This window comes from Uloborus diversus, chromosome 1 (genome assembly GCF_026930045.1).
Source record: "Uloborus diversus isolate 005 chromosome 1, Udiv.v.3.1, whole genome shotgun sequence".
Classification (NCBI taxonomy): Eukaryota; Metazoa; Arthropoda; class Arachnida; order Araneae; family Uloboridae; genus Uloborus; species Uloborus diversus.
The window spans coordinates 126,179,942-126,468,299 of record NC_072731.1 but is presented as its reverse complement, the minus strand read 5'-3'; the positions used below and the strand labels follow the sequence as shown (position 1 = coordinate 126,468,299).

The 288,358-nt window shown below is 33.1% G+C and overlaps 2 protein-coding genes across 2 annotated transcripts; one reads left to right on the top strand and one right to left on the bottom strand.

Moving 5' to 3' along the window:
• The first annotated feature begins 25,744 nt into the window (after positions 1-25,744).
• Positions 25,745-103,973, top strand: LOC129234844 (cytochrome P450 4C1-like). The gene is made up of 12 exons (XM_054868748.1): positions 25,745-25,951; positions 35,451-35,715; positions 63,102-63,220; positions 64,919-65,004; positions 76,007-76,200; positions 78,680-78,749; positions 79,993-80,119; positions 80,973-81,176; positions 82,654-82,827; positions 84,982-85,048; positions 87,893-88,072; positions 103,810-103,973. The coding sequence occupies exons 1-12, from the start codon at positions 25,745-25,747 to the stop codon at positions 103,971-103,973; spliced, it is 1,857 nt and encodes a 618-aa protein (XP_054724723.1).
• Positions 103,974-128,569: 24,596 nt separating this feature from the next.
• On the bottom strand, positions 128,570-239,735 carry LOC129221141 (diuretic hormone receptor-like; the record flags this gene model as incomplete). Its single annotated transcript, XM_054855590.1, has 11 exons — positions 128,570-128,924; positions 142,453-142,494; positions 143,776-143,908; positions 147,567-147,652; positions 151,356-151,422; positions 161,156-161,237; positions 184,858-185,008; positions 195,235-195,355; positions 213,668-213,768; positions 230,383-230,480; positions 239,603-239,735. Coding segments are annotated over 11 exons (1,284 nt in total), but the record flags the coding sequence as incomplete, so codon positions are not given.
• Positions 239,736-288,358: the final 48,623 nt, after the last annotated feature.

Here is a 288,358-nt window from a genome sequence, read left to right as displayed (position 1 = left end):
AAATTGCAAAAAAGAAGAAACTGTCAATGATAGACTAAAAAAAATTATCATACAGTTTCAAGCAGAAGACAACGTGTAGTCTCAGACAACAACGGGCAAGATCAAGTTTTCAATATATTTTCTAGGTTAAGATGAGGTGGCCCACAGTTGCACCCCCGTAGGGGTTCAACTATGGGCCACGGAGAAAAAGTCTTCCTCCTCTTCTTTCCAACTTAGATTTTCTTTAAACATTTCATTCGAAAAACTAGATGTATAGCTAACATTGCTAAAATCGTCAAATTTTTAAATCAAAGATGTACACGAAATTTTGATTGAAAACATCGAAAAGTGGCCCATAGTTGGACCATTTTACGGTACTGATGAAAATATTGTGGAAGTCCTTTCCCGAAATTTTCTTTTTCAAAACCATTTGAGTGTTTTTTGGTTATAAATAATGAAATTTTTAATTTCCGGCCTGACATTTTTATTTATATATGTATTTTTTTTTGAAATACAAGTGTTTGCGGTCTCAGTAAAAACACGTTTAACATTTTAGACTGTTGTGATACGTTTTAGTGATACGGGAGTGACTCTCGCCAAGAGTGCAACAGCAAGAAGGACCGTAATTTGTCAAGATTATTTCGAAAAAATATTATGAGTTTATTGGTTACAATAGAGCTAAATGAAAAAAAAGGACACTTACTAGCCCTCCTTCCCTCCCTAAAAAAGAAGAGTTTCACATGCATGGTGCATCTCCTGGGTCTGCTTAATACTTGTACATTGTAGTGACGTAGCTGGGAGTGGTGAAGGATGACTTTCTGCCCCTAATAATCCCTCTTTTTCGAAAAGAGGGCGGCATTTTAACTCTCATTGTGAAAAGAAATATTTTGAAACATTATTCAAATACGATACAATATATATTACAAATGAAAAGGGGAGAAAACTCCTCCCAGAACAGAAATACTACAAAAGATAAGGCCTGCGTTTTTAAAGCGAAAAGTTTAATAAATTTCTGGGGCAGCTCCCCCTCTATTGTTTATTTACGATCGTCTTAAATTTTGACTTCAATTTTGGAAATGTTTCGAATGAGAGTCTCCAAAAGTTCCTCTCCTAACATTATCGAAGGTAGGCTAAAACAGCATTTCTGGAGATTCAATTTCGAAAAGTTTCCTGAGAGGGCTTTGAATTTCTGCTCTCTCTCATCACCTGAAATCGTCTAAAACTACTTTTCTCGAATTATAATTTCGAAAATTACAGGGAGAGAACCCTCGTAACCCCCCCCCCTCGTTTAAATAGTTGAACGCAATCTACAATTATGTTTTTAGAAATTCAATTGCAAAATTCCGGGGGAGGGAACACGAATCTTCCTTTCACCTAGACCTAACATTATCAAAAATAGTCTGAAACTGCGTTTTTACTGCTACAATTTCGAGACTTTTCTAATGGGGAGAAAACCCCCTACTTTTTTTTTTCAAAAACTATCACAGCATAAATGAAATGCATACAAGAAGATGAAATGATGAAAGTTGCGTATGTATGAAGTAGAAGCTGGTTAGGAGAAGCTTCTTTGCCAGTCAGCCACAGCAAAACATTATGGTGCTCTGAACTTTAACCTCGTCGATTTTTTTTTTTGCTCTAATGGCAGTACCGCACTAACCCCAGTGCGCACGCCTCTGAATGAAACTGCAAATATTTTACGAATTTCATCATCAAGGATGAGTACAGGGGGAAGCATGGGTATTTTATGAAAGAATGAGATACCACAGAGCAATTACTTTAATAAACTAATTTGAAAATGTCTTAAAAAAGGAAAACCACTTTTTTTCCTAGCATATTTCACTCAAAAATTAAGGGCTCACTCCTGCTTACACCTTACCGTCTTCAAACAGTATCTACATTTAGATGCAATAATGCATAATCTGAGCCGAAAATTCAATGCAGTATCAGAAAAAAGAAAATAAGCACTTTAAAGTTGGATTTTTTTTCATACATATCATAAAACATATGATGCTGTGATGGAAAAAGGTAATGGTTGTTTTCAAATCTATTCTATACGCATCAGTTTTTTTTCGCCCAAATAAATTGTGCCTTCTACTTTGAACATCAGTTTTGAATTTTTTATGATGACACTAAATAGGTTTTGTAGTAAGTTACATCCTTAAGCCAGGGCTAAGGCAGAAATACTTAAAATACACCACCAGCTCAGTTATGCCATCCGAGGACTGCAGTTTCGTGCTTTTTAGCACTCATCAGCCTGGAATAGGAATTACCTGAGCTGGAGACGAAAAACCTCTTAAGTTAGGCAAGGGAGCCAAACAAACTGGTAGCTAATGTAGAATTACCACATCAGATGAGTGACCGCACCAGTTCTCGGATGGAATAACTGAGCTGGCGGTGTACAGTGCTGGTGAAAAAAATACATAACCTTTGCATTTTCACAACAATGGAATTATGTGAGAAGTTTTGGTCGATCAATTAACAATGAATGTATGTGATATTCTGCGAAACTTATGAAATAAACATTTAACAGCACGAATACTATAATTGTTTATGTGGATCAGGGCTTTCTCCGGGCCAAGGCAAACTGCTGATCCCATGCTCATTTTTCCGTTTTTGAACATGTGTGTGAGTTTAGAGTAAAAACAATTACTGAACCCAATGTCAATTTAAGTCTAATGACAGGATAAAAGTTTTTAAATTGTTACTTACCAGTTTTGCACTATGACACGGAGCAGAATCATCCTGGAAAATGACGTTTAGAACTGAAGTAAATTGATCCCGGATAGTAGGAAGCAATTTCTAATCCAAAATGCCAATATACCCCTGAGCGTTTACTGTTCCTTGCACTAAGTGAAGCCCACCAACTCCTTGATCAGAATTACATCCCCAAATCATCTGGGATCCGGGATGCTTGACTGTGTGTTGAATGCAGTCGGGATGATATTCCTGTCTTTTGCGGCGCGGTTGATGCATTTTTTTAACCACCACTGTATTTTAAGTAATTAGTAGGTTTGGTGGATTTAATGCCTATTTAGCTGGGTTTTTTTTTTTTTTTTTTTTCATTGCTCACAAATCTAACTGGACTTTAAAATTCACGCCTTTTTGATGCACAATCTGAAATGAATGACTAGGTACCGTAATCAGTATTAACAGTCTTGGTGGGTACTTATCACCAATTTATTATTTAAACTCCCTTCGCAATATATCTTCAACTTGACAATTATTTTGTCTCTTAAACTTAAGAATTTATTTTATTTCTAAGCTTTGGTTGTATTAATTAGCAGAGTAATATGATACCAACAACCTATGTCTTCAGTAATTCTAAGATAATATTTCAAATTAAGTCTATGTTTTATTGCCGCAACATTTTTTTTTTTTGTAATTACAGTCTATCCTCGATAATTCGAAACCTTATAACTAGAATATTCCTTTATCTCAAAGCTTTCATTTGGTCCCAAAATAATTAGTGTGTTCAAAACATAATTGTCTCGATATCTCGAATGTACTCTTTTAAATTGAAGTTTTTACGAGAGTTTTGTTTCTATTTTTTGCATAAAAATTCAGCCAAAAAAAAAGCATTTTTTTTCTCTTTTAACACATAGCTTTGTTTTTCAGTTTGTGACAGGTGTATAATTTATTTACCATAGAGTGATTTTTAATGCACACAGTGTTTCAAGATTATTTCAGAAGTAGTCGATTGGGCTATTTTTTCCCGTGGCCAACGACCTAAAATTTTATTGCTGGTTAATCTTTGAGACTGAAAATTTTGAAAAAAGTACACTTTATTTTCCGGATGACTCAAATAGTCTGCTTTTAGCACAAAAAGACGTTTAAGACAGTACAAATTGAAATCAAAAGAAAAGAAATTTGGCCTACGGCATACAATTTTAAGATGTTTTCAGATGCAATAAAGTATGTAAGAAGTCAAAAATAACTTCCTTTATCGAAGTACCGTAATAAAATTTATTCTCTGTAAAAATATTTTTGCGTAGTACGAATAATTAATTTCCGAAAAATAAAATAAAAATCATTCTTCAGAAGGCTAGGAAAGGAACTTCCGATACCTCGAACTACCGATTGCTTGGATGTTTTAACCGGTCCCTGGGAACCTAGAGTTATTGGGAGTGGACATTATTTCCGTCTCACTAGATTTCTCAAGTGTCTATGTGCCTAAGCAATTGCAGAAAAATCGAGTGTTAGGGTTCACTAAAATCTGAAATTAAATATACGATTTTATACATTCAAATTAGAGATTAAAATGTTTACACCAAGTTCAGTTTTCGCAGTATTTCAACCTTGTTTACCTATTTTGTATTCTGCAAGCAGTTTCTCAATTATTTACCAGCGTATTAGGGAGTTTGGAATGCGTGTCAATGTTTTTGTCTTCGTCAAATTGCAGCTAAAGGATAAATGACACCGTTTTTCGCAAGTTGAAATAGGTTTAAAGCATTATTCAATCGATTAAACATCACACTTAGAAAGAAAGTGCATTAGATGCCCAACATTTTATGGATATATTTTGCTTCCGGCAAAAGGTAAATGCAATTAATTCATCGAGCCCTTCAGTTAACTCTTCTATTTTAAAAGTCTTATGTTTCCATTTATTCCTCCTACGTCAGCTTCAAGTGTCTAACGTCGTCAAGTGTCAGTATATTAGTTTTTACAAGTTTGCTAAATGTTAGATGGGAGTCTTTTCCGCTATTCTTAGTTCTTCATTTTTGTTGACCCTTGCCTTTGTTACAGTAAAAGTATTTTTATTTAACCATTTGGAGAAAAATCTTTTGCATTTCTTACTACTTCAAGTTCTTAAATAATGCAACTTGAGATTCTTTCAATGTCTGCCGCACCCCCCCCCCCCCCCCGCAATCTTCATTTCTTTTAAATTGGATATTCACGAACTTATATTAGTAGAGATTCATGAATCTGAATCAGGAAAGTAATTCAAACCCAGATTTCTCGACTGTAAAACAAAGCGGCATTAAACTTGTATAACTTCTCTTAATGTAAAATTTAAAAAATAATAAAAAATAAATATAAAATAATAAAATTTTTCAAACAGATAAGAAATATGTTATTTTTCTAAACTATATAGGTCAGTGGTTCCCAACCTTTTTCACGTCGCGACCCCTTTTTCACCAACTGAACAATCTGCAACCCCCTATGTGCCTGCATGTATATATATACATACATACATAAGCGTGTGTGTATGTTTTTTCTTTTTTTTTTTCATAGTGTCTGACATTTATTGAAGCGACTGAAGGCATTTTCTTTAAACAAGGCCGTAGCGCGGTCAAAAAATTGGGAGGAGGGCGTTTGGTAGCCTTTTATTTTTTTCAAACTTTCAGCAAGAGAGAGAAAGTCAGATTTTTGCTTTGGGAGGGGGGGGGGGGGTGTTTCATTACTAGCATATGATAAATTATATTAAGGGAATTGAGTTAAAGAGAATTAACAATATGAATCTACAGTCGTTAGCATTCGACACAGTAACATTCGCGAAGATCCTCAATGGATAAAACTCAAAAATGTAGTTCTAAAACTGCAGTTTACACGATCACTAGTGCGGAGGAGAAGTGGTTTGGGGACTCCTATGAAGGGTTCATGCTCGGAGAAGTTCCAAATCTTCCCTGTTCAGTTCCAAATTTCTTGGAACTGAAGTCCCAAAAATGAAGTTTCAAACGCTTTTAACGGCAGGGTAGGGGTTGAAGATGGTCGGGGAAGCTCTCTAATTTTTCGAAAATGGAAATGATATGTCCTAAATAACTTCAGTTGTAGACCATCTTAGTTGAAATTATGGAAGAGAAAGGATTCGGACCTTTCCTCGGAAAATTTTTGATTTTGAGGTTCTAAAAACGCTATTATGGGCCAACTTTAAACATTACGAAGAAAGGTTTGGATTCGTAGCCACTCCTCCTTAATTTTTTTTCGGAATTTAAGAACCAAACACGAAATTTTATACGAGTTTTAATGATGTGGTGGTAGAGAGGATTGGGGATAATCCCAAGGAATTTTTCTGAAATTTAAATCCAAAAATGATAATAGTAGGTTATTTTTGATGGCAAATGGAAATGTTTGGATACCCTCACCTGAATTTTTTATAAAGTTCAGTGCTAAGAACGAAGTTTTATACGATTTTTAATTATGAGAAGGGAGACAGTAGGCACTCCGCTAGAATTTTGTTTTCGAAAGAAAATCCTAAAAACCCATTACGTGGGTATTTTTAATGAAGATAGGGGACGGAATGTGGTTCGGGAGGCTCTTCCTTAGGATATTTCCAAAATTAAGTCCTAAAAACGCAACTACAGGACATCTTTCAGGATAAGGGTTGAGGTTTAGAGAATCTCTCACAGAAAGTATTCGAAATTGGCCAAATTCGAATTAGAAATATCCAAAGTCGAAGTTTTAGATGATTTTAGATGATGAAGGAGGTGAATTCTGAACTTTTTTGCGAAAATGTGTAGAGATTGAAGTCCCGAAACTAAAGTTTAAGATAATCTTAAAGGACGTTCGGGGAATAGCCACTTTGGCATGAGAGGGGGGGGGGGAAAGCGCTGCTGCAGCCCCATAGCCCTATTCTGGGATTCGCCTTTGCACTCAAGTTTAAATGCTGCTCAAAAATGATGCAATTTTTCCCCTACGTATTTTAATTTTTAAACTATGCAACGATATATTTTAAAAGTTAGGGTTAATGTTGCGACCCCCAGAGAAATGCTTCGTGACCCCTTTGGGTGTCGCGACCCACAGGTTGGGAACCCCTGACATAAGGCAACGGCACCAGTAACACAAACATGCTTAAGACATCGCTCTCATGTTAAGTTTGTTTTCTGAGCCTTTAATGTATTTAGACTTTTTGAACTATTTTTCTCTCATGCAATTACATCCCATCTAACGTTTGGCTGCTTCTGGATCCTGTGAAATAGTTAATTCTATTTTTATTTGCTCAATTTCGAAAAAAAGGTCCGACCAACAGTAGTAAAAGTCAGTAACAAACATCGATAAATCTGATGATATCCAATAACAGATAGGATGAGGAAAGAATGAGTAATGGAAAACATTCACTTTCTCTCTTGAAAATGTGCAAAGGTTCTTTTTATTTTTAGAACTAAAGCCTTATTAAATTTAAATGAACATGAAAAACCAGCTGACCTCGTGTTGTTTTTTCATAAACTTCCATCACTGCCTGGTATATACCAACTGGTTCATAAAATTCACTCTGATAACACTCGATGGTTGAACCGTTTTTATGGGTCACAGCAACATCAGTTTTGCCCACCTAAAATTCTTATTATAAAAATCCAAACTTACGACTATTTGTTACTGGACCCTTGTCTGTTACTGGTGCCGTTACCCTACAGCATTTACGTTCTTCTACTAAAGTTTGACTGGCCTTCGAGTAACTTATCGTTGGTCCACACTGTTTTAGACTATCAATTTGACGTGTCTTCTGTTGTTTCTTGTATCAACAGAACAAAAACACAAGAACGCCTTGGAATCTTGTAAACGAAATGATCATTATAAAAATAATGTATGCCAAACTACATATTTATGTTCCTGTTTGTGAAAATTGCAACACCATGAAGGAAGCATCATAGTTGATTGAAATTTAATACACAATTGAGTAGTAATGGTACAAATAAATGATTACATTTTCAAACTAAAGAAGCTATAAAAAGTGATAGAAATTAGTATTTTGTGCGGCCACCACGCGCCGCAATAAGAGTTGCTACACGACTCGGCATGGAGTGAAACAAAGTTTAAATATCTGCCTGTGGAAGAGTATTCCATATTGTTTGTATGAGCAACCAAAGTTCGTCTGTCGAAGCAACAGGACGAGGATCACGAGCGAGGCGCCGCCCAACGAAATCCCATACATGTTCAATCGATAACATATCCGGGGAATATGCAGGCTAAGGAAGAAGCAGTACCTGTAGAGAATCAAAGTAGGATCTGACAGTCCTGGCGACATGTGGACGGGCATTATCCTGCTGGAATACAACCCCTGGCAATCCTTGCAGAAAAGGAATAACTTGATGCTGTAAAACTTCGTCTATGTATCGAGTACTGTTCAAATTGCCCACAATTCGTAGCAATTGTGATCGTCCATGATATGCAATGGCACCCCAGACCATAAATCCGGGTATAAAGGAATCCTGCGCGCAGCCCACGCTGCAGCAGACGCCTCCGAATTGATTTCTTTCGTCAAAGAGGCATAGTAAACATTCAGTTAAAGTTTACTCTAGCATATAACCATCGATAATCATACTCGCCTCGTTACAGCCGTCTATTTATATTCAGTTCGATCCACCGTTCAGAGTGCGCTGCTCAGCATACGCATGCGCTACCGGTCTATAATTCTAATCATTTGCATATCATACCCTGCTTTACATTTCCTGCAATTTTCAGCTCACTCGCGTAAGTCCTTCGTGGTGTTGCAATTTTCACAAACATTAATCTATGTGCTTAAATTAACTATTGTAGAGGCAATGTTGAGAAACCTTAAATAATGAAATAACAATATTAATAAGTATAAATTTTTTTAAAATTATCAACAATACATATTTAATCATGAGTAAACACTAGGGTGGGTTGAAAAACATTTTTTTTTTCTAATCAGTTTCTAATAGCGCGGAAAACTTGTGCATTAGCATCCTAATAACGTGAAAAAAATTTAAAAAATCATGAATTATTTTTGAAATCGCGCAAGAGCCCTTAAAATGAGAAAAAATAGAAGAAATCGGCAATTTTCAAAGACGTATTTTTTTCAAAAAATAATTTACTGCATTTCTAATAGTGTAAAACATACATTTTGTAGCTACCAAAATGTGTAGAAAAAACTTGGGGGCACAAAGTCGATTATTTAAATTCGCACAAAAAGCCTTAAAATACGATTTTTAAAGTAAAAGTTATATTATTTCAAAAATTCTCAAGTTGACAAAAAGTTATAAAAATAAGCTATTAAACATTCGTTTAAATGTTTTACATGCATTCCTTTTGTGCTGAAATGACTCAGGATTCACCACGTGTAGGCTCGCCATTTCAAATTTTCCCAAGGGGGGGGGGAGAGGATCAAAGGGTGCAAATTCAATTGAAGTTTCAACGGAAAACAGAAAAAATCACGCTCACCCAATGTAAACACATTTATTTCTCAAAGTCATGGGCGGGGGGGGGGGTGATGAACCACCCCTTGACCCTCTATATGACGGGCTTAATCCCGTGGCTGGCAGCAAGTCTAGTCCCACTCACCACCCCACCCAATCAACCAACCAATTCGGATGTGATTCATTATTTTTAAATTTTGAATGCGTCTCAAATGTTCTTGATCTGATTGTTATTTACTATGAAAACCTTCTCCGTTTTCACGCTTGCGACAATTTCCTTCGGTCTCTATCACAAATTTTGCTCATTTCTCTACCGACTGAGTGTGTTATACTATATTCAAGTTATCGCAGGGTTTTGGCTTTCAATGAATATTAAACATTCGTTTTAATTCTTTACTTCTGTTTCCATTATGTTTAAATGACTCAGGACTCACCACGTAGAGGTAGCAGCAAGTCGAGTTATCCCCCCCTCCACACACACTTTATTCAATTTGTGTGTGATTTTTCCGGAGAAGTCCTTTAAATTCTGACTTAGTATCAAATTTTTTATCAAAGATCTTGATCTGAATGTTGTCTACTTAGTGAAACCATCTGGGATTTTATGCCCACAAACTTTTCCAACAGTCTCTGTCACAAGTTTTACACATCTGTCTACTGACTGAGTACGGCACGGAAATTTCACCTTTTCGTTTACATTTCCATACTCCGAGCATAGAAAAATTTCAACAAGTGATCCAGAATTAACTGTTAAGAATCCCAGACCCCTCAAGTATTCCTAACGGTTAGTTGTGTCAATTGGGTATTAGGCCTTTATGTTTCCCAAATTGGTCCAACAAACGTAATGCAGATACAGTCGGATCCCGCTACAACGCGATCCAACTTACGCGAAATGGCTATAACGCGAGTTTTTCATGAGTAATGAATTTTATTAATGCGGACACAAATTACTCGCCTGCAACATGAAATTTTTCGAAAAAGAGCGGCGGAGAGCTAGAATGACACTAAATATTGGTTTTGTGAATGGACTTTCATCCCTTTAGCATCACTGAAAGCGGAAGTTCCCCCACTGTATTAGTCTAAACAACACTTTGCTTTAGTTTATACAAATAACCACTCCGAATCTTAACTTATTTTTTTCATTTTACATGTTAACGTTGATAAAATACGTTGAACGTTGATAACAGTCTGATCGCGCTGCATAAACCTTCTTCATTTTTTAAATTACAAATATATATACTATATCGATTTTGTTAAGTGCTATAATAATGCCGTAGTGTACATACTGTAAGTACCATACTGCTTTATTTTAAGTTTCTCTCCCCCATTAATCATTGATTTTGTGCTAAATTACATAATTTTATATCAAAAAATAACGCTTTTCCTAAAATACAGAAAAAGTCTGTTCTTTGTAAAAGATACTGCAATATATAGTTAATAAATGGTTTGAAACAATATGAGAGGTGTTTACAAACGTCTGAAACAATTGAGTGTGCTTATAAAAAATTACTAAACATACCTTGTTCCACAACGCGAAATTCCGACTTACGCGAGGTGTCTTGGAACGCATCTCTCGCGTAAGTCTTGCAATATTCATGTATGAATCAACCAGCGTTAAAATTCAGTTTTCCTTGTAACTCCACCAAAAATTTAACAATATATGGGCTGTGAATTTCCCACATAAATATTCATAAAAACATTTACGAACGTGTGAATGAGGTGTATCAGTGAGATAACCCAAAATAGTTAGTTTTAAAAATCGCCTTTGAGATAAAGCCATACGAGGTGTGAATGCGAGTATGGGCGCAAGCATAGGGGGTTAGGGAGGGCAGTTGCACCTCCCCAGAAGAGAATCTTTGTCTCTCACGCTTTTTCCAAACGTCACTAAAAATAATTTAAAATTGCAACTTTAGGACTTCAATCTCAGAAAAATGTCAAAGGAGAGCCACGTAACCACTTTTTCCGCCCTCACCTGGAAAAAATTGCATTAAATGTTTTTTTAGGGGGAATAGAGGATTATAATTTCAAGCAATTTCTGAGAGCTGCACTAGGGAGGGAGGCAATAAAAACCCCTATGTTGTTGCCTCTCCTTTACGGGAATCCTGGCTACGCTGATGAATGTAAGATAACAAATCATGACTACTGTCTTGAAAAGGCTTAAATAATGCTCTAGTAAAGTTTACAGTTACATATAATATGAATTTTATTTTAGCTTTAGCTTAATTAGTAAATTTGCTTCACTTGGAAAAAATATACCTATCGTAAGGGAGCCGGCATACAAGGTGCGTTAAATACGTACGCACACTCTTTGAACAATTACAGATTTTTTCTCTAAATTAAGCGTTTACTCCTAGCTTCCCCGAGATTTAAAATTTCCTCCCACCTTAAATATATCAAAAAGTATTATTGGAACTGAAAAACAGGGTGGACGGAAATTTCCTGTCAACGAAACGTGTTGCACTAAATTAAAATGTATGGTTTCTGCTAAAAGAGAGGCAACATTTCGGTTTGAAAAATAAGGCATACAAATCAAAAGCCAATCTCATAGAAATGCATAGAAGCTGGGCATCAGTCGAGTCTCCTGCACCTGCCACACCATATAATTAAAGCTGCTCTTTTTTTTTTTCTCTCTCATTGAGCAAAGCAAAACATGATCTGTCGTAAATGATGCTGTATAGACTACGGGATGAGGAAAAAGTGGTTAGCATTGAGATCCCATTGCATATTATGGTTCAAAGCACAGAATAACTTCGGACTAGGTCACCATTTTTCTCGTTTTCTGTAATCCTCTTTTTAATTAACAGAAAATTATTACTTAAAAAATTATTCATTTCTCTATCAATTAAAATTATCATACGATCGGACCACTACGTAAATTTGACATTTCAACTAGAGTGCAGCCAAGCCACCGTAAGAACTAGATCTCAGCTCAAGCTGACCGAAACAGCACAAGCCTAGACTAACGGTCTAAATGGCGTTCTAATCCGTACAACCCGGTGGCTCGTAACTAACGTAGGCCCCGACCTTTACACCAAGCGTTGGCTCCAATCCTCTATTCGCAGAACTTCCGTGAAGAACCACTCTCGATTTCAGCATTCCCTTTCGCTTTTTCGAAAAAAGGACGGTTTCGCTCTGTTGCAGGTGGAATGGTTTTTCGCCGATTACGCCTTGTAAAATGGATAATAAAGCGCCGATAAACGATGATTGTGAACTGCGATTCAGAGTTACTCGGTTTCATCGGAATCAACCGACTTGTGTTTGATGTCTGAAATAAAGGCAATAACTTTTGGCAAAAGAGGGTCATTGCGAGTTGTGGTATAGAACGCTTTAGTTGGCTTTTAAAGCAAAGAAATGGACCTTGGCATTAAAAGTAAAATATAAGGCATTTGCAATTATTAGGACATAAAAGATACTGGAGAGAGAGCAAATTTCTTAATCCGAGTTGCATTGGTTTCACTCACTAATAATTCAAATTCATTTTTTTAACAGAAGAGTAAGTTTTTTTCAAAGGCAATTGGAAATAACAAAAGTTTGCATTCGACTTCGTTGAGTTATTTGTCCAGTTAGCTTCTTAATGAGCCCTTTTCGTAAGTTTCTCTCTAGAGTACCGTCTTTGGAAGACAATGGAGTTATGGTTATGTGTCCATCAATATTTCATCGAGAGTACGGTTTTTTTAATATATTTAAAAAACAATCTTTAGTGGTAATTAGTGACTGCAATACCGGTATACCGAATACCGATATTTCGAGCAACTTTGCAATTTCGTAATACCGGTATTTATTGAGGAAAATACCGGTATTTTCGTTATTAGCTGAAAACAATAAATAGTTTCAGTTAAAGAAATTTCAATTGAACTTATTAAATATCTACTTATATTTTTTAAGTATATTTCTTTTTCCATGATACAGAGCCAAAATGAATCTATTGATGTATAAATTTGGTTTAAAAAGCACGAATTAATAGAATAGCATTACAAAAAAAGCGGAAAGAATGCAAAATGATACTGTCATTACTAGATGGTGGGATGAATCGTATTTTCTTGCGCTTTACGAAGTGCATTATGCTTTTGTTTTTTCCATTCTCCTGATTTCCTTTTTCCACTTTCCCTTTTTGTGAAAGTTACTTCCGAATGTAATTTTGAATGCATTTGTCCTGTTAAAAAGTTATTCCAACCATCAACTGCAGTAATATTTTATGATTAAATAATGTATATATTTGTCTCAACTTTATTAAATTTTGACAAAAAAATTTTCTCGTTAGCATGACAAATTGTAATTTGTTGTCACCAGTATTGCTTTGTTGTCCTGTATCGCTATTTCGCTTTATACTTGAAAGATAATATTTAGAAATTATATAGGGCCTTGAAATTTTGCACAGAGGTAAAGCTTAATCAATTGAAACATACTTTCAGATATTTACATAATTATAACTGTAAAGAGTTTTGAAAAAAAAAAAAAAAAAGAAAACGAATAAGAGAACCTGCAAGACAAAATTTAGTCAAGTTTATCGTGAATTTCAAACCAAAAGGCGAATAAAAAGCAAACAGAAACCTCTCCTGCTCAAGAGAAAATGATTTTAATACTGAAAAAGTATCGTATCTCAGAAAGAAATTACAACTAGCTATAAATTTTAATAATAATAATAATAATAATAATAATAATGCACACAATGCAAAAGAAACACACACAATGCAAATGAAACACACACACAATGCAAAAGAAACACACACAATGCAAATGAAACACACACACAATGCAAATGAAACGCACACACAATGCAAATGAAACGCACACACACAAAAGGATTTATTTGAAAATCAGAAGCAAGAGACCGAGTTATTTGAAAGTAAAGGACTTCTAAAAAATTAAAGGAGCTGAATCGCACATGCTTAACAGTATAATCCGACCTGCGAGAATTCAGAAAGAGTACTTTCAACTGTATTAAAATTCAGCACAAAAATGAGTTCCAGGCTAAGACAATTCAATAAATGCAATTACGTTTTTTACTACTATTGATTTTTTATTATGATATTTGTTACTTCACATCATATTTATTCACAATAAGTTTTCACAAATAATACATTTTTGTACAAAGTTATAAAATGTGGCGGAACAATGTGTTTTCAATCATTTTTTGAGAAATTTCAAATACCGGTATTCCGGTATTATGTTTTAAAAATACTGAATACCGGTATTGAATTTTCGGTCCGGTATTGCAATCCCTAGTGGCAGTGGTATTGAGTACTACAACTTCTGCTCACTATATACTACTACTTCAACTTCTTCCACTGGAACAGCTTCGTTGTATGTTCGCTGAGTAGCAAGAGCGCCGCGAATAGTAAGCTTTACTGTGGTTGTGCTATTTACCTACAGGTTTATTTTATGAAATGTTTTTTTCTCAGTATTATATGATCTTCCACTTTACATCAAGCATTATTTTTTATTACCCATAACGTGAGTCTTAGTTTTAATAATATGCTAAGTTGATTTAAAGAATGAAAGCCAATGGGTATGTTCCAATAGAGTAAGCTGTCGACTGCGATTGCTTGATCACATGACAATTAACGGCGTCAGTGGTTTTAACCGGTTGGTGGAAGGCTTTTGGTTAATAAGTCGGTTACTTGAGCAGACGAGTAATGCGCGGGTGAAAAATATTTGTTATTGGTCTAAAATGTCACGTGGTTCAATCTACCAACTTAAATTTCAATTGACCGGTCAAGCTATAGAAACAACTTCGGTAAGAACCAGTTAACCGGTAGCTGTATTGGAACACTCCTGGTTAATCACCTTTAAACGCGGTCGACAGGAGCTCTATTGCAACATACAGAATGTTAGGTAATGTCTTAACTGTATCTTTAACTATCAGGAATATTGTTAACATGTAGATGGCAACATCTGAAAAAAGATATAATTAATGACGATGGAACATGGAAATTGTTTCTCATAATTATTACTGACCCAGGTAACGCCGAGTATTTTTGCTAGTTACATATAAATTAAAATGAAATATCAAGTTTAAAAATTATTAGCAAACACATTTTCAGATCAACAATTGCTAACGAATAAAAAAAAAAAGATGTATTTAAAACGAAAGACTTCACTTGACCTTGAAAAATCCATATCTTTCAGTACTATGATGGAGACTTAAATACTGTAGAAGAGCAAAAATTTCTGTTTAACGCTAATTACCTACTTTACTTCAGTTTATATTTTTCATCCTGATAATTTCGTAAAATTTACCTTACACTTTTAACAAAATGTATCGAAAAAAATCAATTTTTTGAAGAAAATTATAAGTTTTAGGCCAAGTGTGGGATACCTGAACGTTTTTTATTTTGAATAAATGTTTTCGTAGTGCATGTGGGTTAAAGGAGCAACGTTTTATCAACAGGAATTTCAAGTCTGTATGAAAAGTTTTTCTTTTTTTTTTTTTTTTATAAAATTACTAGTGGTACCCGCACGACTTCGCCCGTAACAGAAAAATTAAAAGGTCTTTTGGTTCGCCTGTATTTACAAATAATGTATTGTGAATTTTCTCGTCAATTGGCTTGTACTCATGTTACGGTTACACGTTATGATAATTTCGTATCTCGCCAATTGGCTTGTGCCCATGTTACGGTTACACGTTATGGTAATTTCGTAATTTAACCATCTTATGATAGTTTTGTTCTTAAATTTAGAATAGAAAAAGAACCACATCGAATTTTCGAAAAATCGCTTCGAGGTGCACACCCCCATGCTACATACTAACTTCGTGCCAAATTTCATGAAAATCGGCCGAACAGTTTAGGCGCTATGCGCGTCACAGACATCCTACAGATATCCTACAGACATCCAGACATCCAGACATCCTCCGGACAGAGAGACATTCAGCTTTATTATTAGTAAAGAAGCCTAGCATTACAAATGCTGGTTCACACGTTCTGATGGAAGTCAGCACTGGTTGCCGGTGTACAAATTTTGGGAATTTTTTTTTACAATTCTTTTGACGTAAAAGGAATAATGTAAAACGACTGCAAACTTCAAAAATAAACTTTCGATTTATTTTGGGGCACCCTAATACACGCACGCACACACCGTAGGAGGATTGAACGAAAAAGGTAAAGATTGATAAATTAGCTCATCTGAACGTGGAATTTTACTAAGAATTATCTATCATTTCTTTTTTTGTTTCAAAAATGCCCGTTATCGTACTATAATGCACGTATTTATTGTAAGCCGGCCATGGCAGTTCAATATCCTCCGCTTCTATAACATTTACAGTAGCTTCTTCATTTAGTGAATGCCGTAAAAGCACTTATTTTAGCAAGACTTAAATTTTTGCCATTTCACTTGCCTGTCGTAATCACAAAAATTTAAGCCTCGCGAAATACTTTTTTTTTTTTCAACTTTCGGTCTTCATATAAAATTCACGAAGTTTTCAACTCGCAAAATCACCGATATCTTCCATTTTGCAAAAATTAGTGATTTTACAGTATTGGAACAATAATCTCTTCGAAATCTAAAACGTTCATTATTGGGACATTCTCGGCAGCCAGAAAAAACATTAGAGTTACTAAATTGGCGGTTACCACTAAGTTATATATGTATATATATATTTTTTTAAGTAAAGCTCTATTCAATTCAAATCTTAGCGAAATAGGAAAATTATAAAGGCAAACGAATTAATGGTGTCAAACATCAGACAGAAGGAAACGTATGGCGTCAAAATGGTATCCTTAAGGTTAGCTCATATTTTTATGAGTTTAATTACTCATTGCATCCGCTGATGTACTTGTTTAAAATTTGTGCCAGTCAAATTCGTTTGAACCTTAATTTTTTTAAATTAAGTTTATTTAAAAAGTAGTTTCTAGAAATCGCTACAAACTACTATTTTTTTGTATCGAACTACTCACTACACTACTTTTTTTTAAAAGTAGTTCGCTAGGCTACAAACTACTAAAAAATGTAGCTACTACAGTAGCGTCTCTACTTGTAGCGCGCTACTTCCAAGCACTGCACCTGAAACGTCGATGTATGTGCTATTACACTGTGGAAGAATTGTAGTTATGTCAATGCATTTGAAATTAGGAACTTATAAAACTTTCTTTCGTGATTTTTGTATATACGTGGTAGAATCCATTTCAATTCAACAAGAGGTGTAACTTGATGGTCTCGGTTTTTTTTAATTTAAAATTTGTTAAAAATCTTTAAAAATTAAAAAATACGTTTTTTTCTGCTTAAAAAAACTCCTGGGCCGAGATACTGGCCGCCAAAGATGGCGGTCCTGTCATGATTTCTTACTTGAGATTTTCGTCAAAATCTTTAAAGTACATCATCTCAGGAACGACAGAACATATTTTGTTGCGGTTTCATTTATTTAAAAGAATATATTTTCTTGTTTAAAAACATATGCAACATTTTGAAACATGTACTTCAGTTTTCGTTCCACAGTCTTTTGAAAAATAAAGTTTAAAATAACTTTTTTGATTTTTCGCAAACATGTCAATTTCAATAATTTTCATTTTTTAGTTTATTAGTACCACTGAACACTGCGTTCTCTGAAAAGGAGAGCTTCCACTTTTTGTTTAACATATTTCAGAGGCATTTGAAAAAAATGAGAGTTTTTAATGAACTTTTATGTAAATGCAGACCTGAAAATTCAATTTATGTTTTTCGCAGCAAATGGCCAGAAAATACTTTTAAATGAAACATACAGTAAAGCTTCCGTTTTGGTCGCTATTTGATTCATTGTATTGAATTTAGTGATAACAAGATAGCATATCGCGCTTAACGATTCTTTCGGCGCTACGCTGAATGGTTGCGTGGGGGAAATGCTGCGAATCGGCTGGAGACCCCGTTCTTGTTTTCATAAAAACCGAAATTCCTGGATAAAGTTGAGACTCAAAATGAAAATTTCGCTATATAACCTAATTAAAAGTGTCTTCTGGCCACTTGTTGCGATTTTTTTTTTTTTGAATTTTCGGGTCTGCCATTATGCAAAGAGTTCCTTAAAAACCCTCATTTTTTCAAATGCCTCTAAATCTGTTAAACGAAAAAGTGGAAGCTCTTCCTTTTCAAGGAACGTAGTGCTCAGTGGTACTAAATAACTGTTAAAAAAAAAAAGAAAATTTTTGAAACTGATATTTTTGAGAAAATCAAAAAAAAAAAAAAATTCAACTTTTCTTATTCAAAAGACTGGACGAAAAACTAAAGTACATATTTCACAATGTTGCATATGTTTTCAAACAAGAAAATATATCCCTTTAAGTAAAATAAACCGGAATAAAATATGTTGTGCCGTTCCCGAGATAATGTACTATAAAGATTTTGACGAAAATCCCAAGTGAGAAATCATGACAGCGGCCTGTATCTCGGCCCAGGAATTTTTTTGGGCAAAGAAAATAAGGTATTTCTTAATTTTTTTATGAATTTTAACATACGTTAAATTGAAAAAAGAATCCGAGACCATCAAGTTACACCCCAAGTTGAATTGACATGGATTCTACCACATGTTTACATATATATATACACATAATAACCACATTTGAAACTTTAAATTCAATTTTGTCTCTTTGTGTTACACTTTACAATATCCTTAGTAAATTTTTTAGCAGGAAACACATTTAAAAAATATATTTTGAACTTAGCTGTATAATTGCTTGCATTAGAATCACATCGTAGACAAAGCGATTAAATTATACGTAATTCTAAAACTATCAACGAAATCAATGCTTAATGACCGGTAACATTTGTGCTCATTATTACTCCTTCATCACATTTTAAATTCTGCTTTTTGCGTCAATGCCGTTTTTAATTGCGGTTACCGATCACTTTTGTATGCAGGGCAAATTATTCATGATGATGAAGCTATACCAAAAACCTCTTAAAATAGCAAAAGCATTAAATCAACCTCAATCGTTTAACCTTAATTAGTATTTAAAGGAAATACGATCTACTACTGTTTAGATAGTTTGCTTGACTCACCCTCAACTAAACGAATGATCCGTTTGATAACTCTATGAAGGAAAAGCATAGTATTTTCTCCTCTTTACTTGTATTTATTTCCTGCTATTACTTTCTACAAATGTGATAGTAGTTAATGATTTTTTACGTGTTTCTAAATAAGGATAGTGACTTGTTATTTAAATATCAAGCGTGAAATCAATATTCTCAGAACAACATTAGAGGATGCTAAATAATAATTCGTTCAAGTGACCTCCCCACCCCCTCACAGGCAAAAAAAATTTTAAAAAAGGAATTTTACAAACATAACTTTTGTTTAAAGTGTGATTTACATAGTTAATGCATCTGAGTTAAACCGTTCAAAAAAAAAAAAAAATCACTGGAAATGATTTTTTTTGCATTTAAATTTTTTTAAATCTCTTCATTAAGAAACTGACATAACTATTTCTAATCATATAGAACTTTTATTGATACATAGGGTGTTTCGCCAAAAGTTGACCATTTAATGGACATTTCTGCAAGTTCTATTTAATTTTATAAGAAAAAACACTGGGAAAAAATTTAAAATTTTTCTATGTGTCTATAAAACTATTAGGATCAACGAACGGTTACTAATCATTTTTCTGTTTCAATTACTATTTTTCAAGTTATTTCGAATATAATTTAAAAGGGGAGATTTGGCCAGTAGTTGACCAATCACTTCCAGTAGTTGATCAGCGTCTGCCAGTAGTTAACCACTTTTTAAACACTGTAAAAGCTGAAATCGACACTGTTAAAACCGGATCGGATGCATGCCTGTATGTACTTATATTTCCTTAAAGGTCGCCCCTTATTGGTTGTTGGGTGGATAACTTCATCACAGATGTCACGTGACTTTGATGATGGTTATACGACAATATTGACTAATAGGTTGAAATGTCGTGAAAACTTCGTGACATTTGACGGCAAAACTAAGTCACCAAAAAATGGAGTCAGCTTTATATATTCAATTTCTTGCCAAGCCTATAGACAAGCATTTCTTAAATTGTGTTCCGCGGAACCAAACGGTTCCACGGAGCTCTCTCAGGGGTTCCATGAGATTTGTATATTTTCTTTTCACACCTTTCAAATTTGCACTTAAAAAATCGACAAAATAACGCATTTTCAAAAATGCATTTACTGTCACGTTCGAATATAATCTAGGCATTATTACCCATCTGGCAGTGGCGTATATATGTTTTTATTTTGGAGGGGGCCCATATAACCAAGGTTAGCCCCTCCCCTAGTTTGTTTTTTGTAAATTTTTTTTGGGGGGGGGCGGAGCAATAGTGCCCTGATGTTCTCTCTTTTTTTAGATGGGGCAAGAACTTCATATAAGGTTTGTCATCGAGGAGCGCAACCAAATAATAGTTTAAGGAGGGCACTCCCGAGAAATAATCGCTTCTGGTGGGGGTTGGGGGGTATCCGGGGGTTCTCCTCCGGAAATTTTTTGAAATTCTAGTCCTAAGAACGCAGTTTTAGGCATTCTCTGGCGATGCTAAGGGGAGGAAAAATTCTGGGGCTTCTGCGGAAGTGTTTAGAAATTGAAATCTTAAAAACGCCATTATAGGCTGGATTTGTTGACGTTAGTGTAATGAAAAGAATGGGACTTTTTGAAATTGCCCCCTATTGATTTTTTTTAATAGAGTGAAATCACTCACTAATCCGCCCAATTTTTCGAAATTGAAGTTCTAGAAACGCAGTTTCACACTAATTTCGATGATGTTACAGGCAGGGCGGTTCTGGGACAGTCCCCAAAAACTATTTTGAAATTAAAGTCCTAAAAAACGAAGTTTTAAACAGATGTTCAGTAATACTAGGTAAAGGGATTTAAACACTCTCCATCTTGAATTTTCCAAAATTGTAGTTTTTTTTTTCTTGTCAGATTTCATACGGGAGTAGTCGGACCCTCGTCCGAAGTTTTTTCGTAATTGAAGTCTTAAAAGCGCGTCTGTGGATTATATTTGGTAACGTTAAGGGTTCGGCCATTTTTCAAAATTAAAGCTCCATAAAGACATCTTAAACAATTTTCGATGCTTTCAGAAGGCAAGGCGTTTGATAGTTGTCCGTTAGAAATTTTTCGACTTTGTAGCCCAGAAACGAGGGTGGAGAAGCTCTGTAATTGTTTTAGTGGGTGGAGGAGACTTCGAAGTGTAGCATTTTGAAGACTTTCTTGCCTTAGACCGACTAGGAAAAAGGGGAAAAAATTGAGGGGAGGGGGCTGAAAAGAGTAGAAAGTGTTGGACGTGATCAATAGTCATCAGTAACTGTTGAACATTTTTATTTTAAGGTTCTTTTCAAAAGCAATTCAGATTTTTCCCCAACATTAGGCAATCTTTGGAAGTAAGAAGTCTCTGGAAAGGTACAACGCAATTTCAGGTCATCTTTATAGACGTTTAGTGGTAATTGATGGTTTTAGGGATCCTCCTCTAAAACTTTTCAAAATTGAAATCTTTTAGGCACAATTTCAGACTATTTTTCATAGTAACTTCAGTCATAGTAACTCCAAAAAACGCCTAAATAAATGCGTTTTTAGGACATCAATTTCCATTATTACTCCAACCGAAAAACTAAAACTTTTTTTAAATTTCCTTTGGGGAACGAGAGTTAATTAGAGAATCACTTTGAAAAGAAAAAAAGGGGTGAAAGAAAGAGGAATTTAAATTGCTAAGCAATTAGCTGCATCTGTTTTTTTTAGTTTGAAGATTTCTTTTTGAAAGAATGGAGATTTTTATCCCCAACATTATTTGCTTTTCTTTTTGTTTGAAATAACTTCGCTTTCCCAAGACCCGTTCTTTTCTGGAGAACGGGGTACGGATCCTCCAACCCCTTCTGAACACCATATCCCGGTGTCATCTAAAACAGGGTTCCCAAACTTTAGCGATTCACGGCACCCTTTGAAGAATTAGAATTTTCTCACGGCATCCTAGTCTAGTTTTATATACATACGTATTATTGTTACCATGGGCGCTTGGCGGCACCCCTCACCTCCTACCTGCGGCACCCAGTTCCGAAATCTCTGCTCTCTAACGCATTATAATTATTATTATCACCAGAATTCATTATTATCACCGTTAATTATTATTATCAAATTTATTTATTAATTTTTATAGCTAAAAGTTTGGAAATTATTTGTGAGAAACGAAAAACAAAAATAACAACCCTTATTTAAATTTTTTTCTACATTTTGGAGGGGGCTCGGCCCCCCTCAGCCCCTCGCTTATATACGCCTTTGCCATTTGGAATAGCCACTATGAGAACAATTTTACACTGGTGCGCAAAAATTAAGGAAGAGACGGTTTTTTCAATATAACTTTGTACAAAAGCTACCTAAATCAACACATTTAATACCGTAAGATCCCCAATACGTAAGGACATGTGTAATGTAAGCAACACTTACTAAAAGAGAAATCAGAGGGATAAAAAGAAGCTTTATTGAAAAAATAGCATGGAGCGCAATGCGACTGAAGGCCGAAACATCCCTGTGATGTGTGTCCAGCAAGAAACATCCGGTCTTTAGTAGGAGATATGATCTCCCCCGACTGCTAGGCAGGTTTCACAGCGTCTGCCCATACTGAGAATGAGGGTGTCAATGAGTTGTTGAGACATTGCTGCCCATTCGTCTTGCAGCGCCAATCGAAGCTCCCGAATCGTTACTAGTGGTAAGGTACGAGCTGCCAAGCGTCTGCCTAGAAAATCCCATACATGCTCGATGGGATTGAGATCCGGAGATCGTGCCGGCCAATCCATACGTTCAATATCCTCACTCTGTAAGAGCTGTTCGGCAGCTACTGTGCGATGACATGGTGCATTGTCGTCCATAAAAAGGAACTGCGGACCTATAGCGCCTCTAAAAAGACGCACATATGGAAGAAGAATCTCGTTACAATAACGGGTCCCGTTGACTGAACCTGCGTCGAAGATGTGAAGGCGACCAAGCATGATGCCTCCCCAAACGAGAACACCACGACCTCCATACCTGTCCCTTTCAATGATGTTCGAGGTATGATTGCTGCTTCCCCGCTCTCTTCAGATGAGTAGGCGATGAGAATCGCTACTCAAACTGAATCCGCTCTCTTCTGTAAAGAGTACTCGTCCCCATTCATTGTCTCTCCGATTCCGGTGTTCCCGGCACCACAGAGAACGCCTTCTCCGATGGGCAGGCGTTAGAGGTACACACCGTATAGAGCGTCGTGCAAACAGACCACCACCGTGCAGTCTTCTGGCCACGGTAAAACCAAGGCCGTCTCGAGAGGAAGGCCCTGACTCTCCGCTCCTCCGCTAAGTATGAGTCATGCTAGAAGTCCCACTTGACCATTCTCCCTTAAGCCCCCAAGCTCCCATTCTCGGCTTTCGACTAACAGAAGCAGCTTGTTTACTTCGCTTGCCTTGATCTCAGCTATTATTTCTATTATTATTTTAATTTACTTATTAGTGGTTATGTTATTTTTGTTTTGAATTGTTACGTTGATAGTATTGCTTTATTCGTTTTTGTTTATTTCTATCTCTATCCTGCTTCTCCTTTACCTTGTTTGGGAACAACGAACGTTGTTGTTGACTCTTAGGACCATGCCATAGAGGGCAACAGTTTTGAGTTGAGATGCCAAACCATTGCGTTGTTCCTGGTTGTTCTGGGAACTACCGAAAAGAATCATGTTATGTGAGTGTGTTCAATTTTCCAAAAGATGAGCAGAAAAAGAAGCTGTGGTGCTCTAAAATTCCAAGAGCTAATTTTGAACCGTCACAACGGTCGGTTGTTTGTGAAAGACATTTTCGCCCTGAAATGATTGTTCGAGAAGATATATTTCCTGATAAAGAGGGGAAAATTATCAAAATTCCTCGTCAAAGGCCGAAGCTTACGGAAGAAGCATATCCTTGCAGTTTTCAAGGATGTCCGTCTTATTTAACGGAAAAAACACCTGTTCTTCGTGTTAGTCGAGAGGAAAAATTAAAAAAAAAGAAATGAAGACGCAATGAATAAATTACTTCAGTTGGATCTAATTGAAAATTTTGAAGCATTGCGAAATTCACTAAATGATCATTTATCTCATTTGCTGCAAGATGTTGATTACATTGTACACACTGCAAGAACTTGTATTTATGTTCTTTTCATGGACTTATCGCCATCTCCAAAAGTGGCCAAGAGCTTGGCTATTGATGAAAACTTGGCAATCACCATGTATAATGGTGATTTGGAGCTATCTATTTCCAGCATAAAAGACATGATTTCTTCTTCAACTGTCAAATTATGGACTGAATTGGAAAAGGTTATTACATACATGAAAACTCTTAATCAAGCTACCATAAAAGAAACTTTCTACGAAAAAGCAATTGAATGCTGGGGAAAGTTTTTGGATGAAGCAGACAACAATGTTGATTTTGTTGAATACACAGATAAACATTTCATTTATGACCAAATGAAACTGTGCAATAAGAAGAATAAAGGAAAACGCTATGGATGGAAAGTAACTGCTTTTGCATATTCTTTATTTATGAAAGCTGCCACGTCATATCAAGATTTGTGTGATAGCAAACTGGTTCATTTGCCATGCTCTAGGCATTTGAAAAGATTATCAGCTTGCTTATCACTAAAACACGCAAATAACAATGACGAAAATTTGGCATATTTAAAAGCAAAAGTTAATAAACTACAAGATCATGAAAAAGATATTGTGCTACTCCTTGACGAAATACATGTTCGACAAAGTATTGTATATAAAGGCAAACAATTATCCGGTTTTGCTGATAATAAAGAAGAAAATATAGGAGCCACTTGCATTCAAGCCTTCATGATTTCCTCTTTAAAATCGAAGTATAAAGAAATAGTTGGATTAATTCCAGTTCCGAATTTAGATGCAGCTCATCTTTTGATTTTAACCAAGAAAGCACTGGAATTGCTGCATAAGGCAGATTTTACAGTTTTTTCTATCAGTTCCGACAATAACAGAATAAACCGGAACATGTTTCACTTATTATCTGGAATAAAGGGGAGTGTACCAAGAATATTAAATCCTCATGATGCATCTAAATTCATATACCTGCTTTTTGACGCAGTGCATCTAGTGAAATCCATCAGGAACAACTGGATCAACCAGAAGGACTCTGAAAAGACTTTTATCTATCCAAATTTTGAGGACTTCACTGAAACGCAACCTGCCAGCTTTTCCCTCTTAAGAAAGGTATATAATATAGAGAAAGAGTCTTTGATCAAATATGCTCCAAAGTTAAACTTCAAAGCTGTCTATCCAAGCAGTATTGAAAGACAAAATGTAAATCTTGCCTTAAAGGTTCTTGATCCAACGAATGGAGCTGCATTACAAAAATATGGAGAGAAGGGTCAATTTGTTTTGCCTTGGAAACCAACTGCTGATTTTATTTCTCTGATGAAAAAATGGTGGGATATCATGAATATTAATCACCCTAAGAAAGGTATCCACCAGAGAAATGAAAATAGTTTAGCATTTTCTTCGAAGAATGATGAGAGGTTAGCTTTCTTAAATATGTTTTTGGATTGACTACAAGCGTGAAAGAACCTAAAACAAAAACCTCGGGAAGGATGTTTGAGTGAAGAGACTTTCTACGCTTTAATGCACACCACTATGTGTATGAAACTCATTATCGAAGATTTATTGTCCAATGGATTTTCGTATGTGCTAACGGCTAAGTTCCAAACGGATGCTTTGGAGTCTCGCTTTGGCATGTACAGACAAATGTCAGGTGGTGTTTATCACGTTAGTGTCCAAGAAGTGGTGGAAAGTGAGAGAAAAGTACGCATAAGAAGCATGTTAAGTGTCAACTCCGAGGGATACGGCAAAATCAAATTTAAAAGTCTTTCCACTTCTGTAGTAGACGAGTCTTCGGGAATTCCTGACGAACAGTCGGATTTTTACTTTGAAGATGTGCTGTGTGACGTGCAGGTAACTGTCTCTAATGATGAAACAGAAATTTTAAATTATATTTCCGGATATTGTGTGCATAAACTAGGTTTGTTTTGCAATGAGTGTCGAAATCATTATATGCAAGATTCTGTTTTTTCCATAGAAATTGATGAAAATGTTCCCCTTCCAACAACTTTAGATTCTAACGACTACTTAAATTTGTTAAATAGAGGTGGGCTTAAAAAACCATCTCTCACCGTTGTAAATTTACTAATATATTGTTTTTGCATTTTCAAAACTGTTATTAATGAAAAGTACGAAAAAGAATTTCTTCGAGTACCTGGCCAATACAACACACTTATTGTATTGTTTAAACTGTTTTTGAGAAATAGCAGCAATTTTGAGAATCACAAATGCTTAGTTTGTAAAGTATTTTTATTTGATAAGTTTGAACAATTAATGAAAACGTTTGCTAACATATGCTTAAAAAACTATTGTATTAAAATTAATGAAAAAAGTGTCTGATTTAAACGAAAGAAAGTTGAAAAATTCAAAAAATCATAAAAGTGGCTTATCAAAGTGCTGTTTGTATTTTTTGATGATTATTATTTAACATTTCCGCATAGATTTCTAACTTATGTTTTCTTTATCAGTTTATTGGAATAGGTACTTATATTGAACGATATTTGCTCTGCTGCAAAAAGTTTGATCAAAATTTTCAGATTCTTGGAGTTTATGTATTTTTTGTAATTTCTTAAACATTGCACATTTTTTCAAAATGCATGGTTTTCAATGACATTTTCAAAATTATGGTAATATATTTTTTTAATGTTCTAATATCTTTTAACTTGCTCAATGCTAAACAAAAACGAAACAGAAATGTATAATGTATTTTTATAGGCTATTCATAGAAGATAGCTGACTTTACCATACATATGAAAATACTTGTAAAATTGTATTGTTTATAATCTGAAGTATCTCTGTTTTAAAAGTTGATACCTACTTTCACGATTTCAATGGACAAATATATATATTTTCTATTCGACAATTACACAGAAATGTGTTCTACATTATTTATTAAAACTTTCAAATAATTTAAGCTAAAAAACTACGTCAAAAATTGTCATATTGGAATACAAAATTTATATTTGCAAGTATCATGTACCAGGCAATGTAAAAATTTTTCTAAATATGTCTGAGAAACTGATGAACTTAATCACATTATTTCTTCTAAGAAGCAGTATTCAAAGTTAATCAAAAGTGTCTCGGTGTTAAATATTATTTTATAAGTATTAATAACAAAATACCAATTGTTGTAATCATAATTCATAAAATTATCATTGAAGTGCAAATCTACTGCAATCACTTTTTTACTCATTTTTTTCATTACAATTTTTAGAAAAATATGTTCTTTATGGAATGCTAAATAGTTTTTTAAGAGATATCAATATGAAAACAATTAAAAAAAATGTTGTCGTTATTGATACTGTGTATTATCTGTTGCATGTTATGTGAATTAGTTATGAGCTAACTTTTTAATGGTTATAACTAACTAATGGTTTTCTAATGTCTTTAAATACTTTTCTTAAAAATCCTACATTTTTAATGAGTTTTTATTAGTAAATAATGTGTTTTAAAAAGCTTTTTCCTCTTATTGTACGCGACTCTGAAGTAAAAACCTTCCGAACGCGAGAGTATTTCCTATCGAAGCGGAGAAATCGTCGGACTTCTAAGATGAGTCATACTTTACTGTCACGGCCTTCTCCTCGAGACGGCCTTGGTAAAACGCGATATCGGTCGTCCAGTCGCCTGTGTCGTGTGTCTAGCGATTTCTCCCGCTGTCTGCCGCCTGTTTCTTCTGGCCTGTAAGATAATATACCGGTCATCTGCGGGTGTGGTTCCTCATGGACGACGATTACTGAACCCCCGGATAGCTGTTCCAGTAGTTTGAAATTGTCTCCAAAGTCACGAAACTATGCTGTGAGTACAATTCCGAACTCTGCAGCCACACTTGTCACACTGCGGCCTTTCTCCAACTTCCCAATGATTCGACCTCGGGTAAAAGCATCCATTCGTCGTCTAACAGATTGATTATTCGCTATTTCTCGCTGAGGCAGCAACTCGGTGTGATTTTAACTGCTATACGGCGTGCAATCTCTTTGCCAGAAATACTGATCTTACACCGACAACATGCTTTATACTACTCAGACACTCCACCATTACGTCTGCCTGCATATCTGCGCATGTGCTACCGTACATCACCTTACTTAATCTCCTGATTGGTCTTTCTTTCCGCTCTGCCTCTTCGTTCAGCTGATATGCTAATTTTTCGACTTCGTTCTTAATTTTTGCACACCAGTGTATTTCTCGCCTATAATAATGCAAATTTTTGACTATCAAAAATAGCATGAAATGGTGCCATTAAGGTTTTAACTGCGGAATTTTGTCATGATCAATCCCAAAACGTCTATTTTTCAGCCAATGTCTCCAAAGATAACATAAAATTGGGTTTTAAAATCTTCAATTTTGAAAATGTTTCGGAAGAAGCGTTTGACTCCATAATATCGCCAGAAATAGTTTAAAAGTAGTTTCTTTGGTGGGAAGGACAGGAGGGGGGAATTTGGGTTGAAGAAATTTCGGGAAAGCACCCATAATACCTTTCCTACAGCATTACCAAATATTGCCATTAATTACGATTTTTGATATCAATTTCAAATATTTTGTCCTTGATAGTAGCCACTCTCCCTGTGTCTATGGCAAGGCCGTGGTGCCCTGATCGGTAAGGCATCGGACTTGTGACCAGAGTGTCCCGGGTTCGATTCTCGCTGGTCGAAGATTTACTGTCTTCATTAATGGTGACTGGGGGACGTTAAATATCCTCGTGGTCACAAAGTTCTATGAATGAAACGGTACCTTTGGGGTGCTGGACCAGAGATTGCTTGGTTACTGGTCTGGTTCAAAAGAATCTAAGCTATCTTCAGTGTTCCATCCAACTGGTTAAACCACAAATAGTGGCAGGTCCGGGGGACTCTGGAGTGAAAAGTGAAAAGTATCTATAACAGCAGTTGAAAGGACAATTTAAGCATATACAGCGACTCTAGTTCTGTTTGAGGGAACACACAGTGACATCAAAAACTCTGATTTGTAAATAGATTTTTAAAAAATGTTAAAAAATGAGAGACATTTACACATTTTTAATTTTAAGGTTTAAAAACTATTTCTACGTAAATTTAACACTTTTGTTGGTAAAGCACATTAATATTTATTTTCCTAATTAAGAAGATATTTAAATCATTTAACTCATGCATAAATTCTGACGTTATTTATCCCTTTTAAAAATTCTGAGTATTTCTCAGAATCACAAATAGGTGTGTACTGGTATTTTACAATCAGAAATAATAATTAGCAATCATCAATAACTAAAATGATTTGTAATTATGTGTATTTAATTAGCAATTAAACGACGGATAGTTAATTCGCTTTGAGGTAAGAACCCGGGCAATCTCCAAAACAGAATACTGGCTACGCCACTGCAAACAATTGAAACACCAGGGGTTCCACGAAAAAAATGAGCATTAAAAAGGGTTCCACTAATCACAGAAATTAAGAAACGCTGCTATAGACTATAAACGCATATGACGTCATTGATATATGAGACGCCGAAATCACCTCAGGCGGAGTCACCCTAGACCGCTCGTATAATGCTTAAATATTAAAACATACTACTAAAAATAATGCATTAATATTATGAGTAATCAGTGTAAATATAGTAAATCCCCAATTATCTGCAGAATAGGGTGACATGGTAACCGCGGATAAGAGAATTTCGCTGATAATCCGCAAAATAAATTAAAAGCAATAACTAAAAAAATCAACACTCGCACATACTTTTGAACTCTGCCAGCAATGACCATTTAAATTTTAAGAAGATAGCAAATTTGGTGACATTTAGCAATTTCTCGCCGAATTTGGCGCCAAAAATTATGCCCACTTAGCGATATCTCTCTAATTTTTCCCCAAGTCCATAGCAGCCACTACAAGCAGATGAATACACCAACATCAAGTAAGTCACCACAGGACCCGAACGTTACCGTCGACCCGAATCTAGTCAGCAAAGCTGTCAGAATAATGCCTAAATATTATAACATTACTGTAAAGTAGCCCTTAAGGGAAAAATGTTTAATAGTTTATACGGGTGTCCAAAAGTAACTCTCCCTATATACGGAGTCCTAGCGGTCTATTCGCTGAACCTATCGATCCTTTTAGATACGGTTATTTGAATGAATGCGTTCGAGATTTATGATTTTATACACCGCATAGATCTGCGTGTTACCGCTGCGGTTATAGTGATAGAATCTCAATGTTTTCAAATGAAAACACCTACTTTTTTCTTGCGCAAATTGATCAGTGTATTGGTGAGCCAGAAATGGAGTTGGATCGATCGACGTGTAAGGAAAATTATTTGTTCGAAAATTTAAGCACCAAAACTGAAGAAACACGCTTTAAACTGTGCAATTTAAAGATTTTTTCCTTAAGCTTTGCACATGGTGTTTAGTGGTTGGTGCTTCTACTACTGTCTTACCCTGTGAGTTATGCAAAATGCATTGCCTTACTTATTCCTTGATTTTTTTTTATCATACAGGTATATTTTCCCCATAAAATAAAGTATGAAATTATTTTATGCTATTGTGACCAAAACTAGTCAATTGAAAGTAAGTATTTTAGTTCAAAGCACATAATACCACATTTTTTTGTTGCCATTCTTACTCAAAATTATTGTTCGAAAATTATAATTATTCTTTAATTTAATCCAATAGGACATCAAAGTTTTAAAAAACATTTATTTTTCGTATCCACGTTCAAAAAAAAAAAAAAAAAAAAAAGACGAAGATGAAACTAATTTACTTTCAATACTATAGTTACAAAATAACATTTTGGTCAAATATAAGCTGAATTTGGCAAAAAATATATAAGAAATAAAGCAGTAAAACTGTTTCATTTTATTTATTTACAGTCCACTCTCGATAACTCGAAGTCGCAAGTTATCGAAAGTTCCCCTCCTAGAACAAAATCTGTTTTTTTTAAATTTTATTCAGAAATTGCGTATGTTATACAGACTATAACGATCATAGTTTAGAATAAAAAGAGATAGTAGAAAAGGACAAAAATATTCAGTCATTCAGTTTGTTAACAAACCGACTTTCTGTATCAAGTTAAGGTATTAAATTTTCGGTTTGACATCATTCTAAGTAAACGCCACACAAACAAATCTCAATCCTGAAGTCTGGATTGGAAATGGCCGAGCATGGTTGCCATATTTTCAGGATAGCAAAAAACCCGAAATGTTAAGAAAACAGCCAAAACAGTCCGTAACAGTACAGGACCGTCCAATTTCTCTTAATCTTTTTACTTTCAAACATTATTTGTCACAAAAGCACAACTATTTATGTCGTCAAGAAAAGAAGGCTACTTTTTCAAATTTGGACAAAATTTAAAGCTGCCCAAAAATATCTAGCCGCTACTCAATAAAGTTTTAGATCTAGCAAAATGTAACACAATCGGCCAATTAATCTAGCAATAATGTACCGATGCCTCATCAACATCTGGAGGAAAAGGGCACGGCGCTGACATTTGTATCGCAGAATCTGGGAAGGGGGGGGGGATACCGTTTAAAGTTGCTCTATATAATTTTGTGAATGAATACCTCTCTCATGTAAGCAAATAAAGCAAAGCACTGTTTAAAAAGAAAAGGGGGGGAAATTGTATGTTTTTGCTGGATTTTCGTGCATGAAATGAAAACTGAACTTTTATAAGAGCTTCGACCTAAAAGTTGTTACCTTATAGACATAAAGAAAACTTTGCATTAGAAAACTCTGATAATGGACCCAATGAAAACTTCGAGATAAAGGACTATTCAAGTTATAAGACTTCGAGTTATTGAGAGTTAATTTTTTATCGTTCAGACAAATCTATCAAAATGATCTGTCAGTCGTTTTTGTTTTATTTTTAATGCTGTTTGAATAGGTAATTTCTCATCTGGAAATAAATATTATCATCTGCTTTTTTCGCATGTGTTTCCAATGTCCCACAAATTAAATATCTCATGTTTTTAAAAGGAAAAGATATAATTTCTAAAGATTACTAACAAATTCGTTTGTCACGGAAGTAAACTTTGCACTTAGTTTGAAAAGAAAAGTTATGATAAATAAATTGTGTATACTATTTTCAGGCATAAGTTGGAAAACATTTTTAAAAAGAAAAAAAGAAAAACCAATTTTATTTTCTCCAATCACAATGCCTACAACACTAATTTATTGAAAAATGGTAGAAAGAGAAAAGCTCTTTGCCTGAAGATTACTTAAAAATGTTCTCTTTCTAGCCTTAAACAAGACATATCAATAAACAACGAGAGACAAATACTGCAAACCGCCAAATCTTTTATGAGATTTAACTATCATCTATATACAGAACAACGTGAAAGACGAAGGTAATAATGCTTTAAACTTTTAAATTACATACAACATATACATCGATTTCTTATAAAAATTTCCATTTAACAAACACAATCGATTCTAAGAAAGAAAATGCAAGAAATATATGTTATGTTTTATGATTAAAGTAAGAATTTTATGTTCTGAAAAATCCTTAAAATTTAACAAGATTCGTGTTTTTCCTATCAATATTTGCTGCTGCTTTGTAATTTTATTTTTATGAATGGATAAAACTGAATAATTTATGAAAGAAGCGAAGTATCTAAACTTGTCCATTTTGCATTATATTATCACGTAGAATGCTTGAAAGGTATTGAAGACTAACTTTATACACGAAGAAGAAGCCGTTTATTTTATGAGGAAAGGTGGCAATAATTTTATTTACTTCAATAAGCAAGTCATTTCATATCTCTCTCCTTTTTAAAAAAAAAAAAAAAATGCAATAACATTTTTCTTCTTATTTTATTTTTTTTTACAAAGTGTGTTTTTTTTTAGTGTAACAAAATCACTGTTGCTGATGTAGCGAGAACAAGAAATATTATTCTCACACTTAATACAAGGAATCTTTTAAATTTATGTTCGTATTTAATAACGAAAAGACTCTGTCCTATGCACACTTCACTTGCCAACTTCCATTCACTGCTTGCGGCGGCTGCCTCGGAAACATGGGAAAGTAGGCTTACTTTGTTCTGAATGACATTCTTCTTAGAATTGATAGAATGAAATACTGCGTTTTTAAAAAACGCTACTTTGGAACAAACCATTTGAAAAGTATAAATAGTAGAAATTTGTTTAAGAAAAGGCTGAAAAGGTTTATACTTAAACTTTTGACATTTGACATAATTTTCTTCATTATTTGTATTATGCTTATATGTTTTTTCGTGATTATTTATTTATTTTAATTATTATATTACGTTATAAACTAGCCCTAAATATAGTTCCTTTGGGAGTGGTGGGAACTAATCAGGCTATTGTTATAGCCTTTACTCCCATTAACTCAAGAAGGTAATTTTAAATAGTCAGGCCAAATATACTGATGTGTTTGTAATTAATTTTATTTTATTATATATGTGAAATGAAATTTTGTAAAAACAAATCCTTTGACTGAAATAAATAGAATAGAATTGAATTGATCTATTACTTTAATACATAACAACTAGTTAAAGGTGGAAAAGGAGAAATTAAACATTTCAGTTGTGGATGATAACTACGTCGTAAGATAGTCAAATAGTGATTATCTTTACTAATAATAAAGCTGAAAGTCTCTCTGTATGTATGTCCGGAGGATGTCTGGATGTCAGGAGGATGTCTGGATGTCCGAAGGATGTCTAGATGTCTGGATCTCTGTGACGCGCATAGCGCCTAGACCGTTCGACCGATTTTCATGAAATTTGGCACAAAGTTAGTTTGTAGCATAGGGGTGTGCACCTCAAAGCGATTTTTCGAAAATTCGATGTGGTTCTTTTTCCAATCAATTTTAAGAACAAAACTATCATAAGATGAACTAGTAAATTACGAAATTATCATAACGTGGAACCGTAACATGGGCACAAGCCAATTGGCGAGATACGAAATTATCATAACGTGGAACCGTAACATGGGTACAAGCCAATTGGCGAGAAAATTCACCATACATTATTTGTAAATATACAGGCGAACCAAAAGACCTTTTAATTTTTCTATTACGGGCAAAGGCGTGCGGGTACCACTAGTTCTAAAGACATGATTTTTTTTTTAAATATGTGATGTTTTTATTGCCAACATTGTATTTTTTTGCATAAACCTAACTCCAGTTCACTAAGCCGCTTAAAAAGTGCTAAACTTTCATTTTTACTCCCCAACCCCCGGTGTTGTTAAATTCACTCCCTATAGCCATGATATCCAACTTGAATTGGGGCAGAGTATCTATAGTTTGACGAATTCAAGGAATTCCAGAGACATAAATTACACATCTTCTTCATCTCTTGAGGACTTTTTGATGTCTTTGCACAACTTGTTCTTGGTGATACAATTTCGTTGACTGGAGATAAATGTAAAATTAATTTTTGACAAAAACTTTATACTTGGTGAATGTACATCAAGAACTTCAATATAAAGACATTCTAACTAATACCAAGAAAACTGCGGACATATTTAGTTGAAATTGGAGAAATTCGTAAGGAGTACTATTTTTAGTCAAATAATTTTTTATCTACTAGTAAAATAAACCCTAGAACATTCAAAAAACCATTTTTATAAATAATAATTTTGTTAATTCATTTTTAATAAAATTTGATTAATTGATAAATGATTTTTACCAACCACGACTCGTATTAGTGGCCACAATTGGACAAATACACATTATGAGTTTGAAACATACATTTCAAATTAATAATTAATAAATAATTTCACTCGAAATCAAAGGATTATGATTTTAGCTGTAACATCACGCTTTCAGAAAAGTTTAGCGAAAATAAACGTTAACCTTGTCCTTTATTTGTAGTACTTATCCCACACACAGTTTTGATTGAATTAGAAATTCTGAAACAAAATGAGACATTTTCCTTCGATGTCATGCTCATCGTCTACAGAAAAGACTTCAAAAGTACGTTAAAAAGAGAAAGAATTTAGAAAATTTTATTTCACGGTGCCCATGAATTCAGAGCTTCAATTAGGCATAAATTCGCCCCCACATAAGTGTACATGCCATCCTTCTGCTGCCCTTTCCCCCTTAAAACAGGTTCTAACAGCCATCGTTACGCACAACGGTGCGGTTTAATTGAGTGCCAGCATCATTTTATCTAAATGACATGTTCGACGAAATCTAATTTGAGAATTCGTTTCAAAAACCGAAACCAAAACCCACGCACCACCGACCGCTCAAGTCGCGCGTGCGACGGAAATGACGACGAGCTGTTACGTCACCAGCTGTCGGAACTGGAACGCGCACTTGGAACAAAAACCAGAATTCTAAGATGTGAAAGTCCATCATCTTTTGAACAGTCCGCGGGAAGAAAACAGAACCACGTTTCAAGGAGTTAGTTATTCAATTTATTTTCTGAGGGTAGGTTTCTCAGCGGACGAACATGCTGGACGTCCACATTCAAGAGATTCACCAGACCTCCCTGGAGGACACAAGGATGGGGTGGACGAAACCCTTAGTGGTGACGGGGGTCGTTATGGCCATCATTGCCCTTGCTGAGTGGTGCTGGTGGAAATATATGGTCAAGGATTTACAAACGCTTCCTTCATCAAAATGTAACAAACATCTCGTCATTGCGCAACGAATGTTGTCGTCCATTTTCCACAACAAGCTGACAGACGGAAATGTTTGTGAGTAAAAATTATAAAGTTTATATTTTCTCATTTTTGTACAATTTGTAAATTCTGACTAAATGACCCGTTGTCTGTCAATAGCTTTTTTTTTTTACATTGTTTATTATATCTTAATTTAAATTTATTGAAAGAAGAAGAAATGTAAGATTACGTAGAGGGATTCTAGGAGTTCATTAATAAAAATATGCACACATGTAAAAAATATGAAAGCGAGGATTAGTTAAAAATTGGTTTCAAATTATCTGGCAAAGTTATCATAATATGTAAATTAAAAGGGCACTGGACCCAAAACCTTAGGTTTTGACATTCAGTTTTAGTAAAGTAATTACTGATCATTTTAATTCCCCTCGCATAGAGTTTTATCGGAAATACTTCACAGGTATATGGTAATGAAGTTCACAAAATGAAATGAAAACATTGAATAATCTGAAAAGTTTGCTCCTTTGAAACCAAACTGAAAATCTTCAATCTAAAAACTAAGGAAACTCTTTAGAGTCGGAAGAAAAGTTATTGTTTTCGTTTCAAATGATTCGATCAACTAGCATTTATATGAAAGAAATTTTCTGTACAAAATATGGTATTGTGAACATATAGTATGATTATATAGTGAATATGAATAAAAAATACATATTCACTATATAATCATACTATGAATATTGTAATCATTCATAAGTATGAATGATTATATAGTGAACACATATAGTATGACTTAAACACAAAAAAACTAAGTTTAAATGCCATACGGTTTATGTTTTCAATATTCCTTATTTTACAAAGTAAGTGTGCGAAAATGTTTTCAACAATTCAACTTGTTTAAAATTGTTTTTTCTATTAAAAAAAAAAAAAACTTTCGATATAGAAATTATATACAGTTATAAAAATGTCCCAAGTTACAGCAGAATATTGAACTGTTCAGCTAAAATTTTCAACGACTTAACATGGACTAGCGATCTTTATATATGTAAAAATACTGAATAGCAAGTATTAAACTACAGGACATATTTCAGAAAATTGCATCAAAAATTAAATCACTCTCTTTTCACCCTCCTTCCTTATTTTCTTTCCATGTTAATTTTGTGCTTCGTATTAGTTAAGGGATTAGAAAATGACGACGTCATTGAAAAATAAATATAATAAATAAACAGAGTGACGAACAATTTAATAATTTGAGGCTAAAAATCACTAAACATCAAAATGTGAATAAAATGCATTTTTTAAACTAACTAAAAAGTTTTATATGTACCATAACAAGCATAGAATATTAGAAGCGGCATGCTGATTTCAAACTAATAAGTTTATTTTCTAATACACTAACGCTTTCGTGACTGAAGTTGCTTGAGCACGTGTTTCACGTTTTCATAACACAAGTTCTTTTAGACAACCAAAATAGAGGGCTAAAAAAAGTAAACCTTTTTGAGCAATCTGGATTGCTTATTGCTTTCACTTTGCCGTAGATATAAGATGACGTTAGATATATTTACTTTCTGATTGGTAGATAGCTAATCACGTGATTTCCCCCCCCCCCCAGAAATGATAGATAGCCAGTAGCACAACCCATTGCTTCGCGCGGAGAGTGAGCTTTAAATACTGCAATGTAGTGTTGCTTATCTAAGGTTCTTAAATACAATATTCATTAATAAATATTCATTTAATCATATAGAATTAAAAAACTTATTATACTAAATAAATTGAAACGAAATTAAATATAATATGGTTTTTCACTTCCATTTTGTATGGTTAAAATCAAATAGGTTTTCTTAATACTGTAGTTTTTTTCATCATTTTTTTTCTTTTTTTTTAATATTCAGATTGCGCTTATTTTTTACTGCATAGATAATTAACTTTTGCTGATTGCATCATGTATTGTGGTATAACTCTTACACTATTATGTATGTTCTTTTCGTGTCATAGTTATTTCGAATAAAAATTCTGAAAATACGACACTGCCAGAATTTTACGCAAAATATTGACAGTGTAAGACCGAGAAAGTAACTATAGAGCTTATAAATTCGGAAAATAGAAATGAAACGTTTCTAAGAAAACCGGGTTTCAAAATCTGACTGCAATCTTCAATTTCAAAAATAAAAATAATGATAATAACAATAAAAGTGTATCAGAAACAGATAATCTTTTCTTCTTCAATTGAGTTTTTTATATCTAGGATTTATTTCTACACATGCCATAAAAACAGGACAGAAGTATATACAGATTTATAATTGGTCAGGCATTTCAAATGGATATGCGTAGTTACAAAAATGTTAACACATAATAACCTAACCATTTTCTAACACGTTTCCATTCACAAATTACGCTAAACTGTAAACAAAATATTTTCGAATAAAACCTTGCACTGATCAAGTTTTCAAGTCCGTTTCACATTGAAATAAATTTAGCTCAATTCTTGGACCTTTGTTCGGAGCTCTTGTTATAACTGCATTCTAAAATCTCGTACTCATTACTAAATCAAAATTAAGTTATTCAAATCGAAGCAGTCTCTTACTTTCGAAATAATTGAACGAATTAGAAAGTTTTCGGAGAATTTCCAGCACAAAGAGACAAAAAGAGAAGGGACCTGATGTACCCACTCTTGCTTAGAAGATTTAAAGTAATTACTAATCAGCTCCTTTGTAGCTCATTGTGTTAACGTAGTGCACTAAAGTAATTTCAAAAAGCTTCAAAGTAGAAGCAGGTTCTACATAGATATATGTATTTATTTTTTGTACTAGTAATTTACTTTCTTTTTCAACACCGAAGGGTCTACACTCCATTCTGTATAGTTAGTACTTATAATTGGTATTAATTACAGCACAACTTTAGTGCAATGTACGTTATAAAAAATAATTAAAAAATACTCCAAATTATAAAAGAGATGTGATAAAAGTATGTTACCACTTAAAAAGGAAAGTAATTTTTGTTAAGACAGTTTATAAGTGCGCTTTGACACTTAGTGTTATATCTACACACTGTAAAAAATCTCGGAAAACTCTCTGAACATACAAAAAAGTTTTCCGTAACACACAGATTCGTACGCCCTCCGCAGTTGTCTGCTATAATCAAAAACGTTTCCCATTTAGCAAGAAAGTAAGAGTCGACGCATGCGCAGCTCACACGGCAATTTTATAGTCCAGCAGTAAATCTAAACTGAAACTTTCGAAAGCACGCAATGAAAACAAGTGCTGACTCATGTATGCGAAGTAACACTCATCAAGAGGATTAGTAGAAGTTTTGTTCCTCGCATGAATTCACTGAAGATAATTTTAAAGTCTTATATTTTCTTGCATATGTATCGTCATGAGATTGAATTTGAAGCTATGTCACTTATTTTTAAGTACGAAGTGCAAATTCTCGACGCATGCTCGCGGAAGGAATACAAATTGAAATTAAAAACCAAATAACTGCCGAGATGACGCCATCTAAATTCATTGCGTCGCATAACTTGTGTAGGTAATTTACTTTTTTCTAGGATACTTTTCTTCTTTCTACCAAATGGGTAATTTTTGTTGGCAGAATTTTATTCTGTCATAAAAATCACCTTTTTGGTGACCAAAGCCTGCAAAAGACCACCACCGACGAATAGGTAAGTCGCTTTGCAACTCTATTACTTTAAAGAGATTTAGTTCATATAAATCTCGTTAAAAAAAAGTATTTTCTTCAGTATCATTTTTTTGTTGTGAACTATTGCAATTTGAAAATATTTTACATTACATAGAACACATATTTAAAGTGCAAGTGTGTCTAGTTTTATTCTGTAAAATTTATGAATTGAAGATTATAAAAAAATTTAAATAAGTGTTATTGTGTACTGTTTTTATGTGTCAATCTCAGTTAATATTTGGCTGAACATTTATGTATCAAGCATTATGAATTAAATGTTATAATATGCAAATTGTCAGGTTTGATAGTTCGTCTTTAAGGTTGCATGTTTTCATTCTCTTGTAAACAGTGTAGCTAGATTGTATGAAGTAAAAAAAAAAACTATCTCTTGTAATTAGGAACATAGTGCTTCAGTATTATCTAAATGACGATATCTCTTCAAATATTTGCATTAGCGAAACGCTTTAAATTAGTTAAATGTGTATTAATTTTTTTAACAAATAGATACATATATGTATTTAAAAGTGTCTTCATTTTTTTCGTTTTACAAGCCTCAATTTTACCAAAAGCAAAAAAAAAAAAGACTTAATAAAATAATTTTGTATTTTTACACCATATTAAAGTATTTGACTTATAATGTATATGATACTTTGATTTATAATGTATATGATACTTTGATTTATAATGTATATGATGTTGCTTTTTCAAGGGGGGGGGGGCGCTTCATAGCATTTTATGGGTGCACCATCACTCTTATGGTGGGGGGGGGGGTATTCTCGTATATATGAAATGGAATAATCATGTAATAGAGTTTATTGAAGTATTTGACTTATAATTTATATGATACTTTGATTTATAATGTATATGATACTTTGATTTATAATGTATATGATTTATAATGTATATGATGTTGCTTTTTCAAGGGGGGGGTGGGCGCTTCATAGCATTTTATGGGTGCACCATCACTCTTATGGGGGGGGGGGGGGTATTCTCGTATATATGAAATGGAATAATCATGTAATAGATTTCAATGTTTTAATAAATAAAATATATAATGCATTTTGCGCACACTGTAAAAATAAAATCAGTAACCTATTTTGAATAAGTATTTATATTTGTGATGAGCTGGAAAAGGGCAAGAACAGAAGAATCAACCCGAATGGTTCCAGCAGGGGGACTTGGTGTCATATTTAAATTCATCAATTTCTCTGTTGGTACTTTTCGGTACACTTTGTTCGTCAGAGAAATTGACTTGAGGTGAACGAATTTAGGAACGCGAAGGGTAGGTAAGTCCTGTCAAATTTTATCCGAAGATAAAAGCTATCAAGTTTGATACAAGATATGTTTTTAAGTTCTGCATTAAAAATACAATATGTTGATAGTTTTGTCTTGAAAATATTGAGAGAAAAACTGAAGTTTAAGATTGTTTAACAAACAATCCCCACTTTTCAGAAGGTACCCCCCACTCCAATTCCCCGACGATTTTGTGATTAGGAATGAAACTACTAGATTATTTCATAATTTTTCAAAAATTTATAACTGTGCATATGTTATGCTGTTAACCATGCTATTTTTCATTAGAAATTCCAAAAAAAAAAAAAAAAAAAATCCACGAATGATTCTAAAATTTCTTGTATTATTGCTCTTAGATATGAAAGAATTGAAACTGATATGGTATGCAATACTATAATAAAGAATTATATTTTAGAAAAAATCACGGAAAAAGGATTCCGAAATTCTCGGAAACGTTTTTGAAAATTGTTTGGAGAATTCCGAAATACTCGGAAACGTTTTCGAAACTTTCATGAACCACAGCTGCACAGAATACTCAGAAACATTTCTGGAAATTACGGAAAGAGGATTCCGAAATACTCAGACACGTTTCTGGACGTTACAGAAAGATGATTCCGAAATACTCAGAAACGTTTCTGAAAATTACAGAAAGAGGATTCCGAAATACTCAGACACGTTTCTGGACATTACAGAAAGAGGATTCCGAAATACTCAGAAACGTTTTTGAAACTTTCATGAACCACAGCTGCACGATATACTCAGAAACGTTTCCGGATTTTTTTTACAGTGCAATGTCGACAAGCGAATTAGCCATTTTTTTCTTTTTACAAAAAAAAAAAAAAAATCTGTTGGGCAGCTAACTCCATGTGAGACGGAATGGCATTCGTGCTGAAAAGCAGAATTTTAAGTTGTTACAGAGAAAATTCCTTTTTTTTTTCTTTTTGCGTTTCATCCTCAACAGTCAAAATATAATAGTCAAAACAAAAATAAAGCTTTCTTTTTTTTAAAAAATTTTCTTGCTATTACTTACTTTAAGGCATTTTTGCTAACCGAACCTTTAGACTTCTTCGTACAAAACGAAATTTCTGTGTATTATGCATAAATACATTCTTTTAAATAATAAAATTTTTAAGAATAATGTTTTGTGCATTGGATTGAGTTATCTAAAGTTTATGTGTTGCGACGGGGTGACTGTGTTGGTATAATAAAAATTGATTGAATTCATTTATTGCGATAAAAAATTATCATTATTTTCAATGAAATTTAAAATTTATTGCACTTGGATCACAAAAAAATACTGAATAAAGTATAATGAGCGAAATTTATAAAATCGATCCGATGAAATTAGTAAATAAAAATGTCTTCGTAAAAAGGTGTTATTTTTATAGAATCGTTCTATTTCAGATTACGTTTCCTTTGCTTTAGATTTTTCTTCAATTTATAACCCTTCCAATTTATATTCCTTTTCAAATTTTTGATGTAAAAACATTTTGGTCTCGAACGTTACAGAATTTTGGGACAAGGAATCACTCCATTAAATTGCATTTTTAAGATTTATTACTCCGTTAAATTATGAATTTTTACTACACTGCAACGATGAAAAAGTTAAGTGTCTGCAAGATGTCAAGTCATTAAAAAAAGTAACGAATATTGAATTACAATGAAAACTCAAATATTGTTACAAAAATGCCAAAACTTGGTGCTTATCATATAAAAAGCTTAATCTTTAGAGAAAAATAATTTGATCCGTGTTTTTTTTTTCTTCAATTAAACTGAAAAGCTGAGAACTTTCATGAAAAATACATTTGTCAAACAATTTCGCTGTTAAATGCAGTTTTTATATTATTTTCAATTCTAACCAATTCGGTTTGAATTTTAATGCAAATATCAATACATTTGAAAAGTAAAAATCGCAAGTGTTCAGTAAATTACAGTAGAACTCCAATTAATCGAACTCCGACTGTTCGAATCGCTTTCAGAATTCAAATAAATAAATAAATAAATAAATTTAAAAAAATAAAATATTAATGAATAAATCAATAAATTTAATAAATGAGTAAATAAGTAAATTAGTTAAATACAAGGAATAAAGAAATTGATAAGTAAATAAATGAAATAAAGAGAAGACGTACTGCGATTTGCAAAACAATTATTTTATATTCCCGCGCTATCTTAGTCAAACAGCTTACTCCAACCGATATGCTAAGCAAGCAATAAATTTCAGCTATAGTACTATACGTACACAATAAACACTATACTAATGTACATCACTTGTAAGTACGCTTAGTATGAAAAATATTACCTTTTCATTTCATGAATTAAAAAGTCTTTATTTTTTCTTTTTAATAGAACTTTCTCTAATTTCAACATATATTAGTAACCGATTAAAAATGACCTTTTCCAGGACTATTCAATTATCCGAATGGGTTTTGGTCTCAATTGGTTCGATAATTGGGGTTCTACTGTACTTATTGCATGTAACGAAAAGTGGACACGGTATAGAACAAATACCAAGGCATCAAAGGAGGCGAAAATGAAATAACAGACAACCAGTGATGTTTTAAAACTTACCAACATGCGTAAAACGAACAAGATGATTATTCCTGTTTAGAATACGAAATAGTACGTTTTGTGTGAAAAATAACAACCGCTAGGAGTATAAAAAAGCACGTAGGGTAGCGATTCCCAATCTTTTTAACCGTATTTCTCATAAAATGTGTAATATATTAACAAAATATCACCAAAAAATGTTAATCTAATGAACAAAACTTAGCTATTGAACTTTTCTTTTTCATTCCATTCCAAAAACTAATACTTCGAAGCAAATTTTAATCATTCAAGCAAGAAAACCTTTTTTTTTTTCTTCTTTTTTTTCCTTTTTGTTCAAAAAAAAAAAAAAAGCTTTTTCGCTTCCTTTTTTTTCCATTTTTAAACAATTTGTCGCTAAATCAAAAAGACGGTAGATATCGCTAAGTTTAAAGAAAACTGTTTGCATATTTATTGCAATTTTCAGCCAATAATTAATTCGGCCATATCGTTTAGTTGGGTTTTTAAGCAAAGACTAAAATTTTCTAATGTGCTAGAATTTTTTACTAATCACTAATGATTGAAGATTACCCATTTAATTAGATTTGGTAAATATGATATTGTTGATACTTTTGTTTTGTGGCTAAAGGATGATCCGATACATGTAGCAACTTTTACTCTTAGGAAAATCCCATTTTACTCCCTTGTGGGGAATTACTTCCAAGTTGAGAAGCACTGACACAGAGTCATATGTGACAATAACGTGATCTGTAAGTTCCTTACACTGTAAAAACTGAGGAGTAATAATCCTCCGAGTTTGGTGTTAAGCAACTCCAAAAATTGTGCAAATCAACGGACACCAAGAATTCCTCTTGGTGTTTGATAACACTAAGAAATATCTGTGGTGTTTCACTACACTACACTTGATGTTAAGTAGTTGCCACCATTTTTGGTGTTGAGATAGACAAAAAATTTTTACAGTAAGGGAAATGAAAGCTGTCGGTTTTGCAGAACTGTGGTGATTGCGACAAGGATTTGTGGAAGAAGATTGTGAGCGGAATTACGCATCCCTAAAGCATTATAAACATACTCGATGGGATTGAAATTCACAGATTGAAATGAAAATGATCAGATGAAGTTTTTTTTTTTTCCGTAACCAAATTTTCAAGGAGAGAATACAAACAATTTTTTTCTTTTAAAATTTTTATATCGTGATTTGAAGTACTTGACGGAAAATTACTATTCATAATTTTTGCTCGCGACTTTTCTTTTGCTGGAACTGTTACACTGTGAATAGCTGTCAAATATACTTTATTTTTATAAGAAGTTTTACAAACATTGTTTAAATATTTAAATCTTTCTATTGAGAATCTGATGGGTTTCGTATTTAAAAACAATGCTGTAGTTTTTAAAGACAAAAACGAAAGTCGATACGTATATCTTGTCTTACTTGAGGGACGTTAAAATTTATTAAATACGCCAAGGTAAACAGGTAAGACAATTTTTATATTCAAATCTGCGAGCATAGATGTTGTTGGACTTGAAGATCTCTTTTAAGTTTTAAATCTGTCTTGGGAAGTTAGCAAAACAAACAATGGATCACTGAAACTCGTGTTTTGGGTTTAAAGTAAGTTTTTAAAAAAGATAGATTTTTCAATCAAAGAAGAGCTCTTAAGGGAAGAAAATCAAACACAACGCTAGTAGAAACGCATATCTCAAGAGATTAAATCTAAACATAAAACGATTTGAATTCTAAAAGGAAAATAAAGCTTCTCCGAGGAAAATATTCTTTTTAACTTGTAAGAAGCTTTATTTTTACTATTTACAAGAAATTAAACACCAATATTTTAAACTAAAAGAAAAAAGGAGAAAAAATACGAATTTATTTTGCTTGGTGTTTGATAAGTTATATTTGTTTTCCACTTTCCAGATTTCCAGTACTAAAAGGTGTTTTTCATCATTAGCATTTGCATGCATTCCACGTCAAAAAAAAAAATCTTCACTTGACTATCTCATATTATTATGAAACTTACAGAAATCTTGCTCCTTAATATCTTAAATTTATTTAATTAAAAAAAACTATTCTTTATAATTGATGACTAATTGAAAAACTTGTTTCTAAATGGCATTAAGTCATATCTCTCAAAAATTGACTTTGTGATGGAAATAATAGCAACACATGCCTAACAATTATGTACAGTCAGGAGATGTTACAAACAAAATTTAGTCGTATAATAAACAAGGATGGAAATTCGTGTTTTTTTTTCCAACAGGAGTTAAGTCACGTGTAAGTTTAGAGCCAAAAACGATGAAGTTTCACTTTTTGCAGCTTTGGTTGAGATAAAGTAGTTTGTTTCAACTTTATTCACATTAAAATATTTTTCCCGATCTCCATTTCTAAAATAAAACACAAAAGCAATAAGAAAGAAGAAAGAAAAAAACTCGTTTTGAAATTACTTGAAGCCTTGAAATCTCGCTAATTACACAAATGTTTAAAAAAATAATAATCTTGCAACGATGCACGTGACACTAAACATAAGTAAAAATAATGATAACGATGAAGAAATAGAATTTGTAAACGAAGATTTGTAGCAACTAACTACCTTCCAAATTTGTGCACCTAAACCTTTTGCTGTATTTACACGAAAAGAAACTTGAAAGTAAGGAACTGGAAGTAAGTCTTTTCACTTCGTGATTTGTTTGGGCCAAAAAGTAAATCACAGAGTTTTATTAATTTTCATCCATAGATTAACGCTGGAAAAAATATCTTGGGGGTGTCGTATGAAGGGGCAAGGGATGTCGCAAAGTGTACATACGTATGTTAGGTGGGTGTGCCAAATTAGGCCATGTAGACCAAAAAAGCGGTTCCCGTATTTTTTGTTGTAGCATAATAAAAATGTGCTACTATATCATACCTTCATCGTCATCATAAAGCCTGACGGATGATTAATCCTTTTCAAAGAGCAGCTTTTTATTATCAGGCAATAATTTGGCAGAAATTATTACAGAAGAGAGATGTCAAAACCATCTTATTTTACTTTATGGTAGGTTTTCCTTCTAAGAATTTAAAGATAAACATTTCTTTGTGTACCGTTATTTTTTTTATATTATTTGATATCCTAGAGAAGTAGATTGTAGGCCATCTGATGAATATGCAAAAGCTGGTGCCAACTCAATCCTAAATGAGCGTGATCCTTGAATGTGAACATTTGAATGGCCTTATTTAGCTTATTTACCTTATATAATAGGGATGGACTAGGGTGTCGAGAGAAAATTCTGTTTCTTCAACGGGTGTTGAAAAAGTTTGAAAACCCTGCTTTGATTCAATATTAAATCCTGCATTACTATCTCACGCTTTTTTTTTTTTTTTTTGAATTGAAATTCAAAGTTTTTTGAGGCATGGGACCGTGAAGGATCAGCAGTTACAGCAGTCACTCAAACATTTTAGCTAAAATTGCAAAATGAAGTCATACATTATTTGCTAAACTGTTGATTTCTTCATGATCTCACCCTGAAAAAAATTGTATATTTTCATTAAAGTGCATTAAAAATCATGCTTTTTTTTCCAAATTTTCGAAAACGCTACCCCATAATTTTTGGCATTTGAAATGTTAATGTTTTGTGAAAAAAATCTCAGAAAGTATTAAAGATACTTACAAAATTAATGTACGTGCAAATTTAATAAAAACAAAAACAATACAACTGTGCAGCTCTCATAAAAATTCAGGGTATAACATTTTAAATAAAATTACGAAATAAGTCCTACAGAATTTTCTGTAAATGCTACATCATTTACGGTCCCACTATGAAAATGTATGAATGTATTCTTTTAGATAAATTAAATGTCATAAATTTAAAAAAAAAAAAATCTGTAAACTTTTACATTTTTAAAACTTGAAAATTTTGTACGAGAAATAATTTTTATGCGAAAGCATTTAAGTTACATAACAAACTAAAGTAATAATTAAAAAAGATTAAGGTTAAGAAACTCTTTAAAAAGAGGTATTGTACTAATCTACCACCCAAAAAGCTTGAATTATAACATTTTCAAGAACATTTTAGCGAAATGCTTCCTACATTATTTGCTGTTACTGCTGATTCTTTCATGGTCCAACTTGGAATATTTTGGAATGGATTCCTTAAATAACATTTGAACTATATTTTTTTATATATATAAAAAAGATCCTGTTTCAGAATATTTTGAAAATTATTTTTTTTTAAGGTTTGTAAATGGTTTTTTGAAAAGTTTTTATGTTGCGTATCAAGTTAAAGTGCCATATAATTGTCTTTAAAACGAGCGATTATACAACTTTCCAGCTCTCATAGAATACCCACCCTCTTATACATAAACTTTACATCTCAAGAGAAAAGATTTCTGAACGTTTCATGAAAATTTTAGTTGTTCAGTGTGAGTTAGGGATATGTCGTTCATGAACGAACGGGTCAAAAGGAACGAATCCTTAAAATGAACGGATCCGTTCCTTCACCTAAAATATGAACGACCGTTCTTTTGAATGGTGAACAGTTTGGAACATTGTATTGATGCCATTGCGGTAAAATCCCATTTTTTTTCTTTTTAAATTTCACTCATCTTTAAATTTTTAACCTTTAATTAATCTCAAATTAACCTTTTCTCAGTGCAGTACAATACAGAACACAGAAAACAACACACAATTCGAACCTTTTTACTTTCTACTATTTTCATCACTTGTCTTTAACCTTTGCAGTTCATTTGCAATTTTCCAATGTATCCATTAGTGATTGTTTGTGTAACTTGGTTGGGCTAATAGCAAAATATTTGGACTTTCAATTTCCTGTCCCACCGACACATGCTAAAATTCTTCTCACGCTTTCTGTGGCCAAAATTATTTCTAAAAATACCTTTAATCACTTTTCTGGCGATCCTTTTGTCGTCTATAACATTCCTCCTATCAACTACCATCTATATTGATTTGGCGTTATTTTTACCTTGCTTGGCGACTTCCAAATCGCTTATTTTACATTCAATATCCAAAGATTTTTAATAAATATTATTATTGTCTATATTTTCCTCTATTAAAAAAGTTGCATTTTTTTAAACTCTGTTCTCATTGGTACCATGGAATAATTTTGAAGCTCCGTAATACTTAGGTGAGTCTTTCTTTTAAATTAAGTTAGCCAGTACTTCAGCTGAGCTACCAATATATTTTTTGCTACGTTTTTCGTTATACACGGTCCATCGGTAATGCTGTATGTATGTTTACAGGCTGTAGTTGAAAAAAAATATTTTAAGGAACGAACCTTTTTCTTTTGGGCAGATGTCATGATTGACACATAACTGTTTTGGGGTCATAAAAGGTCAGTTTCGAACACTTACACTAGTTTTTATTTAAAAAGCAGACGTTTTATGATTATATTATTTTTGTTAAGTTTATGTACATTTAGCCGTAGATAGTTTTAATAAACACTTTTTATTCTCGTGTTTTTTATTATAGCTTGTTTCTTTCTCTCTTTTATTTATTGCGTAAATATACATTTTTTCAAATCTAATTTAAAGTACACATTAAAAATTATTTTTCGTTTTATTTTCACCTGTGACCATACTACACTTGGAGATATGATACTTCTATTTAGAATTAGTGCATCACATGCGTTCAATTTTGCAAATTTTCTGACGTCACAAACAGTTCGTTTATTTTTTACATAGTAAAATTTAATAACTTAATTTTGTGACACGCTGAAATGGAATCTGCGATTTTTGGAATGGAAAACATATCCTACCATTCGGCAACTGTCTTACAAAATGAACTATAATTGCTTTATACATCCAAAACGGGATCAAGTTTTTTTTATTCATTTTTTTCATTGGCATATTTTCATGCTTGTAGCTGATTTTAGTTATTTTTCCTTAAAAGAATACCACTGATCTAACGAAACATTTCGAATGTACGTGAGTATGTCACACGGAGAGATCACCTGCAACTTTTTTAAATGAACGAAGTCGTTCAAATGAACGAGTTAAATGAACGGATCAAATGAATGAACGACCCTCTGATGAACGGATCATTAAAAAGAACGACATTGCCCATCTCTAGTGTAAGTGCCTTGCTAATTTGACACGCAAGGAAAGACCATCCATATACCAGCGACAAAAGTGACAAATTTCAAACCTTAAAAAAATCGTATTAATTATTGATTAAAAAATCTAAATTTTATTATCTTTCTTGCTACAAAAGTCACATTAAGTTTTTTTAGTGGTGCGTGCTGGTTAAAACCACGCACCATTATGCTTTATATGTACTATGCTATATCCACCATGCTATAATAAATAATGTCATATCATAAAAACTATATAATTTCTAAGAAATTGTCCCAAATTTTCACTATACACTATTAATTTAGGCTACAAAAATCAACTAGTGAACATCATAGAAAATTTTCCGGCTCTATCCTTCCTGGTAAAACGTGTGTGTAAGAGAGAAACTGATAAATAGTTTTGATATGTTTAAGAAATATAATTCAGAGATTTACTCAAGAACAAATACCTGTTACAAACAGTTATGCTCTATAATTAAGCTCTGATTTTTTTTTTCCTTTTCTTTTATTTTTGTAGAGCCGAAAATATATCCTTTGGTGATCTGAACTTGACTACCAGATTCAATTTCTTGGTGCTGACACCAGGGCATTAGTTACACATTATGAATCTGCTCTGAGGCATCCATTTCCGGTCATGCAAATCAAAGTCAGCGGAAGAACCAATCACCATAAAGTACGGCGGATGGAACGAAATCTCATTTACGAGGACATGATTAAAAACTTATTTCTCGACACTTCCTTCAATGAGTGTCGGCAAAGAAAGCAGAGATACAAATCGGGGAAAGATTAACATGCTGATTTTTTCCCCTTTTTCTTTCTCCACGTTGCCATAACGACTTGTTAATGAAATGGAATGTGTTGTTTAGGTGGCTGTCAGCGCATTTCGCAACACTTGTAATTTTCTTTTATTACCGTGTAGAAATGGCAAAGTGTACAATGGATATTTTCCCATTTGTCTTGAAGTCATCTTTTGCTAAAAGAACACTTTCATTTTAACGCGCATAAAACGCCTCGGCAATAGGTGAGACACAAGCAAAAGAAATAATAATGACATAACAGAGTCCATTTATTTAAAATAGAGTGATTAATATGTTTTTTGCAGAATGCCGAAAATGAAAAAAGGGAAAAAAGTAGATAGTCTTCAAAATCTTACGAAATAAAAAACATATTGGGTCTGCACCTATTACAGTTATAACAAAAGCAGAAACACATTTTTAAAGGTGATTTTGTGCTTTTTAATTTAACAATTGATGGTTTTGCTCTCAAGAAAAAAGATTGTGAGATATAAGACGAAAGCTGAGAAAACGGAATCCGAGATAATGTGAAATAACGGAACTCCAAGATAGTGGCACGAGCTCCCCTCAAAGCCCCTCTACCACAGGGTACTTTTAGTATGTTCGTTAGGAGACCTTTTTGTATATGTGTATCAATTTTTATAACTAAACGTTTATTTTGTACCCTCATTTTGGGTCTTTGTTTGCTGGACTATGGTGGAAGGCAAAAAAAGAATGAAAAGAACACCTGCATATTTTTGTCTTTTTGAATTAGTCGCCTCCTTCCTCCCCCCACCTGCCAGCTAATTTCAAGAAATAAAATACTCCGTATAACCTACACTACTTCAGACCGAAAAAAGGAAAGATACACATCAAACAAATCCTCGAAAGGCTCTAAAAATATAAAGGAGCGAAAAAATGGTCAGTTTTCCGAAAATTCAATAACTTTGAAATTTAATTTCTCATCAACTATAATAGATGCAATAAAAGTAAAAAATCTTTTTAAAGATCATTTTACGTTCTTCAATTCAACAAATAACTATTTTGTTTTCAAGTGTTTTGTTTTAAAGTCTCAAATAGTTTTTGAGATGTAAGAGAAAAACTGAAAACACGTACTTCAATTTCATGGTGGTCGTGCGAGCTCCTTCGCTACCACCGGGGACTTAACGTACCCTCATCTGCTTTCTAGTTTCAAGAAATCGAACACCGTAATGACTTGCACTACTTCATACCGTAAAGAGAAAATAATCACATCAAATCAATTAATCAATCACTGAGGTGGCTCCAAATGTAGAAAAAAGCGAAAAAATGGTCAGTTTTTCGAAAATTCAAACTTTGAAATTTAATGTCTCAGAAACTATTATAAATACAATAAAACTAAAAAAAAAGCTGTTTAAAGATAATTTTACGATCTTTAATTCATCAAATCACAATTTCGTTCGCAAGTAAATAGTTTTTGAGATATAATACGAAAATTGAAAAGAGACACCTAAAATCCTAGGTGGCGCTGTGAGCTCCCCCCTACCAGCGAGAGCTTTTAGTATGTTCATCAGCAACCCTTCCTGTACGTGTGTGCCAATTTTTAAAACTACATGTCCCCCCCCCCTTTATTTTGGCTTTCGTTTACTAGACTATTAGAGAAAAAACCAAGTTCTATGCAATAACTACTTTTGATTATTTTATTTTGGTATGATTCAATAGACAAAAAATAACCATATGATGTGGTTTCTGTTTAGTTTTTGCTGTCTAAATTGATGATTCATACTTTTTGTTGTTGTTGTTGTTGTTGTGTGCCTGCCAGGCTGGCAATTTGGGGTGCGCTGCTTCACTTTTCCAACTGCACTGTAATTTGGTTTAAAGTCCGACTTCTACAGTATACACATGCTATAAGGACCCGTTTATAGGGTAGGCAACCATTCATATCATAGCAACACATTCACACAAAGAAAAGATAAGGACAGGAGAGAGAAAGTAAGTCCATGCCCGAGCCGGGGTTCGAATCCGGACCTTCCTGTCGCTACCAGACTTCCCTGACCACTCATGATTCACACTTAAAGCTCGGAAATGCTTTTTCTAAATCAGCGTTTTTAAACCTTTTTTTTAATGTCTAGAGAGGCTACAGAGGAGCAAAGTTCAAAAGCTTAAACATTTGGTGCAATTTGCGACATTCATAGGGGTATTCCTTTAAAATCCTCAAAACGTTTTTTTTTTTCTTTTTCTGGGGATTTGTTTTACAACTTTACTTTCATTAACATTTTTTTCGGCATAAAACCAAAGTATAGTACTCACTACAATGAGTTACATGTCAAAAAAATATTTCACGTTGCAGAAATTAAAAATAAAAAAAAGGAAGCATTGCATGTTGCAAATGAGAGTCGCAATGCAGAACGATCTTATGTTCGGAACCTTCTCGTATTTTTCAACTTAAATTTTTAGACATAGGGGAGGGGGCCCAAAGCGGGTAGATCGTCCAAAGTGGTAGGCCTTCGTATGCCCCCGCATGTTGTGTATGCGGCGATGCATACGTATGTCATGTTACCCCCCCCCCCCCCCCCCCCCCCCCCCCCCCGAGTTTTAATCAGTCCCAGCTAGTGATTGCAATACCGGTATACCGGTATATCCAATACCGATATTTCAAACAATTTTGCAATTTCGTAATACCGGTATTTGATAAGGCAAGATACTGGTATTTTCGGTATTAGCTGAAAATAATAAATAGTTTCAGTTAAAGAATTTTCTCATTTTAACTTATTAAATATCTGCTCATATTTTAAATGTGAATTTCTTTTTCCATGATACAGAACCAAAATCCACCTATTAATGTAAAAATTTGGTTTCCAAAGCACGGACTAATAGAATATCATTAACCAAAAGTAGCGAAAGACTGCAAAATGATATTGATATTACGAAATGGGGAAATGAATCGCTTTTTCGTATGCTTTTGTGCATCTGTTTTAATTTTTTCCATTTCCCTGATGACTTACTTTCAGTTTTGTGAAAGTTAATTTCGAGTGAATTTTTTGAATGCATTTGTCCTATGAACAATTTATTCCAATCATCAATTGCAGTAACATTTTTTAATTATTTGTCTCAATAACTGTACTAGATTTTGACAAAAACAGTTTATTCTTAGCATAACAAATGATAATTTGCTCTCACCAGTGTTGGTTTGTTGTCCTGTCTCGCTATTTGTCTTTATACTCGGCAAGATAATACTTAGAAATTATATAGCGCCTTAAATTTTTCAGAGATACAGTACAATCAATTGAAACATTTTCTCAGATATTCACATAATTATAATTGTAAAGAATTTTGAAAGAGAGCGAAAATTCGTAAATTTCAAACTGAAGGGCTAGTAAAAATCAAACACAAGCCTTTCCTGCAAAGGAAAAAAATGATATTAATATTGGAAAAGTATCGTCTCTCGGAAAGAAATTACAACTAGTTATAAATTAAAAAATAATAAGTAATAAACACATTACAAAAGAAACACATACCGTAAAGTGGGACTACTTGAACCCGTGATAAAAAAAAGTGTTTAAAATCCGTCAAGGTCCTGTATAACGCAATGTATATGCTTAAAAATCTTTCTCCATGACAGGTAGCAGTACTAGGTAGAGGCTGGAGCATGAAACAAGGTTTCAGCTATTCCCGCCTTTTTCTGATTGAGGTTATGATTGCAAGTTGTCTAAACAGTTGTTTTTTGTGTCTGCAACCTCTCACATGTAACTTCCTTGGAAACATCTGATATCATCAAGATCAAGATAGTTTAATGTTTGCATTCTATTTCTTAATAAAATACCAGTGTATTAAGGTTATAGCTATGTAATTAACGCAGTAACTAATATAAGTTAGTAAAAGTGCACTGGTTGCCTTAAAATGGGGCTACTTAAACCCAGAGCTTAAACAGCCTCAAACCACATTTCATCACTAAATTATGTTAAGTAAGGTTTGTAATCTTTTAAAGTAAAAAGGTTAGTTACTATACATAACCGTTTTTTTTTTTTTTTTTTTTTTTTTGCAGATCTGGGGATAAAAAAGGTCCGACAGTAAAAGAGAACCCCTTGAAATAGGAAATAATGCAGATTATTAAGGGGAAAAATTAGAATTGTGTCCAGATTGAACTAATTCCGGAGAAATGTCTTAGAGAGTGGCATATCAGCCCATTTTGACTTAATTATATTAACTACTCTAAAAAGGAAAGTAAAAGATCGTTCACTCAACAAGCCTGAGAATTCTGTAGTATTTAATAGCTAGGAGAAGAACAGGCATTAAAAAATATCAGAGAAAACAAATCACCCAAGCCATTAAATTGAGGGGTTTTCATTCTTTCTAATGTTTATAAGTAATGAGCATTTCAATTGGTCTCAGCTGTAGTTAGATTATGTTTCTATTTGAGAAATAATGTTTGCCTAAAAATATGTTTGTATTTATACGTTGATTTTACATTAAGTTATATAAATAATTTGCAATTTATATTAAAAGCTTGCTCGCTAGAATGTACGTTTTGAGTTTATTTTTCTAAACCATTGTTCCTTCTTGATACCACCACCTGTTTTACAGCTTTTTCTAATGGATTTGCTGAATGGGACCAAGTAACCCCAGCGCGGGGCTACTTGAACATAATTTTTAAAAATAGAAAATGTATATAAAGAGTTAAAATTGTTGTTTAAAAAGGCTTTAGGTGGTAGCAGAACGTCTGAAAAGTGATAAAAACAAGGTTATCAGTTCACATTGTGGGTTTAACAAAGCATTCGGGGTAAAACTCGTAAAAGATATGAAATTTTGGGTCCAAGTAGCCCCACTTTACGGTGATCTTACAAAAGATTTATCCAAATTAACACGCAAGAGATCGAATTATTTAAAGGTAAATAATTTCGAGGGAATTAGAGGAGGTGTATCGTAAATTATTAACAGTACCACCGACCTGCGTAAACAACGGTAAGAAAGTTGAGCACTAAAAGGAGTTCCAAGCTTGGACAAAATTCAATAGATGCATTATGCTTTCTACTACAGTAAAAACTGTCTACAACGATACTATTGGGACCTAAAAAAATATTGTTATAGACAGGTTATCGTTATAGACAGTTGGATTATTTATGCTGACAGTTTTCTGGGACCAAGGACAATATCGCTATAGACAAGCTTATTGCTATAGACAGTATCGTAATACACAGGTTTCTCTGTGTTATCGATTTTTTATTTTGACATTTTTTCCTTCATTTAATATTTGTTCACAATACGTTTTCATAGATAATACAGTTTTTGTAAAACATTATGAAATGTGGCAACGAAACAATATGTTTTCTAGCATTTTTTGAGAAATTTCAAATACCGGTATTAATATTGGTATTCTAGTATAACGTTTTAAAAATACCGAATACTGGTATTGAATTTTTCGTCCGGTATTGCAATCCCTAGTACAAGCAAAGCTGCAGTGAAGCAGCATGGCGAACCAAGCTTAAAATAAAGAAAATGATACATTTCTAAAAAAAAAAAAATGCAATTTTGTAACTTGTGATTAATCGAAGATCAGCTTATATTTTTGATTGATAGTAATATTACGTTATTCTGACACCATCTACCTATAAACTACGATGGTCAATCCTGTTTTTTTAAATTATTAATTTAAGGTTATAATTATTGAAATAAGAACGTACCTTTTTGGGCATAGCGGGTCGGGCAAAGTGGGTATAGGACTTAATCATGTATTTATTTATACTTCTTGACACATGTGCTAACTTAGATTTTCTATTTCAATAGGATAAGTATAAATTTAAAAAGTTAATTTTTATGCTGGCAATTAATTAGTCTATAAATTTAATTAGATATTTCTGTATGTTTTATAAAAACAAATGGTCCTTAAGATAAATAAATACCTTTGTGCTGAATAGTAAAGTCAGACCAAACAACGTAAGTGTCCAAATGTAAGGCGCAAACACATGTATCGTGTGTACTTGTGACTTATTGATTGTCATTGCAAATGCCAACTTAATGAAGGCGTTTGAATTCAATTGGCTCGTTTTTAGGAATCATTCGAATTCCTAAGCAGCAAAACATTTTCGGCTCAGAAAATGGTGGCTTCGATAACGTTTTTCATGATTTTTTAAGTGAGCAACCGCGTGCCATTGCACAGCCGTGGTAGGTTCAAATTTCAAGGTAAAACAACCGGAGTTTCAACTTATAGTCGTAGAAAGTGGAGGAACATACTTGATAAATTCGGTGAGTTAAAAAACTCTGTTGTATAATTTACATCTTCGTTAGCGTCGCAAACTGTATCGATCAATTTATATGGTACCAAGTCGCGAGCAATGATTGCTGTATCTTGAAGTTTAAATCTTCGACGTCCGCATTTTTTGCTGTTAAAATGGTTCTTCTGCCAGCCACTTCAATTTATATATTCTGTGCGTACATTGGGAAATATGCGCTCAATGAGAACATTTTGAGAATCAGCGATAGTGCAGAAATTAGTGGGCAATTTTTATGCATTCAGTATTTTCATAGACAGCAACTTTTAGATCTTGTAGCATTTGGACACACATGTTGATTCTTAGCATAACTTTTCCAGTTATGGTAGAGTGGCAATGATTTCAAGCTAGCGTTGATCTGGTCAGGGTACATTGAACCTGGAATGAAGGGAAGTATTTGTCTGAAATCACCTGAAAGGAGTAACAGAGAGCCGCCAAATAGTTTGTCGCTGTTTTTAATATCGTTCAGTATTCTGTTCAGTGGTTCTTTCAGTGTTCTGTTCAAGAGAATGTTTTTGTGCTATAGTGCATTCATCTCGGGTGATAATTTTGCATTCTTTAGTGCTGTGGCCATGGACGAGTGTTTTCTTCTGTTGCACACTGCGTCTGGTTTTGATTATTAAGTGCCATGCCAGGTTAAATGCTGTATGAAATGTTCTACCGACATACAATAAAGTTGCTGCAATGACAAAAGATGCTCGAGAGTTAGCTAAATGAGAAAAGATTTGTTTGTTCCACCTGGGGTGCATTTAAAAGAAAAAGAAAGAATCCGCTTTGTCTCGCTGAAAATGTCAGGGGTTCGATTACGAAGTTTCTATCCAGTTTTTTTTGTTTTTTTTTTTTGGCATCCTCCAATTTTTACCCTTTTGCCCGCACTCTCCTATGTTTTGATCGTGAATTTCCCAAAGACTGAAATTGAAAATCACGAAAATCACTGTAAAAGCTTTGCTTAAATTAATTACAAACATTTGTTTGATTAACAAATAGAGGATGGCAACAAATAAAAATTTTAAATCACTTAGGATTTTCATTTTTTTATCAGGGGTCATTTTGACATTGGGTAGCCAAACAAGTTTCGGATAGGAACATCCTAACTACTTAGCAGTATGAAATATATTTTACTACCTACTCGCATACCTACCAAAAGTTTCATAAAAGTCGGACGAACCGTTTGGGATCAGTTAAATTACAAACACTGTGACATGAGATTTTTCTATATTAGATTGAAAAATGTTTTGTTGCCATCTTCGGTTTGTCTACAAATGAAATGTTTGTAATTAGTTTAAGCAAGGCTTTTGCAATGATTTTCAACAAAAGTTTTTAAAAGGATCTTCAACAAAGGTTTTCTCAATGATTTTCATCAATGGTTTCTACAGTGATTTTCAATAGTCGTTCAACAAATGTTTTTACTATGATATTTAAAAAAAAAAAAAATCTGGATAGGGACGCCCTGATTTTCTAGCGATAAGAAATATACTGTATGACCTATTCTTATACCTAACAAATACACATAAAAAATTTCATGAAAATCGGTCTAGCCATTCGGAGGGGTTCAATAACTAACATCGTGATAGGAGTAATGAATAAATACATTTGTGCTGAAAATTAGAATAGATAGTAATCCAACGTTGTGAAGCACAAAAATTGCAAAATTATTGCAGACACGTGTTTCGGTGTTACAAGGAACACCTTTTTCAATGCTAAGAAGTGTGAGCTTCTGGATGAAAAGTCATCCGAGAAAAGCAACATGGTGGAACAGGAGATAGTATAAATATCAAAAAATAGAAATTAAACAAAAACAAAAAAAGATAAAATGACACCTGGAGGCATAATTTATTATATAATTCCATCAGGAAAAAACCGTTAAGTACCCACATAGATTATCGTCTCACCCTCCTAATCAAAAAATATTCAGCTTCCAACACATTTGTTTATCGTGCAATGAATATTTGCTCCTCACCTGAGCTTCTTAATGCGGAACTTAACTATTTAAGAGCTGTGACTGTTGATAGAGACTATCCGCCCACCTTAATTGATTCCATTTATAAAAAACTTTGCAAAAAATCTCAAAATATTGTTCTTAGTAGAACTTTTAACACTAAGAATTTAGTTGTTCTGCCTTTCTGCCTATCCTATTAATAAACTTTCTTTCTCTTCTCTTAAAGATTCTATTCATCCTCTTAATTGTTGTGGGATCTATAAAATTGTTTGCAATTGCGGACTCGGATACATCGGACAGACTCGCCGTTCTTTGAAATTTCGGTTAAAAGAACATCAAACATATGTCAGAAAACAACAGTTAAATAAATCCAGTATTGCTCAACACTGTTGGGAATCGAATCACTCTTTTGATTTTAACTCTTATCAAATTATACAAAAATGCCCCAATTCGCTGGATCTTGAATTTTGGGAATCTTTCCACATCCTGAGGAACCGTTCTAATTTCGTTAACGATCTTACTGCAATTCCCTATTTTTCTTCTTTGTGGACTCCTTTGTTAAAATTGGTTCAGTTTCTCTATTATTTTTATGCATACGTCGTACATTTCTTACTTTTATTTTTTTCATTTTTTGCTTTCTTATTTCGTTTTGTGATTAACCAATTCCAATATGTTTATCCTTCACTTTGTTTTTTCCTGCATTTCTCCATTTGATACATTGCATCCATACATAGTTTTTCCCGCTGGTAAATTTATTGCTAATTTACTCAGAGTGGTTTCATTTTTGGGCGTTTTGCATTGTTTAGGGGTTTTCTTGGAAAATTTATTACTTAACGGTTTTTTCCTGATGGAATTATATAATAAATTATGCCTCCAGGTGTCATTTTATCTTTTTTTTGTTTTTGTTTAATTTCTATTTTTTGATATTTATACTATCTCCTGTTCCACTATGTTTGCTTTTTTTGGATGACTTTTCATCCAGAAGCTCATACTTCTTAGCATTGAAAAAAGTGTTCCTTGTAACACCGAAACACGTGTCTGCAATAATTTTGCAATTTTTGTGCTTCACAACGTTGGATTACTAACTGTTCTAATCGTGATAGGAGGTTTTTATATACCATTAGATGTCCTATTCTCATACCTAACATTTCATGAAAACCGGTAGAGCCACTTCGGAGGAGTTTAATTAATAACACCGTGACAGGAGATTTTTATTTATTAGATTTAAAAACTTTTGTTGCTATCTTCGGTTTGTCCACAAATGAAATGTTTGCAGTTAATTTTATCGAGGCTTTTATAATGGTTTTCAACAATGGTGTTTGCAATGATTTTCAATGATTTTCTACAATTTTTTTTGCAATGATTTTCAATGATTTTCAACAACGGTTTTTACAATGATTTTCAACAATGGTTAAAAAATGGTTTTTACAATAATTTTTAAAAATTATTATTCAACAATGGTTTTTACAACGATTTTCAAAAAAAAAAAATCTCAATAGGGATACCCTGATTACCTAGCGATATGAAATATACTTTATGTTCTATTCTTATACCTAACAAATATACATAAAAAATTTCATGAAAATAGGTCGAGTCGTTTCGGAGAAGTTCAATAACTAACAACGTGAAAGAAAAGTTTTATATATTAGATTTCTGGGGATGCACCGGTTTCATTGCATATGACTTGTTGATAAAAGGAAAACCAATGAAGGCAATGCATCCCCTGGGGCAAAGCTACATTATAAGCGTACTTAAATTCATTTTATTTTTATTATGTGTGTGAATATAAACTGAATAATAAGGGAAGGTTCGTTACTGAAAATCTGTGACGTGACTCTGACTATGCAACCTACGAAGTTTTCAATATTTCTTTCATATGTTTTTACAACGTGAAAAATTTTCGGATATGGGGCCATAGGAGAGAGCATGATACTCTGCTTTTACTACGAAACATAAGTGAAAAAGTGAAAAACAAACTCGTGGAAAAAAAGTTTAGTTTTGATGATTTAAAAAAGAGTTTAGGGAGGAATACTGTTATGAGTTTTCCAACTTGCTCCAGTTGATCATGTTTTTGAACTTTGCTCCTCAATAGCTATCAAACTGTCGAAAACTGGAAGAAATTTTAAGCATCCTATCCTAAAAGGGGGGTCATATTTGGATTGAGGGTGCCATTTACATAACAATCAGTCAAAAATATGTCAGAGGCATTTTGCAGGATTTTGTTTTACCCCTCAGTGCCCCCCCTTCTTTTATTTGAAAAAAGACCATACACAAACACAGTATTATTTTCTTCTTCCTATTCACTTATTCATTCTCTTTTTCTGAAGAAAAAGAATTTGACTTCGCTTCATATTGGGTTCTTTGATCGATATTGCGTCCTACTCTATATTGCGCACTTCGCTAACCTGATTTTGATTCTTAAAAATTCTGCTTAAAATCGAATAAATACTGTAAAACCACATACTTATCGTTAGTACAGAATGTCCAAAATTAAGGGACCAAACATGTTGAGAAAGAGAATATTCAACGTATGGACTAGCCCTTGAGGTCTCCGGATCTCAATCTTATTGAACATGTTTGGGATGGTTTAGGAGGAGCTATTGCATAGCGATCTAATACTCTCCAAGAGTTAAAAGCCGTTCTTTTTGGAAGATTGCGTTTTGTTTCCTGAGCATTTATTGACGATCATAAACAGTATAAAAGCTCTTTGTGAAGTTTGTATAGCAGTGCACGTTGGTCCCAAACTCTTTTTGCCCTGCAAACTTATACACTGTTACTTAATTCCAAATTAAAGTATTTTCCATGTTATGTTTCTATGTTCTTTCTCCAATTATCATAAACCTCTGTACCAAATTTCGTGGCAACACAGTGAATAGTTTTTCAGTTTTCACAGATTTTATGTTAGTGACCCTTATAAGCACCCTTATAAGCGTGCTTATAAGCACGCTCATGTCCAAAACTAAGACGAATATTCCATGCATAATCGCATTGCAACGTAATTACTGTAGCAGAGGAAACTTCTCTTAGAATTAGCACCCTTTACTATTCTATATCACCATATTGGGTGCTTTACTCTACGGTTTTCCTCTTCAGGTTCAATTCAGTGGCTACAAGTAAAAACTAACGGGAAAAGTATGTCTTAAGTAGGTTGAAAAACGCTTGAATAGAATGCATTATGTAAAATGATGTAACTTTTGTTTAAATTTCACTTTCAAAGCAGACTTCAAAGGATTAAAAGGACTCACGCTGTTTCTAAATAGAGAAAGATTTAAATGTTTCTTTCTAAAGAAACAGCTATTCCATCCATCAAGAGATGACAAAAGTCGGTCAAACAAGTCAGGACAAATTATTTCCTGAAAGAAAAAAAAAAGATAAAATCGAAGATAAAACCCTAAGCAATAAAAACTTTTCATCCATAACTGGTGAGAGATAGTTATACCCATGTATCTATCTTTGACTATTTATGGATAAAAGGTCATTACTGCTGGCTGCCGCATGGTAACTCCTTCAGGAGTTTTTCGAGTGAAAGATAGTAAATGACACCCATAACCAGTAGAAGTGTTTTTGTACGAGAAACACTTCTAAACTAGGCACTAAAATGTGCAAGAAGTTCCAGTACACTTAAGTAACAAATGCTTAAAAGAATCCTTATGTGTTTACAATAAGTTCGTATGCGTACAACAATGTGAGTTTAATGTTTGGAAAAAATCACGCAGTTTTAATGTAAGTGGCCATGCATTAATTACGTAAGGATGAGTTTGGCAATTTTTTGAACCCCCTCCCCATGTAAGGATAGCTAAGAATTTCAATCCCTCCCCCCTCATTCTTACGTAAGATTCCATTTCATTTTTCAAAATAATAAAATAACGAATCTTGCATCACTGGAATCGTTATTAAATTCGCTAATGTTATTTTTTAAAAAAATGTGTAAAGAAATATGTTCTAAAAGGAATCTAGAATGAAGTTTTTTCGGCAAATACTTTCGCATATGATGCGGTTCAAATTAAAAATAAGGCATGCCATACACAGTGAAATTCTTTTATTATATTTTACACTATCATTCTTTGAAAAACAAGTAAAAAACAACTCATCCTAGTACTTTTTTTATCTTCCAGAAGCAAATGAAATATGATCCCTGGCAAACCACTTGACCGCGCGATTTCTAATATAAAATATCGACTTGGAAAGTCTTACGTAAGAAGGGCTCTGAGCTATCCCCCACCCCCAAGTAAGGGTATGTAGAGATTTTTACAACCCTCTCTCCCCCTCGGGACCCTTACGTAATTAATTAATGGCCTCTAATTCATCGATGGAAAAATTTGTTAGCTACTGTTGCATTGGGCTCTTGTGCATCAAAGTCTTTTGCCGCACAAAAACTGTAATATTAAAAAGAAATGTTGAGCTGCGACAGTTTCACGTAAAACAAAAATTACTTGCGTTATGTCTCAAAAAAAAATCACAATCTAGGAAAACTAGTTCAACTGACTCAGAGATTCGTGGTTCTACTCCAGACTTTGAGTACCTGATTCCACTCTACTTGTTACGAGCTTCGAATTTAAAGCTTTTCCCTGCATATATATATATATATATATATATATATATATATATATATATATATATATATATATATATATATATATATATATATATATATATATATATATATATATATATATATAGTTTGCCGCAAAATTCTTAGAAAATTTATAATTCTTCGTATTAATGTAATTTGTTATCTTGATTATTGAAAAGAATATTTTATTGTTATCAGCAGCAGCATTGGTAAACTTTTTTTACTACTTTCAACTTCAGTACAAAAAGTGAGCTGATTTGTGATTACTTTTTTTAAATATCTAATAAGATAAATGATTGGAGACGGTAATATATTTGAAAAAATATTTTCAAATATCAAAAAGCCATTATTATATTTTTCAGTGTTCTTCCAACTGCTGCGAGGGTTGGTAATGATTCACCAGATCCAAAACTTGGGGTGCTTCTATATGTGGGGGTTCTTTCGACCAGTTGTCTTTTGCTTCTCGCCGGAATTTTTCGAGGTAAGCTGGTTTCCTTAAGCAATGTCTCGTATTTCTTCCAATCAAGTTCAATCCGTAGGATTCGATTGAAATATTAGGGAGCCCTAGGCCAAGCACTCTTTTGGCGTCTCTGTGCAGTCAAATCTTACAATTTTAGCCATTGACTAGAGCAGTTTCATCAATTTGGGAGCCCCTAAAATTGGGGACCCTAGGTCACGTCCTAGTTGGCCCGTTCAGTAATCAAGCCCTGTCAGGTGGCTAAATGGTTCGCCTTTTATCACAGCTTTCGTTTTGCATTCTGCACCATTTTACTTCAAGAAGTTGTCTTCGGTGGCTGCTTATATGTATCTCTGGGAGACTTAAATATTATTTTAATATACGCACGCAAAGTCACACACAAGTCAGTTTATTTAAAATAAGTGTATATAGATATGTATGGACCAGTGCATAACTTAAAAATATGTCCCCCCCCCCCCCCCGCCGTGAGGCTTTTGAATTCCAAGAGAAAATTTCTGCGTTACAGATTCTTAGCATTCACGACGCTATTAAATTGAGTTTCGATTACTTGAATACTTACAAGTGACTTCAGCCAAGATACTGAAGTGTATTGATAAATATATTAATTTTTGGCAGTAAATATATAAACAAAATGAGATAGCCAAAACAAAATGCTGAATTAAAAAATTAAATTTATTGCAGTTGTCGAGGTTTTATATAAAAAATACACACAGAAAAAAGAAAAAAACCGAAAAATTAGTGTGGTGTCAGTAGGATTAAAAGTGCTAAAAATCGCATAATACAATAATGTTTTTTCTAATTATATTTAATCTACACACAAACTCACATGCAAATCATCTTATTTCATTAAATGCATAGAAATATGTACAGACACGTAGCATAGCTCACAATAAAGAATATTTTTATCCAATTTAAACTGCATTCTCAGAGAAAATTTCTTTGATACTGATTCTTCGCATTTAAAGCGCTACTTAATTGAGTTTCTCTCATGTGGGATAAAAAGTGCTAAAATCACGTAATACGTTAAATGCCTTTTTTAAAATTAATGTATCATAAATTGGGCAACGAGGTCTACATTGTTGGCAAAAAAAAATCATAATTCTTCCCCATGACGCGCCACAATTTAAAAAACAATCACATAAATAAGTAATTTTATTATAGTTGATTTCACTTTGCTTTGGCTTTTTATTCGCTTATTGACTAATTAATACATAGGGAGTAGCTTGGTCCAATGCTAAAATCGCGTGTCTAATAATAAATATTATCATCTGTTTTTTTTTTCTCTTTGTTACGTAAATATTTTCACCCTTATATGAAAATTGCATGAATGAAAACATTTGATGTCGTAGTAGATAAATTGGAGAATTTAAAAATTTTTATTTTCTTTCTTTCTTTTTTTTTCTTTTTTTTTTGCTTGGGAAAGTAAACCTAAGTGAAATTTACGATTTCAGCAGTTAAAAACTAAACAGAGCAAAACACCAACTTATTTTTTAAAAAAAGTAAAATCTTGTGAATTAAAAGACTTATAAAAAAAGAAGAAACAATATTTAAAATATGTTTATCTTTAAAACTATGAAGTGAACTTTAGACTTCCAAGCGCTTTAGAGAAAGTAGAATTTGTGCCTAAAAATTAGAACAGTGCAAAAGTTTCAATGAAATATTGTAAGAAATAAGTGTGAATCACATTTTTGTTAATTTCAGGTGATTCTGAAAAGTCCTATAAACCTTAAGAAATCATTCGATTACACTTTTCTTCATCCTTGGCTGAAAGAAGGCTTGGTGACGAGGTAAGTCAGGTTTTGTCTGTTTTTATTGTAATACCCAATAATCAATTGAAAAATGCTGTACTTAAGATAATCCACCAAACTGTATGTTTGTCATGTTATATGATACAAATGTTTTTCTCCTTTGAAATCTTATGACTATTAAACTTATTCTCGTTTTTCCTAACATTTTTTACTTTGAGTTTTACATTACTTAACAGTATATGTTTCAAAATGCAATTGACAGGTTCAATTTCAGATAATTAAGATTCCGTACTCCTTACTTTTCGGTTTCTGATTGGACAAAACGATTACAATCTTTTGAAAACGTTAACTGTAGTATGAAAAAGAGCAGAAGGGAAAAAGAAAAACAAATACAACATTGTTTTTTTTTTGTGTGCACTTGGATTTATTAAAGGAAAAAAAACAACAGCAAACTATTTAGATACTAGCAACATACTGAATAAACGGAGTATTTTTATAGGGGAGAAATCTTTTGAGAGCAAAAAAGTCTTAAAATGCTCAACAATAAAAATAGAAATTGTATTTAAAGCTATACTTTGATAATGTTACTTGCTGAAAGAAATCAATAAATAAATATTTCTAAATGAATAAAATTAGCCTCTAATCATAATTTTATTTAATTTCTTTGTATTGCAAGGAAAGTGCATTCAAATACAATAAAAACTGCCCCATAATTAAGCAAAAGAATAATCTATGCATAAGATGACAAAAGATTGTGCATTTTAGTACAGTAAAAATAGGGGTCGGACCCAAACATGTAAATTAAAAAAAAAGCTTAAACCAGTTGCAAATTGTTTATTACCCTCTCAATAAGAACAGGTAAAAAATCCCATCCCATTGTGCGTCGGGTTTCGGAATGGGGGGGGGGCATCTAAAAATTGCTTTTTTGGGTATTTTTCCGGATTTTTCAGAGTGCATTTCGAGTGGGAATATTATGTCATATTAAATTTAAAAGCATTAAATTCAAGTTTTTTACTCCCCAAGAGGGATGACACAACTCACAAATGCTGCAGAGCACCTCTCTCCCCGTAAGATGAAGCAGTACCCTCGAACCCCCCTCCATACATTTCAAGTGGAAAAATTATTTCAAGCAAAGTTAAAGTTAGAAATCAAGTGTATCTATTCTTAAAGAGCAATGGCGCACCTCCTCGCAAAGCTAAAGCCCCTCAAATAAATAATACCATAATGCCCCCCTCCTCCTTCTATTCCAAGTAGAAGTATTATTTGATGCAAATTTAAAATGCATTAAATCAGGTCTCACCTCACAAGAACAATGGCTCAACTCCCTAAACAAAATAATATACTTAAAGATCACCCCCCCCCCCCGTCTCTGGTGGCACGTTTGATTAAATGGTCAGAAAAATTATGCTGAACTTTTTATTTTCCCTTACACAATATTGCTTTTTTGCACTATTTAAAAGCAAAGTTTTTAGTATACGTAATATAGATACATGCAGGCTTCAAATACGTCATCAGATTGAGATTAACTCTCCGTCTGAACTGGAGTTTTCAAATGATTTCTTGTAAGATTGTAAGAAAAAGTCTTCGTTATCAAGATCTTTTTTGGTACCTAGATCTTCGCCAAAACCAACGTATTATTCCAACTATGTCTAGCACAGTTTTTGCATGTAGTTGAGCAATTCAGTCCACGTTCAGACTTTTCAACATTTACTATATCTAATGAATCCCTCAGAGTAAGTGCAAGATATGAGGTACAGAAAGTCTTCTAGAGTAGAAGGCTTGGCTTTTGTAATAGGACGCAGATGATGTTTCTGCCAGGGCTGTGGAGTCGGAGTCGGAGTCGGACTCGAAGAGTCGGAGTCGGATAGATTTTGGGGTAAAGGAGTCGGAGTCGGAGTTGTTCAAAAACATGCCGACTCCGACTCCGAGCTTCTTTTTTTCTATCCTTTTCACTGATTCTCCTTGCATTTTTTAAAAACTGATTACCAATTGATTCGATTACATGTATAAAAAGATAATAATGAGAAAATAACAGCCATTATGGCAATCAGCTAGCTTGAGTGCTTACCGAACTTTCTGTAGCCGTCCCCTAGTTTGCTTGCTTTTGAACTTAACTAATAGCAACTGTCAGCAAACGATTTTGTTGCCTAACATTTTCAAGTAATCACTTTCAAATAAAAATAGAAATATAGTGTTTTGTTCGATCTCGGTTATAAAATAGTAAAAGAAATGTAAAAAAATTAGTAAGTTGAGGCCCGTAGCTAAGGTTGAAACGTTTAAGGGTGATCGGCAAATTCAAAAAAGTTATGGCGCGAAAGCACGAATCCAAAAGATCCGATGAAATAATCAAATGTTTTTTTTTTCTTTATTAAGACTATTTCTATAAGCTTGGTTCTCACTAAAAAGTATGGAACAAAATAAGTGTAAATGATTTCTTGATTACAACACTCAATAATTGCAGTTAATCTTAAAATCTTCATATTAAGGTTAATTTTAAAGCAGCCAATAAAATTTAAATTAAAAATTTAGCGAAGAAGAAATATAGGTATAGTAAAAGCTATTCGTACAAATTTATATAACCCCGCATTTTGTGTAAAATTAGCTCCTGACGTATATGTGCCCTATTTTCGCTGAAATTTTATTGATGAAATATAATTTAAAATATATTCGCGAAAATTTTCAGAATTAAAATATTTCTATTTTTTTTATAAACTCTGAAATTAACTTTTGGTGTCATCTACCAGATGGGTGTCACCCGGAGCAACCACCCCCTCTCAAGAACTTGGATTTAGAAAAAAAGCATTTTTTCTCTCAAGTTACAGCTTTCAAAAATTGAAAGCACACGATTTGATCAATATCAATTTGTTAAACATTAAAGGGAGGCAAATTACAGATAATCCTTTTCAAATTTTTTAAAAGGGATTTTTAAGTTATCTCACTTTTTAACTCGTAACTATTGGAAAATTTGATTTTTAAATTGAATTTCTAACGTTGTATGCATCTTGGGTTTACAATAAAAAACAAAATGCGAAATTTTCATAAAAAGGAATTAATATTTAAATCTCTGTTTAGAGGTTTCAACCCTTCGCCTGAATAGAGAGAGGGAGTTGAAAAAATACAATTAACAAAAATAATAAAAGAAATCCGGAGTCGGAGTCGGAGTTGGAGTCGGAGTCGGGCATTTCAAAATTTAGGAGTCGGAGTCGGGGTCGGAGTCGGCCATTTTCCTTCAGACTCCGCAGCCCTGGTTTCTGCGGTGTTTTTCCTTCTTTGTACTCATCAAAAATGACAATAGCTTTCCCATATTTACAAGTAACATATATACTGCATTGCTGGCATATTTCCTTGAAGCTTGCAGATCATTACCGGAAAAAAAAACATGATGGAGAAGTATTTTCCATCTATGACATATATGACATCAGCTGTTTGTTTTGTGATGGTGGGTGGATCCTTTGCTTCAGGTAATAACACTTTAACAATGCAGGATTTCTTTCCTTATGAAACCATATTCATCGAATACTGATATAGGATCAGCGCATAACTCGTATTGGAAGTTTTTAGCAATTTGTTATTCCATTCTTACGGTACCCATTCGGTGCAAAAAGATGGTTTGGGTTTACACATCATTACAGAGAGTAACTACTTTCGTAACAAAAGCTAGACTTAACTGCATACTTCCTTTACAAAGAAACGCCACTACATTTTTTGCCTTCAATGTCCTTTTATGCCAATACCCCAAAGTTTAAGTCCTCATCACAATACGCCTTATTATCAGCGTCTGACGAGTATCAGCGAGCAATACTACTACCAACTTGGGTCAATGCACGTAGAGAGTGCAGAAAACTTATGGTGGCTGTGTGTAGAAATTGGATGGATTAGAAGCTGGTGGCTGGATTGTGATCTCCTAACTGAGAGGAAAAAAAGGTGTAAATATTTATCATTCTAGAGTTCTATTGCTCATTACTCTCAACAAGATTTGTTCTATCTTTGAATCACTTCAGGTTCTGGACCACCAAAATTTGTCACTGCGTTGGATCGTTGGGTAGCGTGATGATTTTTTTTTATAGCATAATGTACTCAAAAGTTTCAGACAGTGTTGCAAGTATATGTGCGCATATTTAGCATAATTCACATAACCGGCCGCGTAAAAGAGAGCCAGCTAGGTGTTTGGCAACGAGAACCCCGGCCGATTTAGAGGTTGCAGAATTGCAGCATTGCCCGTCTCACTTTCATTTTATCCACCCTTACGGTGATGGCAAAAGATTGTAGAAAAGTTGAAGTAGATAAATTAAGAAGGAGGGAAACTTCAGTCAATTTGGACTTATTTTCAGAGCTGCACAGTGATTTAGTTTTAAATATCACTCCAGCGTTCTAAGCAGTTAAATAACTCCTGTCACAACTAAATTGGTAACTGAGCTCGCTCAGATCATTTTAGGATGAGCGTTCTGACATTACTATATCATTTTCTGGCACTTTGCACTTCGGAAAAGTTTAAAATCAGTCAACATTCTTCGTGAACTTCATTGCAATCGTTTATTTCAGAATGCAAATTACAGACCCCCCCCCCTCCCTCCAAAGCTATGGCGGACCCCTCAAGTTTTACGGAGTACCCATCCAGAATAAAAGTCCTTAAAAAAGAAAGAAAAACCCTTTGAAAAAAACTGCCTTAAAAAGTCCAATGACGAAATCTGCGCCATAATATACCCCCCCCCCTGCCTGTGCACCCCAGTTAATTAGCATTTTTGTCTATGAGAGTTTATTATATTACTATTATAGAGTGTGGTTTCTGTAATTTTTGAGCATTTTTTTAAGTAATAGAAATAATTTTTTTTTAAAGAGGATTTTTTCGTCACCCCCCCTTCCCCAACCCCGACGCGAAAAATGTTGGGACTTTTTACCACTTCTTGCTGGTAGGGTAAGAAGTAATTTGCAACAGGTTTAAACTTTTCTTTTTTTTTTAGATGTTTGGGTTTGACCATTTTTTTTGGCCTAAGTTTACTGTACTATTTGTTTTGTGGCTAGCATTCCTTGAAAACGATATAGCCCAAAAACACGAAATTTGTTACTCTAGCACAGTTTTTACGACGTTGAGTACATTTTTACCTAATTTTTGATTACAAAATCAGAAAAAAAGTTATTTAATGCTTCAAGCAATTTCTAACACCCTTCTCCCCCCCCCCCAATAGATTACTAATAATTGCTGTGTCATTCCCTAGTGTATTGTCGTAAGTAGCGTAATTCAATTTTATTATAGTCTTAATTGTTAAAAACCTGTAAAAATGAAACTTTCTCCCAAGACCTCAGCTCATGTCAGAAATAAAATCACTTTGTTTTGATTTATACTATATGTCTATGCAAATTGTGTTTCAATTGCTTAAAATGTCCTTTTTTTTAGGTCACCACGGTTGTTTAATCCGCCTAAAGCAAAACGGAGAAAGGCGTATATAAATTATTTAAAAATAGCAAAGAAATAAAATAATGTACAGTTGGCTCTCTGTTTAACGACGCTCTATTTAACGACGGCTTTTCACGATCCCAAATGGTCCACTATAGTGTTAAAAGCATTCTATTTAAGGACGCTTTCTACTTAAGGACGTTTTTTTGTGGTCCCTTGAAAGTCGTTAAATAGAGAGCCGACTATATTATGTTTCTCAAAGTGGGCCACATTTTTACAGATCTCGGGCTTCCAATTTCCTTTTCTTGCTCTTTTTTTTAAAAAATAAAGTGTATTGTTAATTAATATTAGATGTATTATGTAAAGTGAAATAACAACCATAGCTTTAAAACCCTCACCGCAAAAGTTTTGATGGATAAACGTATGAAAGATGTCAAAGAAATTTATTCGTTGCAAGTATATTTAAAGCAATACACCCAAGCAATTGAAGTAACTTTATTGATATAAAACATCAGTGTTGCCAACGTTTCATTTCATAAAATTGACTAAAATGCTTCAGATGCTTCTGAATACACTTTAACTTATTTCTTTCACAAAGCGACTCTTACAAAAATCAAGCAAAGCTAGAGAGAACGCGATTTTATTATTATTATTTTATTTTAAAACGTCAGTATTTATTTTACAATGAAAGCGGATTATTAAATTGAATACGGAGACGGCCACAAAATTCGAGGCGCTCTTGTTAATCAGTTAAGCTGTTCACCCTCAGCACTTCTTAGAATATGCTGGCGGGCTAAGTTTAAGTGACGCGAGTTTACCAGTATTTACTTTCATCGCATTTTTTTTTTTTTAAATGTTAAGTAGAGTCAGTTAGGTAAAGGGAAAATGGGGTAAATAGAAACAAACTCCATTTCCGCACTAATTGTCTCTATTGGTGAGGGAATACTAGTTAATACATTAAAGATACTCTGAGATTTTCGCGTGTTTCCAAGTGCTGTGTAGTAGTCATCGTTGTTTTAAGGTGACACTGGGAAAAATCTCAGTTTAAAAAATTCAATGATCTTACATTTTCCACTCCTGCAGGTATTTTTATTTCTCATGTGGAAAACTACCAAGAAAAAAAAAGAATGTTTAATCACCTTCCCAGCTATTTTTGACGTATAACTAATGTGTTTTCCATTTACCATAACGATTCTGTATTTTGGGTTAAATGGAAGTAAGGAAGTTTTTCCATTCTTCCTTTTTTTTTTCTTTTTTTGAAAGATAAAGTTTCAATGTAAACGAAACTTTTGTTTATATTTTACATAAATTTAGAGCACCGTTTAATTTTTTTGCATGACTTTTCTTTTTAAATGGCTTTATATTATATTTGGAGAATCAGCAGTTACATGCAACCTACGGGCCACAGGCTGAGTATTGTTGGTGAAAAACTTCTTAATTACTATCTTAATTGACTGTGTTTAGTGCGATTATCTACCTACGACAACCTCATGCGGAAGTAAACGAGGAGTTTCCATTTACTCCTTACAGTGTTCAAAATACGTTAAAAATTTACCATAAGTATTGTAAAATGAAAAGTTTGTAGTAAAGAAAATTTTTACAGTAAACATTACCGGAAAAATAGTCAATTGCAGTGTCAATCGGTACTCTATGTGACTTATGAAGCGATGCTTATAACTCTCCAACTGAGCCGCAACTGGTATAGGGGTTAAATAACCGGTTTGCGAATAAAATGATTGTAGGTTCAGACTCCGTTGTAACTTGCAACACCACCCGCGGCGCAACTTGCCACATCACTATGGTCTTTTTCTATTGTATAACTTTACAGTAAAATTCTATTATACGCTAAAAACTTAGGAGAAAATGTTACAGTATAGTCACTGTAGTAAATTTAACGAAGCTGAGGTAAAAAGAAACACGATTTAATTCGCTAACAAAATCTACAAGTCAAATGTTTCATAACTCTTTACTCTTAGAGAATGTACCTTTGGACACAATGCACGCACCTCTATGTCTAACTTCATCCAAAAGAAAGGGAAGGATCATACGTTGAAACATTTTGAAACTCTATTTCCTTTCACCCCCACTTGACCCTACATTTTTACTCATATTACAAGTATCCTATTTATGATACTAACACTTTTCTCCTACTCCGTAGAGATAAAGAAAATTGAAATATTTCATCCCACTTGAAGACCATTCGCAATGAGAACTGTAATCAAGCATAACAGGAACACAAAAACTTTTGCCATAACGAAAAGAAAAAGCTAAATAGGAAGAGGAGATTCTTCTTGAATTGAAACCGGACCTTTAATTTCGCGCCGCGTTTCTTATCTGCCGCATGCCCAGACATTCCGAAAGTGATAGAGGATGATTCTTCTGACAGAATGCCCATTTTGATTATTATAGTGCTAAGAAACGGCTCGATTAGAAGGCAGAGGGCGAGCTAGTTAAGATAAGGTCGTGTAATTATTTTTGTCATGCCTGTTATCAGAAGAAAGCGAAAAAGGGGAAATAACTGTACTTTCATCATGCTTTTGCTTCCTGTAGAACCTCATTTACAAAACTCTTTAAATAAAAGTTTTTTTTATTAGAACAATTAGCTCGTCTTCTCATACGGAAAGAAATTTAAGAAAATAATTTGTATATAAATTTATTTGTGGCTAGATGTCTCAGTAGTTAAAAGTAGTTGCAACTGTAATTGTTGAAGGAGAGATTGAATCGAACTCAAAATTTAAACTTGATAATAGCAATGAAATATCAGAGCTAGGTGAAAAAGAATTTTTTTTTCAGTATATTATTATTTATGATCAAAACTGTAATTTGAAAAAACTTTTAAGAAATAAAAGTACCGTGTTAAATTTCAAATCTAATTACTCATACGTAAGCTTTGATTATCAAATTTTCAAAATTAAAAAAAAAGATGATAATATCTATTTTTAAATATTACGCTAACTGATTGGCAAATTAAGTTAAAAAAAACTGCTTATAGAAATTGATTACTTTATTGACTGAAGATTAAGCTGTTGAGATTTAATTTCCTGCTTTCTGACGCATTTCTGATGCCTTTTCAATACGAGATTTCCTATACATTTATTCTTGAAAGTGAAAAAATGCTACAAACTTGTGAAAATTAATGGAATTAAGCCATTTTTTCTTTACAAAATCACATTTATTTACATCACTTAATTATAAATCAAAATCACCACTTAGTATACCACCTCCTCCCTCCATTTCTGTCAAGCACCATTTTCACTCTACTGTTCATAAAGTCAACCAGAGTTTTGCACTTTTCTTTGATTTTTGATCTCTCTACCATGTTTTTAGCAAAGCACAAATCATTTTTTCTTTTGTTGCGCAATCAGATTTTCACTCAATGTCACAATCGCCTTCCTCTTCCGTGGAGAAATATCAATGGCTAACAAAAAGATAAAAAGTGACCGTATTGAGACAAAACAGCAAAATATGTAGAAATTTATAACACTTAAACTATACACAATATTTATGACAAAAAACGTGAGGTTAAAGCGCCTAATCAACTGGTAGGTTAAACAACTGTTATAAACAAAGATTGAACAACCTAAAAAATTTGAAAAATAAAAATTCCCAACTTGTTTTCATTCATTCGCACATGGGTGTAATAACAACGCCCAATTTAAGAATATACATTGATTTCATTTGGGCTACTCAATGTTGCAACTCAGCCGGACATTGAAGACATTCTAATTATTTATTGGAATGCATCCAAATAAGAAACGAAAATTATAACAGAGAGATAACTTCTATAAAAAGTGGGACAGCTTAGATTAACCTGAAACGTATTTTATAATGCTGACCCTTAGCGAAGACGTAAACACAGTTACGATAAAGTAACAGTACCTGCATGCATCCGTAGAAGCAACACTTTTTTACTTTTCATACATCAAAAAAGCATCATTTTTCATAATGGGATAAAATGATAAATGGTTAGTGCTCTTTTAGAACCGAGATAAGTTAAAAATGACCGATCTTTCATTTTTTAGTCCGAATTCTATTCAAGGCTCTGTACTTTGTATTCTGATTTATTACTTTGTAATACGATTTAATACTTAGTACCTTATTCTCATTCTCACTACAGGATTCCAAACTGCCGACAAACAGACGTGGTATGAACAGTTTAGGGTCCCCTGCGGATTTATTTATTAGAATAAAGAAATTTAGTACATTTTATTATGATAACATAATAATAATTAAAAAATACAAAACATACTTGAAGGGTTTCATTGCATACATTAGTTTACTATTACACATAATGGGACAGGTACACTTAGCCTGAATGGCGAAAGTCTTATTCATCGTATTTTACATGCAGGGTGTCCCAAAACGACCGCATAAACTCTGCACAGCTAGATTCCTCGTTGGGAGTACATAAAACTGTCCAAAGAAGCGTTTTTGTACGATCCATATTTTACGAGAAGAATACGAAAAACAAAGTATGATGTCACTGCCGGTGCGAGCAAATAACACTTTATTGAACGTATCAGCAGCAGTATATGTACATTGCGCATAACAACAAATACGTGTAATGACGTTTTAAACATTATCATCTGGAAGGATATGCAAATACTGTTGCTGATATGTTCAATAAAGTGTTTTTTCCTTGCACCGGCAGTGACGTCATATTTCGTTTTTCGTATTTTTCTCGTAAACAATGGAACGTACAGGAACGCTTCTTTGGGCAGTTTTTATGTTCTCTCAACAGAAGTTATGCGATCGTTTTGGGACACTATGTATATTATACTAATGAGCTGTTATATGTTAAAAAAAGAAAAAAAATGAGCATGGGAAAACTGAAGAAGATGCCCTCGATATAATTAAAAGTTTTAAAACATAAACGTACACACACATACACGAGCTCTCAATTTTGTCGAATATACTTTCATACTCATTTTTTGGGCTTTCTCGAATGGTATTTGAAGCACATTTCACTGTCTTAAGTACTGGAATTCCTTTGTTGCAATGACAACTAAGCGGTTGCAGTTGGATCGAAATTGAAAGCTCTATATCCAAAGGACTTGTAAACAGTTTAGCGTCTAATAGAAGCTATAATTTTAAATTTTTCAGTGGGTAGTACTTGGGTTTTATTTGAAGAATGAGAGTACTACTTAATTCGTCTAGAATACAAACGAAATGAGGCAACATTTCTAGAAAGTACAGAATCCCGTCATGTCTCCTATCCCATCTATGCCCTGTTTAATAAGAAGTGATAGAGAAAATAAACATAAAAGCTTGCTGTTTCATCTGTAACACTTGCCATGTTTACCGTTTCTTGCTGAATGGGTGAATGTTTGAATTAAACTACGCTGCGGTTAGTTGACGGACTGCTTTGATTCTTAATTTTTAATCAAGCTTCATTTTTGTTATTTTATAAAGCTTTCATCGAAGGTTCTTTACAAATAGGCACGTGCGTAACGTGAGCATTGCTCACAACCTGCCTTCAAACTAAAACTATAAGCTGTTACACAGGCTTCATCGAAGGGTTCTTTACAAATAGGCACGTGCGTAACGTGAGCATTGCTCACAACCTGCCTTCAAACCAAAACTATAAGCAGTTACACAGGCGTTTACTCCGGGAAACATTAACGTTACAATCTATTTTTCTCCTAGCGAGGGAAACAAGTGGAGAGCAAGACGTCGCGTCATTGCCAATACGTTTCATTTCAAGATCTTGGAGAGTTTTGTGGGCGTATTTGATGACCAGTCTCGCTACATGGTCAAGAAACTGACAGCGGCACGAAAAGACAACCCTGTTGTGAACGTCATTCCCTATATCACCATGTGCACTTTGGATACCATTTGTCGTAAGTGCTGCTTTAAAATTGTCTCATCAACTCTTTCTACCTTTGCGATTGTGATTGCAGTGACTTTAAATTTTACCAGTGTGACTGTAAATAATAAGTTCATTAATCAAATTTCTACAGATATCAAATTGATTGACACAAAAATTTCTGCTTCAAAGTACATTTTGTATTTCAGAGCCAGACTAACGTAAATCCAAAAATTGCGATTTTCCGTTTATTGGTGATGTATATGTAGAATCCTATTCCCCATCGAGCCATGTGAACGTAATTCTAAAAATAAAATCCTCTTTAATTATATAACGAATGTTAAAAAACCACGCGTCCCATCCTTTGCATGCCCCCAGACAAAAGTTTTCCCATGTCCTGTAAAGTAGTGATTATGTGGCTTACGTAAGTCTGACTCTGAGGTAGAGCATTTATTGCGGTATTAGAGAAAATGTAAGTAAACATTGTCTAAATTTTTGCTTGTTTCCTTTAGGTTAAAGGTAAAATACGGTGAAGGAGTACATTTTTACTTGAAAAATGAAATTCATGTCCAAAAGCTGCAGCGATGATTTAGGGCATCAATGCAAATAGTATTACACGAATTTTTATTCTGCATAAAACTTTGAAAACTCAATACCTTTAGAAAGAAAAATCATGTAAAATAATATGGCAGTATTTAACATTTTTATCTCACCGACCTAAGGATATATCCTCTTCTTATTGAAAAATACTTCCTTTGGTAGTGCTTTCACAATTACAGAAATAGGTTAAACAAAATATGTAATATTTCATGCATTGCATTATTATTATAATTATGTAAACAGGAATATTTCTTTAAAAAAGAGAACTCCCTAGATCTTGCTTGTGATTAATTCACCAGTATCTGGAATTTTTATTTTAAGGCCTTAAATCTCTTATAAAAGTATCTAATATTATTTTTATTATTTTTAGTGTTTATTAGATTACTCAAAAAACAAATCACCTGTTGAAATTAAAATTCAATAAAAGAAATAATACGTTGGTGAAATTTTATTAGTCCCTAGTCCCCGTCAGATATTTTCTCAATTTTACAATATATTAACAATATGAGAAAACGATACTATAGTTAGAGCAAACCTAACCTGTCAGCGTCATAATGGAACGATTAGGATCTGCGTAGACTCCGCAATGCTGCCAGGTTTGGTTTGTCCCTATTATAGAGATAAATGCATTAATTTTGTAATTAAGAATTACAATTTGCGAAAATACAGTAATTATGATCAATATTCTTCAAATAGTTTGCGAATTTGTTTAATTTTGCCTTTTGTATACTTCATTGGTTTTGTTTACTAATTATCCAGGAGAATCAATGTAAGAAGTATAACAAATAATGCTGAATGCTATAAAAACAACTTCTAGGGAATAAAAAAATCATTTCTTTTAAAGTATAACGAGATTTAATTCCTAAAGAAGTTTCTTTGATTAGTTTGAAAATACATAGTTTCCTCTTTAAATGCCGTGCGCGAATTTATTAATTGCAATTACTGTACTAGATTTTTTTTTCAAGGTATTTTAGTTCAGTGAAGACAACTGTAGAAACTGATTAAAAACAAAAATACAAATAAGGTAAAGAAATAAAATAATTGTTGATGTGTCAGGCGGAAACTATTATTTTGTCCTTGCAGTTACTGTCAACTGTTTCTCACCAAAATTTAGAATGTAATTTATTTTTCAAAAAATTGTTGTTCAACGTTTCTGTTTGAAATTTTTTATGTTACCCTTTGTGCATTATTGGTAAACAGGAGAAAATTTTAAAAATTGCTTCTGATTTTAAACACATTTTAAAGTAAGGAGAAATAAACTATGTTTCGCTGCCATTCGTTTTGTGTGAATCCGAAACTTTCAGTAATATATTTCAAAAGTTTTTACCACTACCATTAAAAAAATGACATCGTTCGTGAGATTTAGAGTTATGTGTATTTTTTGACACTAACAAGATTTTAAATTTTGGGAAAAACATCCATATCCTTTTTAAGCATGGACTAAGTTGGAGAAGGAATTAAAGTCTTAATAATTATGTTTTCAAAAGCACGTGGTTCTTTACTTAACCTCTTAATTCCAAGGGTGTAAATATGTAATTCCAAGGGGCTCTTAATGTGTAAAATCCATACTTTTGAGAGAGTTAGTTATTTTTAGTTTGTAAATTTTGTGCGTTACTAGTAGAATGTTTTTTTTTTTTTTTTTTTGGTTCAACAAAAAGGTACTGTTTTTGTTTATTGTAGAATTTTAAGCTTGACGTTGAATATATAAGATACAACTTGCATTATTTAAGTGTGAATTATCACAACGCTTTTTAATTTAGTGAATCATTTAAATTCTTTAGGCTGCTTCAGAGTCTCCCAGAATTATTTTTATCACCAAAAGAGTCACTTCTGAGCATTTTAATTTATAAAACCTGCAGTAATATGCAGCGCTCTGTTTATAAATTAACCTAACTATTTTTGTTTTGTTTTAGAGACTGCTATGGGAATCAGTATTCATGCTCAAGACAACCACGACTCCGTCTACGTTAAGCGTATGCACAAGTAAATGAACGACTCTTTCTTTTTAACACATTTTGCTTTTCAGAGAGTTGAATGCATGATAGAGTACCAGAGAAACCATAGCTTTTGCAATAAGCATACAGCAAAAAAGAAAAAAGACAGAAAGAAACGAAGGTTGTAAATAAAAGAAGAAACGTAAGAAAACTCAAAAAATGATGGTTTCGTCTGGGGGTTGGAACAAAATTATTTACTTGTGCTATCGAGAAACTTTTTGGTCCAAGCTAGGATACTATTGAAATGCTTTCTCCAAATAAACTAGCGATATTTTTGGTTTATTAGAATAACTGGAATAGAGTTCGAACACCTGTTCCAAGTTAGCCTGAGTTTTGAACTGAGCTTGAAAGAAATTTGAGTACTTTTTCCAACTAAACAAGCGAGAAGATTTTTTCTCCCCGAAAACAGCTTTGCAAAGAGAGGCAATTTCATGCCACATCAACGAACAAAGAATCGAATATGAATTACATCACGTTAGTATTTGACTCTTTCTTAGAATATAGCATTGACAAAGTTAATAAATAGTTCTTCAGTGTTCAAATTTAAATGTCATTTTGCTTATTACAAACATTGAGTGAAAGGGACAAAAGAATATCATATTATTTTTTCAAGCGTAAATGAGCATAGCTTTTAAAACAAATGGTGCTGTGTGGACGATAATTTCATCGCTCAGATTAAATACTCTTTTCAGTACTTCTAATGTAGCACAGGAGCGCGAACCTGGAGATTGGGAATTTTGTTGATGCTGCTATAGAAAGTGATATACATTAGATTTCCTTTTTTTTCCTTTTGAGATGACCAATGTTTAAAAATTTTCTCAAATTAGCCGTCGTCAAAACATAATTTAAATTTATTCAGTAAGTTACCGCTCTTTGCTATAGCCCTATGGCTACAGGGCAGTAACTTACTGAATATACCTGCCTTGCCTTCAATATTCGAGTTGAACCGAACCATTGCTTCGGTCACTCGTCTGGTCAGTGCTAATTCTGTATTAGCTACCAGTTTGTTTGGCCCTCTTGGCTTCCTTAGAGGTTTTCCACCTCCAGCTCAGTCACTCCTATGCCGGGCTGATGAGTGCTAATAAGTACGAAACTGCAGTCCTCGGCTGGAATTGACTGAGTTGGCGGTGTGCTTCATGTATAATTTAAATTTGTTTATAAAAATTCGCACGAAATAGGTGTATTGCTATTGATTTGATTCGGTATCGTTCATCGTCTTGTTATTGTTTCAGGGCTTGCGAAGCATTTGCAGCACGCATATTAAGGCCTTGGTTGTGGCCAGACTGGGTTTTTTATAACACTAGGAGAGGGAAGGAATTCAAGGAGAACTCAGCAGCAATGGACAAATTCACCAGACAAGTAAGTTCATAAACTACAGAATCCTATCCTTGGCTCATAAAATGTCTTATTTAAATAAAGGAAAGAAATGAAAAAAAAAAAAAAAAAAACATGTAACTTTGAAAAATTAGCTTAGAATTATTCTTCAGGTAAAATGTGTAAATAAAGGTACAGACTTTAAGATAAAGTAGGGAAATTTGGAGAGATAGAATTTTCTAAGGAACCCATATCCAAAAACATATGAAAGGAAAGTGGTCGCCTTGAAACAGCTACTCAATGAACTCAAGTATGTACATTGGAAAACATTTATTGGACACATAAAGGACAATCTGAAAGAGTACGTTGCCTATCGTCACCATAAATGTTCGACTTCTGCATAAAGAGGCACAAATGAAAAAGGAAGTTCCCCCTCTATTCTGTATGTTGGATTTAGGTGGCCAATTTCTTTAATTTGATTCCCATTCCATTAAGTGTTATTTATTTCCCCTTACTCTATGTGCAGACATTTATGAGGCGTTACGTATATTTTCATCACATTAAAAGAAATTTAAAGAAAATATCTAAAAACTTGAATGTCAGTAATGATTTTCTTAAGTCGGAATTTTTTTTTTATTGTTCTAAATAATCGCTTTAAAAACGAACCTTTCCAGAACATTTAACAGTACTTGCTTAATATATAGATATTATGGATAAAAAAAAATATAACTTTCATCTTCATACACGATATCGTAGTACAGTGAAACAAGAATTTTTTTTCATTTTTATATAGCTTGTATCATGCATAAAGTATACAAATTTCAGCTTGGAATTTTCTCTTTTGATTTTTTTAAGGGATTAATAATTTTTTCTTGATCCTGCAAATTTTTTTGCTCAGGTCATTCTAAACAGAAAAGCTGAGATGACAGAAAAACTAAAATCTGAGAAGAATCATTCAAAGTCCGAGAATGTGCTCGCACCCGAAGGTGAAGACGAGAAGCGAAAGGCATTCCTCGATTTACTGCTTGACATGCATCTCAGTGATCCTGAAAGTTTTACTGAATATGACATCCAAGAGGAAGTAGACTCCTTTATGTTTGCGGTAAGATTTATTGAATATTTAAAAAAATTTTTGGTGTATTTTGACAAAATTGAGAGATAGAAAACGCTGTTACGTCATTAAAAACGGAAGGCTCTCTAGTCAAATTTTAAGAAAACGCGTAGCATAGTGGAGCGAAAACGTCAAAAGAGCGATTAGAAATGTTTTGTAAACTTTTCTCGTTTTTTTGTTTACACAGGCATGTATTTAGCGAGTTTTTCCGATTTGTTTAGGCTCAATGTCCAAAATTCACAGGTTTACGCAGCTAAATTCCTTTTAGGGTCTTCGTACATATCATTATGACAAATTAACATTAATTTCAAAGAGTACATAAGAGTAAATGTTTTTGTAGAGTGTTTTGAAATAAATAACCTTGAATTCCCTAGTTTTCGGTGCTGATCAAAACCTATTTAGCTTGAATATTCGATTACTTATTTTCTTCGTTCTATTACTATAGTTGACACGAGATAAATTAAATATACCCGCCTATAATAAGAAAAAAAAATATAGGCTGCTTAAAAGCAATTTTTTGAAATTCCCACACCTCATGGTTCTTCACTGCATAATGGCTCCCTTTAGCTTTGTAGTGGACGAAGGGCTCTAAAATTGCAGTTATGACTGATAAGAGGTAGGCCTTTGCAAATGTATTAAGCCTCGATTGGTTGTATGTAGGGGAAAAAACATTTTAAGGAGCTTTTTGTCATTTTCGCCCCTCTGCACGCCGTTTTGTATAAACGACTCGAAGGCTGTCGGAGGCTTTATAAAGGAAAAGAGGCGGAGAAAATCATTTCCACAGCCCTGCTTTTAACAACATTTCACTCAAACAATCTTTCAAAGCCTCCTGGTTAGGATTTGCACATTCTCTAAATCATAGATTCATTCAAAAATGCAGCTTTTATTGCTTATTTCGCATTTTAGTTTAATTAATGCAAGACTAACTCTCTTAAGATCGTGCGATTATGTTCTGCAACCTCAAGCTCCATAGCGGAACATTTAAATTTCACTGAATGATATTTTGAGTCACATTTAAGAGAACATATGAAATCAAATCAATGTGTGTGTCAAAACCATAACTCGCCGTCTGTTGTTCTTTAATAATAAAATATTGTATAAAACCTACCTTTCTTTTAATAATCAAGGAACAAAAACAATAAAAATAGCTAACTCTAAAAGGAAAAAAAATAATGTTTTTGTAGCATCTTCTAATGACTAACTTTTAGAAATGAGGCACGAAAGTGATCTTTTAAAAAACATAACTTTGTAGCTGTTTTTTTTTTTTTTTTTTTTTTTTTTTTTTTTCATTTTTTGACATTTTAAAAATTCTGTAACGAGTCATCCAAACTAATTTACGTTTGACTGACTCTATGCAAACATTTCTTTATCTAATGTAGTATTACATTGCAATCAAATGTTGATCGATCCGTTTTCAGTGTAATAAAATGCATCATTAATAGCTGTTTTATTATATTCGTGTATGAAGGGGCACGACACCACCGCCGTCGGTACTGGATGGACTCTGTATCTTCTCGGCCTCCACCCCGAAGTTCAAGCGAGAGTGGTCGAAGAAATAGATTCCGTCTACGGGGACGATTACAGCAAGCCGGTCACTGAAGAATGCCTCAAACAGCTGAAATACCTGGACTGCGTGATAAAAGTGAGCTAGCTAAAATATGTCTCTGAGAAGTATTTTACCTTTAAGTTATTTGTTAATTTATATGTTGTTTTACATTACAAAATTAGCTTGCCCTTAGGGGTTACCTTTTTGAGTAAACAACAGGGGTCAAGTGAAGGACAGATGATGACTAACGATTATTGGGCATATCATAAGCAATGAATGCATGATGAATATGAATTAACATCTGCTCGAAGTAATTAAAACATTTGTACTATGCGTTGTAACATGTTTGTAAAAATTCATAACACAAATTTTACTCGAAAACTATTTCTTCTACATATTTTTGTTTTCTATTTTTTTTCACATTCAAAAGTACTTGTTAATTTATAAACCTTGCATCATTTGAAAACTTGTACATTCAATTATTTTCCAACAAAAACATATTTTATACCATATCTGATTTGCCTTATAGTCCACGGTTGTATCGTTGAGTAGGTGTTAAACCCTATCTGTTGATTTAACAACTTGTCGTCGAAAGCTGAACTGTACTTCACCCTAATATTCCTTCAACTCAAGAAATAGGTGGTAAAAGTGGTGTCAAAGGTATAGGATGTACAAGGTGTTTCGGTTAACTATTTCAGAACTTTTAAGAGGTATAAGGTACATCGTGATGACTCGAAATCAAACAGCAATGTAGGGTCGGAAATAATTTCCCGACCCTAGAAATGTATGCTATGCCAGGAGTATTCCAGGCTGTTCGAGTTCCATGCGCGGAAGATGTGAGGTGTGCATTGTAGCCGGTGGAAGAAACTTCGAACACTTACTTTGTCACATGAATCTTTTGCTGTTTTTCATGCATTACTAAAAAGATTTTTCACTTACGGTCTCTTTTTTCACGCTTATTTCCAACTCCGCATTGCTATATGATTTCAAGTCCTCACAATGTACCCTATCCCTCTTAAAAATGGGGTTGTTTCCTTCACTCAGAAATACTACTTTTAGTCACGGAAATTGATTGAAGGAGTAAAAAAAAAATAACATGGACCCAGAAAATACTTTCATTTTCCCAACAGTTACTTTTTAATTAATTTTTTAAAATGTCCGATTTTGAAAACAAGGCGTGGTCTTTATGACGTCACAAATCATGTCCTTTGGCGCATTTTTCACTGCGTTTCCACGTTATGATAATCAAGCAGCGAATTAAAATTGCGCTCTACGTTCGCTATCAACCGTATCGTTGCCAATACACGTGAGTAAAGATGCGAATTAAATATTTTGAGCTGTGAATGGCAACACTGAATGGCATTTCATCATTTGTGATGTCACACGACAGAAGCGTAAACAATAAAAGCGCAACGATTTAAGTAATTTTTTAAAGATATTAAATTCAAACAAATTATTCAAAAAATTGGTCAGATCCTATGTTTTTATGCATGCTCTTTCAGAAGAAAATACTTTTAAAATTTTGGAAACGACCCCATTCTGAAGCACTTAACTGAAACACCCTATATGATAACGCTGCACTGACAAATTTATTACCTCCTACTTCTGTCTGTGACGTGAATTTCAGTATAAGATCTCTGTACCTCTTACAGAAGCAATGGTCGCAAAATGCTTCCTTTTTACAGGCGATGGTTTTCAATCAGTTAAACGTAAATAGCGTTCAAAACCTAAACAACAACTTAAACTTCACACTTAATGGTGTGACGTTCAGAAGTCTGATTGCATATATCTACCAAACCAAGGGTGTCCAAGCGAAGAATTCGCAAGTTTGTTAAGGAGTGCGGAAAACTGTAAACACAACAATGTTACCAACATCCCGCACGTCATGTTTCTCTCCGTCCGTAGCGTTTTATAAACATTACTTGTAGAATTTTCCTTGAGCATTCACTACAATCAAAATATATGTTGCGTTACTAGATGGAATCAAATCAGAGCATCTGTTCACCATTTTTGGGCCACACTATAGAACCTCTTGTGTTTATAAATTCGTCCTCGATGTTTTAACTAAAAAACGTAACTCCCACTCATCTTTTTTATTATTTTTTCTTCTGGGTATTTGCTTCGCCATCTGTTAATTCGTCAACAGCATTTAATATATATATTTTTAGTAGAAAAAAATTTTCAGTGTTCATTTACAAAATTTAAAATGGCCCCAACTTTATTTGTAGCAAACTTTTTTTTTTCTTTTAGGAAGCTCAAAGGCTTTTCCCACCAGCGCCATACATCGGCAGGGAATTACAAGAAGACGTTGAAGTTGGTACGTAGATGCTTTGACTACAACTTTAGTAACGAACCATCTTTAACATATTTGCTAAGAAAAATGTGAACAAAAGGCAATAAAGACACAAAATACGCCTGATTTTCAAGTCAAAACATAAACTTAAGAGGAGAAAAAAATAATGAATTCAATAATAATGAATAAACCATTAAAATAGTAAAATATTTAAAAGAAGGTTCTTGAAATGACATTTTTTTTTATATTGCATGCTAATTTATATTCTGAAGTAAATTAGACATTTTTATTTTTTACTCAAAATTTGTAACATATATTAATGAGTAAGGTCTTGATTGTCACGATATTTTAAAAAAGAAATCTTTTTAATAGTTTTTCTTCTCATTTGGGAATAAACGACTTATTATTTTAGCATTACCTGCTTTGGCATTATATTTCGCAATTCATTGAGAGTTATAAAAAAGAAAAGTTGCCAAAACTTATTTTTTCTTATATTTCTATTGCTCATTTATTTCTTTTTCACTAGCAGTGCTTTTGTTTTTCATGTTGTTGTTTGCTTTTGTTAACAGAAAAAAATATATTAATTAGCTAATGTTTTTTTTCTCATCTGTTTCATGGAATTTCATATTGGCTTTTTTAATGCACAACCGTGTCATTCACTATTAGGTTTGAATTTCACAAGTGCCCTCTTATAAAACTTTACTAGCAAGAGTACACTGAAATAACGCCTAATGAATGAGTGAAGGTTTTCATATGTTTTTACTTATAAATATCAGAGTTTTCTTTTAAACCAAGATCCCTGTCTTACAATATGTATGTCGTGGTTAAAATGGGAATGGTGTAAGTCATTCTAACATAGTTTTGTGTAAATGAAGGTTTTGAGAAAAAAAGAGTCTTTAAAATAAATAAATAAATCAATAAAAGTCTCCGTAAATTTAAATTGAAGAACATGCTTTGGATTTAATGACACTCACTTTTTTTTTTTTTCAATTATGGATCAACTGGAATCAAACGTTACATCTAACTTGTTTTAAAGTAACTTTAAATGATGACTTACACTATCGTTTTAAACAATGACTTACACTACTGTTTTGCTATTTACTAAAAGTCAAGTGCATGCAAGGCTGGCTATAAATTAAAAGATTACTGAAAATAAGGATTTCTGCAACTCTAATACGAACTGACTTATACTACTGTCATTCTCACCTGCACAGTAGATTAGGTTCATGGACTACATTTTTGTGCTCCTAGTATATATTGTAGTTTTATTTTGTGCAATTGGTTCACTTAATAGAAGAGATTAAGATAAACCTAAAATCATGAGCTTTTTAAAACACTATGTGCTAAAAAATTACCATTTCATTCTTCAACACGTCTAATGCGAGACGAAAAGTTCAGAACTTTAGTGACATTCGAGTTTGATAACGATAATCGTCAGACTGCTGGGTGTTTCAAAAATGACAATCCATTTCCATGAGAACACTGAAGCATTGATTTCTTTTACAAGTATTTGAAGAAATGATCTCCTTAGAAGAAAGAATAACCCTTGTTTCTGGAAAGTGGGTGGTAAAATACATGACTAGTTGCTTCCGCTATACCGCAAAAATGTGAAAAACAGCTATCACTCTGATGAAGCTACTTGATCTAATGCCTCTTGACTTCGCTTGGGATTAATTTAAATCTTTTGTTTTTATTGCTGAGGTCACAAATCCTCGTCATCCGTGTTCAAGAATTCTGTAAGCAATCAGCAGTAAGCAGTGGTGACCAGGGCCTGATTAACCTCTGAAGTGGAGGAAAGCTCCGTCTCATTTCAGGACCCCCCAAATTTTGTTTAGGGAAATTTTTCTAAACATTTAACAAACATTTAAATAAAACTCACGGATGCTACAAGCATTATTTTTTAAAGTAAGATTACTTAGTAAGAATGCAAAATTCAAATTACTGTTTATCCCCTCTCCTACTCGACATATAGAATTCTTGTACATGACATACGTTTGCGCATTGTATTTCTCAACAATGAAGGGTGGTTAGTTGTTGTAACAGATATAGCTTGTCACAAAATTGTTAAAAAAGTGCATTGTAATACAGTTGGGATAAATTTGATTGAACCAGTTCTAATGCTTTCAATCTCTTAGAAAATTGAATCTGGAATTTTTTAAAGCAGTTTTTCAGTAATTTTCGGTCTTTCTGAAAATTTTGCCTTTCGGGTAAACAGGCCCAGGTGGTGTCCAGTTTCTTTTTTTTTGTAACCAGAGGGTCACTCCTCATTTGAAGAAGTCTCTCGCAAGCCAGAACGCATAAAAATTTAACTATATTTGATTCATTTTCCTAAAATGCATAGGCAAGCACGAAAAAAGGAAGGAAAAGTTCAAACCAAAAATTCTTATCATCCAGTTTTCCGCAAGTATTCTTGATACTGAATGAAGATGATTCGTCGTTTTGAAAGTTTCCAGATCATAATCCATAAAATTGAACAGAATAACAAACCGCAAGGATCAGCTACGCGGATCACATGAGGCCCGTGGTCGTAAGTTCGGCACAACTTTTCTAAAAGATATATTCCACTCCATGGTGGAACGTTCATCTCTCTGCGTTGAGATGTAGGGTTAAGGTAAAGAACTTCAATCAATTCCTACGAGTAAATGTTTCTAGTTACATGCATGTATTCGTTTCCTTCAGTAAACAAGCTGATTATGAAAATGGATCACTTTTTTTTTTTGGAAAACCATTTATTACCTTTTACTTTCACATATAACAACTCATAATGCAGGAACTTGAACGTATCAAAATTTCCTTCGTAGAAAATTTTCTACTCTATGATGTAATACGATACTAAATGACTGTTTTTCCACTGCTCTTTCTTTTTAGACGGCTTCAAGATCCCGAAGGGCACAACCTGCATGTTGGTGATATACATGCTGCATAGGAATAAAGAATGTTTCCCTAATCCGGAACTCTTTGATCCGGACAGGTTCTTACCGGAAAACATCAACAAGAGACATCCATTTGCCTACTGCCCCTTCTCAGCTGGACCGAGGAGTTGCATAGGTATGTGGAGACAGGAGGGCAATATTTATCAGAAACAATTTTAGACTACATGATACCGTCTAAAAAACATTTGCGTTCCTTAATGGAATAAGCAGAAACATGTAGTACAGAAGGGGTAAGGTTATGAAATAGGATTGAAATGCATGCAAGAGTAGTTCCACACATAAATGCGTCTGAGAGTAAAGTAAGCAGTTCCATCAAAAAAATTTGTGTCAGGCAAAGACATATCATCATAACAGCTCAATCAGCCCTTTTTTATTCACTGATCTTCTTTACTAGCTCGTCATTTTTGGGAAGTCCGTATACCTAGCGCCACTACGTTGGGCGTATCGAAAAAATAGAAATTTCCCTGAGCTCTTTTCGGTAGTGCGTAAAAGTTATGAACTGACAACATTAAAATGTATGAGAAATTTTAAATGTCTAGATTAATATCTTCTGTTACCTTAGTAAGCTTAAAGTTTCAAAAACTGGACTAAAAATTATAAATGTTCAAAAATTAATAAATAAAACCAGATAATGTTGATCAGTTTGGAGTAGCGCTTAAAAAATGCTTATTTGCAACAACTTTTAACAAGAAAAAAAAACAGACTTATAGGTTAATATCTTCTGTTGCCTCATGGGCATCAAATTTTTTAAATTTTGACGCATTTTGGTACTTGGCTGTGTAACTCTTAATTGCTTGCAAATGCAAAATACAGAATTTTGAACAAATACAAATCACACTTGCCTCATTTAAAAAAAAAAAGACCAGACATTTTATTTTACCTTTCAAACATACAAATAACAAAAGCATTACTGTTTGTAATCATTTTTGGTCTCAAATGATAACATATAGTTCCTGGACTCTAGTGTAGCTCTAAAAATCTTTGTTCTGCGACCCAACTGTTATCCTGGAGGTTGCACTGACTAGTTTTACAACAACAATCAGATCAACTGCTTTTTTGTGTCGGGGAAATTTTAAAAAGTCCCAGCAGTCCATTGACATACCGTTCTATATGAGCTTCAGAAGTTCTTGAGAACTGATCTTTTTGAGAACTGGAGGCTCATAACAAGCTTGCCATTCAATGAAATCTACATAGTCTATAGCTCCAAAGTTAATAGCTGGAATAATGAATCTGCAAACACAGTTTCCTTTTGAGCTAGTTTTCCTTGTCTTGATAATCTGCCGACCCGCAAGAGTTCTAGTATGACATCTCTCATCAGATAACATTGCTAAAAGAGTAGTTTCTGGAGCAGCAAAGTAAGCGTTACGAGAAATAACTGGTTCAATTACGTAACGATGCTTCTCGGACAAGTACGGAGATGAGCTGATGACATACCACAGGTGTCTAGCTCCATCTTTATGGAATAATGAATTTTAATTCCGAACCAATCTGGTGTGCAGACTCTTATATTGAACGCAACCAAAGTTAACAAACTCATTTGATGGGTCTGACGTAGATTTATCTCAGAATTCGATTTGCAGTTGTTAGTCATCGGTCCTAATTCAACGTTCCCGGTTCCCGGTTAGCTAGACCTGAACAACCAAAACTAATGGCGGTGCAAATGTCTAACAGGTATTTCTGATCTACACTGAGAATGGTGGGATAAATGTTTGGCAGCTCGCATTCAATACTATTATAAAAGCAACAATTAAAAGCTTTCCGCATTCTTTGAGGTTTCGTCCAATGTCTCCAGTGTAAGATGTAGGGTCAGTTTACTTGCCGTATATTGATTCAAATAGACGTCGTAATGGCGTATTGCAGCTCATTGAAAGAAAGTAAGCAGATAATCCATTGGACTGGTTTCTGAACTTTCATTTCGAGCCTGCAAATTACACCATTAAATAACCTGTGTTTTCACTACAGTACCGTCTCACCCAAGAACAACATGGCTATTAAATTCATCCAATAAAGCATTTGTTATGCATTCGTAACAGCTATTAGATATATCAAGCATTTTCAGGTGTAACACGTCCTGTGTACGTAGAAACAGGCTCCGATATAACAGAATGATGTGCTTCTACTATTGTTCTTTGGAACTGCTTGTGCTCGATTATTTCTAATATTGAATCAGAATCCCTCGAGGATCCGTCCATCAAAATAAAATCTAGATAAAGTGAAACAATGCAAAACCGTGGGCTTCTCACTATTTTGCATTGAAAAATAGGTTAATTGTAACCCCCAAACACGTGTCTGCAGTAATCCTCAATTTGTGCTATCGGATGCTGTTATTTCTTATTTTACTAAACAGGATTATTTCACATCTTGGCGAGTTTACCTTGATTGTACATTATGAAAGCAGTAAACAGCTATGCAGTAAAGTACCAAATGCGTCAAAATTTATAAAATTTGTTGACGATGATGCGGCAGATGATATTAACCCATTGTTCTAAATATTTTTATACTTAAAACTGTTGAAAATAAGCAACTTTAAAGTATTACCCCAAACTGACCGACAATATTTGGTATTATTTTTTAATTTTTGAAGTTTGATCATTTTTAGTCCAGTTTTCGAAATTTTAGGCCCATTGAGGAGGCAAAAGATATTAGCCTAGATTTTTAAGATTTCTCACACATTTTAATGATGGCAGTTCACAACTTTTCCGCACTACCGCTATAAGATCTGAGAAATTGAAAACCTTATAATATTGTCTAAATTATACGTTTGCAGCTGCACTATTTTATCTTTTGTGCTGAACTAAGCTAAAAACTCTCTGAATTATTGTGTTTTTTATTTTACAAAAGTATGAAATGAGATACTCAATAGGTCGTTCCTCTATTAGAGCTTTTCAGTAGAAGATACTTTGAATGAAATCTATTGTTTTGTACCCAGAACTACATAATTGCCTTGTACCTCGATAAGCATGGTCAATTACATATTTATGCTATCTTTATACATAAAGGGATAATCTCTGTGAGGATGTCCGGGGTAAACTTGAAAACTACTGGACGGACTTTAACCATTTTTTCACCATAGATACACTGTTAAAACTACAGGTTGCGTTTGGCACCTTTCAGGGGTGAAACGCTTGTTCACCAGCGGCACCCGATAGAGAGCCGAAATTGCACCCTTAGCATGGGTGAAAAAACTGGCTCCCTTCACCCAACGTGCACCGTAGGTGAAAGATGGTACCCTAGGTGAGAAAAATAGCACCTTTATTGCTTCCTATAGAGATTCCCCCCCCCCTGTTGTGTGAGTTTTTGAATACAATTGTGATTTATTTATTTTGATTTATATATACAAAGGCATTTGATTACATTTCAACTTTCGAACATAGTTTAGAAGTGTTCATGACTTTAATTTGTCTGTTTCGAGCACTAATTTTCTTACATTCACATATGAACTGCTCAGCAATTACTATGTTGTTGACAACTTTCACTGCGTGATCCGTACCGAAAATGAACAGGGAAGGTATTTATCAATCATTTGCCGGAACAACCAGAAATATTAGGTAACATTAGATTAGAATCATGGGAAAATAAAAGCGTTTCATTAACGTTAAAAATTTTAATCAAGCGTAACATATCAATACTTATTATAAGATTCGATATTTGACGATCCTTATGCGTACAAGATAAATACTAATTTAAAAGCCCTTCTTTCCAATGTCAAGTTTTCCGTCAGATTTAAAATAAAAACGAGTAGATAACTACATTCGCTTCATGCAATAATGCCTAAGAAAGATACGTTAACCAAAACACGATGTGAAACTCATGAGTCAAGCACTGAGTGAGAGAGATTTCTTTTCACGCGTTTTTTTTTTTTTTTTTTTTTTTTTCCTTCCCGCCTTCGCTGCTCTGTTCGTTTCCACTACTAGTCCTGGATCTGAAAGCACTTCTGTAGGAAAGTTTGAGTAGGGAGAATTTTTTTTCAAAAATGCTTAGTAGGTGACCTAGAAAGTATTCTGGACTCGGGTGGACATCCGCCACCTGGTCACTTCTCCTGCTATAACGTCATCAAAGATTGCGGCATCTCGATCACATAAATGCTCATATTTATTTAAATACTTCACTTTTTTGCGTGATTCTTGCACATTTTTATACTAATTTATATTAACAAGTTTACTTTTAAGTTACAGTGTTAAAGTTTTCCCGAAAAAGTAGTTTAAAAACAATTTATTTTATTGTTTTTTTTTTATTTATTTTCCTTTTTTAAAATTCACTCTTTAAAATAATTTTTTCAACTGTCAATCGTTGAACAACCGTTTAAAATTATACTCAAAAACTATTTACGTAAAAAAAATGTTTACTTGCCATTTTCACCTGGTGTGACTAATCAATCAGAATGTTTACTAGTCGCTCCACTTAGGCGCGCCACTATAGGTGGCGCAGACATAACATTCGAGCGCGTTGTTATTCTTCGAAGTAGTAAGTTGGCAGATATTGAATTACATGATGTGTTATGAGTGCGACAGAGGGTGGTTCTTGAGACGATGAAACGCTGTTAATCTGAATGTTTCTTTTGTTCGAGATTTATCGAAATAAAATTGAGATATGGATTTTATGAAATTGTCGAGAGTGTCAAAAGACAGCATAAGAGACCTCAAACCAGTTGAAAAGACTTGAATTACATGTAATAAAAGCGACAATAGTGTGATAAGTACAGAAAATCGTCGTGAAAAAATCAGGGCCGCTACAAAGTTGCGAAATGGCGTAGTTACTAAGCTTTTGAACGCGTTAAGTGAGGAAGAGTTGTTTTCCTACCATATGAATAATGCATGCTATAAGCAATACTGTCATAAGAAACCTCTTTTACAGCTTCAAAATGAGAAGGAAAAATCAAAAAATAAAGATGATGGCATCATTACTGCTCAGTCGAATGTGCAGGAACGTTTAAAGAAATCTGGAAGGAAGCGTGCACATTATTACAGTTCACAAGCAGGAGGTATTCCTCATCGATTACAATTGTGTATCATCTGTAACCATGCATCACATAATCGCATTTGCGAGAAGTACAGAATAAGTGAGTATCCGAGAGCTAAGGAGTTTTTAAAAGCCACATTATACTTACAAGATGATGTTTTCACTCGCACTTGTGATTTGGAGGATGAATCAAGTGTTTTTGGCGCAGATCTTTTGTGCCATAACAACTGTATTTCTGGATATTTATTGAAGTACAAACGAAAACTTGAAGCAGATGACAAGAGTACACCTCCAGTTTTAGAAAAGGTGGCAGCCTTTTCGCTTATAACTCATGACATCGAAACTGGACTGCATGAAGGCTATGGATACACGCTCAGTTACATTCGAGACAAGTTTAATATACAAAATGAGGGCATCAAAATCAACAACAAGGCTCTTAAACTAATGCTGAGTGATTGCTCTCAAAATGACATTACTTTCGCCAAACCTAAAGAGGCAAACAAACCGATTATATTTTTTTCTGCGAATCTTCAAACAGAAGAAGTAACAGATGTCCTTAGAAGCTGCAATCCTGAAACAGAATGCGCCATTCTCCTAAGAGACGCATTGCAGGGGCTAGATTTCGAGCTCAGCGATAAATTTGGTGATGCACAAGACCTCAAAAGATTTTGGACTAAAAGTAAAATACCTGATGTTTTAATAAACTTTTTCAGTACATTATTTGACCATAGATCCAAACTCCATGAAAGAAGTTGACAATGAACAAGAAAAGGAAGAAAAGAGGAAGTATTCTCAGAAGTGGTATCTTAAGGCACAAGCTTTATTACAAATAATGTACTATAACATGCATCGTGGTACTAAAAAAAATCCTTTACATATGATGATGGGTGAAGAAATGCATGAGAAATGCAAAAGTGAAACATTGATAACAAGCTTGAATCATCTCGGCTTCAGTGTCAGCTAGAGTGAGGTCATTCGTCCCCACGATAATCTTGCACAATATGCTCTTAAGCAGTCTCCTACTGCAGTGCCAATGCCCAGTCATTTTAAGACAGATTCATATACGGTTGGCGCTTTCGATAACTTTGACCACGAAGAACCTACTAAATCCGGTATAGGAGGCTCCCATGACAATGTGTGCGTATTATTCCAAGATAAACAGCAAGACATATCAGTTAAACCATGCTCATCGGAAACTGGTATCACACGAGGTATGAGCTATCTGAAAACTGTTCATTGTTCAATGACCAAGGACTAATGGGAAAACCACAAAAAAGTGCATTGTTAAAAGAGCTGGAAACATCTTATGGTATCACCAGTGATGATACCTGGTTCAAGTCTGACGATAAAACCCGCTTTATAGTTGACGTCATGAACTCTGTACGAAAGGTTATGACAAATAAAAATAAAACCTTTAGTGGAGCTGTTTCAGCTTTTTCGTCACACATCGGGAGCATCACCAAGAACTGTGGAAGAGTGGATTACATTTTTGACAGTTATCGCAAATTTTCTCCTAAAAAGTGTGAAAGGGTGCAAAGACAAGGTAGTAGCATCGTTGTGGATGTGCTCAAAATCTTAGAAGATCTTCCATTGCCTGTCCAACTCAGCAGCTTTCGGGGACCTTCAAGAAACAAATTGATGTTGCAAAAGTTCATTGCTGATACAGTGACAGCTTCTTTGACTCAAACACCACATAATACCAACCACACTTTTAGTGCCTTTCATGGTGATGAAGAGGATGATGTAATATTTAACTGTACATCTGTGCAAAGTGGAAACAGATAAATCTCCCAGAATTAAACTGTCTGACAGCAGAGGAAGTTGACTGCAGAATGTTTATAGTACAGTAAAATTAGGCCAAAAAATGGCCAAACCCGAACATCCAAAAAAAAAAAGTGAAACCTGTTGCAAATTACTTCTTACCCTTCCAGCAAGAAGGGGTAAAAAGTCCCAGCACTTTGCGCGTCGGGTTTTGGGGGGGAAGGGGGGGAGACGAAATAATCCTCTATTTAAATAAAAATAATTTCTATTACTTAAAAAAAATTCTGAAACCTCGCAGAAACCACTCTATAATAGTAAAACAATAAACTCTCACATAAAAAAATTTTAATTAACAGGGGTGTACAGGCGGGGGGGGATGGGGGGGGGGTGTGTCCATGGAGCAGCTTTGCGTCATTGGAATTTTTAAGCCAGTTTTTTCAAGGGGTATTTCTTTCTTTATTGAGGACTTTTATTCTTGATGGGTACTCCGTCACACTTAAGGGGTGCGCCATCGCTTTGAGGGGGGGACCCTGAATTTACATTCCAAAATCACAGTGAGTGCACATTTGCAGTGAAGTTCACGAAAAAATTTCCCTGACTTAATCTTTTCCGAAGTACAAAATGCCTCACAATGATATGGTAATGTCAGAATGATAATTCTAAAAGATCTAAGCGAGCTGAGTAACCAAATTATTTGTGACTGGAGTTATTAAACTGTTTAGAGCGCTGGAAAAAAAAATTCCTGTGCAGCATAAAAAAAGTCCAAATTGACTAAAGTTTCCCTACTTCTTCTTGATTAACTTACTTCAACTTTTCTACAATCTTTTGCCATCACCGTAAGGGTGGGACAAACCGGAATTGCCAATAGTGAGACGGGCAATGCTGCAATTCTGCACCCTCTAAGTCGGTGGGGGTTCTCATTTGCAAACACCAAGCTACCTCTCTTTTACGCAGCTGGTTATGTGAATTATGCTAAATATGCGGACATATACTTGCAACTCTATCTGAAACTTTTGAGTACATTATGCGATAAAAAAATTTGATCACATCAAACATCAGCTATCCATCGATCTAACGCAGTGACAAATTCAGGTGGTCTAGAACCTGTAGTGATCAACGATAGAACAAGTCTCGATGAGAGCAATGAGCAATACATCAATAGAATGCTAAATATTTACACCTTTTTGTCTCTCAGTTTGGAAATCTCAATCCGTTTCTAAAGCCCCAGAAGTTTCTTCCCTCTCAAGTTGGGATGGGTATTGCTCGCTGATGATAAGGTGAGTTGCGATAAGACCTTTAACGTTCGGGTAGTAACATCAAATCATATTGAAGTCAAACAATTTTGTGGCATTTCTTTGTAAAGGAGGTAAGCAGTTATGTCTTTAGCTTCTGTTACGAGAGTAATTACTATCTGTAAAGATGTGTAAGCCCAAACCATCTTTTACACCGAATGGTATGAACAGTAAAGATGGAATAACAAATTGCTAAAAACCTCTGGTACGAGTTATGCGCTGATCCTCCATCAGTATTCGATGAATCTGGTTTCAGAAGGAAAGAAATCCTGTATCGTTAAAGTACTATTATCTGAAGCAAAAGGTTCATCCAAAATCACAGAACGAACAGCTGGTGTCATATATGAGGCAGTGAGAAGCAAAGGGATGTAAGTGGACATTTTCAAGTTTTGAATAAAACGCGTTTAAAGATAAGATCATAGGTAGACTTTCATTGATTTTTTTTTCTAAATCATGCTGTATAGAAGCAACTACCAGGTCTACTAGGACCATTTCTTGCCCCAAGGTATAGGAGAGGTTCACCAACCATTTGTACTGGTTATCTCCAAATTTTTAATTTTGCCCTTTGCTTCTCACTGCCTCATATGTAATAGAAGGAAGATACCCGCTTGAACATATTTTTGGTAATGATATGTAAGTTTCAAGGAAATATGCCAGCAATGCAGCGTGTAGGTCACTTGTAAGTATGGGAAAGCTAGTGTCATTTTTGATGGGTGTAAAGAAAGCACCACAGAAATATAAATGAAGTCCTATTACAACAGCCAAGCCTTCTGCTCTAGAAGACTTTCTGCGTCTCAAATCTTGTGCTTGCTCTAAGGGGTTCATTGGATATAGTGAATGTTTGAAAAGTCTGAAAGTAGACTGAAGTGCTCAATTATATGCACAAACTGTGTTAGACATAGCTGCAACAATAACGATTTTGCTGAGGATCTAGATTCCAAAAAACATCTTGATAACGAAGACTTTTTGTTGCAAGCTTAGGAGAAATCATTTGAAAGCAAAAAACAGTTCAGCGTTATTTTTCTGGCCATTTAATCAAATGTGCACCATCAGAGGGGGTGGGGGGGAGGATAATATTTTAGTACATAATTTCGTTTTGGGACGTGAGCTACTGTTCTTATGGGGTGGACAGTCCTGATTTATGCATTTTAGATTTGCATGAAATAATACTTCTACTTGAAATAAAAGGTGGTGGTGGGGGGGGGGTGAGGATTTATTTTATTTGGTGGAGGGGGGGGGGGTGTTGTAGCTTTGAGAGGAGGTGCACCATCGCTCTTGGAAAATGGACACACTTGATTTCTAACAATTTTCTTAGCATAAAATAATGTTTCCATATGAAATGTATGAAGGGGGATTCGGGGGTACTGCTTCGCTTTACGGGGATAGGGGGGCTCTGTAGCATTTGTGGGTTTTGTCATCCCTCTTGGGGGTCAAACACCTTTAATTTTATGCTTTTAAATTTAGTATAACATAATATTCTCACTTTAAATTTATTCTAAAAATTCTGAAAAAATACTCAAAACTGCAATTTTTAGATGCCCCCCCATTCCAAAACCCGACGCACAATGGGGTGGAACTTTTTACCTGTTCTTATTGGGAGGGTAATAAACAATTTGCACCAGGTTTAGCTTTTTTTTTAGATGTTTGGGTCCGACCCCTATTTTTACTGTACTATTATTCATTCAAAACATGCATCCCTGTGTGGGGGTACTAAAATCGTTATTGTTATCGCCGACACTGATATAATGGTGTTAGCTTTGTTTCACTATCTTACTCTTTAACGATTTGGTGTTCAGGAACTTTGGGTGCGTACTGGAGTTGGTGATTCTGCATGATTCTTATCTGTTAATGATATTCACCGAAAAATAGAACTTATGTTCGTTGCTTCCTGCCATTCACGCACTATCTGGATCAGATTATACAAGTAGATTTGGTAACAAAAATCTGCTCTTCATTGTGCATCTGTAGCGTATTTGGAGAGTTTTGGCGTATAATCTGACTGGATTTATATAGAGCAAAGCCTTAAATCTGCAGAAGAGTACTTAGTGCAAAAAGGGTCATTCTGTAAATCGTTAGATGAATTTAGGTTATGGCTGTATAATCATGCGAAAAATATTGACACTGATAACTTGCCGCCTACTAGCAGAAAAGCTAAGTGCCACTTATTAAGATCACATTTTTCCACATACCCACAACGACATTGTATTGACGATGTTGCTGTTGACTTAGATCCTTGTGAATTTGGTTTTGCAGTGGTAGATGATGATTTGATGCCAGAAAAGAACTTACAGATATTTACAACTGATTTTATTGGAGCATGTAATTGCTTGAAATGTGCCAAATCTTCCTGTACTTGCAGAGCAAATGACGTAACCTATTGCTCTTTTTGTAAGTGTAATAGTACGGGTTTGCAACCAACTCGTAAGAACCCTTTTTAAATATAATTTTATTAAGTGCAACAAAAAAATTAAAAAAAAATAGTTATTAAGTTATAGCAGTAGTAAAAATACATTGCTATTCGCCTTGTAACTATAACTTGTACACTATAGTAATTTACAGGACAAATTTTCATTTTTGTTGGTTAAGTATTAACATAAATTTGGGATTTTATGTGGACGAAAGTGCGCGCCCGCCATCTTTGATGACGTCATAGCTAAAAAATGTACGAAATGCCAGATGTCCACATAAGCTCTAAATACTTTTTAAGACACCTACTAAACATTTCTGAAGAAAAATTCTCCGTACTCAATCTTCCTATCGAAGTACTAAGCATTTATGAGAGCGAGCGGCCGCCATCTTTGATGACGTCATAGCAGGAGAAGTGACCAGATGGCGGATGTCCACCCGAGTCCAAAATACTTTCTAGGACAACTACTAAACATTTTTAAAAAGAAACTCTCCCTACTCGAACTTTCCTACAGAAGTGCTGTCAGATCCTGGACTATACGTAGTTATTTCCTATTCAACCATCAGTTGATTTAAACGTTTTTATTTTTAATGTTGTTGTTGTTCAACATAGTACTGATAGATAGTTTTAGGTAACAGTTTTGCAGGATATAAATAACAAGACATTAAATGTTTAATAAGGTAAACGGAACAATAAGCAGTTGTCAACATATACTTTAAACACTTTAAATATGTTCGAAAGTTCTAAGAGCTACAATATGATCAAATGCCTTTACTTACGCGAGATTTCGAAGATTAATCCACGAAATTTTCAGTTTTGTACTTCATTCAATGTGAAAGTAAATTTCGTTGCAACTTCCTTCGTTCGCCATTCAAACTGAAGTTGTGGTTGGACGATAAGTCAGAGCGCACGCGCAAGGAGTCGCTCTCTTATTTGAATGGTCTTTTAGCACTTTTGTTAACGTCGTTCACCCACTGAGGAACCAAAAGCACCTTGACGACACTTCCTAGCCTCCGCTGCACCCTGAGGCACCTTTTTTTCACCCTAGGGTGAAATTCTTTACCCCTGTGGCACTTCTGGTTTTAACAGTGTAGCTACATTATCAGGGAACAACTTAGGCTATAATTTATTGCTAAAGAACTTAGGTTTAAAAAGTTATGGTGGAAAACAGTACATTTCATGTAATTTCCCCATTCAATGATTAAATATAAAAACCATTGTTAGGAAAATTCGTTGCCTAACAGCAGCAATATTAAAAGTAATCGCAATTAATATTTTTAATCAAGGCATCTCTGGACAAGCATGACATTTATTACTTTCTTAGGAATTGAATCCTCATCTTTATACATAAAGGGCTCCGAATGTCCGGGGTGGTAAACTTGAAAACTACTGGACGGATTTTAACCATTTTTTCACCATAGATAGCTACATTATCAGGGAACAACTTAGGCTATAATTTATTGCTAAAGAACTTAGGTTTAAAAAGTTATGGTGGAAAACAGTACATTTCATGTAATTTCCCCATTCAATGGTTAAATATAAAAACCATTGTTAGGAAAATTCGTTGCCTAACAACAGCAATATTAAAAGTAATGACAATTAAAATTTTGATTTATTCCTTAAAAACTTAATTTTAATAAGTTATGGTGGGAAAACAGTAAATTTCATGTAATTTCCCCATCAAATGAGTAAATTCGCAACTTTAATAAGCTATTGGGGGCGCAGCAGCCACTGTCTAATGGCGGATGAAAAAGGTAAAACATATTTTTAAGCAGTAACAACAGTAATTTTTGATCGTATTTGTGAGGAGCTTTCTTTTCTATTTTTCTGAAATTACATTACAACATTGCAAACTGCTTGAAGCCTGTAATTTACCCCAAAGAAAACACGTGGAATGGAATGTTTTACCTTTTTCTTTAGTATTGATAACCACCGCAAGGTAGCGTATTCGAGCTCTGGAGTTGCGAATATAAAACCCATTGTTACAAAAATTCGTTGCCTAACAACAGCAATATTAAAAGTAATCATAATGAAAATTTTGAATCTAGGCTTCTCCGGAGCAAACATGAGTTTAAAGTCACTTAAACATTTGGAAACACTTCCTTTTGCACCCTTTAAGAAACATAGCAGAGAGCTTTTTTTCTTTCGTGTGTGTGTACTATATATTTAAATAATAAAGCGCACGGTTTTTTTAGTGATATTTGTTTTTGTTAGTTCATTTTTTGAAAATTCTTCAAATTTTTATGTGCTTAAATTCGTGCTTTCGATTCTAAATGAATATTCGTTCGTTCTTTATACTTATTGCTATTTCACTTTTATGGGTAAGGAAGAAGCTCGATTTTTAATCATGTCAAAGCGGTGTGTTTTGAGTTCTTTCAGTTAAAACAGAAAACGGAAGAAAGTTGCGATTGTTTCTTACAATGGGGTGGTTTCCTTCAGTCAAAAGTAGTATTTTTAGTCACTGAAATTCATAGAATAAGCAAAAATAATAATAATAATAATAATAATAATAATAATAACTTGGACCCAGAAATAATTTCATTTTCCCAACGGTTATTTTTTCATTAATTTTTTAAAATGTCAGATTTTTCAAACAAGGCGTGGTCTTAATGACATCACAAATGATGCACTTTGCCGCATCTTTCACCACGTTTCCACGTTATGATAATCAAGAAGCAAATTTAAATTGCGCTCTACGCTTGCGATCAACAATATTGTTGCCAATACACGTGAGTAAAGATGCGAATTAAATATTTAGCTCTGTGAGGGCCAATGACATTTCATCATTTGTGATGTCATCCGGCAGAAGTATAAACAATGAAAGCGCACCGATTTAAGTAACTTTTTTAAAACATTAAACTTAAACAAATTATTTATAAAATCGTCAGACCTTATGTTTTTAAGCATGCAGAAAAAAAATACTTTCAAAATTTTGGAAACGACCCCATTATTACTGACCCAGGCAACGCCGGGTATTTTTGCTAGTTACTTAAATAAAAACGTTTTCTTAAAGTTACCAGAACGATAATGTACGCTGGTGACTCTTGGATTCATTTTCAAATGATAATAACGAATAATTTAGAAAAATGGTTAAAATTATTGTCTTGTAAGAAAAGAATAAAAACAATTGGTACTATCCCAGTATCATAGTTTTTTTTTTTTTTTTTTTTTTTCAGGAGTCCGCGATGCTAATGAAAAAAAAATTGTTTCTGAAACAAAACCGACATGAAATTAATCGTAAAATCTAAATCAGCTCCGAGGAATGCATAAAAATTAGATGGTAAAAGAAGTACGAGGCCAGTTTATAACCCAGGAAGTACGGTACAAATCTTCATCACAAAAATTACTTTTTTCATTACAAATATTAGAGTTTAATGAGTTTCTCAGCTCAAAAAAGTCCCAATGATATATATATATATATATATATATATATATATATATATATATATATATATATATATATATATATATATATATATATATATATATATATATATATATATATATATATATTGTAAGCGAAAGAATTATTTGAGATCAAAGAAAAAAAAATCCTTTACTTTACGGTATTTTTTAAAAACATTGTATACATATGATATGGGGGTAGGGTGTACATGTGAACAATCCTATACATAATTCTTTCACGATTTATACATAATAGAAAGCAATTTTTATACGTTTCCTGATAAGATAATCGGATTTTACAATTACATAACCTCTTCTAACTACCATTAGTGACAACGTAGAGTAATTTGCATAGGGTTTAATTTCTTCTTCTCCGATGAAGGCTGATACTTGAAACAGTAAATTTACTATATTTTATCATTAAAAAGGAAATTCGGAAGGAAAAGGAACGAAAAATAGCAAAAGATTCCTAGCATCAGTAAATGCCAGCAGATGGCAGCACCACTGCTTTAAAACATTTTCATAATGAGTGCGTTCCGCACGTTCAAATGAGGCAGTGATGAGCAAAGGGACTTTTTTTTTAAAGTTTTGTGTAAAATGCGCTTAAAGTTCAGATCCTAGGTAGGCTTTCATTGTTTTTTTCCCCTAAATCATGCTGTATAGTAGCATCCACCAGAGCTACTAGTACCATTTCTTGCTTTAAAACAGAGGAGATGTTCTCCTACCACTTGTACTCTGATAATCTCTAAATTTTTAATTTTACACTTACATAAATTTGCTTCGCACTGCCTCAATTGTGAACAGCTGGGGGAAGAAAATCTTGGCCGTCCAAGAGAGGGGGGAGTAGTTCATTTCCCACATTACACTATTATAGTTTTTAGAGGGCGTAAATTTTAGATGATTTCTGATCTCATTTTAAGGGTTTTTCTACTTTTGTTTGCGTCGTAGGATGTGAAGGGGGAGCATTCGTCCTTATGACCAAGCCACCCTTGATATAGTATTTTTTTTTAATTACAAAAGGAAAAAATGTAAAATTTCGGAAACTCATTTACAGGAAACTTCTTTTGCTTCTACAGTTTAGAACAATAAGTGAAATGCGAATCGAATAAATAAATTCATGCATTCAATGTCATGGCTTTCCTATTTTTATAGGCACGCAATTCATTGCAAAATATCCCATTTTCATTTGAAAAAAACCCCCCTCGGAATTGAAAGTTTTTTTTTGAGCAATCACGATTGCTTATTGTTCTCATTTGACTGTTTTTGGCGTTACGCTGATTTTTCCCACCGCCACCCTCCGCACCATCACCGTGAACCGGCTGGCTCCTCACGCTGCTATTCCTATAGCGAAAGCCGTCTCCAGGTTGCATCCATGTCCTACACACACGCGCATACATACACAACTACACACACACGCGCGCACATACACACACACACACAAACACATACACACATACACACACAAATACATACACACATACAAACACTTACACACACGCATACATACAAACACCCACACATACACACACATACACAACTACCAGTTGTGCATGCACATTCATGCATGCACACAGCCACATACACATATGCCTACACACACATACACATACCCCCCACACACATCATACACACACATACACATAACCCGTACACACAAATACACACGCGTACATACACACACACTCGTGATTGCGAAAAACATAATTTGAATTCAAGATGTCAAAATTCAAATTAATTTTTTTTTTTCACTTTTTTAAAAATCTTTTAGGTGTAAACAGTTTTTAGTGCTGCAATCTATGTTCAGTGTTTGAATTCCACTCTCCCCCCCCCCCCCTCATCGATATTTCTTAAAACACGGACGAAGCAGCTTATTTCAGACTTGCATTCAAATAAATAAACCATTCTAAACAGGTAGACGTATCGGTGGCTAAACTTCGATAAAAAATGTTTTAAATAGCAGTATTGATAAAAAATATCGATGTAATTAGTGAATGTATGCTAACAATATCTACTTTCTCTCTCTTGCAGGACAAAAATTTGCCATGTTAGAGGAGAAGACTATTGTCTCGAATATTCTCCGAAACTTCACCGTCCGATCCGTGGATCAGAGGGATCAGCTCTTTTTGGCTGCAGAATTGGTCCTTCGGTCCAGAGGAGGCGTGAAATTGGAGCTAATTCCTCGAAAACGATAGAACTATCACAGCCTTTCTCCCTCTATTTATTGCCATTGATTTGTGTGAACTGTTACAAAATGTGGCTTATGTGCATTGAAGACCGTTTAAGAGTCAGTGATGGTTACGAAAAACCTGTATCATAAATAGTGATCGCAATACTGGCATACCAACTTATCTATTGCCGGTATTTGGAGCGAATTTTCAGTTTCGTAATACTGGTTTTTGCCAAGTAAAGCACCAGTACATGAAATACACCGCCAGTTCAGTCAATTCCAGCCGAGGACTGTGGTTTCGTGCTTATTAGCACTCATCAGCCCGGCATAGGAGTGACTGAGCTAGATAGCTAAATAGGGTCGTAACTTACTGAATATAGACCTGCTTTGCCTTCAATATTCGAGTTGAACCGAACCAATGCTTCGGTCACTCGCCTGGTCAGGGCGAATTCTGTATTTGCTACCAGTTTGTTTGATACTCTTGGCTTCCTTAAGAAGTTTTCCACTTCCAGCTCAGTCATTCCTATGTCGGGCTGATGAGTGCTAATAAGCACGAAACTGCAGTCCTCGGCTGGAAATGACTGAGCTGGCGGTGTATTTCATGTATTTCTGCCTTTGTCCTAGCAATAGGGCGGTAACTTACTGAATAAAGTACCAGTAGTTTCGGAATTAGCTTCAAGTAATGAATATTTTTTCAATAAAAGACTTTTCAATTAAATTTATTAGACATAATAATGCTTCTTGAAATGGATACTTTTTCCCGATGACACGCAACCAAAATCAATCTAATCATGCAAAAAATGGTGTAAAAGCCATGCATTTATAAGATATCAATAAATAAAAAAGGTAGAAAGAATGCGAAATAACATTTTTATCGCTGGGTGCTGTGATGAATCGCATTATTGTGCACCATATTTTTATTTCTTCCAAGAACCTAAAATCACCAATTTGCGTTTTTTTTAAAGTTAATTTCAAGTGAAATCATAAATGTGTGGTGTCCCCCAGTTTCGTCGACACGAAATTTCCTTCCCTCTTGTTTTTGTTTCTATCTAACATTTTAATATATTTAACGGGGGGGGGGGGGATTTTAAACGTCTGCGAAACTGGGGGTAAATTAAATGTATTTGTGCCATGAATAAGTTATTCTAACAATCAATTGCAGCAGTAATTTATGTTATTACTTTTTTAATATGTCCCAACGACTGCTCTTGGTTTCTAGAAAAAACCTTTTCCGTTAAAACAACAAATAATTTGTTGTCTCTGGTGTTGGTTTGTTGTCATATCTCGTGTTTAGCTATATACTTGGCAGGTTATTATTTAGTAGATGTATAATACCATGAAAATGTGCATAAAGCAAAGGTGTAGGAAGTTGAAAAATATTATGTATTTAAATTCATTGTAACACGTTTTATTCGATTTTTGAAAAATTTTAGGTACCGGAGTCAACACCGGTATTCTGATATTACGATTCAAAACTGCACCGCAAAACGCGTGAAAAATGTCTTCCATCACCAACTACATGGAACTCGCTAAATTTGACGTCTTAAAATTTCGGTAGACTTTAAGACTTCGTTTTTCGAAAACGGGGACGCGAGGGAAAATTATCTCTTCATTCAGAAACACCTTTTACAATGCTATACTTATTTTTACACATTTATTTATTTGTTTACCTTAATATTACACTATAGTAATATTTCCTGGTTCGAAAAAATGAAAAAAATCCATTATTGTTCAAAGGATACTACGCAATGCATTTTCATCGTAGGGGAAGTAGATCAAGTCTAAAGAAGAGAATGTAAAACTTCTTTTTCCTTAGTAACTCATCGCATAACTCTAAGAACTACAACTACACTACTAGAAACACTACTAGAAACTATGAACTGCAAAAATAAACTGGCGAAAAACATTATTTCTGTAAGTATTTTGTTTATGCATTCAAACAAAGGCGGCCTTAATTATGTAGTTTCTTTAAATCGCAAGCATATAGAATATATTTTACCTTGAATAAAAGCTTCATTGAGAAGAAGAAGAATAGAAAAGGTTTTTCTTAAAAGAAAAAAAAATTCTGAGAAACTGTTGCCTGTTTTACAGACAACAATCAATTAGGAGAAAATGAAAAATTATCATATAAGCTTTGTGCTACAATATGATTAAAGTGAAAAAAAACCAACGTAAATAAAGCACAAATTTTGAAGAAAATACCGCATATAGTTATTTCAAGGCTACAATGGAGCCTCTTCATCGGTGCAAAAAGCTCACCAACACAACAGAAAGTCGCCAGAAACATTCTCTTCTCATATGTTCAACATCTGTTCTTCTCTGGCGACTTTTTGTTGCGTTGGTGAGCTTTTTGCACTGATGAAGAGGCTCCATTGTAGCCTTGAATTAGCTGTATGCTGTATTTTCTTCAAAATTTGTGCTTTATTTACATTGATTTTTTCACTTTAATCAAATCAATTAGGATCCCAGCAAATATCGCAATATCAGTCTATCACTATGATTTTTTTTTTTTTTTTGAAAAGAGCCTATTCATACAGTTGGAATCATTCAATATTTTTTCTCTCGGAGACTATTAAAAAGCAAAATATACCTAACAAAGCTGCTCTCACCTATTTGAACTAGGTAAAGTTACTTTAAAAACTGACATTATTCAAAAGCATTTTAATATATCTTGAAATGTACTCTTTTATATCCTCTCTCACACTGCCTTTTTCTGAAAATAATTCTGCAATCGAGTTTAAATGAGTGGTTAAAACGTTTCTGAAATTAGAATATGAAATATATTTAGAAATTTGAATAACTAAGATGAGACTCTAATTCGAACATATTAAGAAACATTTTTATTTTAGCAAGGGTAGACACTAAATGAAAAAGTCACCAAATGTAGCTTCTTCCACACCTTGTAAACTAATATTACCTTATAAATTCCTAATTGTTAAATTAAAATACATTGTTCAGATTTAGGTGTTAGTGATTGTGTTCGTTGTGAATGTTAAGTGTTAATGTTTGTTGTAAATTATTCTTAAACCAAAACAAAATGTTATTGTACATTGTGCTAAGTATAAATGTATTATTTAAATAATTTTATGTAAAAGTTGTTTATAAATACATAAATTATAATTCTTAGCAACTATTATTTTAAAATGTAAGTAAGAGTATATGTATTTTCTAAATCATGAGTTAAAATAAATACACGTGTCAATCTTTGATTTGAAGACTAGCTTTCAAAATCGGATGTGCAATAGTATTTTTTGTAATATTCGTATATCATTTTTATATGTATCACCAATTTTTAGTCTGACAACAGGAGTTTGTTTATTATCCTCAGCAAAGCAAAAACCATTTTTTGATTGAACCAAGTTTAAATGCAACAAACGAAAACTAGCAAATTTCTTTAAAAACCATTTAAAGTCATGTCAGGGAATAATAGAAATTATAGTTTCTCAATGTTATCAAAACAATTACTTATTCGGCAACACTATTTTCATAACAGGAATTCAAGTTGCCATTTACACAACAGTAATTCAAGTTGACAGAAAATTTCATGTAATGCATTAACATTTACTTTCCTGTATTTTCTGTAACTAATTTTTATATATTTTTATTTACTTAGCATATTGCGAACATGTATTTGTATATATTGTTAATTTTTCGTGCATTTTATTGTACATACAATACTACTGTTATCCAAAAGCAACTTTAATAAGAGAATTCATTATATCTCAAAATTCTAATTACTTTTTAAATTTAATAAAAAAATTTCTTTAAATGCACAGTTGTTAACAAAATCATATATTTAAAATTTTCCATTGTGCTAAATTTTTTCTAAGTATTTTTTTTTTACAAAAATACATTTTGACTAAAACCCCATGAATATGATATATTCTTGAAAAGTTTAATCTAGGCCCATTAAGGTACTAAGGCCGAGGATGTTTCTGTTTCCTTTTTAAGTGTACCCCTAATTAAAAGTATAAACGAATGTAAATGCAATATTTAGGGTATATCATATCTACTTAAATGGAAGCGAGTAGTCTATTTTCTTTAATGTATGTTTTATTTTATTTTGATTGTATTGCAAGTTTTATGTATATAATACTAAACTCTGCACGCGTTCTGTTTTGTACATATGATTAAAAATAAAAAATGATGAAATAGATTATTAAGTAGTTTTTTTTCAGGTAGTTGCATCATATGTTTTATAAAAACACACTGCTTGAAAAAATATATATTTGTACAAAGAACTTATGCCACTCCGTTAAACTTAATTTTAATTTATTTGGCACATGTAACATCATGAGTTCTTTTTTACATTTTAATACCAATAAAAAAACTACATTTGTATCAAGGTGTTCAACAATTTTATGTCTCAAAATATTTGAGGCACAAAAACTTCGAAAGAAAATAGTTGAGAGAGACACGCACGCACCAACACACACACACGCACACAGCATATACACACAAACTTTGATTTACATAATAATTTTATACTATAACATATTTTAGGCATAGCTATTAAAAGTAAAATGACCTGAAAACGTAACCTTTTTTATAATTAAAAAAAATAGATTTAAAACTCCACAAATACAAAACGAGATATTTTCAAAGCCAAATTAGAGGCACCCGTGACACAGATCCCTGTATAAAGTATTTTACTTTTCAAAGGGTGTTTCTCCGTTAATTATTAGAAATTATTTTGGATCATTGTTTTTTTTACACTTGTAGTTTTTTTTTTGCGCAATTTTTCAGTTGAAATATGAGTTTTTCATTACTTCCTTTGTGCTGTATGTCCCCCTTTTTTCTGAAGATTTTACTCATGGCTATATTAATATTATTATTTATTGTTATTTTTATTAATTTTAGTATTATTGTTAGGTACTATTTTTTCTCTTTTATTTTGCAATTAAGTTAAATCGTGCTTAAAAATCACCTTTTGCTCACGATATCAAAACAAGTATTCTGCAAGAAAAGTTTTCAAAATATTCAAAAGTAATTGGTCACAATTATGTTTATCAGCGTAAGACAAAAAAAATCTGCTTCATTGTGGACCAATCTTTTCGTGACACAATTTTTTTTAAAATTATTTTTAAAGCGTTAACCAATCACGTTGCTTTTCTCTATTAGGATAATACTAAATCCTCTTTTTTTTATACCAATTTCCAATTTACCAATGTGTAAAAACTATGAGTGAGTTAAAACATGTGAGGTGAAAATGATTTAATATTGATTTTTTATTTGAAAGAACCGTTTAAAAAAGCCATCAATACAGTACCTAATTACCATGAATTTGTATTGCAACGAATAAGAACAGCTATAAATACTGTACGTATACTGATTTTGTTTCACGTTAAGTTGATATGGAAAGTAAATGACGAATAAGCCGGCACTGTTCCTAATTGAGCACTACTAAATGCGCCATACATTACAGGACTTATAACATTTCTACACATAGTAAACAGAAATGGGACTTTGAAACACTAATCTATGTCGACTAGAATACCCAAAAGGACAAGGTTCATTTTCATGGGATTAGATCTGATTGGAGAGGTGTAATTAATAGAATCAAACTTTCATGTCAGCAAACAATTAACCATACGGTATTGTGCATGTATCGCCTTAGTAATAACGTGTTTGCTGAATGTTGATTAAAATTTATTATGAGATAAACAGCAAAATTATGCTGAAACAGATGAGTACACGAATTTCAATATTTTAATTCTTTTCTTTCGTATCTTAATTCTCGAAATCTGGTTAATGCATTATGATTTAGTACGCTTTTTTAGTTGGATGTTCATGCAAAATAAATTTAAGTGAAGAATGTTTAAATTCGGAAAAAAAGAACTAAAGGAAAAAAAAAGTCAGTATGCCCACTTAAAGTCTCTTGCTACATTTTCATCCTCTGAACTTCGGAACATCTGCTGCTATATTCAAGAAGGCTGCACCTAAGTATATCAAAGTAGCCATGCGCTACTGAATGAAACCATCTACCGCGCTATCTGGTGGAAAACTGTGAAGTTAGCTTTCATTATCTTGAAAACGAAACAAGGTAGAGAAATAAAAAATAGTCTACGTTCTACGAAGTTGTAGAACACCATCAATTTAGTACGTAAAGTCATTTTCTGGACATAAATGCAAATTATAAAACGGTTAAAACGGGCATTTGTCGTTTCGTAATTTCTTACACAATGACGTGATAAAAAAGTCCTACAATAAAAAGAAAAAAAAAACTTTTTATAAGAATATACCTATTCTTGATACAGAGGTACCATGTTTTGCCCGAAAGATAATAATTTTTCCTTCCGTTCAAGCTTAATGACGACAGATTGCAAGAAATAATGGGCAAAAAAATAATAAGCATTTTACTACTACTATTTTTTGCCTTTTGGACGAGCAGGTGTGCTTTCGTGCGTAATCGATGACTCTCTACAACTTTGTAAACCGCATTTATCACATTTCTCTATCGCGTTTCATTTCCGAGATTTTAACTCCGCAGTTTTCCTTCAGGAGGTGCTATAGATGGTTTCATTCAATAAAGTGTGCCTTCTTACTATGCTTGGACACCGTTTTTATGAATAAACACTAATGAGTAGTGTTCGAGGGATAGTTTTCTCAAACACTTCTATTTTTCATGAAAACTTGCTTTCCCATTTCTGAATGACTAGCAGAACACAAGGCGGCCATCATCTGCTGGCCAAAGTGCTGTTCGTGCAGGACATACCTCAAACACTCCCAGTGTTTAGAAAGAAGGACACCCTACTTGAATGAGTATTCAAACACAGTCTCCACCGCATACGTCCATCACCCACCGATGGATTTCCACCAGTTGTTAACCCTTCAGGGGTCATAAATCTGAAAACAACTCGCTGCTCATCAACCGTTTATTTCTTACTATGTAAACGCAATGATGTCCACATACAGACTGTCGTTTATTTTCATACGGATCACAAAAACTGCTTTTCTTTGAGTTATGTGCAGAACACCCGTGCATGCCGTGCATGCGCACAACCACGGTGAAAAAACATTAGCTCTTTAGATGTTCCAATACGATACCTAAAGCGGCATGCTTAAATTTCAGCCGATTTGCTATTTACAATGCTCAACATTTCATTATATATCCCCTGTATTATCATTAGATATAAGACAAATAATGTGTCATAGTTTCTTCTATCAAAAGACGTCTCCTTCGAAATAGAAGAAGACAGGGAAAGTGTTGACAGCCTCGTCCTTCAATCAAAGGAAGATCCAACTAACAACTCAGCTCCAACTACGAGGAACTGATTGGTGATATCAAGTGACGAAACGAGAAAGCTCTTTGACACTAGCTCGAAATACAACGTCACCTGTTAATCAGAGCAGTACATTTAAACCGGATCTTGGACTTCAGTGGCATCAAGTGGTCAAAAGATTAGAGGTAGTTCAGTTGACCATTTTACAAAGATTGATGGCTAATCTTTGGCAGGTTTGTTTGTAACAAAACATTAACTTACAAAATATGTTTCGATCTGCATCACTTAAAAAGCACATATTACGGGTTAAAATGTTGTTTTATGCTTTATACTCAATACGCAAATTCACGGTATCAAAAGTGCACGTTTTGACGAAAAAAAAAATTAAGCATCAAAATGTATGAACACCTACTACCTTGTATGCCCCCAGATCGAAACCCAGTCCTACGCAAATTAAAACAATATTTGTCTACTTTTTTACGGTTAAAATCAAAACCTTTAATTATTTTCGGCAGTAAAATTAATTTTCATATACAGGGTGTTCCGTTTTAACCTGCAAAACCTCTATTTTCGCAACCGCTAGTTCTAGATGCATACTTCCAATTGCAAAAATGTTCAAAACCAGACCCAGAGTTAAGATATTGAGAGTTTGAAGGAAAAATAAAAATAAGTCAAAAAATAAAAATTTCAACTTTTTATACCGGCTCTAGGCACCTTAACTTATATTTAGGGAAATATCTCCATTGAAAGATATTACTAACACAAAAAATTTTACATTTGTGCGACCAAAACTCAAAGATATATTAGAGCTCAAAAATTTAAGAGACCATATAGAAGATTATATTGGAGCTTATCGCCCTTTCAGAAGAATAACAGGTTGTCGAAGTAAAAAAGCAAAATATTTATATTTTTCATTGCTGTTCAAAAATAAATGCAAATTTTATGCCATAATACGCAAAAACACACTACAAAACCTCAATCAATTTGAAGAACCACCTTCTATGCATACATATAATTTACGCAAGTTAAGAGTCTTGAGAATAATTTTTATGTGCCACAAACTAGAGGATACTCGGATGCGTTAACAACAGAAAAAGGGACAAAAAGCATTGCATAGTCAGAAATCTCTAAACTAAGCTAACTTTCATTCATGTTGTTATAAAAATGGCGAGGGTTCCAATCCTGACCCTGTCTCCCTCCTTGGAACTGCAATAAATTCTCTTAGACTCTTGATCTTCAAATCCCCATAAACAACTGAACTAAACTGTATAACTAAAGCAGTGGTTGGAAGTAGCGCGCTACAAGTAACGACGCTACTGTAGTAGCTACATTTTTTAGTAGCTTGTAGTGTAGCGCACTACTTTTAAAAAAAAAGTAGAGTAGCGAGTAGTCCGCTACAAAAAAAAAGTAGTTTGTAGCGATTTCTGGAAACTACTTTTGAATAAAGTTTCAAAAAAAAAACAAAAAAAAAACACGCATTTTCAAACGAATCTGACTGGTGCAAGTCTTACGCGAGTAAAACTTGCACCAATCAGATTCGTACGAGCTGACCTCTGACATATAATTTTGACGCCATATGTTGTATCTGTTTGACGCCATTAGTTCGACATAGGAACTTTCACATTTTCCCAATATTCGCCTTGAATAGAGCATGGCTTAGAAAGAAAGAAACAATTTTTTTCCGTTTCATGCAAACTTTGCCCGTTAAGCAAAAAGCTTTCGGTATCAATGCCAGTTGCACATGCAGTCGAACTAATATTTAGTGCCCAAGAAAGAAGGTGATATAAGCCCTGCGCTTCCGCTCTGAAAATTTTCGTGTAGCGGGTGAGGAATTCGCGTCAGCTCCAAAATTCGTTTCTCGAGTAAAACTCGCTCTATAGACATTTCGCGTTAGTCTAATTGCGGTGTAGCCCGAGTGCACTGTTGTTAAAAATTGCACATTGAAGTAAAGTAAGTACCTATTTTCAGTCATGTTTCATGTTTTGGATAATTAGTAGTACCGTTCGGGATATTTTTCCTATTTCTTTATTTTGTCTTTTTTACTGATTGAGTGTTGATATATTAACAAATCAAAAGTCAATTATTAAATGTTGTGAGTTTTTGAGGTTGTTTGGTAAAATAGAAAAATGCTTTTATTTCATTTTATCAGGGGCGTAGAAAAGAGATGGTGTCCAGGTCCGGAACCCTAGCTTGAAGCTCAAAAGCAATCAATTCCTATGAAATATAAGTTCCTTTAAAATTAACTCATATAATGAAAATTTAAGTTTTTCTCTTTTGTTTAAAAGATGCATTTCATCATCTAAATCAATTTTATGTATCTGTATATCTAGTCTATGTAAAATTTAAATCAAATTACGACTAGATTTATCTCAATTTCAAGTAGCCGAGTTGCAATTCTTGAATGAAATACTATTTACTGTTAGCAAAGGATTAAAAATTTGAAGGTTGAATTCCTTCCACTTTTAAATCCTTTCTTGCAGGAAATATTCGTGCAAATGGTAAAAAATGTTTGGATTGACGAATCGTTTCAGTAAAGGAAAGAAAGAACAAATAATTTATAGCAATATTCCCTGTTCAAATGAGCCAATATATCAATCTGAACAATTTTTTAATTTTTTCATTTAATCTCAAACGGTGTGTATGTGTAAGTTATTTATTTATTTATATTTTAAAAAGTAGCGAAGTAGCGACTACATTTCAAAAGTAGTTTGTAGTTGCTACATTTTGAAAAAAGTAGTTGTAGTTGTAGTTAACTACATTTGTGTTAAAGTAGTTGTAGTTGTAGTTCGCTACAAAAAAAATGTAGTTTTTCCAACCACTGAACTAAAGTATCTGCAACCAAAAATATGTACGATTTATAACTACTGTTTATTAAAGCAGTTAATCAAGCTATTTGATATTCATGAGATAAATAGATAGATACCAAAAACTGCTAACTACCATAATTTTTGCCGATCATAAATTTTTAGTTGAACAAAGCATTTTTTTTTTAATTTACTTTAATTTGAACAGCTTTTTGCATCTCTTTAAATGAGAAATTGAATACATGTTTGGTACATGTGGAAGACTAAAAACCAAATTCTAAAAACCGGATACTTTGGCTCTTCCAAGAGCACACATAAATCTAATCCACACTCTCCCATATATATGAAATTTTAGTTTTTAAGATGCAGCAATAATTTGCAACGTCAGTTTTAGAGAAAAATCCAGAAAAGAAAATCCCGGCAGTGTTTACGATTTTCCGCTTTTATGTATGCTACTAAAACGGTTCCGACGGCACATTTCCGTGATTTACAACTTAGATTACGGATCTAGTCACTACGTTATGGGTTGAATTTCTTTTCCTAACAGGAATAAAGTGATAAAAAAACATACAGGATTCATTTTGACAAACACTTGCAGCTTTCTTTTCCTGAAAAACATGGATTGCATTTACAAAGTGGTAAAAATATTTCCAATTGCACTAAGCACTGAATAAATCTCACAGATACTCGCCAAATAAATATTTATCTATAAATAGTAAGATACGATGAATGAATATTAAAACCTAAATTTTTGGGAAAAACAACTATTTTAGAAGCAGTTTTTTCTTCTTTTTACTGTCTTCTATAGCTAATATATTGAAGAAAGTACTGGATTAGTGCAAATTTTCGAATTTTGAATTCTGACCGATTCGAACGTTTTGAGGTGTGTCGAGTCCATTTCGACAATTTTTGAAAAATGTGTGTGTGTGTGTGTGTATGTCACGTATGTGTGCGACCAGTTTTTTGTGGACGCTCTACAACAAAAACTACCGCATGAAATTGAACGAAATTTGGTACACATATGTGCCCCTATGTGAACTTGTGCCCACTGGTTTTTGGCACGAATTCCTCCAAGAGGGTGGAGTAATGGGACATTTCTTGAGTTATTCATGCCTACTATTCCCCAAGAACTAACTGGCGGAATCAAATAAAATTTAGTCCATATGTTGCCCCTAACAGGTAAAGGTGTTGATTCAGGTTTGGTGTCAATAGCTCAAACGAGGATTGAGCTATAGAATGTTTTTTTGTCGTCAATTGTGACTGCTGTATCTCAAGAAATAATGAACGGAATCAAACAAAAATTTATCTGCAAGTAGCCTTTAGAAGGGGGCGCAAAAAAAAAAAAAAAAAAAGGAGTGGCGCAATCAAACAGGAAATTAAATATTGTTCCTTTGTATTTTTGACGAAAAGGGTTTAAACCAATCAACTTTTACGTATTTTTTCTCCGTTTGGATCCTATCTGTATACATAGGTTTGCCAGACTTCTGAAATGTTCAACCGGGACACCGGAATGCCCCTACCCCCCCGCTTTAACGTCGCGAGTATTTAAAAGACACCCCTGGCTATCTTTAAAAAAAATTACTATGCTATGAGTAAATCGTCAACAATATGAACCTAAAGCAAGGGTAATATGAAATGACACAAGCAAGTTATTTTAATAAAAAGAAACACTTTAAATGAGGAATTTAAAAAAATGAACAATTTACATACGAGGGCTGTTCAGAAAGTATCGAGACTGAATTTGTTATGCAAAAACATACACACATAAAAGGTTTTGAGTCAATCTCATTCGAAATATGCTCCATTGACAGTAGCACTTGGCCCAACGATGTTTCCAGCCCTCGAAACATTTCTGGAACTCAGACTTTGGGATGCCTGAAGCTGCTGCGTCGAATTCTGTTTTACGGTTTCAATGTCCTGAAACCGGTGTCTTTTTAAGGTGTTCCTGATCTCGAGAAAGAGGAAGAAATCTTAAGGCGACACGTCCTGCGAGTAGGAAAGATGAGCTACTTGGGTTGTTCCGTGTTTTGTCACTAACTGCTGCACAAGATTGCTGGTATGCGCTGGGGCTGTCATGATGAAGCATCCAGCGAGCCACAACACAGGTCGTTTTCTGCGTTGTTTTCATCATCTCGTAAGCTTCGGCGCCCGTTTTACCGAGCTTAAAGCAAAAATTGATACAGATTCGCTGCTCCGTGTTTTCACACATTTTCTGTTTTCGAGGAACGCACGCAAACACTTCACATGAAGGAAGTAGTGTGACTGAACGGCACACTGTACACACTTGCCGATTTTTGTGAGACGAGGTGAAATATGCGCGTGCATGATGCGCACAGTCCCACCGCTAGGAGGTTTTCTGGAATAAATAGAATAAACTCAGTCTCGATACGTTCTAAACAGCCCTCGTATACTTTTCATTGGCAAGGATTTTTTAAGAATTTTTTTTTGGTTTTTATGTTGTAAAAATCCTTTCAAGCTAATCCGATATTAATTTTTCATTTTAGTGTTACAAATGACAAAGTAATTATCCAAGACAATCCTTCCCAGTTCGCTGTTTTTGGTCATCTGTAATAAAATTTATCTTTTACCGGGACATGAAGTAAACCGGCTTTGACACCGGGAATATGTCTGAAATCCGGGACGGTCCCGATCAGGTTGACTTCTGGCAAGCCTATAAGTATACACAGGTTGTTCACCTATCGATGTTTTTCTTACTATGTATGTTTGTACGATCAGAAATGGTATTATTAAGTTTTGAAGCGAAAGAAATTTTTGTCAGATGGTTTGAAATTCTAATCGGCAAATATTTGTGTGACGGAAGTGCAGGGGCGAACAACCATTTTAGGGGGGAAGTCATGCTTAAGAATGCCCCCCCCCCCCTCATGAACGGACCAGCAGTTTTGGGTTCGAAAAATGTCTGAAACTGCTTGGGTGTCAAATTAAAGTAACAAATCAGACAGGAATAAGGGCCCTAAAGGGGCATAAACGTTAGAAATTAATTTCATAAGCAATGAAAAAGGGTAATATTTCAAACATTTACTTTCAAAATTATTGATGAATTGAAGAAAACTACTGAAATCGTTTACATTTTATTCATAAGTGTTTGAACATAACGTAGACGGGTAATTATGTCGACATTTTATGTGAGGGTACCCCCATGACCCTACCCTCATATCCGCCACTGTGGACATAACGCAGTTTTTTTTTTTTTTTTTGTACCAAATGTCGCATGTGTGCTTTTATTGCTTTTTTTCTTTCTCATTGTCCATGATTGCGGTTACTGCGTTGAGTACACGCTGTTGGTTTTCAACACAGCATCTGTTGAAATACGTGTTTATAACCAACGCATTTCAAGTACTCTTTAGTGTACTCGTTGTTTAAAATCTATTATCTTCATTAAAATATACAATTTTGTTGACAATATGCATGAAACGCCTTGGTGAGGGCTAGATCTAGGAACTGATGGGTTCGAATCTCAGCGCTCCCACGATTGAGTCTTTGTGATTGTCAGTCAGATTGTGCTGTGCGTCAAATAATAATTTATCTTCGTAAAAACGAAGAAGATTATGCAGTGACGCACATGTAATTTGATGCAAATAAATTCATTAAAAACACAATATGCTATTCAGCAGAGATGAATCCTGAAAATGTTTCTCTTGAATGATGAAGTTTCAATCATATCGCGTGTCTTTACGACAATCATTGTATTATTTTTTTTTTTTGGGGGGGGGGGGGGTTCTCAGAAAATCTTGCCTATCTTCATTCTTCAGCAACTTGTGAGGAAAATGCACTATAGAATATACTTCTATTGGCTTTTAGATGTGTCTTAAAAACCTTTTATCTGATTATTACAATTTCAATTCCATCCATATATCAGTTGGTAAATTTCACGACAATGGACAGCTATTGAAAGTTCCTAATTTAAAAATAGTTTCCCAATACTCTAACTTGGGGGGAAAAAGGATCGAGCCTTCTACAGACGTAAAAGAACCGGATTGATGGTAACAAATCTTATCACAGCTTACGGATTCGTGTAAGTAAAATGAATTATTCATCTCCTGATAAGACATTACCGGAGACGCGTTCCTTGATGTGAGTTAAAATTTGTCTTTCTTTTTCTTGGCACAAAAGACTTTTTACAAATAGAAAAAGGATTTCCTCGTTATATGGCTTCTCCTAACTCGATAAGTTACATAAAAGGGGAATTTTTCTTGTATCGGGATACATTGCACTCGTTCTCCAAAATAAAAGGTTTTAAGATCTTCAATGTTGTTCAACTTATTTGATAACAATAATTTGTTAGTGAATTTAAGGTCAACTTAAGAAACAGTGGTCGTGAGATTCAAAACTTTGGTCTTTTTGTTCCTCGTTACAGTTTTTTTTCCCAGAAAACCATCCAGTTAAAAAAAAAATAGAAAAGTTTAACATAACTGTCTAAAACATTTTGAGTCTTTGATGACATTACGTAATGAGATACGGAAGTTCTCTGTTATTCCAAAACTGATATGCAGGCGTTTTTTATTGATTATTTTTATTTATTTATCTACTTATTTTTGCCAATTATTGCTTCAGAATAACGTTTTCATAGTTCTGATTTTTTCTGCTTTTCACATTTTAACAAAAAGTTTTCATTCAAGACTGCAAATAAAATTTTAAATTTTGTAATTTTTTTACAAAAAAATCACCTTGTTTGGAGATTTGAGAACTATACAATTACGATTTATAATTTTTATGTAAGTAATATAAAAATAAATAATTGAATTCAGCTAGAAACATTTATGTTTCCATTATCACATTAAATGTAAAGTATTTAGAGCTATATGAATGCTATTTCATATTTTTCTGTTCTATAACTTGCATTCAGAAAAGACATTATGACTATCTTGCAATATTAAGGCTTTAGTGTGGATTGTATATTTCATTTACACGGGTATTTAGTTTAAATACAGAGCAGAAAAGTAAAAGAAATTACTCTGGTAATTTGGTGGTTGATTTTGTGATAAACACAAAACTAGACTGTTCATTGTTTTAGGTGCTTACTCACTTTACTTTTACTGTGCTCATTATATTAATACATGAACACCGAAAGCTGACCTTTCCGTTTTTTCTCTGCTAGTAGTTACAAACGAGGGGAATAAAACTTTAATCTTTTGAATTGCAATTTAACATAGATGTGCACAAGAAAAAAGGAGCTTTTTAAAATCATTTTTTAGTACTGATTTGAGCAATCTTTTTTCATGACTTTCCTAGTTTAGATAAAAAAAAAACCTTTGAACATTTCATTTTCATAATAATTGAAAGATCTGTTTTCTTTTAAATTTTTTTTCTGTTATGAAAAATGAACATTGTTTGAGCTTTCAAGTTGTTTAAAACTGTAAAAGTGTACAGTTAAAGAATAAGGAAAACAAAGCGCAACGATATTGAACCGTTTATTGTAGGCTGTATTTTATTTATTTATTTATTTATTTATTTTGCTCATTTGTCCATTTTTGAAACGGAGCAAGCAGTTTTTTTTTTTTTTTTTTTACTTTTGGTTCCTCTTCGCATTTTTAATTTATTTAACTTATTTTCTCTTTCTTTTGACGTGTTTCTTATTTTATTTACCGATTCAAATTTTAGATCGATTTGCTTTTCATCACTAGTGGCATGATAATTATCATAAAACTTCTAAAGCCCGTCGAGGTATGCATTTCTCATCATTTTCTAAATTTCATTGTTTTTTGTAGCATTTTTAATTTTAATCAAAATTATCACCTACTTTCCCTGTTTATTATATTAACAAATCCTTGTCTGAAAGATTTCAATTGGCAAACGTTTTCAAAATGTTATGTCTAAATTGATTTCAACATTTCTTCGTTACAACTCTACAATTATTGTAAAAGATATAAATTACATTTTTGTCAAAAAATATTTAACTCGCAGCGTTTTTCTAAATTTTGTTATTGTTTACTGCAATTTTAAGCTAATTTTTCTGATAAATCTGATAATATGGAGACTAAATAGTTTTCGCGTATTTAAATATGTTATCATTTGAAAGCTTTGATTTTTCTGCATTAAAATGAAATTTGTTTAAATCTTCCAGTTTTCTACGAGCTTTAAAACTACTATTAAATGTCTTACTCCGTTTTAAAAAACGGAATAAGAGACATGCATTAACTCAAAATGAACTTGGCAAAGGATTTTAATTAACTTTGAAAAAAAATCATAATAAAGATGCACGTAATTCATATTCGCTGCTAAAAATACCAATCCCTTTTGTTGTCTTGGTTACGTTCCTTTGCTTTTTTTCAAAAATGTGTTTTCAAAATAGCAAATCAGGTTATTATTACACGTAGCAGTAAAATGAGAACGTTATTTTTTTTAACAACAGCTTTTCTTTTTCAACTTCGTTATTTTGAAGAACATGCCATTTTGCTTTCTAAGCAAGAACATACAACATTTTCGAATGATTAAAAATGAAATCTGAACGTCTCTTTTAACTCAAACTTCGAAATCCTTTTTAACGTTTTATCTGAAAATTACTTTCTCAAATATTACTCCGGTTGCTACTAGTCGCAACAAGCATTTATTATGGATAATCGATAACACAGATACCTGCTTTTAAAATTATAACCGTAGTAGTAACGGACAAAGATTTAAACAGTTTATACGTTCCAAATCACGAGACAGCGAAACAAATTGAATTACGCTAGAGTTTTAATGGGGAATGGAAATTGACCAGCAGTGTATTCACGTTGGAAGGTTGGACCTACGCTTCCCAATCGATGGAAAACATTTACAAGATTTAATTTTATTACTAACTAATTTGTATAATTTAATTCCTTTCCAGGGTTATCTTCTGATGTGCAGTCAAATACTGAAGGGCGCTGCAAATTTTATTAAAACTAGTTCTATGACAAAAATATGCTGGCTAAACATTTGAAACGAATAATTTGCAACGAATTATCATTAATTCATTGTAAAATGTAATAATAAATCTTTTTGTCTCTGTTATATAAATTGGAATAATAGAACCTGCTGATACAACTCAAACTCAATAATCTTTCATCGTGGTTCAAGTCATTTTATCGGCTGATACCAAGTTGAACGCCATGAGATGTCTTATTTTGGTATCTCCCCCCCCCCCAAATATACATACATTCGTACAAAGTAGAAATGTACACGATTTTGCAAAAAGTGTCCGTACGCTTTCAAAAACTAGAACTTTTTCAAATTTTTAGAGGAAGATCCCGCGAATTGCTCTGTAACTTTTTACACATAATGAATATGCTTGAACTTTTCAAATAAAAATACACTTATGCACTCATTTAGGGGATCAAACCAAGTAGAAGAAGTAAAACAGTTTTTTTATGAGCCTGCTTCGTAAATGGCAGGGAATGAGCTCTAAATTAATGAAATTAGTTTTACTTGCTATGTAAATTTATTCTATGGACTTTCGCAAAAGTATTATTCATCTTGACCAAAATATGAGCATTTCTTACAAAAATGCCTATTTTCTTCTTAAGTCTTTGGCTCATAACCAGTTGGAGAATTTTCCACAACATACCTCACCAAACTTTCAGAAAACGCGAAAGGTTGAAATAGGTATAAATGTTGAATATTCGACAAAATATGAACATTTGAAGGAACATATCTGTCATTGCGTATGTGAGAAAAACAGCAATTAATATTCTTAATAACTTTGCAGGAAAGTATTTTTTGGTAACTTATAAAATAATAATAATAATAATAATAATAATAATAATAATAATAATAAGTAAATAAATTATTAAAATCCGGCTGTGTAGCATAAAAATGTTGGAATATATTTCCGATGCAATGAGCTGTATTTCAATAATCCTCATAAAGTAGATATATAGGTGGTAAAGATACTGATGCGCGAAATCAATCGGATTTTATCACGACTCAGCAGCGTAATAACACTGAGGGATCTTGAACAAGCGTTGCTGATTTGTGATTTAAAGATTCATCGCTTATTTAAGAATTATTGAAACACAACTTACCTATGCCTTTATAATTATAACACTTCAACGTTCACAAAATAGTTGTACATTACAAAAAAAAAACTTGAAAAAATGACGGCTATATAATAATAGTGGTTTCTTTTCTGCAAGCAAAAGTTACCTTCAACCTTTTAGGTGTAAAGACTCTCCCTATGATTTTAACAATTAAGATAAAGATAATAAACTAAATAAACAAACAATATTGAAATTTTATAATTTTTCAAAGCTTTTGCCAACTATTAAAAAGCGGAAGCATTTTAATTTTAAAATTACAATTATTTTTCATTGCTTTTGGCAAAAAACTAGGAAAACAGAAGTATTTTAACTTCATGATTACTATTATTTTTCATTGTTTTTGGCAACCGGAAGTAAAACACGGGCATACTGACGAAAGCTAAAAAATAGAGCAGCAAAAGAATGTGAAAACTTTTTAAAAAGTCATTTAATTTTATCATTTTTACATAAATTTTTACAGTCAAGGTCATTATACAGGCAACATGCGGAAATAAAACGAAATGAATACATAATCTAGACACATAATCACAATTTCATACTCATGAAAGATAACATTTATTTGACATAAAGATCGGAAATGTAACGAAAACATGCAGGATATTTAAAAAAAATTCAGCATCCTTTTTTCATACAATACATTATTAAACGATGAGTTATTTTTAAAACACACACTTTTCAAGTTGCATGGCTAAGTGCAATTTTTTTTCCAATTAATTAAAATCTGTTTATTTTAGGCATACGCTTAACTTAATACTCTAAAAATATGAGAGAAAGCCAAAAAAAAAAAAAAAATTATACACATTTCAAGAAAACTTTCATCTATGCTTAAAAATTCAATAATAGGAAACTGTTAAAAAACGAAGGTTACTTCAAATGATTTTTATATTGATTATGCTTCTTTTTAAATAAAGATAAATTTTTGTGGACTCAGGTTTAAAGATTGATTTATCAGAACAGAAACGTAAAGATAGGTTGAATAAAGTTAAAACGTGGCAACATTGCATTTAAGGATCTGATTGAGAAAGAGAAACATGTTCCTATCATAGTTCTCAATAGTTTGATTTGGGTATACATATAAGATTATGGCACTTGTTTCAATTGAGGTCATACCGTTTGTATATTTTTAAACCCTTTAAAATGCTCATGCGGCGTATATTCTTACCCTTGAATGTGATATGTTGAGCGTCTTCACTATACATAAATACATAACCATTAAAATAATTTTACCCGATATTTGTTAGCACCTAATAACATGTGTTTTTAAAATTTAAATGATTATATAATTTTATGAACTCAAATGTTTTCCCCTCAAAAAATATTTTTTTTTTCAATACATATTGATAAAACAGTATGCGCTATAGGCGTATTGGATGGAAAATCTTTAAAATCAACTTTTGTTTTAGAGGAAAAAAAAACCATAACATTTTTTCGTATATTTTTTTATTCACTTTGCTACTATTGCGACATGGATGAAATCTGATTCGCTAGTTAGCAAGTAAAAAATTTTTAATTTCATTTGGTACGCAGTTTTAAACCATTATTCAGTCAAATTTCTGGGTTTTCTAAGAAGCTTTCGAGCTTTACAATAAGGTGATATACATACAAGGGCTGTCCGGAAAGTAAGTACCGATTGGGAATAAAACGCATACAACGACATTATTTTTCAAAACAAAATATCGATAAACATGGAAGAGCATCTCATAAAATACTTTTTTCTACATAGCTGCCCCTATAGTCCAGACGTTGTCATTACTGGAAACCATATTTTCTATACCCTTATCATAGACAGATGTGACCAATGAAGGTGGCCTGTTGAGTGTTGAACACATTGAGAAGAGATTAAGTGGAGGGAATGAAGACATTTTCTGAAGCAAAGCTCCCAAGTCACGTGATTGGTTTTAAAACAAAGCATTGGATGAAATCAGGTTTCTTTCGCTAGTTTCACGCGAAATATGTCAATCATTCGTCGTTGTTGTGTCACATGACTTGGCGTCTTTGCCTCCACTTTTGCTAAGCCAATGATTGGACTTGATCCCTCCATTTACTAATGCATGCTCTAAGGTTGAACACCGTTTTTTTTTTTTTTTTGCATCGTCACCATTGTCAAACCAACTGACATCAAAATTATGTTTCAAGCTCACGAGCAATTGGAAATTTGAAAGTGTGAGATCGGGGCGCTAAAGTGGGTAAATGAATTGTCCCAAATCAGGTTTTTGAATCAGGTTTTGAGAGACACCAGCTGAATTGCACCTTCTCAATTCCAAGAGTTGTTGAGCTATAATTGTGGTTTTGGAGGAAGGCAATTTGACAGCAGTGACGAAGCGCAAAACGGAAGTTTAACAGTGTTGCTTCACTGGTTGCGCCATTCTATCACGAAGAGAAAGGCTGGTCTTCCAATATGACGAATGTCCGTTTAAAACATTCAAAATTGCACTGTTGATCTTTTACTAAACACGTATTTGAGAAGATTAACGTTCGATTAGAATTTCAATTTGTACATTATTAAATCTGGAATCTTCCACATAAATGCTTTAAACTATTAAATGACAGTAAGACGCTTACAATAGTAGCAATCCTTGAAGTAAATATCCTTTACGTTACGACACAGAAAATAAATTAAAGTACATATACTCAAAGAAAGTTGAAATTGATAAAGCTTGTTTTGCCCCACAAAGTAACAAACAGCAAAATGTTTCAGTTTAAACAGCAATGTCTGTAAAGATTGATATTGGATTTTATTGTATTTGTTATGCAATAGTATAGAACTTCATGAATATTAAACTGTATTACAATTTTTAAGTTTCTGTAACATAATAACTTAAAGTACCAGTGAAAGGTAAAACTCTCCGACTTATTTTTTTATTATTTAGAAGCTAAACAGCTTCACATACATAGAGGACTGCGTGCCTAGCGCCTTGCCTCCGGACACACACGGGAAAGATTTACAACACAAGAGAAGGAAGTAACACCCAAGGAACCAACGGGAACCAAACCCACGACCTCAGGCTTAGAAAACGAAGCTTCTACTACAGAGCCACGGAGGCCCATCTCACCGACTTAAAAACATCAATATTTTTTGTACGAGTATCTTTGGCATCATCCCTTTTACATATGATTGGAGACCGCACAAGGTTGAGTATGAGACATAGAACTTACAATGTATTGTGAGGCTCTAAGAAGTTGAGCTCCGACTCTAACAATGTTTACGTCTGTTTCGGAAAATAATGAGGGGTAATTGGCGCTAAGTTGAGTTGAGAAACTTTCTTAGTAGTTTTTCAAAAATATTCCAACTAAAATCCGATCCAATAACACGTATTTTTTTCACTAAACTCCTCTAAAACAGGTTAATATAGTCAAGGTCACAGCTCAACTAACCATAGCTGCACTATATGTTTGAGCCAAGTTCCGGTAAGAGGAAAACTATTTAGATATTGATATCAAAACACAAACAGTTGTAAACGAATAGTAAATCCTTTTTATGTTTTATGTTTATATATATAATAAATTTAATTCTAATCTCATGTTCTGACTAACAGATTACGAATACAAATCATTTTCCTTTTTACAAATATTAAGCGCGTAAAGATTATTACTACAATGCAGTCTTTTACTGCTTCAATGCAGCAATAAATATCATCGATGAAAGTAGTTTTGTAACTGCCACTGACTTACAATAAATGATTTTCAATTTTTTTCATAAAATTCTGAAGGGATCGGTTGTAGTTTGTTTATTTATGCTTTCTTTATCTCTAGAGTTACAGGAGTTTGAAATTCCCCTTTTAAGGGACTTTTGCATCTTAGATTTCGAATATCATTCAATTATTGTAATACAGTATTTAAACTAAAAAAATGTCTGCATTTAATTTTTTGTTCTGCTGTTTCCAATGTCTTAACAAAAATCCTTATACAGTTTACCTAATTTGCAATTTAAAATTAAATCAAGGGTAAATGTCACTTTTGAATTTTAAATTGTTGAAATTTAAAATCCAAAGGAAAACACGAAGTTCAGTTAATCACCTTTAATTGTTGTTTGCATATAGCATATACAGGGTTTTTCATTTTAACCGCAAAATCTCTATTTTCGCAACCGTTAGTGCTAGATGCATACTTCTAATTGCAAAAGTGTTCAAAATCAGATGAGGAGTTAAGATATTAAAAGTTTAAAACAAAACTATTAATGAGTGAAAAAATACAAAATTTAACTTTTTATACGGCCCCTAGGTCCATTAACCTATATTTAGAGAAATAATCTCCATTGAAAACTATTACTGACACAAAAAACTTGACATTTGTGCGACTAAAACTCAAGGAGATATTCCAGTTAAAAGTTTTAAGGGACCACACAGAAGTTGAGATTGGAACTTATCGCCCTTTCAAAAGAATGACAGGTTGTCAAAGTAAAAAAAAAAAAAAAAAAAATAAGGTATTATATTTTTCATTGCTATTCAAAAATAAATGCAAAATTTATGCTGTGATACGCAAAATCACATTGCAAAACCTCGAACAATTTGAAAAACCACACTCTATACGTACATATAATGTTAAGCTCTGGTTAACCGCTATATTTTGCACCAAAAGGTGTTATTGACGGCGAGTGTAAAGTGGTGTAAATCACAAAACGCTGCGTTTCATACGTCGGTGAATATTGGTCGTACTAATATCAAGCTTTTTGTGTTGGAATTAATTTTCAATGGAGCTTATTTCTCTAAATATAAGTTAGGGGACCTGGAGCCCGTATAAAAAGTTAAATTTTATATTTTTTGACTTACTTTCATTTTTACTTCAAACTTTCAATATCTTAACTCTGCATCTGGTTTTGAACATTTTTAAAGTTGGAAATATGCATCTAGGACTAACAGTTGCAAAAATAGAGGTCTTGCAGGTTAAAAGAAACACCCTGTATATAGCAAGTTAGAACAATGTCAACGTCTTTTACTATTATCTCTAGCATTTCATATTGATTCTTCTAGCTTTAAGTAGTATGGCAATATATTGAACACTACTTCACAAATTGCAGTCAAAAAATGAACTCGTATTTCTAGATGTTGGTACTAGTTGATTTTTTTTTTTTTTTTTAGCATGGCGAAGATTAAAAAATACATATTTCTTAAGTCTTCAAATTTGGATTTAATAGTTTTTACTCTTCACCTCAAAGATTGATTGTAATCAACAAGATGTATTTTTAATCAGCATAATTTCTCCAGAAAAATATTTCAAATTCACCAGCTATAATAAATCCTATTGCAAAACATGTACTTTGTTGGCACTGTTTTTGTGAGTAACGTAGCTCTACGTTAAACTCTCAAACACGATTTCATTGAATAAGAAAGTTAAGAACTTAGGTTTTAGAACTGACTTTTTTTTCTTAAGATGATTTAAATATATAGTGTCAGTGTTGGAGCACTTGTTATTAAATTATAGGCTATTGCTCTGCGTGGGTATTTTTTTAATTTGCGTGGTCCTGGTCAATAAGCTCAGTTTGTATACTATCGTGCCGAGGTTGTTGTTAACATGTACTATTATTCAAACATTTATCGTTTGTAGGCTCTAACTCATAGTTCATCGATCAACGGGACTAGTTGTGATCACACTGGTTGTTGTTGGTCTCAGTTTTCACCAGGTACTTTTTTTGGTTCTCATACTTTTGTTGTAAGAAAAAAAAAAGGCTAGCAAATTTCTTTCACAACCATCTGTTTTTTCTCTTCTCTGTCTCTCTCAATGTTTTTGCTCAAAGTTTTATTTGTCCTTTATTTTGTATAGCAACATACATTTAAGTGATACAAATAGGTGTTTAATTATTTCATCAATCATTCTTTCCTAGATCAACACTAAGTTTTTCTTTTCTAGAGCTGGTTAAGAGTTTGTTGTCACAGCTATTTCAGATGATCCATGTAACAGTTACGGTCCTGGTTAACAGTTTTTCGATTGATAATTGTAAACAACTTTTCAGAATGTACTTGTCGGCTTTTTAGTATTTTGCTATCATTTGCTCCGTATCTAGACCAGAATACACAAACTACTGCTGTTGATTTTTGGCACTATTTAATAGTAAGGATATTAGGTAAAAGTCTCGATTAACGCGGTATTTTTTTTTCTAGTTCAAAACGCAGTTGCTTCAGTCGTCCAATAAGTTTCTTCTTTTGTCGTATGGAAAAAAGCCTTTAACTCGTCTTCATTCGCTTTCCGTAGATCAAATGCTAAAGAGTTGGCTTACTAAATGTTCGCATTACCACATATTCCCTCCAGCATGTTTACCTTTTTTAAAATACTTGTTTAACAGTTTAGAGCAATTTAAAAGAAATTAGCAAGTCTATTAAACTAAGCAAATCGGTTCTGTTCATGCCCCACTTGGACAGATTTCCCACTTGGACCAATCAATCTATGTCCCACTCGGACAGATTTCTATTTGCGATGACACTTTGGTCCTTTTGAGACATAAAATGCAAGTTATAGAAATAATGAGTTTCTACATTCACAAACATATTTACAAGTCTTAAAATTGTTTTAAACTCATTTGACTCCTGAAATGCACAAGCTCAATAACAGCATCGTTGTTACACGGTAAACAACATTTCAAGAAACCCACGAGTCCATGTCGGAGTAAGATCCCACATGAAAGTTTTAGTAAATAAAACGAGTCGAATAAAAGATTTCTGTTGCTCTAAATGGCTTCGTCTCGTACAGGTATTGGACTGTAAGAACCATTTATTGGACGAGTTATTGGTGGTTGGCACTTATAGTTGTTGCTGAGCCAAGTACCGCTCGTTGAAAGACTGATGCAGCTGGTTCGGTCTCGGACTCCACGATTGGCGTAAAGTCTGAATCCGGATTCGGCGTGTTCTGAGTCATTAAATCGCAACTGTCGACGTCCATTGCTTAGCCCTCTGCGGTCCTTCCATTGCTCGAGGTGATGACGGACACTCTTTCGAACCTGTAATAGAAATATTCTCAGAAATAAATTGCATCAAAAAATTCCATGGTTAATTTAACTTGTTTTCCCTTCGATAAAGCTGTTACAGTCTTCTCCAAACTAGGGCAGATGTTTCACATCGATGTATCTTAATATAATAAAAAATTTTGTGCGGACGTTTGTCACCATAAGGTTTTTAAACGGCTGGACCAATTTTGATCAAATTTTATGCGTGTAATTAAATTGTGGCAAGCATGGTTTTGAAGCGCGATGAAAAGAATCGGAAATGTTTTTGTTAATGAATTAATTAATTTAAACATTGGATGGTTATATCTCAAAAATGCTACGGAAATATGAGATGCATGTTCGAGGCGCCTGGGTACTCCGTCCCTTATCCTCAGGTGTGACTGCTATTGGAGAAATTCCCCGAGGGGAGAACATTGGCTGCTATTGGCAAGAATGGTAGCCGTTTATTGATCCTGGTGGTTCCAAGGGAGAACAATGTCGGAGGACAAGTGCACGGGAAAGAGGGGTTGAAAAGGTACATGATATGAGAGAGAGAAAAGAAAACAGACAGATTAGTCAAAGTTGCTAAAAACTTGGAGTATGGAGGATAATTTATTTAAAATATTTTCCTGACTTTTTAAGATAGGGAGGATTAACTTAAGGGCAGTTATGAGTTTATTAATGTTAATTAATTTATTTATTTCTTGAATGACTGAAAAGAGGTCTGAGAAATTTTGATCTGGGATATTAGTGAGATTGGGGTCAGTTTCAGTGGTTGGAATACCGTGTGCAGTATGGAACGGCGCTAATCCACACGGGCAGTATCCCGGTTGAAAAAGCGTCGTTTGTCTAGGATGATCTTGGGCTTCGGGAAGGCCTTGCAGCCCCTGTAAGAGACTGCATGGTTCTCTCCGCAGTTTGCACAACAAGATTTATCTTTAACGTGCCTGTTAGGACAATTTGCCTTGGTGTGCGCTTGACCGCACACCACACATCTGACTTGCCTGAAGCAATTCTCCACCAGGTGGTTAAATCTCCCAAATGATTAATATTTATTTTAACCTATTGTTGAGCGAGAACTGAAATAAATGTTTAACCCATTGCCAAAGGACAATAAGAAAGTCATCTCTGCTTTTTGTAATGAAATTTCCTACTGTGGTAATGAGATAGAGTGAAGCCTTCATATCTTGAAAGCAGCAATTTTAGGTCCAGTGATATATTTTAAAGCAAAGTACTGAAAAAAATCGGGTTTCTTTCACTAGGTTCACGCAAAACGCGTGTTTTTCATCGTAGTTAAACGATGTGACCGGATCGGTGCTTTAGGTTTCCCTAACCAAATGATCGGAAAGTACCGTACACAACAATATTTGTTTCTCGGTTGAAATCCATCTGAGTTTTGGCACCAATGGCAGGAACACTTCAAGGATTACCAAACTCATCAGTACATTATTAAAGGAAAAGATAGTGGAATTTGAAGACGAAACAAATTTTATTTTCGTCCAGATAAATTACAACAGGGTAGTTCTGTACACACAAGATCAGTACAGTGGAAGATTTTTATCTTTGGCGGAAAGAACAAATCAGGCAAATATATGAAGTTTTCGTTCAAAAGAAGGGGCCGCTAATTGGTCAGAGTTCGCTTCGCTCACTGACCGGCTGTATTACAGGAACGTGGTGGCTTGGTGACATTGGCCATAACAATACAGATGCGTGATTATTTGTTTACTACTCTTAATGTAATTTATTGTATTTTTTGTTTACTTAGTGAAATATTTTAACTTGCAAAGAATTGTTTTTTGGTTTTTAAAGAGTGTTAAGTCATTTTAAATGAAGAACGTGTTTATTTTACATCGGAAGATCGGAAGGGGGGGGGGGGTGATTTTAGCTTATTCAGAACTGTTTTTACCTTTATCATTTTTAAAAACTATATCCATTGGATTATTTTATTCTTTTTCATATGGGGGGACGTTGCAGCGGGATTTCTCGTTTTTTCTAGATGGGTAATTAGTTTTTTATACTTAATATCTGAGGATTATTTTTATCCTTTGAGTATGTCTGAAGGAACAAACCATACAATCATGAAAATCTTTCAAGTACGCGAGAAAAAATAGTTGATAAAACAACTGATCAGTGGGCAATAGATAAATCAAGTTATAATAAATATACGCATTCTGACACCAAGCAGCTTAAATTATTTTCTATTTACTTATTTTTTTTTCAACAAAACGATTCAAATACTTGATAGTTTATTGAAATTTTTCAACTTTTCAACTTACAAAGTTGAACAGAACAACGTCTGTCGGGTCCTCTAGTTATAAATATACAGTGAGAGGTGTTCGTCCAGAACTTATAGAATCTTCATTACAAAAACTAATATCAGTTTTGTAACGGAGCCTTATCTAACCTTGTATTTGAAGCCTAAGCTCTCAATTGTCTTACTATCCAAAATAGTTAGAACATACCTTTTAAAGGCCATTATGATATCTTACCCGACTTCAATTTTATTTTGTACAAATAATGTATAAGTTATATATTATCCATTTTATTGACGTTTCAGAATCCTTATATTAACTGAAATAAAGAGTAACTATTTTAAAATATTCTGCCCCGCTCCCCTCACAGCAAACTTCAATAGTATATTTCAGAGTGTAGGGCATCAAGGAATAAAAAAAAGAAACTTTTTTTAAAACAAAATATGGCTACGTGGAATGAATACGAGTAAGTTATTTATTCTTTAAACTATTAACAAGAAGTTCCGTCTAGAACTAAACGAGCCTACTTTCCCATATACCCATACTACTTTCTAGTACCTGATCAATATTCTCAAAAATAGCTAAAATCTCAAATTGTTTCAAACATATTTTTTTTATAATTTCAAGCTGATTTCAAGGAATAAAATATTCCTCACTCATCTAAAAAAAAAAGAAAAAAAAATAGCAGCACCTTTTAAACAAAGCAGCTAATACACTTTTTTCCATTAAAAAAATTCTTTAACAGCTTTCAAAACCAAAAAATAATAATTAAAACTAATAAGCTCATTAAAATAAATACAACATATCAAAAAAAAAAAAAAAAATCGTTTCTGTTCCCCTGTTGACAATAATAATTTTTTAAATGAATTAATGCACTTACCAAAATAAATAAAACCAATAAAATGTCAACTTAAAGAAATAATTTTCATTGTCAAAAAAAAAAAAAAAGAAAAAAAAATCGTCTGCGCATATTGTTATGTAAAATCATAAGTGACTTCGTGTTTATCCGCCGAAAACTGAATATCTAAATTAAAACTTTAGCGTGAAAATAAAAGCAAGTCATATCAGCAATAATTATTCCACAATTAAAACCATAGCTGCGGAGTCGGAGTCGGAGTCAATCTCATTTTCATATAAAGGCGTCGGAAATCCAAGAATATCCAAGAATCTGAGTCAGTCATTTGTCCTCCGTGTATATATTTTTGCCAAAACTACGAAGTCAGGGTCGAAGTCGGGGCGTCAGAGTCCGATTAATTGTCGGGCACAGGAGTCGGAGCCGGAGTCAGGTGCCCCTAAATTCTCGGAGTCGGAGTCTGGAGTTTGGCGTCAAGAGCTATTTCCAACAAAATTTGTTTAAAGTAAATCCGCCTTCAAGTACGGAATCTACATTGACTTTCAAGTTTCCCCGTAGTCGCTAATGTTAAAGGATTTGAACTGTTCAAAATTGAACGGAAAATTGTTCAAATCAAAAATATATTTTATGTACAAGTTTTTCATCAAAAGCTTTTTCCTACAAAGTTTGTTTGAAGAAAATTCGTGTCACAATTCGGAATTGCCTTGAATTTCCCCGTAGGCGCTAATGTTAAGTTTTTTGAACTGTTCAAAATTGAACAAAAAATAATTCAAATGAAAAAGTGAAGTATGGGAATGAGGTGTCCTCTCCGAGATCTCTCGAACAAAAAAAAGTTTGTTCGAATCGAACTATTCATTCAAAGTTATTAGGGGGGGGGGGGCGGACAAACAGACAGACCGACAGAAATTTTCCCCATTTCAATACCCTACTTTCCAATTTTTAATTTTTCGATATTTATTTAATTCTTTTATATATTTTGACTTTTTCTTGTTTTTCGCGATATTTTTGAGATGCATTAAGCCTTCTTTCATGCTTTTTTCTTCTTTCTCTGTCTTTTACTGGGAAAGTAGGCTAAAAACAATGTTTCAGTAATTTACAGAACTATTTTAAATTCAAGTTTTTTTTTCCCTTTAAAATATTAGTGGACAAAAATGGAAGAGATACATTTAAAAAAAATCTTCCAAAATAATATGTTCAAGTTGAAAAACAATGTAAAGTAAGAACGATTTCTATGCAGTACTTTACAAAGGAACTTAAATTCAACCAGGTAAAATTCAAAATTTACTTATTTTTATTCAAAATTTATATCACTTTTAAAACTTTTTTAAAGAAAAAAAAAAGAATTGAAAACAATATTGAAACTTCGATTTTTACTTAGAAATTTTATTTGTTGCTAAGAGCAAAAGGAATAAAAGTACTTCATTAAAAAGTTTATTATGAAAACGTTACATATTCATAATCAATCATATAAGAAATATTTCACAAACAAATTCAATTTACTTTGATTCATTCAATCAATCTCTCACTTTCGGCAATATGGTTCACTAGTTTTGGGGTGAGCAAACCTAGTCTTGGAGCATTATTACGCAGATTCTAATGACAGCATTACGCTACAACCATGTTAAGTTTGCCACAACTACAGTAACATTATTTCGAATTTTATAAATAAGTTTTTTTTCATACATAGGAAAGCGAGAAACAAAAACTTGATTTATAATCTACGATTTTCTCATCTTTTAGGCGCAAAAATTAATTTTTAGCCTTGTATAGGTGAAAAGATTCGTTTCTAGCGTCGGTGTTGATATTAAAATATCTGAATTCATCAAAAAAAAAAAAAAAAAAAAAAACAATTTATCAGGATTAAAGCTCTACACTACGATTTCTGAAATAAATAAATACCTTTGTTCTAAAAAGACGAGAGGAACGAATGTTTGTGTCATGTCAATTTGTGCTTTTGACGTTGTTATTTCTCTTTGACGAGAAATAACAATGTCAAAAGCACAAATTAAAAATTACTGCAATTGTTTCGGCGTTAAAAGGATTCAATGCAAAAGAAATGAGCTTATGAATGAAAAGACATCGGACAAAAGCCAAAAGCCAGATAAGCAAACAGCTTAAAAGGTAAAAATAGCGGTTTAACCAAACAACCAATGAGATCGGTTGTTGGTTCTTTATTGGTTTATAATTTTATCATTGGTTGTTTGGTTAATAAGATTGGTTGTTGGTCCTTTATTGGTTTATAATTTTCTTATTGGTTATTTGGTTAATCCGCTATTTTTACCTTTTAAGCTGTTTGCTTATCTGACTCTTGGCTTTTGTCGGATGTCTTTTCATCCATAAGCTAATTTTTTTAGCATTGAAAAAGGTGTTCCTTGTAACACCGAAACACGTGTCTGTAGTAGTCTGCAATTCGTTTTTTTTTTTTTTTTGACGTTGTTTTTTCTTACTTCATGCAATACTTATTATTTTGTTTTGCTTTAGGATTTCTGAGTTGAAGCCACTGGCTACCACTGTCACAAAAAAATGGTAGCCACTATCGGTAGCCGTTTTTTTTTTTTTTCTTTAAATATGCACGCAGCGCAAAGGTAAATAACCTAGCTAAGAAGGGAACGTTTTTCATTGTTGGTTTATAAAATGATAAGTTCGACTCAAGATAACTATAAAATGTATGGTCTGAGGCCTAAGAAATATACACACATAAAGAATATTTATTAAACTAGCTCCAAACTTCAAAGAAAAGTGCACAGAAAAACTTCAAAATTGCATATACCCAGATTCAAAATAGCAATGGGAGTCTACATAACTAGCGTTATTCAACAGCTAGAAAGAAAATGATCAGATTTTATTTTGGAAACATTCCGAAACATCGAATATTTGCCACTGAGAAATTGATTTTTTTTTTTTTTTTTTTGCTATTTTTCTAAGAAGAAATTTGAGTTTAACATATCGTTTTCTCATCTGCCTCTTTCCCTTTCTGATCCAGAGCTCAACAAATAACATACATCGAAAAAAAAGAAGTAAACAACGTTTTATCGCAGAAAAATTTATTGTTTCTGGGGTTTTAAGGAATCCTTTTTTGATAGAAAATATTGAACGCCAGGAAGGCACTTTTTATGGAGTTGGATAATCAAAAAGTCAGTATTTTAAAAGAAAAATCAATCACTTTTTTATACAGAAGCACAAGTTGCCATTTTATTTTCACATAGTAAAAGAAAAACAATTACATTAAAAAAATTTAATAAATCATTAAAAAAAACAAAAAAATCTCCATTTCTTCGAATTTTCTGACTGGCTGCCTGCTTAGTGCATATTTTCCGATTTCAGTATATATATATATATATATATATATATATATATATATATATATATATATATATATATATATATATATATATATATATATATATATATATATATATATATATATATACTAGCCGCCTGCGGCGACCAGCTGGTTCACCTTCTTACGCCATTCGCCTTTCTGTGCAAGCAGCCACCTACGGCGGCTGTTTGGCTAACTTGTCATTTACCTTTTTACTTCAAGTTTGCCGCCTTCGACGGCTGTTTAAATAGTTTGGCAGCAATGTTAGTCAATCCATCTCTATCTTTTTTTTTTTTTTTGTGCCATTCACATTCTTACGCCAAGATTGCCGCCTTCGGCGGCTATCTACTTTTACGATCTATCTCTAAATTCTCTTATTCATATCTATTTATTGTAACCTCCCCGCCTATTTCCTAATAGAAACAAAGATCACTCGAAAACCGCTTTTTTTATTTAAGTAGAGCAAAAAAAAAAAAAGCTCAAATTCCCCGTAGTGTGCAAAAAATAGGGTTTGACAAAGATTAAAAAAAAAAAAAAAAATCTCGCTGTTTTTATTAAATTAAATTCGCACAACTATGAAATGCAACGTAATGTAGAGAGACACAGCAAAAGGTCCAGCTTGGGGGGGGGATGGAAAAAGAAATAAAGGCAATCCCTAAATAAAACAAAAAAAGGAAAGAAAAAAAGCAAGCGCTGCCGGAAAAACACGTGGTCATCACGTCATAAAATGTAGAAGTAAGATATATAATTTTAAAAAAGATTAACATTGCTTGCGATTAAGATTCCATCGTAAATATCGAATCGAAATTCAAGTAGTGACGTCACAAGTATAAAAGATTGAAGAACGCTTTTTTCGACCGATGCGTGAAAAGACATGATGTGCTCAGCATTAAAAAAATTATTTAAAAAAAACTATTGCGTATTTTTAAGAACTTTTTTTTTCTGAAGAGGGCGAAATGTTTTTACTATTGCCAACTTAAATTTTAGAAATGAGGCTTTGATACTTCTCGCAGGATAATATTAGAAAAAAGTAAAACCCAGAAAAAAATGAAAATTAAAAGTTTTTTCAAAAATTCATAAAAAATGCAAAAATTGCTCTATCTTCAAAATTTTTTCATTCATCATATTTAAAATTACATTTCCTACACTATAGTCTGAAAAATATTTGTGTGGTGCGATTGGTTCGGGGTCTGTGAGGTAAAAAGTACTAAAAAGTGCAAAAAAAACACACAAAACATTAAATAACTTTTTTTCTAATAAAAATATCAAAAATCGAAGCCCGAGGTGCACATCTTCGGCAAAAACTGCACTTGTATACCAAATTTCATCTTTCTAGGCGTTACCGTTTTCCCGGGAAGCGCGCCACACACACACACACAAACATCTTATTTTATTACTAGCCGCCTGCGGCGACCAGCTGGTTCGCCTTCTTACGCCAGTCGCCTTTCTGTGCAAGCAACCATCTACGGCGGCTGTTTGGCTAACTTGTCATTTACCTTTTTACTTCAAGTTTGCCGCCTTCGGCGGCTGTTTAAACAAATTTGGCTGCAGTATTAATCAATCCATCTCTATCTTTTTTTGTGCCATTCACATTTTTACGCCATCTACCTTTACGATCTATCTCTAAATTTTCTTATGCATCTCTATTTATTTTAACCTCCCCGTCCATTTCTTAATGAAAACGAAGATCACTCAAAAAACCACTTTTTTTGATTTAAGTAGAGCAAAAAAAAAAAAAAGCTCAAATTCCCCGTAGTGTGCAATAAGTGGCGTTTGACAAAGAAAAAAAAATCTCGCTGTTTTTTATTGAATTAAATGCGCACAACTATGAAATGTAACGTAATATCGAAACAGCAAAACGTCTAGCTTGGGGGGGGGGGGAGATGGAAAATGAAATATATGCATTCCCTAAATTAAACCAAAAAAAAAAAGGAAAGAAAAAAAGCAAGCGCTGCCGGAAAAAACACGTGGTCATCACGTCATAATATGTAGAAGTAAGCTATATATAGTAAAAAAAAAAAAAAAAAAAATTGACATTGTTTGCGATTAAGATTCCATCGTAAATATCGAATCGAAATCCAAGTAGTGACGTCAGAGGCATAGAAGATTGAAGAATGCTTTTTTCGACCGATGCGTAGAAAGATATGATGTGTTCAGCATTAAAAAAATTATAAAAAAAAAAAAACTATTGCGTATTTTTAAGAACTTTTTTTCTTCTGAAGAGGGCGCAATGTTCTTACTATTACCAACTTAAATTTTAGAAATGAGGCTTTGATACTTCTCGCAGGATGATATTAGAAAAAATATAAAACCAAGAAAAAAATGCAAATTGAAGGTTTTTTTCAAAAATTCATAAAAAATACAAAAATTGCTCTATCTTCAAAAATTTTTTCATTCATCATATTTGAAATTAAATTTCCTACACTATAATACATAAAAATATTCGTATGGTGCAATTGGTTCGGGGTCTGTGAGGTAAAAAAGTGCAAAAAAAAAAAAAAACACATAAAACATTAAATAACTTTTTTCTAATTAAAATATCAAAAAATCGAAGCCCGAGGTGCACATCTTCGGCAAAAAGCAGCACCTGTATACCAAATTTTATCTTTCTAGGCCTTACCGTTTTCCCGGGAAGCGCGCCACACACACACACACAAACATCTTATTTTATTATATGTATAGATATGTATAGAAGATATTATATATATATATATATATATATACTTTTTTTTTTTCCTTTTTAGTCCTCTTCAGCTGCAATTTTCAGCTCCCATGGCATTAAAAAAAAGTAATATTTAAAGCGAAAATAACACTAGTGAATAGAAAAGAACTTTTTGTCTGCATCCTGTTTTAAATAGTCGATTCTTACTAATTTTGGGTCGGGAAAAAACGGATATGGTTATCTATTTGTTTTTATTAGTTCTTGTTTTCAGGGTACATAAAAGCCCACTGGAAAAAGATACACAGCAACCACACATTAATTTAAAGGTAATGTTAAAAAGGAAAAGAAATGTGCAATAAATGTTAAGAGGTAGGTCATGTTTTATTAAACAATGCTTATTTTTCGGAAAGCAGTGGTTGCTTTTGGCTTATTGCTGATAACGCTTCATTTTCGATTGCTTTTTGTACGGAAAAGAGGGATCATCCGTTTGTAATAGTTCAGCAGCATTTGATGGGCATTAACTCAGCCCAATGACCCTGATATCTGCGTTCCATTGTAAATATATCTTGCTGAAACCTTTCCTCATTCTCACTGCTCAATACTTTAGCTTTTCAGCAAAATATCCTGGAAGAAGTGAACAAAATAGAGTTTCAGAGATACATCATTCATCAATAGTCACAGAACTTCCGTAGGGATTGTTTGACCCAACTGTTTTTAGTTATCGTCTTCTCTGTTGCTTAGACATAATTGTAATACAACCCTTAATGACTTCCTGGGTGTTTGTCTTCCCTCGCAAATTTTCTTCAAAACCAGTGATCTTCATAATTGCGCGTATTTGAAAGGCCGTTGAAAATTCTCTCCTTAGAATTAATTTCAATATATCTAGATTGGAAATTTCCCTGTAAGATACAGTTGAACTCGCTTTTAGTGAGTTCTGTTTTAACGAGAACTCGGATTTAGCGAGGAAATCAAAAACAGTAGGTTCGTGCAATGTTAAGTCTATGGGAACAAAACTCGCTTTTAACGAGCAAACCCCGCTTAAAATGAGCAATATTTTTGTAACTCATAAAATGTTTGTTGATTTCCTCCTCGGAAAAGTTTATTTTACCTTTAGAAACATTCCATAAACAATTTGAATTCAACCGAAAGTTAGATAAGAAGGCTTGTCAAATTTCTGAAATATTCAACCCGGACACCAGAATCCCCCCCCCCCCCCACCACCACCACCGTAGCAAGTATTCAAAAGTATACACACCTGTGCTTGGTTTTTAAAGTATTTTGAAGTATTATGAATAAATGGTTTCCAATTATGAGCCTGAACCAGGGGCAATAAATAATACATAATAAACATTTTATTCCCTACTGGTTAATATTTTAAAGTTACTTTAGTGAGAAGAAAAACTTTGAACGATAAAAAATTTGAACAACATTTACACGATCTTTGTATTGACTAGGACTTTCTTAGAAAGTATGTTTTATTTTTAATCATGTTGTAAAAATCCTCACAAGCTAACAGGTCAATGTTACAAATCTACGCCTCAGAGCCATATGTATTGGAAAATCGTCTTTGTTTACAGCTTTCACAAAGTTCTTCATTATCCCCAGCAGAATGAGCATGGGTGGGAGCAGAGATGGGTGGATCTACTAGAGACTGATTTTGGGAATTTCTCTTCCCAAAATTTAAATTCCATTTCGGGTTTAGGTAGTGAGATTTTCTATCCCAATCAGGTGTCGAAGTTTAAAAGACCATGAGTCCCAATGGGAAGGGGGGGGGGGGTATCTGTCTACCAGGAGAAAAGAACATTAGTGAGAATTTACTATCCTAGTTGACTCTTTATCTTGAAAACTAGAGCTAATCTCCACTTTTTGTGTTGATTTTCGTATTAACCCAGGCAAAATACTTCGGAAATAGCAATTTTTGAACCGGATACATTTTCGGGGTTGACTAGTGTTATCAAACACACACACACACACACAAACACACACATTGTAACGGTGAAATATTCCCTTTTTTCGAATTTTCAAGCTTATTGCGCGATCAGAATTAGTTATCTGATGACTCGCAAAAAAAACATCTTGTTTCTTTTCGCACCACTCGAATATATATAGATGCACACACACACACGCGCGCGCGCGCGCGCGCACACACACACACATATAATAACACTATATGACCAAAAATATTGGGACACTTTCAAAACTTTGAGAAAAAAAAAAGGGTTTTTGATGATCTTTCATTGTAAAAAGCTGGAAATGAGCTATAAATTTCAGAAATAAGTTAACGAACTGTGTAGAATTTATGTTTCTATTTTCGTGAAAGTATCTCTTTTACCTACGGAGATGTAAGCATTTCTTTCGAAAATACAAATTTTATTTGAAAGCTTTTGGCTTATAACACGCAGGAGTTTTCCATTAAACGTTACAAAACTTTCAGAATATTTGACAGCATACAAGAAAAATATAACAATAAAACTTGAAGTTAAAATATTGAAAATTTGACGCAATTTGAACGTTTAAAGCAATTGAATTTCCTCTGCGCATGATGCAAAAGATAGCATTTTCTAACCTTCATAATCCGAATCGCAAGTAGATCCTGCAACTCGTAATAAAATTCCAGCTGGATATCTTTAAAATTTTAAAAGATATCAACGATCTAACGAGCCGAATTTCACTAATTCTTGGATCGGCGACGAATGTGAGGGATCGTTCAATAATCCGTTTTTATCATGAATTACTACGGTTTGCACTTCAGACGCAATTTTCATAAAATCATTTTCAGTTGCACCGATTTTAAACGTGCGCATTTCCTCAGAAAGAAGTGATTGAAAACCACGTGTTATTGCATGCAGCATAATTGTAAGTTAACTCTCATGTGAATTCCACACATCGATTTTAGTCAATAAAATCTGAACCAGGACACGCACACACACAATGTTTGTGCAATTAAAATAACCAAAAAACAAATATGATTCCTTTTCAAACATTTTTAACTTCGAAATATATATTTCTCAATTCATCTAAGAAATCGGAGACCGAGACAAAAGAAACGGAAAGTGTTTTGCAAGATCAAACGAATTTCATAGACATGCCACCTGCTATCAGGTACTAATTTGTATCCGTTTACCAAGTGGCAACCGGATAATCTTAGTTACCTAGACGACGGGAAGTTGGAAAAATGTAAGATCATTAGTTCTCAGAGCACTACACGGAATGTGAGATATCCAAACGAGGCCAATCTCGAGTCGGACAATTAAGTCTCTGGAAGTTGAGGAAATTAAGCTAGATCAACTGCAACTTCTATTTTGTGACATATGAGACTGAGGTGACTATGTTTCTGAAGAAAAATAATGGAAGGGCTTATTGGATGAAAATGTAGCAGACACAAAAGAGTGAGTTTGGGGAAATGACTTTTAGAGTTTTTATCATGATTTGTTTCCCTACTTCATGTTACCAACATTTTTTCGTGAAAGATATTCTGCATTGCTAAATACAAAAGTCGCATTTCACTTCAAAAAGCTGCACTTTTTATCAAAATTAAATTACTGTCACCAGGCAAATATTTGTAGCATATTTTACATAAATACTATGTCTTATGATCAGTTGCAAATGCGATATATTTTTTAAAAATTCTGAAAAAGTGACATCTGAATCCACTATGTGACGCCGTACAATTTCAACGAGAAATTGCTCATTTTCAACTCAGTACCACTTTTGCGCTTAGTACGTTAGTATTCTACTGTTAATGGGGGGAGGGACTTTGTTCTTTAAGATTTGTGAAGTGAAACCCCGTTACAATGAAACATTTGCTTTAACGGAATAAATTTTGATCACATTACTTGGATTCCAGTTACAACGAACAAAATTTGCAAACCCTTTGATTTCGTTGTACCGATATTTCACTGCATTTTCACACTGTTATGTATCATCAGTGTCTTTCTAACCTTTCAGTGTAGAAGGTTCTTGTATTACCAATGGAAACAACTCTATTCGTAACACAAGAGAAAAGTACGTGTGTAGAAAACATGCTCAGTTGCTACTCCAAACTAAACTTTTCATTTCTTCTGAGATGCCACCTGACATGCTCATCTCCCCCCCTCCGTATGTCATCTGATGAAGATATTCTCTCATTACCATTGATTGCAGCGAAGAGAAATGAGTAAAAGCTGAATTATAAATGATTCGAATGAGAAAGGGAATTAACAAGATTTCGTATTGGAATTATCACCATTATGCTTAAAAACTCAGCACGAAAACAGAATAGCAATTAAGCTGGCAGAAGCATCGAAAATATATATTTTTTCATGTAAATGCGATGCGTGTAAAACCATATTTGTACCTTTGAAGGCACCGAAACTCTTTGAATTAAGAGTGTTACTGTGAGAAAAATAATACATGCAAATAATGGTTACCAAACTTGACTACATATTTATTGAAAACAAAAACTAAATACTCACCTCACCATTGAGAAAGCAGTAAAGTACAGCTACAGTGAAACCCTAAAAATGAGAAAAATAATCCCTTATTCAATAACGTAGGAAGTACAGATTTTAACACAAATTACGTACTCTGTATAAATACTAAATATCAACTCCGTTTTATGAAATACACTAAAGATAAAAATTTTGAAGGTGTTTGTTCCCTTTTACTTGAATTCAGGAAAAACCACCAGGAAATAATAATCAGCTCGCTTCGGCATCCATTGTGTGTAATTTCATCATTGTTAGGGGCCATCTATATGGAACAGCTATCACAGTACAAACGTTACGTACAGTACAAACGTACAAAACAAGTAGAAACGTTCTCATTTAAACGAAGATTGCTTTCACATCAGTAACCCCTATACTGCTACATTACATTAGCATTTACTTAGATTTTAAGAGACGGAGCAGCATCACGTTGGTGCCCCTCGCTTCAATGCAGCTGCCTGTGTGAAGGTACTCTTCGCTTATATAAGAAGTTTTGATTTTTCTATTTTGTTAGTAAGGTAACCTGCTTGCTTCGCTCGTCAACCACCGTTCGCCACCTCCGTGGCTCAATACCGCTTGACAAGAGTGACAATTGATGATTTTAATGCTTTTCAGTGTGTCAGGACATCCACGGATATCCCTAGGACATCTTTAAAACTAGATGTAAGGGCCCTTAAGGATTAGAGGACTGGGAAAGAGTGGAATCGATTACCCTGTCTGTCTTGTATCCAAAGGTACCGGTATCAACTAGAAGACATTGTCAGTCTGGAGGAGATAGGGTAACACACACACACACACACACACACACACACACAGAGACGCGCACTGGCTTTAATATAAGTAGGGTAGTCCGGAGCACGTTTACGCCGTTTTTTCAAAACCAATTATAAGTGAAGGCTAACAGTCATAACACAGATTGATGCTGCTCCCTAGGAAATATCCTCACAAGTTTTTGAGCATCAGTCGAGCTTCGGTCTTGCATGCAGAAAGAATAATCTGCTTTCTACCAAGTCCAGTAAATTTTGATTTGAACGTTTTGAAGCTTATTGTGAATAAATTATACTTAGTTAAGAAAGAACAAATATATAAAAATTAGCAGAATGCTTTTTTTGCACGTTAAAAATAAATCCAAACTTGGCGACGGGACAAGTTTACGCGTTGGCGTCGGAGCACCTTTACGCACGTTTTTACTGTGTCTTAAGTACTTTGCTGGCACTTTCTTGAGTAACCATCGCCTGTATCGATTAATTTTATGACTGCTATTATTTCAGGATGAACAAAAACGAGAGGGCATTATTCGACGCCACTCACTTGTGTGGAGAGCAGGGTGGCCTGAGCATAGGAGAACACGACTCTTGCTGTTCGGTGGGAGGGGGTGACGATGACCACGATGTAAGTGACACCCAGGAGGGGAATCAGCACCAGCAACGCTTTGGCTGCCTTCCTAGAATAAACATGATTTTCAAAATGATATCATGGAAATATTGTTAATTTCAGTCATAAGAGACCTTAAACGTTTGAGAAGTGATGAGAGCGGGATGGCAAAGTAAACATTCTAAACGCATTTCTCGTGTTAGAAAATATAGTTCCAATGCCACGAATGAGTTGTGCTAGAAAAGGGAATTTCGGGAAACGTACTTGCACTTTTGAAAATTAAACTCATTCACACTTTAACTGAAAGAAGACAGAATTAATAGCTTAAATAGTATAAAAGATGCTGTTGAATTAGACTATAAGAAAGTAAGTTTGCTTCAGAAGTACTCTAAAATATCGTGCATAATTTAATGATTTCACTGATGCCTAAAAAATTACAGAATTTTTATTCTTGATTCTTCATCTATACAACCATTCGTCATTTTATTTTTGGTTGGCCATGTTCGCTAGGAAACCTTTTTTGATTTTAATTTTGTTAGCTCATATCAGCTTGGATTTGGATCTGATAATATTGCTTATCATGACTTACTATCTTACCCCTTTTATTTTGCAAAAAATCATTTGTTCTAACTTTTACGGCTAACTAGATCCACCTATCAAAGTCTGTTTGAAACATTACATAGATATTACTGTAGTATAGTAATATTGTACTGACCTTGATAACTGCGAAATTCGTACTTTCGTGAGAACAAAAAATGTTTACGATGGTATTGAAAGTTTAAAAAAGAGGCTCGAAAATATTTTGGATTGTTTTATAAATTGGTCTATAGTATATGAGGGAAAAGCACCTAGTTAGTAAAATACAGCTTTTAATGAGAAAAAGGTTAAGCATAAATACATAGTTAAAGTATGGCACAACATAATTAAACTTTATTGCATTCAAATAAAGCTTTTGTGAGAAAAGAAATTAAAAAATTCAATAACAAAGAGAAAAAACATCACCTATTTAGAATAATGTGCTCTTAATGGATGATGAGTCTTTTCTCAGCTAGCATATTAAAAGTAAGCCAGTTATACAGGTAAAGGTGAACAAATGAGGTATGAAATGCACTCCAATTTTTTTTCTTTTCAAAGTTAAAATACAATTCTGAAGCAGAAATAACAACTAGTTTTGGTTAAACAACTTCTATTTCCGATAATTTATAGGATATTATCATATAAGTGATATATTATAATGCTTCAAGTTCTCTTTATGCATTTCTTCTCTAAGCAAACAAGGCAAAAAGCAATTTTTATTTCTTGAGTCTTTGGAAGCTTTTTGAAGACAAACTGGCATGATGCACTAGCAACTTTTTACATTCAATGTATGGGAACAAAACGCTGAATAATATTCACTATCTTTCTTCCTACCAGTTAGAAGAACAATAAATCGCTTTCTATGCGAGATACTTTTAATTGCCATGAGCGTATTATCATGTTCTTGACATTGTGTTTCTAAAATCTAATTCTAACTGTACATATGATACTAAATACGCATCTCATTGAAAAAAAAAAACTTTCCAAATAACGTAATATCACTTTTTGAAACCAAAAATTATACCACCGAGTTTTTTTTGCCATTGTTTTTCTGGGCATTAATCAAAGATTTTAAAGAGATCAACCTAAAAGGTTTGACTTTGCTTTTCATATACGTTCAATAATTCGATGAAAACTTTGACTGTACTAAAACTTCGTGAAAGGGTTTTATTAATAAGAATAAAATAAACAAAATTGATTTTTTTATCGCTCTTTTTTTGCTCGCTATTTAAAAAATATATCTTCGGATACTTACTTTATATGATAATTTGAAGCGTGTTTTGGATTCGGTACTAGCCGGGTCCTATCAGAAAAATAATTGTGAAAATAAAAGTCGAACACAATAATAGAAAACTTAAAGAAAATAAGAAGTAATGTTTTTTCATTAAAAAAAATAATAACAATAATTAATAGGACAGAAAAGTAAAAGCAGAAAGCAGGAACTTGCAGCCCAAATAAGGTAAATAATGCATTCTTTAGCCAAAAAGAGCAATTGTTTTTTCGTGTAGCAAAACATTTAAAACTTCTTGCTACCTACGTTCTGATGCTGCATTACAACAAGATCTTATATCGAAAATCTTGAAAATAATATATAACAAGATAAATATTTAATTTTAGAAGAATAACTTAAAAGAATTTCCTGTTTCTATGGTACTCACAAGTTTAGTAAACTTTATCAAGTTTAAACTGTAATCATGGTTAAAGCTTGTGTGTTTACTAAATATCTAGTTTAAGCGTTGCCCAAAAAATTTCTAAATCCAGTCGAAAACTTCCCAAGGAAAACGAAACAGAAACATAAAAATTACAAATGATAGTGATAAAGAGATCCATATTGTGCCTAACGAAACAAGCGCTATCAGTGCTTAAAAGGAAGTTCAATAGGAACCCAGCCATTCGCTTTGTCTAGTGGTCAAAAAAGTTTGACTACGGTTGGGGAGGTCCTGGATTCGAATCAAAGCTCGGGCATGGATGTACCTTCTATCCTCTTCTTTCATTGTGTGAATGGTGGCCTGTAATATAAACGGGTCTTTATAGCATGTGTGTACCGTGGAAGCCGGACCTCACACCAAATTATGGTACAGTTGGAAAAGCGAAGCAGCGCATCCCAAATTTCTAACCCTAATAATAAAGTTAACTTTGTTGTTATGATTTTCATTTGCGCTTTTCATTACCTTGTGTAGCTTTGCTTCCGCCCCCCCCCCCCCCCAAGAAAATGCTTCTTGATATCCTTTTTCTTTAAAGCACAATTCAAAGGAAAAAAAAAAGTTCTTTATCTCGTAGTTTCAAACTTTTATTAACATTGGAATTGAATAACCATTTCCCAGTAATCTCATTTTATAGGCCTGTTGTTGGGGCAAACCTAACCGTCGCAATTCTGTGATTAGGAACTGCGTAACCGCCACTATGCTGCCACGTTAGGTTTGCTCCAACTACAGATATAAAGCAGCAGGAGTAAAGCAATAATGTCTTACAAATTTATGTTCTTTGAAATCGATTATGAAAATGCTCAATCCGTTTTCAAAAATGAGGCGATTCTGAACACTCATAGGACCGAAAAGAACTTTAGATTATGGTGATGGTGTTCATTTTACTAGATAATGCATATGTATTCACCGAGACAATCAAAATGCTTTCAGAGTGTAGGCGTGTTCTCATGTATACAGTCCGCTGTATTCGAATATAAGGAGCCCTTATACATCATAATATGAAATATCAATTTGTACCTGTTGCGGGTATGATTGTACGGTGACACCCGCAGCAACAGTCACGTCCTCAACACCTTCAAATCAATATTTTTCAAGTACATTTTTTAAAAAAATAAAGTTGATGCTTCATATTATGATACATAATGGTTCCTTACATTCGAATGTATCACAAATAAAAACAGAAGTTTAAAATTTTCGGAATTAAGTGCAAATATATGCGTCAAAATGCCGCACCAGTGAAAATAGATTGAACAATGTGTAGTAATTTCATCATTGTATACTTTTAGCTATGTTCAAGGAAAGTGGGGAAATGAAACACTGATCTTTTTAGAAAAGTTTGCTATTGAAGTTAATAGTTATCACTTTTCCTAGTAAAGACTGCATGTAAGTATTTTTATGAACGGCTGAGTAACAGATCTAATTCAATAATGCTGCTATGATTGTTACCTGTACTGTTTGGACTCCACGCTGGTGGCAGCTCGAAGCTTTGTGATGAGGACCCACATGATTCTGGCTAGAAAATAGATGTTGATCTAAAAAGAAAGGGGGAGGAGGGAAAAATGATTACATGCAAAATATTTACATTAGTATCACTTTACAGTGTAAGTTATAATTTTAGCATGATTCAGTAACAAAGTAAAACCATCGTACTAAGCATAAATGAAGAACCAAAAAGCAAAGGAGTGTAAGTGGCAAAAGCAAATATTTGGAGAAATATTTGGGGCAAATCTGACCTGGCAGCGTCGTAATGCTGTGATTAGGGTCTGTGTAGCCTTCACAATGCTGCTAAGCTAGTTTTGCCCCAGCTATAGTACAAATGGTAGAAGAAACTCTATTGTTTAGAGTGTTGTTTGGAACAGAATGTAAAACCAACCCTGGTAAATGCTGCGATGCCGCCTGATATAGACAACCTTTTCAATGTAAGCGTACCCATTGGTTAAATGCTGCACAGATTTTATGCAAAACTTTAAAAATCCACTTACATCTATTTACTTCCCACTACCTCAAATATGAAAGAAGAATGAAATGCCAAAGTTTCGTTGTTAAAATAGAGTGTGTTTTCAATATCTTCCCATAACCATTCCTTGTTGTTTCAAAACTTCTGCACAACATTTCTGTCAATGACTTGTGCTTTAATCAATGTATTTTCAAAAATCCAGCGATTGATTACTTTAAAAAGGAGATTATAACGACTAAACTATCGATGCAAGAAAACGGTAGTTCAACTTCGAAAAAAAAAATAAATCAGGAAGCAAAAAAGAAAGAAACCTTATTTTTTTTAAAGATTTTGTGACTTAATGTTTATATCTAATTTTATATTAGAATTTACCCATATGAAATCAATTTTACGGAAATTTTAAGAATATAATGTTACGTATTTATTATTAATTGTCATGTACTGGATCTGCTCTGTTCTTTTATTAAATAAATGTAATAATCCCAATAGTATTTAGTTAAGACGCGAGCCTCGTAAGGAAACACACCATAGTTTCATAATGGTACATTAAATTCCAAAATAGGTACAGTTTTCCTTTCTATCGAGTCTTGTTCATATTCATCATCACTGCCCAGTTCTTCTTCAATTGCGTTGCGCTTTGCATCCTTTCCCTAAATCAGTTTATTAAAAAACCATAAGTAGTCTGGGGAAACGTATTTTCAACTGATTCCTTCACATCTTTAAGCTTATTCCTTTTAATACTCAATGCCCACGGTAAAGAGCATTTTCAGATCCTGGAAATGAAAAAGTGGTACTGTACAGCCCCAAACACTCGACCTAATGGGGAGCGAAAAGTGGTCGAGTTCAGTGAAATTCTGAGCACGGGCAACATATTTTTCATATGGAATTTTTTCGTCCGAACAAAGTGAGGCCGAGTTTTCAGACATCGTAGGGGTTATCAATAACCAAGTTTGTGAAACTACTGTATTTGATTTTCCAAACTTAAATGCTTTTTAACCACCTTGCGCACGGACAGTCCAGAGTTATATGTTAATATGCTTAGCATTATATGCTATCATTATTATATTCCTCATATCACTACTTAAAAGTTACAAGCTTAACACATTATTTCAACTCTAAGGTTTAACATATAAATCTCGTAATGTTTTGAACTCTGCAAATCTAAAGCATACTTCGCTTGGCTTTTTAAACGACACGTTTTGATGATTTTCCAACGTCTTCAAATCTTCGGGAACAAACACATGTCATAAGTAGTATGGGGGGGGGGATATTTTTCACATTTACTGCCTCTCTTTTTCTACAACAGCGAAATTAGGGATGTTAAAAAACTGTGTTCACGCTCCGAATACCTGTGAATAATTTTAACGAAAATGCTTAATCATAGTATAAAAGTACGGTAAAGCTTGACCGCAAAGAGAAGGCGGATGACCTTGAAATGCAACCTCATTTTGTATCATTTGTAATAGGTAGCATCAGCCAGAAAGCACCTAAAAGAAAGAGTCGTTCTCACTGATCCTATATATTACAAAATAATAACAATTATCCTATTACAAACGATACAAATGATGTTTCTGCTTCAAGGTCATCCGCCTTCTCTTCGCGGTCAAGCTTTAGAACCTCATCCATCTGGCCTAACTGAGACCGATAGCAATCCGGATAAATAAAAATCTGGATTACCTGAGTAATTTGGAGAGTAAGCAAAACCCACATCCTTAACTAAGCAGAAGTACCTTTTATCAAAGTTAAAAAAAAAAAAAACGATGTGTAACAAAATTACATGGGATTGTTTCGCACAATCAACACTTCATCATTTGTATTATTTAATCTAAATATCTATGAATGATAACACTTTACCATTCATAGTTCAGCTGCAGTGGTGAAGGGCTGAAGCTCCAAATACGACAAGATCCTTATTAGATTACTATAATTTATTGCGTGATCTCTGCAGGAATTGTACATTCAATCAAAAAAAAAAAAGTTTGGTGCACTGATAATTCAGCTATCATAACTTAAAACTACGTTGATTGTGTGAATATACATTTTTTTAAAAAAAACTCTACAAATTTCATCCAGATAAACCGGAGATTCTTATAAATGGAGGCTGGATAAATACATTATACCCTATATTGATAAACTCTTCTTCACTTGCCCCTTTTTTCTTTAAAACATTACGTTTTCTTTCGAAAGAGCTTCGCTTTCTGTTTCGTCCTTTTCCCTCAAGTGTAATCGAGTTTCCAATATCTATACACTCTTCATTCATAGGCCAACCGGAACACCCCGCCTGGCCAGAGTTTACCTTCGAATCCGTCATTTTTGTTAAAACTAGACCTACAATTACATTTTGGAATGTTAGACTGGTCTGCACGTCTTGGTATAAAACACTCTATATTACGTATCTAATCGTTCTCGAAAAAGATTTATAATAACATAGATTAAAATTCAAAAATTATGATTGAAGTTTAAAATTTATCTCAATTAAAGTGCTGTAGTTTGAATAATTCTTTCGTTCAAAAGCATTTTAAGTGTTTATTGCCTATATCTTTAAAGACTAAGCAACTGGTCTCATTTTATGAAAGCGTTATTACTTACTAATGGAATATGGCAGATTAAATGCTAACTGGGATTTGAAAGAAACAGTATTTAACAGTCTCTCAGAGACAGTGAGAGAGTTTATATATTAATTAACAATTGAGTTTAGATTAACAATATGTTAATACTGTAAGCAAAAGTTTAAAATGGTGAACAAAATCATGATGTTGTGTTTTTGTCGTCATGCCCCTGGAGATAAGAGAGAGTGGTGCACTTGTAGTGATTTCACTACTTCGATTTCAGATTCTGATTTTTTCGGTGGGTTAATGTAGATTATGCAATGCAGCAGCAACAGTTAGGCAAATGAAGAAATGCTTGGATATAAGTTAGACCTATTAGCAAATATTGCAGTTTTCATATTTCTTAGTTCCATCAGAAGAAATTTTCATATTTTTGGCATTTTTCATGCTGAGCCTTATGAACGGGTGGTTGCAGTTTTTCCATCAAAATCAAGTTTTGGGATTTAAAATTTAGTTTTAGCTGTTAAAGAGGTTTCAAGCTTAAGTTTGGCGGGAGCATTAATATCTGCTAAAGAAATGGGAATGTCTGTCTGATCTTGGCATCTTTATGAATTATCGAAAAATTTAAAGATGTCTTTGAACTCCCTGATACAATTTAAATTAGTCCAATTTCATGTGAATGAATCCATTCAAACGTTCATTTGCAACCACCAGAAATATTGTACTTACCAAAAGAACCAAAATGACAGGACACACAAAAATGTATTCGAAATGGTCTTTATTTTGCCATGGACACCTACAGGAAAAAAACATAAAATGAATATTGTACGATATTAAAATCTTGGAAAAATATCATTCGAAAAATTACAATCCTCAGCTAACGCGAAAATGGTTTATACTAATACACCTTGCAGCCCCCCTTATGCCCTTTGCAGTTTCAATGAAACACTTGCATGTTGTCCATTGATCTGAATTACAAAAAAAAAAGAGGGAAACTATGCATGTTATTAGTCAAAAACATGGGAACAAAATTGATATTTTTTAAAGAGAAATGCTTTTTAACTGATACTTTCACAATAATGCATAAAATTATTGTATTTAGTTAGAAAAATAATTTCTGAAGTTTTCAGTTTATTCCCAGCTATTTACTATAAAGAACTAATGAAAACCGTTTTTTGTTTCATCAGTTTGTTAATGGTCCCCTAAATTCATGGTTGATTTAACTTTTTATTGAAATAATGTCAGCTGAAGCATACATTTTACGTGGGGGAAAAAAAAAAAAAAAAAAAAAAAACGTAACAATTGATTTCTTATTTCACGAGAAATAATTCAAAATGGAAGTTCTTCAAGATTTTTTTTTTAAATTAGATGTTATCTTTTTGAAATTACTATAGAGCGAAATATCCAGAGTTTCTGCAATTTTCATGACAGAAGTTTACGAAAATTGAAATAATATATTGCTCGTTTATATTAATAAATGTGACACTTTTTCATTGAGGAGAAAATAATCTTTCAGAAAAATCATGGTTTTCATATTTATAAAACAATGATTTTTTTTTTTTTTTTTTTTGAAATAAAACATAACTCAGTAACAGATGCAATAAAATTATTTTGGAGAAATAATAATTATTTTGTCTAGTTCTTTTCTTGATGCATGCATCTCTAACGTTTCGAGTGGTTAATCACCTGTTTTATTTTTACTTTCAGAAATATTTTGGTCGGAACTGGCAAAAGCAGTCTCAAAACTTTTACACAACATTAATTCAAGAGACGTTACATACGTATATTTATAAATGTTGAATAACATAGTAATGCATTACACAGAACAACAACGTTAACTTCCTATTTATTATGGAAAACAGAGTGTTGAACGAAATTATAAATCTTTTACGAAAAGCATATAAATTGAAGAAAGACTAAATAAACACTGAAAAAGTTTTCAAAGAGACCATGAAAATAAATTTCAAAACAAGCAGAGACACAAATTATTATATATTTATGTGTTTTATCCTTTGGATACGAAACTCTGAACTTCAAATACGAAGAAACAAAATAAACACTTTATTTCTTGATATTTTGAAGTAAATGAAAAAAAAAATGACTAGACAACAAATTTTTATTTTATAAACAATCTCTTGTTTATTTTTCTACTAGTAAGTCATTGTTCCGAAAACTATCGAATTTTTCGTAATTTCACATTTAAGGCATTAAATCCTTTTTTCTGAAAGCTTTTAAAAAACACATCAAAGCACTGCTTATTATTTAAACTACACGATACGTCATGAAAATTTATGCTTATTTTGAAATGATGTCCAATTCCACCTCTCAAAATATTAGGGAATGTGTTTTAAGAGCCAGATTAATTTTTAGTAGGAAAATGAATAATATGTAAGTTCCTTATAAGATAAGAACATATTCTTACTACAAACGCAAAAAAACATCAGAAATTGAGAAACAAAACTGAAATTATTTTTTGTTAACATTTATATGAAAAATAAATTTTTTGTGGGGAGATTATTTTCCAAAATAAACAACATCACGTAAATATCCGGACAACTAAAAAAGAATCTAATTATCCATCCAAACTATCAGTTTTGTTTTGCTGATTCACGGAAAACTTATTTCTTTTTTAATTCCTGCACACAAAACATTTTTCTTTTTTCTTTTTCCTTTTTTTTTCTCGAAAAAAAATCTAAGAGCATATTTTGAATTTTGGCAACTTTTTGACTTTTTTTCGATTATTTTATTTTTTGGTCCAATTGCTAACAAGATTTTAAAAAAAAAAGACTTTTCCTCGTAGAGAATACGGTTCAAAGTTTTGAAACTGCTGAAAAATTAATTTTCAAAGCAGTTGAGAGAAAAACTTCCGTATTTGAACGCATTCCAAATCAAACGCCTTTCCAATAAATTATATCAAGAGCAAATCCGGCAATAAAATTCTCCAGAAATCCTAATAAAGGAACAAAATTAGCCATATAGCCGCATGTTCAGTAGCCTTGGGTTATTTAATACATTGTATAAAATTAAAGTGACAAAAAAGGGAGAGAGAGAGAGAAAAAAGACAAAAAACGAGAATGAACTGTCCTGAAGGCAAAATGTCAGATAGATGTCAAGCAGATTCACAAAACGTCTTCTCATCTTACAATCGTATTTTCAAAGTTTTCAGCCCTTTTCATTTTAAGTTAAGCATTTTTTTTTTCCTTTCTTCTCAGAGCTATTTAAACATTGAGCCTCTTATAATTTTTGCTTCACTCTTTTGGGGGAGAGGGGGAGGGGAGGAGAATAAAACGATTGGGGGGGGGGGGTGAATTAAAACGAATGCCTGTGCGCATGTGCAAAGAACTCTGTGATGTAATGGCTACTCCAGTATTAGTTTTTTTTTTTTTACTTTTTTTGGTTTGTTACTCCCTGATGCATATCTAACTCTATCAGAGTGCCTGACTTATAGGATTATGTGTGATTCGATAGGAACACGAACACACGACGGGTGATAAAACCTGGCGTGAAATTCTGTTAACTAACACATTCTTTAAAACATTTATTTGGATAGCTAATTTACAGTCAAAAATGATGTGTCAAAATAGCAATGAACACTGAGCATTCCCTTCGACAGAACAAAACAAGCAAAGAATCTAGATTCAGAAGAATAAAATGGTGCTGTGGGACACTGTACAAATAGAAATGAATAGCAAAATTGCACTATGGAAACTTTATATGACTGTTGCAAAACCGGTGGAAGAGCCGGATCCTATTGCAGTTCGGGATTGTAAAAAATATAGTTTGAATTCAAAACGTCAGATTTCAAATGAAAGCAGAATGTCCTTTCATTAGTTTTTTTTTTTTCGTAAAAATAATTCTAAGAGTGCATTTTGATTTTAAGCAGTTTTTAACTTTTTTTCCCCTAAATATTTTTTTTTGGTTTAATTGCTCTACTAGGTTTTAAAAAAAGGAAATGTCTTCCTAGAGACTGAAAAAATAATTTAAAATTACATTTTTGAAATGCTGAGAGAAATATTTTTAAAACAGTTAAGATAAACATATTCGTTTCTGAACGTGTTGTTAGTCAAATGTCCTTTCCAATAAAATCCCCATCAAAAGCAAATCCAGTAAAACAATTTGGCGAAAATCGTAATGAAGGATTAAATTTATCCTTATTTACCCCGTTGAGCATTCTTGGGCTCTTCAAAACAGGTATTAAAACTTTCCAGTGAAGAAAAAAAGAGAGAGAGAGAGAGAGGGATGAAAAAGAGATGAGAATGAACAGTCCTTAAGATAAAACGACAGACGGATGATCCAAATGACAGAGCATATCCTCAGCTTATAATCGTGTTTGCGAAGTTTTCAGTCTTTTTCATTTTAAAATATTTTTTTTTTCCTTTTTACTTTTCTGACAGAGTAGTATTTAGACGCTAGGACTCTCTTTTTTTTTTTGTCTGGGGAGGAGGAGGGGGGAGTAGACTGAAAACAAATACTTGCGTTCACGAGCAAAAAGTACTAACGTGCCTGTAATGTAATGACCGCTCAAGATTAGGGATTCTTAGACTTTTTTTTTGGCTAGTTACTCTGTCATACTTACAGTAAAAATCTCGATTATCGCAAGCGGATTATTCGATTCGGGAGTCAATAAATAATCAGGAACATGTATTTTAGCAAAAGGAAATACCCATGACTGCTTTCTTGTCGAAAAATTGTAAATTTAGACTAAGTTGTTTTTGTTTAATTTATTTATTATTATTATTATTATTATTATTATTATTATTTTTGTGCTTTCTTCATCGTACAATGCACTTCTTCTTTATTGATGTTAAGTTCTATTGTGCAAAAATGCAAAAGATTTTTATTGTGCCGTATATATTTTCACAGTTTGAAGAAAGTATTATGCATCAATACAACTAAAATTTTGTGGAAGGACAATCTTTACCTTATTTGTCCCTCATTTCAGCATTTTTGCGGTTATCCGCAGTTTTTATTATCCGCGGCATTTGTGCCACCCAATTCTGCGGATAATCGGGAGTTAACTGTATTTAGTTCTGTCAGAACCCCTGAGTTTTGAATTTGTGTGTGTTCCTATAGAAACATGTGCACACGAAGGGTGACAAAACCTAGCGAGTAACTAAAACAACTAACGACTTCAATAAAATATTTTTTTGAATAGAGTCTGGTGGGGTAAAGTAGTCATAAAATCGTAGGTTTTCAACTTAGGTGGATAATAAATACAATTAATTCTTTAAACACCTCAACTTTATTTGTTGTTATTTTACATTGCATTATTAAAGAGCACGGTACATTAAATTTCAGTAAAAAAAATAATGATTAAGTAGTTTTATAACTATTTTATTTCCCTATGTATTTATGACCACTTTACCCCATGGGGTGGGGGAAAGTGGTCATGGCATGGGGTAAAGTGGCCATAGTGTAATGGATGCAAAACCATTATAAATAACCTTAATATTTGTATATTTCGGTTATTTTTATAGTTACAAGTATATGCACAAGTATATGTGTGTATACACGAGTTTATAAGCATGAATACGTGATTACCTACAGAAGTGTATACGTGTCTACACGAGTATATACGTGTCACGTGTATATACGAGTATAGACGCATAAACGAACGTCATATGCGCGTATGCACTATCTCGGGTATATACGTGCATACCTGAGTATATACGTGCATAGTAGACGTATATACGCAGATATAAGTATACATGCATACATAAACGGGTACACACGAGTTAATTCGTGGATACATTCACTGCGTCTTTGGGGTACGTGTCTACTCACGCATATATATATATGGAAGCACGAGTACATACTTATGTATACGTGTAAACACGATTATATACCTATATAGACGCATATACGTACTATTACGCGCATACACCAGTACATATTTATATATATACACGAGTATATACCCTTACATACAAGTATGCCTACAGAGTGCATCCAAGCTATTGGGGAAAAATCTAAGGGGTGTGAGAGGGGAGGATAAGAAGTAAAGAATCATAAGGAACTTATGGTCGCTGACGCACTACAGGCACACAAAGCCAAAAACAGATGGATGCAAAACAGGTGACGCATTTGTTGCACAAAGATGATTTTACCCAAAGTTTTAGTTTTTAAAAAAAATTTAGAGCAGTTCTTAAAACTTACGGTCTGTAGTAGCTCTAATACAAGCATAGCAACAAAGACGCAGTGACTGATGAAAGTTTTTCATAGGTCTTATTATTGCAACAGAGGGTGATTTGTGATTGCGACGGATGTAAAAAACAGCTGGAGACCACAAATTTTCATCAATTGCTTTAAAACTTTCTTAAGACCTCAAATGTTGTGTAAAATTGTCTTTGTGTAATAAATTTCTGACCTGTTTTGCATCCATCAGTTCCAGGCTTTGCGTGCATGTAGTGCGTCAGCATTGTGTTTGTGACCATATGTTCCTTATGGTTCTTGCTTCTTATCCTCCCCTCTAACACTTTTTAATAATTTGCTCAAGTATGTAAACTCACCCTGTATACTTTTATATCATATTCTTGTATGTAAGTGTCTACTCGAGTACGTACGCGTATATACGTGTCTACTCGAGTATATAAGTGTTCGTATTTATACGAGTGTAAGCGAGGATATACGTGAATATGTGTATAGAATGTATATATGTACAGATATAAATACTTGCAGATGCCCTTATACGTATTTATTGCTGCATTTATGTGAATACGTTTATATACGTGCTTACACGAATATATATACGTATGCATACGCATACACTCGTATATTTAACCCCGTTTACTGTAAAAACAATACACATTAAGTGAAATTAATAATTAATTTATATCTGCCTTATACTTAAAGATGAAATGACATTAGAAGAACAATATTCGTTAAGCCTAATATTATGACCACTTTACCCCATCTTACTTAAACTAGTCGAAAAAATTATCTAAAATGGATTCAGATAACTGCTAATGAGTAAGGGTTCTTGAGATATGTAGGAAGCGACCTGTGCAGTTAATCTGTTCATAATTCCAGCAAACAAAATTTCCCAAGCAAGTTAAAAAAAAGTGTTTAGATTTTAAAATTTTTCGAATTCACACATAATTTTTTTAAAACCAAATAAAGTTTTTCCAGTTGTAAAATTTTGTGTTCAAAATGTAGTTTCTAACTGCCCTACTCTACAATAAACTTTTCACATTCATTCGAACATTTATTTCCAAGCTATAGCCATTTATTTGACGAATGACCACTTTACCCCATTGATCACTTTACCCCATTGACCACTTTCCCCCACCAGACCCTACCTAATTTACAGTTTAAAATGATAAAGCACAAACTGCAGTGCTGAGCCCTTGGTTCAGAAAAACAAAATGGTGTTGTGGGGCTCAGTACAGATAGAAGTAAGTAGTAAAATCGCACAAGAAATATCATATTTCTGTAAATTAATATTGATTAAAAAATCAAGGGATGAAATTTATATAAAGATCTTCTTAAAGCTTGCAAAAAATGACGCAGTGAGGACAAGCAATCGTGTCAAAGAAAAAAAAAATACAATAAATGCTGTGGGAAACTTCTTAAAATGATTTGAAGCATGTGAGGATAGGGTGAATTTAAAATTTCCATAACCTGAACGCAATAAAAGAATAAAAATACTAAGACGTGCTTAATTTTATAATAAAGAGGAGATAATTATCACAAAAAAAAGCAGTACCAGAACAGTGTTAACATGCAACCTGGCACTAATTCACCCCTGATACGGAAGTACATCTCGAAAGGCAAGAGGATATGGCAAATCGATGTGGCAGAAATAGCAATAACAAGGAACTCTACAACAGAACAAAACTTGCAAAGAACTTTGGTTCACAAGAATAAAATGGTATTGTGGGACTCTGTACTGATAGAAATAAATGGCGAAATTGCACTCCGGAAACTTTAAATTATACTGTTGCAAAACTGACGTATAAAAACTAACATCCCCTAAGGCAAGAGGATGTACAAGACAAATGAATTTAGAAAAAATGTAACTCGTAACCAAAATCTACAGTATTTGTATCAGTTCAAACCTAACTTGCATAAAAAAGAGCGTTATTAATAGTTGATTTTTACTCTACCCGACTTTCTTTGTTCTGTGTTAAGTACTTTTTTTCATTGATGAAGGTTTTATTATTGCGTTGAATCAGCTGTTTTCAGCGTTATTCGGTCAATTACAGCTTAACATTGTTTTTTTTTTTTTTCATTTTATTTACATTTTTGCATCAAGCAGTTTTTAATCATAGCGTATTTAAATTGAAAAATGTCATTGCAAATCCATGTGTGCAATAAAACTTCAGGTTTGAAAATGTTTTTACCTAATAGAAAACTAGGTGAAAATGTTGTATTAGATTTTTTTTTCTCTCTTCAAAATTTATAGTTTTTCGATAATTATAGCAAGTTGTAAAAATATTTTGAGCATCTGTTGAAGTGAACTCCTCGATTTCTATATATTCTCCAGAAGATCTGTTATCCCCTCCCTCTGGGAAGAGTAAAGAAGAAGCGTTTAAAAATAGAGTTGATACATTATAATGCTTTGTTTTGGGTTATGTGAAAAAAATACAAAAATGGAATAATACGCATAAATATTAATAAGCGTTCTCAAGAACACATAATATGAAATTAATTGAATATGTTACATATTTAGATCTAATAGTTGTCGTTTTTTAAAACTCGAATGAAATTTTCTAAAGTAAAGTAAAGCATAATTTACATTCTGACAAAAAACGAAAACCACAACCTGCAAACTGTTAACTTGAGAAGCCGATAAACCCATCACATTTCTCTGACAACCTCACACATTAACTGATTAGCATCTTTGCCTACAGGTGGCTTGTGGATTTTGATTTCCAATTGTCGGATATGTATAAAGTGTATTTTTTACTAATCATTTATCGTTATTTAAAACCAACAATCATTTTGAAAAAAAAATTTTTAAAGAAGGTTCAATGTTGCTCAGAACTTAAACGGATTGCTTAGAAATTCAACTTGTTCTATATTTCAACTCTCAGCATTAAAGGAAATTACAAATAGAACAAAAGACAAACATTGATCAAATATGTTGTATTTATTGAACAAAACATTCAGCGCAAAAATATTCTGCAAAACAGTAATGTTCTCTTCTACTCACGTCACGAATTTTCGCAACTCAAACGATCCGAATGAATATCCAAAAAAAAAAAAAAAAAACATACCAACTTTAAAGAAAAGAAATAAAAAGAAAAACAATAGTAACAGAGTTTACCGATCAAAATAGCAAAGTTTCATTTTTAGATTGGCAATACTGCATTTTTACAGGAGGTCGTATTTGAAAAATAGAACGCTCTCGCTTCCGCGTGACTGAAATTGTTCGAGCAAGTGCTTTGACACTTCAAGATTGATGCCTATGTTTTTTACCGAAGTAAAACAACAAGAACACGCTACATAAAATGGAAGTATATGCTCTTCAGATTTCTCTAAAATTAGCTCTAAAAATGCGTATATCTTCTGCATATCTCTAAAAAATATAGAGATAGATAGAACTGGATATAAACGTACGGAGATGGATACATGTAGTAAAAGATATATGCTCGTAGTTATACAGACATTGATGAATATAGAAACAGATGGATACATAAATAAATAGATAGAAAAATAGATATAGAGATAGTTAGATAGTTATATGTCAATGAATGTACAGAAATACAGAATGAACAGCTAATGAATTTGATACGTCAACGAGCTCCATTTACCATGCCTGTTTTGACGTAGGAGAGGTCGGAAAAAAACACGCTTTGCTAATTCCAGAATTTTTCCATGCAACCCTCACAGTGCCAAATTCTTGGTTGATACCTTCCCTACCACCGCCACTTGGTAGTAATTTGCTGCAACTTGTCGTTTCAGTCGTTTTTTGGGCGATCGAAAAAGATTTAACTAGGTGTTCCTATTATTAAGCCCTACACTTGTAATATATATATATATATATATATATATATATATATATATATATATATATATATATATATATATATATATATATATATATATATATATATATATATATATACATATGGATCATTTAAGCATTATCTTAAAAATTGTATTTTTATTATTTTTTTACTTTGCCCTATATTCCCCTATCGTGATTTTTGAAGAAAAAAAAGACACTTTATGTGAATAAAGAAGTGATATTTTTTAAAATTCAATTACTTCTTTCTTTCGGTAGCTTTTAGCTAAGATCACTTTAGTTATGCGACAGAACTATGTTTAGTGTTTAAGATTTTCAAATTGAAGATTGTTACCTACTTTATTGAAGAGAAATTAAAAACTTTCAATAGTTACTTGTTTATATGAACTCTGGAGTTTCAAGCTAAGAAAAAGCTTTTAGTGAGTGAAGTTGATAAAATAAAATAGAAAAGAGCCTTAGGATTGGTTACTTAACGAACACGTTGAGTAAAATGAGTGAGTAAAATGCTAATTTATATTGTCATACTGTAAGGTATAGGTAACTTAAGATGGAACTGTACCCGTGAACGGCCACATCACTTGTTGAATGTCCAAACTGAGACTTGACGATAGCCCATGGTATAACTACGATAGCTGGTAAACCTGAAAGCACAAAATACATTTTCATTAGAAGCAGAATATCGATAACATATATCTGTTAACTACACTTTATATCTGACTAATAATAAAAGTAATGTAAGTTTCATTTTCTACATTGCAACTGAACGGATATATCAGTCTCGCAGTGGATGTATTCTTCTCCTCTCTCTTTCTTTCTCCTGTAATTGTTTGTGAATTAAATAAGCAGCAAAATGAAAGAAAATAATAACATGTTTTGGTTTCTGTCTATTATTATTAATACCAAAACGTTATCAAGAGAATTTGATCCTCAAAGACACAAGCGTAACCTTGCGTCTTTGAGAAAAAAAAAACCCCGTTCACTAAAAAAAAAAAAAAAAACACGGGAATAGGGATTGCAATTCCAAAATACAATTTTTTTTTTTGAGCGTGATACCAGAATATTGAGTGTTAATATCGGTATTGGAAATGAGTCAAAACAGAAAGAAAAACTCACTTGTTTCGTTGCTATATTTAAAATTTGATACAAGAAAGGTATAACCTGTTAAAATATGAACAATTCGGGTATGAACCAAAAAAAAAAAAAAAAGAAAGAAAAAAAATAGAGGAACAAATGTTATGAACAACTGACCATAAAAAAAGCACAGCGTAATAACGATTTATGATATTAGAAACGGAATTTAGTTTAAATAAATCTCTACAGTATTGTAATATTGTAAATAAACAAAACTTATTTCTCTAATGCGAAGAAAAGATAAAATTAATAAGTAAAAAACTTGTTAAGCTGTCTATAATACTCATAATTATGAAGTAAAAGAGAAATAAAACTTTTGCTGCTTAGTTTTGAAAAGTGATCCAAAGAAACCAATGCACGTATTAAACTGTTATTGACCATGGAACGTATTTTCGGACAAAACAAATTGTGCGGTTCGTAATACTTTTTCTGAATACACGTTGGTCTATTGATGTTGTTAATAATGCGCGGTATAATCCTTTTAAATACTCACCTAGAAGTCCTACATTTTCAATTGATTTGGTATCTCGTCGGACAGTTTTGGATGCATTAGTTTTGAATACAATAATAGTGCAAATTATTATGTGAAAATGTTATTCATCATGGCAAAAATATCTTTTAAAAAATCTATTATTTCATACTTTTTAAGGCAAATTTTGGCATCAATTGATTGGGCTGGTGAATCGTCGCTAAAAAAAAAATATGCACTAAAATAACAGTAGACATCATTTGATAAACTAATATTTAGCAAACACCGGTTGTACGAAAATGCAAAATTTCCCGAAATACGGATATTCGGAAATCTGGTATTGCATTTACTTACATCGCGAAGTATATTCTTGCCATCCGAACATTTAAACAGTTTTCAAAATTTACATAAAAATCCATAGTAGTTACCACCATTTAAATAAAATTACGCGTTAGATTTATATTTTTTCACAAGAGGCAAAAGAAAAACTGTTTCAATATCAGAATGATGTTCTCCCAAAAGAAGGGGAAAATCTTTGTTTCACACTTATGTGTCATTCCTAGAAGGTAGTTCTTTTCTAATGGCACTTTGCCTGGAATATTTACAAGACATTTTCGAGGTAAAATCAATTGAATCTCAATTTATATTTCAAATCTTCATACGTCGAGAAATTTTCAGGAAAAAAATGGGAAAAATCTTTAGATATCAGATGATAAAAGAAAAAAAAAATCCTGCAGGGTCCTGTTCTAGACTTGGATTTTTTCCTGTCATAGATATTATTTTCAGTTTTCGAAGCTCGTGCCAACTAAAGTTTGACCACGGAGAGATGACGGATGACCTTGAAGTGAAAACATCATTTACATCATTCGTATAGTTTGTTTGTTATTATTTTGTAGTAGATAGGATCAGAGTGGAAAACGCGCCCCTTACTACTCGGCATGTTCTGGCTGATTATACCTATTACAAATGACACAACTGATAATTTTGCTTCAAGGTTATCCTCCATCTCTCCGTAATCAAGTTTTACATGTCTTTGGCAAATTTTGCAGTACCACCCATTGAGAAGAAATAAAAGGAGGAGAAAGTGAAGCTTTCAGATCTTGAAGCAAGGCTCTCAAGTCACGAGATTCATTCCAATGTAAAGTATGGGAATATATGAGATTTCTTTCACTCGTTACTCGTAAAACGTGTTTCCCGTTCGTTTTTGTTGAACCACGTGACTTAGGATCTTCGCCTCAGCGTTTCCTAAGCCATTGATTAGACTAATTCTTTCCAGTTACTAATCCCTGCTCCAAAGTACCTACGAGGAAGAAACCTCATGAGATAAGGATCAAATTTAAAAAATATATAATTAAATAATTATCATTTTTAAATGCATTTTCTTTATTATTGCAAGACCTTTATAATACGCACTCTTTATATTTTACTGAAAATTCTAGCCCAAAAGTTCAAAAATAATTTACCTACATTAAAGAACGTAAGCACGCAACAGCAACTCAAACGTCAAGCGTATTTGATGGGTCTTGAATTAGGCGATCGTTTGCCAGAGGTCGTAACTTTAAAAATTGGGATTCCGACACCGTCTTCGAAAAACTCGTATCCCTCTTTGAATAAACTATGAATGGCAGACATGTCACATCCTTAAAAGGACTCGCACCCGTATTCGATTTGCATAAAAAAGCCCTTTGCTGTGTTTCAATTCGCCTATTTCGGAATGAAAATTCTTTGAATATTATATACAAGAGCAGTTTCGCTGCTGAAAAAGAAATTGAGACTGTTTTTCTTAAAGGATAGTGTCGATCTCTGAAAAATGTTTGAGGGGTAAATGCAGCCTGTAACTCTGTTGTGCTCTGAACATGTTACGAAACACTTACTCCAATGTAATGAATGTTTTATAAAGATTCAGTTCGTCTCAGCGTTTCCTTTCTTTCTACTGGAGATATTAGATCCAGTAGACTCGATATATTGAGTCAAGTTTCCTTACCCGTACTTGTCTTAAGCAATGCTCTTTTGTTTTTAATGGGAAATTTTATATTATGTTAGATGGTCTGGCTATGGGAAACCCACTTAGCCCCATTCTTAGTGATATTTCCATGCATTATTTTGAGGTTAAGCTGTTCCAAAAACTGCAGTTTCAATTTTATGTTCGGTATGTTGATGATTGTTTTGTTCTAATGAACCAGAATCAGTTTGAGAGTGATGAGGTTTTATCTATTTTAAACTCCATTGATCCTCATATTCAGTTTTCTTGTGAGAAAGAACGGAATAATTGCATTTCATTTCTTGATGTACTTGTTTCTCGTACTGAAATTGGTTTTGAAACTACTGTTTATCGCAAACCTTTTGCTGTTTCTTTACCTCCTCATAGACTATCGACTCATCCTCCAAATCAAAAATATTCTGCTTTCAATTCTTTTGTTTATCGCGCAATTAATATTTGTTCTTCGTCGGAACTTCTTAAAGTGGAACTTAATTATCTTAAAGCTGTGGCAATTGATAGAGACTATCCGCCAACTTTGATTGATTCCATTTATAAAAAACTTTCAAATAAATCCCAAACTAATGTTCTTAACCGAACCTTCATCAGAAAGAATTTGGTTGTTTTGCCATTCTTTCCATCTGTAAGCTATCAGGTCGCTAAAATTCTAAAACGTTTCCAATTCCAGGTGGTGTTCGCTCCTATTAATAAACTTTCATTCTCTTCTCTTAAAGATCCTATTCACCCTCTTAATTGTTGTGGAATTTATAGAATTAATTGTAGTTGTAAACTTGCCTATATTGGACAGACTCGGCGTGCTTTAAAAATTCGCTTGAAAGAGCATCAAAATTATGTGAAAAAACAACAATTAAATAAGTCTAGTATTGCTCAACACTGTTGGGATTCGAATCACTCTTTTGATTTTAACTCTTATCAGATTATCCAAAAATGCCCCAATTCATCAGATCTTGACTTTTTGGAATCCTTTCATATTTTGAGGAACAGTTCTAACTTAGTTAACGATCTTAGTGCAGTTCCATATTTTTCTAACATTTGGCTCCCATATCTTTAATACTGTCCTTTCCCCATTCCCCCCCCCCCTTTTTTTATCTATCTTCCTTTGTTTATTTTTACCTTTTTGTCTTGATTGACACCCCCCCCCCTCCAATTTTCTTCTATTTATCTTTATTTTTCCTTTTTCCGAATATTTTTGTTTCTGTTTATTTTATTTCATGGTTTTCCATTCAGCTTTTCCTTTCTTGCTGTTCACGGTTACTGACAATTTCTTTTCTTTTTGTTTAAGCTTCGGCTTAATCTTTGTCCAATTGAATTCTTTCTTTCTGGGTTCGTACCTAAGAGAAAGCTCTTGGCCTTTGCTTGCATTCCTATTGGTTCCTGATCGGTTTATAACGTTGTCATTGGTTGTCTGGCTAATCCGCTGTTTTTATCTTTTAAGCTGCATGCTTATCTGCTCTTTGCTTTTGTCGGATGTCTTTTCATCCATAAGCTCATAATTTTTTGCATTGAAAAAGGCGTTCCCTGTAACGCCGAAACACGTGTCTGCTGTAATTTACAAATTTGTGTAAAAAAACCGAAGGAATAAATTTATAATCTGTATCAAAGACATTTTTCTGAGATAAAAAGTACAAAAATATGTTATTTCCAATAAATAACCTTATTCTCAGGAAATAATTTTTGCTCAAATATTAAATACAGCAAAGATGCAAATCGACAAAACGAAATTAGTTTACTGCACGCCAAAGAAAACAATTTTTCATATTAATCACAATAATTTTACCTCATTGACAAATAGTTATAATTAAATAAAACGTTCCATACTGCAATTCAAATTTGGTTAATTTATAGTAACATTACCTAACATCTTTCCTTAATACAATAAATCGATAAACTGTTTCTAACTGAAGACCAGAAAGTTTTATGGTTTCGTTACAGGAACGAATTTTACTCCTCCAAAATGTCTGATGTGAATAGCAACAAATGTTTCTTGGATATCCGGCTCCATTTGTCATGGAAAGAACCATCCTAATGATTTCTGTCCGGTTTTCCTGTCACATTGGCAGAAATTCATTTTTTACGCCACGAAAGCTATTTTCTCAATGTATTTCAAGGTACTGTCAGATCAATGCAATTCGCTTTTATGTTAAGAAAAAAATAATCTAAACTAGAACAGGATTGTGTTACATTACAATATACAGGGTGTTCCGTTTTAACCTGCAAGACCTCTATTTTCGCAACCGTTAGTCTTAGATGCATACTTCCAATTGCAAAAATGTTCAAAATGAGATGCAGGGTTAAGATATTAAAAGTTTGAAACAAAAATAAAAATTGAGTCCAAAAATACAAAATTTAACTTTTTATACGGGCCCTAGGTCCCTAAACTTATGTTTAGGAAAATAATCTCCATTGAAAAATAAGTCTAACACAAAAAGTTTAACATTAGTACGACCAATATTCATCGATATATGAAACACAGCGTTTTTGTGACTTACGACACTTTACAGTCGTCGACAATGACACCTTTTGGGGGAAAATATAGCAGTTAACAACGGTTTTAAAATTATAAGGTGTGAATAGAGCGCGGTTTTTCAAATTAATTGAGGTTGTATAGTGTTTTTTTTGCGTATCATGGCATATCATTTGCATTTATTTTTTAACAGCAATGAAAAATTATAAATATTTTTTTTTTACTTCGACAACCTGTCATTCTTATGAAAGGACGATAAGTTCCAATCTTATCTTCCATATGGTCCCTTAAAACTTTGAATTCGAATATCTCCTTCAGTTTTGGTCGCACAAATATCACGTTTTTTGTGTTAGTAATGTCTTTCAATGCAGATCATTCGATTATTCTCCTAAACTTAATTTGGGGGCTTAGGGCCCGTATAAAAAATTAAATTTTGTATTTTTTTAATATTTTTTATTTTTGCTTCGAACTTTCAATATCTGAACTCTGCTTCTGATTTTGAACAGTTTTGCAATTGGAAAGTATGTAACTAGGACTAACGGTTGCGAAAATAGAGGTCTTGCAGGTTAAAATGGAACACCCAATATATATATATATATATATATATATATATATATATATATATATATATATATATATATATATATATATATATATATATATATATATATATATATATATATATATATATATATATATATTTATATATATTTATATATATATATATATATATATATATATATTATATATATATATATATATATATATATATATATATATATATATATTTATATATATCAGGATGGTCATCAGGTCAGTACATCATGAAAGTTTTTAAAAAGTTTGTATGTTTTCTATGGAGCACACAGTAGTTTTGATCAGGTGTATGAAAAAAAAATTACTGTATTTCTTTTAGATCTTTAAGATACATTTTAAGGAGTCGTTTCCAGGAGCTGGAAACATTTTAATTTCTGGAGAAAAAAAAGTTTAAACTTTAGTTAGAACAATCTTTGTTAATCTATCCTTACCATTTAAAATTGATCGAATCTATGGGAGGAAAAATTGCACATTAAATTAAAAAATTGCAAAAAAGATTTACAAGGTACTCCCTTTAAGACGATTCAATATTTAAAAATTCAAGTGTGGATAGTTACTTCTAAATTGCAATACTTCAGCAACAAGTGTTGTTTTTGTTCTTCTTTTTTTTGCATAAAATTTATTTCACTTCTTCAAAACTGCTAATCTATGCTTTGCTACATTTTTCAAAACTCTTAATCAAGGTTGCCTATACCCCCCTCCCCCAAACCGATGGTGCACTCCTCAAATAATACAGAGTCTCTACAAGAACTAGATATACTCAAAACATAAAAAGAACCATAAAACGAAGCCTCCTAAAAATTGCAATGACACAGTTTGACTTATACAGTGTAAAAAATCATTCATAAACGTTTTTAGAAAATAATGGGCAGTTAATGTGCCCAATTTGTGCAAGTAACTTGTCTTGAGAAAATCAGGAGTGTTTTTCACTAATATTCAGTAACCTTCCTGAAAGCAGGGCTGTGCCGTCCCTATGTGCAAGGTCGTGCGAGGCACGACGGCGCCAGAGCCGAAAAGGCGCCGAACTCTACCAATAAAAAAATGCTCTAAATAAAGGGAAAATGAACTCAAACCGAAAAGAAACATGGAACTCTTCATATTTATATCTAATGGAAATTATACTACTCATTTTGAAACAATTAATCCGTCTCAATGAGAATATAAAAAGAAAAGATATTGACTTGTTGTGTCTAAACATGCTATTCAAAAGCGCTATCTTTTACACTGAAAACAAGTGACTTTAATTAATGCATACATTAGCATTTTCCTTCTGAATGTGGAGCCTGTGAATGCTATTTTGGTACGTCTGTATTACACAAGGGTTGAGCATTTGAGGAGCAATAAATTTACTTATCTCCATTTTGGTTTTTGCGGGGAATATCTTGTATTATAATTTGTGCAATCATACTATTTTTGTGAATTTTAATTTGTTGTGATTCCGCTACTTCATGTTATCTATACATATAATAAAATAAGATGTTTGTGTGTGTGTGTGTGGCGCGCTTCCCGGGAAAACGGTAAGGCCTAGAAAGATGAAATTTGGTATAACAGGTGCTGCTTTTGCCGAAGATGTGCACCTCGGGCTTCGATTTTTGATATTTTAATTAGAAAAAAGTTATTTAATGTTTTATGTGTTTTTTTTGCACTTTTTACCTCACAGACCCCGAACCAATTGCACCATACGAATATTTTTTGTATTATAGTGTAGGAAATTTAATTTCAAATATGATGAATGAAAAAATTTTGAAGATAGAGCAATTTTTGTATTTTTTATGAATTTTTGAAAAAACCTTCAATTTGCATTTTTTTCTTGGTTTTATATTTTTCTAATATCATCCTGCGAGAAGTATCAAAGCCTCATTTCTAAAATTTAAGTTGGTAATAGTAAGAACATTGCGCCCTCTTCAGAAGAAAAAAGTTCTTAAAAATACGCAATAGTTTTTTTTTTATAATTTTTTTAATGCTGAACACATCATATCTTTCTACGCATCGGTCGAAAAAAGCATTCTTCAATCTTCTATGCCTCTGACGTCACTACTTGGATTTCGATTCGATATTTACGATGGAATCTTAATCGCAAACAATGTCAATTTTTTTTTTTTTTTTTTTACTACAGTCGGACCTCCATATATCGAACTTCCACATATCGAAATTTTCTATATATCAAAATTCCAGCAAATTTCCACGCTTATTGCATAGGAAATTTGTTTCTATATATCGAAAAAATCTCTATATATCGAAATTTTTCTCGAGACATTCGTAGATTTTTTTTCCACTTAAGATTGTTTGTCTAATGAAAAATGAAGGTTAGGGGAGAAAATTACGTTCACTAAAGGTTGCTATGAAACTCACAAGAAATCTGGGGTTGAGGGGTATGAAGATAGGTCGTTGTTTCGTTCTGGAGTTCTTAAATTCCGTCAAGTTCATTTCAAATCTTAGTTGTAACCAGTAATACTGCAAAATCAGTTTCAAGTAATCCTTTTCGTTCTGTTGATTATCATTCCTAGTCTTTTTATCTTCAGTAAAAATCATTCACGTTAAGTAGATTGGTTTTTTACTTTTCTCTCGATTTCACTGTCAAAACGAAAATACCCTTATACTGCGGATCAAGTTGAATTGCCGAAGAATGAAGGCGTATGAAGGCGCAAAAATGTCATTTCTGTTAATTTTTTATTTCTTAACTTTCGTTTAATCGGATGCTCGTATAAATAAGAAATTAGGTTTCATACAAGAAAATTAGCTTTAATTTTATTTTAATAATTTAGGAGATTTTAGTGATAAAAGCAGATTGTTTCTATATATCGAAATTTCTATATATCGAATTTTTTTCCGGCATTTTGCTACTTCGATATATGGAGGTCCGACTGTATATAGCTTACTTCTACATATTATGACGTGATGACCACGTGTTTTTCCGGCAGCGCTTGCTTTTTTTCTTTCCTTTTTTTTTGGTTTAATTTAGGGAATGCATATATTTCATTTTCCATCTCCCCCCCCCCCCAAGCTAGACGTTTTGCTGTTTCGATATTACGTTACATTTCATAGTTGTGCGCATTTAATTCAATAAAAACAGCGAGATTTTTTTTTCTTTGTCAAACGCCACTTATTGCACACTACGGGGAATTTGAGCTTTTTTTTTTTTTGCTCTACTTAAATCAAAAAAAGTGGTTTTTTGAGTGATCTTCGTTTTCATTAAGAAATGGACGGGGAGGTTAAAATAAATAGAGATGCATAAGAAAATTTAGAGATAGATCGTAAAGGTAGATGGCGTAAAAATGTGAATGGCACAAAAAAAGATAGAGATGGATTGATTAATACTGCAGCCAAATTTGTTTAAACAGCCGCCGAAGGCGGCAAACTTGAAGTAAAAAGGTAAATGACAAGTTAGCCAAACAGCCGCCGTAGATGGCTGCTTGCACAGAAAGGCGACTGGCGTAAGAAGGCGAACCAGCTGGTCGCCGCAGGCGGCTAGTCATACATAAAAAAATATGGTAAGCACATTTGCATATTACTTAGATGTGCTTCATATTCATACATTGTAGACTATAATTTAGGTTATTTTTTGAGCTACGAGAAATAACGAATTTACCATAATTACTTGATTCTCCTCCCCCCCCCTTTTATCCCTTTAACTATTTGTGCATTACTTAACAAAAAAAAATTTGGAGAGCCTTTGTGTTTGTTTTGGATCTTAATTTCAATGCTTTTTGTAATGGTTCCGTATTTTAGAATTTTTGATTTTACCGGAAATGTGTGATTTTAGTTTCAGATTTGAAAGGGAAATATCCTCCACACTTCAATTTAGAAATTTATTCAGTACTCTGTTGTAATGTTTTGACAAGCATAACACTTTGAGTAATTGTTTATCAATTAGATAGATATTTAAAGCGGTATTAACTTGGATACATAATTAAAATCTTCTTCCAAAAACGCATTAGCATATTCAAAGGCAGGGTTCGCCAAACCGGGGCCATCCTGAAAAAAAAACCCGCACGGCTTTTTTCGGGCAGGCATACTTTAAAAAAAAAAAAAAAACACTAAAGTGGGTTTTTTACAATTTTCTATATTTTGAAACATGTTCTTCAGAAACAAACTAAATACTGATCAATATGAATCCCAGAAATAGACATCTTGCTTTCTGGACAGTATATCAAATATTAAAAATGTAAGCTGCACAATAACAAGCAATAATTATTTCGATCCAGGGCCAGATTAAGGCATGGGCACATGGGGCACGGGCCCAGGGCACCAACATTTCGGTGGCTCCAAATGTGTAGGTAAAGTTTTTTTTTTTTTTTTCAAAATGAAGCAAAATCAAATTGCACCATAACAAAAGCAAATATTAAGTCTAGAAAAAAATATGTATTACAATTATAACCTCTTTCTCAAATCTCAGAGTCACTAAAAGCTTTATATTATATTTTATCACATTTAAATTGTTATATAATGTATATTTTTGATATTTATGCTCTATTGCTACCAGATAGTTCAGAAACATCTCATATTATTATATTTTCGCAGTTTACAATGGAATGTAAAAGATTACCATATTTAGCGTTGATGTAGTAAAAAGTCTCAAAATATTTTATTAATATCTACCATATGGTGGGGAATGGGGGAGGTTGAGGGCACCAAATTAAGTTCGTGCCCATTATCCATAAAAGTGTTGGTCGGGCCCTGCTTCGATCACATTCCAAGATTTTTTTTTTTTTAGTTGTTGGGGTAAAATGCTTTGATTAACTGAAATTGGCAATCTTTTTTTTTAACGGCAGCTCAATGCTAGGTTTCCAAGAGAAAAAGTCAGGTTCCAAAAGTCAATTTCTATCGCCCTTCCCTTACATCCGTGCATACTAGAAATAACTTTGAGATATGAAGTAAAAACGTACACTTTGTTCCAAAATTGAAAATTTACGGATTGTTTTTCGTTAAATTTTTAATAAATTAAATGCCAAACGTATTTTTTTTCCATATTACAATCGTCCACAAATCCTGACTCCAATAGTTAACAATATTTTGAACGCCACTGCATAAAGGCGCTCGAAAGACATTTGCACGACGGCGCCGATCAGGTTTGGCGCGAAAACTGCCTGAAAGTTTGTTGGAACCTTTCTGAAGAATTCAGAAACATCCCCGTTTAAAGCCAGTCGTGTCTCTGGAATCTTCAGAGAAAACTTACGTTGGCTAATTATAATAGCTTGGCACCTTCCTGATTTACTAAGAGAGCTTCTAAAGCATCGGTGTAAAGATCAGCAAAGTTGACACAGGATGGCAGGTAATAGCAGTAGGCACATTAGGAGCTTTGTGCGATCGGGACGGGCTGTAATCGAGCTGAAGCCCCACTTAATAAATAAGTGTTTAATTAAATAAGCACTTAATAAATACCCTCAGTTAATCTTTAAACTGGAAGATAAAAACATGTCTTACAAGAGTGAAGTCTACATTTGTGCTACTTGTATCAGTTCAGGAAACTTTTTGACAAAGATGCTTGTAATTCGTTTTCTTTTTTCTTTTTATTATTTTTTTCAGGAAGAGGATGAAAACATGTGAAATCGCAAAACGTTCCACGAAAATTCGGATTTTTTTACTATGTAACTCCCATCCTTTAGGTGACCATCCCGCGTCTTTATGCGCTAACAATTACATAACTTTTCTCCTACGATTCGTCACCTTTCCATTTTGTCACTTTTTTTTCTTTTGAAACTACGCTAACGTTTTAAAAATGACCTCACCTTACTGTTTGATATAAAATTTTGTAGAATTTTGCAAAAGTAGTTAGAATCAAAAATTAATAAGAAAAATAAACCTAGCAGACAAAATGGTGAAAAATAAAAAAAGAAAAGGGGAAAGGGAAAAACACATAAATCAATACAATCTTATAATGTAACCAAAAATATTGAGAAATAGTTCTTGAAGTGTGCAAAATTATACCAGTTCTAGTAAAAACAAAACTTTCCCATCCATAAACAGCAAAGGATGTCTACGACAGCTGCGACTGCAATGCCATTCCGTCAATATGAAAATATCGCGTCAAGTTTATGGTGACTTTTTTCATGCTTCCAAGACTTCATCGAATTTTTATAGTGCAAAAGGAGAATCCACAAGTGTTGAAATTATGTAAATAAGTAAGGCGATCGATTTCATTTGATGCAGATATATCAGAGCGTGCTTTAAAATAACAGATGGCCACATAGATTTAGTGCTATTAAGCTTATCGATCGCATGTTGCTATTGATTTATGTCTATTAAGGAACATAGTATCAAATTGCAAGGTTAAGGTTGATTTTAAAATGAAAAAATGCTAATGTACAAAGTTATTTCGTTGTTGCAATTCTACTAAAACATGTTGTAATGGGGAAAGGAGGAGAAGTAAATTAATAGAAAATCATAGACAGGGACACTAAAATCGTAGCAGAAAAAGTAATGTATAGAAATATTTATGCGTCAACAACAGCAATAAAATTTAACTGAATGAAAGAGACGTTTATCGATATATCTGCAAGTAACAAGCGAAATACTGTAGTCTTTAGTAATTGGCAGTATCTGCAGAAAAGAGTTTTCGAGAGGTTTGAAGAAACGCGTTTTGGATTCAATACTGACAATAGAGAAATGTTGGTATTAGACGTTTTTTTTCGCTCTTTGTTTTCAGCGGAAAACATATGAGCAAGGTTCTTTAACTTTACTAATAATAAAGCTGAAAGTCTGGGTCTCTGTCTGGATCTCTGTGACGCGCATAACGTCTAGACTGTTTTGCCGGTTTTCATGAAATTTGGCTCAAAATTACTTGGCATCATGGGGTGTGCACATCGAAGCGATTTCTAGAAAATTTGATTTTTTTTCTTCTTCTATTCCAGTTTTAAGCCACCATTGTTGAATTTAGTTTTTCTGAAGCAATACCGAGCGAATTGCCATAGCACGGACGAGCAAATTAACATAGCATATTGGCTATAAATTCATCATCCATTATTTGTAAATATACAGGCGAACCAAATGGTTTTTTAATTTTCAGCTATGGGCAAAGTTTTGCGGGTACAACTAGTCTAAATAAAGCTAACGTACAATAGATGATAAAAAAAAACCACACACAAAACAAAAAGCAATGCAGTTATTGCCTTTTACCTGCCCACGACATAATAGTAGAAAATATTGGAAGGAATTGGACGGTGAGAAGAACGGGACAGTTGCTGTTCGCGGCCGAAATGAAATGCAAAAAATTTCCTCTAGCTTATTCAGCGCATGTAGCATTTTTAAATCTAATATTTAACATCTGCTCGACACACTAGAAGTACTTGATCACATTTTATTTTAGCATTTAAATGCAGCTGTCTTACTATCAAATTACTCTTTCCTGCTATGAAATTATTCTCAAACCTAAGTGCAGAATAAAGTTCTATCACTAAAAATGATACGATATAGAAAATGTATTGAAATACTACGGTGATATTAATGAATTACTAGCTTAATGTCATAAAACTTTAATTTCTTCGCACCCAAAGAACAGAACAAACAAACTCCTAAACTATCTTCTAGGGAGAAAAAATTCTATCGACCCTAAAACATCATGTAAAATTTTTTTTAAAGAAGCAGATTTACAGCTCTTTAATAAGTTTTACGAAAATTTGTTCATAATGTCATGGTTTAAGTACATGTTTGAAATTTCCACAAACAACACATTCCAACTATGTAATTTGCAGCTTATTTCACCATGTTTATGTTCAAAAAAAAAAAAGAAAGAAATCTGTAATTTTCTTTTAACACCGGTAAAAAATGAAACTTAGCTACACAAAATTGTATGAAAGGATTTTAAGATCAGTCCGATGTGTTTACCTTTATGTTTTGAGAACAAATCTCACTAAGTTGTTATAAAACGGATTCTTCTTTTCTGAAACCTTAGCACTTTTAAGCTTTTACAGTATTTTACGTCTTTTATAAAAATTGTACTCGCTGTTTGATTTGCATTTATCTTGTAATCCTAGGGTAAAACTTGCAAGATGTTTTTCCTTTATACCTTTCTTTTAACTTCCTTTTACAAAAAAGGAAGTATTTTATTCGCGAAAAAAATTTCACTCAAAAACCGACCTTAATTTCCATTTTACTCACCCCCGAATGAATATTGAGTTTTTTTCCCACTCGATCACACGTGGATAAGTGCCTAAGAACGTATAGACACGCGAAATATCCATAATTACGATTCCCGAGTTAATTACAAAGAATTTTTTCGTGACGTCTGTATGTACGTATGTATGTGCGGATGTATGTCACATAACTCAAGAACGGAATTTTCTAGAAAGTTGAAATTTGGCACGTAGACTCCTAGTTGGGTCTAGTTGTACACCTCTCTTTTTCTTTGCATTCGGGTGTTTCTAAAGTGTTAACTTCCTTTTACAAAAAAGGAAGTATTTTATTCGCGAAAAAAATTTCACTCAAAAACCGAACTTAATTTCCATTTTACTCACCCCCGAATGAATATTGAGTTTTTTTCCCACTCGATCACACGTGGATAAGTGCCTAAGAACGTATAGACACGCGAAATATCCATAATTACGATTCCCGAGTTAATTACAACGAATTTTTTTTTCGTGACGTCTGTATGTACGTATGTATGTGCGGATGAATGTCACATAACTCAAGAACGGAATGTCCTAGAAATTTGAAATTTGGCACGTAGACTCCTAGTTGGGTCTAGTTGTGCACCTCTCTTTTTCTTTGCATTCGGGTGTTTCTAAAGTGTTAACTTCCTTTTACAAAAAAGGAAGTATTTTATTCGCGAAAAAAATTTCACTCAAAAACCGACCTTAATTTCCATTTTACTCACCCCCGAATGAATATTGAGTTTTTTTCCCATTCGATCACACGTGGATAAGTGCCTAAGAACGTATAGACACGCGAAATATCCATAAATACGATTCCCGAGTTAATTACAACGAATTTTTTCGTGACGTCTGTATGTACGTATGTATGTGCGGATGAATGTCACATAACTCAAGAACGGAATGTCCTAGAAATTTGAAATTTGGTACGTAGACTCCTAGTTGGATCTAGTTGTGCACCTCTCTTTTTCTTTGCATTCGGGTGTTTCTAAAGTGTTAACTTCCTTTTACAAAAAAGGAAGTAGTTTATTCGCGAAAAAAATTTCACTCAAAAACCGACCTTAATTTCCATTTTACTCACCCCCGAATGAATATTGAGTTTTTTTCCCACTCGATCACACGTGGATAAGTGCCTAAGAACGTATAGACACGCGAAATATCCATAATTACGAATCCCGAGTTAATTACAACGAATTTTTTCGTGACGTCTGTATGTACGTATGTATGTCACATAACTCAAGAACGGAATGTCCTAGAAAGTTGAAATTTGGTACGTAGACTCCTAGTTGGGTCTAGTTGTGCACCTCCCTTTTTCTTTGCATTCGAGTGTTTCTAAAGTGTTCTTTTGCTCCTTTTGGGGGGGGGGGAAATCACTGTTAATTTCGATGTAAACTCAAGTGGTGTTATAATTTGGCGGACACTTGGCGATATATCGCCAGTCTTTTGGTCGTCAAGTTTTGTCGCCAACTTGGCAACAAATTTGGCGGTTTTTTTTAATATGTTTTAATTTGACCATTGTTGGTGAAATTTAGAGAGTAGACTATTGAATCACATTCAAATAGCCAGTAATTGGGAAATGACATTAAATTGGAGTGAAAAGAAGTCATGTGATGCACATATCAGCTCGTTTTCTTCAGAACCATGAAAATTAATATTAATGCTATACCTGAGTCAGGAGAATTGTTGAAAAGTTGCTCATATGCATTATTTTTAATGAATCATACTCAAAATATAATTACATAATTTAAAAAAAAATTGACACTTAGTTTTAGTTTGCAGCACTGAAAAAGGAGCAATTTTAAGAGTTTTAATGAGGCCAATACCACATTACACTGATTTTCCATTGTGTTTTGATTTCAAAATCCTCCTACGTCCAGACCAATGCTATTCATTTGTCTCTGTTTAAACTACAAACGTGGTGCCACTCAATTATCAAATTTCCGTTTCTCCTAAATGTCCAAACCTAATTTAATTTATAGAAGCGAATTTCTCTGAAGTCTCATTTAAAACAATCCGGAAACCTCTTCAGTGCTAACTCACTTTGAAAAGCCTGTTGAAAAGCATTATAGTTATTCCGTAGAGAAGGATGGACGAATCAAAATTCACATTTAGAGCTTAGGAATAGCTTTGTAGGGATAATGGAGGATTTTAAGCTATTCTTTGACGCTCCGAGAATGTTGAGCCACTTAGGTCCTAAATATTTCTTAATCATGCGAAGAGCTAATCAAAAGGGCCAAATTACGACTTAAAAGCATCTCTGTTGAAAACTTTAATCTTCTTTTAAAATTTTGTTCACGAAGTTTTAAATTCATTTTAAGAAAGCTTAAAAGCATGGTCGAACCGTTAAATGCTTTTCAAGTAAAGATATTTAGCACAACAAGAACTAATGTTAACTGTAGACAAGGCCCATTTTTAAAGCTGTAAACTACAAACCGGGGTACATATTTACTCCATGGGTTTTTTGCTCGTAAAATTGTTCTGAAAGCTACTATTTGATTCATAACTACATGAAATTTTTTGAATTTATATGCAGAAGAGAGTTGTGGAGAGCAAATTAAATTTTATTGACGTTTTGTGGGTGAAAATACGATTTTAATAGCTGAAAGTGCTGAAAACATGGTTAAAAGTGCTCTAAAATGAAATTTTAGAAAACCACGACCACGATAGCCTCACCTCCTATTAAAATGAACTTTTCGCGCCAGATCACATAGAAAAGTTTTATAAATTTCTGGATGACACATGAGAAAATACGCGAATGGAAAGAACGTCATGCGTACTAAGTTTTGCTTGTCACAAAGGCAGAATCAAGACGAAAAATTAAAAATTCATTTAAAAGCCTTAATTTTGTATACTAGAACCAATTACAAGTATTTTTTGCAGATAAGTGCAAAATGGAAACAGACAAACATTTAAAACCACTCACTATTACAACAATGAAATATTTTCTAGCCGCGTGAATAAAGGATTAGAGTTATACTTAAAATTTAGTTTAAAAATATTTCATAATTCTAGTTATTTATAACTTGGTTCCAAACTAATTCCATCAGAAGCAGAAAAAATCGCTTTTCTACTAATAAGTTGAATGTGCATGTAAGTTTTCACTACTAAAATTGCGAAAAAGTGCTAATGAGACTTAGCTGAGGACACACTCAAATTACTGTTCGAACAAAAAAAAAAGATTTATCAAAACTGGTGCTTCCGCTCAGGAGCTACGGTGCCACAGACACAGATAACCACGTCAAACATGGAACCCTTTTCCTTATTGTGTCGGGGGTCAAAAACAAAACAAAAAAAGCAAAAAAAAAAAAAAAAAGACCTGAGCAACGTATAGGCAGTCATTAAGATTAAAATAAACAAAATTTAAAGAAAGGGAGGATTCGTCTAATTAAGAACAACGTATTAATGATATCAAAGAAAGTTTTAAAAGTATAAGAATTTCGGATTAAGATATATTAAAAAAAAATTCTTTACCACAAAAAGTTTAATTATTTTTAATCTAAATCATGCAAAGCATAAGGAGCTGCGTAAAATAGCAAAAGCATGGTTTTTAGTGTAGTCTTTTGAATGAGTCTTAAATTTGTTTTTCGAATATGTACGTTTTTCGTAAAATTGATAGTCTTCTATTGTATCCACTAATTTTCTGAAAGAACTGCGAATATTTTTTCATTTCCGGAAATGATCTTTGGATTGCTTGTATGGTAAATTATTTTGCTATTTGACATGGTTATTTGCCAAAGTACTTAATAAAAACGTAGGGGAGGGTGGCCCAAAGCGGGTAGGCCTTCGTATGCCCCCCCCCCCAAGGTGCGTAAGCGGCAATGCACACGTATGTTGTGTTTACATGAGCACCCCCAGAGTTTTAATCAGTCCCAGAGAAACAGCAGTGAAGCAGCATGGCGCAACCAGGCTTAAAACAAAAATAATTATGCATTTCTTTAAAAAAAAAGAAGTTTTGAAACTTGTGATTAGTCGAAGACCAACTTAGTCTTTTGATAGTCAATAATATTATGTTATTCTGACACCATCCACCTACAAATTATGATAGTCATTTCGTTTGTTTCTTTTTTAAATTGAAGATTAGAATTATTGAAATAAAAAACGTGCCTTTGGGCAAAGCGGGTATAGGATTTAATCATATATTAATTTATAATTTCTTGACTCGTGTGCTGACTTAGAGTTTCTTTTTCAATAAGATAAGAATAACTTTTAAAAGTTAATTTTAGGATGGCAATTAATTAGTTTATTAAATTAATTAGTACATACTTTATAATTTATAAACAAATGTGCCGACTTTAAATTGGATAAGTAGAACTGTTTTATATATTTTTTAAGCTGGCAGGTAGCTAGTCAACTATTTTAATCATATATAACTTCATATTTGATTGGCAAATGTACCAAACCACAATTAGTTAAGCATACCCGCTTTGTACTCACTGGTAGGGAAAAGCGGATTTTCAAATGTTTGTAAAGTTTGTTAATAAAAAAATATTGAGTTAGAAATAATACAAAAATCACTTTTTATTTTGAAGTTCAAGAACTCTGCTAGTAAATTAAGCGAAAATTGTTGCGATAAAAACCCAAAAACTACAATTTTCGAGCAATCTTCGAAAACCTACCTGCATTGGGCCACCCTCTCCTATATATTGATGTTCACCTGCGCTTTTACAAATTTTTTTCTTTGACAATTTTTTCTGCATTACTTAACTTGTTACTCCATTCATCAAATCAAAACTTCTTTTTATTTTTACATGTATCAGTTTAGATCGTTTAGAGAACATACCCCTTCTTGAAAAGACTGCAATTGTTAGACATGTATTTTGTTCATAACGCTTGTGAAAATTATATGAAAAATAACTGATCATTCATATTTCTTTTTTAATCAATGATATGTTTATAACTTTGTACACTTGCCTTGTCACAAGAAAATAAATTTTCCATCAAGATACGTAAAAAGTATATGTTTGTTAATTCAGATATTTAATTATTCTTTTGTTTAATAATTTTCAGACTTAAAAGCTTTTAAACTGAAAAGAACATACAGTAAATCCATTGTAATACTTATTCTGGGTCCCCTTTTTCTATTTAAAATTTAAGTTCAAACTCATATTTTTTTATATATGAACATACATTCGTACTACAGTGGTACCACGTGTTTTACTGTAAGGTTTCATCTTCCACGTCCCATTTTGTAGTCAAGTTTTTGAGTTAAACTTAACTCATGTATCTTCAAAAGTAAGCATTAATTTCTTGTTGTGACTGTATACATCGCCATTCAATGCTCACGTTTCTGAATTCAATAGCAAACAAATATGTATTTAACACATCTATGTTATATTTTCTTGACATCTCTATTTCTTTTCGATTTATTATTGTCATACTTTATATGATCCGCTTCCCTAAATCCCTTTTTTTTTAATAATTTTGATAAAAAAGATTCATTAACACTATTTTGATTGCCGTGAAGAACTATTTGGAATATGATTACCTTATCAGATGATATAATATCAGTTATACAACACTGTTTCTTTCTTTTCACTTCAGGAAATTCAATAAATAAATATATTTCGGCAAATCAAATTCTTCATTTTTTTTAAAGAAGACGTTTAATTATATAATTACGTAAAAATTGTACACTTATTATCCGTCAACATAGAGCGAGAAAACCACATTCACACTCCTTCATAATAACTCAGTTGTTCAGTCTCATTTCTTTTGCCGTTACCAATACTATCAATAGATAGAACAGACGATAAGTAAATAAAATAATACAAATACATTAAAATGTAAAATTACATGTAAAACACAGCAGACGATAAATTTACCAAAAACGGTACCCAACTACCTACAGTGACATAGACTGCATCGTAATAGGGCCTTACGGCGAGAATCCTGCTTAAATGTTTAAATTTAATTTAACTTACGAAAAGAGTTTTCTTCTAAAGGACTGTTTAGAACTATTCTGCATCAAACATGAGCCTTGCTTTCTGGGATTTCTAATGGTTCTCTAGACTCAAGCAAAGGTTCCACTGAGAATCAAGATTCTCTTTTAAGGTTTCGAAATGGTTGTTCCTCATAGAATAAAGGAACGTCATTGTTTTGAGATCAAAGGAAATTGTTGAACTTCTCTCATCTACTATTCCGAGAAATGCTTTATTGTGGGAACTTGAAGATATGAAAACCATTCTTTTGCAGAATAGGGCTCTCCAAGCCTCATGAACTCATCCCTTTTCTTGCATCTATGTAAAGTACTTCGGCAAAACATAAAAGATTATTATGTCCATCTAAATCGGTTGGTTTCAAATGTTATAGCTTTCCCTTGATGGGAGATTATACAAAAAAGAGATCGAGATCATGAGTTTTGTCTGGAAAGATTGATTCATGTTGCATCAGTCACATAAATTGTAGAAACTAAAATATAACAACGGCTGCATAAAAACTTGAAAATTACATTTTTACGTACAATACGAATCATTATAATAAGTTCAATATGAATACGACACACAGTTTTACAATTCGGATTTCGGATACTGATTACAATTAACGTGTTAGCATAAAGCATAACCATTAAGGCTTAGTACCAATCCCCTGTATTTCGAAAACGAGAATCGTGGCTTCACATTAAAATAAACATGCATCGAACTACGTAATTATACATCAGAACAATGGAACATTTACCATGTCACAAATGTGAGGGCCCCCATGCCCATTAACGCCCCAAAAGTGACAAAAAAAACAGCACATGATTATTTTTTGCATAGTTCATTGACAGACAGAGGAGATCTCTGTAGACCCTCAGGCGAATGTCAATTGTTATTATGATGCTCCCTTCTCCTCCATGTAAAGATGATGGCTATGAAACTCTAAAACGGGAAAAAATTAGAGGGATAGGTGCATTTCCAAAAAGTCGGGGGCGATAAGGAAAATGGCAGTCATATTTCGATCAAGGGTTTAGTTCCAGGTAGTGTTGTAAATTGATTTGAGGGATGATGATTAGTACTTTACGTAATGAATTTGCCTCCCCTTGCATTTTTTTTTCTTTTTTTTCGTGGTACAAGCCATAGGTGTATCCAGGAAAAGGAGGGCAGCTGTCCCCCCCCCCCCACATTTCTAAAGTAAAAAATATTGTTTTAAAAACAAAAACAAAGAAAAAGAAAGAAAAAGAAAAAACTTTAAATTTACAGTTGCTTCAATTTCAAAATTTATCAATGAGTTTGGATGTAGTAATTGTGTGACAGATGTATTTTTGTACATCTTCTTTGGAAGCCCGTTGAAAAGGGAAAGTTATTGGTGTTTATTTGGGTTAATACCGCTATCATTTTAGAACTACATTGCTTTCGAAATCTTATCGGAAATAGACCAGTCCTCTTATTGCTCAAATGATGGGCCCACCCAGGGAAGTTCCGACATGAATTTTTTGGGAGGGCGAAAACCCTCAATTTGCAGACTGGAACTCCAAATTTTGTCGAATGGAACTTCAAATTGTTGCCGAATGATGATAGTTTTGCTGAATAAGGAAAATTTTAGGAGGTCAGTGACCTCCCATATGCGCTCCCCATGGTCCTGGTCCCCCTTCCTTGTTGAGCTTGATACGCCCTTGGTACAAGCACTTAACTATTCATCAACGTCTAATACAAAAGTTCTCGAAGATCGTCGTTATTAAGAAAAATAAATAAAAAGTTTATTTCAATGATCAAACCCACAAAACCAATAATGTAAAAGTCAGTAACGTAGTGAAAAAGATATAATAAGTTCAAATTTAGTAATAGTGGTATCCAGCAAAAAGAAACTGCGGCGAATACGTAGGAACACGGTGTGACATGCATCCACCGATGCATGTTTTCCACTTTTATGCGTCTCAGACGCAGCTAGAGATGTAAAATTTCCGGAAATTTTGAAGTGGTGGAAAAGAAACCGTTTTTTTTTTCTGGAAAAATTGGGAAAAAATGGAAAATTTGATTTTTTATGAATAAAAATAGGGTTTCTTAATTTTTCTTGGAGCATGTAAAGGGTTAAGCATTAAAAACATATCCAATCCAAATGTTTAACTATATGAAACTTTTTTTACAGTTGTTTTGATCTAAAAGGAAAAATATAAGAGGATGTGCAACTTGAAAAACCGACTTTCATTTTTCTAGGACAGTCTAATAAATAAATAAATATACTAGACCCTCGTTTTACCCGGGAGTTACGTTCAATGGAAACGCCGCGTAAATCAAAACCGTGTAAATTCATATTTATTATTAGTGTTAAAATAGGGGTTAGGTTCCGTAGATAAAAAAAAAACCTTCAATCTAGCGATGACTAATAATGTGTACTTATATCGATTTCTATGCACAACATGCATAAAGAAAACATAAATTAATTTCGTGTTTTGTTTATAAAAAGGAGCTGGCTATGATAGTCTTTTCTTAGTCATTAAGAATTTTTTTCTGTAGTTCTTTGCAGAGCATTAACGCATCCATGATCACTTGCATCATTTCCATGATATAATCTTCCTTCACTAACGAATCAGAAAGATCATTTCTATTGTCTAGGAATGGCTGAAAATTTTCAGTAAGAACGTTTTTGGTTGTGTGTCATCGATGTCGGTATCCTCGTTGGTTTTGTCCTCCTTTGTCACTCCTACAAGCTATTCTTCCAGTGAGTTCTGAACTGTGTGAGTTTAACAACTTCACTTCAAGGAAAAGGCTCTGGAACCAATCGCATAAAATGTCCCCAATGGCCCAAGCTCGATTATTAGCACGTCAAAATGCAGTTCATTATGTGTTATCTGAAATCTTTAAGAGTTTGGATTTTGAAAGAAGAGACACGTAGATCTGTTTACATTGACCCCTCCGCGTTAAAACAAAACTCATCCGCGTAAAATAAAATAAAGTAGTCAAATATTAAACCGCGTATAATCGAAACCGGGTAAAATAAACCTGCGTAAAACGATTATCTACTGTGTATAATTGATATTATTGAGGCAATTTTGTGGAAAACATCTCTTTTTTTGGGCAAAAATTAATAAATATTTTTTTTATCTATATATGCAAATTTTAACTTTTATTACACACATTAAGTTACACATTATTTTAACATACAAGAAGTGGGTGGGAGAGAAGGAAGTAGCATCAGAATTTAAGTTTGAGAGCTACTAATTTTATCACTTTTTGCTGAAAATTTCAATTAAAACTTCCTGAAAAGTTGGGAAAATTCAATTTTTCTGAATCGGAAATAAACCACCTCGGAAAAAAGCCGTTTTTTTTTTCGTTTTTTCCGAAAATTTCAGGGGTTTTTTTTTTTCGGACTTTTTATCAGTAGACGCAGCACACCATAGTTTCCTGCCCTCTTAAAAAGGGACTGCGCATTCATACACACACCACTCTATACAAACCTTACATTTCTTTTTGACTTCAAAACCATGCATAGCTAAAATTTTTAGAGGTCGAAAATTATTTTAGCAACCAGTTTGTTAACCAGCTCTTTACTACGCTACACTTTCAAACTGAAAGAAGCACTAATCTTGTCTTACCCCAACCAATAGCTGCATATGTGTGAATCTTGACCGTTTCGACGGAGAAAGTTTTCACTACCAGAATGTAAAGATACAGTCCTTCCACGAACATCCAGAAGAAGTTCGTGCCCATCAAGTACGTCAAAAGAATGACAAGGTAGCAAGCCACCTGAAAAAATAGTAAATGTACATATTATACATAAATATATATATACAAAGAATAACTTTTCGCAGAAGTACTATAAATTAATGATAATACCTACCAGGGAACCACACAAATAGTGTAATAATGAAAAAAGTTGAATTTGGTAGCAACCAAAAAAGTATATTGAGATATTTCTTTGACACAAACAGTATTTGTCCAAACAGTATTGTGCCTCGTGCCCCCGTTATTGAGATATAAGATTGTAAAGTCGTAAAGACTGCCGAAAATTTAAGCGAAGTGACAAATTGTCAGACTTATCGTGAATTTGACGATACCAACTTCTCGTCGATGTTTCACTGCCTGCGTGTGGTAAAACATCCGTCTGCAAATCGGGTGAAAAATGCTTCCCGTTACTCCCCAAAACTCGTTAAATCAGACAAATTTTTTAAAAATTTCAGCAGATTTTAAGACAAAATATATTTGTAGCAGGTACACGGGGCAAATAATTTATCTATACACAAACATGTGATACTACGCTTTTTAAAATGCCACTAATTTAAAATTAATAAAATTAAACGAATTATAAAATTCCCAATTCACATTATAATCATATGAATATAAAACTTCAAAAAGTTCTAGCTTTAAATTTTAATTTTAATACATTTAATTGCTGAGCATCAGACAAGTATTTTCAGAAAACAAGCATTTCCGACATCAACTACAGTGGACTTTTAAAATTAGCATAAAAATGTGGGCTAAAAAATCAGTGCTTGTTTTTACCAAGTCATTAATATAACTAAATTTCATTTACTTTTTGTGTGCGATTAATTAAAAAATTAAATTATTATTGAAATAACGAGTTTTAGTAATACGTATTTGAGCTATTCTATGAAGAAGCACTCAATGAAAGTCAGTTCTGCCTTACAAAACTCTCTACTTCATCTATAAAATTTCATTTGCACAAAAGATTTCTTTAAAAAAAAGTTTTAAAAGTCCAACTATTCATTATTTTACAGACTTTGAAACAAAACGATTTAAAAGGAATTCCTCTCTGAAATTAAAAGAAAGTTCTTCAAGTTCCTTTAGAATGCCTTTAAACCTACTTTTTTGATCTGCAACACTTTGTAAGACGTCAAAGAAACAGGAAAAAAAGCCCCGTTTTATTCAAAAGCCTCACCAAACTTCCGACATTTCATTCAATTTTCGCAAACATATTTTTGCTCGAAACATGATTAGTTCGCCATTTACATGAATATTTCGCTTCTTAACGCAGAAAGCAGCTTTGCGAATTGAGTGAAATGAAAGTGCATCTAATGCTAACTTCCTTTTCAACAAAAGAGAGTTTCTTACATCCTAAATACTAAAACCATTTCAAGAAGAAACTTCTTTTTGGAACGTTTTTAAGTTGTAAATGTAAAAATTATTCTTTTTTGGCTTTATTTATCAAAGTAAAGCTTTATTCAAGTTTTGTTAAGGAAGTTTAACCACTTAGCCAAAACTCAATCTAAACTTACAGAAATAAATTATTTCTTCCGGTTTATTTTTACAAAACATGTGTTTAAAAATACTTACATATTTTTTGGTTATATATGTACATGACATTTCTATGTTTACTTGGTTAAAGATAAGAAATACGCCAACAGTATTTTATCAGAAATTTAGCAGTAAACCTTATGAAAGAAAGCAGTAAATAAAGAATAAGTTTATTTTTCATTTGTCATAAAACTTCTTGATATAGAAAACAAGAAACTGGAACAAAACTACGAAGAGCCCAATTATCCAAGATTTCGTATGAAAAAAAATCATCATTTTGTCACAAATATGTGTAGTTGTGAAAAAATGGCGATTTTTCATCTACATTGGAGTTTTGAACTTACTGATAGTTTTGAAAATGTTTTTCGCTACATCCTACACCAAAGTGTTGAGTTAGAAATTTTATCAGTTTATAATATCAACTTTTGATTCTTATAGTAATAAAATTAATTTCTAAACTACTCTGTAAAAACGATTCAGAAACGTTCCTGAAAAATAATGGGCAATTGATGTGTCCAATTTAAACCAGTAACATATCTTACAAAAACCAGGAACGTTTTCCGATAAAAGTGAGTAACCTTCCTGAAATACTGGGAAATCTCCCCTGTTAAAGTAAGTCGTGAACCTTCTACAAAAATTGAATAGCTTTAATGTATTTGATTAGAACCTTCCTGGTTTATCAAGAAAGCTTCAGAAGCATTAGCGCAACCATGGCCAAAGCTAAGCGAATAGTTGCAAGCAAGAACCAAACATTTCCCTTGCCCCGCAAAGACTGCAGCTATCCAGTGACTTTTTTGCTCCCATTGGGAGCTTAGTCAATCCTGACGGTCCGTAATTAAACTACAGCCGCTACACTTAATAAACACGCTCTGTCAACCTTTAAACTGGTAGAAAAAACTTTTTCACACCAGTGAAAAGTCTGCATTCGTGCATCTTTTAGCAATTCAGGAAACTTTTTTCCAAAATACTTGATTTTGCGGGGAAATAGATGAAAAACTCTGAAATCCCGAAACGTTCCACGGAAATAACCAGCAATGTTTCGAAATTTTTTTACAGTGTAGGACAAAGTTTACTATTGGTTTAACTTAATAGAATTCTCAATTGAATGAAGAAAATGGGAGCTGGTCGCAGGTTCATTACTGCGTTATCCAGAATGCTAACATTGAATAATATATTTATTTTAAAAGTAAATTTTTAAGACGTAAATATATTTACTTGAAACCACCTTGGGGAAAAGTGAGGATAAATGAATAAACAAATAAAATGAATAACTAAGGAACATAGGACAAAAAACGAGAAACGTATTTATCGCCTGTAGAATAAATCTCATCAAAAAACAACCCTGTTGTAAAAATTTCCCGCCAAGAAAATCTTTAACTTTTCCGCACAAAAAGAAAGGCATTCACATCTTAAGCCCAAAACCCCTCAGTCTTAAAAAAAATATGATATCTAGTTTGCCCGCCAAGTATATGCCAAACTATCATCCTCCCTCTTCACCTCTTTCATCACACCTACTTCCATTAGAACCTCCTCCCACCTTCAACTCCTCAGAAATATGGACAGATCCTTTAAATCGTTTATCCTGTTTGGCTGAAAGCTTTTCCACGTGATGTGGTTCCTTGGTGAGTCGACTTGGCAATGATAATCGTGGCAATGATTATAAATAAGTGAAAACAGTGATAAAAACTCGAACTAAGAATTTTTATTACACATTTCCTTGTCTTTTGGTGCAAATATAATGTTTGCCAAATAACAACGACGTACGTTTATTAACACGAATATTACATTGTTCCAAACAGTTTAAGTTTTGCTATAACCACTCTGTAAAACAAAAGAAATCTAGATCAACAATAAGCAAATCTTTAGTTAAACGTTGTTTTGTAAAAGATAACGCCCTCTGTAGTAAAGTTAATCATATGAAAAACAATAAGAAACTCGTATAATTTATAAAACATAATAACACAAGTGCTTAGCGAAATTTCAGCACTATAGCGTTGATATTTATGGAAGAACCTATTTTTTTTTCTCTGTAGTAAAAGACAGCAACAATTAATGGCTCACTTTCCTGCGTTTCATTTCCCTTAGATCCCATCAATGATTGCCACCAGAAACTGAAAATAATTGGCTCAAAGCTCTATTACCCCCCTTTGGAGCTCTTAATCGATGATCATGATCGCGAGATATATGTTTCACATTAAAAGTGCACACCTTTATGCTGGACATCTCGTCTATCGTCTTATTACTTAGGATGCTATTTCTTGTCTTATTTTTGACTAGTGGCACCCGCACGGCTTTGCCCGTAGTAGAAAATTAAAAGGTATTTTGGTTCGCCTGTATATTTACAAATAATGTACGATGCATTTCTAGCCAATTGGCTTGCCTATGTTAAGGTTCCACGTTATGATAACTTGGTAATTTACTCGTCTATCTTATGATAATTTTGCTCGGGAAAATGTTCTTAAAATTGGAATAGAAAAAGAACAACATCGAATTTTCGAAAAATCGCTTCAAGGTGCACACCCCCATGCTACAAACCAATTCTGGGCTAAATTTCATGAAAACCGGCCAATCGGTCTAGGTGGTATGTGCGTCACAGAGATCCTGACAGACAGACATAAAGACTTTTAGCTTTATTATTAGTAAAAATAGTCACTAATAATGTCAAAGAAAAATCAAGATGTATTAGAGCTGAAACAACTTATTATGAAAAGAAAAAGTATCTGTGGTACAACATGAATAGACTAGTAGAAATTCGTCCTGAACTGAGGGAGTCTACTTTTGTGCATATTAGTATACGTTTTTAAACGTCGGCAATATTTCTCTCAGGTGACATAGGCATGAAAGTATCTCAAATAAACACTTTTAACAGCTTTAGAACTAACGCTGGTAATTTAGTAACCTTGGGAGTGATCTATGAGTAAGTTTACAAGTAATACAAGGGGATGCTCACATGAAACTTTTGCGAACCGATTGCTCTTCGTTAGCTAGCGACATTCTAAAGAATTACCTGAAAATCAGTGTATTTCAGCCTGCGTCTACTCAACTAAATCGATTGGCATGTCATTTAATAAACGCATGCTGGTCTTAAACGCATTCCTTTAAACATTTTTTCAAAAATTTTGTTGTTATTGATTTAAACCTGATTTTTTTAAAAAAGTTTTTGACATTTTTAAATGAATATCTAAGCCTATAAACGTAGAATAACTACATTATGAAACTGACTTACAGAAAATGTTCCCCAGTGCAAAATTTCGTGCCTCAATAGGTACACTAAATTGTGTTATACACAGTTTCATATAGCACATTAAAGAAGCTTATTTTTATCCGAATGATAGTGAAATTAACTCAGAGAGCTGTATTTCAAATTCCTCTCCACTTATGTCTTAGAAATACAGGTAAAGAGAAAATTTAAAGTGAATTTTGTTTTTCATTTCACTGTTTCTCAGCAGGAAAGATCAGCTGGTTCTGAAACTGACCAGATCAGCCTAACAGAAAATGAATTTCATATTAATTACTCTATATTACACGGACATTTTTCGATTTTGCAAAACGCTTTTAAGTGTTAACGCACAAAATTTCTGAAGAAAATATAGCCTAAGTCAATTGAAATACGCATGTGTATACTTGTCCGAAAGTGGATATATTATGTTTTCACACATGATTCTCAGCAAAACACTCCAAAACTCCGCAAAAAAATTTGTGAAAACATGATGCAGAATTGAGCTGTGCTGCAACGTGGATGATGTTCTACCGATTTTTATCACTCTTAAAACTTCAAAGTCTCTGTGTATAACAAGTATTCAGCCTTAACCAGGTGCGTATATAAAAACAAATTGGGAGAGGTGAAATTTAAGTCAAAAAATATTAAATCCTTACACACACAATCACAATGAGTGTTTTAATTTATTTTGAGAGGGGCCAGGGGCCCTCCGGCTCCCCCCCCCCTTAAATTTTGACTTTAGTACTATCAAAACCTTAACTAATATAAAGTTGAATAAAAAGCAGTAATGCAAAGTTTTGGACTACTCTATAGAGAGAGATTACTGATGAAAGAATAGTAGAAGCTGAGTTTAAAGTTCTGGGCAAACATCTTGAATAATTTTTTACATACTAGGTAGTTGGGTGCATATTAGGCTATACGCATAAGTGCAATTATTTGATTCAGCTGGACATTTACAGCTAGTAAGTAAATTATATGAAAAACGAGCTGATGTGTGCATCACATGACTTCCTTTTACGCAAATTTAATGATAATAGCGCCTTGGAGTGAGCAAGGAAACACTAAATATTTTCACCCCTATTTTTTGCGAACCAAAGCAAAAAAAACTCTTTACACAGATTTATTTTCCCATTAATGGCAATTTTAATGTGATTCAGTAGTTAACTCTTTAAATATCACCAACAATCGCCACATTGAAACCAGACTTTTAAAAAAAATCACCAAATTTGTCGCCAAGTTGGCGACAAAACTTGGCGACCAAAAGACTGGCGATAAATTGCCAAGTGTCCTCCAAATTACAACCACCACTTGAGTAAGCATTGAAATTAACAATAATTTCCGCCCAAAAAGGTGTAAAAGCCCACTTAGAAACATCCGAATGCAATCAAAAGGGAAGGTGCAGAACTAGACCTTACTAGGAGTCTACGTACCAATTTCAATTTTCTATGACATACCGTTTTTGAGTTATGCGAGATACATACGTACATACGTACATACACATATATACACATACGCACACACGCACATACATACGTACATACGGACGTCTCGAGAAAACTCGTTGTAATTAACTCGAGGATCGTCAAAATGGATCTTTCGGGTGTCTGTACGTTCCTAGGCATATATCCACGTGTGGTCGGGTCGAAAAAAAGAGCTCAACATACATTCCGGGGAGAGCAAAATGGAAATTAAGGGCGATTTTTGAGTGACATTTTTTTCACAAATACAATACCTACTTTTTGTAAAAGGAAGTAAAAATCGTTCAAGAATTCAAATCATATTCTGAATTTCAGAATTTTTTAACTGTTCAAACAATGTACATCAGTGGTCGTCTTCATATATAAAAAGGAAGTGCATTTTATCGGAAAATGAACAAAAATTGTAAACGAAATTACTTTCACAAAAATGAAATAAGGAATCGAAATGCACAAGTTTTCCATATAAATCGTATTCTTCGATGGTTTGTGTAATGAGTTTTACTTCAGTACAGAAAATTTTTCATCTTAAAAGACGAAAAGGAAATTGAATTTTCGGCTCAAGTGTTTGCCACTATACAATTGCGGATGGCAAGGTTGGGGGATTGAAAAATAATCATCGCGCTCGTTTATTTTCCATCGAATTCAAACTGTAATTATGAAAATAATGATCCTCTAATTTATGTTCAAGAAAATTCTACGTAAAAGCTGCGGAATTGACAGATTGAATAATCTGCAAATCGACAGGGGCTATTATTGAATTACAAACAATTTTTATTTATTTTGGAAATTATATGATGAAGTTTTTAAGAATTTTGGCTACTTTACTGGTCGAAAGTATTGTTAGTTTGTAAAATTTGTTAGAATGAAACCCTAAAAAGATTTTTTTGATTTAACTGATCTATATTTATAAATGTATTTTTTTTTCAAAACAACATAAGTATTCATTTTTATTTAATAACTTAATATACCGAGTCATCAAATTTATTTAATTCATTGAGATTCAAAAAATATCATTTTAATTGAAAAAAATGCTGAATATTACATAAAACCAGCGACAGAAACATCATGACAATTTTTTTACGGAAAAGTTGTTTTTCTTCAAAAAGAGTTTTTTTTTTTTTTTTTTTTTTTTTTTTTTGCGATTAAAAATTTTAAAAAATTTTGGCATAAAAGTTTTTTTTATGTTCTGTGCAAGTCAACCTGTTCACCTGACTTTGAAAATTCTTAAAAAAAAACACTTTCTCTCAATATATGCCTCACCGTTGACAATACTGGCAAAAATTTTTTAAAAAAAATGTAAAATTATCTCCATTTAATTGATAACTTTAATATTCCTCCTTACCACTCCACAATACTAGAAAACGTTTCCTTATATTAGTAACTTGATGAAGTATAAACAATATAGTCTGCAGTGGTCCGTTATTAAATTTCAAAATTTAGATTTTTTTTTTTTGAAACTTTTACCACACACAATTGCTTTGAACTGCAAAAAACAAGTAAATGAACATAACATCATAAAATGTACTGTACAAACTGCAATAGGGGAACCCACCCACCTTTTACAAAGGTATTTTTAAAAAAATTGTTTCCATAAGAAAAACTCGTAGTTCACTTTTTTCAAAAGGAAATATATCTGAGCAACTTTTTACACTGTTGTTTTTTATTTAAATTGAAAATTATTTTTTTTAATTGGCGAATTTTCAAGAGTGTCAAACTGGGTCAAACCTTCTCACTTGACGGAGGTTTGACCCACCATAAGGGAAGTTTGACCAACAGAGATTATAATTTATAAAAACAATACTGAAATGTTAATATGTCGGATTTACTACTATTATATGATACGAACAACAATTATATCAAAAGAAAAATCATAAATTCAATTAATGACATTTCTACTCACTGCTTAAACACAAGTGCAATCTTCGTTTTACTGTTTGCTTTTTTAAAATATTTTAAAATATTCTCTTATTCTTTTTAATGTTATGTACTTTTTCTATCTCGACTTTGACAGGGGTGTTTGACAAACTTCTAGATATGATGCGTTTTCTGCCTCCTTTGACTTTTCTAGGCCCTGCTTTGGCAAATGGGAGTAGCTGTTCAGGTGTTACGAGTTGTGAATTGGATTACTAAGAGCCTGTATGGATTGAATATCTTAATAAGTACATTAAGCAAAGTGGAAAAGCAAATGTCAGTTGTGTTTAGCTTGATCAGAATAATCGACAAACAGGAAGCGTTTCAAATAACTAAAATCTATAGTATGTAAAGTGACTTAATTTCAAGTTAAGAATAACATTTATTTCGTTTGAACTAAACACAATCTTACTTAAAAGAAATAAAATAAAGTTTTGAACTAAACACATCCTTACTTAAAACAAATAAAATAAAGTACATTGTTTTAAAAATGTTGCACCATCAAAAGAAACTGAGCGGGAAGGTTTGACCTTGGTCAAACCTCCCGTAACTGAAGTAGGTCAAACCACCCTTAGTAGCCATTTTAGAAAATATAATAAAAAACATATTAAAATATTTTTGAATTTTGAAAGCAAGTATACAAGCTTTTAGCAAATTAATCAGAGTATATAAATAATGCAACTTACTTATGTAAAAGTGAATGGCAAATCGCACAGTATAAATGAACTTGCAATGAAAAATTTTACTTTTTTGCGTGAAAAAGCTATCACATATGCAATTTCTTCTTAATTGCACCTCAAATTAGCTAAAAAAAATAGAAACAGCTTTTGATTTTACTTAAGATCACGGTGCCCTCCGGTGCTCATCAGTTAAAAATGTGTTCAAGTATGAAAATGATGGGGTCGATCAAACCTCCAAACCTCCCATGTGGTCAAAGCTCCCCAGTCTCTCCTACTAGAGAATAAGTCAGTTGAAGAGCAGCATTACGTAAGACGTTTGCTTTTTTTTTTTTTTTTTTTCAGTGAGCGTGACACTATTGCCGCTGTTGAGCGACAATTTTTCCTATAATAGACAATTTCTAATCCTTTGGGTTTTTTTACATAAACTCCAGTAAGAATTAAAATGTTTCTTCTTATTTTTAACATTAGTCCTAAAAAGAGGATTGTATTTCATTAGTGTAAAACTTTAAACGTTTAGGGGACGGTGGCGCAAAGCGGGTAGGCTTTCGTATGCCTCCGCATGGTGTGTCAGCGACGATGCATACGTATGTCGGGTTTACCCGAACAACCACGAATTTTAATCAGTCCCAGTAAAGTAGCTATGAAGCGGCATGGCGCAACCAGGTTTAAAACAAAAAAATGACCCATTTCTTGAAAAAATGAAGTTTTTAAACTTGTGATTAATCGAAGACCAGCTTTTTTTTAAATTGTGAATAATATTACGTTTTTCTGACACCGCCCACCTACAAACAACGATGGGCATTCCGGTTTTTTTTAAATTATTAATTTAAGATCATAATTACTGAAATAAAAAACGTGCTTTTGGGCAAAGTGGATCGGGAAAAGCGGGTATAGGATTTTATCATGTATTTACTTATAATTTCTTGACACATGTGCTAACTTCGATTTTCTATTTTAATTGGATATGTATAACTTTAAAAAGTTTTTTTTATGATAGCAATTATTTAGCCTATTAATTTAATTAGCTATTTCTTTATGCTTTATAAACACAGAAACTGGCTTTAAATTGGATAAGTATAACTTTTTTACATATTTTTTAATGACGGCAGGTAGCTAGTCAACTAATTTAATCATTTATAACTTGATATTTGGTTGGCAAATGTACCACATCACAAATAGTTAAGCTTAACCACTTTGGGACCCCTTGTAGAGCAAAGCGGGTTTTTTAAGTGTTTGTAATGTTTGATAATAAATAAATATTGGGTTTCAAATAGTTCAAAACTCACTTTTTATTTTGAAGTTTGAGAACCCTGCTAGGAAATAAAACCGAAATTGTTGCGAAAAAATTCCAAAAAACTACAATTTTCAAGAATTCTTTGAAAATCCCACTCGCTTTGAGCCACCTTCCCCTACACGTATTTAGCTTACTTTGTTTGCCTCCGGTGATGAGCTGGACTGTAAGCATGCAGTGATGATCCATGTAAGGTCGCTGAAAAGATACGTCACCATAAGGTTGGTGTGGATGGTGTTGCGGAGACAACGCAAGTCACTAGAAGAGAAAAACTATAATTACAATCAACATTAATCAAAGTTACGTCTATGATGTTGAAAACATCGTCAAATACTTTAAAACAGTGGTGCCAAACCTAAAGCGCACGGGCTGCATCCGGTTTCCAAAACTGATCCATGCAGCATGCTGCTTTGTTCAATGTTGCAAATCGAAAAGCACAATTAGGGACAATGTCAACAATTTTGAACTGAATGTATATAAAATGGTTTCTGAAAAATAGGTGTACAAAATAAAATAAGCAGTAAGAAAATAAAACAACAGTTACTGGTTCGTAATTTGTCTTCCTTTTCCGAATTTTCACATGCCATTTAGTTTGAAAAGCGAGAATCGTTTTAGTATAAGGTACGGCTCTCGGGTTTAAAAAGTTAGGGCATCAGGTTCAAAATCTGTTAAAAATTTCATGGTTTTGGCGTTTTTACTATAAAATAGTCACAACAGTCCCTGCTAATTACACTACGGTTTCCGGGTCGAACGTTTACGGAATGGATATTCTTGAGTGCTTATAAATTCTGCAAATACAGATGGACAATAAAGGATAATATATAATGAAAGCTTCTCTTTCAGACGTTTTGGTACACTTTGTATTTGTTAAGGTACCATCTCCGAAAATTCTCATTCCTCCATAGCAATCAGTCTCTCAAATGGCAGCTCCCAGATTGCTCCGGAGTTAAATAGTTATTGCTCCAGAGAGTAAAAGCTCCAGAGTTGTTTCATAAAGGATTATTTTAAGATTTTAAATCAGTTCTGTCAAGTTTATCTTTTCAAGGGCCTGCCCTAAAATGACCATTTTTATCAAAAATATTGTTTCAATTTTGTGTTATAATTTAAAAGAATACATTTTTAGGACTACAAAATGCTTAAATTTTGCTTTTACGATACGAAGTTATATCCAACTAAGCACACCGAGTGTGATGTCGTAAGGATCGGAAAATAAATTTAAAACCCCAAAGAGCCCCAAAACCAGCAAAAAAGAACAGAACATAAATTGACAAGCATAGCCAATTAATGTATAAGCTACTAACATTGAGAATTTAGTCTCAAAAATTTCTAAAACATTGATAAAAAAATTTTTTAAATGCGTTTTCAGAAAAACTTCTTTTTTTCGACATTTTCATATACGACAAATCTTATAACTTGAAACGTTTTACACCTAGGTAGGCGAACACCCTAATTATTTTTTTCTTCAATATTCATTACACCTTTCTGAAACTTCATAAGATTATTGAACATGACATTAATAACACATTTTGACTGCATATTTTTTGAAAAAAATTTTACGGAAAGTTTTTTTTTTATTAATGCCATATTTTTAGCAAAAAAGTACCATTTCCTTAACACTTCCAGTGCCTTCATTTTTTCATAGTTTTAAAAACATTTTGTGTATATCTCTTTGTGAGATACCAAAGAGTGATATGAACCTCTAATTCGAAAATATTTAACTAAAAACAGGTTTTATGGGTAAGTGTTTAAAAAATTCCACCGAAAAACCTGCTTTCTGCCCCGCAAGTTTAATTGATCATAATTTTAAAACTACATATTGCATGTACATTAAATTCTCGAGGTTTCTATCGCATTCATTTGTTCAATTACCATGTTTGCAAAATTTCAAACCTTTAAAGTTAATGCTTTTTACTTTAAAGTTTCCGCTGGAGCTGTTGGCGTAAATAAAAACTTGAAACGTGGTTATCAGAAAATCAAAAACGAAAATGTAAACTTCAGTTATAAGCAGTGCATTTAAGTGTAGTAAATTTCTTCTAGATTTCTCAATAACTCTTCGATTCGAAAAAAAAAAAAATTGCGGATTTAGAAAGAAAAACACTAGGGCTCTCTAAATTTCTCAAAATCTCAAAATCGATTTTTTTTTCGAAAATTAGCGTCTTTACGTATCTTAACCTGATTTTTTCAAATAATGTTTCTTAAATTGCTATCTGTGTCTTGAGCTATAATCTAAGCTCTTTGTCAGATTTAAAAAAAAATTACGGGCATTTTAAAATTGAGGGTTTTTTTTTTTTTTTTTGGAAAAAAAATCTGTGAATTTCTATTAATTGCCAAATTTTTCTACATTTTGAGACTGGTATGAAGTTTTTAGTTTAGAAAACAGTTAAGTACTGTAGCAACATACATTAGAAAGGATTTTCAAATATATTGAGTTGAGATGAGTTTAGAGTGGTTGGCGTAAACAGCAAAATTAGCTTAATTGTTGCTCAAATTTCCATTTTTTGAAGAAAATATGAGAAAATAATAATAATAATATTTGTTTTGTTCATTTTCCAAGTTTAAATCACTCTTCAGTAAAAAAAATATATATAGATCGTTAATATTTCAATTTTTTGAAAAAAAGTGCTCCAAACATAGGCAGACCCCTTAACTAAAAGGCCCCATCAATAAATTTTTAATGATGAGTTAGGGTCAGGCATCAGGTTACATGCAGTACAGTTCTTTGGATAGCTTCCCATATGAGTAGTAAATAAATCTGATTGGTCTACAACAGGCTTGTGCAAGGGCGAAGACTTATTGAAATATTTTCATGAAAATTCGATTGAAAGAAAAATCACCCATTTTTTTTATTTAATTTTACTTTTAATTATAATCATATTTTTCTATAAATCTACTAAAATAGACTGACAAAACTTTGAAGCGTTTTAAAATTTTCGTTATAATTTCAAAGTTTTTTTGATGAAATGAAATTGCCTTTCCTGCAATGATTTGAGCAGGAATATAAATGGTTTGAATCATTTTAAATCAAATGCTTCTAAATTTCTAAACCTTTTTCTTTTTCAAAAATTTCTGTTCTTAATAAAAGAAGCCAAATCTACAGTAAGTCTAATAAAAAGGGTCAATTTCTGGAATCGAGTGTTTTCTTTTCTGTGAGGGTATTTTTCAAATATTGTGGAAGTCAAATTAACTGCATTAGGTATTAAAACATCTTAGTGTTTTCTTAGAATGTCAGCAGCTTGAGATTTTTTTCATTTAATTATACTCTAAATGAGAGTCTATTCCTTTCATGTTGTTCGTTTTATGGATATTATAAAAAAATTATGTAAAAGGAAGATAAAATAAAAAAAATGATAAATGATAAAATTGAAGGCAAGGAATCAACTAGACAATATTTTCTTGCTTGCAACACGCAGTCATCATACTGTGAGATTCTAATAAACAAACCAAACTGACAAAAAAGGAACAACTCTGATAACTGATTAATTGCAAACAATATGCAAAATTTGAAGCCAATTGGGTCATAATTGGATCGGGATACTAGATATTGAACTTTGGGTATGGCCTTTTTTTGGGGCACTTAGCTTATTAATAAATTTGGATTATTTGCAAATAACAAACTTCTACACAACATGCCTTTAAAATTACTCACCATGATCAGAATAGGCACTCAGAAAAAGCAATTAATTACATACTATACTGATCCAGTTTAAAAAAAAAGCATTCTGAAATGCAAATCAAATGACAAAGCATTTCTCGAGTACTTAAAACTAGCAGCCAGAGACGAAATATTTCTTCCGGCCGCAGCTTCTTTGTGACGAGATAAAAGAGGAAAGCTGGGCAAAAAGCGCATAATCGCATCAGTGCAGCAACGTAGTAAAAGAGCTTTCTTAAAAGCTGTTAGGGAGATCATCGCTCAAAGTCAAAGCTCCAACGTCAACGAAGCGACGTCCTTCGGCTAAAGTGTTTTTCTACCGGTATTAAGAATAAAAAATTGGGACCAAGGTTGTGTGTCCAGGATTAACACTTTTAATCTAATGATGAAAAATGCGTCATCAGCAGGTCAAAAAAATTAATCCCCAGTAACCCATCTTCAATTCCCAAAAATAAAAATAATAAAATGCATTGGGCTGTTTCCTTCAGTCAAAAGTGCTACTTTTAGTCACCGAAATTGATAAAATAAACAAAATAAATAAATAAATAAATAAATAAATAAATAAATAATAATAACACGGAGCCAGAAAAAAACTTTTATTTTCCTGATAGTTATTTTTTATTTAATTTTTATCATGTCCGATTTTGGAAATATGATGTGGTCTTAATGGCTTCAAAAGTGATGCATTTTGGCAAGCTACTCCATTGGCACAATAAATGTTTACATATTGTTAAAAATAAAATTGCTATTAAACAGTAATATCAATAGCAATCATAATGACAATTTTGAATGAAAGTTTTTCTGAAACGAACGTGAAATTCATTAGTATTATTGCGCTATCATATTTTTATCTTTATCTAATGCCAAAATATTGCGCTCTGCGCTGATGGCATCAGTGAATGGTATTCATCACTTGTGGTGTCACGACCAGAAGCGTACAAAATGAAATTGCATCTGCGCACGGATTGAAATATTTTTTAAATACTAAACTTTGTCAAATTCTTTAAAAAATGGTGGGATCCTATGTTTTTAAGTATACTCTTTCATAACAAAATATTTTCAAATTTTCGGAAATAACCGAATTGTATTGCTTAAAGTGGCATACGTTGCGAGTCAGTGTTCATAACTGCACTATTTGATTTGAGACTTAATCTATCAGTCATTCTAGCTATGGCTTTTTTTATGCATAGGATATCTGTATTCATTTATTTATTTATTTGAGAGTTAAGTTCTTTCTTTTTACGTGATGTAAATAGAAAATTAATTGCGTTCATTGTATTTTCTAACAAAGCAACTGAAAATATCTTTGTGTCAAATGTTTATGTAGGCAAGGTAAAAAAACAAAAAAAAAAAAAAAAAATCCCATCCCATATTTTTATTCTGAAAACCATCCTATTATTAACCGCGAATTTAATATTTTCAAAGAACTTTCTAAAAGAATAAAAGTTGCTCCTGGGGAACTGGAAATATTTTCTGATGTAACGTTAAACTTGAATTTTAACAGTGTTGTTCGTTCAGAAAGGACCCTCCTTTTTTTTCACAAAGAAAATTTAAGAATGTTTTAGTTTGATGCCTCTCTCTGAAAAGCGCATAGCAAAACTTAAGAGAAAAAAAGATCATACTTGATTCAATTCATTGCTAAAGTGAGAACATTCGGAAGATCATCGCTCAAAGTCAACCGAGCTAATTCTTACGCCTTAAGAAGTTTAGAATCACAGTTCTACCGAAACAAAGAGGAAGGAAAAAATGAATTAGATTTGAAAACTTTAATCGGACCTTTTCTTCTTTTCTTACGTGATATTTGATGATTTATTACATACACGTTAATAGAAGCTGATAAATGTTACAACTTTGTCGATAAACAGGATCATATTTAAAAAAAAAAAAAAAAAAACGCTACCAGTTAGATCTGATCTCAAACAGTTGCTTTTTTTTTTACTTCACAATTCAGGAAGTGGTGAAATATTGAGTGTGTTTCTTTTTAGTGCTTTCTGATTCAAAAAAAAAAAAAAAAGAAACTAATTGCTGTCTTTGATTGGCTTTATCTTTTTTTTCCCTAGACTTTAAAATTTGTTCCAGGTACTTTCGGTCCCCAGTTCTTAAATCTGGTAGTGACCTTTTTTTTAACCTTATAGGACGAGCACAGTAGTGATAAATAAAAGATAAAAACCTTAAGTGCAGATGCTATGTGAAATCAATAAGTATTAACAAATACGAGTTTAGTTATTTATCTTAAAACAACAAATTTCAGTTCTGCGACGCATTTCCCTGACACTCAAGCAATACGCCATCAGGTTATTTGCTCTACTTGAAATAGCATCACAAAATATATTATAATCTAAAAAAATAAATAAAATACTAATGAACTTAATTTGTGCCCGTAAATATGTAAGTAGCACAAAAAATATTAGACTTTGTTTTTAACTTACAAAACGAGATTAAGGATTGCAATATTTGATCCTTTTTTTTTATATACTTAGGCTTTAAAAAAAAAGAAATATTTTCCCCATTATATTAGGGTTGCTCAAATTAAAAGGTACCAAACAATACTCTGGGTCTAAATGAACACTTTATTCAAAGTACGCACCATAAGCCTGAGCACCACGATCATACTGATTAACAAATCGAAGGATTTCTTATTCCCAGAATTCCTGTAGCCGAGACGAGGCTCAGTCTTTCACGGTGTAATTGAGTTCGTTGTCCGACTTTATGCGCTTCCTTTTCAAATGTTTTAACAAAAAATCAAACCCACGGAAATCGCAGGGCGACTTGTCTGAGTTGTAGGGCGGATAGTGAATCTGCTACTTTGTTGAATTCCTTAAGCACATAAGAATCATTAACTCCGATATGTATTGTGAGACACTAAGCCTGCACAGGTTCATAAATAACAAAAGACCAGGGCTGCTCGTGAAGGGAGGGGGGCTTCTGAACCGTGATCCCTCCTCACGTCTCCAGGGTTAAGGCCCCTATATTGGAGGAGCCGACGCATCACGCATCCGCCATTTTGGAGCGAACTTGATCCAGTGCTTCGCAGCGATAGCATTGCTGCTGAAGTTTACATTTCTTTAGTATATGTTAAATTGAGTCAAATGGGTGGTTGTTCGGTTGTTAATTGTAAACAGCTCTAAGAAAGAATTTTAGCTCTTCAGATTTCCAGCAGATGCAGAAAGAAAGAAGAAATGGATAATTAATAGCCGATGAAGTGACTGGTAGCCTGGAAATTTAGCTCTCTTGTGTGAGGTTAATATCAATTTATTTCTCATGATTTTACTATCATTACGTTATAAATGCTCTGTAATCTTTTCTAACAAGTTGCAGTGTTCTACGGAATGTCTTTTATTCTGTATTTCCCTGTTGTGCGATAAGTACGCTTGCTCCCGTTTGCTTCAACATGGCGGATGCGTCGACCTCTCCAGTTATAGGGTTTCCACCCCTAGCACCTAGGGCACCACCCAGGCCACCTGGGCGATCCTGGACACCCAGGCGCCCTGGGTGGTACTATTTAAGAGGAATTTAACCATCCCCCCTACAACCCAGACCAAGTCGCCCTGTGATTTCCATGTCTTTGCTCTTTTGAAAAAATATTTAAAAGGAAAGCACTTCAACTTAGGACGACAAACTGAAGAATACTGTGATTGACTGAGTTTCGTCACGGCCACAGAAATTTTGGGAATAATAAATCCTTCGGTTAGTTAATCAATTGGATCGCATTGCTCAGACCATTGGTTCATATTTTGAATAAAGTCTTCATTTAAACCCACAATATCATCGTTTGGTACCTATTAATTTGAACAACCTTTATACATCCTTTGCTTCTCTGGTTATACATCACCAGGGTTGCCAACTGCACCGCATTTTGCCGAGTTGCTCCTAAAAAATGACGAAACTCCGCGGCTCCGCAAAGAAGTTCTTTTTCTCCGCATTTCTCGGCAGAAAGTTTTCAAGCTTAAATTTTGCTATTTCATCATAACAAACACGTAGATATAGGAAATTTAAGATGCTTATACTAAAGGATTGAAATAGTGTTTAAAGCTGTTTTATTAATTTAAAAATAATTATTTTTATACTCGTACTTAAAATGATTTATTAAAGCGATAAAACAATTTTAGATAAGTGGTTTTTGTTATTTTTACTATTTTTTATACAAAATACCGAACTGTTCGACAAAGTTTCAAATTGCTTCTCAAAACCACCACAGATGCTCCTCAAATTGTTTCTCCAAAGTAGGCAGCCCTGTATCACAATCATTTCATGCAGCCATCCGAAGCAGTTTATTCAGTTCATGAATGATTTGATAGAATAGTAATCGTCTACGTACTCCAAGTAGTTGTTTTCATTCTTTGATAAAAGGTTTATCTGTTTTTAGTTTTTCTATTGTTTCCCAAAGAAATTTACGCTCATAAGAATATTTCATCATCCTCAGTGATTTTAACTAGAGTTTAAAGCAGTACACCAATCACAATGTTGACCCTTTTTGACTGATGCCCCTCATCGAAAACACAGAAAACGCATCTTGACTCATACCGCAAAATGGTCTTTTTAAAAAAGAAAAAGAAAAATTTCATACATTTTTTTTAATTGCGTTCATTTATGTGCATCAGGGTAGTCTTATGGGTCAACAAATAAATGAGACCAGCTGCACATCCACGATACCAGATTTTGATCCATTTTACGAATGTTTTGCTAAATTACATATTCAATTCTGCTTTACTATTCAGATCACTGATCATACTTCATATTTACGAAGCACAGAGGAAACACGAGAGTTTTCCATTTACTGAAACATTACTTCAAGAGCGCAAAAAGCTTTTCCTTTTTCTGATTAATAGCATTCGTCGGATAGGACACTTAGCAAGGAGCAGTCAAAGTTCGAAACAATTGATCAATCTTCTTGTTCGAAAAACTGGAAGGGCTTCCGTTCGGCTGAATTCTTTTTTCGGAAGGAAAGGAAATAGAGGTGACAAACTCTTAATGCCTTTGATTCACGGGTGAAACAATGTGACGAATTTCTTGCAGAATTTTTAAGGAACAAAGAGGATCCCCAGATTTTCTTCTGAAAAAGATAACTCCGTGAAAGAATGAATGCTGAAACACAAAAAAAAAAAGTTTATTTTTTAGGAAAAACATCTTTCCAGGGAAGGCTTTTAAAGTTAAAAGGCTAGCACTTCATAAAATGAGAGAATTAAAAAAATCAAATACTTGGGGGAAAAAAGTAATGATACTTTGCACAATTATTTGTTCATTTTTTAAACGATCCATGGTTCAAGATATAGAATAATAAAAAGGGTTTTAATTAGCTCTGAACGAAATGAGCATAAATAGCTTCAGTTAGGGCTTTAGGTTTTTTTTTTTTTTTTTTTCAGAAGAAGTAAGGTAGACCGGGACACGTTTACGCGGATTTTTTTCAATGACTTTTCCAAATTTTATGTTTTAACTTAGGAAATTTTAAATATTGCGGTTGTATGAAGCAGTTACTGGAGTCAAAATTGGTATATTCAGTTGTTGCTAAGTTTGTGTTTTTAATCGTTAAACAAATTATTTTTGAGTTCAAGTCGGTTGCGTAAATTTGCCCCGGACTCCCCACCCCCCCGGAGCACGTTAAACATTTTTATTTTGACACCTGACGTGGTTCTGTTAGTGTTTTGAACATAATGTCTTACCATCGTTAAAATAAAGCAAATTTATTACATACTGAATAATGTATAAAGTAAAAGCTGAACGGGCATGAAGACAGCACTACATGATTGTAAGCTATGAGATACGAATTTGTAGCTCAGTTAAAATTTAAATGGTGATTTTCAAAACTAAATAACCTGAAAATACTAAAATGTTTTCAGACAGTTTGGAGCGAAAAAAAGCGTCAGAGCACGTTTAAAAGTAAAGACACAGTAAGAACGTGCGTGAAGGTGCTCAGACATCAATGCGTAAACTTGTCCCGTCGTCAAGTTTGAATTTGTTTTTAACGTGCAAAAAATTTTAATAACATTTCTGCTAATTTTAATAACAGGATAAAATTTTGCTATTTTTTATATATTTGTTATTTCTTAATTAAGAATTATTTATTTACAATAAGCATCAAAACGTTAAACTCAAAACTTACTCGACTTAGTAGAAAACATATAATTCTTTCTGCATGCTAGACCGAAGCTCGACTGATGCTCAAAAACTTGTGAGGATACTATTTGCTACGAAGCAGCATCAATATGTTATGACTGTTGGCTCTCCAGTTATAATTCGTTTTGAAAAAAGGGCACTGCGTAAACGTGCCCGATGCATAAACGTGCCCCGGTCTACCCTTATGATAAATAATTGTTGCAAAAAATGATAATAATAAATTAATGTAAACTAAATTTTAATTTTTTACATAAAAAATAAAGGTGCTTTCCTAATAACTATTTTTTTTATGAAATTGGTAATTTTACTAAATGTTAAAAAAAACCTTCAGGAAACTTTCTTGAAAACAAAGTTTAAACTTTTTAAAAGCTTACAAACGTAAAATATAACGCTCTTTTTTTCCAAAAAAAATATTGTTTATAATATAGTTCAAACTCTCGAAAAAGATTAAAATCAATACACGTAATTAAGTTGTTTCATGAAAATAAAATGTATTATTGAAGGTAAATGTGCCTCAGATTTTTTAAAGAAATATAATGGCAGTTTATATTTATAAAAGTAAGATTTTTAATAAGTAGTTCAGAATAGTTCTTCCATTATTTTTAATCCGTATAGTTTAGAGATAAAACTTTGAGCAATACAAAACACGAGAAAATTCAAGCACTATTAATGTATGCAAATTTTCAGTTTTTTTTCTGAAAATAAATCAAGGGCAGTTAAATGGATATCGATAAACTATGAAAATGTAAGAAAACGTTATGAAAAGAACATCGTATAAATTTCGTAGACATTCTGTATACAAATAAATAATTCGTATGCGCTGTTTAAAAAATATATTTTGGGTCGATGCATAGTGCATTAACTCTGCACTAAAGCTAGTACAATATTCTCATGATTTGCTCAGACAATTTATTATGCTCGGTAAAATATGCAGAAACATTTAAGCAGTTTTCATTGTACTGTGTAAAGAACCTCATGTGCTGCTCCCGCAATTTTCAAAGACGTGGTATAGACTTTGTATAAACGTTTGCCGACATTCGCCGTAGTAATAGGCAAAGGGCTCTGATAGATTAATTGGGTTGCTAGATACATAAATTTATGAATTTCAATTAAAAACAATAGTGCGACGTAAATAACTTTTATACATTGTTTGTTCAATTCACAAAGACATGGGAAAATTAGAAGAGAGAAGAAAAAAACTGAAATTGTCTCCATAGTAGGTTTGATTGATTACAGTTCCTTTTATAAAACTTTATTAATGCTCTCCGTTGGCTTTTAAAATTCTTAGTAAATATGAATTATCTACTATAATTTTAAGCTGCAAGATTTTTTTAGACATTTTCTACAAACTTTAACACCTTTTAATAATGCATACAAATTTGTAGCAGCACAAACAAAGTCAAAATATTTTACTAATATACGTAATAAGATATTGCAGTTAGGTAATTCACAAAAAGAGCAACTTGATTTGACAAGCAAGAACTTGGTACTTTTTTAAAAATCTGAATAAGAAATTAGCTTGAAAATTGAACAACTCTCAATGAAACAGTATTCATTAACAGCATGTTTTTTTCTTAATAGAAGAATGTAGAGCAAAGTGAAACAGCAGGGCAAAGATAATTATTGAAATATTTATTATGTTTTAAACGCCGCCTACCTAGTAATATTTTAATTATGTAGTTACACATGTAGTCAATTCTCGTCAGAAAAAGTTCTCTTAAGATCAAAACGGATGATAATACAAACAAATTTCTAAAATTGATACTCATATTGTAATCTTTTGTTGTAAGTCAAAAATTATTTTTGTGATTATTAAATGAAAAATTTCTTGTTATAAACATTTAAATTTTAATTGATTTCTAGTAATATTCGGCACAGTATTTATTTATTTATTATTAAACTTATTTTTATTTTAAATGTTTGGTACAATTTTTTAAGTGCATGCAGGTAAAATGAAATAGTTCCTATCTTTTACTTATCCAACTATAATTACCCTTACGTATTCATTTATTAGTTAATTCTCTAGAGTTCTTTCATTACTTAACTCACTTATTTGTTACTTTATTCGCTTATTTTCTTTTTCAGTGACTGTTTAATTCATTCTCATATACTGTTCAATTAATTCACTTATTTATTCGTTTATTAATTTATGCATTCATTATTTTTTATTATTTATTCATTCATCATTCATTTTATCAAGAATATTTTTAATAATCACATAGAAAATATATTAGAAATATATTTTGTTTTATACTTTGCCCCCCCAACGAAAAAAAAGGGAGAGATTTTCCATTTTTATTGAAGGTATAAATTCACAGTCAAAAAAATTAATAAACAAATAAATGTTTCAGTGCGAGTTTGATTATAATATACGTAGTTCTTTCTTTCTGTGTTGCAAATTTCAAAACAAATTTCCATCTTTTTCATTTTAAAATAATATCTACCATTTGACTTTGCCCCACATTCCTGTACTTCTGTTAGCTTGTGCAGAAAAAGCTCATAGAAAGCAGTTTTTTCAGAAAATCATTTCATTTAAATTAGACGCAACGGCCACAAAATGATTCCAGTAATTTCCTTTTAAATAGTAACATGCATGTTTTAGATTCTATGACTTTTCAAGAAAAATCATTTTTTTGCTTGATATTTTGATCAAATTGTGATTTGCGTTGATTACCTTGAGTTGAACAAAAGAAATTTTAAGCAATTTATTTTTTATTGACATTATCATACATGATTTTAATGGTTTTTTAATGCGGTTTGCAGGAACTTTACAATCTCACCATTTTTTTCCCAGAAATTTTTGCAGCAATTGAAAAGGTAAATTATACAAAACTGTGACTTTATGTACCAAACAGGCCCTTATTCGTTTTAACTACCCTTTTATTGCTTAAATCTAACAACTTTACGCTTTATAATATTTTTGAATGCCTTTTGTGACCCTTTAAATGTAGTAATTAATAGCTAAACTCCTTTTGCTAGGAAACGTAAATTCTCATTCTGTTTTAAACTGACTACGATTTTATACTTCACCTCTTACCGATAAACCTAACAATCAAATTAAATTTTTAATCAGTTTATTTATTCCTTTTTCTCTCATCGTCGAAAGCAAACATTAGTTCTTTCGAAATAAAAATTTGCAGAGCATTTTTTTTTTTAATCTGCTAACTCGACTTGAAAACAGTTTGTGCAATTTACTATTTTACTCTTCAAGAGTTCCTTAACAGAGTGAAATTAATGACACATTGCTTGAATAGTTTTTTTTTTTTACTTTCAGCAGTTGGAAACGCTTGATAAAGTAGTTTAAGCAATTAATAGTTCGTAGTACTAAAATACTGATGCAAGAATTTTTCTTTACAAATACTTTGATTCATTTGCTCAATTTGAGCACAAATAAGAAAAAAAAGATTACTATCTCTAATGATTTTTTTTAAACATTTTCTGTAAAAAGTTTGTATTTGTGCATGCATGCCCTTTGACACCCCCCCCCCCTCCTTCAAACCCTTTCTCGAAAAATGTGATACGATGGACTGTTTCAGGACATAAGCTTAGATCAGAGCAAACTAACCCGGGAAAAAATACTTTTAGTTTACTCCTCCTCCCTCCCTAAAATTGTAAACGAAAAATTCTGGGCTTTCTCAAGTAGTTACGACGATCAAGCTGTTGATATGTCTAAAGGAATAAGCGCATAGGAAATATCGCCCTATTTAGCAGTTTTCATGCGCCTGTGTTCCGCAATGCCAATTATTTTTAAATACGAATGTAAGCTATAGCTATTCGCAACTCCAATAAATTATAGGGGGCGCTGTAGCCACTGTGTAATGGCGGCTGAAAAAGGTAAAACAAGCAAATGCCGTTACTTTTAACTTGCTTTGAATGACAATAATTTTTTATCGTGTTTGTGGGAAGCATTCTTTTCTATTCTTCTGAAATTACATTACACCATAAACTGTCTGAAGCCTGTAATTTACTCCAAAGAAAACATGTGGAACAGAATGTTTTATATTTTTCAGTAGTATTGTTAATCACATCAAGATAGCGTATTCGAGCTCTGGAGTTGAGCTTATGAACTACGGAGCCGAGATTCCTTGAGCTCTCGGTACAAGTTAGGTTATGACTAGCATTTTTTTACATGGTTCATTGAATTTTGTTTTCTAACTGCATTTTAGCAGTTCTGGGTTTACGATCTTCCCGAGCTAGGGCAAATCTTGAAACTGACGTCCCAAGCTATCTTCATTCAAATTTTTTTATTGAGTTTAAAAGGAAAAAAACACACAGAAATATGGTGAATTGGACGTCCCCAGAAGTTGCTGACCGGGGCTACGGCCCCGGCTATTTCCCGCTATATATATAGATCCGTCACTGCATTTTACATCTAAGATTTAAGTTCACAGAGGTTTGCAAGATACGTTTATTTTGGCGCAGCTGCATGCGGTTTTCTTCGATTTGCAGTCTTACTCTGACATATCTTTAACAGCATGAGTTTTGTAATGTTGTAGCCATTTTACTGCTCCAACGGTAAGAAAAGTTTGGACATAAACCAAGTGTGAAACTAAGGAATTTTGTAACGGTCTGACCAAAGAGGGGTGGATGTCATTTTTACTGGAACGGGATTCGCCAAGAGAAAAAGAAATTATTTTTAAAAAAATCGATCAAACGAGTGTTTTTGTAAAAAAATAGAAAAACTTGTTGCTTAAAATTTAGCAACAGTCTAAGATGTAAGATTTATAAAGCAGAAGTCTCAAAGTTTCCTTTTCATTTTTTTGGCAGTCTAAAAGAAAAATATACAGAGTGGTTAGAAAACTTTATACTCATTAATAAAATTCATTTTGATAAACTACTTCAGATTGAAACATAATTGCTTTTCATTTTGATCATTATTTCAAAAACTTTTTTTCACATCGTTAATGCACTTCTACCCTATCGTAAACCTGAGAAAATTTAGACTATTTTCGACTTAACGGAAAGGCACGAACACTGTCAGAATATTTTGTGTGGGATGTAATCTGTTTAACTTAATGTAACTTTGTAATTTTTCTGACGTTTCTTGTTTTGTTTCTTCAACTTTTCAATTAAAATTTCTACACCCATTCTAAAAATCGTGCGTTTTCTGATTCATTAATAACTAGATTAAAATACTACTACCACTCTAATAATTGTTTTATACAAAAACCTTACAATGATGTCATTTTAATTGTAACTATTGTTGATAACAGTTTAACTGTTTAGATATATTTAGGAGTAATCTCTACCCCATTATTAGGACAGTTGCGCAAGAACTCCCTCTTGGTTTTGTTACAACCTTTTGCATTGCATTAAAGCATAATAACAAAGTAGCAATGAAAATAGATTAGCAACAAATGGTGTAACTAATATACATGAATAGTTTGGCGAAACATTGAATACCAGAGTGTTTTTTTACCATTATCTATTTATTTATGTCTTATCCAATCCCATTTTAAGATCTCCATGTCTTATTTATTAGACGGAGTTGCAAGCTTTCATTAAAGAATTGCACTGTATTTCTCTTTAAAATTGCGTTACGTGTACAAAGCGATAATTTTTCTCCGTTAACCATAGTTCATCTAAACATGTTTCGTCTGATAACATTCTTTCTAAAATGAAATCTCAATCAGTAACTATTATTCCTCTTATAAATCTCGAAGTTTGTAGTGTCTATTCAATAATCGGATTAGTTTCCATTTAGATTAATATAGAATTCTGGTTAGGGAAATAAATATTAGTACTAAGATGTTCCTTATGCAACGGAATTAACTTTAATATTTATATAAAACCCTTTTGACAAATGGCTTCAAGATTTCGATACTTATTTTTATGAAATGTATGTATTAAATATATAAGGATCGTGGTTTACTGCTAAGGTTCAAGCATATCTTAAAATATATGTTTTCCTGCGCGTTGTCTGTGTCCCATGTTAATGTTATTGCGCTGTACATTCTACTGAATATTTCATTTCCTTGAAAAAAAGTTTTAATTCATAGGGAAGACTTTTGTACCTAATGTTTCGGAATTTTCCTTGAACAAAAACATAACCACAGACTTATTAAAAGTATGAAACTGGTATGGACGCATTGATAGACTAATCCATCATTCCATTGAATCCAGTTTTAATATCTAAAATAGCAAATTCACTCAAACAGATATATCTTTTAATAACATATACAAATGAACCTCGATACAAACATCACTGTTTCTCAAAAATTATGTTTTAAAGTGTAATGCACCAAGAATAATGATACATAGATTTTATAAAAAATAACAATATCAGCAGAAGATACTGGTTTATTATGTAATGATTTTAGTCACAATACAAAGAATTATGAATGAATTTCAAATATTTTCATAAATTCTTCATTATTATCCTTTAAAAACCTATTTGAAAAGTCAGCTGTAATATACCTTGTCGTTCTGCTAACATTTTGATTAATACAGCATTTAATTGCAAAACAGCTTTGTAGAACAGCATTGAAGGGCTTTCTTTTCATGTAAGGTCAATTTAAATTGTTTCCTAAATAAAAAAAATTTAAAAAAAAAATCCTTTTGCCACGCATGTGGCTCAGGGATAAGCTCCAGGTTACCGAAAACATATCCCTGTAGGAGGAAATTCACCAGGAAATATTATTACAAGTTATGAGAATTCTCTGTAATCTTTCTCAATTCCGCTTTTTACGAACAATAGTATGTCATCAACTTCGTCTTTTAGAATTTAAGTGGTATGTGTACTTGATTTAAATGTTATAAGTTCTGAATGATGGCGAACTTTCCACAAAATTTTGAAGCGCTTAAATAATTGAATATCTGATATAGAATTAAGAAAGGCAAGAACTTCTTTAAGGACACACTCTGCAGTACGATTTCAAGTGCATAATGATGGTAATCCAAATGTAATATATCATCGTTCAGTTTTTTTTCTCTAAAAAAATTGCATGCACAATTTATACGGTTGGTATTGGAAGTCGTTGTATCAAACATTGCAGCTAGAATAGTTAACAATAAAGAGCTATCATCTAAGATATCATATACAACTGAAGAAATAACTAAGAAATTCCGAGTAGCTGTTCAATATTAGGACCTGAAGCTATCACGGTAACCCTGTCGGCGTTCTTTTTTCCAGTTACATCTGGATGTAGCTTTGTATCCCAGTGAATAACTACAAAATGTAAATTTAAATTCATGAAATTTAATTTACCTCCCGAAGATTTTCTTTTGCTCTTTTAAGGAATGTACGATTGATCACTAGGACATTTGTATTTAAATTTACTGCATCTACGTAGACTGTAAATAAATGAGCAACATCTTTATCCCTAATATGGCATTTGTCTAACAGTGATGAAAGGCGAGCAGATATCAATAGTTGTCAAGTTCAACAGGTAAGGATAGCTACCCATTTCGGTTTCTAAATCTTGTGAATCGCAAGAATTTGATGAAAAAAGGACTATGTACTGAAATAGAAGAAAATAGAAGAAGTATAGAATTTTACATTGTTTCGATCTGGATATATTTTTTTTAAATTTATATTTTAGCTATGTAAAATACAGTATATTTTTGTGTTAGAATTAATCGAGGATTTTTCAAAATTTATATTTTAAAAATTAGAAATTGCATAAGCATTTATGTATGTTTATAACTAAAGAACAGCGAATTAAAATGTAATTGCAATTACTTATATTTATAGAATTGAAACCTTGCGACTCTATTTGCCACACCTATTACATACACTGGGAATTTTGTAAATCAACACCCCCAAAGCTTGGAGGAGGCAATTTCTTGTTCTCAAAGATCGTTCATTAATGGCCTAGGCCATTCATTAATAGCCTATTAAATCCCTTGAGTCCATCTTGATGGAAAGAAACGTTCCCCTGCCGCTTGGCTGGAGCAAGCGCAGAAGAGCGGTACGCTTGACCCAAAGCCATTGGTGTACATTTTATTCTCTGTAACATGTTAAATTTTACAGAATAAAAGTGAGAGAATGGTCGGTCTGGAAGTAGAAGCACCTATTGAGGTTCAAAATTACTTTAAATATAAAACGTTAGAATATTTTTACATAAAAATGAGAAAATACGCAATTTTTTCTTCGAAACCAAAGAAGGGGGGGGGGCTAGGGGCACGTGTTAATATTCATGGATTGACTTAAAATTTTGCAAGGATCATTTATTTGTATAATGGAACAAATTGCGGTGGCGTCGTGTAAAATATCTGCAACTTCAAAAATAAGGACCACCCTAATATATATATATATATTCCATCCGGTTATGGGAGGAATGGAAATTTTTAAAACTTGAATTGAACAGAAGGATAAACATAAATAGCTTATTAAAACGAAGCAACCACGCAGCAGATACTGAATAGTTTTAAGTAAGAACCAATAATTCAGCAATATCTTATAAACGTTCTAGAAAATGTCTTGCACAGGCCCGAATCTGCGTACCTTCAGACCCCGCAGTGCGGGGAAGCCCACGTCTTTAAGGCGCCCAACAGCATTAGAAATTGAAGAAAAAAAACCCTAGCATTAAGATTTATTATCGTTGTAAATATACACTACTGGCTTCTAGGGAGGGGCCCTGCAGACTTTGTAGCAATGGGGCGCAAAATTTATAGATCCGGGCCTGCCTTTTGCACAAATATTTTGGAAGATCATTTCAAGAAATAAAGACTTATGAGATAGTTTGGAGATGTGTAGACTGCTGAGGAGTTTTTAAAGCACCGTTTGGAGCTTCAGAGAGATATAACTGGTAATTTATAGCGGTATACAGAAGTTTTACAGTCAAGAAAAAAGCTTTTATTTTTACCTGAAGTACAGGAATATCCAGAGCGCTATGGCTAAAGCTATTAGCGACAGTCCATACCCTATAGAATATATAGTGTGGGCATCCTTCACATCCCAAAGCACCTGCAAAAAGAAAAAAAACTGAATGTTAGCAATAACAATTTTAGCAATAACAATTATAGGTTTAATGCTGGCATAAATATTTTCAGAACTAAATCTTATTTCTGCTTTTTCGTTTTCATATTTGAGATAGAAACTTAAATTTAATTCTTAAGTTACTACTTACTCAAGTTAATTCTCATATCTCATAGTATAAGGTGCACCTCTTGTAAAATCATAATTCTACATATTTTAAATGAAATGTAACCTAGATCCTAACGGCAGTTTAACAAGGATTATTCCTGTTGATTTCCAGCAAAGAACATCCAGTTGCTTCAACTTCTAATCTACAGTTTCCAATTTGATAATCCTGAAACCACCTCATAAAAAGATCTACCACCAAAGATGACCCATCATTACCAAGAGCTCGAATTCCTGCTAATTTCACTTTCTCAGATGACTGAAGAGAGAATCGATCGACAAGGTACTGCACGGAAGCGAATGATTTCAGCAAATCGATAAATAATTGCTCAAAATCAAAAGTAAGTCACAAGAATTAAAGTATAATGGTAAGAAAAAAATGATAGAAAATTTTATTATGAGAAGTTAGCTTTCAGTTAGGCTATGCGAAAAATCAATATAATCATCAGAATTTGGAAAATTTAGGAAAACAAAAAGGGCTAGCTATTAGTAATGTAACAAAATATAAAAAGCAATACGTAATGCGGTGATTCTTGCAAAATGCAATTAAATTTATCACAAACATACAATTTAAATAATTAAAGGTTTATGAAATTTTATATTCTGCAAAGCTTTTGCTGGTTGGCTGCCTAAATTGGTAGTTTTGTGCGTATCCAATTTTCTCCGAGAAAAAGTAACCACGCCTGCTACGAAAGGATTAATTTTTTAAAAATTGTAACGTAACTAAACAAAATTTTGGTTACATTATTACTATTTTCCTATAAAATAATGATTTCAACACTTTTGTTGAAGAAATTTATTTCATATACAGAATATCTTTAAAAAATATTTTGAAATCTACTATACCTACCGTGGGTTAATACATTAATGAATAAGCTGTTATGCAAACGTAATAAGCAGCAAAATAAAGTTTTGAAAAATTTAATTTGAAAAAGGCCCTCAGAAAATGTATGAAGTTTTAATCTAACTTTGATGATGGACGCAAACCTGGTTTACAGTTAGTACAGACGTATCACTATCTTCAAAATACGCGCTTTTAAATAAAGAAAATTTTCTTAACTTGAGCGTTTTTAGACATTTCTAAGCATTTCTGAAATAAGAAAAAACATTTAAAAAAAAATTTTGAAAAAAAAATAGAACCGACTTCAAAATTGCTCTAAAAAGTGAAAAATAATTTTATTCTTTAAACACCATCGATAATACTTTTAAACATAATTTTTGAAGTTGGCGCAAAAACGATCGATAAAATCATTCACAGCCATAACTCAACTACAAGTATAAATTTAACCACGTCTAGTTTCTTCACCACATGCATTACGCATTGATGACAGCATATTTGAGTAACGATATAAATGTTCCGTTCCTAAGTTTGGATGATTTTTTGATAAAAATATGAACGAAGCATGGTTACAATGGATTTTACTTTTTGTTTTTGCGCCAACTTCAAAAATTATGTTTAAAAGTATTATCGATGGTGTTTAAAGAATAAAATTATTTTTCACTTTTTAGAGCAATTTTGAAGTCGGTTCTATTTTTTTTTCAAAATTTTTTTATTTCATTCTTTTTAGTGTAAATGTAGATATTTCAGTAAAAGTAAGAAGTTACCTAGTAAGAAGTGCGGCTCTATATCACTGTATTGCTTTAGAAAAGCCTTTATTCAAAATTATCATTACAATTACTATTAATGTTACAGTTATATGGCACCAAACTTTTATAACAATGAGTTTCATATTGTCGCGTAGATGAAGATAGCGAAGACAATGTGAAAGCCAAATGAAGTGAATACTCGTTAGTCTCAACCCGAGATCTTTATTCAGAACCACGAATGAACGTTACAGCTCCTTATATACAACTTGAAAAAGTGCTGGAACTTTCCAGACTTGAAAAGATACAGAAATTAATAGAACATTCGAGAAAATACGGGAAGCAGTAGAAACGAAATTTTTGTAAAATTCACTTTGTCCTTGTCGGGATTTGAACCCGGGTCGCTTGTGTGGGAGACGAGAATTCTACCACTGAGCCACCGTTATCCACGGATGAAAAGTGCGAACTTCGCTACAATATCATTTTAATCATTTAATAGGGAAATTTACTGTTTTTTGCCCATAACTTTTTTTCTAAAGAACAAATATGGTCAAACGAAGTAATGGGACCTAAGTTGAGCCATCCTCTATCCATTAAAAAAAGAATCATCAAAATCGGTTCACTAGGTGGGACGCTATGAGTGGACAAACAAAAAAAAAAAAAAACATACATACGGTATGAACTGATAACCGCCTCCTTTTTGAAGTCGGTTAAAAACTGGTGAATAACACGGTATTAATTTGAACCAAACAACGCCCTTACGTTAACTCAAAAACGTTGGGAAAAAGTGTCAAAAAAAAAAAAAAAAAAAAGCAACTTATATTAGATACATTGCCTCAGCTTTAAAGAACAGCCGTATCTTGTGTAATATGATATAAAGCTTAAACACCCTTCGCAACAGTTGAAAGTAGTATATCATGAAAATTTACTTTTGTGCACAAAATAAATTTTTCTACAAATAGCTTTTTAACAAAAAAAGACAGGTTCTCCCCTGAAAGTAGGTTAAATTAGCACAGTCCGTTGCTTCTTCATAAAGCTTTCCGTACTGGACATATACACACTTGGAAATTAAAGCCATTGTAAGAACTTAACTCTGTATCACCTGCAACTGGTCTCCACTAAACATTTATGTATATGCATCAGAAATGTCACTACAGAAGGAGAGAGAGACTCTACCTCGGGTTACATTTATCTGGGGGGAGGGGCACTCTAAGTGGATATCAGAGTTTATTAAAAAATACTAACTTTTTAAACGTGAAAATTTCCCCCAATACATCTCAAATTGTATTTAATGTGCCAAATTTGAATGAAATTACAGCACAATTTCGTGGAAGGGAGCTGATACAGTGGTGGACAAAATTATAGACTCATTTTTTTTTTCTTTTGTTTCAATTACAACATGACTCAGTTTAAATTATTTTCATTGAAGTAAAGATGAATAGTTGAAGAAATAGTTCCAAAATTAGTACATCTTATCAATTAAATTAAAAAATTCATAAAATTGGAAAATTTGCAAATTTAATATTTTATTATTACGTGAAACCTGGACAAAAGTATAAACTCAGAGGTAAAAATTCCAGGATTACGAAAAAGTTTCGTTCCGAAAGGTTAATTTAACGCCATAGAATGAATATATGTTGCCATCAGTGGTTGCTAAAAGTTTTGTTTTTGGAAATTTATGAGAAACATATAAATGCACCGCTGGACAAAATTATAAACTCATTTTTTTTTCATTTTTTCAATCATAATTTAACTCAGTTAAAAAAAAAAAAATGTTCCAGTAAAGATAAATATCTCTGTCAGCATGGTAAAGTAGGATTGGCGTTTCTTAATGGAAGACAGAACGCTGAAGATTACCAATTAATACTGGAAGATCATCTCTTATCTTTTGCTCATCTGATTCCTGGAGGTAACTGGTTATTTCAGCAAGATAACGCGAGTGTACACACAGTGAAAAGTACAAAAGAATGGTTCAGCGCTGGGCTATCAAAGTTATCAAATGGCCAGCTCGTAGTCCGGATCTTAATCCGATTGAAAATCTTTGGGGGACCACGGTTCGCAAAGTTTATCATGATCGGCACCAGTACCAAACCACAGAGTAATTAAAAAGGGCAATACTTTCAGCATGGAACCATATGCCACTGCAGCTGTTGGAAACTCTTGTGAAATCTATGCCCAGCCGCATATGTGAGGTAATTCAGTTTTTAAAAGTTTGTAGTTTACACTAATAGCTAGATTTTATGCAGTGTTAATTTTTAAAACATTTCAAATATTGATTTTTTTTTTCAATTTATCCATGTTAATAGCAAAATTACATTTTCCTAAATCTATGCTTTTGTTTTAGTGAAGTAATTGCAAATGTAATTTAATTAAACTCAAAAAAAAAAAAAAAAAATCAAAATTTTGTCAGCTTATAATTGTGTTTATGCAGTATTGTAAGTTTGTAATTTTGTAATTCAGCATTGGTTCATTTTTGGATATTAAATGATTAAGTATTTGAATAAAATTCCACCAAACTTCAGAGTTTCTTACTTTTGAGTTGATACTTTTGTAAAGATTTCATGTATAATAAAGATATTAAAGTTAATATTTTTTAATTAAATTATTTATTTTATAAAGTTTATGAGTTATACTGAATTTAGGACTATTCAATCAGTTATTTATCTTTACTAGAACAAAAAGTTTTTTAACTGAGTTAAATTATGATTGAAAAAATGAAAAAAAAAAAGAGTTTATAATTTTGTCCAGCGGTGCATTTATATGTTTCTCATAAATTTCCAAAAACAAAACTTTTAGCAATCACTGATGGCAACATTTATTCATTCTATGGCGTTAAATTAACATTTTGGAACGAAACTTTCTCGTAATCCTGGATTTTTTACCTCTGAGTTTATACTTTTGTCCAGGTTTAACGTAATGATAAAATATTAAATTTGCAAATTTTCTAATTTTATGAATTTTTTAATTTAATTGATAAGATGTTCTAATTTTAGGCCGATTTCTTCAATTATTCATCTTTACTTCAATGAAAATAATTTAAACTGAGTCATGTTGTAATTGAAACAAAAGTAAAAAAAATTGAGTCTATAATTTTGTCCACCACTGTAGTAGATATGCATCCAAAGCAATTTACATAAGTTGTTCCGCCGCAAAAAAGACAAGGGTTGTTTCTGAAAATTGCACGACTTTCTTGATTTACATGATTTAAATACAACTTTTGTCCGGAGGGGGGGGGGAGGAGATATTGCACATTACCACCCCGGGTGACACCCGTGCTAAGAATGCCATTATAATTATATAAATTGTATATAGGGGGAGAGGTGAGAGTGGACTCTTAGACTAAACTTTCCGATTCAGCATTATTTTTTAATCTATTTTTACTTTATTTAACTGTAAAAAGATGCGTTAGGGTAATTTAATACTACCCTTTTCGTTCAGTTCAATCAGAAATTATGAATTTAAGACGACTTGTAGTTTTAGGTGTTAAAAGATAAAAATAATCAACGTCTAAAATCTTGTAGGCAAAGTTTATGAGTTTATGTTTTGAGAAGAAGTAATATATTCTTATTACGCTATTAACAGTGTGATATATTTAGTAACACCTCCGTATTTTACATCAAAATATCACTCAAATCAGAATCCATCAGCGAAGCATTTAATCTTTTCCATCAGCTGATGTCACCTAATTATGACTAACAACCTGCACACGATCGATGAGAATATCGTCTGTGTGTGAGAGGATGGGGGAGAAATGAGCATCTAATGGCCAAAGATTCCCAGAAAAGCAATTTACGATCTTCCCACGCTTTTAAAAAAGTTCTTCGGTGACATTGTAGAAGTGACGTCAGGATTTTGTACTTTCATTTTTGACCACTGTTATCAATGTTTTACTACTTTACATCACATTAGTGTTACAACACAGCTTTAATTATTAGTGGAATAATGGGAGTGTGTTTTCCTTGTTACTTTATCGGCAAAAAATTAGCTTTTTGCTGTTGGTCGTGTCCGACTCACCCTCTGTAAGCAAGAGTTGATAGAAAAAATTAACGTCCATAAACGAGATTTTAGATACAAAAATTGAAAAAGTTATTTCCGTTTAGGTGTTGGCTGTAAATTCAAACTTTAATGGTAATAAAAATAACGATATGTTTTTACATAAACAGTAAGCTTAATTCGAAAAACAAGACACTTTTTTTCGCAGCTGTGTAAAAAATCCCATGGAGCGTATCAAATAAAATGAACTCTGCCGTGCTCTTAAATTATGAGTATATAACAAATAACGCTAGTCAACAAAAAAGAACTTTTTGTCTGCATCCTGGTTTTAAATAGTCAATTCCTACTAATTTTGGGTCAAGAAAAACGAATATATGGTAGTGGATTTTTTTAAATTAAATCTTCTTTTCAAGATAGTAGATAAAAGCCCACTCGAGAAAGATGCACTAGAACCACACATTGATTCAAAGGTAATGTTAAGTAGGGAAAAAAAAACCCAGTGCAATAAATGAAATTAAATAGGTCCTGTTTTTATTAAATAATGCCTATTTTTTTGGAAAGCAGTGGTTGCTTTTCGCTTATTGCTCTAAACGCTTCATTAACGATTGCTTTTTGTGCGTCAATGCAGGACCATCTCTTGTAATAGTTCAGCAGCATTTGGTGCGCATTAACTCAGCCCAATGACCCTGATATCTACGTCCCATTGTGAAGATATCTTGGTGAAACCTCTCCTCATGCTCAATACTTTAGCTTTTCATCAAAATATCCTGGAAGAAGTGAACAAAATAGTTTCAGAGACACATCATTCATCAACGGTCACAGAACTTCCGCAGGGATTGTTTGACCAAGTGTTTTTAGTTCTCGTCTTCTCTACTGCTTAGAAATACTTGTAATATACCTTTAAAGGCTTCTTGGGTGTTTTTCTCTCCCCTCGCATTTTTTTTTTTTTTTTTTTCAAAAACACTAATTTTCATAATTGCACGTATTTGAAGGACCGTTAAAAATTCTCACCTTAACCTTAACTTCAACTTGGAAACCTTAACTTAGAAATTTCCCTCTAAGACATTGGAAAAACCATCTCTGTTCACAGCTTTTACAAAGTTCTTCATTATTCAAAGCAGAATCAGCATGGGTGGAAGTAGAAATGGGTAAATCTACCTAAAACTCCAAATTTGGCTGATTTTGTGATTTTCCCTTCCCAGAATTTAAATTTCTTGTAGTCCATTTCGGTTACCATGTAGTAAGATTTTCTATCCTAACCTAGGGTTAAAGTTTAGATGACATTCAGTCCCAGGGGGGGGGGGTTCTATCTGACAGGAAAAAAGCGAATTAGAAAGAACTCAATATCCTAGTTGGCCCTGTATTTTGAAAACTAGAGCTAATCTTAACTTTTTATGGCGATTTTCGTGCTTAGCGAGGCAAAATACTTCGGAAACAGCTATTTTTGAGCCAGATGCATTTTTGGTGTTGACTAGTGTAATTAGCACTAGAATGTGGCGCAAATTTAAACGCTAACATTCTTGATATTATCCTGAACTTCAGAAAATTTAAGATCGCATTCAATGAGGGTATTAAAAAGGCTTTCTTTATGATTAGTATAGCAGAAAAAGATCGTAAGTATTTGAAAAATTTTTGGGCTTCACATAGCTCTGATGAATGCAAAATTAAGCGAATGAATCGATTGCCATTCGTTCGTACGGCATAATTTTTTTTTTCTCATTGCTAGAATTAAAAAGCATGTTAAAAATTAATATGGGGGCAGGGCCGTCGTCAAGGGTGTGTGTGGGGTGCTACCTTCCCCCTCCGTTTTTCAGAAGAGGGGCCACCAATTTCATTTTAGCGGTGCAACAAACGAAGAAAAACTCTTCATTGTTTTAAAAAAATTAAATAATAATTATAAATGAACAATTGAAATAATTGTAACACAAAAATTACTTATCTCTTTGTAAATCTTAAAATACAATTTAGGAACATCCATGATTCTCTTTTATTAAGATCATTTAAGTAAGGGCAGCGGAAATGTACGCTTCAAACATTTTTCAACGCCAAAAAAATATTCATTACACTATTCACTAGGCCGCAGAGTGGGTATTTCTGCCTAGTCAGAAAGTATGGGCCCGGTTCAAACTAAAGTATTGTGCATAGAGTAAAAATTGCATAATTGGAGGGAGGACCGGTGACGAATCTAACATGGTGCACGCCTTGTCTCTCGGCGGTCCTGGTTATACAAAACCATGCTTCATTGTTCTTCAGTTTAAAAAAAAAATGATAAATAGGATAGTTTCATAGGCACCGCCGAAATTCCATATGTACTTTTATTGGTGAAAAATATTGTCCTGAAAACCATTGCACGGGTTGCCGAAATATGTTTGAAGTAGAGAGAGGGAAAAAATTAAATGCCAATAGAGATTCAAAGTATTGTAATGAATACTCACACCAGAAGTTCTAAATGTTTGAACGTAAAAATCGAAGTAAATCAAAGCTTGATCAAGAGATGCTGCAGGCATGTTTAAAATAAAAATAAGTGGAATAAGGAGCAAAGGTATCGCAGAAAATTACCACATCCGTTCAAAATGTTAAAAGTTCTTTTTCTGGGGCCTCAGACACTTGTATTTAAAAAAAAAAATTAGATTGAAAATTGAAAATTCTACTATGGGAAATCCAAGCAAATAATCGGGATTGACAAAGGAAAATTGGAAGGAAGTGTTACCACAATATGTATAACAATAATTGAAATTTAAAATGAAGATAGGGACGTAGCCAAATCAGAGATGCCCTCCCCCTAAGAACAAGGGCGCACCCATAAATATCGCAAAAAACCCCCCAAAAGCAAGATTCCCCCCCCAAAAAAAGCGAAAAATAACCTTCAAAACCCCCTAAAAATTTCAATGGCGCAATCTGCGACATTACTCCTCCTAGGTGGGCTCTCCTGAGCAGAATTGAGAAGAGTGGGGAACTTCAAACCGTTCTTTTTACGTCCCCAAAGCTGGCTGGAAATGAGTTTTTAAAACTTAGGTTTTGAAAAAATTCCGGGAAAATGTTCTCAAACCCCCACCCCTTGCCCTAACGTCTTTATAGATAACCTACACATGTGTATTTGAAGTGCAATTTCGAAAAGTTACGAAAGTGCTCCCAACACAACCCCCGAGAAACGCCCCCTCAATTAATCATTCATCATCATTCAAGGTCGAATAAATTTCACTTTTCGGACTTAAATTTTAAGAAAACTCCCTGAGGTCTCCCGAACCTGTCCTCCTCCTAATATTACCGATGATACTCAAAAATTGCATTCTTAAGGCTTCGATTCAGAAAATATTTCGCTGGAGTCCCAAACCCTCTTCCCCTCTAACTGAAAATCGCCTACGATTGCGTTAATTAAATTTCAATTTTGAAAATTTTCCAGGGGAGGACTACGATTCTCTCCACCCATTAACATTACCAAAAATTTTCTAAAATAGAGTTTTCCACAGATCGAAAGTTTTTCTTGAAAATTGCTTCTCTGTCTCTCTCTCTACAACATCATCAAAAAACGTCTTAAATCTCGCTTTTAATGCTTCAATTACAAAACATTTCTGTGCGCGATCCCCTTCAAAACTCCCTCCCCCTCCCCCATTTCCATCGAAGGTTTACATACATTACGTTTTCGGAACTTTAATTTCGAGAAACTGATGGTGCACTAAATTTTAACAAAAAAGCCTACAACCACGTTTTGAAGACTTCAATTACTAAAAATCCAGGGGGGATGGGTCCCACATTTCTCTTCCTCTTGATATCACCACAAATCGTCTAAAACTCATTTTTCGAACTACAATTTTTAAAAATTTCCCGGGGGAGACCCCTCTTCCCCGTTTTCCCTTTACCTGTCACAATTAGAAATAATTCTCAATTTTGTGCTTGGAGTTGGAATTTTGAAAAATTATCGGGAATGACCCCGAGTCTCTTCCTTCCTTAACATCATCATAGATCATCTAAAATTATTTTTCAAATAGGAATCTTGTAAAACTCCCAGGGGAGAGCCCCCCGGACAACCTCTCCTGAACACGATCAAATATAACGTATAGTTGTGTTTTGGGAACTTAAATTTGGAAAATTTATCGGGAGAGGCTATCCTGGACCTCTTCTTACCTTCCTCCCCAACTTAAATATTGTTTAAAACGCCTTTTTATGTGTTCAATTTCGAAAAAATACCAGGAGGCAGCCCTCCGACCCCCGATCCTCTATTTCTCACTGAATATTATCCTTTCGAGTACGTTTTTACTTCTAGTACTATGGTCTAGTAATATGACTATCCCTGCTAAACCAGAAGCTAAATCTTCTCTCTCTCTTTGCATATTTTAACATGCGTTTGAAGCAATTAAGTGGCCGCCAAATGCATACCCCTTCCCCCAGTTTTTGACCTAGCGACGGCCCTGATGGGGGGGGGGGAGGCGTTAAAAATGGTTAATGCTCCCGAGATTGGAATTGTTAGGCTTGTTAGTGACTGCAAAATTGTGCAGATATTTGCAATAATGGTGTGATAGTGGTTAAATCTAAATTAACCAGCTGTGAGAAAGTGTACACAGTATTAGTTACGTGTGCCGTAACTAGAGCATAGAACATATTACTTTGGTGACGTATATGTTTGTGAAAAGCTTTATCTTCGCATTGAGAAGTTATTTTTCTAGGAAGAAGGGTAAATTCAAAAGTTATATGTTCTAAAACTGCAAAGACTGACATTGATCTTGTGAAATACTGATGTCTTTTCACAAATTAATACAGCATCCAGAGCTGAAGGATTTTATAGCATCGGAAAACAACATTATAATTGAAAATTTCCTTCAGAAAGATCTCCATAGTGGGGAGGTTTCTGGGAAAAATTGATGAAACATATTAGAGAAACTCTGCCAAAAATTAAATGGGCATTCAAATGAAACTCGGTCATTAGTGTAAAGTAACGGTAACGATTTTATTAACTTAAAAAATAGTTGCCAAAATTGTTGGCACATTCATTCTTTTACGACGTCAGTCGGTCGACTCCATCTTTAAAGTAGTTAGTAGGCTACTGTTTTCTGAAACATCTGAAAGTCACATGGACACATTAAAGTCACACGATGAGAGGTCTGGACTGAACTGTGGATGTTCCAGCGTTTCACACCTAAACTGCGGCACTATTTTCTTCATCTACAAATGTAGAGGGCGCACAGCGATATCCCCTTATGTATTCTATAATCGTAGTCAGCACCAGTTTGATGTAAAAACTGTTAGTTCGTGCATAAATTCAACTAATTACGGAGACTTTAAGATAATTTTAAACGAATTAGAATCATCAGCAGGATCATCACCAATAGGGGCGCCCCGAACTTACATTTTTTAGAGGGGAGAAATTCCCAAATTGCCGAACGCAGCTCCAAAATTTTCTGAATGATAAAATACGGCTAAACACTCATACGTACTAGCACCTAGTAAATAATTATTATATTAGGCCATTTAATATTTCCTTAAGGCCCCAATTTTGCAAAATCGTCGGGCAAAATTTGCTGAGTTCTGCATTTTTTGGGGAGATCACAGTGACTTCCCATCGACGTGGCCCTAGTCAGGGGGATGGCAGCGGGGTAAACATTGATTTTAGTAAATCGCCAATTTGATTTTAATAATGTAACAAAAAGAAGTCCTTCGCGGCGTTAAAGATTTTTTAAAAATAAATGAAAACGACAAATTTTCTTTTCTGTAAAATTTGAGAAAAAAATGTAAAAGGAAAAAAAAAAAAAAAAAAATATATATATATATATATATATATATATATATAACCAACTAAAAACCGCTGAGATAAACGTATAGACATTTTTAAACAGGAAAAAAAGCTACACTGTAAAAGGATTAAAGGATCGCGCGAGCTGAAAATTTCGCGAATTTTGTATAAACAGAATCTGACCCAACAAGATATTTCTCTTGCACTTCGGTGACACTATATTTGGTTTAGTATTTAATTGATTTGAAACGTTGAACATGTTTTACGTCCACACTGTAAAAAAATTCCGAAACATTACTGGGTATTTTCGTGTCACGTTTCGGGGTTTTAATGGTTTTTATCCACTTTCTGGAAAAATTAAGCATTCTTCTCAAAAAGTTTCCTGAATTGCTACAAGTCGCAATAATGCAGACTTTTCACTATTGAGAAAAATATTTTTAGCTCCCAGTTTAAAGATTAACTGACCGTATTTATAAAGTGCATCGGCGTTACTCTGAGTACGGCCCGTTCATGCTAATTAAGCTCCCTAAGGGTGCGAAAAAGTGTGGACTGCGTTGCTTTGCAAGATTTGCAGGCAAGTAAAATTCTCGTTACTTACTTGCAAATTCTGGCAAAGCTTTGGCCATGTTTGCAATAAAGCTCTTTTAACTTCCTTGATAAATGAGAATGATGTCAAGATATTATTTCCAGAGTCACGACTGACTTCAAACGAGAAGATTTCCGATTTAATTTTATCGGTAAAAGTTCCTGGAATTTGCAAGATATGTTACTAGCAGATATTGGGCACATCAGCTGCCCATTATTTTCCAGGAACGTTTCTGAATCGTTTTTACAGTGCACATTCAAAGTATATTAGTGCATAATATGTATGTACTTAGAAGTAGATCATTAGTTTCAAGGGATCCTAAAAAAAAATAAAACATTTTAAAATAAAGTAATGAAAAACTTTGTTATGAAACATCGTGTTTGGCTGGGCAGAGGGGGAGGGGAAGGAGCTATTCAATTTCCTGGTCCCCCTCCAAAATATTTTTCTGTATCTGCCCCTGCAACAACTTTCTAATAATAAAACGCATATTTAAAACACTTCAAGTAATTTAACTCAGAAGATCTTTATGGGAAAAAAAAAATTACTCTTAAAAATGTTCGAAATTTTTTTCAAAACACCTTTTTACTATTATGCCGTTAATAATAAAAAAATATTTTGCTTAGGTAAAATTCGACATTTTTGTATGTGTATTGTCGGTTAAAAATCTGTACACATTCGTTGATAACAAGAAGTTCTGTCTAGAACTAAACGAGCCTACTTTCCCATATTCCAATATCGACTTTCTAGTATCTGATCAATATTCTCAAAATTTGCTAAAATCGTAAATTATTTCAAATATATTTTTTAAATATTTTATGCTGATTTCGAGAAATAAAGTATGCCTCGCTCATCTAAAGAATTAGATACGTAAAAAATAAATAAAAGAACAAATAAAATAGCAGCAGCTTTTAAACAAAGCAGCTAAATATATTTTTCCATCAAAAAAAATCTTCAACCGCTTTCAAAAGGAGAAAAAAGAGAATTCAAATTAAAAGCTCATTAAAATAAATACATCATATCAAAAAAAAAAAAAAAATCATTTGTTTTTTCCCCTGTTGCCAAAATTTTTTTTAAAGAATGAATTAATGTACTTTTGAAAATAAATAAAAACAATAAAATGTCAACTTAAAGAAGTAATTTTGATTGTCGAAAAAAAATCGTCTGCGCATATCTTTATGTAGAAACATAAAGGACTCCGAATTTCTCGGCCCAAAACTAAATACATAAATGAAAATTTTAGATTGAAAATGAAATCTAAAAAATATTAAAAACAATTATTTCACAGTAAAAACCATGACTGCGGAGTCAGAGTCGGAGTCCATCTGATTGTGGGACAAAAGAGTTAGATTCGAGAGCCGAAAGTTTTAAGTTCAAAGACTCGGAGTTGGAATCGGTCATTTCCCCAAAAAGTCCGCAAGTCTATCAATATTTGCAGAGACGGAGTAGGACTTATGATTTGATACAGGAGTCGGAGTCAGAGTCGAATTTCCAAGAGTCGGAGTCAGCCATTCTTCCTCCAAATTTTTGCCGAAGCTACGAAGTCAGATTCAAAGTCGGGAAGTCGGAGTCAGAGTCAGGAGCACAAAAATTATCGGAATCGGAGTCGGGAGTAGGTCGTCAAGAGCTATTTCCAACAAAGTTTGTTTGAAGTAAATCCGCCTTTAAGTTCGGAATCTATATCGATTTTCAGTTTCCCCGTAGGCGCTAATGTTAAGAGATTTGAACTGTTCAAAATTGAACGAAAACTTATTCAAATCAAAAAGGTATTTCCGATACATGTTTTTCATCAAAAGCTTTTTCCTACAAAGTTTGTTTGGAGTTACTTCGCCTCTAAGTTCAAGATTTATTTTTGCTTTGAATTTCCCCGTAGGCGATAATGTTAAGTTTTTTGAACTGTTCAAAATTGAACGAAAAATTGTTCAAAACAAAAAAATGAATTATGGGAATAAGATGTCCTTGCCAAGATCTTTTTAACAAAAAAAATTTGTTTGAATCGGACTATTCATTCAAAAGTTATTAGGGGGGGGGGACAGACAGACAGACCGACAGACATTTTTCCCCATCTCAAAACCCTACTTTCCAATTTTTAATTTTTCAATATTAATCTAACTATTTTATTTATTTTTGAATTTTTTTTGTTTTTCGGGATATTTTTAAGATGCATTAAGCCTTCTTTCATGCTTTTTTCTTCTTTCTCTGACTTTTAATGGGAAAGTAGGCTAAAAAAAGATACTTTTTAATAAGCGAAACTCCGTATTTGTCTATTGTTGAGATAGGGAGAAAGTTGCGGAACGACACAAAATGGTGGACGCTGGAGCGTGTTGCTACTTGAGAGACGGATTGATGGCTTTAAGTCCGCTGTCTTATGAACAGAGAATTAGCTCGGTAACTGTTTAGCTAGTTTTGAAAACACCAGAATCGAATCTGTTTTACAAAATGAAGCACTTTTAATGAAAATTTTAAATATTTACATTACTTACCAAGTTACTTTGACACATTTTGTGGTCTGCTAAAAAATGTAAAAAAGAGCATGTATTTATTAATATATTAGGTGGGAGGGGGGGGGGTCTTTATGCATGCAATTCAAAAGGTGTGCAATTGTTTACTTTTCCATGGAGCGATTTAAAAGCTAAATCCGGCCCTGCAGGAACTCGACAAGCAGTGGGCCCTTGTGGTCAAAATCAATGACATGTTCCGTAGTGGACGGTAACTTGTGTGACCACCTTCTCTTCGGTGTAACCACACTGTCACTGTGCAACATCAAACGTTGCACATGCGTCATTGTCTCTACCAATAGATGGAGCCTCCATATACGCAATTACATGACACCCTCTAACGTCTAATGTGAAATTATACGCACTGACCAGGCTTCTTTTGAATGAACCTTATACTTAGCAGAGCTCTGTTTACGTTAAAAGAATTTACTACCGAACTCACCTAAGGGACAGGAGTATTTTTAAACAATACATTGGAAAATATACATTACGATTTATAAAGAAAATTGTCTGATAAATTATATTCACCCTCTTCTCTCGTTTTCTCCTCCGATATTAGCAGCAGGTACCCAAGAGAAACCATATGTCCTACCGTCTTTCGAGTTTTAATTTGAAAACAAATCTTGATCTAAATTAGCAACTGGTGCTTTCACGTTTTAAAGCTTTTAATTTGAATGTGAATGCTTAACTGATGAAATACATTAACGCTTGCTACTTTAATCATAATAACTTATGAAACAAAAAATGTGCGTAAGTATGTAATTGACAATCACAAATATTTTCTTTTGAATTTCTAAATATTTATCCAATAGAATACAAATATAGCATTAGTATAGAAATGAGCGAGAATCGATTCAATAAAAGAACGTTTTGTTCGAGTTCACACAGTTTTAAACTATTTCACGCTGAATGAACATCAGTCGTTGGAATTCAAACACTTTACCGATAAAGCGCCAAACAACCAAAGGCCACTTGATGCTTTAGCCGAAATCCTGCCCGAAAAACTTCAGTAAATAATGTATCGAAGGCCATATTTCGAGAGAAAGAATTTTATTTTCCTTTTATAGGATTGAAAAGAATTCTGGAAATTGGCTGCTCTCTCAGAAATAACATCGTTTGCTGCTTTCCCATTTCCGACTTGCTGAAAAGGAAATAACTGTTAAAATATTATGGGGGAAATTTATCATCTTATATACATAGACTGAGGAAATCTGACGGACTATTTTGAAGAAATAACTAAGTCGTGAATTATTGTTACAAGCAATGTGTTCATAAGTATTCCAAAAAGTCAAGTATAATAAACGGGTAAGTCAAGGGGAGTCAATTTTTGTTTCCGCTTATCTAAAGGAGTTTCTGGAAAGTAGCTTTCTAACGTTTCCGACATCTCTTGGCCGATTTCAACGATATCTATGCTTTTCACTCGAATTGTTTTTTTTTCTTTCACAGTTCTTGCACCCTATACATGTTCTTTGATATGTCCCCACAAAATAATGCACATTTCAAGATTCCGAGGAGGAAATATTAGCAAACACGTAGCAAATAACGAAAAAAAAAACAATCGATCGCTCCAACCTCAGGAAAGAATTGGCGCGAAAAGCTAATTAGCATCAATTTGCATTAGTTTTTTAGTTGGAGTAGTTACAAACAATCTGTCACTCACATACAGCTGCACAAGCAGACAAACATTTTCTAAAATTGGTCAAATGGATTCAGCACACTTCATAGCATGTAAATCCGTGGAAACTCAAGATTTTTATGAATCTAATACTTTCTTGAACATATATCAAGCATAGAAATAAGTAAAAACACCAAAAATAATCCATCTTGAAGTTATCTGATGACAGCGTTAATATATCGGTTCAAGTCTTGGCTGTTTTATAGTTTGTTTGCTAAGTTTTTTTGTTCCATAGGTGCTCCTTAACTATGCAATAGCTGCCAATAAGATGCATGATTATTTTAATTGTGTCGTGAAAATCATCGCTTATGAATTAAAATAAAAAGTACAATAACTATGTTCACCACACGCTTTATTAAAAGCTAAGACTACTCACCTCAAAGGATTCATCGCTCTGATAGAGAGGTCTACATCTGGAGTAGTCGGACCGGAACGCCCAAGTGCCGTTCTCATGGCATTCTCGGGAAGCATTCTCTGCAAAATAGAACAAATGATCACGGTGTATTTTTTTTTTTTCTGCAACTGAAAAGCACGAAGTTAAAGACATTTAGCTCGAAAGATACTGGTTAAAACTAATTAACACCATGTGCAACGAGATTTAAAAATTTCCAGGAGGTAAAGGAAGCAATTGAACTGCATATTCAGTCATGAGAAAAAATGTTTTAACTGCTAAAAATTTCTATTCGAAATAACTTGCAGCTTAAGCCAAACGAGAGAGATGGTGCTGAAAAATCGGTGTTGGTAGGGGGAAAATCTCGCTTTGTTCTGGATGAATTTTTAGTTTAACCTTCCAGTGAGGCACGGATGTGTTTCCCTACTTTTGATCCATCTTACGTTTTTATGTATTGAATAATTTTAGATTTAAGTATGAAATGAAATATTTTTGATCGTAAACTACGAGATGTGAGTCGGGTAATAGTTGTGGATGAAACTATCTGCACTCTTACTTTAACAAGCAAGCAAAAGTTTATTCCTGAAGTTCCTCTTTAAGCAACAAAGACTTTGCTATTGTGTTAATTGTGGATTGGAGGAGCAATTATGCATGACAGATGAGTTCCATAAAAATTGATAAAAATTCAAAGTTGAAAATAATACAGTACACTCCCGATAATCCGCGGAATTGAATGGCACATATACGAAGGATGATGAAAACCACGGATATTCCTAAAAGCGCATAAAACGGGGGACAAATTGAATAACAGTTCTCCTTGATAAAAAGAATGATTGTACTGGACATAAAACGTGACACAGTACAGTGAAAACGTGAATCGAAATTAATTGTATTTTATGTACCAAAGCACATAAAAACAATGAAGAACGAGCTGATGTGTGCATCAAATTACTTCTTTTTACTCCAATTTAATTTTTCAATTCTGTCATATTTCCATTATTGGCAATTTTAATGTGATTCAATAGTTTACTCTCTAAATATCACCACCAGTGGTCAAATTGAAACCAGATTATAAAAAAAAAAATTGCCAAATTTGTCGACAAGTTGGCGGCAGAACTTAGCGATAAATCGCCAAGTGTCCGCCAAATCATAACACCGCTTGAGTATCCATTGAAATTAACAATGATTTCCCTCAAAAAAGGGGTAAAAGACCCCTTTAGAAAGACCCGAATTTAACCAAAAAGGGAGGTGCACAACTAGACCCACTAGGAGTCTACGTACAAAATTTTAACTTTCTAGGACACATCGTTCTTCAGTTATGCGACATACATACGCACATCCGCATATCCGCACATACATACATACATACGGAGGATACGGAGGCCATGAGAAAAGTCGTTGTAATTAACTCTCGGAATGTCAAAATGGATATTTTGGGTGTCTATACGTTCTTAGGCACTCATCCGCGTGTGGTCGGGTTGGAAAGAAAACTCAACATTAATTCGGGGGCGAGCAAAATGGAAATTAAGGCCGTATTTTGAGGGAAATTTTTTTAGCTAATTCGATACTTCCTTTTTTGTAAAAGGAAGTAAAAAAGTACAATAACAATCCCAAGCTATTATGACCTCTAAATTACACCTCACCCTTTTATAATACGAAATGTAAAACAAAAGCAACAAACTTCAAAATTCATGATTTTTTGGAAAAATCAGTCATTTATTTTTGTTTATTACTGCGAAAACACAATTTCTAAATTCTTGACTGTACATTTTTAGCGTCAGTTTGTCTGCTAACTGTGCCCCCACCCTGCGTCTGAAATTATATAGTCCATTAACGTGTTAGAAAGCCGTTTCATGGGTAATTCCTGCTTGTGAGTTGGGGTTCTCTTCTCTTTCACCTCACCTTTCCTATTTCTTTACTTGAGATTGCTTAATTTGTCAGTAAATTGTCTACAGAATTTTTTCCTAAAGACGCTCGCGGATAATCCACCCCACGGATAATGCACTCGCGGATAATCGGGAGGTTACTGTAGATGCAAGTTTCGATATTTGTAAGACTTGTGTATGTATGACTCAGAGCTGCCAAATATACTGAAACGAAACACAAAAACGTCTAGCTGGTACTAAAAACACGCAAATTCAGTCTCGCTTTCGAATTGAATCACTTACAGTCATGCAACACCAGGTATAGGGTAGTGCATGTAAAATTTATTTGCTATTTAAAGTTTTATTTATTTTTTACCGAAAAACTGACAATTTCAATGTAGATAGATGTAAAGAGGTAGTTCATGTACCTTTTTTAATAACTTTTTTACCATAACCTGGATGCTCATCCAGAGGCAAAGAACCAGCATACTGGATAAGCAACCTTTAATATGCAGTAGTAAAATCCCCATTATCCGCGAGCCGATTATCCGTGAGTCAATCAACAATCCTGAATATGTATTTTCGTAGTAAAAAACAAGTACCAACGGCTGTTTTTTTTTCCCTTGTCGAAATTTGTAAATTTAAATTTCTAATTCCTTTTACAAAAAAGGAAGTATACTATTCGCGAAAAAATTTCTCTCAAAAATCGAGTTTAATTTCCATTTCGCTCACCCCTGATTGAATATTGAGTTTTTTTCGACTCGACCACACGTGGATAAGTGCCTAAGAACGTATAGACTCGCAAAATATCCATAATGGCGATTCCAGAGTTAATTACAACAAATTTTCTCGTGACGTCTGTATGTACGTATGTATGTATGTGCGTATATGCAGATGTGCGGATGTTCGTATGTGCGTATGTAGGTCGCATAACTTAAGAACGCAAGTCCTAGAAAGTTGAAACTTGGTACGTAGACTCCTAGTGGGGTCTAGTTGTGGACCTCTTCATTTGGTTGCATTCGGATGTTCCTAAGGGGGTCTTTTGCCCCTTTTTCGGAGGAAATCATTGTTAATGTCGATGTCAACTCAAGTGGTGTTATAATTTGGCGGACACTTGGCGATATATCGCCTGTTTTTTGGTGGGCAAGTTTTGTCGTCAACTTGGTGACAAATTTGGCGATTTTTTAAAAATCTGTTTTAATTTGGCCACTGTTGGTGATATTTAGTGCGTAAACTATTGAATCACATTAAAATTGGCAGTAATTGGAGAAATGACATTAAATTTGAGTAAAAGGAAGTCATGTGATGCACACATCAGCTCGCTTTATTTATTTGCATATTGCGTTTTCTTTATCGTACAATTGTGTTTTATTAATGTTAAATTCTGTTGTGCACTTGTTTACTGTTCTGTGTGTATTTTCACTGTCCGTAGATAAAAGTATGCATCAATGCAGTCAAGGATTTGAGAACGAATAATATTTACTTAATTTGTCCCTCATTTTAACTTTTTTGCGGCTTTTTTTTTTTAATCCGCGGCTCTTCTACCAACGATATTCTGCAACCCAACTCCGCGGATAAAAGAAGACAGCAGCACACGGTGAAGAACAGTCATTGACACCAGGTACGTATTTATATTTGAGTTGCTGAGTAAAAGTAAGGAAAAAGTAAGAAAGAATTGATTTGAAAAATGAACAAGAGCAGAAAGAAATAAGTTGAAAATGAGTGAAACTAATGGTTCATGTGGCAAATGGAATACAGATAAGGGTGATTTTGGGCATGAAGTTGGATCCAATGTTGCAAAAAAAAAAAAAAAAAGCTGTGGTCCTTGAAAAAAAATGAAGATGTTGTCCAGAAATGCTATAAAGTTATGAACAACAAACAGGATTAAGGAAACCTTTGTGATTGAAATATTTCCTCGTTTTCCCTTATTTGAAAATTTTGACAAATTCCAGTCGCCAGTTTGAGATTACCTTCTGTTATCTCCTCCCCTGATTGTTATTATTCAATATATACTGCTTTTTTATGATCCCAGTATTATCATCTGTTTTTTACTAATTAGTTTATTCATCAGGGCAGACGACAGGGCATATCAGCCTAGTCGGAAACTAGGGAGCCTCCCCTTAAGAGCCCGGGTTCGGACTTAGACTCGAAGAAGTATAAATTTTATGGAGGGGAAGGGGGGTCCACATTGACAAGAGGCCCGCTTTGGCTCTCGGCGGCCTCGTTCTTCATTCCCAGCATCCAGATTTCTATTTAAGGCTCAAATGCCAGTTTTTTTCCTCGAAAATAACGTACAGAATTAAAATTAATTATTAACGCATAAGTAACTTTAAGTCACCTTATAAGGAAGAAAGTGGTGTAAATAATAAATTTTAAGCAGTTAGTTGACTTTCATTCTCATTTCCGCGATCAACCGAAAGGAATAGGTTCAGAAAATATGACCTTTCACATTATCCCATTCAGCGCGCTTTTTAACACAATTCAATTGCATAAAAAATACAGTTGAATTTATTGCGTAAAATGTACTTAGTACTTTCAGAAATATGTTTTACATGGTTAGCATAAAAGAATATCCCGGTTTTAAAAAATTTATATATTATAATATATTACACTTAGCACTAAAAGTAATACATAAAAATAAAGAAAACTGTCAAAGTTTTTTTCCACCTTTCTGAAATATTCGATATGCACCTTTCATAACGCGACATACATCTGACATGCATTTTGAGTGTTTCAATATCAATTTAATTTTAATGCTACACATATGCGATCTTTCAGTTCTTGTAATGCTGTAAAAAATGGTGGTGAATAAACACAGTCTTTGACGAAACACCATAAAAAATATATGGGTTAGGTGTTGAAATCTGGCTGGCCAACGCATGAAGGGTAAATCATTTTTTTTTTTTGGAATAAATGTGTTTTTATATATTAAAGCCAGTTAAAGTAATCTAAATTGACCTTTTGGCCTGACAAAGTCCCTTAACCATGACATCTACTTTAGGGTTTTTCAAAGTGGGAGCCACAGCACCCTGGCTTGCGTATGAGAGTGACGAGGGTAGCCAATTTATATATACACACATATACAGGGTGTCCTGAAATAGACTGACTGTTTTCAAAAATTTACAGGGATGCAGAAAATTCATGTGGTGGACGTAAATTTCCCCCTGAGTTCCTAATTTTAGTTCGAAATTTTTTTCAGAAGGTGTCGCTTCAGATAGTAAGCCCGTAAATCGAAAAGGAAGCATTGAAATTCACCGATTTTTCTCCGATTGCGACATGTGATTGTACGTGACCGTAGCCATTTTGAAAATATTGTTATGTAATTTTGTTCATTAAAAATCGTTTAGAAAAAGTATAGTATAATTTTCTATTTTTCTTTGATTGAAAGGTTTACTATCTGCAGCGGTATTTGTAGGAAAATTTTTGAACTAAAATTTGCAACTCTTTGAAGGAAAAAAAGCCGCCATATGAATTTTCTCCAGGAATTAATTTTTTTATCATCGACCGTTTACCTGTATTACATTTTTGAAAACAGTCAGTCTATTTCAGGACACCCGGTATATATGCGAGAGAGAGATTTCCACCCAATAAAACTCTTCTATAAATGAACTCGAGAAGCACCATTAAATCAAGAAGAAAAGAATTGCCATTTAAGGAGAGATGCAAATGAACTCCATCTGCTTAATTGATGAGGAAGAAGACGCAAAAATGGTGGTCTCCGGAGAAAAGAATGCCAGAAAACTGCGTCTTTCGTTCGAAGCGAATACGAATGGCTTTTGTTTTAGTTATGTTGTCACAATTTGCAAGTGTATCTTAAATTAATTGCTAAAGGGGAGGAAAAATGAGAATATGAAACGTATGAGTTGTGAAACTGATGGAAAACTCTAACGATTTTCTTTTTGGAGTTATTAATTAAGTTTAACTATTAATAAGACGGAACTGGAATTTGAGCAAATATTTATTAAGAGTGTTAAATTATTTCCTGTGAAGTTTAATGATATAAAAGCGTTGTTTTTGTTATTGTTATAATTTTTTCCTATTGGGAAAAATCTTAACAATATGAATTAATTTAAAATATTTGAGCTTTTACAACATAGGCAAAGTAGTTACTGATATATTGCCATGTTACTAATCTTTATACGGATTTATGGGAGCAGGTTGCAATCTTAAAAAAAAATGATTTGTTTAAAATAGAGTTACCACTAAATGCATTTCCATGAATATATCCATATCCCCCCTCAAAAAAAGCATAAAATATGCAAAGCAGTGACAGATTTTTTTTCTTGATTATTATTTTCAAGAGATATTTTAAAATAGTAATGAAGAAAACTTAAGAATTACTGCAAATATAATAAACTACTGACAGATTCAAGGTGTAACACAATTCAAAAATACAAATAAGTGTTCATTCAATACTTTTTGAAACGGTTTTAGCTGCATCGATAGTAAATGAATTTAGCACACCTTTTCAAAATCTCACAATCTACTTTAATCGCTACAAATTATGGTTCCCCAAAACTTCTCTAAACCGTCATCTAAAATGTAGAGGAAGTAAATCATGTTTGTATTGTGTTTCTGACAATTTTAAAATACCAATCTTATTATTTATTTTTAATGCACTAGAGGCTCCGCCTCCTGCTCACTGGCAGTCACCATTGCTACGCAATTTTATTTGGTTCGCAAAAAGTTCAATCTTTTGGAAAGAAGAATTTGATTAAAACACGCGTTGCAATAAGAACGAAAAAAAATCCCCCCCCCCGAAGAAAAAATAGAGTAAAAAGCTCGTTATAATTAAGAAAAAGATTAAAATTCCACTCACACCAAAAGAAAATGAGCGTGGTAAAACTACGCTTAACAAAATTATATTTAAAAAAAAAACATTTCAAAACAAATATTATGCATTTTGACAGTTGTAACCTTTTTCTTAAGACAAAATGATGTATGTTTTATGCAAAAAAAAAGCTATTAGTTAAAATACTATATTAAACTCAGATGCTTCAGAATGTCATACTCAGATTATATCGTTGCCTCAGAGAAACAGTAATACATCTAATTCCAGGAATTTCCATTGCTCTGAGGCGACGATATACAAAATCATTTGTCTGAAACTCTGTTATGGCTAATCTAGATTGATGGTTCCAAAACAAAGACGAAACTGCAGGCTCTGGGTGCTATACATGAGCTGTTCGGTTCGTCTTGCTACATAAAATTCATTCTTTTAAACTGTGAGCGGGGAGGGGGGAGATTCAGTAATTTTTAATTAAGAATAAACTTCTTAGTTGATGCATTTTAAATTCAAGAAGTCTCATTTTTTTTCAAATACAAAATTTTGAACCTGAATGGGAAAATATCAATTATACTGACTATCTAAATGAAATAAAAACAAACACAATGTAATAATCTACAAGAGAATTCAGTTCTAAATTTTTCCAAGAAAAAGCTCTGATCTTTCAATTCGTTAAAATTTGGAATGAAACAGCAATTATGTTCAGGGGCGTGCACAGGGGGAGAAGGGACACCTTTTGGCCCGGGCCCAAGCCTGAAGGGGGCACGAGATTTCTAAAGTGATTGGTGAAATATATGTAGGAATGTAGGGGTAAGTAATATAAGGGGGCCCGCAAAAGTAATTTGTGACGGGTCCCAAAATTTCTGTGCACGATCTTGATTATGTTTCAAAAAGTCATTTCCATTAAAAATAAAATCGTTTGCAAATTTATCTTTCAGAAAAGAAATAACGCAAAAATACCCAGTAAATTGAATAATTATGTTGCTTTCGTACCTTTGAGAACAGTACCTTTGACTCCGCAAAAAAGTTCTACAGAAAAAAGAATACGAAAAATGTATTTCGAATTTATGTAATTTTCTCATGAGTAATTTTGAACAAAAGAGAGGGAGGAGAGATCAAATTACAATTAAATATTTCTAAGTCTGAAATCCTTTGTTGTTCATGCTTTACATTATAGGCTCTTTCCGAGGTGTTTTGAAGAATGATAAACGTTTGGTTTCTATTCCAAATTCTTCAACATTTCTTAAGATGGCAGGAGACATTTAACCACACATATTGCTTTCACTGTCTTAAATTATTCGTATTACTCCTACAATGTAATTCATATGTTAGGCAGTGAAAAGCGAAGGTATAGCGGATCTTTGAGTAACACGCGTGCTAAGTTCAAAGCGTAGGTAGGCTTTCATTGAAAAGATTTTCTAAAACATGTTGCATTGAAACCCGTTTTACCTACCGCTGCTATTACCATCTGTTGCCTTTTGTACTGCTTATCTCCCAATTTTCAGTTTCGACTTTTGTACACACCCTTGCTTCTAGATGCTTCATATGACTTTTTAGAGTATTTTTACCGTACAGTTACCATTCTTTCATGCTTCTTCTATTTTATGTTCTGAGAAAGTAGACAGAAAATAATGAAATTTTAATGTCTTGAAACCTTTTAAAGGTGGCAAATTCGTGACAGGTTTCAATATATTCTACAGATATCTCAATAAATAATGTTTTAAAAGGGACTAAAATTTCTCATTCAAGTATAGACAAAAAAAAAAAAAAACTGTAGCAAAAAGTTCTATGATATGAAATTTTTGAATCATCTCTTACTTTATTTCTAATAAAAAGAGTTTCTGATTTTTACCAATAAATAAATACGGAAAACATATACATAGAAATATTCTGAACTTTAGTTTAATTACTTTCAGTGAAGCTTTCAATATGTCATATTTTTATATATCTAGTCACTGAAAATTTGACAGAACCCCCCTTCCCCCCATTATGTTTCGACCGATATACCGATATTGTTGACAAGTTTTCACTTTGCATTTTTCATACAACTGTACGAGAAACTACAAAAATTCATAGAAAGAGAGAGAGACAAAAAAAAAAAATAAGGTTCTTAATGTACGACCATTATTAAGTTAGAATACTTCTCCGGAATAGTAAGTAGCTTTCCAAAAAAAAAAAAAATCGTAAATAAGAATTTGCTCAAAATCAAGTATGAGAACATTTTTTTGTTAAAAACGCAAACCAGAAAATGCTTTTGTTTGGTTTTCAGGAGATTATTTTCTTTTATCTGTGTTCTATTCTTTTATTTGAGACTGAATTCTTACGTTAGTCTTTTTTTTAATAGAAAGACCACACTTTACCTAATTTCATATTTGCATGTTCGTACATAGTGAATTTAGGCGGAAAATACAGGCTGTATCTTCACTTTTGGAGTACAGTTTACTTTTTCATAAGTAATATTAATTTTGTTAAAAGCTCCCTCTCTCTCTCTCTCTCTCTGTGCTTAATTCCTTCTTGTTTGTATAACTTTTTTTCATTCAAAAACACTACTCACGCGAGGAATCATAGGGCACCTTGTTGAGGCATTCCATGCATTTGATGACAGCGGATGATCCTGCCCTAGTTGGTGGCCAGCAAGAAAGACCATCCCAAGTGGCATTGCAGAATGCATCTGTGAAAGAAAATAATAACAGTCAGTGAACAGCATATTGTCAGGAAAAGGGATTCGTATGTGTGGTTGGAGTTATATAATTTGTTATGACCGAGTTGACTGGATCAGTAAGGCGTCAGACTCGAAACCGAAGCGTCCCATGTTTAAAGTCGGTCAGTCAAAGATACTCCATGCTTGAAAGTGACTGGCGCACGTTAAATTGCAGTTGCAAAGTCCTCCACATGAATCAATACCTCTGGGGTTGTTGAACCAAGGATTGATCTACTTCTGGCCTGGATCAAAAAACAGAGCTGTGTTCAGTGCCCCATTTAGCCGGTAAAACTACAAATAGTGGTAGGTACGGGGGACTCTGCAGTGTGATATGTGTGATATATAAATTAATATATGAGATCTACCGGGAAGTGTATAACGATTGAAACAATGCTTTAATACATTAGCAATAAGTGCTGCATGATATTTCCGTCGTTACCATTCCTCGCCACCGTAGTGGCAGTTTGTAAAACTCATGTTTGAAGACAACCTTATCTTCGGAAGCGAAGAATTGAATTAGTGGCCTTCTTCTGTTCTGATATTTTTTGTACGCCAAAAATGTTTGTAAATCGGAAAGTCTAAGAAGTATGATGGGAGACCGGTGGGACGATGTGGAACAGAAAGAAAGCCATAATGTACCACGAGATTGGCGGTGCACATGCAGTTTTAGTGTCTCTGTAGAACTTCTCAAAACTAGGCTAGGAAGTGTTTTTCCTTCCACTTTATTCCCCAGATATTCCATCTTGTTTTTACTAATTTTTCTCTTTCCCAACCGTTTTGAGAAACAAATTTAGAAAACGATGTCGAAAAATTCTCTGCTCGAGTTCTTCTACCCTTAAAAAAAATATTTTCTTCAAAAAGTTCTAAACAACAATAAGAATTGCAGCGTATAGAAAATACCACTAAATGCATTCAAAACTGCTCCTTTTTTTTTTTGCTATATAAACTGAATGAATTTTGGGATAGATCTAATACATGTTTTTCTCGAATTAAAAAGGAGTAGTATACCCCTATTCAGAAGCATTATCAATAAATTAAGCAGTACCACGCATGAAGTCGATATGTAGTTCAGAAAGAAATGCAGTATTTAACAACAAACTTATTCTTTTCATAAGCCCGACGACACGAATAACTCGTGATGATTATTTCCCATAAATTATTTACTTATTATACGATAATTTAGCAATTTTTTTAAAAAAAATCTTGGTAATTCATTCATTCAATTTTCAAGAACAAAACTATTTATTCGTTATTATGGTTTGATGAGTCCAACCCAATTTATGTTTCAGATTTTCGAGCAAATAATAAGATTTGGATGAACAATTTATGCTATTTCTCCAGCATATGGTTTAAATGTTTGAATAGTTCTGATAAAACATTAATAAAAAGTCTTTTTAATCAAGAGAACCCTTTTAGATAATCATGAAATTTAATACATACCACTTTTCAAAACACATCATAGATTATTTCAGAAAATGTCATGTTTAAAAAACACAATAAAGTTCAATATTGCAGCTAACTGACGCGCATTCTTTCAAGAATTTGAAGAGCGATTTTTTTTTTTTTTTTTTTCGAAGTTCAGTTTCTTTTTCACTTCTTTTCTGCTTCCGTTTGCGGAGGCGACAGTTTTAATTTACGAGCATTTCTAACTTAAAAGTCCTTCTTTTTGCTGTGTTTATTCCTACTTCAGAAAAACGTTAACTTTTTCCCCCCTAGAAAGGAATTTTAAAAAGTGAATTCCGGCACATCGTTAATGAAAGCTGCTGAAATAAATTACTTTTCTTGAGACATAAATTGTAACTGTCATTTCTTTGTTTGAAAATTTAAGAAATGACGGTTTTCAATAATGAGTATGTACATATTGAATATTATAAATGTGTAATTTAAGAACGAACGCATGTATCTTAGAATAACCTAGCTAGTGTTCGGAGGGACAGCGTTTTTTTGCTAAAGAAATAGAAACAAAAAAATGTATCTTAATTATAATTTATTTAAGATAAGTAGTACGCTGAGGCACAGCGAAACACTCTGCTTATTTTGCAAATAAAATAAAAAAAGGTTTGACACAGCAATTCGTCCTCTCCTGACTCAAAACGGAAAAAGGAACAAGAAGTTCCGTCCAGAACTAAACAAGCCTACTTTCCCATTATCGACGAATATCGACTTTCTAGTATGTGATCAATATTCTCAAAATTAGCTAAAATCGCAAATTATTTCAGACATATTTTTTTAATATTTTAAGCTGACTTCTAGAAATAAATATGTCTCTCTCATCTAAAGAATTAGATGCGTAAAAACAAACGAACAAATCAAGTGGCAGCACCTTTTAAACAAAGCAGCTAATACATTTTTTCCATTAAAAACAAAATCTTTAACCGCTTCCAAAAAGAAAAAAACAACCTAACATTAATAAGCTCAATAAATAAATGCATCATATCAAAAAAAAAATCGTTTGTTTTTCCCTTGTTAAAAAATTTTAATGAAATTACGTTATTTCAAAAACAAACAAAAAAAACAACAAAATTTCAACTTAAAATAATAATTTTCATTGTCGAAAAAAAAAGAATCGTCTGCACATATCCTTATGTAAGAAAAATAAAGGACTCCGAATTTTTTGCCAAACACTGGATAGGGGAGACTGGGGTTAGTTGTGCCGGGGACAAGTTGTGCAATAGGTTTCAACACCTGTCGTGTCATGTGAGGGAGCAGGATAATGGTCTCAATGTATTGTGTAAGTTTGGAAGTATAAGCGTTGGATTGTTTTCAAGATCAAAATATTTATCTTGTTTTTACAGCAAAGGTAAATTTTGGGACCTGCGTTGGAATTGTCTTTGCCATTAAGGATACTGAGATGTGAAAACTTTTCTAACATTATTTAAACACCTATGTTTTGAGCTGTTATTCTATGCATTTCATTTGTTGATCATGATACTATTTCGGAAACTATTAGAATAAAGTTCAAAATGGCGTAACACGGGGCTAGTTGCGACAAAATCAAGGGGGCACAGAGTCACTACTTGCCCTGGTCTGTTATCCGTCAGAGATGAGAGCGTTGATGACTAAAATGAGAGTAAAAATATTAAATATAAAGTTGTTATCAAACCCAGCACTTCAGAAATACATTTAGTCAATGATAGTAAGAATACGGATCAGTCTTCAGAAGTGAGAAATCTCATTGAATTAGGTGAGTCTATGACAGTTGACATTAGCATGGTAACTGCGATACGTTTTGTAGAAAAAAGACAGCCACCTAAAACTGGAAATCGAAAGTGAAATCACTCTGCTCATAAATGTTTTAAGACCTGTCATTCTAGCAATCGCACCTAAAGAGAAAATTCGAGCAGAACAAAAAACAAGAGAACGCAAGAAACAAATTGAAGAAGAAAAACGGAAATGTCAAATTCAGTACAAAAAAATACATTAACGTTGTTGAAAAAATTGAAGAACAAGGATTAGGATATCTCTGAAGATGATCAAAATTGGTTATGTCTAGTTTACTTGGAGCAATACAAAATTTCTAGACCCGTAGAAGACTGGGTGCAGTGCATGACACTTAAAAACTGGTCGCATGTCAAATGTAACAAAAACGAAACCTTATTTTACTTGCATTAACAACACATTGTTGAAACAAGCGATGATAATGAGTGGTTATAAAAAATAGGTAGACCTGTAAAGTAGGATACGGACCTACGCATTGTACCAAGTCAAAGATTAGTAGAGCCAAAAATTAGTGTTTGTTTACGCTTTATCTTTCCTGACTAACACAGTTTTTAATGTGTCTCTAGAAAAGAGTTCACAAGTGTTAATAATTTAACTATTTTATTTTCATTTCGTTTAAAGTGTGGTTAAAATATGAAGACGTTCATTTTTATGTTAAGAGCATTATAAATGAATATTTTTTTCAGTCTTAACTTAAAATATCCCGTTTAATTGCATTTATCATATACGTTTTACATATTACAACGTAATTGTACACGTTTTTTGTGTGTCACAATGTGCTCCAAGCATGTCACTACCAGCAGCACTACGGGGAAAGTTGAGACAAACTTAGAGGCTACACAAATTTCATTTTGTGTCATGAAAACTTTTAAAATGTGGATAATTGCTTTAAAAATATATTGCTCAAGAGTTACTCTAATGATATGATACACTAAATGTTTCACATTAGTTCAAATCTTACGATAATATCAAGAATGACAAAAGCGTTACTACTAACCCCGGTGTCCCCTACATAAATTAAAATTTTGGAGTGAGAATAGAAACAAATCATTTTAAAAATAATTATTTCACAGTTAAAACCAGTCGGAGTCAATTTCATTTTTGGAAAAAAGAGCCAGATTCTGGAGTTGAAAGTTTTTAATTTAAAGGACTCGAAAGTTGTAATCGGTCATTTTCCCGTCAAGTCCGCTACTCTGCCAATGTTTGCGGAGTCAGAGTCGGACTTATTTTGAGATAAAGGAGTCGTAGTCAGTCATTTTTCCATCGTGTACAAATTTTTTCCAAAGCTACGAAGTCAGAGTCTATATCGAGGAGTCAAAGTTCGACAAATTTTCGGGCACAGGAGTCAGAGTCCGGTGCCCCAAAATTCTCGGAGTCAGATCCGGGAGTAGATCGTCAAGAGCTACTTCCGACAAAGTTTGTTTGAAGTAAATTCGCCTTTTAAGTTCGGAATCTATATTGACTTTCAGTTTCTCCGTAGGCGCTAAAGTTAAGGGATTTGAACTGTTCAAAATTGAACAGAAAACTTTTCAAATCAAAAAAATACTTTCTATACATGTTCTTCATCAAAAGCTTTTTCCTACAAAGTTTGTTTGAAACTAATTTGCCTCCAAGTTCAGGATTTATATTTGCCTTGAATTTCCCCTTAAGAGCTGATGTTAAGTTTTTTTGAACTTTTCAAAATTGAACGAAAAATTGTTCAAATCAAAAAATGAAACTTAGGAATGATGTGCCCTCGCTGAGATCTTTCGAACAAAAAAAAAATTGTTCGAATTGGACTTTTCACTCAAAAGTTATTACAGGGAGGGGGACAGACAGACAGACAGACCGACAGACATTTTTCCCCCATCTCAATACCCTACTTTCAAAATTTTAATTTTTTGATATTTATTTAATTATTTTATTTTATTTTTTTCTTTTTATTTATTTTATTTTTTTCTTTTTATTTATTTTATTTTATTTTATTTTTTTTTTTTTGCCATTTTTTTTTCGCGAAATTTTAAAGATGCATTAAGTTTTCTTTCGTGCTTTTTTCTTCTTTCTCTTTTTTTTTGTGGGAAAGTAAGGTAAAAAGTGTATAACTAAGAAATAAATTAATGCCTCTGTGTGCTAAAAAGTAAATTAAAAAAAAAAACTTTTAAATGCATTACTTTGCAAAACAAAATGCAGATGTGTGTTTCAAGGTTTGATGGAGCTCTGCTTTCAAAGTCAAAAGTTTTGAAGTAATATTATAGGCTAACATATCTGCACTTAGATGCCTTATTCGAATTTGCATAAACAAGCCAGATGGCTTGATTCTGCAAAGTCGTCGGGAAAAGCTATTTGGCTTTTGTTAAAAGATTTTGTAACGATTCACTTTTTCTGGAGATGATAAAGGTGTTCCTTGAAACCCCAAAACATGCGTCTGCATTTTCTTTCTCCAAGTTCGAAAGAGATACAGGAAAAGTTTTGCTTCGCTTATGTACATTTACTTATTCAAACACTTGAAATTCAATCAGCCTCGGCATCGCATCTTTCATCGTTGAGGGTCTAGTATAAAGTTAACTCTTCCTATATGTGGTTGTATAAATAAATAAATACTTTTTTCAAGGCTCAATATTTCAAGTAATGCTGGTTTCATATCAAAAGCAACAGCAACAAAATGTTCCTAAGTTTTTCGCATGATGATGTGCAAAGATTAAACGATAAACGCAGTTTGCACGTGTGTAACCTCTGAGAAAAACTCTACTACTCAATCTGTAAATGCATTCAACACGAAAAAAAAATGTGTAACCTTACTCCGTAAAAGCGGCGGCATCTTACCTGCCTCCATAGCAATGGAGCAACTTAACTGATAAAGCTGGTGTAACGCTCATACAATACACCAAGTTTTATCAATTAAGTTATTCCATTGCTATGGAGGAAACTACCCGCCGGGATAAGGTTACACAAAGTGCAAAATGCTGCCGGCGTGTTTACGGAGTAAGGTTACACATTTTTTTTTCTTACAGTAAATGTAATAAAACCTTTCCGAGCAATGCACACTTTATTCATCCAAGATACTGTAAAAGCTTTGCAACAAACACCAAATACTCTTCTGTTTTTTTCCTTTGTTTTTTTTCAAAATGCACTCGTATTTAATAAAAGTCTTTTTAAAAAAGGCAGAATCACGTTACAAAATAATTGACATTTTATTGTTCAAACATAAGTTTCTACTTCAGTTGATATGGTAAATATGTCCTAAAAATTGTTGTAATTCCATCTCACGCAGCATTGAAGCGGCAAATTATTTTCTCTGCCCCCAAGAAACAAAGATATTTGTATCAGGGGTCAATCAATCGGAACTAATTATTCTTTTAGAATGTAATGCAAAAGAAAAATGACAGCATGAATAACTTACACACCCCAGCACATAATTTGATGCCGAATATCTTAAACACAGAATTAATGCATTTTTATGAGCTAAAATAAAGAATGAAGAATTATTTTTTGACCAACGGCTTATAATTTGAGATTATCTGTATTGGAAATTAGAATTAAGGTTTCTCTCAGTCAAATCACAAATCATTCCCTAATAAAGTGTGTAAAACACTTTATTGTTCGATTAAAAAGTAAAAAACACTTCTCTCATATAGAATAGTTTATTTAAGAAACAAAAAAAAAAAGTTATTTCCATTCACTCATATCTTTCTATTAAATAGGATATTCTTGGAAGAATTGTGATTAAAATCGTTAAGTTGTTGTTTTACATATTCCAGCAGTCATCCACCATCCAGTGAAAACCCGACTGTCCCGGTGTTGGTGTCTGATGTTTTACGTCATTTTCCTAGGTCAACAGACGTGTTTTCGTTGAAGCTCAAGATAGCCAATTTTTGAATAGAATTTCTTTTAAATCTTTTTAGAGTACGATTGAATTATCTTTTAGATTATTTCAACCCTATTAAAATGTTTAGAATGCAGCGGTATCGCAACAGCGTTAGCACATGAAATTTGAGTGACTTTCAATTGTTGTTAAGATCCGCTAGAGGTCAGTACAATTAGGTGTAGCTGGAATGAAAAAGAGTGAGAATACCTGAATTAAAAGCCTTTTTTGTATTCCTTAACGCTACTGCGTGCTCGTCAATTGTAATTATGATGTAGGAGTCGTAGTTAAGATTTATTTTTGTTACGCCATATTGAGGCTCGTGTGGACTGTATTTCCCGTGTCTGTATTCCGTATAATATCTGTTCTGTGTGTCCTAATATCATGTAAGTTCATTTTGATCCATATTTTAACCTTATTCAGCAAATTAAAAGGTAGAATTCAAGAAGTTTTCTTCAAAGCAAAAAGTAATGAGATAATGAAATTAACAAAACAAACAAAAAAATTTACAAATAATGTAAGTAATCAGGATCTTACAAAGTTGTTTTGAGGAAAAATATTCTTACTTATTTGTTGTACACAATTAAAGTAAAAACCAATTAAAAATTTAAAAGCACCAAAAAATATGTTTTGCGTCGAACTACGTCAGTCATGGATATCAAGAAACTTTACTTGTTATACAAAAATTTTTTTTTCGAAAACTTAAATTATGCAACTATAATCATAACCCAGTTCGTGCATAAAGCATGCATAGTGTAAATTCTTTGAAAAAGTGCCACCAAATCGAGGTGCAAGTATTTTGAGAAAAAGTTTTTCAGGGTCATTCCACAAAAAAAAAAAAAAAAAAAACAGTCCCTTTGTCCCGCACTTGACGCCTCACATATTTCATTAAAAATAATAATTTAAAACGGTATTGCAAAAAATTTTATTGTTTAACAAATTACAAACGAATGTGTGATTCCTTAAGCAACATATTTCGTCGTTACTTTCTTAAATAATTACTTTTTAATGAAATATATGAACCGTCACCTTGCGGCACAAAATGATTATTTTTTCGTGGAATTGCCCAACGCATTTTTTTTCCAATGAGTTAAACTATTCTTTCTCTACAAATGAGATGTGTTTCCTTTACTTGGAAACATTGCACTCAAAATCTACAATTAACATTAAATTAAAATATTAATAAAGCAAAACTATCAACTAATTCATAAGCAAGTTACAAGAGGTTGACATTGGATGTCCCGCACGTGATGCATACAAATTAATTAAATTTTAAACAACAAAACTATTTAATAAAAATATAACTGTGTCAGGAGTAGCTTTGTATCAAGCGTAAATATTAAAAGATTTGCTTGCCCATGTTTAATTAAAATAATAAGCGATGACAAAATGTTAATGAAATTTAAGAGCCTTTTTGTCCCGCACTTGACGGTGGAACAGCATTTTACATCTTCCAATTGAGAACACCGTAAAATGCTATCTTCCCAAGACATTTTCTTGTTGAATTCGTTAACCAATGAAGTCGCAAACTAATCATTTAAATTCCCAATCATGGTCAATTAGATTGACTAAGCAGAACTAATTAGTCTGATGACGTATTCGGTTCCACGATTTGACGTAAATGTTTGCGCACGGAGTTCTAACATTAAAGTCGAGGGGGGGGGGTAGAAAGAATGAATGTGAAAAAGATCTATAATATGTTATTGCAAATTACAATTAATGGTTTCCTATGTACAAAACTGGAAATCATTTGCGATATTCTGGCGTGTTCAAAAGAATGTTAATATTATTCTGGTGTATTTGTGAATAATTAAGAAGCAATATTTTTGCACATTTACGTAATTGCTACTTCACGTTGAAGCAACCTGTTTTGTTTAGATAAAAGAAGCAGTGAGAAAGAAACTGTATGAAAAAAGTTGCACTTATGTTTACCCTTTATTTATTTTTATAATATTCGCAAAAAATGTATAGTCGGACCTCCATATATCAAAGTAGCAAATTGCCGGAAAAAATTCGATATATAGAAATTTCGATATATAGAAACAATCTGTTTTTATCACTAAAATCTCCTAAATTATTAAAATAAAATTAAAGCTAATTTTCTTGTATGAAACCTAATTTCTTATTTATACGAGCATCCGATTAAACGAAAGTTAAGAAATAAAAAATTAACAGAAATGACATTTTTGCGCCTTCATACGCCTTCATTCTTCGGCAATTCAACTTGATCCGCAGCATAAGGGTATTTTCGTTTTGACAGTGAAATCGAGAGAAAAGTAAAAAAACCAATCTACTTAACGTGAATGATTTTTACTGAAGCTAAAAAGACTAGGAATGATAATCAACAGAACAAAAAGGATTACTTGAAACTGATTTTGCAGTATTACTGGTTACAACTAAGATTTGAAATGAACTTGACGGAATTTAAGAACTCCAGAACGAAACAACGACCTATCTTCATACCCCTCAACCCCAGATTTCTTGTGAGTTTCATAGCAACCTTTAGTGAACGTAATTTTCTCCCCTAACCTTCATTTTTCATTAGACAAACAATCTAAAGTGGAAAAAAAATCTACGAATGTCTCGAGAAAAAGAGAGATTTTATAGAGATTTTTTCGATATATAGAAACAAATTTCCTATGCAATAAGCGTGGAAATTTGCTGGGATTTTGATATATAGAAAATTTCGATATGTGGAAGTTCGATATATGGAGGTCCGACTGTACTTACATTTTCATTACAACTGGCAATTTCATAACTTCGTCATAATGTGTGTTCTTGAAGGAAAGAACTTCCTGTTTTTTGAGCAATCACGATTGCTTATTGTTCTCATTTGACCGTTTTTGGTGTCCGTGCCTTTTTCAACTTGGACCAGAAGCCTTTGCAGTACCACCGCCCACCGTCCTCTGCTGGCGGCGCGGCTGCTCCGGTTTTGAGCTATCCGCTTCTCCTGGTCGGAGGCGTTCATGTCCTACACACACGCACGTTCACACACACACGACTTCACACACATACACACACAGGACTTCACACACATACACACACAGGACTTCACACACATACACACACACGATTTCACACACATACACACACGACTTCACACACATATACTCACACACACATCTACGTGCATACACACAGGTCTACGTACACTCACAACTATGCACAAGTAACCGCCCAGGAGGAGAGGCAGACTTGGGGGGGGGGACAAGAGCCGTTTCTAGAAACAATAACTCCAATGAGTAGGGTCCTGTCTCAGTTCGTGATTGCGAAAAACATAATTTGGATTCAAAATTTCAGAATTCAAATTATTATTATTTTTTTTGAGCAATCACGAATTGCTCTTTGTTTTCATTTGACTGTTGAATGGCGTCCATGCTTTTTATTTCCCCCCGCTTTCCTCTGCAGCACCACTGTCAACCGGCCCCTCCCGATGCCGCTCCTCTTGCGAGCACTGTCTCCAGGTTGCGTCCCTATCCTAAACACATGCATACACACACATGCACGTCTACATACACACGAGTACGCTTATACACACACATACACATGTGTGCACACAAATGAGCATGTTCATATACACACGGCTACCTACATACACATACATGCTCGTGATTTCGGAAAACATAATTTGAATTCAAGATGCCAAAAATTCAAATTATCTTCTTCTTCTTCTTTTTTTTTTTTTTGAGCAATCACGATTGCTTATTGTTCTTATTTGACCGTCTTTGATGTCTGTGCCTTTTTCAACCATTCAACCCCCACCGTCACCTGCAGGAGCGGCTACCGGTCGGCTGGTCGGTGGCGTCCATGTCCTACACACACGTACGCTCATACACATACGCACTCACACGCATACACACACGCGCCTTTACACACACACACACACACGCGCCAACGTGCATACACATAAGTCTACGCACACACAAAAGCCTACACATACAGAACTAATACGACACGGTTCCGCTCAAGAGGAGAGGTAGACTTGGAGGGACAGGAGTCGTGTCTAGAAACATGTGAGTAGGGTAGTAACCAATGAGTAGGGTCCTATCGCAACTCGTGATTGCAAAAAACATAATTTGAATTCAAAATTTCAAAATTCAATTTTTTTTTTTTTGTTAATTTACAATATTTTATAAAGGACAAGATGTTAATATATTAATATGAACCACTTTTTTTAAACAAAAAGATGCCTTTTTTGGTGGAATTTTTTCAACAATAACTATTATAATTTGACCAAGTATCCTTCCGCTGAACATTTAAAGTTATTAGAAGGTAAAACATTGAACAATTTGAAGACCATTAATTTTTTTAAGCATATACAAAAATAGCAGTATTAGAAAGTGGGGTAGTAATACGGAAGTATTTTTAAAAAATACGCATAGTTTTATCGAAAAAACATAGAGAGGATTTTTTTTCCTGTAAAAAATCCTGAAGTTCAAATAAGTCATACGTAGGAGCAAAAGTCACAAATATAAATGTCACCTTCACACCCTCTGCATGAAACATGTGCCCAATGTAGGCATACAACCCATTTAATCCAAATTTCCTTGGCTTTTGAACATAGAAAATACATTATTCCATGTTACAACCAATCGCTATTTTATAAACGATCCCATGAATTTTAAATTTGAAAAATATTTATCCAAAATTTAATCCTCCTTTTTTACTATTCAATCTTACAGTTAATAAGAACAACATTGATAATATCTTATAGTTATCAATAAGTATGTAAAAAATATTCATGAAACGTACCTTGTGAAATTTTTTAGAACTGCATAAACAAAGATCCGCCTGCTACACCATAAACGAAACAAGCTATACTGATGCCAAGTGGTATAGCAACTATTATGATTCACATTCATTCAGTTTATTTTTATAAACACAGACGGGGCCAGTAAATAAGCAGAAAGAAACTGTTTCATATTACCATCTTATTTCATATTACCACCTTCTCCCCTAGTTGTGTGCGTAAAAACAGACTGATATATGATGAGTCAGTGCTATTGACTCATATTTGTCATGCAGCTGCCTAAAAATAGCATTGGATTTGATCACGTCAGGAATAGCACGCCTTTGCATATAAGAGCTATTTAGTTAGGTAAATAGCTATTTAAGGCAAACGCTGCTTAAAACTTTGCTCTAAAAGTGCTCTAGGCTAATCTTTGTAAGAATTCTCATTTCTACGATCAGTATTTCTACAATAAAGGTATCCCTGCTTCTGAAATTTTCTATCAGGTAGTAAATATATTGGTTTCAAGCCTGGTACAAATATTTCCCCAAGCATTCTTTTCTGATATCAAACTTTCAGTTATTTGCTTCAAAATCGATAACTCTTGTTCTGCCCTATTCCTTCTAATGATGTTTTCTTTGCTTATACAATACCAATTTTAAGACATTAATAAACGGAGCAAGTGATGCATTTTACATTTTCTATTCCTTTGTTTTCAGTAACGTCTGTAATTGTAGTTGATTCAATTGAAAAAAAAGTAGCGTATAGCACGAATAACAATTTTGCTATCATAGTTATACTTGATAATTTAATAAACAAAGTATCTTCAACTATTTGTATACATTAAGCAATATCTCGCCAATTTTTGTCAAATTTGGCACGGAAACTAGTGATCATTTTAGCCATAATGGCGATATTTGGTAAGTTTTCCATACAGATCCGTGCTGAACTAATATTAAAGTTTCTACTGATAATCGAAGCAAAACTCTTTTTTGTTTCGGTTAGTAGTACTAAGCTAATTAGTAACTAAATCTAATCATTCAACTACATAGAATTCAAGACAATGTTGTATATAAGTTTATTATTCGTTCAAAATTTGTCATTTAGACTAGTCTCAATAGTAAATGAACACTTAAGAACAGTTTCATATTCCAGAAGTTCATAATGTCGTAAAAAATACAATTTGGTATTGAAAACATTTGTATTGATAAAATGTTTTATTGATGTGTCTAACTAATTTTAAAAGAGAAAAAAAAACTGAGCTTTTATTGTTCTACCTACTGGTTTTAAGTGGGTTTAAAGGGGAAATGGTGGAATAACACAGTAAATAGGCAGTGGACAAATGCAAAATTTTCTTTTTTCCGTATATTTTTTAAAAACCTTTTTAGTCACTTCTAATGATCGGGCTGCCTTATAGGTTGAAAAATTGCTATCTTCGTACTCGTAGCACGTGACTGAGATTATCCGTGTGGCCCGTTGTTTTATTTAATGCTACAAATCTAAAAGAACAATTAATGATAATTCTACTAATTTTAGAGCCAAATATTCAGAAATTAATTTCTGAAAAACAGATGCATTTAATAAAAGAAGCAGAGCAATGACAACAATTGTTGGTTTTTAATTTTCTACCATTTTCCGTATTTTCCCCTGTTATTTAAAAAATAATAATATTTTGAAATTTTATGAGGCAATAAGAAGCAAAGGGATGCAAGCGGACATTTTCAAGATTTGATCAAAACGAATTTAAAGATAACTTCCTAGGTAGACTTTCATTAATTTTTTTTTCTCTAAATCATGCTGTACGGAAGCACCTACTAGGGCTACTAGTAATATCTTTTGCCTCAAGACAGACCAGAGGTTCACCTACCATTTGACTGGTTATCTCCAAATATTGCCACTTACACCCCTTTGCTTCTCATTGCCTCATATGTCTTCTGGACCATGAGAGTCAATTTAATATGAGGCGAGACCCTCTGATAGAAAAAGGCTGGACATCACTGTTCTAATGTATATTATGAAAGACTAGAAAAATGTCAAAACTTTTTGCTTTCAGTTTGCCGAATTTTGACCGAAGATAGAAAAGAATCCAAACAAAAAGCTGAAAAAAAGTAACACTGGAGGAATTCTTTTGTTTGACAACCTGTGTTTCTCGAGTGATAGCACTTTTTCCTGATGTACTTCTTCTATACGTATCGTTTGATTATACTGTAGAAAGGGAGGTGTTATAATCCCTCTTAAGTCCCTCTCATCTTGCGAGGAGGAAGATGGAAGGAATCATCTGGCGATGGAACCTGAGAGGCGGCAGAAAACATGTCAGTTATTCTACTGAAATAAGAACTCTGGTGCCAATAGGGAGAAAGCATTAGTCTTTATTTTATTTTCTGAAGTTTTTTTGGTAGAGCATATTTCTTTGGAGTTTTTTAAAGCTCGAAGCCCCAGTGTAAACTATGACAAACAGGACAGTGCTGGCATAGTTTTAAATTTAAATGTATATTTTTAAATTGTGCCTTTACTTAATGTACTTGAAAGAAATATAGTGAAAAAAATAATGTTTCAGAGGAGCATTTTGCAGATCACCGGGCGTTTAAAATATCAATATATGAACGAAATGCATTTTAATTCATTGACAAAGCTAATATTAATATCAATCAGCCTTTCATGCTGCAGTACTAAGTGTTGTAGAAAATTTGAAATTTACTTTACTGCATTCACAGCTCTCTTCTAATATGGTCTCATTCATAACTAAAATACAGAATTAAGCAAGCGTGTCTGTGTTAACGTATTATAAATCGCAAACGGTGTACAGCATTTTCAAATTGCAAATAAACCGTGATAATTCATTGTTTTTCTCTAAAACACCGGCTTATGGCTTATTTGCTTGATTGATTTTTTAATGCCAAAGAGATTTAAGGAGGGATGTGGTTATCGAAGAATTATGGCATGCAAACATAGAGAAGACATAGAAAAACTTCCAACAGTTATATCGGAAATGTTTGAAGCTGACATTGAAAAAAGTTTGCTTAGTAATCTTATATGTTCCTTTCCAGCTGATGCACTACCGCAAGTTGATTGGTTTCAACAATTTTTCGCGAAAATATTTTCACTCAAAATTCGGCCTTAATTTCCATTTTGCTCACCCCCGAATTAATGTTGAGTTTTTGTTTCAACCCGACCATAGGCGGATAAGTGCCTAAGAACGTATAAACACTCGGAATATCCATTTTGACATTCCCCGAGTTAATTGCAACGACTTTTCTCGTGACATCCGTATGTACTTATATATGCATGTGCGTATGCGCAGATGTGTGTATGTGCGTATTTATGTCGCATAACTCAAGAACGGTATGTCCTAGAAAGTTGAAATTTGGTACGTAGACTCCTAGTGGGGTCTAAATGTGCACCTCACCTTTTGGTTGCATTCGGGTGTTTCTAAAGGGGTCTTTTGCTCCTTTTTAGGGGGAAATCATTGTTAATTTCGATGTATACTCAATTTGTGTTATAATTTGGCGGACATTTGGCGATATATCAACAGTCTTTCGGTCGCCAAGTTTTGTAGTCAACTTGGCGACAAATTTGGCGTTTTTTTTTTTCTTTTTTTTTAAAATCTGGTTTTAATTTGGCCACTGTTGGTGATATTTAGAAAGTAAACTATTGAATCACATTAAAACTGCCAAGAATGAGAAAATGACATTAAATTGGAGTAAAAGGAAGTCATGTGATACACACATCAGCTCGTTTTAAAGTGGAATTTTTCATGTTTCAATCGCCCATACACATTGTACCGTGTAGTAATTACTAAAAACAATTAAATTTTCTCATTTTTAGCCAGTTTTCCGTAAAAGTAAAAGAAAGAAAAACGAGCGTTTCCGTTCATAACTGAATGAGCCTACTTTTCCGTGTACCAACATCGATCTTCTAACATCTTATTGATTTCACTTAATTAGTTAAGGCTGCAAATTATGTCACACATACCTTTTTAGCATTAAAAATGATTTTTATAAACAAAATATGTTTCTTTCATCTGATGAAATAGATACTTAAAAAATAAATTTCCAAACAAATCAAGTAATTGCACGTTTTGAACAATGCAGCTTACATATCTCTTCCATAAAAACTCTTTTAACATCTTTAAACTTATCAACACAAAAGGGGTAAAAAATCTTAAGAACTTTAAAAAATACTTTTTCTTTTTTGGTTTTTCTTCACCAAGATATTTCTAAGTTTTGCATATTTTCTTTTCATTTCATTTAAGCCAGATAGCGCCTAAATATGAAAGAAAATTAATAAGTATATATATATTTTTTTTCGTTCAAATTTGATTTTTAATGTTTTCCGTGTAATTTTTTGTGGGTCTTGATTTTATTTCCCCTTCATTACTTCAGTTACATTTTAGTATAACTCAGTCTAAAAAACACACGTTTCAAATTATGCTGCTCTTACTTTTGATATTTTACATACATTTGTCTTTATAATATAATTTTCATGTGCAGCTAGTTCAAGCGGTCACTGCTGTTCGTTTGGTTTGATTGTTAATATGCTGTAAAAAATTTCATAAATTAATTGATTTAATAGGACATTTTTCTTCTTTTTTGTTAATGCAGCCACTGTAACTAGCTATTTAGTATTTTAACTGTAGAAAAGGTAACTATAGAAAGAACACTTAAACACAATGTAGTAATATGAGACAAACATAATGACTTTAGAAATAATAATAAAAAAAAATATGTAAACTTTTCAAGTACGTCCTTAAAAATGCATGCAAAACCACTCTATGGGATTTTATTCAAATTAAATACGTGAGTAACGTAATGTTAATCAAATTGTTTTATTCAAAATGTGTAACGCTTTTCTCAGTGGTTGAAATTTCCACAATTCATTGAAGAACATTTTGAACCACTGACACCTGAAAATGAATGTTCCGGATTCAACTGTACTTTCCGAGCCAAAGAATATCAGAATTTTATTGAACCCTCTGCCCGTAAAAGTACCTTTCAGTTATAACTCGATTAAATTTATAGCAAAAAAAAAAAAAAATGCATGCCAAAAGTGTCATAGATAGTTTTTTGTTTTCAAACTTTTACACTGAATGTTTGAGTGACAGAATCGTTATTTAACTTTTTGGAAGCAAATCACCTCTTCCATATGTAATAAATCAAAACTTCTTAAACTAAAACTAATTTTTTTAATGAAAAAAATGTGTGTAAGTGTTTGTGTGGATGTACAGTTTCCAACAAAGTAGAAACTTTCATCCAATCTGGAAAAGTTTCTTTCAACTATTCCAATAAACGATATTACCGACCGTGAAATAGCTGCAACCAAACCAAAAGCCCTAATAAATGATATTCATTTTTCATATTGGCGCTACTGAAATGCCACCATTTTTCCCCGGCTATTTTTTTTTCTGTAACAACGAACCGGCTTTGTGGCGTACTCACTTTTTATATTTACCTTTATCATTTTTTTTCCGATGAGTGATGGGGAAAATCCCTCTCCCAAAATCCCCTTCCTAACTTACCACTGAAAATTTATTTTTCTTCCTTCGAGGCGATTGACGAGAGAAATATTATTTGGCGGCTGAGGTATTGTTCAGAATGTGTCAGAAGAGATGTTATCCTGGCCCTGTCTGCATTTCCGTTATTCACTTACATTCCTTTGTTTTCGTTGACTGCAGTTTCTCTAAAAACTTGCGATCAGGCATTATTATTATTTTTTATTTACAAGATAGGTTCAATGTCATTTTGCGTAGGTTTGTGTTATCGTAAAATTACATTAGTCAACAAAAAACAACTTTTTACCTGCATCCTCGTTTTAAAGAGTCAATTCCTACTAAATTTGGGCCGAAAAAAACGAATATGGCAGTGGATTTTTTTTATTAGCTCTTGTTTTCAAGATACAGAAAATCTCACTGGAGAAAGATGTACAACAACCACACATTGATTTGAAGGTAAGATTGAAAGGAAAAAAATATCCTGTGCAGTAATTGTTATTAAATAGGTCCTGTATTAACTTTTTGTACGTTAAATAAGGACCTCTTGTATTAATTCAGCAGCATTTAGTAACCGTTATTAACTTACCCCTATGACCCTGGAGTCTGCGTTCTATTGTAAAGACATCGTTCTATTGTAAAGACATAGTATTCGCGAAAATATTTTCACTCAAAATTCGGCCTTAATTTCCATTTTGCTCACCCCCGAATTAATGTTGAGTTTTTGTTTCAACCCGACCATAGGCGGATAAGTGCCTAAGAACGCATAAACACTCGGAATATCCATTTTGACATTCCCCGAGTTAATTGCAACGACTTTTCTCGTGACATCCGTATGTACTTATATATGCATGTGCGTATGCGCAGATGTGTGTATGTGCGTATGTATGTCGCATAACTCAAGAACGGTATGTCCTAGAAAGTTGAAATTTGGTACGTAGACTCCTAGTGGGGTCTAAATGTGCACCTCACCTTTTGGTTGCATTCGGGTGTTTCTAAAGGGGTCTTTTGCTCCTTTTTAGAGCGAAACCTTTCCTCTTGCCCATCGCTCATAACTTTACAGTTTTTAAGCAAAATATCCTCGAGGAAGTGAAAAAAGGAGACATGTCATTCATCAAGGGTCTCCAGGCTTCCGTAGGGATTCTTTGACCAACTTTTTTTAGCTATTTTCTTCTCTGCTGCTTAGAAATGCTTGTAATATATACTTAAAGGCTTCCGATGTTTTTTTTTCTTCCCTTTGAAATTTTCTTCAAAAACAGAGATTTTCATTATTGCCCGTATTTAAAGAGCCGTTCAAAATTCTCTCCTTAACCTTAGCTTCAATATATTCGAGAAATTTCTCTCTAAGGTATTAGAAAACCGTCTTTGTTCACAGCGCTTTTCCAAAGTTCTTCATAATTCCTAGCAGAATGAGCGTGGGGTTTAAGCAGAAGTGAGTGGAACTACTAGAGCCTCATTTTGAGTATTTCTCTTCCCATAATTTAAAATTCCTGGACTCCATTTCAGTTTCATGTAGTGAGATTTTTTATCCCAAACAAGCGTCGAAGTTAAGAAGACAGTCAGTCCCATGCGGGGTGCTTCTATCTGCCAGGAAAAAAGAGCATTAGTGAGATTTCACTACCCTAATTGGCTATGTATCTTGCAAACTAGAGCTAATCTGAACTATTTATAGTGATTTTCGTGTTTAGCGAGGCAAAATACTTCGGAAATAGCAATTTTTGAGCCGGATGTATTTTTTGTTTTGACTAGTGTTATTAATCATTTTGCCTAATGTAATGGTGACTTTTACATGTTTCCAGGTATGTTTTGAGTTCTGGGCTATTGAATTTACTGCCACGACTCATTTCAATGAGTTAATCACATGTGACAAAAAGTGAAAAAGAACTAACATAGCGAAAAACGGTAATACACTTTTTTCAGTGAAGTTATGCATTCGGCGAGAAAGTCTTCTCTATTATTCATGAGGTGGGAAAAAGAACGAAAGCAAAAAAGGGCAACTGATTTTTTTGCATTGAATTTATCACGTTTGACAAGAAATGCAACTCTACTTTTCATAAACCATGGCAATGAATAGATGTTTGATTTTTGCCATCGTTTGTTTGAATACAAATGGTTTATAATGCAGCATTGTGACAAATAAATCATATTGATATGTCGTATGCTCGAGAAAGCCTTTCACGCCATTTAATTGTTGGCAAAACTCGCAAAGGCTTGAAATTTTTATCTGTTGTCATCTTCTATTTTCTACCAATTAAAATGCTTGTAATTGTTTTAAGCAAGGCTTTTAAAATGATTTTCAATTTTCACTCTTTGATTCTGCTCTTACTAGGACACTTTGATAATTCGGGTATAGGCAAGGACTTAAATTTTTGCCTGAGTAATTTTATTTTGGTAACCCTGTTTTTTTTATGGTAGTGCTATGCAAATAGATATTTCCCAATTTTTTTCTTACGTATTGTGTTTACGTGTGTTCCAACTTACCCCATATAACAGGCTTCGCCATGAGACATGTTGGAATCGTTTGTTGACTGTTACATTAACGATTATTATTTTGTTACATACGGTTTTTAAAACAAATATTTGATCTTAAATTTTATCTGACATTCGAAGCTATAATATAATCATCAGTGGGTGAACAAATATCTTTAACAAAGTAAGTTATAGAGCAAAAAATATAAAAAAAACGTTCCAGCATGCTCCGCTCTCCCCTCTATTTCCATTCTGCAACATAAACACTTACACGGAGCTCACAACACTGAAAAAAAAATGTGTAACCTTACTCCGTAAATACAGAGGCAGCATTTTGCATTTTGTGTAACCTTATTCCAGTGGTTAGCTTCCTCCATAGCAATGGGAGAACTTAACTGATAAAACTCGTGCATTGTTATGAGCGTACACAGTTTTATCAGTTAAGTTACTCCATTGCTGTGGAGACAGATAACTTACCACCGCTTTTACGGAGTAAGGTTACCAGTTTTTTTTATAGTGTACATCTGTTAATTTCTTCTTTGAGTTACAACAACTCCGTAGAAACGATTTCTTTCCATTATTGTTTTCAAACCATCAGTTTAACATAATTTTGCGTGATAACATTGGATAATACAGTAAGAGCCCATGAGTGTCAGACCTACGTCATAGTATAAAATAAAGGCCTAAAATTTTTCTGTGTGATAACAACACAGCAGGTAAGAAAGGTTTGCTATTATTTAAGCTGAGTCACTATGGCTTTGGCAGAAAACAGGTAGCAAAAAACACGTCAAAAACTGAGTCAAGCAACCTCGTCATCTCCACTCGACCATCTCCGATTTGAACGAAATTTTACAGAGGTGCAGACCAGCCTTTGAAACTTACCTGTACAAATTTTCAGTTTCCAAGACCTAAATCCTTAGGATCTAGGATCGAAAAACAAAAAGAGGGCTCCAAAATGGCGGATCAGCTGTGTGAAACGAAGTACCACGTTTCGCACGGCCCCCCCCCCCATTGGAGGCCATTTTAGAATCCACTTTTTCTTTTTTTATTGAGGTATCCTAGATGCTCATGATTTGTGTCTTCGAAGCTGAAAATTAGCATAGGTTAGTTTCAAAGACATGTCTGCACCTTTGTAAAGCGTCCTCCTAATCGGAGATGGTTGGATGGGTAACACCAGGTCACGTGGTCATGAAATGAATCTATGATGTTTAACGTTTTGAAAAGGGAAAGAAGAATTATTGACATGTACCTTCCTCTACATGTTGTATGATTTTAGATTTCTGGTACAATTTGACAGCAGAATATGGTGATCAGTTAGGGATTTAGCTATCAAGAGGACTTCCATTCAAATGATAGCTACCGATGAATTTTGCCATCTGATGATAGCCGTTACCGCAACATCAACGCAAACATCACCTAAAGTTAGGAGCGTATTTGTCTCGTTTTTCAGCAGCTTCATCATTAGCTGATTTGTCAGCTGTTGGTTATTATAAAAGTTAACAGAAACCTTGTTTACCCGTCATTTGAATTTTCTAACTGAGATTGATGTCCATATGGTTTATACAGTCATCTCTTTTTGCCTAACAGTTTTGTAGACTAGGTATCCTCAGTAACAACTTATTCAAATTAAATTAAACAACTGTCGTTATCAATCTTCTTAAATAACATGTATAACGCTGACTTTCTGCACATCCTCAGTCCACCAATTAATACTGCATATACGTAATTTTGCAAATCTTCGTCCGATTCCTTGGTAATGGGTAATAATAATATTGGGGCATAAATAAAGTCAAACTTTTTTTTCAACATTTTTTATCCCCTCTCCCCCTAACTTGTCACAAAGTTCGTTTTACAAGCTACTTTTCATAATTTTTATTAAAAAGATGCTTGAAGTCACACTTCTTACTCTTTCTTTCCCCCTTGTCACAAAGTCACAATTTAACGACTCCCCTCCTCCTTAAACATCATTTGTTTTGTAGTAATCCACAAATTCTTCTTTATTGTCCATTAGGATTGTCCTCCACTTGATTGAAACCCAAAAATTTCCTCCCTCTTCCCTTATTCCTTGCACGCTATAATGTGTTCATTTACTGGACTAATAGTTGATTTATTAATTGCAATTTTTTTTTTTCTAATGCTACTTTTGTGGTACCCCAAAGGACACACGTGTATAAATAAGCTTTCCGTTTATTTATTTGTTATTTATTTATTTTTTTTTTTTCAAAATTAAAATTCACATCTTAATTTTTTTTCCAACAATTAAACAAACATGATCCTAATCCCAAAATCCTGAATTTTATTTATGGCGTAAATTAGTTATTTTCTCCTGTGAGTTGTAAGTAACAAAAACAAAAAGCACTCCATATCAGGGTTGGCAAGTTTCTGCCGAGGTGGTTAAAACCACTGGTAGAAACCGGTTAAAACCGGCATGGCAAAAAACCACTTTCTCCCACATTTGCGGTAGAAACTGGCAAAAACTCACAAAAAGACAAAAACGTTATTAACATACAATAGAAAATGCGTGGAAAAAATAATTGATACTGTAATTAAATTGTGCTTCAGTTAATTATCTTCAATTCAAAATCAAATGTTAGATTGTTTGGACCCTGCAGTTGCCTCTTAGAAAAGGTGGTTTCAAAACTCTAAACAGTTTCTCAATTTAATATGCACAAATGAGAAACTTGAGAATATTCTTGCAACAGAAGAGCTAGCAGGCAATGCATCAAGGAACAAGCAATGTTCGTGAAACTTTCATCTGTTGCACTGGGGGGCCAATTAGTTTTGCAAAGCTGTGACATTAGCTACAAAATCTAGGTTAATATTGGCAAGTAAAAGTCTGGCACTTTCTTCTCGAAACCCATGATAATTTCAATCGCAAGCAATTTAGATGAAGCATACATAAGCAAATTACAATCAGTAATGCATGTTTAATTCTGTATGTCACTTCTCTTTTCTTAGCACCCATGTGTTTTTTTTTCCCCCTTTGTTTGATTAATCCAAATATTACGAACATCTGCAATTGAAAAGTTCCCTTTCTGAACTAAATCAAGGACACCAGCATAGAATTTTATTTTTTGCAATTTTGAAATTAAGTTTTATTTTTTAGTTTACTCAAACGAATATCATTTAGTAATTACTTGAGTTATTAAAGACACTTTTAAGTTTTTGCCAGTTTCTGCCGGTTTTTACCGGTTATAACCAGTTTCTGCCACTGGCACGGCAAAAACTAGTTTCTGCCGACCGAAAGCCAACCCTGCTCCATATTCGATATTTTTACCCTATACATTTCTAGTACTCCGAAAACACAGAGAAGTTTTTGATTCTGACATCTTGTCCTTCTGTACTTAAACTTCAATTCTTTTAAAAAGTTGAAAAGGAGAGCGTTAACTATTCCTTAAAGTTCTCTCAGTTTTAAATTTAGGCCATAAATCATACCTAGGACTGTATTCAACAAATTAAGTTTCTTTATAATAATTTTATCTATATATTTCATGACTGAAGGATCTAATATACAGTCAAATTCCGTTACAAAGAATACCAATGCAACGAAATATCAGTTTCAACGAAATAAATTTTCAGTCCCGATTGAATTACGATTGCGTTTTTTGAATTCCATTACAACACAATTCTATTTACTTTCAACAAATTGACAATCCTTTAAAGTTTGTTTCAACGGGATTTTACTGTATTTAAAACCTTAGTTGAATGTGACATAAATCAAATTGATCTTCATGTAACTTAAATATTTGCATCTTATATAATTAAAAACTGAGCGTATGTATCTATGTATGTACCTATGTATATACCTATGTAGCTATGTTTGTACCTATGTATCTATGTAGTCATCTATGTATCTATGTCCAAGTTTCTTCTCCCGGACGACATTGAACTGACCATCGAACCAGGTATCAATGGATTCGTAATTTTCCCGTCTTTATGTTTGGCTATTTAACATCATCCTCCGATAATAATTAGCGGAGATATCAATTAAAAACTATTAATTATAATACTTAGATTTCGACATAAAATCCTTATTTTTCGAAGGCTTTCCTCTATTCAAATTATTATTCAGTGCTTCATCTCAACTTTCAGCAACAATGCTTTTATCAAAATGTATAGTGGTGAAGAAATTTATTGAGATGAGAAAGATCTGTTGCCATTTTTTCCTCGAATATGAACAAGTAAAATTCTTGTTTTTGTTTTAAAAGCTTTTCTTGTAATCGGGGGATTTAAATGTTTACTTTTTGATTACTTCTTCGCAATCTGCCGCAAAATTTTACTGATTTTTTTTTGGCACAAGCCTGAGTGTTGAACTCGCGTCACTTGACGAGGTGGACCGTGCAGAGCCGGGGGATGCAGCTAGTTTAATGATTATTTGTTGACACATACAAACCAAATAATTTGGTAATAGTTACCCTATATGAGTGCTTTAATAAAAATCTATAAATACAGTACTCAACAGTAACAGTCTAATTTAGTCCAATAGAGAAAACTAGTAAAGCAACGAGAAATAATTGCATTTTATTATTTAAGTAACAGAACAGAACATTAAGTCGCTCAATGAAACGGAATATCTGTAACCGCAACTGACCTCGCCATATTTTTTGGTCATTTGGACAAAGCGGTAACGAGTTTTTTGTCGATTGCGAGGAAGTAAGAAAATAGTTTTCTTAGGGCCAAATAATATAAACGATCCATTTTGGCTGTATTCCAACGTAAAAAATCTTCAGATGATGGGAAAATAGCTTCTCTGTTCACATAGTTTTGGAAATTTCATTGAATTTATTTTTGTTTTATATGAGAAAAATAAAGTCTTTTAAGAGAATAAACTACTCAAAACTACAGTACGCTCCGTATTCAAAAACTCTCAATGCTCGCTGTGTACTCTCTCTCTCTTTATTGAGTTTCTCTATTTATTTCATTGTTATTATTTGTAGAAGAGCAATAAATTGAAGCTTTTATTGAATTCTAGCATAAAGTTTATTTATGCATTTACTGCTAGGAAAAATTTAATGTTGATAAGAAAAAATACAATAAAATGAAACATATTTCTAATTTTTTGTTTCTTTTTCAAAAAGCAAGTTGCTCAAACTACAAAAAAACAATGTCTAAATAAACGCAAAATCGAGAAAACAATTTGAATGACTGAAAAAAAAAATGGTCTTTAAAGACGAACTGTTCTGATTAAGAGAAAAAACCTTAAAGATAAGGTGTAGAACTGATGTATAAAAAGAAAATTCCTTCTGATTGCAGAAAATTTTGACAGTTAAACCAAAAATCGTACTATCGAAGTTAAAAATTGATGACTAAGGGCAAAGTCCTAATGACTAAAAATACTGAAAAACCTTATAAACGAAGATAAAATTACATAAGGCATGAAGCAAACAATTTTGGTCACTTGGAAAAGGAAGAATCAAAATATCTAGGGTGGAATATACTGCCGTGAGCAGGTGAACATCAGTATCTGTAGAAATGAGTTTTCGAGATACTTGAAGAAACGCGTTTGGATTCTATATTAACAATAGGAAAATGTTGGAATTAGACGTTTTTCCGCGATTTTTTTTATCAACGGAAATTAAATAAGCTAGCTTCTTTACTAATAATAAAGCTGAAAGTCTCTCTGTCCGGATCTCTCCCTGTCTGTCAGGATCTCTCTCTGTCCGGATCTCTGTCTGTCAGGATCTCTGTGACGCGGATAGCGCCTAGATCAGTGGTTCCCAACCTTTTTGGGCCCATCGACCCTTTCGGAAGTTAAATTACACCTATCGCCCCCCACGTTCTTCCCTTAAAAACACAAATTAGATGGCGCTGATTTTAGTGAAGATTAATGTTATTGAACGCCTAATTTTAGTTTAAAGCTTCAAAAAGTGCTTGATAAAGCAATAATTAGCTTTAAAACTGAATTTTTTATTCTTAACCCCTTCCCCTCCCCCCCCCCCAAAAAAAAAGAAAAACGTAATTTGAAGTGCTTTAATTAATCAACGTCATTTACATAATTAGCAAAAATAAGTATACTACATTTTTTTTTCAGTAACATGCTTTTTTTTAAATTGAAATCCGGAAAAAATTGAAAATTTTAACTGTTAATATTTGTTCTTTTTTACCTTTTTAATGGCTGCCTTGTGCTTGATGGAACTCCGTGAAAGCTTTGATGTCTGACATTATATTAGTGAGATTTAATCTGAGGTCCCCTTTGAGGCAGATGTCCAATCTATTTCTTTGCTTCGTGAGAAGCTGCACTACAGAGCTAAATCCTCTTTCAATTAAATATGTTGAGGGGAATGAGATGAGGAGCTGTTCAACTTTTTTCCAAAGTTGTGGGTAAGTACCCATAAGCTTCACCCAGGCAAGTTCGTAACCGTATTACTTGAAAGTAATTTTTGATTCACAATCAAATTTCAAATCCATAAACACTGTCTGCAAAGAGTTTTCCAGTTCATCCACATCTTCAAAACGAAATGGGTCTAAAATCCAGTCAGGAATTTGTAAGTTGATCAAACCTGCAAACCTTGATTCCATGTTCTTTTTTAACTGATCAAGGTGATCAATAAAAATTAAAAAATTTTCTTCAGGAAGTTCATCATCCACGAATTAAACTTTTTTTTAGAGTCGGAAACAGGATAAATTCTTTACGGCCAATATTTCCCTTGAGGATTTCGAATTTGGCAATGAATGCTGAAATTATGCTTTTGGCCTTGATGAGGTTGATCTTGTTTCCTTGAAACTTAATGTTGACTTCATTCATTTTTTCAAAAATATCTGTGAGATACAATTTGCGCTGTTTCAAATTCTCACTTAAAGCAGGATCATGCACGTCGAGAAACTCAGCTACAGAGTCGAATAATTCAAAGAAACGGCGCAAACAGTTTCCTTTGGAAAGCCATCTCACAGACGTATATGTAAAAGCAAGCGTTCGAATTTTTCATCATTTTCATGGCAAAGCTCTCGAAACAGGCGATCATTGAGAGAATTAGCTTTGATCTTGTTAATACCAGTAATGACTAATTGTAAGGTTTCATCTAAAACACCACTCAATTTTTTTGCAGCCAAGTGTTGACGATGAATGACACAATGGATGGTAATCACTTCTGGCACTTCTTTTTTAAGGTGTGCAAGAAACCCAATATGACGACCCGCCATAGCAGGGGCACCATCTGCTGCGCAAGCACTCACATTTGTCAATGGAATTTCTTTTTCTTCAAAATAATCCGTCACCACTTTAAAAATCGACGATCTCTTTGTATCAGTAATCAAAGTTCTGGCGGACAACATTTCCTCAGTTATCTCTTTCAGCTCATTAATAAACATCACGTAAGCTAATAAAATAGTTCTGTTATCTGTCACAGTTGATTCATCAATCTGTAGTGCAAATTTACTTTGTTTCAAAACATTTATGAGTTGGCACTCAACGTCAGCAGCCATTTCATCTATTCTCCTGGAAACTGTGTTGTTACTCAGGGGGAGAGATTGATTTATCTTTTTACTGGAGCCCTCACCAAGCAAAATTTCAACTATTTTTTTGGCAGCCGGTAGAATAAGAGATTCGCCAATCGTATGAGGCTTACCACATTTTGCTATCAAAAGAGACGATTCGTAAGAAGCAAGAAGTCCTTTGTCAAGATGTGTTGCTTGTCTTCAAAGTAATTCAACCACCTTTGGCCGTTTATCCGCTTTTGTTTTGAGGTCTTGAAAATAACTCAGAGGTTTATTTACTTTGTCACCTTGTACTCTTGACAAATGCTCTTTCATTCGCGAGGGCTTCATCGCTTCATTGCTAGAATATGTTTTATCGCACAAAAAAAAATGCGGAAACTGCACATTTTGCGGTGACGTGACAAAACCAAATTTTAAATACTCTGCTAAATACTCCCGGCACTTCTTTTTCGAATTCATATCGAACTTCCGCACTACGAAACATGCACAATTAAACAGAAATTCACTAAATTAAATCAAACAATAGAAACTACGTGAGGAGGTTTATGCGCTGATTGCAAGATTCTCAATGACAACTGATAAGTAAATGCAAAAATCCATTCCACACATATCCATCCACTTTTCAGGCGTTAAATATATGCTGGCGCCAACGGTCAGACAGTGCTTACAATATTTTTTTTCTTCCTCGTGAAAACGGCAATAAAATAAAAGATATTATTTTTCGCTTTTGGGATTTTTTTTATTCAAACAGATTTGATTGAGCTGTAAATCATACATGCCTTATTTTCTTTGATTTGACGTGCCATATGCTTGGTTCGGTATTACACAACATAGGTATACTGAAAGATATTTCTGAATTGTGTACCGATTTGTTTCAATAAATATAGTTTTTGAAAGGTCAAGAATTTCCCATTACCAAGTATCCGAATACCGGTCGCCCCCCTATCGCCCTTCAGAAATTTATCGCCCCCTAGAAGTGTTCGATCGCCCCTTTGGGAGCGATCGCCCCCAGGTTGAGAATCACTGGCCTAGATCGTTTGACCGATTTTCATGAAATTTGCACAAAGTTAGTTTGTAGCATGAGGTGCGCATCTCGAAGTGATTTTTCGAAAGATCGATGAGGCTCTTTTTCTATTCCAATTTTAAGAACAAAATTATCATAAGCTGGACGAGTAAATTACGAAATTATCATAAGATGGAACCGTAACATGGGCATAAGCTAATTAGCCAGATACGAAATTATCATAACGTGGAATTGTAACATGGGTACAAGCAAAATGGCGAGAAAATTCACCATACATTATTTGTAAATATACAGGCAAACCAAAAGACCTTTTAATTTTTCTATTACGGGCAAAGCCGTGCGGGTACCACTAGTGTACAATAAAGCTAACGTACAACATATGGCGGAAATGCAAAAAAAATGAGAAAAGGAAAATTTGCAGTTACTGCCCTTTACCACTAAAAAAAAATCCTAGTGGCTGAGGCAAAAATATTACTAACAAGAAAAAAAAAAGAAAAATGTGGTAACAGCGGAAAATTTCTAATTAATAAGGTAAAAAACGATGACTAAATAAAACAAACCTAGCTTGTACAGATAAATTCCCAGAAGGAAGAAAAAAAACTAAAGACTGAAGAGAAAACTGTGGTGACTAAAAAAATAATTCATGCAGGAATTCTTAAAGACATATATGGGTGATTTTCAAAACGATTGACAGTTTGGTGTCTTGACTTTATCCGTTCATTTTTATGTTGATAAAATTATTATTTTTATTTATATTTTTTTTGTCATTGCAAAAGCATGTAGTAAGGCATTGTTTTACACTTAATTCATTGCATTCAGTGCTTTTTTTTCGTGATCGTAGGCTTAAAAGCCTTTTCTATTACTTTAGTCAGCTAGTAACGGAAATTTCCTTGTTTTAACTAGAAAATTCACCTTTTTTTTGTACGCTTTCAAGCAGCTTGTTTCCTTTTTGTACACTGAAAAAGGAAGTAATATTTGCTAGTTACACACAGCTGAAATAGCTCTTACAGAACTGCTAATCTAACAGTTTAAAATTTCAATGCAGTTTGTGTCCTTAACTGCAACTCATGAGTGTTACCCCAGGGAATTATTTTTTTTTTTTTATGTGCAAAATATTTCTTTATCGTAGTTAACATAGTGTTAAAGAAGCCATATTTGTTTCTTAAAAAGAGTAAGTCTAAAAATGGATATTTTTATTCCTTAAAGGTTGTATACTGAAATTTACAATTCAATGTGAAGAGTATTTTAATCATCTCTCATGAGTGTTGCCTATTTATTTTGTAATTATTTTTTAAGTATAGAAATATACAATTAGGCGGTAATGTATTTTTTGTTAAGGAAACAAGAGACCTAATTAAATATCTAAAAACATCGATAGAATTTATTCCACTGAAGAATTCGTCTATAAATCTCATGAGTGTTACCGCTCATGAATGTTACTTTAAACGGGTAATATTCATGAGAAGGGAGACTCCTGATAACAGAGACCCAAATAATGAGTATATCCATAGTTATAGATATTGTGTTAAATTCAACTCGTACCTTTATCAAATAGATATATTTTTCACACATTTATGTACAAGCAGTTCACTTTGTTTAAAAATTGAAAAGTGAATACTGACACAAAGCAGATGTTCGCAAAAATGAAATTTGTGTGTTTTGTTTAGGAGACACTAATTCTCAAGATATACGGTATTTAAATAACTAAATATTTAAGAACAATTACTGCCAATACCCTACAATAAGTAATTTAATGAGTCCATCTCTCATGAGTGTTACTGTCTCTCATGAGTGTTACTATAGCTAAAATTTAGCATTTGTATAAATAAACTTTTTCTTGAATCTTTAAAAATTGGTGTTAATATTGGCATTTTTTAGCTATTTATAGTAATTGCAATGAAAACATGTTATGTTTAATTTAATATGTTTTTATCGCAAACTTTACCGTTTATTCAGGAAACAAAGTAACACTGATCAGAAATATATTTTTAAAAATATTTAAAATTTCTTAAATAAATAACTATCTCTACTAATTTGACTTAAACTGAGTATTTAAGATAGTTTAATCAAGATTTGTTAGATTATTTATTTTCAGAAAAGAAATTACAGATTGGTTTATAAATGTAACACTCATGAGAAAAACGGTGACTTGCCACGGCGTTCAAATTGTGCCGAACCTACTGTGTCAATACATTTGAAAATCACCCATATTTTATTTAAATTTGGATTGGCAACAAATCCCAAGGTAATAGTTTATATTTGGTTGTAATCCTTACCTCTACACTAATTAAAATCTTAGTACATAACTGATGAGAGAATACCTTCTGCAGGAAATTTTGTTAAGAGCAGAAAAATTCTAATCCGGACGAATAAAAAAGAAACTGATGCCTACGCGAAAACGTATACTGAACTAGAGAAGTGCCTCAAAAACATAAATAAATAAATAAAAATAAATAAATAAATAAAGCAATGAATAGAAAGAAAACTTGACTATTAAAGATTAAAAAAGCGACGATGACTAAGAAGAAAAGTTCTGATAAACAACAGAAAACCTATCTCTAAATAAAAACTCATATCGTTGGGAGAGTTACCCCTAGTTTTTGCTCAATACAATATCAATATTAAGCATATCGTACCAAAAAATATGTTTTAAAAGAATTTTTTCATGAAGAAAAATACATAAACTTACACGACAATTTTTTTTTATTTGTAGATATTTAAAAAACAAAAACCCAATTTTTCTAGGAGGGGTGGGGTTTTATTAGTTTATATCTGTTTTTGCACATTAAATGCAAATTGATTTAAAACAATTTTCCACTAATATTTATCAATGGTGTACGCAGTAAAAATATTCTCCCTGCTTGTTAAGATAATGTTTCATAACCACAAAGAAAATATTTTAAGGTAGATTTTTTGATAAACGCAAAGAGATAGGACAACTCATAAAATGTTTTTTTTTTTTTTTTTTTTTTTTTTTTTTAACTATGTTCAATTAAGATAATATGAAAAAAATTTTGTTAATTAAAACATGATGCAGCAGAAAGATTTTGAATCAGAAGATAGTGTTTGGTCTAAAAACTAAAAATATGTAACTGATTCATGTCATTATTTGCTAGCAAAAGCTACTTTGATAACACATTTTTTAAGCAAATTGTGCATTTTAAAGAATACTTTTCACGTGTTGTGAGTGGAAATATTTTTTCTCTTTACTTCTTGTTACTAAGCAAAGTCTACAGGCATGATCTTTAATCCATAATTAAAGCAAAATTTACATACAAAAGAATATTTTTATTTTATTTTATATATTTTTTATTTTTTTTTCATATATATATATATATATATATATATATATATATATATATATATATATATATATATATATATATATATATATATATATATATATATATATATATATATATATATATATATATATATATATATATATTTGCTATTGTACAATTAAGCAGCTTAAAAAATTTAGTCATACTTTTTCAATGAGTTTTTTTTTCCAATTGTAAAAAATAATGATTACCTTTCTTTCATGCAGACAATTTGCTTTCGTATGCTCACATGAAAAACTAACCGTCTCATAAAAGTTGGGACTTGAAAAAAAGGTTTTTTCATAATGCCAACAATATATTTAGGATATAAAAAGGAACCCAAATGTTTCAGTTTAACCGAAAATTATCATCTTTTGTATACACTAAATATTTGTAAAACATTTTTAAAAATCCATTAAAATTGAAGTAACATTAGCATTTTTGTTCATAGAAATTTAAATGCTGCAACTAACATTTTTAGTTGTATTAACTAATTGCCTGATAGTATGTTCCAATGTGTCGCAGATAGCACCTGTTCTGTTTGTTAGAAATCATATATGAAACGCATCTGAAATATGGTGATTCCCTTCAGTCAAAAGGATTACTTTGAGTCATTAAAATGGATAGAATAAGCAAAAAAAAAAAAATAATAATAATAATAATAATAATAACATGGTCACAGAAAATACTTTCATTTTCCCAACAGTTTTTTTGTTAAGTTAAATTTTTTAAATGTCCGATTTTTCGAACAAGGCGTGGTCTTGATGGCATCACAAATGATGCACTTTGCCGCATCTTTCTATCGCGTTTCCATGTTATGCTAATCAAGCAGCGAATTAAAATTGCGCTCTACACTTGCTATCAACCATATCGTTGCCAATGCACGTGAGTAAAGATGCGAATTAAATATTTTGTTCAGTGAATGGCAACATTGAATGGCAACATTGAATTGCATTTCATCATTTGTGATGTCACACGACAGAAGTGTAAACAATGAAAGCGCAACGATTTAAGTATTTTTTTTTTTTAATATTAAACTTAAATAAATTATTTAAAAAATGGTCAGATCCTATGTTGTTAAGCATGCTTTTTCAGAAAAAATACTTTTAAAATTTTGGAAACGACCCCATTACAAAGAAATGATTATTACTTGAATTGTCTATTAACTTTAATTATTCGTTTTATTTGGTAGATTAAATCAAATAATCATTTATGCAATCCATACTTTTAATCGTTCCATTCAGCTTTTTGTTGAACTAATTCAAAATACGAATGAATTATTTAACTCATTCATTCTTTTATTCATCTATTTTGAAACAATGTTCATACTTATTTGCTTCCAAGATGAAGCAATATAAAAAAAACTTTTTGAAAATCATGATCATCCTTGGATAAAACCTCTTCTATTTTTGTTCCTAAAAAGTATGCTGCTGAATTAACATTGTACGACCAGCATATATTACATGAGTTTTATTTGAAAAGAATAGATATTGTGAAAAATTATTCTACAAGAGTGAATTTGAGAAGATGAACTCAAGAAACTTGATCACGCTAAGAGAGACCATCCTCCTCATCTTGAATGGTAAGCGAAATAATGAAGCAACGAAATTCCTGCTGTCTTCGAACATTCGGCCGACCCCCTTCCAGGCGCCAATGCGGTCGGGCGTCTCATTCGGACAACCCCACTCTCTCCAGCGAGAGCGTGGGTGGGAAAGTTCCAGTCGAAAGGAACTATCTGACAGACGATGAGACGAGTCCCTCCCTCGTTGTGTTATTTCAAAGTCGATAGGATTGGAGATATCTTAGACACGAAATATGGAACATTATTTGATTAAAATCAAATGACACGTTTAGTGAGGTTTCGGTATTGCGATATCGGATTAACCGTTAGATTGACAATTTCGATTAGAACGTTGTATGTTTAATACATTAACAATAAGGAGAAATAAGAGAACAAAATTTTTTTAAAGAGACTTCATCTACATATCCTCCACAGGTTAACGTTCCAAAAAAAAAGGGGGTCAAAGTTTTCATGATTAGATTTGTTTGTTTGCGTACGTACCGAGAATTATGTGTGTATGAGTGTGTGCTTTTATATATTTAATTCTCATATTTTAAGCTATTTTATTCCTGTATTTTCAGTATGCACAAAGTGGGAAGATTTTAAGTTTGATTCGAAATATTTGTCATCAAGTAATGGTGTTCCTAATGACAGATAATTTAGCCACCTCAGATGTATATGAAATGAAACGTTACAAGATAAAAATTTAGTGAAACAAAGATTTTATGGCCTATATTGTTTCACTTAAAAATCAGTTTTTTTTCTCTAGGCTTTAGAACTATTCTACATCATTTTTTAATCATCATCTGTTTCTTAGAAAGGTCACTATTCCGAAACACTAGAGCCTCTGCGCACCAAGAAATGATTATTTTTATTTTTCATATAAATAGGAAAGTAAAAGATCAACAATCCATTGAATTAACAATTTGCATCATCTCTAGAACGATTCCTTTCCTATAGACCTGCCTCCCGTACACCGGACATGAACGTTTAATACCTGTTAATCAATTAATAACTGCTTAAATTACTTGATTTCTATGTAGTTGACTCTTAACATTCCGATTATTATGCACAAGAATTTTTCGTTTGGAGATTGACAACACTAACAACTAGAGATTGGAAGATTGAGTATGGCTCATTTTTCCAACGGTAAGTTCTCGTCGCAAAGGCGAAGTTTTCGTTTCCCCCAATTTTTGCAAAAATACCTATATAATCTTTTATTGATTATTTTAAATGCTTATATTACGTTTTGCTATTGTTTGGAGAATATTTTACAATGCAATTTGTTCAAAGTTTCATCGTTTTTTTTTTTTTTTAATCTGAAATATTTATTTGAAAAATATGTGTCCAGAGCATATTGAACGTATTATATTTTCGCCTACAAACTTGAAATTTTGTATGTAAGGCAGTCTTTACCATAGTACACTATTTGCTAAATAAAAACATTCTAGTTTAGTATTTTGCTATTCCGGCTGAAGAAGTTAAGATCAAATATTTATCTATTTTAACATCTAAATACTCGCATTTCCTTCTTCCAAACATTAGTTCTGTAATCCTAAAATTTTTCGCTCCGCGTAAAAAATCCCCCCCCCTCCTTTTTTTGTGCACGTAACTGAAAATTTTAGAAATTTAGTGCTTGAGGTTGAACTCGCCTAAAAACCAAATGGTCAAATCAAGTGGAAGTTAGAAAAAATATTACTTTGTGCTTTTTGGATTTTCCCGAAAACACTGGTTAGACAAGGAAAACGACATCATCTACATCATCATTGCTATCTTATAACTCTTTCAGAGATCAAAGCTGCAGATTTTCTGAGTCTTTTCTTCTTTCTAGAGTGAAACACCAATTTGTCTTAATCAGAGTCAGTCCTAGAGAAGTGATGATGGATAGCTTCGTGCTCTGGCGCCTCTTTGCAAAAGTTTGAGAATACTTGGAAAATAGACAATTAATTCCGCAAATTTCTGTGTCTCATATTGGACTAGACATTGATTCACAAAACAAGAACACATTTTTTCCAGTTGTTCTGAAGATGGTATAAATTATTTCTACGTAAAAACCAACGACAACTAATGTTGAGCTATTAGATGCAAAACATAAGGAAAAGAAGAGCACATGTACTTAGGAAAACTAAAACTGACTGCACTTAAAATGCGGTCTAAAAGAAATGAAAAAAGAGAGGGGAGACTGCAAAATTTAATCGGAGTTGGAGTTAGTCTTATTTTGGGGTATGAGACAGATTCGGGAGTCGAAGGTTTTAAATTCAATGACTCGGAGTTGGAATCGATTAATTTCCCTTAAAGTCTGCAACTCTGCAATGTTTGTGGAGTCGGGGTCGGACTTAGTTTGGGGAAAAAGGAGTCGGAGTCGAAGACTTTAAGTTTCCGGGAGTCGGAGTCAGTCATTTCCCTTCCTTGTCTATTTTTAGCCAAAGTACGGAGTTAGAGTTGAAGTCCGACGAATTTTCGGGTACAGGAGTCGGAGTCGGAGGCCTCAAAAATTTTCGGAGTCAGAGTCGGGAGTTGTTCGTCAAGAGCTATTTCCAATAAAGTTTGTTTGAAGTAAATCCGCCTTTAAGTTCGGAATCTATATTGACTTTCAGTTTCATCGTAGGCGCTAAAGTTTTTGGATTTGAACGTTTCAAAATTGTACGGGAAATTGCTCAAACCAAAAAGATATTTTCTAGACATGTTCTTCATCAACCGCTTTTTTCTACAAAGTTTGTTTGATCACGATTTCCGGCAAATCTACGAGTCTTATCGAAAAAAAGTAAGCAACAAAGTTGTTGGTAATAAAAAAAAATACAACTTTTCTATTTGTACTTTTTTTACATAATATCAAAATTTATGCGAAAAATTCAAAAAATCAACTTTTTGGTTTTTTATTTTTATCTCCCATAAAAAACGATTTTTTTTCACGAAAGTTAGTGAAAAATTACATTTTATGTCTCAAATACACTGCAATTTGTTTGGTTTAAAATATTTATTTTTTTCTTCTGTTTTTGATTTAATAAAAAAAAGCATTGTAATTTTCAATCGCAATATGTCTCGTCAAATTATCTGATTTTCTTTTAAAAATCGGAGTATATTTTTTTCGTTGGAATCTACTTTCTGATGGTATAAAAAATATATACAATAGTATGGGAAAATTTCGCAGAAAATGTAATAACACAAAAAAGTTCGAATTTGAAAAAAAAAATCATCATTACGTAATATTTTAAGTTATTTATTAAAATTCACGCTTTAATTACTCAAAAAATGTAAGTTCCCATGTTAAATTGCTAAATTAAAAAAATGAAAATCCATGGAACATAGAGATTGCAAAAAACACGCGAAAATAGTTAACTAAAGTCGACACACAATAAGAATAATAATGCACTTTTACTGCAACTAAACCAGGCACATTTCTCAAACGAACTATAATGTTTTTATCGAAATCATTCTGTGAATCTTTACTTGAATGGTCTGCAGAACATTGTAGCCTTCAGGAAATATCTCGTACAGAAGAGGGAAATGGTCCAGAAAGGGGTCTAAGCCTTACTACCTTTTGATTATTTCGTAGCAGCCGCTAAGATCGTTCAAGCAATGAACAACATCATTTATAAACATACACGTACAGGCTAAGTTACTTTAAAAAAATCATGACGAGTTTACTTGTTTAAAATAATCTATTGGAATCTACAATAGTATTGTAAATACTATGTGTATTTTAATTTGAATCATTCAGCTATAAAAATAAAGGTATTATTATTTTCTTTCATAAATAGTATGCTTAACGTAACACGACCTAAAAAAATTGAACGATATAGAAAAATGATCGTTTTTTAATCAAAAATTTCTTTCATACTTTTCTTTTTAATGTACCAGAACATTGAATATGTGAAGCTGTTCAAAATAACAATACAAGAGGTAATACATTACAACTTACAGCATATCCAAATACAAAACATACAGAATGATTTCGATGAAAACATTATAGCTCGTTTGAGAAATGTGCCTGTTTTAGTTGCAGTAAAAGTGCATTATCATACAGCTTGTATGTCGACGTTTTATTATTATTTTTTTCGCAAATGTTTCACGCATTTTCAATTTTTTTAATTTAGCAATTTAACGTGGAAACTTACATTTTTTGAGTAATTGAAGCGTAAATTTTAATACATAGCTTAAAATTTTTCGTAAGGAAGATTTTTTTTTTTTTTTTCAAATTCGAACTTTTTCGTATTTTTTTCAATTTTTGCATATTATTCCCATACTATTGTATATATTTTTATACCATCAGAAAGTAGAGATTCCAACGAAAAAAACACGCTCCGATGCTTTAAAAAATAAGATATTTTGACATGAGATTTTTCGATTGAAAATTACAATGCTTTCTTTTATTAAATCAAAAACAGAAGAAAAAATAAGTATTTTAAATTTTAAAAAATGCAGCGTATTTGAGACATAAAAAGGTAATTTTTTACTAAGTTTCGTGAAATAAATCGTTTTTTTTTTAATGGTAAATAAAAATAAAAAATAAAAAATTTGGTTTTTCACATTTTGACATACATTTGGAAGTTATGTAAAAAAAAGTTGTAGTTATTTTTATTACCAACAACTTTGTAACTTATTTTTTTCGATAGGACTCGTAGTTTCGCCGGAAATCGTGATAAACCGTTTTCCCCCCTTTAAACCTCCATCCTCCTCCCTTCTCGAACTCAGATCACCCTTAAATTATTTGTCTTATTATATTTTCTTGCTTTTCGAATTAGTTTCATCCTGTACTAAATTTTTTTGGTGTCAAACATTATTGGCACTGACTTATATGGGAATGAGGTGCTCACGCCGAGATCTTTTGAACAAAAAAAAAATTGTTCGAATCGGACTTTTCACTCAAAAGTTACTGTGGAGGGAGGGGGGCAGACAGAGATAGACAAACCGAAAGGCATTGCCCCCAATCTCAATACCCTACTTTCCCATTTTTAATTTTTCGATATTTATTTAATTATTTTATTTATTTTTGAGATTTTTTCCGCGATATTTTTAAGAAGCATTAAGCGTTCTTTCATGCTTTTTTCTTCTTTCTCTGACTTTTACTCGGAAAGTAGGCTAAAAAAAAGGAGACGTTATTGGCTCGGATTTGAGTTTGCAACGCTACAACAATTTCAAAACAACTCATTTAAAATCCGAAAATGACCATTCTTACAAAAATAGAACAAATCATGTCCAACAATGTTGAAATTTGTTTATAAATTGAAATTAATTTTCTATCAATTCTCTTTCATTTAAGCACAATAAATTGTCATTGGTTTTCACATAAATAATGTAAGATTTTTTTTAAATATTTTGATTACTTTGTGTACCAGAATGGACTAATATGCCTTTAGAAAACCGTTCTTATCATAAAGAAAAGTTACAATTACAAAACAAAATTAAAATGAAATCATGACACCAAAACTTATTATGTCTGAAATTTCAAGGAAAAAAAGCTAATGTATCAGAGTCCGCATTCGACAGTTCAAATTAACAACAAAAAAAAAAGTATTTAGACTCACAATGTTTTTTGATTGTGAACTTTAAAAAAGCTAACTAAGCACGAAAGTTATACAGTCGACTCCCGCTACAACGCAATTCAACTTACTCGAAATGGCTATAATGCGAATTTTTCACAACTAACGTATTTTAGAGTTGACGCAAATTAATTGTCCACAACACGAATTTTTTCGGAAGAAGTATCGGCTTCGTTATTTACAACTAAATATTGATTTCGTGAATGTTATTACATCCCTTTAGCATCACTGATAGCAAAAGTTCCCACATCAAACTAGTCTACGGATAGCGTCGTTAATGCATGAAATAACCGCTCAGCATCTTTCATTTGTTTTTGTTTCTTTCTAAACATTGAAGTTGATGAAATATAATGGCACCTTTGTGCTCTGTTTCATCTAAAGTATGAAGATGGGGAAAAAAAGGAAGTTTCTGCCAAAAAAAGAAGTTAAAATTCTCGATGTGCTTGAACATCTACAAAACGTCGCTGGTAGCAACGCAATGAGTATGAGTGAATCTTCTATACGACATACAATGAAAAGTCAAAACAAAAAGATATCCGTAAAAGTTCAGAACTTAGTTTCAATATTAAAGCGTGTAGAGTCCAAGCAAAGTAAATACTATGAAAATGGAAGCTGCTCTTGTATTGTGGTTTAAAGAAATCAGGAAGAGGGGCACTTTCCATTATTGGAAACGTTAAAAAAGACAAGGCGAAGCAACCGTATTATAAACTATACTATATAAGAACAACAATCTGATCATGGAGCATAAACCAGAATCATCTTCTTTTTTTAACTCATTAATATTATTACTGTATCTACTGTACAGTATTATTATAGTGCAGCATTTTATTATTACTACATACTGTGCGTATCGTGTTGTTTTATTTCATGTCTTTCCCTCCCATCGATCATTCAGTTTTTGAGCATCTCAAAGTATTTTATGTTGAACAAAACAGCTTTTTCTTTTTTTTAAATACTGTAACAGTTTATTTCTTGGTGTAAGAAACTGTAATGTATAGTTGATAAATGCATTAAAGCAGTTTGGGATGTGTTTACATATGTCTAAAAGGATTTAATATGTTTCTAAAAAACTTATATACATTTTTCCACAACGTGAAATTTCGACTTACGCGAGGAGTCTTGTAACGCATCCCTCGCGTCAGTCGGGACTTGACTGTACTTCTAAGTCTTCATGAAAAATTTTCCAGATTCAATGCAATTGTTTATTTTCTTTTCAAAATGGCTACAACAGAGTGGACAATGAAATACATAAAAAAGGCTAGGACACCTCTAGAAACCAGTTTTTTTACTGTATTGTCAAGTTTTTTTGTTCCTCAAGTTGTATTGTAACTTCTTTTTTAGGTAAAATATATAACTTTTAATTTGTAATATTGTAGCATTTTGACATAAGCTTAAATCACGTTGAAACTATAACACGTAATACTCTCCACATAAACCAAAGCAAAATATATCTAAACACTTGATGCATGACTTATGTACGAACCAGTGATTCATGATTACCCCCATTTAGATGAATAATCAGTTAGAAAAATGATTAATTGCAAGTGAATATTAAATTTGATTGAAACATCCCCAAAGTCTCGGACACAATTTGAACCATTGCTGCTCGAATGACCCACTCCTCTTGTCAGTAAGCTCACAAGAAGAAATTTAAAACAAATATCTACACACTGCAAAAAAAATCCGAAACGTTGCTGGGTATTTCTGTGTTACGTTTCGGGAATTTAATGGTTTTTATCCCCTTCCTGGAAAAATCAAGTATCATTGTCAAAAAGTTTCCTAAATTGCTACAAGAAAAAATTTTCTTGAAAAATATTTTAAGCTCCCAATTTAAATATTAACTGAGCGTATTTATTAAGTCAGTAGTCTTCAGGTCAATTACGGCTCGTCCGTGCTAAAGAAGTTCCCAAAGGGAGCAAATAAGTATGGACTACGTAGTTTTGCAAGAATTGCAGGTGAGTAAAATTACCGTTACTTATTTGCGATTCTGGCTTAGCTTTGGCCATGTTTGCAGTAATGCTCTTGAAATTTCCATGATAAATCGGGAAGATGCCAAACTATTATATTACGCTTTCTTAAGTTTACTCTAATTTTCCAAAGACGCGCTGGCGATTAACGGGACAATTTCTAAATTGTTCAGAGAGATTCCAGCATAATATCACGAAGGTTACTGAATTTTAGCGGAAAACGTTCCTGGACTTTGCAAGATATGTTACTGGCTGAAATTCGGCACATCAGCGGTCCATTATTTTCCAGGAGCGTTTCTGGATCGTTTTTACAGTGCAGATTAGGTCTAATTCTAACAGAATCTGGCTATATAATGCCGATGGCAGTTAAACTGCAAATCTTACATCAGCCAAAAGACGGAAAACACTATAAGAATTATGTGAAAGAAAAGTAAATGCTGAAGAAGTACAGCGTGATTCAAAAGTCAGGATGAACTTTAAAATGAATAATTCGAAAACATTTAAAGTTAAAAAGATGCAATTTGCACTGCACGAACAGAAAAGAGGCCGGGTTTTTTATGTAAGAAACAAAAATAGTTCTGTTTCTGACCAACAGATCGCTATAGCTTTTTCTTTTTCCATAATTCTCATATTACAATTTAACTAAGAGGGCTCTGTTAATTATGGACAGCGTTTCGAAACATACAGGCTTCGACTACCAATCACCTACTGCCGTTGCTCATTTTTATATCATTTGTTGCTTTGCATGATATTGCCTGATAAATCCAACCGCTGTTGGTCGTCAACAGCACTCAACTCAATTCAAGTCAAGAGCTAAAGAGCAAAATAGATTACTAGAGACCGCGAATTTGAAAGCGACTTTTCAAACGTATAAAAACTACATGCAATATACCAGCAAAACTGCCGTTTTGCAATGCGCAGGAGCACCTTCGAATCTATAGCCTGCATGTTGATACAAGTTAGTGTGACACCCTGGGCGGTCATTCCAAGCTCGTCAGCTTGCGAGATCGAGATTCTCGCTAACATGATCGGTTATGACGTAGAAACGTCGCAAAGTGGCATTCTAATCTACTCGAACCTGGCCACAAGATAAGTTCGAGTAGATAAGAATGCTTCTTTGCAACATTTCTACGTTACAACCGATCACGTAAGCGAGAATCTCGATCTCGCAAGATGATGAGCTTGGAATGACCTGCCTGGAAAGGAGGGCTCTTCAAAGCGATTTATTAAATTTAAATACGCATATATATCTCGGTTATGCATATTTCTATCAAGTTCTATGTATGTTCTGGAAGGAGCAGGGTTGTGTTCTAATTATGAGCTCTTTACTTATATTTTCAATGGGAGGGAGAGTGGGATTTTAATTTTGTTCGAAACGGAACTTGTAGCGCGGTTTTAAATCTGATCTTTTCCTCAGGGGGCGGAACTCTTATCAAAAGTCGCAAATCTTAAGTTTTGAATTCTACAAGATTTAGTTCATATATATATATATATATATATATATATATATATATATATATATATATATATATATATATATATATATATATATATATATATATATATTAGGGTGGTCCTTTTTATATGGGATTTTTTTTTCGGAATTCAACAAGTGACGCCCCCTAGTTTTGTGACACTATAATAAAAAGTAACGTATGCAAAATTTGAATTTGATCGGTCAATAATAACACGTGCCCCCTAGGCCGTTGAACTTTAGCACTTTTGATAATTTTCCCACAACTCTTCGAGTTTTTACTTCAGACCCAGTACATCGTTTCTCCTAGGTTTCCAAAATATTTTTACGGTGAAGTAGCACTAAAATTGATCTTTTTAATTACTTTATATCATCTAAAGAATTTACGTTGATTGAGAATGAAATAATGCTTTAGAAACTTTCCTTAATCGTACGCTTTTCTCAATGTATCTCGATAGTGTATGTTTTCCCGATAGTCTTGGACGATCTGTAAAATAAATTGCTTTGTGACTCATATATGCTAAATTAGTTGTAAAATTCTTCGATTAATATTGTGCTCTTCTTTCAGTTGTATCATTCACAATTTTCAGTATTTTAACCATCTCTCTTCCTTTCAAATAGCTTCCTTCATTTTGCCGTGAATCAGGATCAAATAGGAAAAATTCTTTTAGTATTTGTAACTTATCAAACAGTTTTATTGACTCATAATTGACTGTATAAAGAGGAAGATTTTTACTAAGAAAGTATTCCAAATCATCTATTGTTATCTAAAATTTGTTAAACAGTCATCAGACACGTCTTCCTTATCACAAGCATTTTTTGGACTAGTCTTTTCCTATCTTCAAAGTTAATTCCTTCATCCAATACGGACAAAGCTACTAGTCTATCCCCTAAATACCATAAGTGATTTATGAATTTTCCAATCACTGCTTCTGCTGCATGTTTGTCGTCATTTTGTACGCTGCTAGTTTTTCAGACATGTTATATTATTCAAAGGAGCCTCGATTGGGTTGCTGCGATAAATCATATCTTCATACAGCATTGAATTGTAAAACAGCTTTGTAAAACAGCATTGAAGGGCTTCCTTTTCATGTAAGGTCAATTTAAATTGTTTCTTAAATATAAAAATTTTCAACCAAAAATTATTTTGCCACCCATGTGGCTCAAAGATAAGCTTCAGGAACAACATATCGCTGTAGGAGGTAATTCACCAGAAAATATTATTACAAATTATGAGAATTCTCTGTAATCTTTCTCAATTCCGGTTTTTACGAACAATAATATGTCATCAACTTCGTCTTTTAGAATTTAAGTGGTATTTGTACTTGGTTGAAATGTTATAAGTTCCGAATGATGGAGATCTTTTGACAAAATTTTGAAGCGCTTAAATAATTGAATATCTGATCTAGAACTAAGAAAGGCAAGAACTTCTTTAAGGACGTACTCTGCAGTACGATTTCAAGTGCATGATGATGGCAATCTAAATGTAATATATCACCGTTCTGATTTTGCTCTAAAAAATTGCATGCACAATTTATACGGTTGGTATTGCAAGTCGTTGTATCAAACATTACAGCTAGAATAGTTAGCAATAAAGAACTATCATCTAAGATATCATATACAACTGAAGAAATATCTAAGGAATTCCGAGTAGCTATTCAATATTAGGACCTGAAGCTATCACGGTAATCCTGTCGACGTTCTTTTTCCAGTTACATCTGGATTTAGCTTTATATCCCAGTGAATAACTACAAAATCGAAACTTAAATTCATGAAATTTAATTTTACCTCTCGAAGATTTTCTTTTGCTCTCTTAAGGAATGTACGATTGATCACTAGGTTATTTGAATTTAAATTTACTGCATCTACATAGGCTGTAAATAAATGAACAACATCTTTATCCCTAATATGGCATTTGTCTAACAGTGATGAAAGGCGAGCAGATATCAATAGTTGTCAAGCATTTTTGCATTGTGGTAGACCAGTTGTAGAAAAAAAAAGTTCAACAGGTTAGGATACATACCCGTTACGGTTTCTAAATCATGTGAATTGCAAGAATTTGATGATAATAAAGGACTATGTACTGAAATAGAAGAAAATTAATTTAAAGTGTAGATTTCTACATTGTTCCGATCTGGATTTTTTTTTTCAATTTAAATTTTAGCTACGGTAAACATAACATACAGTATATTTTTATGTTAGCAGTAATCGAGGATTTTTCGAAATTTATATTTTAAAAATTAATAATTGCATAAGCATTTAGGTATGTTTATAACTAAAGAACAGCGAATTAAAAAATAATTGCAATTACTTATATTTATAGCATTGAAACCTTGCGACTCTATTTGCCACAACTATTACATACATAGGGAATTTTGTAAATCAACACTCCCAAAGTCTAGAGGAGGCAATTTGTTTTTGTCAAAGATCGTTCATTAATGGCCTAGGTCATTCATTAATAGCCTATAGAATCTCTTGTGTCCATCTTGATGAGAAGAAACGTTCCGCTGCCGCTTGGTTGGAACAAGCGCAGAAGAGCTGTACGCTTGACCCAAGGCCATTCGTGTACATTTTATTCTCTGTAACATGTTAAATTTTACAGAATGAAGGTGACAGAATGGTCGGTTTGGAAGTAGTAGTAAAACCTATTGAGGTTCAAAATTACTTTAAACATAAAACGTTACAATATTTTTACATAAAAATGAGAAAATCTACAATTTTTTCTTTGAAACTCAAAGAAGGGGGCCCTAGGGGCACGTGTTAATATTCATGAATTGACTTTAAATTTTGCAAGGATCATTTATTTGTACAATGGAACAAATTGAGGGGGCGTCACGTAAAATATCTGCAACTTCAAAAATAAAGACCACCCTAACACACACACACACACACACACACACACACACATATATATATATATATATATATATATATATATATTTGATAGCAATATAAGGATTGAACAAGAAAGAAAAATTCTTTTAAAAGAACGAAAAAATGAAAAAATCCCAAAATACCCTGGGCCCTCATCAGGGGTACTCCCCAAGGGTAGGGAAAAACCATGAGATGTTTCGTGAGTGCTGCTGGCGAAATTGCCTAAAAAAGCAGCACTAGTCCCCGACCACCTCACAAAACAAGCAATAGGGGTACTGAAAGTCCAGAATATCAGCATGACATGAAATACGAACATTGAACCTTTTACAAACGAAAAATACAAGTTTTATCTAAAAAAAATAGAACAATATTTAAGCTACAAGATTTATATAAAGAAAATAGAACAATATTTAAACTACAAGAGAAACAAAATTCATACCTGAACTCAAAATCAAAAGAAAGAACGTACAACAATCAAATTCTTGGAACAGAAAATTCAAGGAACTGAAAATTGACTGCTGCTAGTCCTCCACAAGCTTGCAAATGAAATGCTTCGTAAGATGCTTCGGATATTGGTTTTCAGTTTATATTCGAATCGCTGTTTTCAGATTTGTTTTATCATTGCATATTTTTTATATCTAATAATTTGTGAAATGATTATATTTTTGAACACTTTTCTACTGACACAACTGTGAAAATGAATTAAAGAATAAACTTTAAAATCAAAATCCTGACGTTTATCATTCAAAGCTATACTGGGAACTTTTTTATTCAGTTGAATATTGAGATCATGGAAATTAACTGTCTCATCCTTATTTGTTTGTTTCAGCAGTAGTTCATTTGGGTTAATTTCTTTGTGTAAATTGTGAAAATCATTATTATTAAAAATAATAATGTCATCAATAATGATCTCAATATTCAACTGAATAATAAAGTTCCCAGCATAGCTTTGTATGATAAACGTCAGGATTTTGATTTTAAAGTGTATTCTTTAATTCATTTTCACAGTTGTGTCAGTAGAAAAATGTTCAAAAATATAATCATTTCACAAATTATTAGATATAAAAAAAATATGCAATAATAAAACAAATCTGAAAACAGCGATTCGAATTTTAACTGCTACCCTAACTGAAATCCAATATCCGGAGCATCTTACGAAGCATTTTATTTGCAAGCTTGTGGAGGACTAGCGTTAGTCAATTTTCAGTTCCTTGAATTTTCTGTTCCATGAATTTGATTGTTGTACGATCTTTCTTTTGGTTTTGAGTTCAGGTATAAATTTTGTTTCTCTTGTAGCTTAAATATTGTTCTATTTTCTTTAGATAAAACTTCGTTTCCTTTGTAAAAGGTTCAATGTTCGTATTTCATGTCATGCTGATATTCTGGACTTTCAGTACCCCAATTGCTTGTTTTGTGAGATGTCGGGGACTAGTGCTGCATTTTTAGGCAATTTCACCAGCAGCACTCACGAAACATCTCATGGTTTTTTCCTACCCTTGGGGAGTACTCCCTGATGAGGCCCCAGGGTATTTTGGGATTTTTTCATTTTTTCGTTCTTTTAAAAGAATTTTTCTTTCTTGTTTAATCCTTATATTGCTATCAAATGTGTTGTCTACCAGTATCATAGAGCAGCCTGTGGCACCTATTGAACTGAGTAGTGAATTTCATTTTAATGAAGTTCATTTTGGTTGATTTGTCTCCAGATTATAAATACAATATATGATAGTGTTTCTTTATATCTATATATATATATATATATATATATATATATATATATATATATATATATATATATATATATATATATATAAACTTCAGTCAGACATGCAATGAAGACATCAAGAGCGTTCAAAATTTTTGTTCATAGGTGAAAAAGTTTAAAGACAAGACAATTGCGGCCTCTGTTTGGCTGGTTCGTTCCATGATGCTTGTCCTTCTACTCTAAATTTTCTCTCCAAATTTCGGCACCCATTAACGCACATTTTAAACATTCATGTCGTCTTCATTGCATGTTATACTCAATTGATGATAAGTTTCAATGGGTGCTTCATCCTACATGCGTAGGAAACAAAAGATTGCACGTCAATCTTGAAAACTGAACTCCACCATTTTGAGTATACGAAACATGCTTCCTGTTAGAATTCGTGGTATCTTACACCGTTAACTCTATAGTGCTGCCATTTCTATTATACTACAGACGAAAAACTCAAAAAAAAAAAAAAATTAATAATCTCTTTCTTTCTTTTTTCTTCCACTGTAGAAAAAAAATGGCGACCTCATAAGTTAACCGTAACTCATACATTTATTTGAATAAGTTTTAACTGAATGGAATGCAAGAAAAATTGTCTGTTATATTAAGATGATAAACAAACATTTTTGAGAATCACGCAAAGTTCTCATTATTACAAAGGGAAAAAAAACCAGAAAATAGTTTCTTGAAAGTTATTTATCACTGTGTTTTAATAAAACAAGCGCATCGAAACTTGTACTTCCAAACAAGAGCAGACGATTTTTCTTCAAAATGAGGGAAACAAAAGGTAAATTATAAGCATAATCTGTTGGCCATTGTTCATAAAGTATAGAAATATTCATTTGTTTTGTGAGTGTAGTATCAAAATAATTGTGTAAACTTTTTGAATGAATTGCAATTTTTGTTCTTAATTTTCCTCGCTTAAGCGATTCATCAACATGATTAATCGATATGAAAACAGAAAATCTACATCAGTAACAAGGTTGATAGAATGTGTCGCAAGATCATTAACTGAATAAAAAAAGTTACTATGTTGAAACTGTATTGTTTGATTATCATTTAGAGACTTTGGGGTGTTGGTTAAGCATCATAAAGTATATCTGGACACTTCGAGTGAAAAAAAAAGTGCTTTTCAAACTGTTGTGTTTTCTCCAGTTTCTGAAAAATGTCATTATCTAAAAATTATTAACGGTTTAATCCAATTATATATATGTGTAACTACTATTACAATATTAGATTAATGAAGCCAGCAAGTACCCTGATGATTCCATTATCTTGATGCATCATTTTTATTCAGATCTGCTATTGTGAAAAAAATCATAAAATTTTAAAGCTTAGTATAATTTTCTAGTATTTCTTGCTGTGCGTTAATCAATATATTTATAAGCTAGTTGAAAATTATTTTTAAATATAAAAATTTTTTAACGTTAAAAGCGAAATCTGATTCGCTTGGAACTTGCTATAGTTTTTAAAAAAATCTGACATCGAAAATTTAAAAAATCTGCCTATTTTATTGAATTTACGCCTCGTTTCAAACATCAAAGGAGGAATTTCTGAACTTTTTGAAAATACTTACTTGTTCTTTTGAGGTTTGAACATCATATTTCGTCACAGTTGACATTTCTTAACGTAAAATTATTACGTTTTTAACTAAAACTAATGTGTCTGATATTTCTGAAATTTTGAGACCTTACTTCTCGCAGAAGATATTATTTGATTTTAAAAAAAAATTAAACGTGAAAATATTTTTTTCATTAGAAAAATCTTCTAATTATTATTCTGCCTCATGGCAAGAGGAAACAACTTGATTTTCTACTTTTATTTGAAAGTACGACTTTACTGCCATTTTGTTTTTCTTTTTTTTCTTCCTTTAAGTTTCGATGCAAGTTTTCTATAGTAATATATTTTTTTCTTTA

Bases quoted from the DNA above. Each gene is read 5' to 3' on its own strand.
- LOC129234844 (XM_054868748.1), top strand. From the start codon at position 25,745: ATGTCAGGTGGTGTTTATCACGTTAGTGTCCAAGAAGTGGTGGAAAGT. The intron at 35,716-63,101 runs GTGAGTAAAAAT...TATATTTTTCAG, and splicing joins GCTGACAGACGGAAATGTTT to TGTTCTTCCAACTGCTGCGA. The intron at 78,750-79,992 runs GTAAATGAACGA...TTATTGTTTCAG, and splicing joins TACGTTAAGCGTATGCACAA to GGCTTGCGAAGCATTTGCAG.